The sequence below is a fragment of the Acipenser ruthenus genome, chromosome 22 (genome assembly GCF_902713425.1).
Source record: "Acipenser ruthenus chromosome 22, fAciRut3.2 maternal haplotype, whole genome shotgun sequence".
NCBI classification, from domain to species: Eukaryota; Metazoa; Chordata; class Actinopteri; order Acipenseriformes; family Acipenseridae; genus Acipenser; species Acipenser ruthenus.
The window spans coordinates 2,949,802-3,230,753 of NC_081210.1; the positions used below are offsets into that span (position 1 = coordinate 2,949,802).

Consider the following 280,952-nt stretch of genomic DNA (forward strand, 5'->3'; position numbering starts at 1 on the left):
AATACGTTGTATGTGGGCATATCCCTTATATAAGTATACTGCAGTATACTGTATACCACAGTAAAGCATAGCAATAAAAACATTGAATGGTAATGGCTAATATTTTTCCTCACATTGTTCCAAACTGCCATAAACAAAGAAGAATTAGGGGAGGGACTTGACAGTGTGGACTTGATTGAAGTCTTAAAATCTTTCAAGGAGTTGACAGAGTGATGCCCAACCAATACTGTAAACACAGCACAGAAACTAGGGCCAGAGGACACAGCTGGACATGGACAAAAGGGTAGGACCCTTATTTCCACATAGAGTGATGAGGGTATGGAATGGGTTATCTAGCCACATTGTTGATGCTGAATCCTTTCACACGTAAATCTCAGTTTCAGCATTGATCCAACAAACCCCCCATGTGCTCTATGCCATTGGTTGTATTGATCTCAAACGCAAGCTGTCCCTTTGTTTGCATTTAAAGACGCGAAAGGAATAGTAAAGAAATACAATCTGGAATGCGAGTGGTCACAGTAATTGTCCTGAATAAAATACAACCCAGCCCAACAATAAAACCCAGTGCAAGTTCTGGGACATACATGAGTCGCTCATCTCTGTCTTTAGTTTGCTTAAGCTACGGTTTCCTCTCCATCAGCAGTTTGCCCCGTCTGTCAAGAAAAAGGCTATTAATCTGCATCTCTGGATGTCTGCCACACACAGGACTTATCAAAGAGCAAATCCTGCAGGAAAAAAAAATACACACAGACTCCCAGCTCCATATGGAAAATACATCTCTTGCATTCTTCAATTGTTAATATTTGTTGATATTATTATTTATTGTCGCTTTTAAAATGGTTACTACTTCTTAATATTGCATACTTCTATCCGTTTTAACCGACAGAAAGTGCTTTGAGATATGGTGTTATAAAAATAAAATACATTGAAATTGAATAGCACGACGGGTGTGCTTAGCTGACAGAACAATCTTACCTGTTGTGTACTACCAATACCTGCTCTAGGTCTCAAATGAAAATAAAATGGCGCCAACGTTTAAATATTAAACTAGAACCACGTCTGTAATTCTACCCTACTTCACCTTTGTTCCATGCTCAATAAATTGAGATCCTTTAATCTTCATGACTCATCCCTTCAGGCCCTGGAGTAAATATTAAAACTGTAAACCTCTAAAACAGGTTGAAATAACCAGCAGAGAGCTGAACACTGAATGTATAATTAAGGGATTGGGCTGAGTCACTGTCAGAGGCTGAACAGGTTCTCTTTTCTCTGGAAGCTTCCCCTATCAGGAGTGTGTTGCCATAGCGACTCACACTGTGAAGCAAAGCTGTAAAGTCTTAGTGGGGAGGATGTATTGAGTAGCAAGGACCAGAAGAAATCAACGTCAGGAACAATTGGATGTCAACATATTAAAAAAATAAAATATCCCGCTGTGGCACCATTCTGTAAAAATAGCTAATGCAATGACTGCCTTTGTACATCCATAGCCCCCTATATAGAACCATTGCATTGCCATTACATGTTATTTGAGATGGTTTGCACCGTTTGTGTGTCAGTTATGTCTGAAATGTGTGAAATATATATTGTTGAGGATGTATTTAAAATGGAGTAAACTATACCTTAAATATGCACGTGAATTAACAATGACTAAGAAAACCGTGTAGATGCAGAGAGGTTGTTGACACCTCCCTGATATGTTTTTGCCTTTCCTTGAAGATATAAAAATCAAGTACATTTAAGGGATATTAGTGATAATGTTAATATTACTAATAATAGTTAAGAAAATTGATTTCTGAAGCCTTGTTTTGCCAACGTTAAAACAAATGTAAGGAAGAAAAAAAATAATAGAAAGCTTAGACACTTGCTTTAAAATAAATAATTTGTTTTAGTTCTCTAAAATGTCTTGCACTGCAACTGGTAAGTCATCAATGGTGTGGCTACATATATATATATATATATATATATATATATATATATATATATATATATATATATATATACATATATATAATAAAACAGATTTTCAGTTCTATAAAACGTAGGCATGAAATTCTAGAAAAACGTCAGTGCAGGAAACACTGAGCCTTGTATACACAAAACTCTGTGGCTGATTTGTAAAGCTTATTTCTCTAAAGTGTAAAAAGTAACATTGTGCAAAGGGTTTGAAAAGAGAGCCCATGTCATTTCATAGTATCTTCTGATGTGCTAATGACACAAAGCCTCCACATATATCCCCACAATCTAATATGCTGAATGTTTATACCAAGTTTCATCACAATTTCACTTGTGGTTTTCCAAATACATTCAAAAACAGAAGTGTGACATTCATCTGCAAGAGTGTACGACAGCCTCAAATATATCTCAGTTGCAGGGGATAATTAGACAATACAAGGTGGACTTTCTGCAATAGGGACACAGGTAGTTTCTTTCTGTAATAGGGGCATAGGTAGCTTCTGATCCACAGTGTTTTATTCCTATTTGCCTGATAACCCAGACCTGAATGCAAGTATGCAGTATCAGGGTTCAATGTGTGCAAGCAAACTCCAAAGCTTCCATGACGACTCTAGACACACTGGTGCACAGTACTCACTTGAAAATACCTATTGTACACCCACGCACTGACCAACTCAGCCACCCCAGGGCGGATTGCTCTCGCTGAATCTCTGCTCACCACACACAGGCACGCTGCTCCAGTGTACAGTAAATGTCTTATAAACATATGCCTCAAGACCCACTGTGGCCATAACAGAGGAGAAAATGTAACAGAGCAGAACCATAGCATAGAACGCTAAAGCAATAACAGATTTATCAAAACATAACTTTATACAGGTTTTCACCAGTGAGGATGCCAAGGGGAGGACAGTATTAAAAAAAATAAATAAATAAACAAGTAGGTTATCTCCAGGCCACTGCACAAAGATAATTAGCAAATCACTAAATAGGTACAGTGTCCTACCTGACTGGCAGATTGCAGGTATGTAAGCAGGCCCTGTGTGATTGGTCAGTGTAGAGTTCATTAATATGTAAGCAGCCGCTGTATGGTAAGTATTCCTTCTGTTCTATCTCTGGCTCTGACTCAGTTCTAACCGGATCAAAGGAAATATACAGCATGTGACAAACAGGCATCTCTGTGACCTTGGGCAACTCTTCATGAAACTGCTCAGAACTATCCAGAATGCACCTGCCAACATGAAAGATGATGTTGTCTAGCAGTTACAGACATAATTAATTAGTAAGTCATTTGTGCTTATGAGCCTTCACAATGAGCCTTTCAATGTCACTAAATATGAATTTGTGAAAATTCTATTCTACTATAGTGGAAATCAAAGCCAACGTTTTACACTATTGGAATTGGCACCGCGGTGGTATCCCTGGGTCCCTTGGTTACTCTGGCAGGCCAAACAGATAGTTTATTTATGCATTACTGCGGATCAAATCCACCCAACAATGCTGCCCTTGTACATTGACGGCGATGGCGAGTTTCAGGACAGTAATGCACCCATCCACCTTGCCAAAATTGTGCGTGAACAATTTGAGGAGCATGACAGAGGCCTCAAGCAACTTCCATGGCCAAACACCATCCCTGCATCACTATCCAATTGAGCACGTATTGGATGATTTTGACAGACGCATTTGTCATTATGGTCTTCTGCTCACCTAAAATTTTACCCATTGTATTCTATTCCGCCAATATGCTGCCCTAACCTTTGATTGATTGAACGGATTGCAGAGTGGGCAGAGGTTCATTTGCCATTTACACCCGCTTAGCCTCAGGCCTAATGTAAATGATTGCAAATGATTATTTTGGAAGGATTGCTTATGAGGGTGAAAGCTGTGAGTGGTGAGGGTATCGCCTTTGGGGGGCTGCGTGATTCATTCACAACTCTCACACAGCTAATCCATTCTGCTGCTGTCCTATTTATAGCTCTCATTTCTGGCTGCACTTTGAAGCAGATCATTGCAATTCTGGATTTGCAGTCTGCTTAAACCTTAACCCTTCATCTACAGCCGAGCCCGTGATTAGGGATTAAAGTCACATCTGTTTAATAAACACCACTGCAGCCCAGTCATGCAGTGATTACCCTACTACAGTGTAACAGAGCCCCCAACTCTCCCTCAATCTGTACCTCTGTACTGTAACAGAGCCCCCAACTCTCCTATAGGCATTTCAGGTACACTGGTTTTAAATACGCGTTACCATACCTCTCTTGGTTTCAGAGTTTTGACCAGGCTTAACCATGCTTTCACTATGCTGTATTACACTCTGCTATGCTTTTACTAGGGTAAGCTTTTAAATGGTCCTCGTCTTTGGAAATCACTGTCTCTGTATATGAGCTGTGGCTGCGGTATTTGTTGTCTAAGCATGGTTCTGGGAAGAGAGTGAGACAAGACCCTAATCTCTGTTTACACACACCCATCTCCCCCTTGAACCAGCTCTACAGACCAGGAGAGACACACCAATACCAGTCCAGCCGGGCACCCCAAACTGGCTTATACTAGCAGCAAGCCAAGCTGGTAGGCCCGTGCTGTGTTGTGAAAGCAGACCCCTTTCCTAGATGTAACAGGTCATATGCCTTTCAAGCAAGTGTCGTGCTTTTGGTTGCTGTTGCTAAAACAAATATGTTTATTCAGTGGTAATATGCAGGCAAAATAGCAACATTTTGCTACAAATGGCTATAGTATTTAACTTGCCATGACGCCCCAGAGCGATTTGCTCACTCCTCATGTGAAATAGAGACTGCAAGGCATCTCAGACAAGTTTTTATATAACTCTAATCCTAGTTAAAGGTATTTGGTCATTCTTCAGCATTCATGGTTTAACTAACAGACCACACATTTGCAAGCAGTAATCTCTCTCTTATGTTCATCAGTAAAACAGCCAAACTCTAGAATTACTTTAAGGTATTGTTTTATTGAACGTGACGTTTGCTATGGAACTGTTATCTAGTATACGAATCCTCAATAAATCATATAAATAGAACCCACTGCGTGATGATTCTTTATATTGCACACGTGAGGAAGGTCTAATAAAACACAGGCAATATGATATTAAACAAATATGCAGGCACAAGACAGACACAAAGACAATACTAGGCCTGGGTTATGAATACAATATCACTCCCACAAACACACATGCTGCAACTAGTCGATGTAATTATATAGCATCTCCGGTAGTGTGTTGGGGACGCTCTGGGGCTGTGTGGTGGGGATGGGCGGTCCTCTCCCAGCATTAGTCCTTGTGTGAGCTGGATATCTCCAAGGGCAAGCACAGCAATGGCTTCAGGCTTTCTGTGCCATTAACCCCTTTGTTTCCAATATAATGAACACATATCTGACCTACAATTTCTACTGAGCAATATTAGAGAAGGGAGGGAGCATGTGGTTGTGTTCAGTGCTGGGAGAGAGACAGTGCAGCCTAGAGGAGAGTGTACATTGTGACCTTTAGAAATTTCAAATCTGTGCACAATACAAAATCATACAATGTACATTTCTGTAGTTTAGGATGAAAAAAATAGATATATTTTTTAGATGTACAAGCTTTATATTTAATGATTTAGAAAGATACAACTTATACAGCCAAGCCTTCTACAGTAGGTGTTTCCACCAGTGTGTGTTGGGTGACTGGGAGGCAGTGGGAGGGAGATAGTGTGGTCTGGTGGTTAGAGCTGAGAGACTGGGAGGGAGGCAGTGTTTAATGCAAGTTTTAACAGTATTTGTTTTTTTGTTGGAGGATATTTTGGAAATAAAGATCTGAATATGCATGTATATTGCATGCTTTTTCTGCCCAGTAAAACACTGGTGTATAATTATTAACCAGTAAGAAACAGACAAAAGGACTTTGTCTTTCTAGGTTATTTTAGCAAACATGAAATATAGTGCCTGATTAAAAATGAAATTAGTTATTTTATTCACAAAACAGGGGGTGTAACTTATAGTTGGCTAGATGATCAAAAAGTGATTTCAGTTCCTTATCTCGGGGTCATGAGATTTATCACGAGTCTGCCAGAAACTGAGCACATGACACTGGAAACTAAAAGGCACATCTAAACCTCTGTCTTGTTCTGTAGCGAAAGGGTAAATCATTGCATTTCGGTGTGTGTGAGAGCGTTATGCTAACAAGATATATTGGATAAACTAAAATACAGTGTACCAAATCGTCTGTACTAGATTGATTACTATTTTGTCTGCCTTGCAATTCACGTACCGGTAACTGAAAATGTAACAAATCTACCCAGTATAAACCCCGGCCAACTTCAGTTTTCTTAATTAAAATCTTTCGGAGACATAGCATGATTTATATTTAATATTAAGAATAATAGTCTATTTCAATTCATATCCGTATGGTATCTTACAAGTATTACGTGTTAGAATAGTGTGTAATGGTCTAACAACGCTTCATAGACCCTATAAAGATTGTATAAATAGGCTACATGCAATTTCAATTTTTTACAAGGTATACAAAAAGCACATTCGATATTTTAACTGCGTTACAATTTCAGACCTTTAAACCTCATACTATGTAAATGAGAAAGGATGCTTCACACAGAGTGACCGCCCGCAGCGGAACTCACCATCAGGTAGAATAAATAGGGGTTATCTTATTTAAAAAAAGATTTTTCTCAACAACAAAAACAAAATATAAGTGGAAATACGTCAATAAAATAACTTTTATATGTATTAACTAGTTTTTTTGTATATTATTTACTCTCTAAATAAATAAAAACACATAAAGATATAATCAAGATCCACTTCCTCCCCTCTTTGTGCTGAATGGTAGGTGACTTCGTGGTGGGTCAGGTGATGTTGTCCGCTTCGCCATTTTGAGCTGCTGCGCCGGTATTTATCCAAGAAGAGGTCGTTTGTAGCTCACTTACACAGTTTGGTGCTTACCTGCGTAGTATTTAGTTGCTTTTCATTAAAGAACGGAAGCCATATTTTAAAAGCAAGCAATACAGTGTTTTATTTCCTTTAGTTTTATTGTGTGTGAGAGAAAGAAAGAAAGAAAGAATGTCTTCCGAAGCCCCTGAATATTCGGCTTTCTTCGCAGTGATGGGTGCCTCTGCGGCCATGGTCTTCAGCGGTATGTTTCTGCCCTTCTGTTAAAAAATACAAATATATTATAATTAAAAAAGTTACTGTCAATAGTCCTGTAGATTTTGGGGAATCGGGGGGAGAGACAATGCTTTTTTTATTTTTATTTTTTTTCTTGGTACGAAATTAAATGGTAGTTTTATATTTCAATGTGACGTTGCCAGTGACGTGAATTATACAAATTATTATTATTATTATTATTATTATTATTATTATTTATTTCTTAGCAGACGCCCTTATCCAGGGCGACTTACAATCGTAAACAAAAACATTTCAAGCGTTACAATACAAGTAATATTATAAAAATTATCAATGTAATCATTTTGTTTTGTTATTTTTTGCACAGTACTACATTTCATTTTGTAGTTTTTTTTTTATTTATTTTATAAGAATTCAGCAGTAGCGTTATTTAGATTTATAACATGGCTTATTACAAATAATGCAGTGGTATCACGCCAGTTCTTGATGAAAACGACTGTTCGTCAGCATTTAGTCTTGTAACAAAAAAACACATTCGTCTGTGTTTTGGTTTGCAATATCAAATGAACATATTTAATTGCAAGTAATACTTCATTTACATTTCCATGTTTTTTCAGTCAACAAACCTACCCCCACTCCTTAGGCGCTGTCAAATTGAGGGGAATTATCTATTGGGTATTACTACTGTGAAATTGTGTGTGTGTGTGTATGTGTGTATATATATATATATATATATATGTATATATATATATATATATATATATATATATATATATATATATATATATATATATAGCTAGATTTTGAGCTTTAATGTACAATTAATCAATCTATTGCACCTGTGTTTTTTCAAACATCCAGTTTGCCGATTTAGTTTAATGTAGTTTATATAATTGTTCAAATATATGTTTTAGCTGGTAGCTGCAGCTCCTTCGTTGATTTCCGGAAATCATCGTCTGCCGTGATCGGGGTCTGTTTGCATCTTCGTCTTGGTCTCGGGCCCTTTCGTGGAATGCTGATAGGCAATGTGACGCCATCTTCGACACCGCTGTAGTTTGCGGGGGAGGGGAGACCCCTTCGTGAGTCATATGACTGCAGGGGAATGACAATGGTATCGGCATAAAAGATAAAGGAAGCCATTCCCCCGCCCCCCCCCAGATGTCGGAATATTTTTTAATAGCACATTATTCACGTTACGTACAGTTGTTGGGGAATCTACAGATAGGCCCACTGTTTCAAGTGTTGGATATATAAAGCCTAGACAATTTGAGATGTCACATTGATATGTAATTGTACAAATGTTTTTATGCAGCAGTCATCAACTCCAGACTGTCATGCCATACTGTGTATTAGCCTTTCGTTTGTGTAAAATGCACTAACGTTATGACACTGGGCATAAAAAAATCCAGAAAGGAATTATCAATAATGATACCATCGTGCATCCTTCCAGAACAATTTAAACAGCTTGCAGCAGTGTGCACGGGTGATAAAATGTAGCCCACACGTTAATCCTGCAATATTTAATAGGGTTTGTTTGTATTTAAATTAAATAGTAGCTTTATTAAACAGTCACGCACAATATATAACTAACTACAGAATTAACCAGTAGATGGGGCTGCTGTATAATTAAGATCAACGCTGCCTTACAGTGGCATTGCTTTGTGCACTTCTAAAGTACTTTGTTCCCTATAGGGGGAACTAGTTTGCTACAATGTGCCTGTGGCATGCCATCTTTCCCACAGAGGTGAAAATTGCTTTATTTGGAAACACATTTGCTGAAGGATGGTTGATACAGATGAGATGCTATCTGAGTGGCACTCTGGCAAGTAGGTGTTAGGTTGAGACTGACTGTAGTATGTTATTGCACAAACAAAAACAAAAAAAACCTTTTAAAACAGCCTACAGCAACTATAAAATTCTACACTGTGGAATTGATTGGAGATTTGGTATGGAAATTCCTAATCCACCTTTTCAACTTTGGTGGCGTATGAATGTCACTGGCATGCTTATGAACTGCAAACCTCTCCTAACGTGACACTGGAATAGGAAACACCCAGCATGATTGTATTTATAATCAAGCATGTACAATAAAGGTCCCAAAGCCATGTGTTGCTGTTGAAGTTCCAGACAAAAGCGTCAGACTTCCAGTACATTTGACCACAGCAGCTCATCTTGAATAAGTAGGTGCTTCACCTGACTTTTCCCACCCTTCTCTGTGTGTATCTGCTAAAATAAAGCCAGAATAAACCTGTTAATTCTTCATTTATTTATTTTGAATTGGTTTAAAAATAAATAACTAAAATATCAAGACTGGGTCCTTTTTAGAGTCTTGTATGTAATTGTATAAAATAGAAGTGTCAGTTTGTAGTGGCTTGTTGACCCTGAAAAGAGGCTGATGGCAAACAAAGCACTGATGAATCTTGTCTTAATCTGGACAGAGTGGCAGAGCTAGGTTTTTTGGTGACCTTTTTGGCATGTGAAATGTTCAATCTGAGGCCCTTAATAGTGCAATAAATGTATCTATTACAGCAGATTTACAGGATAGCAGTTTGATGCAACCATAAAGTGACCTCTGCCATATTCTTTTTAATTACTCAAAACAAAGGGCTATTGAATATTTTGGCCCACTGTGAATTCTTATATCCGTTCCAAGAGTGTGTGTAATACCCCCATCAACAAATTGTATATCTGTCCAGTAGGATTTATATTTGCACAGAAACTGGAAAAGTGTTCGCATTTCAAGGAAAGCAATGTGAACCAGAAATCTTCAAAATCCAGCACAGCTGACTGTCCTATGGCCTTTCTTTATGGGCCAGTTCACTATGCAGTCACACAGATCTTTAAAACTGGTGCGTCTGTTAAGATTTGTTTTAATGACGTCTAGAAGTAACGACATTGCCCACGCACTCCAGTTGGAGTAATGTATATGCTGCTAGTATTCAGATATTCATCATTCCAGTTAGTTTCTCTGTTGAAACATCCAAGTGATTAATTGTCCTGTGTTTTGCTGACATGGTCATCTGTGAGTTAGCAGGAGGCTATGGTCAGATTGGGATATTTTTAGTCAAATATCCTTTGGAAATGAATGGCTGGAGACTTGGTCATACACAGGAAAGGAACATTCTGAATGAGACCAGGGAGAATATTACAAATCTACTAGCAATTTGATCACAATCCACCTCCTTGAGTTTTCTGCATGTGGCTGCTTTAACGTGTGTTGACTTCTTTGTTTGCTGGAAGTTTTAAGATGTTGAGAGAACGGTGTTTGTATGCATGGTCGGAAGACTTGCCGTCTCCACATTAAATAAGAAAGTGGTGGACTTGTTCAGAGACAGTACACCTGCCATGACCAGTAGTGGTCTGGTGGTTATAGCGTATGCTTATTTTTTATCTTTACATGCTATGGAAACTTAAAAACTTTGCTTGTGCATTTCAGAGCTTATTTGTTCCTTTAGTGTCTCTTGCTTGTCATTTGTGTAATATTCCAGGATCTAATTTTTGGCATGAATCCTTAGGGAGTATATAATCTTAGTATTTTCCCTCCCCTGTCCCTATTTTATTTATTTATTTATTTATTTATTTATTTATTTATAACAACATCTCGCTATTATTGTATTCCAAACTTCAAACAGAATATTCAGCTGTGTGCGGTGTATATTGCCTCCTATTCAATATAAAGAGGATTAGTGCGAAGAGAATATTGTTCAGGTGGACTAATTATTCATCCAAGCTAATTTTGAGTTAAGTGAGGTGAACTGTAGGCATAATGATGGGTGACAATTACACAATTATCACATGCAAGAAAGTCTGAAACATTACACGGATGAAGGTACTAGCTGAAAAGAAGGAAAAAAAAAAATATATAAATAGATATAATTTTTTTTTTTTTTTTTGCTGATTTGCTTTACCTGGAGCTGGCTCTTGTCGCATAATGACATGCAACCTGAACAGTTGAGTTTTGTAGGCTGTTGTATACATTAAAATGGTGTGTTTTTTTTAAACTGCAGATGCCACAGTATTTTGAACAGTGTAATTTTACATTCTATGTTTTCAAGCCCAACAAATGCATTACTACAAAAACAACCATTTACTGAATAGGAGTCGTTCATTTAGTTTTAGAAGGGCATTTGGAGTCCTTATCTGTAATTGCCTCTGCTGAGCAGTAGCTGTCCAAGGCTGCTTTTAATACATCATTGTAATGCATGTTGTGTTTTCTGTATAGAAGACAACCTGCCAGACCTGTCTAGTGAATTACCTTTCTGGATTTATTTGGTGCTGTTCATGCATTGACTTTACTGCATTGCTCAAGAATGGCTTAAGCTGTGATTTTATAAATCACGTCTGTCTTTTGAAGTAGCTTGCTCTTGGCTTTTTTTTTTTTTTTTGGACCCCTTCAGTGTTTGTTCCTAAATATTGAGTACATCTTGTACTCTTCATCAAAGATGTCACCAGTTAGAAGCCAATTCTTCTTCCATGTGTAGCAAATTTCCACAGAAGAGCATTTGGGATACCCTATGTTTGTAACCATTTATAGTAGTTGAATAATTATATAAAATGTGCCTGAACTTTGATCAAAAAGTGCATTACGCAACCCTTTTTTCTTTTTTTTGTTTTAAATACAAGCAGGACTAATGTGTAAACGTATGTTTTTAAGGGAGGAAGATCTAAACGGTATGCGGTTTAGACTACAAGAAAAAGCTAAAACTTGTCGTTCACGCTTTAGGAACCTCTGTAGAATTTAGATGCTGTTTTGTGAGGCTCTCGCATGCAGTGGGGCAGGACAAAATGTTTCATACTGACACGACTGATTTTTAAAATCCCAAGACCTGTAGCTTTGTGTGCATCTGTACGGCAACAGCTATTAAACATTCTGCGGACCAGATGTGCAGTGTAATTCACTCACTTGGGTCGACATCCGTCCTGTCCACACCAAGATTAGTTTTTGAATGGATAAATAACTGATGTTTTGAAACCCCATTTTGCAGAATTTGAGTGCAAGTAGATTCCTCAAAAGTAAAGGGGTTAATTCTTCTGGCTGAGTGTAATTGTAATTATTTGTCGTCTTCCTCTGTTTCCAGCCTTGGGAGCTGCCTATGGCACAGCGAAGAGTGGAACAGGTATTGCAGCCATGTCTGTGATGAGGCCGGAGCTGATCATGAAGTCCATCATCCCTGTAGTCATGGCGGGTATCATTGCTATCTACGGCCTGGTCGTGGCAGTGCTGATCGCCAACTCCCTCGCACCAGGCATCACGCTGTTCAAGTGAGTGCAATGGGAGGGACGTAACAGCAATATCTCGCTCTATTAAACTTAATGTGTTTGTTACATTAATTGTGGCAGTGTGACATACCAACGAACGGATTTACAGAGAGACTGCAATCGTATCTCTTCATATGTTTTGCAGCAAAAAAAGTATGTTGCTGTCATCATTTAAGCAATTATATGATCAAAATGTGTAAATTCTAGGTATTTCAGTAGTAAGGCCCTATGTGATGCTTAAATCGGGGCAACAGTGTGGAGTAGTGGTTAGGACTCTAGACTCTTGACCAGAGGGTTATGGGTTCAATCCCAGCTAGGGGACACTGCTGCTGTACCCTTAAGCAAGGTACTTTACCTAGATTGCTCCAGTAAAAACCCAACTGTATAAATGGGTAATTGTAAGTAAAAAATAATGTAATTGTATGTAAAAATAATGTGATATCTTGTAACAATTGTAAGTCGCCCTGGATAAGGGCGTCTGCTAAGAAATAAATAATAATAATAATAATAATAAATGGCTTAAGACTGACTGTAACCTTTTTTTTTTTTTTTTCCTATCGTTTCCAGGAGCTTTCTACAGCTTGGTGCCGGGTTGAGTGTGGGTCTCAGTGGGCTGGCAGCTGGCTTTGCCATCGGCATCGTGGGTGACGCAGGAGTCCGGGGCACAGCACAGCAGCCCAGGTTATTTGTGGGCATGATCCTGATTCTCATTTTCGCTGAAGTCTTGGGTCTGTACGGCCTGATTGTTGCCCTGATCCTCTCCACAAAATAAATGTCCAATGCTGCTAAACTTAAACTCGAATAATAAATAAATAAATAAATAAAAAGCTCCGTAAAATATTTTGGTCTTATCTCCACAATGTGTACAGTTGTCTCAATTTGGTAGTCAACTTCTTGTAAATGCGCAATGTATGTTTAGTGATTCGTCTATCCTGTGTGTGTGTGTGTTTTACAGAGCTAGATTATTACTATTATTTTTTTTGCGGGTTAGCTAAGGTTATTTGTCTCCCCAGTGTCTGGGAGAACTGACTGGGGCTAACCTGGTGGGACACTGTTTACAGTTTCCATATTGACGTTGAGGAACTATCTATACACATATGGCATAGAGTTGCTTTCTTTTTCACTGGATATTTTATTTATAAAGATTTGAAATGTTCATACAATTGTTTAAATGGAGCAAAGTTCTTTTATTGAATCCCCCATGATAAATATATTATAAATATATCTATGTATAGGTAGTTTATTGCACTGTGGTTATTTGTAAAGTGCTTGGAATTCCTTTGGCTGTAATTGGATTAAAAAGGAGATTGCTGTTAGTGTCCTGGTATTGGAGTGGGTGTTCTCTGTGTGTGTGTGTGTGTGTGTGTGAATTATAATGCAGACATTCTCAAGTTGTAATATGTTTTCCTGTAGTACATCTGTATGATTCTATTTGCATTAAGATGTGCACCCACTGATGGGTTTCACAGGTCTTAATATTTCCAAATAAATTTCCTCAACTTATGTATCCTGTGTATGGACTTTTCTTCTGTGGGGGTGGATTGCTAAAATTGTGTCTACAGGGGATTGCTTGCTCGGTTACTAATAATCATTGTACTTTTTACTCAATTTACAGGAAGACCTATTGCATCATATGCTTATACTAGCCCTTAATTCCTATTCATGGCACCTGCAACCACTTGGTTTAAACGGACACAAATGTCTGTGTACTGCATTAAAAAGAAGCGTGGTAATCTCCACGTACATTCTCAACCCATGGAGTGTTCATTTGGGGGGGGGGGTGCGAGTGCATAATGATATATATATATATATATATATATATACCTGGGCTTGCGCTTGCACAGTAGTATGGAAGTACAACAATCTTTAAAGTAGTATGTGATTGCATCCCTCTACAGAAACAAAAACAGGGGAGTGATTCAGACTTAAGTGCTCAGTGTTAGTCAAGACTTCTAGTTCCTCAAAAAAATACCTAATTTTTAAAGGTGCAACCTTTAAACTAACCAATTTCCTTTTTTTTGTCTAGTTACATGATTGCAAATATTTAAAGCATTCGTCATTGCTGCTATTTTTGGTTGTCACTTTTCATATAACAATCATTTTCAGATTATGTGCTGTACAAAAATATAAAGATACTATACAAAAAACAATACTCAAGACCTTTAAAAACAGTCCATTTTTAGTTATGTAAAATGCTGTCATGATTTTTCTTTGGCTGTTTAAATTGGGTTTTATTGGTTTGTTCCTTGTGGATGATTTTGTGCTGCTTGATTCAAGTGCTTAGGGAATATACAGTCCAACACCCCCCCCCAGGGTATTAGGAGGTGTGGCTACAGAAGGACAGGATCATTAAAGTCAATGGGGCTTAAAATGCTGCAACTAACCCGAGGTAGAGGAGCTGCACAAAGCATAAGTGGGTGTATCCATGACTTCTGACACTCAATCATTAATTGATGTAACACTATTAAAGTGGGTTACATTGTTCCCACCCCTTCAGGGACTTCTTTCCTGTCAGTAACCAACCAGCTGCTTCCCCTAATCACTGACATGCTTTTGTAGCCAGTGAGATGCTTGATCTCAAAGAGAAAGCTGAGTTGAAATAACCTAGGAAGTCATGCTTTTACATTTATTAAAGCTTTGCAACACACATGCATTGGTGAATTGTGTCTGCAGAAACATGCCACAGAGCCCTCCAGTGGCAGAAAGTGAGAACTACATGTAAAGCTTTCACAGGCAATTCAATATTTTACGGCCAGTCAAATAATCGTTTAGATATATCTTCAAAATGACTTATTGTGCATGTTTATATATCTTTAATACACAGAGACCTCTTTAAATGGCTTCCTGTTCATTTCGAGAGATCTCTAAATCACTCCCTTAATTGGACAAAGCCATGTCATTTTCCTCTTTCACCATGATGTCACTGGCCCATCACAAACCCCTTTGTGCTGATGCAGGGCTGTAGAGGAGACCATGACTAGGCCGTGGATGCCATACTTTTTACATGTATATTGAGAACACAAGAAGCCATTCCACATACTGTAAATCAGCCATTTTAATATGTTGTACTTGTTGTACTTTACCATGGTTCGAACACCTCATTGTCCTTCACCGATCATGAGGATCTACCAGACTGGCTGACAAGAATGGAGAGAAGAGTGCTCTATCTAATCTCCTACCATGTAAGACAGTGTTTTTGTTCATTGAACCACTGTGAGATGTATTGTCTTGTATCCCAAGAGATTCCTGGGTGGGTCACTTGTTCAATAATACAAATGTTATTTATTTACCAGCAGAAGGACTGGTGGAGTATTCGTTCTTCACAGGTTATTTTCCTGTGCAGAGCTGCAGCCTTTCTGATGCCAATCTATGGGATCAAAGACACTGCTGGGGGCAAATTACGTACATCCAAGGGAGGACTGAGAGAGTGTGAAGCAGCTGGAACTATTTTTACAGTGGGAATGCTGAAAGCCATTGAACAAAGCTGTAACCCCTGTATATGATGCAAGCCATGCAAAGCCGCATCCTCAGCACCCCTGGTCTCAGCGCCCCTGGTGTGAAGGTAAGACTACACTGGGCTGTGGCATGTCTACATATCCTCTCCTGTTATCAAGGGACACACACTACTGCTCACCCCGCTCAACCCTTGTAAGCGGATAATAATATGCGAAATATTGTCAATTGACGCAGTTTTTGACACATTTATCCCAGATCTTCATTATCCAATGGTGTCTGAGGGCCTCCCATGTGGCCCTTAGGTTAGCTAAGGTTGCTCACCCCAGTCAGTGGAACCAATGCTGCAACAAGCCATTACATCTCTGCAGGAGGCTGGAGTGGGTCTGTAGGTTTCCAGCTCACCTTCCACAGTGGGGGCTCTGTTGGACCCAATTGAAGCAGATATACATGGAAGGTGGGTAATACAGAGGGGGTGATAGGCTTGAAGGATTTGTCAACTAGAACACAGCAGTGCATTGCCAGCAAAACTGCAAGGCAAAGTGGCAGATCACTAGATGATGCTGACTGTAGGGCAGGCAACTAGAAATGAAAAGCAGTTTCTGGCACAGCCTTACCAAAAATATATATGAATGATCTCAAAATGTTGTCAAGATCCCAATGATTCACCATCAATAACAGGGCTAGGTATCCTATTCTATCTGTGTAAAGAAATGTCTCCTACCCTCTGTCCTAAGTCTGTCTCTATTCTGGTTTCTGTGCTGAGTTTCAAGTATTGATTAGGGTTAACATTTTAGTGGTGAGGGTATGGAATGGACTTCCAAGCCATCTTATCTGTGCTGAATCATTGGGATCCTTTAGACCCAACTGGTTTTGAGATCAATCACAAGCATCGATGGGCCTCCTCTAGTTTGTAAATTGTTCTGTTTTTATATCCTCCCACAGCAGTAAGGCCTTTATTTGAGTTTTAAAGGGAGTAACTGCTACAGCCCACCCCCTCCATACCCTTGGCCCCCACAATACACCTTGCCAGGCACCCCACCTCTAGACTACTTCCAAACAGCAGCACCTGACACAGGGGACCTTAAGACCAGTACCTCCAACAGCACAGAACACAGCAGAGCTGGAGGGACAGGTATATCATGGGAGAGGCTCGTGGTTTTGCCATGACAAGTTTACAGTTGCTTTAAATATCAATAAGAGCCTTCTGTGTGCAGATACTCATGTTTTCCAAGTAATTCCCTTCAAGGGAATGCTTTTGTTGGCAGATATTAAATTAAATCAAACAAGCCTATTAATTAATGTGCTCTTCCCTCACCTTTACAATCGCGTACCAATCAATGGCAATTAACTGGTACACTGAGTGACTTAAATGCTGATTGGAAGCACATTTTGAGAGAATTATTGGACCAGATATTTAAATATATTCATGACAAAGTCCACAAAAGCACTGAAAAGTGCCCATTGTTGTGTGTGGCTCCTTCTCATAGTGTTACTCTACATGTCTTTATTACCGGTCAGGGATGGAATTTTTAGTACTGCTGCTTCATACTGTTAAACAGCAGCTCCCTATAGCAGGATGACAGTGAAGTGATACCCATGGGGTCATATAGAGTCAAACAGCTATCACACGCATGGAACCTCTGGAGATACCATCACAATACACCATTTTGACTGCAGGTTTGTCCCAGTAATAGTTAATACAATCTCTTAGAAGTCAGTCCCCACTGGGACCTATAAGCAGGAACTAGCCTTGTAATTTCACTGAGAGTGTAGATCTCTCACTTAGAATGTCAATGACAAAGCATTGAGGAGACTGTGTGGTCCTGTGTGGTTAAAGAAACGGGCTTGTAACCATGAGATCCCCGGTTCAAATCCCACCTCAGCCACTGACTCATTGTGTGACCCTGAGCAAGTCTCTTAACCTCCTTGTGCTCCGTCTTTCAGGTGAGATGTAGTTGTAAGTGACTCTGCAGCTGATGCATAGTTCACACACCCTAGTCTCTGCAAGTCGCTTTGGATAAAGGCGTCTGCTAAATAAACAAATAATAATAATAATAATTGTAAACGTTTACACCATAACAGGTTCACTCGCCGGCCTGACACAACAGAGAGTGTGCAACACACACTCTCTCAGCTTGATTAGAGGTACTGAACTCTTCTAAACATGCAATGTAACGCCCAGTCCGAGTTGTACTTGTTCAATCACTACAGCACTAACTGATACAGTCTGATGGCAATCAATAAGTTGCTGGGCTCTCCAAAATAGTTCAAAGCCTATCCCAAGGTCATAAGAACCAAAATAAGAAAATGAAATACTCAGGCAACAATACTCAGAACTACTCAGACCAGGCAAATATCATAAAAGGATAAGGGAAAGTACAAATGCCATTTGCTTGTTCTTTAATGTGTTTTTGGTCTATGAGAGAATCTTAAGGGAAACGTTTGCATTTAATCCTTTCCAAAATACAGTTACACACTGGTATGATGACATCAGAATTCTAGAAAAAGAACGTTCCATCCTGGTTCTGCCAAAAGTAGTCATTTTCCTCAGTCAGAAAGTATGTCACAAGATTTTGCGGACCCAATATGGTCCGCAAAATCTTGTGTACTTGTTGTGTCTTAACCTGTACATAAAAAGGAGTATTGCACGATCTGTTGGATATTTTACATATAGGAATGCGGAACTGAGTCAGAGATGGGAGATAAAATGGCTGCCTTACAGCAATCTTATGCTGCTTCAAGTTACTTGTTTTTTTGTTTTAATAAAGTGTTTGGTTCATCGAATTACTTGCTGCTGTCTTTCATAGGAATACATCACAATACTGCACAATCTTGCAACCCATCACAGATTCATTCATGTCCACACCTGGCGTTTGGAGCCTTGCTGAGGAGTAACAGCTGGTCCATATAGAAGAGCCTCTAACTTATGAAAACATTTAAATAATTCACTCATGATAAATAGCGAGGATTTGAATCACAGGTACCCACAGATAGCCAGAGCAGAAATGACAAGATTCAATTTGATGACATGCATATTCAAAACAGAACTCCAATCACAGGACCAAAATAGGAGAGCTAATGATGACATCTTTCCACTTCAGTTGATAGATTGGTGGTTGCATTATATGTTTTTGTGGAGACATCATACACTTATGTTTTATGGAGCAAAGACAAGGTGGCTGGACACACTGACTAGCTCTCTCCTCCTGATGCAATATTAATTTGGATTAGTGAACCAGCGGGAAGCAAGACCTTTAAGAATGGATTTCATCTCAGCCCTCACAGCTGTCATTGCCAATGGACTGCTTGTTGTTCTAGGCCTCACGGGGAATGTCTTCATCATTATTTGCAATTTGTTTTTCAGAAGCAGCGGTGAGAAGCTCCACATGGGTGACATGCTGGTGAGCTGCATTGCAGTGTCCACTGTGGCTTTAGATGTCTCTCTCTACCTGTCCATGGTGCTCTTTCTTCTTGGTGGAATGTGCCCAAACTCCAATTTGACAATGCAAATAAGTACGTTCTTCATAATCGTGGCACTTAGTTTGAACAGCTGGCTCATCACCTGGCTCTGTGTCTATTACTGTGTGAAGATTGTCAACCTGAACAATAGGGTTTTCCTCAGACTCCAGCAGAACATCTCCACTGTGATCTGTTGCTGTCTCGCCGGGACTCTGCCAATAATCTTCTTACTAGGTTCTTTTCCTTTCAGTGCTGCTGTGGTCAACCACAGTGGGAACTCAACCACGCAAAACAACTCATGTCCACCTACTGAAACAATGTCCAATGACCTGGGACAAGTAACCGTGCCTCTTTTTATAATGCAGAATATCGTTACTCTTGTTTTGATGATGTCCTCTTGCTGTACCATCGTTGTGTTTTTGTATGGGCACATCAGACAGATGCAGTTGAGCTCTCCTGACATCTCCGGCTCCAGCCAGGAGAACATCATCCGCCTAGCTAAAAAGATAATGGTTCTAGCTCTGCTGTACCTGACCTGCACCATATATGGGACGCTTCCTGCAATTATACAAGAAATTAAATACAACAAAGAATATGTCCTTGTTTTGAGTTTGATGTGCTCTGTAACCTGTTTGGGTGTCACTGCGACTCTAATAGCTGTGAATTCCAAGCTCAGGCAAAAAGCTTTGTCTTGTATGAATGGGCTAAGAGGATTATCGGATCCCTCAGTGTTCTCAACAAACCTGTGACTTCCGAAGGCTTGCTTATTGAGAAATGAGGACAGAGGCTGATTTTTTAAAAGCGGTGTTCAGATGAAGTCATCTTTGTTTGACATTTCTTATAAACACGCCATTTGTTTATGCCTCATATGGGTTCCACCATGTTTGTAGAAGTTGGTTTAATTTATTTAATAATACTAACATAAACTTAGTTAAGAAATTACAGTACATTTGTTTAGCTAGTCCAATAAAAGGTATCACACTCTTTGATGTTCTATGACGTTTGAAAATAGGAGCGTCAATTTATGAGAACTCTAACAGTGAGTTCTTAAATGTTTTTTTTTATCATATGTATATTAGGAGGAGACAGAGGAACTAGAATAAAATAGAAATAAGGTTGAACAGTTGTTAGGTATTTTAGTGATTTTAAAGGGTGCGGCTTGTAATACTGCTGAATGAATATTGGGTTAAGAGCAGCAGGATTTAGCAGTAGCTGGGGGAAACTAGCATTTTAAAAAAGGGGAATTGCAGGGACAGATACTGCTTTTTTGTAGACGTGTGTTACGGATAGCTTGTATTTAAAAGTGGGTTTATGTTTTAACATCAAAATAAAATGGGCTTGTCAAAGTTTTGCAATTGAATGCTGTCTGATCTGATTTTTCTTTTTTTGATAGTAAAACTCTAATTTTCAGTCAGTAAAGTAAACCCTGTTGTCTCTTGGCCAGGTGCTAACTGATTTATTGATTATAGAACAGATCATCTGAACCAGTCAGGCTCCTATGGTAGATAGCCTCTAAAAGCTAACAGGAAACAACAAATGGTTTACAGCAAGTCTAGAGGTGGGGATTGTATTTCCCCTTTACCTCACACTCAGAAGTAAAATAACCCTAAGAGAGTGCTTTATTTTATTTTATAAACCTTCATTATCAGACATTGACTTGGTAGTTGAACTTGATCTTGCCTGTACCATCTCAACTACCAGAAAGATGCACATATCATAGTCTCCCTGTATATGAATGCATATGTCCCCTCGAGTCAGATGTTTCCAAAAAGAAATATTTGTCATCCTTGTAAAACCAAGTTCTGCAAAGTATAATTAGTACCATAAACAAATGCTTATACAAAAGAGGAGGAAACAGATGTATTAACAAATGGCAGTATAATTAGCTGTATGGAAATAAAGTTCAGGTTTCCATTTCATTGACAGTGTATTTGTTTTTTTTAGCACTTTATGCATTACTGATTTGAATACCACTGTAATTAACTATCCCTGGTAGTTGACTGAATGTACTAGTATCTATTTAGACTTGTCTGTCTGAAAGGAGCGTGGCTGTTTAGACACAGCTGACAGACAGCCTTCCTGAACCTGAAAACCAGGGTGTGATCCTCAGTCCTCTATAGTTTGTTATAGTACACATAGTTTCTGTATGGTTGCCAGTTCCATTGCTCTAAAAGAGTTAACAAAGCAATTCCATGAATCTTGTTTTGCACTTCCATTAGCTACACAGGTCTTGAACGTTCAGGGTTTGAAATAAACACATTATAGAAAACATGTTTGTTTTATTTTAAAGCATGATATCTGGAAGTTGGGTTAATCTGGTCAACTCCTTTTAAGATTTTAAAACCCTTCTTTGTTCTAGGCTAAATAGTTCCACCACCATAATCCTGGCTCTTATCTTGCAGTCTGGTTTTTCTTTGCTTCACTCTCTCCGAAGCCACAATGTCCTTTTTTTTAGCGTGAAGAGCAACATTAAATAGATGTACTATCTTCTCATCTTGCATTGACAGGTCAACTCCAGCAGTGCTCCCAATGTTTGCCATTCCTCTTCACCCTCCTCCCTCCAGCTCTTTGTGTGAGTGGACGGCTCTCTCCAGCTCCATGTGTGAGTGGACGGCCACTTTTGTCAGCTTACTGTTTAACTCAATGTTTCCTATCTGTACTTATGAATTCACCTTTCATTAATCGAAGCTCATATGCCATTTTCCAGTAACATGCATACCGCCAAGGCTGTAAATTCAAAATTAGAGCTCAAAATGTTGATGACTATGACATACACTATTATTTATTTATTTATTTATTTATTTGGCAGACGCCTTTATCGCCCTATATTCACAAAAAAACGTACATAATCTATAAAGGACCTCAGAAAGGGAAACTTCTATAGATCCAGACAAGAAGATGAATTCCTCAATCACTTCAGTTCTAATGCAGGCACTGAGGACAGTGCTGTTTTGTCGCCCTCTATTGGTTTCTGTAAAATCATGCTTTAAAATAGGTTTTATTGGAATCTGAGGCTAAGCTAAAAATTGTAAAGTGATGTAATAATTTAAGACATAGATTCAATGAGACGCTCTATCTGTTAGCTACTACTTCCAACCCGCCCCCCTAAAAATACAAAACACATTTTTAAGGTTGGACTGGGTTGTTTCCGGTTTTAAAGGGTGACGTCACCGACCACAAAGAAATTGATAATATTGGAGCAATTGAAACAGCTTGCGGTTTGGGTTTGTATAGAGTTTGAAGGTTTTTAGCTGTCAAATTCAATGTTTTTTTTTTTTTTTTTTTTTCTTGTACCAGCATTTGAGAGCCGTATATTTTTAGATTCAGAGAAAGCCTGATCCATTATAACCTGTGCACGGTGTACAATCTGGTAAGGAAAAATAAAATATATGTATTTTATATACAAATATTAAACAAGAAAAGGATTTAACGACAAGGAAATAGAGAGAGAGGAAAAAATCGAGTACGTTTTTGACCATTTGTTGATACGGGTTCTCAGTGTTTTTATTTTGTAACTTATTTTGTTGTTGTTACTTAGTTTTTCTAGATGTTTCAGGTGTTCTTAGTAGTAAAGTTATATAGTAATACTAAAACGGGTAAATTAAGCCTTTTATACTAACGTAGAACAGTCGTAGTATTAGCTGTTATTTTTTTGTAAGTTGTTAATAATATTGTGGCCTAGACATTGTTTACACGTGTAATTCTATAAATGTATATATTCTTAACTCGGTTATAGAGAGTGTAAACTTGCACGCTGCTTATTAATTTCATTTGATAAAGAAAGCATTTGTATAACTATAGTGATTTGTGATCACAGATATTTATTTTAGCAGATGTGACAGTTAACGTCAGGTTTCATTTAAAATTCACATTTCGCGGGAGTGCTGCTGAGACCCGCCTTTTCGTTTCCGTTGTGGCTTTGCGGTGGTTTTATTTGGGGAGAATGGATTGTGATTGGTGTATTCCGGTATCACTCGTTTTAGTGACCACATTAAACGATTTATTTATTTATTTATTTATTTATTTAAGCTTCCAGAGAGAGGGCGCTGTTGTCTCGAAAGGTGCCTTTTTAATTTATTTAATTTTTTTTTTTTTTTTTTAAATAGCAGTAGATTGGTCAATCATACTGGAATGTATAGGAAATTGCTGAACGGAAATGATAACTAATCTACTGCATGTAGAAGAGCTATCTTTACAAGGGTGTGGTCTTTGCTGCATTCTGCCGTTATGTTTTAAATGTATCTGTAAAGGGGAAGTTTCTAATTTTAGTTTTTCTCTTTTGTTCTTGGCAAGCTTTCATACTGTTGTACTGTCTTTTCCTCTCTCCAGGTCCTATCTTCTACAGTGCTGCTGGAAGACTGTTGAGCAACACAGCAAGTCTTTTGTATCTGGGAAATTCTCCGCTGTGTAGTGTAGCTGCCTCCCTCTGCAACTGTTACTGTAGGTTGTAAATGGTCTTTTATTAGCTGTTCAGCTGTTCCTGGTTGGGGCTCTGGCAACGAGGAAAATGGTCTACTGGAATTCTGCAGAGCCCAAGTCAGAGGGTCACAGCTACACATATACAGAGAAGAGGTCTTGACCCACAAACCTTCAGTCACCAGCTGGGAGCTTGGTAACTGAAAGGAGCCCAATAACTAGCAGATTGTAGTTATTCCCTGATTCATTGTCTAACACGTCTTGTGGTGAGAGTAGGAAGGTTGGACAGATATAACAGACAACTGATGTGTGTTAACCTCCTGCTGCAGGTTCAAGGAGAGGGAGCTAGTGTGTGTGTGTGTGTGTGTGTGTGTGTGTATTTATATATATATATATATATATAATATATAATCAGCCTGTTTATAGTTGTAAACAGGCTGAAGCATGAAATGAGTGCACTGAAGTCTAAGCTATAGAAGAATGCAGCTTTAATTCCACGTTTAATTTCTGACCCCTATATGAAGAACTAAGAGTGAAATAATCTCTTTTTATGACCTTTGTATGCCTAACGGTAAAAAACATTTTGTGTTTGTTACATACACTTTGCAGGGCAGTTGGCATAAATAATAAACTGGATATTTACCCACCCTTAAGATAACGTGTCAGAACTTGCTCTAGCGATCTGGGCAATATTAATATAACTATCTTAATATATGGTGGTTTGACGAGCAAGAGGGATTTGAACCAAGGCGAGGGAATACGCGGACTTTGCACTATTGCGCACTGTCCCGATATTCAGATGGATACATTCGCTGTGGTTTCGATAAAAGTTTGTTAAATTCGAGGTTGCCCTCTCTATTATTATTATTATTATTATTATTATTATTATTGTAGTGATAGATTTAAATATCCTCGCAGTGGGTTGGTTATGAGAGCCTGTATTGTCCAATAGATTCAAACTGCGCACTGACTGACAATAGCAGCCCGCTTGCAGTGGGAGGATCAGGCAGAGATCCCGAGTCTTTGTGAAGCCTGGGAAGCCATTTTGGAATTCTGTACTAGCGATCGAGAATAGCATTGATACGTTATAAACTTTTAACCATTCGGAAAACGTATAGCCGGATACAGTGAGGGCTCGGGAGCCGGGACCTTATGCAGAGCAGTTCGTATTACACTGTGGTGGTTTGATCTTGTTTTCCCGTCTGGATTAAATTCAGAACAGAAGCAATATAAAACAGATGGGCTGACTGATACTGCTGTATGGGCAAGTGAAAACAACTTGAGATTTATTTATTTATTTATTTATTTGTGTATTAGTATTTTGTTTTTATTAATATCCCACGTTGTTTGTTTGAGTACAGTCTCAGGCATAAACAAAAAACAAAGAAAGAACTGTACTCTCTGTGCGCAATCAGGAAGCACGATATGCTGTTATAAAACCTTGCAGTATAAATAAATGTACCACCTTCTGATAATACTAATCCGATATGGACAACTGTATTGTCTTACAGATTTTAACCCTGTTGGCAAGCCCAGACCATTGTTTTCATATTTCTTCGTGCATTATTTTCCTTGGCTTGTACTATAACTACAGTAATCGGCCAGGTACATTTTAACGATAGGTAAAAACCGTGCTGCACCCACACCTCAATACAAAAGAGTGTATCTTAATCATATAGGCGTTTTGAGAAACGATGTATATACACTGTATTTTAAAAGACAGTGTATATACACTGTAGTTTTAATAACTTACATGCAGCAAGAGTTCTGAAGAAACGAGTACACAAACGATTTCATAAATGGTTTGAGATGCATGTATTGAATTGTGCAGTTTGGTTGCGAGTGTTTTTGAGTCAGTGTGAGTGGATAGTTCAGCCTGTCTAGGTCAGTGATAATGCTATTAGCAGTTAAGGCCATCAAGATTAAACTGGTTATAGAAAAGTTAATTATGTGAATGAGAAAATAAATAAATACTTGCTATAAATAAATAAACGCTGCACAGACAAACAATGCAGTACTGTACAATGTATTATATACGTGATTTGCATTCTGTCGAAATAAATGTAACCATGACGATGGCATACTTCATATTTTTTCAGCCAATCTCTATCCCTTTAGGAAACTTGTTTACAACAAAGTCAGGAGCACGTCTTCACCCAAGCTCAATGTGTTCAGCAGCCATGGTGCTTCATGCACAGTATTTGTATGTTTAGCACAAGAAAGCTATCCTATTGGAAGCTGTGAGCATGTCTCCTTTAAAAACACCCTACAGCTGGAAAAGGGAAGCAGAATCGCTTTTAAAGAGCAGACAGAGAGCTATTGTACTGCAGTAGGTTTTAAGCATGCACTGGGTAAACCCAGACAAAGCCTGACAATCGTATTTTACCTGATGATACATTTGTCAAGGAGTGATCTTGAAAGCTAAAGGGATAATGCATTGCCTACTTGCAACGACTGTGGCTTTCTGCATTTTGTGTAGCTGTTGCTGTTCTTTTTCTGCTTCCCACTGATGGTGGGGAAAAGTCTTCAAGGCAAAACCATTACAGCCCTTTGTAAAAGCAGAGAGTAGTTTGAAACTGACTGCCAGTTATTCCTCAGAATGTGACTGCTTCCACAGAATGTCACGCCTTTCCCAGAGGCATAATACACATCGCTATGGCATGTAGAAAGGCTGAAATCTGCGTAAAACATATCATTGATTTTGACTGTCAAAGCATTTAACTCAGGTGGGCCCCACACCATCTGCAACTATCCATTTCGCTTGTTAGATTCTGGGTCCCTTTATGCCGGGAGGAAGTGTGTCATCGGTGTTGTAAACACAGTATGTTAAATTTATTAAACATTAGCCTGTGTAGTGTTTTGTGTAGCCCTTATCTATGACCTTTTATAGGTTAAGTAAGATTTGACTGTACTGTACAGGCAGGTACCCAGCCAAGGGAAACTTTCTTGTACGTGCAAAATCTGTGAGGCATAAGGTAATGTTAACCACACCTAATTCTATAAGCAAATAGATTGAAATCACTAATTTGAAAATTTAAATTTAAATTCAGTTACATGCTGGGCCAAATTTCGTATACGTGTGCCAAAGTGCCATGTTGTTTTTAGCACGTGGCGGATTTCATAAGAAAAATAAACCTCTTTGAATGTTCCAGAGGCACCTTTCGTTTTTCCAGCGGCTATTGAAGACAGGCTGAACAATGTGGTGTTTTGTCTAGTGAACTGCGTGTGTGTGGGGAGGGTGTTTCTGTTTGCATGCGTGTGTACTGTAATCCAAAGCCACAGGCTCATATGCGCAATGTTTCATTCTTACAGTATGATATAAAGGAATGACCATGGATTATTCTCGACTACATACATACACGCCTCCACAATGTGTGCCAGAGAATACTGGCTACACCTATTCACTCAGGTGAGGAATAACCCCTTTTTTCTCTCCTTCACTAGTAATGTAAATCTGTTTAGTATCAATATTCAAGTGCACAAGAGAAGGTGCAGAAGTGATAAATATGTTATTTAAATCTGGACTAAAGGACCCATTTGTTTTCTATTTAGTTCTTTAATTACTATTTATTTCTTAGCAGACGCCCTTATCCAGGGCGACTTACAATCGTAAGCAAATACATTTCAAGTATCACAGTACAAGTAATAATACAATTAAGAGCAAGATAAATACAATGACTTTAAGAATCAATTCACACCACAGTATAGCGCATTAACTGCTGTCCTGTAATCGGTCTGTGGGGGTGGGGGTGGGGGTGGGGGTGGGGGAGGAATGGGTATTTAGGAGTGTTGTGTGTGTATACGTCTTTCATAACATACAGGTTTGTAGGTTTTTTATTTTAATTTATTTTATTTTATTTTTTTCTCTCTATATTCTGCGATTGATACAATTAGTGGGGTACTTCTGGAATCTACAAGCGCCCCCCCCAACCCAAACACTTCAAACTGTTCCTGCTGTACACGCACTGTCCATAGTATACTGTAGCATTAATGAAAGCAATTTCTCTTAAATCCCCAGTTACAGATTGAATTGGCTGCTTTGGAGACTGAATCTCCCAGCTGTTTTTATGCACAGAGCAGGGAGGATGGCACATGTCTTGGCTGAACCACCCTTGGCGAGGGAGCAGTTCAATCACCATGCCCACCCAATTCTTGCCCTCTGTTTTGGAAGCCTACTAAGATGCCCTGTGCCAGTTTTTCTTAACTGTGGGCTCGTTATGTAGACTAAAGCTTAATCTGTTAGCATCCTCCGTTTGTGAGCCTGCTGTGTTACTTTTAATGTGTAGATTGAGGCCGTTTTTAGATGAGATGTTAAACCAGTTGAGCCATCTGTCCTGTGGGTGTTCAAATCTCAAGGCCCTCGTTAAGAAAGGTAGGGCATTCACTCTACCATATCCTAATAACCCTAAACCCAACATACTGGAGTGGATTTAAAGATGCATTGACACATAAAATATATAGAAGATGTAGCCAGCCATATGAATATTAACCAAACCTTGGTGGATGGTATTTCATAATTTTTTATTTTTAACATCTTCAGAAGCAAAACAGAAATGACATTCCTAACCTCCTGCTGGGCTCTGTACTGCAGTTAAACATGTGAAGTGGTTCAGAGTGGCAAGGAGGCCGTCATCCAGAGTAGCAAACCAACACAGTGTGGTTTCTGATTGACTGTACAGCATGATTTATACTAATAGTGTGTATGTGTGTGCATACATAGAAATTTTGTCAATTAAAGTATGTTAAGGCTCCTTGTATACAAGTCTGCCTTTTTATTGTAATAGTTGAACAGTGGTTCTTATTAATGCCAGATCATGCATTTACTGACTAGGTCTGAAATATCCCCAGTGTGTGTTTTGTGTGTTTTTTTTTTTTAACCCTTATTTAAAGTAACTATTTATAGCATTACTGGCTATATGTTTACATGCCCACAAAAAGGAAATCTGAAGTGACTAATAAAGGAAATGCAGAACAATATAGGAAGCATGCTCTTTCCTTAGTAACCACTTAAAGCATAATATTTAGGCACTAAATGAAGTGTAGAATCTGACTCATTAGACAAGAATAAAGACAGCATTGTCTTTGAAATAGTCTCCAAGTGTTTAGTTGAATTTTGTCGTATGCCATGTTTTTGACTTTTGCAAGATATGGGTTCCTGCTCATATAGCAAAAGTACAGACCTATAATTAACACTTGTTGGTCTTAGTAAAGCTTGTGTTGCAGAGCAGCAGAAACTGCTGTGTGCCATACAGGAACGCCCGGCTTTGCCCTGTCCTTGGGGAGCAGGTCCTGTCCTTGACTGGCACCCAGCCATTGCCTTGAGCATTGTCACCACCCACAATCACATCATGCTGTTTATTCCAGCTGTGTGAGCGAGGATGTGCAGTACCACAACATATTTACGCGCGTGTGTTTGTAAACCTGCTAGTATCTAGTGTTTTGGAATCTGTATGGGCAAAATCCATCAGGTGTGGCTTCATACTCGGTACACAACAGTATTCTGAGATTCTCTGGATCAGGTTGATTTTATCCTGCAGGAAAGGTGAACCACAGTGTCAGAACCTCATATGTGACCCCAGTTTTGACTTCATATTTGCACAATTATATTAACCATGCATACCTAATCGGTTGATGACCTTGGAGAAGACCCCTGACCTAACATGGCTACCGTATTTCTTCAGTATAGACTATAAATTTTGTGTTGTCCAGTGAAAATGAACCATTCCACTACCATATTATTTTAACCTCCTGACAACGTCAGGTGTCTACACTTATTTTGTACATGGTATTTTCAAGTCTTTTTGTCAAGTATGCTGTCCCCCCTGCATTATGCCAAATGAGTGCTTTGTTTTCATTCACAAACTCCAACTTCCCACCAATGGGTTGGTAATTAAATGGTTTAGTTTCTGGTTTGTAAAAACTAGCATTTCTTGCAATACCTGTCTGAAAGCGGAACGCACTCACACACACATTCTTTTAATTCTCTTTGCTTGTAGTCTATTTATGTTGGCTACCTCTACCCAAGGCGCAACAATTCGATCACAGTAGGTAAAATATCATTGGGGGAAAAAAATTGTTTGCATGGGTCACCAAAACTATACAAAATATAATCATTATCACAACTTCGATAACGCTGTTCATAGTTAGCCTGGACAAACATGTAATTCAATATTCATTATATTTGTTCTATCCATATCTATTTGCACCGAGACAACCTTGGTTAGTTCACAAGGAAGTCCTTGCATATGGCTTTCCTGTTGTGCAAGAAGAGACAGATGCACATTTTGTTTGAATCATTCCAGCCACTCCTCATATCATTGGTGAATGTAACCGTTCTGTGCGACGGTATCTGGTTTAAAGACACATGCATGCCAGCCAGTGTAACTGGTTGGGTAAATGTTGGCAGCGCAAGAGCCATGTGTTGGGACTGCCCTTGGGGAAAGCACATAATTGGCTCTTGAGATATAATCCTATAGAATGAGTCGGAGCTCAGTAGGCATGGGTCAATTGCAAAGTGTGCTGCTGTTGGATGTTTTTAAACCTCTCGGACAAACTTCAAACACGGGAACATTCACGAGACCGTCTCGTTCCATTTTCAGTCCTAGACATCCTCTCTACTCAGAACTAAATGAACTTTCCTCTTCATTTTGAGGGCATTGTAAATCGGAGTATGGTAAGCAGTTTCATTTGCATTCTCTCTTTAGGGTGCTCTTTAGGATTTTGTTAACACTGAAAATGTAAATTCTGACCCATTCCTTGTGTATTTTTTGCTTGGCATGTTACCACAAAAAGGAACACCGGTACTGTAGCTAAAACCGGTTTGCCTGGTTTTAAAAGCTGATCATCCAGCAGTTAGTACAACATTTAAACCTTAAAGTAACCAGACTGCCAAATTCCAGCAACATTTACTGATGTGTGTTGGTGTCATTGGTACAGTACAGTAAAACCTGTTCACCCACAGTAGATCTTTCTTAGACTTGCGTACCTTAAATGCTTTTTCGGTGGTGTATTAAAACAAAAGTAAAATCACTCTGAAATTCTTCACTCCCAGTATTTCCACCATGATTTTTGTTCTCTGTAACCCTCTACTACCTAATGTTCATTTAGTTAAGGTAGTCCAAGATTAGTATCATGATCTGGATTATTTAATTGTGATTTACTGTATGATGCTGTAAGTGTATTGGGATTGTTTTTATAGAACATGTTCTTGCAAGATGTGATTTCTGATATTGAGTGCCCACAGCAATCGTAACTTGCAACATGTTAACGTTGTAACACATTAAACATTTAGAAAGGAGGCTTCTGTATTTCATACAAGTTGGTGAACCAAAACCAATTGCCTTGTATTTGAGAACACAGAACATTTCACCATACGCAGGCTCTGACTGTTACCAGAGCAGTTTGTCTCAGTTTGTTAATCAGGCAGATAATCTTGTTTCAGTCTTACATGCTGATCAGTGGGTATGATGCTTTTATGGCTGGACTGTAAACACTCCTAGTAGTCACCCCCCTGATTTGGTATTTTGGGTCATCCTTGAATATCTTTTAAAATTGTATCTATAGTACATTTAAACTACTTATTGAGTATTTTTTTTTTTTTTTTTTTTTTTTTGTATTTGGCAAGTTGCCCGATTTGGATTTGGATTTGTTTTTGGTGTTGCTGTAATAGGTCAGTACACAATGCCCAATTAGAAGGTTCTGACAGGTCATTTTGGTTTGCTCTTTACCACGTTATTGCATTGACTTGTGTATATGTACAAAGGATATGCATGTTGAAGTACCTGTATGATGGAGGAAAGAAAATAGTTAGTTCATCTGGCAAAGGTGAAGCTAAACCTAATCAGCTGTTTCAGTGTACTTTTTTTAACGAGGTATATTGTATCTCAGACTGCCATAATAAGCAGAGTGGAACATGCTTATCTTCCGGCTGAATGAAAGACACACCCTACAGCTATTTCTGTTGCATCGCTTGCCAATTCAAAATTGAGACGGTCCTTCCCCTTTGCATCATCATTATCAGAGTTGCTAAGAGACAAGCAGTTCTGTTTTGCGATGAATACAAAAAATTGTAATCTCAGCAGGATTTTGATTGCTACTGTTTTTATTACCTAGGTGACTACGTAATTCTTTAGGGATTACCTTTGTCTGGTTGAGCAGTTTTTAAGCGGGTCTTTACAGGAAACCTCATGGGCTTCTCCATTGTGGTCTAATCTGATATGCAAAGATTGTTGAGGGGGGAGAGGGGGGGAGAGGTGGTGGGGTGGGTGGGTGGGGGGGGGATTACCTTTCAAGAAGGTTTAAGGTTTTTGATGGATGGTAATTTCTGCAAACCATACTCCTCTGGTACTATGCAATCTGGAGATGAAGGCATTAACTTTTTTTTTTAATTGAAGCTAAAATACTTCACAGGAATGCCACCTAAAAAATGTATTTTCTTTTCTCTCCTTTGCAGTTCGAGCTATTCGTCTACAGCTTTGGATTTTGAGAACAAGCACAAATTGCATCCAGTCTTTGAGTCTCCGAAAATGTCACGCCGTAGTTTGCGTCTTACAACTGGACATTACTCAGATGACAGCTACTTGGACACCAATAACAGCAGCATTTCCTACAGTGGGAAATACAAAGAATCCAGGTAAGAGATTAGCAACTACAGTTTTCATGCAGTTGCTATGGGCAAAGCCCTTAACTGAGGTTAGGTGTCTTCGTATGCAGTTATATTAAGACGCTGTAAGCGCGGTGCTCTTGCTGCTCTTTGTGAGAGGAACTTGCAAGGGGTTTCCCATGGCTTTTAGGGTGTTTCCTCATCTGAAAAGCATTTTGTGATTGGGTGCCTCTGAGTGAGTGATCCTGCTTTGAAATCAAAAGCAGTGGGGTTACTTAACGGCAGGCGTTAACTTGCAGTGTGTGTGTGTTGAGACGTTCCAATAAAACTGGACGGAAATGGCAGCAAAACCAATTAAAAAGATACGACTCAACAGCCAGAAGTTCAAAGAAGTATCCATTTTATTAAACAAAGTAAGATTATGGAAAATCACGCCTATTGTGAATACTGCAGATTTTAGAACCATGCAACACGAAAGAAGTGCAGGAACAGTTAAAGAGAGTAGGCCCTTGGATTTCTTTTTTTTTTTTTTTTTTTTTTTTTTTTTTACAACAGAAGATAACGAAAATGGTGTGATTTAAAGATGAGACACTTTCTAATAGAACACAACTTGCCAATTGCCGCTGCTGATCATATATACCCACTTGTGAAAGCAACTTTTCCCAACAGTGAAATTGCCTCCAAGTATGGCTGTGGGAGGACCAAAACTACAGCGATAAATAGTCCATAAAGACTATTTTATGCTGGATATTGAATGGCAAAAAGAGGCAAGTCTCTGAGCCTCTCAACACTACCAGACTCCCTACTGTAGTATAAATTACCTTTTTGAGAAGCTATATGGTGCAAGGATTAACCAATGTTTGTTTTTTTTTATTTTATGTAGCAACGCTTCTCCCCCCACCCCCTTTAATGCTAGGGCTTCCCACACACTTTGACATAGGTGCTAGGAATTTTTAGCTTACAAAGTTGGCATCTCTAATTACTTTTTATTACAGAAATTAAATTTCCACATCCCCAAGCTCTCTTTTGGACAGTTAGTAAATTCAGTAGAGGCCTTTCTTTTTAATTCTGTAACTTTACTATTGTTAATGTTAGTTGGGAGTTTTTTCCCCTATATATTTTTGCAAAGTATTTGGAGTGTGTGTGTGTGTGTGTGTGTGTGTTTGTGTGTGTGTACAGAATATAATGAGTCTAACTTTCCCTCATTGCAGAAGCCGAAAACAGAACCGAAGTACAAGCAAGCAGTCTGCATTGCTTTCACAGCCCCGTCCCAGGAACACCGCATCTAATAGTTCATTAACACACACCAGCTTTCACAGCTGTGCCAGTGACCTGTCCTTAATGTCCACCATGCTGCAAGAGTCCTCCATACAGGAGAGGACGGTCATAGGTAGCTTTTGGGGTAAGGGCTCAGGGGTCGGGTAGTATTTTTAGATTTTCCTATTTTGTTAAATTACGAAAATGTGTGTCGGAAATGGGAAGTATACGAATCTTAGACCGCTATTGTAAATTTAGCCTCATCTCAATAGATTGAACATTTACTCAGTAGTTTCCAGTTAGCTCAATGAGAGCTACTCTACACACTACAATAATTGGGGGATCCAATAATTTACATATGCATAATCATTCATACAGTAACAATAGTACAGTAGTGGCGAGGGATAAAAGTAAACATGGTAAACATGAACCTTTTTGTATTTTTTCCACTACCAGGAAAGCTTTTGAGTTGATTTTAACCTAAATGCACTTTGTATATAGTTGTACAGTAAATGGCCTATCTTGTGAAATGTGTTGATACTGTGTTTAGAATGCTGACAAATCCGCAGAGTCGAAAACAAACCAGCTGTAATCGGATTGATTCGGGGCAATGTGAGAATGGCAGTGTTTCTTTTGGTGTACTTTGTTTGTTTTCACAGCCTTTGCTTTGTTTCACAGGTCTGGATGAGGATGGCGATCTCAAAGGTAGGTGCCACACTCTTTACATGTCCATTGGGATTAATGATGAGGATCTCTGAATGCTCATTCTTCGTGCTTCTCTCTGTGTTCGGTACAGACGCAACGGTGATGATGGCAAACGGTGACATCACTACAGCTGAAACACAGACCACCGTGATCAATGGTTATACGTGCAATGAGTGCACAATGTTGTCTGACAGGAAGGATGCCCTGACAGCGTATTGCACCTCCAACACCTCTTCAACAGCTGTGTACAGCAGGGACAAGAGCAAAAAATCAAGTAAGATGTGTTTTATAGTAGCTTCCTCATATATATCAGTCTTCAAATTGGGGGAGGGGAGAGAGAAGATGCTTTTTAAGATATTAAAGTGTAACATATTTTATTTATTTATTTTTATAGTGGATTTGAATTTTGGTTGTTTGGGTAAAATATTGTATCAAGTTGTTGAACAGAAGGCTTCCTTGCTTGGTTTATTGACCTTGGTTGCTATGACAACAACTATTCCGTTTGAAAAAACTCTTGAAATACACTAGCTGTTTAACGGTGGCAACACCACAAGATGTCTGTCAAAATAAATACTTTACCCCCTCGGATAGTCTTATTTTGGAAGATTAAGCATTTTTGTCACACAGGCCAGGTTGCATCTAAGATTTGTTGGATTTCCATTCATTTCAGATTTTTTTTTTTGCCAGGATTCATTTAACTGTATTGGAACTCCTATTTACTTAGATTTTGGTCATAAAGGAATTGCTGCAAACATGTTTTGAAATAGGCTAACATTAAACCCACGACGGGTGCTGGATAGCTGTTACATGCATATTGTGTATTTGGTGAAATGCTTGGGTGGGACATGTCCTATATATAGTACATGCCAAGTGGTTTTAATTCCTGTATGAACTCTTGAAAAGATCTTCAGGGTGCAACAGTCAAAGTGAACTAAACAGATTTGCCATGGTTGTAAATCGGTTTGTACATGGCCTGAAATAACAACCTGTGCTCCTGCTTGATTGTACTTGACAAGATTAGATTGTCTGTCCGTATTTGTTTTTCGGTCTATTCGATCCAAAAATACTTTATTACAAAAACTAGGTAGAAACAGTTCTTGTGAAATACATACATGCAGCACTAATTTTAATTTGGAGGCTGTGTGGTCCAGTGGTTAAAGAAAAGGGCTTGTAACCAGGAGGTCCCCGGTTCAAATCCCACCTCAGCCACTGACTCATTGTGTGACCCTGAGCAAGTCACTTAACCTTCTTGTGCTCTGGCTTTCGGGTGAGACGTAATTGTAAGTGACTCTGCAGCTGATGCCTAGTTCATACACCCTAGTCTCTGTAAGTCGCCTTGGATAAAGGCGTCTGCTAAATAAACAAATAATAATAAATAAATAATTTGAAAAAGAGATATATAACTGGTATGATAATCGGATGAAGAAAACAAACATTTAAATCCATGAATCTTTCCCAATAGGTATCTTCCATTTATTCAGAGAGCAATTTCTGCGTACAAGCAAGCATGCTGTAGCATTCATAGCATCATTGATAATGCAGCTTATCCAAAATGTTCTGTTGAAGATTGGGTCTGAAGAAAAAGGTATCTGTGACACTCTTGTATACACATCTCTCACGCTTGCTGGCAGTCTGAATGCTCTCCATTCTCTGAAGTGGAACATGCACTGGTTCAAAGCACTTAATCAATGGTGTTGGTGGCTGCTCGGTACAATATTAAACTGCACTGCTTCCCTGCTTTTTTCACTAGGTGGCCTCAGGTATATTCATCTCTCTGTTTAGTTTTACAGTCAAATGTGGATGATGTTCCTGTGAATACAGTCCTCCTGAAAGAATTGTTTTGCTTGATTTTATTCAAATAGTGGTTGTTCCCAGGTTCTCCCCGGGACTCCATGTTGAAGAGAGCTCTGGCTATTTAACAGGCCAATATTTAGAATGGCCAAAAAGCTACTACCTTGTTCTAGTAAATTATCACTCTCTCTTCCATCAGCCAAACCTGGTACAGGGTTGTTTATGGGATGCTGGAAGCAATGAATCTAAATTAGTCAATTGTACCACTGCCCTACAGAATACTATACAGTTCTAAATGTGTTCTGTAGGCACCCAGGTTAGCAAGAGAATATAACGCGTCTAAGCAACACAATCAGCCCAGACAGACTTGCACTACTGTTTGGGTTGTGAATATTTTCTATAAAAAAATAAACAGATCTGTGCTGTAATACATTGTCTTCTGAGCTCTTATCTTCCTGTACTTTTAAATAACATCACTGCGTTTCTGCCATTTTGCAGGTGACTGCTTCTGGTTTTCCTAGTAAACAAATCGTCTCTCCCTCTATCCTGTCGCCCTGGCTACATGCAAATACTGATGCTGTTTGAATTGTTAGTTTGTCCACGGCAGCTCGAACTCTGATTTCTCGTTGAGTAAACGAAAAATCAATCTTATCGCAGATATCTCTGTTGCAGCTCACTCAAGTTTTTGTGGAAGTATGAATGTCAAAGATTTGATGATGGGTGATGGACATCTCGGATTAAATGGGTCATTGTGTAAGTAATGTGCTTTTTTCCTTTTTAGCTCAGTTGTATTTCACAGCATGGAATAAGGCACTAATTAATACATTGGTTTTTTTAATTTTTTTTATTTTTAAACTAGATGTGGGGAATTAGTGATGTGGGACATGTTTATACAAAGTAGGCCATTCAGATTTGTATTAATTTGATGCTGTAAAAAACTTGAATGTGTGTGATACAAATAGCTTACTGTACTTGTGTTAACAGACCTGAAATTAATATAGATTGTTCACACCTATTGCAAATGTTGATTTTATATTTTTTGTTGCTGCTTTATTTATTTATTTATTTTTCATCTGTGATCACATTCGGGAGTCATTGATTTGTGTTTCTGTTGAGTCCTATGCATTAGTTGATTGTATGGTCTTGTTTGCATGCACAGTCTGTACTGTGGTAAAGCTTCATGTAACTCTGCTGTCTCTATTGACAGGACTTCCCTGATAGAGAGCTTTAATCTCTGCTGGTTACCTGCTTATAGGGGAATAAAATGCACTGTAACATTGTACGTAATAGTAATAAGTAACACCATTTTTTACTTCAATATCTCCTTAAACACATTGAGTCATTCAGACAAACACCTAGAGATGTCATCATTTAGATTTGTATTCAAGGTTTAGTTCCTTACCTGTATAGGCTACAGAGCAGCCCCCTCTATGTTGGTCCCCACTTAATGCATTCCCCATTGCTTTCCAGTTAACACATGGTTCCACTCTGTTTGAATGAAACTGTGGGACAGTGAATGAGTTAGTGAATCATCTGAAAGGAATAGCATTAGGGTAATCAATAACTAGGACCGTCACAGAGGAGGGGGGTTGCTGTAGTACAGAGATGTTTCAACATCATGAACTTCTAGTGAAATGGGTCATGGAATCTAAATACAAGTCTCATAAAGAACGTTAATCAGTCATACAGGCCTTGTCCCTAATCGAGTTACATTTGTGTAGTCAGAGAATATGGTCGTTTTTATATGGCTAGTCTTTAATTAGCAAGTTGTCTTGCGAGTCCAATATTCAATCTTTTATTCCCTTTTTATTTCTAATAGACATTACTTTTTTTGTTGTTAATTTTATTAACAATATTACCAAAACCGACAGGTGATGACTGTAAGGGGAAGAAGCACCTTCAAACTCAGCAGGTCCACCTGCAGTCTTCAAGACTGAATCGTGCCGCACGGACACTGTGGCACATACTTTCCTACACAGGTTCATTGTCCGCTCTTAATTATCTTTCTGTCACAGCTAGCAAGAGCCTATTTTGTCTTAATAGAAATCCTGCTCATTACTGTCAATGTAGGTGGCTAGTGCTGTTCTGCTAGAATTAACTCGTAGTTGTTGTTTTGATGGTTCATAAGTATAGTGTGCCTTTATAAATAAATGGCTTGCAGAATTCTTGTAAGGCCGGAACCCACATAAGTATCCTTTTGATGAAATACTGTAAAACGTCTTAAAATAAAAATATATGTAAAAATTCCAGTTTATTAGATAAGCTATAAAAATGCTTCATACCGGTAGATGACTGCAGATTTAGACGTTTTTGAGTGTCTACTTGTCAAACAAGAATCTGTTAAAAAATAAATAAATAAAACCCTGATTCTTGCACAAACTCGACCACTTATGTCTTGTTTATAATATAATGCCCGTTTGATACGTTTTTTTTTTTTTTTATTTTTTAATTTATTTTTATTTTTTTTTCATGTTTTATTATTTCTAGGCTACTATTTGCTCCAGGCAGTGCGGACTGTTGCTCCTGCGGGCTGGCTTGTAACCAGGAAGGTCTTGTCTGTTCTGTGGTTGGCCATTGTATCTCCAGGTCATTCTTTTGAATTAATTTTGCATGACCGTTGCTGTCTCCATTATTTTTGTAGAAGTGTTGCTGTTGTGTTTTGGCTGTTTTCAAAGTCAATTGTCCCTGACTTAAAATGAAACCTGAGTAAAGTTAAAGCTTGGTCAGCTACACAGGTTTCTTTCAATTTTTAATTTAGTGGTCTGTCCTTCTTGATTGGATTTTTAACTTCAGGGAGCATGGAATTTGGTATTCATTCAGGGTTTTCAAAGTAGAAACATGGGGGTTTCCTGTTGATAGCTGGAAAAAAAGCATAATTTGTACTAAAAAAAAAAAAAAAATCATAAGTACGTAAACCTGGTGCCCCATCACCTATTAAAGAAAGGGGAGATGCACTCTCCTGTACTATAGAATGGCTTGCTTATTTAGGCATCACTTATGCATTAGTTTCCAGTGCATATCTTTTTTTATATGCATTTATAAATTGTTGTATGAAACAATACAAACATGCCACCAAATACATTTTAAACTGTGTTTGGATCTTTGTCCTAGCTCAATAAAAATTAGGAAGATGCCTGTTATCGAAATGTACTACGAATTCCACTTCATGCCAGCTTGTCCATCTACCCTGTGTGTTGCTGTGTTTTATAGAACAATCGTGAATACTGCTTGCACTACTGCTGTCTAGAATTCCGCTCTGGGATTTGTTTTTACTAGTTATTCTTCCCCCCCCCCCCCCCCCCCCCTCAGCTACATCGTTTGATACAAAGCATATTCCTGAGGGTTTGCATGCGTTTCTGCTGGTGCCTTCTCCAATCTCTGAGTACATTCATGTATATTTCTGTATTTAAACCTTTTATGTTCCTTTTCTCAGGGAAGGCAGCTTCCGGAGCCTTGTGGTGGCTGGGGACTGGATGGTACCAACTTATTACATTGATGTCCCTCCTCAATGTGTTTGTCCTAACAAGGTATGCCTGTCTTGTCTGATCAGAGTGCAGATTAAGAGCTTTGTGAAATAATGCGTATGAATCCATTGCAGAGTGGTGTAAACCAACAAAAAGCTTTTTCAGATTTATTCTAGACTAATGCTTTATTTCCATGAATGGGTTGCTAAAAGCATTCATGTGTATTTCTGCATGTAACATCCAAGCAGGATTGGGGTCAATTATTTTCTTTTTTTTCCCCCCAATTCCATTTATTTATTTATGTATTTATTTTAGATGCCTTCCGAAACTATACAAGCTGTTGCTGCTGTTGATTCCCTTTTTACTTTTGCTTGGTAAGTAATCCAGGGTTTAATTTACATCCTGCTGCAGCATTGACCGCTCCTTTTTAGTCTCAATTTACAATGGTTTGCAAGACTAGAAACTGTAAATACTGGGAATGGTATTTCCATTGTTATAAAATAATTATTGGATAAAATTATAATATGTAAAGTAGTTTCAAATGGCACCGTGTTAACTGTAAAGATGTGCTTAACAATAAATAAATACTTGTATGTCATTTTCAGTTGTCACTTGTTCATGTTTTGAACCATTTGCTCTTGATTTAATAATGGTAGGATATTTCCTAGGTTTGTGGTACTTTGGCCCAGCAAGCTGGTTGTCGTTGCTGCCAGTGTTAAGCAGGTCTGAGATGCAGGCTTCACTGGAAGACACAACGTCATCCACACCAGTGGAGGAATCTGTAGCCACGGGCAACATGCAACCAAGTACAGAATCTCCTCGCCATGCTTCACAGGTGAGATTACCAGTCACCTGTCTGCAGTGTCATTGAAAGTACATGTACTCTTTGAGTTGTCAGTTGTAAATTGTAAGCATAGAACTGAAGTTTGGATATTTATTGTACCTTACTTTTACAATCGCAGCCAGTCGAACTTCCAACCTTCAGTTTTAGACTGGGCACATGGAAGAAAGGTGCAACCTAATGGGTAATTGGACAATCGACAGTCCATGGTTTGATTGGAACATTTTATTTTTCAAAAGCAACAAGCAAATGTGTAGACTCTTCACACAAGTTTTCAAATTCAACTGGAAACATGCTATTCACAGTAATATATTTCTTGAACTTGATTATTAGCAGGCAAGGAGAAAAACATGTAGATGGCTTTCAAATGCAACTTAAAATATGTATATGCTAGATATGTTAATCCCACCTCAGTCACTGACTCATTGTGTGACCCTGAGCAAGTCACTTTACCTCCTTGTGCTCTGTCTTTCGGGTGAGACGTAATTGTAAGTGACTGCAGCTGATGCATAGTTCACACACCCTAGTCTGTGTAAGTCGCCTTGGATAAAGGCGTCTGCTAAATAAACAAATAACAGTCTGCTAAATAAACAAATATGTATTGGTGAGGAGCGATTTAATCTAAAATACGGTTAATTTCTGATTTATTAAATTAAACCCCGAAACCGACGTTGAAACTATTAATAATTTCAATTTGGATTTTATTATACTATAAAACTTTGTCTTTATGGTCACTCATCATAAAAGTTACTTCCGCATTCCAGCCACTTTGGATTCCAGTGGTTTGCTTCAGATCGGTAGTCAAGGGAACCTGTTAAAGCTCCCATAATGCATACAAAACAGTGTCACTAACAAACATACAGGAAGCGTATCAGAACTCTTCATTTTAAATACTTGTCAGAGAAAGAAGGTGAGCGAGTGTTTTAAATACTGTAAATACAAACCTTTTTTTTTTTTTTTTTTTTTTACACTTCTCAATAACCTTATTAGTGACGTTTTCATTCTGCAAGAGAAAAACGGCAGATATTAAATTATATAAATATAGGGTGAGTCCAAGTCGGATCAATCACCCTCAAAACCAAAGGTTCATCGATTTTGATATAAATGTATATTGTTTTACCGGGACTTTCACTTGTGTGTATCAGTTGTTGACTTGGTTTCTCATTTTAGTTTAGTCAGCGAGGAAGGTTAAGAAATTACTTTTTTTTTAATACACAAAAATGTTTCAAATGACTATTTCTTGTATTACGTTACATTTAATAATTAATAATTATGAAAAAACCTGAAGAAAAAAAAATCTTCTAAAAGAATTGTAATTACAATTATTTTTTATAATGTTTCAGGTTGTCATTCTTTCTTGTATTACATTATACGTATGTTTTGTAGGTTTGAAAGTGCTGTTGAAAAGATTCATTCTGTTTTCAGGGCTACACATTCAGTGCAGGTGCAGTTCTCAGCCTTCTATTTGTACCATAGATTTTTCAGTAGTAATTGTAATGAATACTTTTATGCTCTGTTCAACAGCAGCTGAACCATTTTACTGAATGAATGGCTTGTTCTGTGTTACAGAGTGGGGCACACTTCTTTGATTCTGGCCGCATGGTTGATTTGGAAAGGCAGCTGGCTCTGCTGTCTGACAGGTGTGACCGAAGCAGCCAGCAGTATGACGAGAGGCACGGTCGAGTCGTGGAGCTGTTTCACCAACTCCAGGAACAGGTCGCTCAGATGAGCAATAACGAGGGCATGTCTACGTGGATCAGTAATCTCTTCAACCAACATATGAGCAGCACAAGAGAGCTGAGAGGAGAAGGGACGGGTCAGCCACAGGTATATCTATAGACTTGGTGACTGCTGTGTGAGCTTGGATATTATTGGACCTGTGCTGTAAAAGTGACCTGTGTTCATGTTAATGTCGTCTTTGTGTGTTTGATTGATTCCTGATTTCCTGCTTGAAGCAGTGTGTGTTTGGTAGTCTAGAACCAAAGGGCAAATAGAAAGTTTGAATTCTCCTCTTCACAAATATTTTCAAATTGACTGTTCTCTTTAGGGGTGTACGTTCTTTAAATGTGTTTAATTTATTCATTTCAACATTGTGTCATCTTGGGATTATTGCAAATGCTGTCTGGAGTTTTCTTTTGGCTGTTTTTACAGTGCCTTGGCATAACCCTTTACAAGAGAGGACACTTTTTGTGCTGGTTTTATACTTGGGTGTTGGCCAGCCATAGACGCAGCTGTTTGTTATTTAGCTACTCTAGTGTAGGTCCATACTAATCCACTGAAACCATTTTTTTTTCCTTTTAATAAATGTATACAAATTATCAATGTATTTCCTTCATTATGGGCCTCTCTGTAAACTGCAGTTTTTAACCAAACCACAGTAATGCTCAAATTTGCTCACGCACTGTTGAATCTAGGTATGGCCGTACAATGGTGTGGTTTAAAAGAATGCTAGAGTGAAAATGCATTTAAATGTGTTAAGCATGCATCACCCCTCATCTCTTACACATGCAACCTCATTTGTTTTTTTTAGAATGAGTTTTTGATGTTGCACCAGGGCCATGAATCACGCATCCTTGAACTGGAAAAACTCCTTCAGATAATTGCTGCCAAAACAGAGGTACAGACAGGTGGAAAGTGTGGGCAAATGTATTCTGGAATTGTCGTAAAAAACAGATTTTATTTAAATGTGTGATGCAATTCTTATTTTTATTTATTTTAATTCATATCATTCCCATTTTTTTTTTTTAATTTTTAGGAGCAGAAACACAAATACACCGAAGCCACCACTTTTGGGTAAGTTTCAGTTTGCTATGTATTACTATGTATCTGTTTTTCTAATAATAAATCAAACATTTAAAAATGAAGCTAATATTCCAAAATCACAAGGCCTGTGATGCTAGGTTTATGCAGTTCCAAAGATAGGGATGGCACAGTACAACAAACAGTTGAATCTGCCCTTGCAAGGCCTTTTCTGTTTAAGAACCACTTTCAATCTTTCTGTACGTCCTGTTTTAGTGGACAGAGTGAAGGCCAGAGCTATCTGCTCTCTGAGGTGAAACGCCTGGAGCTGGAGCTCCATCAGATCAAAACAGATCTGCTCCGAGTGCAGAGCTCTCCACCTGGCTGCGAGGGACTGGCTTCCGTTAGAGAGACGGTGGGTTTCAGGATTATATTGTGTTCACATGGGACTCTATCTACCAGCTGCTACCCTCGGCTTGGAGTTTATGGCTAGGAATAGTCTAAAACAATAGTCTCTTGTCCTTTACAAAAGGTTGGGTCAGTAAGTTACAGCTCGGTAGGTCAAAATTCCACTTTCAAATTAATCAATCCATAAGAGCAATGTTGACCAGATGCAATTGCACCTAGTAACTATTGATCACCTTGAAACGAGTACTGTGCCTGAATTATATTAACTGATTTCTATGGTTGGTGCAAAATATATATATATATATATGTGTGTGTGTGTGTCTGTATGTAAATGTATTATTTATTATTATTATAATTTTTTTTTTTTTTTTTAAGGTTGATACACAGGTTAAGGAATCTGTTAAACTGCTGATATTTGGTAATAAAGATGAAGAAATGTCCGAGTCCCTCCTGCAGTGGCTGTCAACGCAGTTTGTTAGGCAAAGCGACCTCCAGGGATTGCTGATGGAGATGGAGATGAAGATATTGAAGAATATCACGATGTATAAGAGTAAAACGAAACTAATGCCAACTGCTGAAGTTGTGACGCATGCTGTTCACAATGCAGGGGCTGCTGGAATGACTGAGGAGGTAGGTTACCGATACAGTGTAGACATTACAAGAGATCTCTTCAGTAGACTGGTTTAGAATCCTTTCAGTCTCTACAACCAGGCAAAGGGCATGAGGCCACGATACAATTTAATTTCAGTCGAGTGCATTTCATAGTTGTTTAAGTGAACTCTGAGGTTTGAGAAGTTGTCCTGCTCACACTTATATATATAATATATATATTTTAAGCATTTAGTATAGCGTGGATAGGAAACTTAACATGGTACAATTTATACAGTGATTGGGATATTTTTAATGCTTGCAAATTGAAACAGTTAACTAGGGCCATAGATCCAGCTACTTGGTTTGACTGTGATTTACAGTACCATGGAGTAAATTGTATAACATTTTATGCTGATATGTAATGCACTGAACTAGCAGCCATAAGAAGCCCTGACTCAACATTGAGCAGAAAAATAAAGGGTGTGGTACATAATCATTAGTCACAGAACAGAAAAACTGGGCAGGATTATGCACTAACGAATGTTTCTTGTTTTAAAGCCAGTTTCCTTTTCACCAACAATGTATCGTATCTATTTGCAGTCAAATATGTAAAGTACATCTGAATCACGGGGATGCAGTGATTGGTAGAACTGTGTCCTTTTTTTAAAAAAAAATTTCTTCACAGCAAGTACGTGTGATTGTGACTAATGCATTGAGGCTGTACTCTCAAGACCAGACTGGCTTGGTGGATTACGCCCTGGAATCTGGAGGTGATTTATTATTTGAGAATTAAAATTGACAAAGCCATTTGTATTTACTTTTAACATCTCCATTCCTACACATAGCTAAAAAAATAATAATAATAAAATTATGAAACCATACCAAAAAAAGTTTGATTTGCTGCTGATTTTGAAGCAGTATGCATGTAGAGCTACCACACAGGACATCACATTGAGACCTGGCACCTGATCCAATTCTATTGCTGTAAGCACAACAGTTCTGCTATTTTCACCGCTGATTTTAAAGTCTGCTATATCTGGTTTGCATGTACATCTTTTAGAGATACAGAATCCCAGCTTTGAGCTGCTTTGAATGAATGTAGAGCAAATCAACTGGAAGAACAAAGACCAAATGTAAACATTCTTTGTTTTTAACTCACAATTTTTAATTATAGATGTCTGTTTCACATGTCAGTGTGATATCCGACTCCAGAAACAGGTACAATTGTTTTTGTACATCTGTGTATCTGTAACTAGCAATTATTTTGCAGGTGGCAGCATCTTGAGCACTCGCTGTTCTGAGACCTACGAAACCAAGACTGCCCTGATGAGCCTCTTTGGAATCCCACTTTGGTATTTCTCCCAGTCTCCCAGAGTGATAATTCAGGTGTGTTGGAAAGTAAGAAATGACATAAACAAGTGACCCGCATTTTTGTATGAACTCTCTTTTTTTAACTTGCTTGTTTCAGACTCCAATCAGCACTGTGAAACCAGGCTCAAATTAAATTTCTCTTTTCCAGCCTGATGTTCACCCTGGAAACTGTTGGGCTTTTAAAGGATCCCAAGGTTACCTGGTAATCCGCCTCTCTCTCTCCGTCTACCCCACCTCATTCTCCTTGGAGCACATCCCCAAGTCACTGTCTCCTACCGGCAGCATCAACAGCGCACCAAAGGATTTCACTGTCTATGTAAGTTTTAATAACACTGTTTTTAAGGTCCATGTTACCTGCCTTGCAAAATGAATATCCCCACTTTAATTTCAAATTGGTAACTTTAATGCAGAATAATTGAACTTGATGTCTGGAAAGGGAATACAATGAGTTTTAGTGTGCTTGAGTGTTTGTGCAATTATTTATTTGAGGTTCTTGACTATTTGTAGGGGTTAGAAGATGAGTACCAGGAGGAAGGGAAGCTACTGGGACGGTACATATACAATGAAGATGGAGATTCACTTCAGACTTTTCCCATTCAAGTAAGTGTGATGGCAAGATTACAACATTCCCCTGGAAGCAAGATATTTAATCAATGTATGACTTTTTTAAATGTGTTTTTTGCATAATGAGGAGGAAACCTCAGTGTTAATGTTATAAAATTATATTTAAAGCACACTCACACAAATTACTTGAGCAGATGGATTGTCTTAACACTAAAGACTTTATAGTGCTAGCATACTTTGTTTACGACTGTAAGTCGCTCTGGATAAGGGCGTCTGCTAAGAAATAAATAATAATAATAATAATAATAATGTACTCCATCTAAAATACTGTTGTAACTCAACTGCAATAATAAAATTTGCCAACTGATGCATCTGAAGCAGTTTCACGGCCATTCATTTTCTTCAATTTTATATCTAGCATTAAAAAGGGCAACTTTTTGTCTCTGTTCAGTTAATGCTTCTGTAGTTTCCATATTTTCTGCTATTTGATAAAACTGAAGTTCACATTTTCCCCAAAGATTATCACATGACAAGCAAATGTCAGATTTTCAAAATGCAGCGTTGAAGTACTATATTTACCCTTGTGACTGTTGAACAATCTTGTTTTCTTAGATGGATTAGATCAGACAATTTGCATTGTAAATGAGTACAGTGATCCCCCTTTATAACATTGTAGTTGGGAGCCATAGTTAAGAGACTGTGCTATTTGTGTTCCGCCTTTATAAGGAGAATACTAGTGTTAGTGTAATGGCATTATGGGGCAAATGAGAGCCATGATACCTTCTAAAAGGGGGAGCTCTGTACCAACATCCGCATGCATGTTTTAAATGCCAATACTTCCCAACATGCTGCTAGCTGTAATTGTCTGCTGTCTTAGTGTCTCTGGAAAACCTGGATGTTCTGAATTCAAACTATGAACTTGTATTTATTGTTGGATCAGATTTATAATGCAATGCATATGTACATTAAGAGGTTTGGACATGACTGCTGTTAACATGTTCTGTTCTGCTTTGCAGGAAGAAAACGACAAAGCTTATCAGATAATAGAAATGAGAGTGCTTTCCAACTGGGGACACCCCGAGTACACCTGCCTGTATCGCTTCAGAGTGCATGGGGAGCCTCGTCTAGAGTAAACTGCACTGGACTCTCTCTTGTTTTTGTATATTTGTTTTCTGTATATACTGGAAGAATGGAGATTATATTTGTGGACAAAAAAGAAGAAACACAAAAATGGCAAATGTTGCTGTATGAAGCCCGAGGGTTAACTGCTCTTTTCATGGTCCATGTTACTTGCCCTTCTACTTTATTTCTGTATTGAAAGCTACATGCAGCTCTGTAAAGTACATTTAATCCCCACAGCTAAGGGATAAACTTAACCACTACTTGGGTTCAAGCCCAAAAACCTGTGTGCACTGCTTATGTGTCTCTTTGTTTTGGTTTTCAATAATCCTCCGTGTGGCAGCTGGGCATTCCATTGCTAGAGAATGTAACATATTAGATACGATTTATATTGGAAGTAACCACATATCTGTACTGGTAGAGAAATACAAAATATGTACTTCGGCCAGAAAGTGGCAAAGACGGGAGATGGTTGAGACCATGATACTCTACCCCCAATACTGTTAATATTACTGATCACTTTGTCTGTTGTAATGCATACAGTTTTATTTATGATGTATATGCAATCCTATTGGGCCTACAGCTACTGGTTGCCAGTTTATAATAATCTGTTTGGCCTATGTGCAGTTTTTTTGGCAGTAAAAGGCTCATGTAGACTAACAATAGAACGCAGGCTGCCATAATATTTAGGGTTAGGTCTCCAGTAAGGAGACCTAACCCTAAGGTCTGACCAGTGGGTTTGACCAGTGTTGGTCAAAAGGTACCCCTTGCTTTCTTGTATTGTTTTTGTTTGGTTTCCTTTTTTTTATTATTTAAAAGGCTGAAGGACACTCGGTTTTGACTTGTTATATGAATGTATGTTGCACAACAGTCCTAGAAATTTGTACAAAATCAAATGGTTAACTCACTGTTCTTTTGAAGTAGTGAGCTGTTAAGTTGAAAGTTGGTTTATAGAGTATATATGTAAAGGGTTTGCTTATATGAAAGGACAAACATATCTGATGTATAGTTAAGTTATACGAATTGTGGGGAAAGGGGAAATGTATTCAAGAACAAGGATAAGGACTTTTGTGCAATGTATTTTTCAAGATCTTTTAAATCTTTTTTTTGCTGTCATAAGATTAGCAAACAGCTATGGACCTGTTCAAATAAAGAGTTTAATTTGAGAGCTGGTGCATGTAATATTTAAAACCAGAAATAAATGGTTATTTTTCTTTTTTGTTCTTATGCCTTTCAGATAAATTCAGTCATTGCACATAAAGAGCTTAACTCAGGGGCCATCCATTTTGACTTCTGATCTGATAACTAGCCGTCACATATTGTTTTTATATATTTTATTTTTTATTTAAAAGTGTTATTTGTACATTATGGGGAATATCAAAGTGATTCTGTGCTTTTTGCTATAGACACTAACTAAAATAAACAGTTCTCATTGGTCATGAAGGAGATGTGTATAAACTGGAGATCATGCAGGTGTCTTTGACCCTGTGCTAACTTTTTTTTTTCTTTAGGCTTCTGTTTTCATTGTTACTAAAATGTGTTTCACATATAAGCTTTATAAGATAGATAGGAAACTTAACATGGTACAACTAAACAAGCAGTGACTGAAGGGGATATACAATTGAAATGCTGTACTCAGAGTCTTATAAAGAACTAAGTTGCAGTAAAATAAATGGAGTACCTTGCGATGACTTTATGATTAATTACAAACATTCTGTGTTTTAAGTTTACCTGTGTTTAAAAAAAAAAAAAGTTTAGAAATTAAATACATTTTAGTTTACCTTAATTAGACCTAATCATCATACTATGTAGTGAGCATGACCTTTTTTTGGTACATTACATTATATTCACTGTGCAACTTGTATATGTGTTTTTAGCTTTTTTGGTTTTTTTTAGGAATTGCGTTTTGTAAAGTGTTCAAAGAGCACTAAATGGCAATGCATCTGGCTTCAATTTTAGCACTTGACTGACCCATATTGCATGCAGTCTTCCCACAGATCACCTGGGATTCTTAATTAAGGGATTTCTGATCTAAGATCTTGCAAGATGGATGGAAGAAATCATACTGTGGATCATCTGGGAAATGAATAAAGGCCCCCAGTATTCTTTCAATATTTTACAGTTAAAAGCAGCAATTTAGCCAAATATACTTTATGCTGCAGATGTTTCAGATTTGGGTGGCTTCCAAGTGGGTGGAAAGAGATCTGTTGGCAGTTACAGTAACTGATAATGTCTGTTATTTTGAATAAATATATTGAATAGACTGCCACCCATGATTATCCCAGAAACTTAATAAAAATGAAACACGCTTGACTGATTTACAGGGCAGACAGTATTGAGGTGCAGATGTATTGCTTACTCTTGGTTTATATCCATTTTTCTTTTAAATGTAAACATTTAAAAGAATGGCATGTGGGGGAAGAGTGCCCCCTACTGAGCTATCAACACTGCTTTTCAAGCACTGCAGCACCTGATTATCCTTGAAGGATCCCCCATCCCACATACTGACCAGGCCCAACCTGAGGGTTCACGAGAGCAGACCCTAAAACTGTGTTTCCAATGCCTGATGTTGCCGTGCTGTGCAAGCTCACCTGCGTTCTTATTGAGATTGGTGCTTGTCAGTCTATATGGAACTGTAATCTTTTCCACCGCCAGTATGACGCAGGCCTGTAATTAATTACAAACGAGAACTGGATGTGTGACACTTTTGGGTCTATGGAAACATGATGTGTTTGTGTCAGACTTACCAAATGCGTCACATCTTATACTATATCTTCATCATGATATATTAATTAGATTAATAATATAGTTCTTTCTTTGACCCTCTATCAATTACATTTTTATGTTTTAGCTGTTTACTAAGCACCTCAATACTGAGACTTAAATGAACTTGCTTGGTGAGACTGGGAAGTGCATCCGTTGGAACAGCACAGTGGTCATGATACCCAGAGCAGCTTGGTTTTAAAATACGCTTTTCTCTTTTAATGATGTATTATCAACGTTTTTCAAATGCATTTTTTCAGCTTTTCATTTCTAGTTTTCTTACAGACAGGGTGACCATATGGCTCCTGCGATAGCCGTTTTTTGTTCAGTGAATTCTGGTGTCTGTATTTCTGCATTCTGAAAAGCACACGAACGCTTAGAAATATTGAACTCTCAGTTTCAGTAATGTAGAACGGCATATTAATAATTATTATTAAGTACTTAGTGAAGCTCTAAAGAGTGCTTTTCCAACACTCAAAAAACTAATGCTGAGGTACCTAAGTACACAGACGTTTCTGCTAAAAGTAAACGTCTTTACCTGCGTTAAGACTTTCTAAATTTAAGAAAATTTATTAGGCATTAAACTACACAATGATAGGAGCAGTGAATCATTACCTATTACTAACTGTGTATAGCTCAAGAGCTGTCAATGTTACAGTCATACAAATAGGGGCCTTGTGAAGTCTTAATAAAACATGAGCAAAATCCTTATATGCACAATATAGAATGGGCCAGACTTAACAGTGAACATCTCTGAAAAATTAAACTGCAGACTGCGTTGCACAGCACGGCACTTTCATCCTCTGCTACGGAAGCGCGGAGGTGCCAGTTCCGTTTTGTGGCTTTTTTTCCCTGGGCTGTAAGATTAGGGTGAGCAGCTGGGAACAAACGATGATGTCGGAGCAGGAGGTTCTAACATGCTCCAGTGCTCGGAATCGAGGAGGAGTACAGCGGGTGGAAGGGAAATTAAGAGCCAGCGTTGAGAAAGGGGAATACTATGAAGCCCATCAGATGTACCGCACTTTATTCTTTAGGTGAGTAAATATCAAAAATAAAAAAAAATCTCACGAAGATTCAGGCCTGCTTTCCAGATCATTCTGTCGTTCAACCGAACAACCATCCCCTTTAGTCCCCGCCCGTTTGTTCTGTGATTGGTTAGCTGTCTACAGGAGTCCGCTGTGATTGAACAGATTGTGTGTTAGTCACTAAAACGGGTTGGGTTAGGTTGGCTTGGCTTGTTGTATTTATATACTCTTAACACTAACAGGCCCAAGCACTTGAATAATTCCGATTAGCACACGGTTGTATTTTAACGACATATTTACCAATGTGTACATTTTAACAGACAATTCTTAAGGCAAATGGACGCTGTATAGCTGCGTTCTCTACAGCGGTGGTGATTCTAGTGATAAAGTGAAGTGTTTGTAACTAGCCTGAACGCAACTTAGGCTGACTGTGACAGAATGTCACTTATCTATTTATCTAATGAAAATACGGTATCATTCGTGTTTCTGTTGTTGCACCATAAAGCAATCGAGGAAAGACGAAATAAAAAAGCACGCATACTGACATTTTTTTCTCCCCATAAGAGTACAGTATACTGGGCTATTGCTGTACAATACCAGTGCTAAAGAAATGTCTACATTTAGTTCATTAGTGACCAAAAAAAAAAAAAAAAAAAGCTTCACACTTTTCATTGACGCTGGGAAAGCTATGGGCAGCGTCATTTATTTTTTGTATACAATTATTGAGGGCTTTAGAATATTAGGTACATTTTAAAACAACATTTGTATTGTGCTAATGCTATTATATTACAGCCGGACATGTTTACCTAACGTTGTTGGCCTTTTCAATATTTGAATAGAGTCGTGCCCGGCAAGTGTATTCAAATAGTGATACGACCAGCAAAGTGCCATGTTATCAACAAGAATATCTTGTGAAATGTTACTGTTAAAATCACAAGCTGATATGATACACCCTTCCTTGCTCCATGTAATAAGACGAGACTTGCTAACGACTGTTTTAAAAAATGTTTTTCATTCCCAACTGAGGTCTCAATTACTTAACTAGACCCATAATTGAACTGATAATTTGCTTAATTAGACCTTTGTATTTGTTTTCAGCACTTAAACAGTTGCAGATTTCAGGTTAGCTATAACATTTAAAAAGGTCTAATTGAGGAAATTATCAGTTCAGTTAAGGGTCTAGTTAAGTAATTGAGAGCTCAGTTGGAATGCAAACCAGCAGACACAGGGGGTCCCCAGGACTGGGGGGTGGGAACCACTGCCCTAGGGGTTAATTTTCAAAGAGAAACCCAGAAACGAAGCCTGCTATTTACATGCATCGCTATAGCACCATCTTCTGTCCAAATCGCTTACTTTTTCTCACAGTTTAATTATATAAAGGCAAATAGCCATATGTTGAATAAACAGCTTTTAAAAAAAAATACTTCATCCAATTGTACAGTGTTTGTCTCTGTAAATGAAGCCCAGCATTTTTTTCCTTGCAGGTATATGTCACAAGGTAAACATGCAGAAGCCAGAGAGTTGATGTATTCGGGAGCTGTGCTTTTCTTCAGCCATAATCAGGTAGGTATACTCTTCTAGTGATATACAGCACTGCAGTGAACAGTGCCATCCCTGAACCTTGTATTGTCCAGTAGGCTTGCTGGAGATGAATCCCTGCTGCTTCTCTGAAACATGAGGCTGTAGCAGGCGACAGCACTGGGAGACACAATTAAAAGAAATCCCTGTAGATTTAAAAGTGTACTCCTAAGCGTTTTTTTTTTTTTTTTACAAACCCTTGTATATTTCTCTTTCCACAGCAAAATAGTGCTGCTGATTTATCTATGCTGGTTTTGGACTCACTTGAAAAATCGGGTGCAGAAGTGACAGATGAAATTTTAGGTATGTTTATGTTTTGATGACTAATTGCTAAGGTGGGAAATTGTGCCAATTTGGATGGGGTGGGGGCCGGGACTGTTTCAGAACTACTGGATCTTGTAGTAAATGACTATAGTTATGTTAACCCATATTATTCGGAACAACAGTGAGGTCATTGATAATTGTGCTAATGCTAGCATGTTACATGTTGTGCTGTATAAGGGCTGCACTTCACTGGTTACCTTCCTTCTTGCAGAACACTTGGCAAAGCTGTTTAGTCTGATGGATCCCAATACCCCAGAAAGAGTAGCTTTTGTTTCCAGAGCGATAAAGTGGTCCAGTGAAGGCTCAAGTAAACGGGGGCATCCGAAACTGCATCAGCAGCTTGCCGTCACATTATGGAAAGGTAAAGGTTTAAAATTATAATGGCACTCTAACCCCAGCACTTTAACCCCTTTGCAACCTCCCATTCCCACAGTGGTTTTTAGGTAGCCACCATCAGCCATGTTCTTAGCTGTGTAACTCCATCATTAAACTGCCCTTTGCGAACCTGCAGGACTTGTCTCTGATTACTTACCCAGCTTGATTGACAGGTTGATCACTTTGAAGAGTCCTTTTCATTGTCTCACACACCCACATTCCCAGATCACCTCCAAGAAATAGAAACTGTGGTTTTGATAATAGAAAATGACCTTTGCAGTTAAAGTTGAAATAGGCTGCTCTTTTCTCCCCAGAGCAAAACTATAGTGAGTCTCGGTATCACTTCCTACACTCTTCGGACGGTGAGGGCTGTGCGGATATGTTGGTGGAGTACTCGGCATCTCAGGGGTACCGGAGCGAAGTGGACATGTTTGTGGCTCAAGCAGTCTTACAGTGTGTATACCATAACAGACATCTTATTATATTAGAAATGACTCTGCATCGTTTGAATCTGTTAAACCAAGAGTAAGATGCATAGAAATAAATGTCAGTTTGCCTTTTCCTCTTTTCCTTAGTTTTTCTTTCTCTCCTTTTTAGATTTCTGTGTTTAAAAAATAAACCCAGCGCATCCGTGGTTTTCACAACCTACACACAGAAACATCCTTCCATAGAAAAGGGGCCGCCCTTTGTACAGCCTTTGTTAAATTTTATTTGGTTCCTATTACTTGCTGTGGATGGGTAAGTATCCATTGGGTATATTTTGCAATGGCTTTGATAATGCTCAAATCCTTTCACGCTAAACAATACACTTGAAGTGTGAGAGTCATTAAAGTCCTTTTCTGCCTGTTTGATTTCTTTCAGGGGTAAATTAACAGTTTTTACAGTGTTATGTGAACAATATCAGCCGTCTCTGAAGAGAGATCCAATGTACAATGAGGTAAGGTAATGTCAAATGGCAGGACTTGGGGTAAAAGTTATTAATGTTGTCTTTTGCTAATCTATGAGTAGTCTAGTTAAATAGTCGGAAAAATCTAACAAATTATGATTAATACCGTCTGATAAAATATTTGTGACATTTTCATTCCAGTATCTCGACAGAATAGGACAGCTTTTCTTTGGAGTACCACCAAAACAGTCCTCGTCTTACGGAGGATTGTTAGGTAAGGCATGCTTAAAGAACACTTTTCTGTGTACTCTACAGTTTCTTTCAATTCCCTCAGCATAGTTTTAGGTGCAGGTGCACAAACATTGTGTGCAGGTTGCCTCTTTTTATAAGAGGCATCATTTTTCACAGTTTAAGCAGCCAGAACCTCTCTCCTCCAAACTCAGGAGATGACATTCTTTTAAGTTAAGGTTGTGTCTCTACTGTTATATAAGATGTAGTTATTATGTAATAAGAGACAATACAGGATTTATTATTAAACAGTGATGGGTATAATGTCTTGAGTTAGTTCAATACCATGGTAAAATCAGGGCTGGGAATTAAACTCCCGTTCCAGAGCAGTTTGATCCATTCCTGGTTTTACTAGGAGTTTATTAACACACTTGAGTTTGTTACCTACATGCTATGGCTAATCAAGCATGCATTAAAACCTGGAATGGGTGATACTGCTATGCAATAGGAGTCTTATTGCAGTCCCTGGTAAATTATGTCCCACATGCAGTGCTTAATTGTAGTGGTTTTCACAATGTGTTCTCAGGAAACCTGCTGAACAGCCTGATGGGGGCGAGTGAAGAGGAGGAGGCAGAAGAGGGCCAGGAGGACAGCAGTCCCATTGAACTGGACTAAGCCAGGGCTGGGGTCAAAGTGTTTGGGCTGCATGGAGTATTTGGGCTGACGGGTTGTTTTAATAATAAAAACAAGGTGATTATTCTCAACTCCTGTGTTGCGTCTGAGCAGCTGCAAAGGGCTTTTTCTTCGTTTGCAGATAAAATGTTGGTAATGGTTTATCACACAACCTCATTCCAAGATACTACCCTGGTGTGTTGTGGTGGGTTTCCTTTCAATAAAAAGGGAAAAGGCTCCTTTTTTGCCCAGTTTCAGTCCAAATCAGCTCCACTTACTGTAGATATGAGTGTTAGGGCTGCATTGCAGTCATAGTAAAGTGGTTTGTCGTAGTAGCATCATTAGAGGTTTAAGTAACCAGATTTAGTCTGGATGAGTCAGTCTGCCTCCCTTATCAATAACACCTGCTGATCTGGTCATATTTGATTTGTCTTGAGCTACAGCGGAAGGATTCACAAACCTATGTTCCTGTATGAATGAAGATAGTAGGCCTATACAATTTATATGTTATACTGTCACTAATGGAGACTGTGGGATATTGTTTGGTTCACCTGTTTGGAGTTAATTATGTGCATTAAAGGAGAACCACATTCAGCTTGTTCAACTAAATATGTGCATCTTTTCTCCTTACTTGGCAAAAAGTGACCTGAGCCTAGAATAAATTAAATCGATGGCAGCGCCATCAACAGTATAAAGTATAGTAAACAACGTTGCCATAAACTTTGATTAAATTGAGGCCCTGGTTTATTTCCTTGTCTTTTTTTATGTTATGATGTATTGGCCAATGACTTATGGGAAACAATTAAGCTTTGGAACCCCACAAGTGTAGAACCAATAATCCATTGTTGCCATAATTCTAAAATGTACAGAACATGAACTATGAACAAGAGAATTTAACAACGGCAATCTGCATGTATTTTTCTGACAATTCTGCACAAAACGGACTCCAACTAATTCTATCCTGGAAAAATATTCGAAGCATTCCGTTAAATTGTGATACAAAACCCACATGTGTCTTGCAGGTTAAGATTTTGAGTCTTATTTAACATACAATCCGTTTAAAGCTACAGTCATATTTGTTTTTGGACCTGCATGATGTGTATATATCTTTTTTTTTTTTTTTTTTTTTTTTCATGAATTCGTGTGACAGTGGGAGGTGTTTTTAAAAAAATTAATTAAATGGAAAGTGCATTCTGTAACCCAGAACATCTTAATTGTGAAATCGTAATGTGGTTTAAACCAGCCCCCACATGGGATTGTATACAGTGCTCCCCCTTTATAAGGTTGCCCTTTATAATACTTCCGACTACAGCGTTATAAAGGGGAAGCGCTGTATCTGCCAATATCTGCTTTCATTTGTTAAAGAGAAACTTTAGATTTGTTTTGACTTCAGCCATTTTTCATATTTATTACACCTCTGCTTTTAGATCCATATTTTTTTGTTTGTTTTATTTAATATTTGATAAAAATTTACCTCACAATGTGTAAGCTGTCAAGAGTTTTATTGACTTGTGTTTGAAAAAGTGATGTACTCAGGTCAAACTTGAAGTCAAGTAAAGTGGTTTCTGCAGTTTAAAACATTGGACGTGGTGCTGTTTTTGTATCGTTTAGGAAACATTTAGAAGAACACGATCACTCATTTAGACAGCATGTACAGGGTTTATTTCAGTTTTCTGCCACATTAGGACAACTGACCAACGCAAACAAAAATGACCTGGACACTTTCTGATGGATTATCCTTATGGATTTACCAGAAATCTTCCCTCCTGTAATCTTTTAATCTCGTTTTTATTTCCATTTCTTTTGCTTAGTTAGCTTTTCTCTGGAAAATGCTCCGCCTTTCCACTGAACTGATAACCCCCCTTTAACAGATTGATAATGATGGATGCTGTTCACACATAGCTCTCACAGAGAGCCATTACTAACTGACAGAACAATACCACCCATTTATTATTAAACAGAACCCTGAAGGCACCAGCTAAAACCTTAGTTTACCTGAATTCTGATTGGGTGTTTTGAAGTAATGGATGATGTACTTTATTTTAACACTAGTGGCTGGCCATTCACCACAGAATGTAAATGACTACTGAGAAAAAAGTGACCTTACTAATAATTAACCCTGTAATGCACATTTCTGTATCACATATGATGAGCCATCCCTCTATGTTACTATTTTTTTTAATCCAGCCACAATTATGCAGTACATTATGTGCTACCGGACAGGGAAATTAAAACAAACAAACAACAAAAACTACAAGAAACTACATATAAATGCTTTTATTATTGTTTCATCCTTCATCCCACCTCTCAACCCACCCTACCCTCAACTAAACCCAATCTAGGGCTCTTCCAGGCCTTTCTATTTCTTTGAGAAGAATATTCTTATGCGGTTTTAAGTGACAAGCACCACATATTTATCATGTGCAGTAGAACCTTAATTTTCCAAACCGCTCCGGTGTTTGTATAAATGAGTGTTTATACAACAGGGATACAGGTGTTCGGATATTTAGGTAAAGTATTCCGATTTTTAAGAGCAAGTAGCTTCCAGTTTGATTTAGGTATTTTTTTTTTTTTAGGTCCCCTTGGTTTTTTATGATGTTTACAACCGTTCTGATTGCTTTGTATTGCAATTGCTCCAGCACTGCTGTCAATAACTGTTGTGCAGTAAATGGTGCTTGTGCTTACCAATTTAAAGACACATTGGGTAATCTAGCCTAGATGGTGGCCTAGAACTCCGGATCAAATGAAGTGAAAGTCAAAGCACCTTTAACACTGACTTACTAAAAACACAATGTCTTGAGTAACAGCAATAAGAATTACTTGGAATAATTGCGTAAATTTAAAAAAAGAGCTCTTTAACCCTTGAAATCTCCCTTTGACATCACAGAAGGAATGGTTCATTACTGCAGTCGTGTTTTTACCTCCTACGGTACCATCAGCCAAGCGTATTATCATACCCTTCTGTGGAGAACAGAGCAGCAGTTAAGCATTCAAGGATCAACCTATAGAAAACAAGCCTCTACAATCGACTGCATCTTGAAGGAAAGAAAAGAAAAGCAAGGGCAGCTGGAGTGACATCCATGATGTGGACCTCATAGTACTAGACTGCATCATCTCGTATGGGATGAAGTGGCTGGGAATGTAAAACCAAGGCTTCCAGTATGGAAGCATGCCAAAGCATGGTACACTACAGGCTGTGCAGGGAAACTTTGGCCAAGACAATAAATCAATAAAAAGCAAAAGCATAGGGTAATGCTGTCATTAATTTGTATCAGGTTTACTGTTTGCAAGTAATTATATATTTGAGATAACAATAAAGTGAATGATGATGTGTGGTGCTTACTGTTTCCAAACTGTACAACAAAATATTCACATTCTTTTGTCAACTTAATATGGTTTACCAAGATGCAAAAGATACCACTGCTTTCTAGATCCTGCTCTTGGACTCGTTCCTTTTGCAGATTTCACACAACCAGGATTATATTTTCCCTGTTCCACGTCGAGTAGATACCCAGAAGTTGATGCAGGATCACTTTATATTTCAGCAGTATAGAAGGGCTGAAATCTCATGACCCAGTAAAGACAGCCTTCTCATGCTAGCTGGAACATACCTTTACTCTGGTCCATTAGGTGCCTGTAATTATATATATATATATATAGATCCTGGAGATTTCGTAATACATTTTGAGAATTGTTGCAATTGTTGTTTTTTATCTGTCTGCTTCCGTTTGGCCTAAATGCCTCGTCACTTACAAAAGCAGCCCTTACATACTTCTGTAGAATAAACCAAATGTCATAATTTTAATTTGTGTAAACTATCAGCTCTATCCACACTGTGAGATCCTGACTGAAACAGACTTTCAATAGGAAGATTTGTGTGTTACAGAATGGATTCCGTGTGCATTACTAATAAATAAATCTTGCAGGTGTTCATTCTGCACCATTGGCATCCCAAATGTTTTGGGGAAAGGTTCTGATTAGGAATAAAAAAAAGGCAGCACCTGTGCGCTGTAGTGTGGAATGGGGTTGGTCCTGTTGGGTTGATCAGTGCTGCAGGCAAGTGATAGTGATCAAGTTCCTATTTTACATGATAGTGACCCTGGTGAAAGGACAAAAGATTAAATTCCAGTTGGCCAACAGATACGGCAAGTCTTTATCAGAGTAAAACTGTGAAATAGCATGCATATTTGAAGTGTGAAATTAGGATCACTACAATCAAAACTACCTTTAAACAAACAAAAGAGCCCCATGGCTTTTCTTGTTGCTATCCATCATGTAGTAAATACCAACACACAAACACCGATGACGCTATCTCTCTGAATATCTGGGAATCTGAGAAACTCCACATGGACCCTGTTTGGCTCGTGTTTTGGGTTATTCTTTTTGCTTGTGAATGAGCTTCAGTAAATAAAATAAAAAATAAAAAAATAAAAAAATAAAAAACATTGAGAAAGATGCTGTAAACCAGAATTAACTAAACACCACAGATAGAGCCTTGATGGGCCGAATGGCCTTTTCTCGTTCCCAAACTTTTCGTTTGTGCTTATGTTCTTAATTGTGAGTGCTTAGTGTATCTCACAGTCAGGAAGATGCATTTGTCAGGTTCAACTAGGAGTAATAAACAGTATAGAGATTATAGAAAATGCAAAGCATATTTTAACATATAAACACATGGAACTAGAAGGAATAAAAACAAATGAACAGGATAAATAGATGCTTTTTATTTGAAAGGAAGGTAAAAGTATAAGAAACTAAGTCAAGTGAAGAAATATTTTGGCAGATGCCATCTTTGGCATACAAGCTGAAACACTTGTGTGTACCTGACAGATTATTTTACTTTAACTAACTAAATAAAATTTGACTAATCACTGGCCTCAATATGCCACATATTGTTTTATGGGTACGTATGAGAGCAATATTTGTCCAATTATAATGGGAGATCATAAACTTATTTTAAATAATCATAATTACATTGAAAGTCTGGTTTATTACCACAGCTAAAGAAACAAAAAGTAAATTCACATTTTCCAAGGTATCAAGGTTCTTTTTTTAAGTTTAATTGATATTCTGTAGTAAATCATATCATTATGACTTTGGTTTAACAGTGAATGCAGGGTTATTATACAGTTGTATCCGCGTACAGGAACACCTCCCATCGTAAATGGAACTTTGCTTAAAAGAACACCTTTGCTTAAAAGAACACTGGTACAGTACTGTTTTGTAACCTGATAACTCATCATCATCAAACTTAAATTCAAATAGTTTATTCAATCATTTCAAAACTAACTTGTCATTGCGAGAGTGTCTTGAGGAACACTGCTTGGTTTATTCAATCTTTCAATTTATCATTGCCTCGTTGTGTATTCTGATTTCCACGACTGCACCGCATGGCTGCGCTTTTTTTTAAAAAATTTTGACAAGACAAATGTGTCTTCATAATGTGTAAGTTATTTAGTTAGTATTTGTTTCACATTAGAAAGCTGCTTCAGTTAACGGTGGCTTTGCATCAGGAGCTGTAATATATAACACACATCATAAAAAAAACAGATAAAGGGGTAAAATGCAGACTGCATACGTATCTTATAATTATATATCTCGTGGTTAAAGCTGTGTGTTGCATTGCTTAGTAACAGCACAATGAGTGCTTGTGTAGAAATGGGTTTTTGCAAGAACTGTGTAACCACATTTTGGGAGTTGTTTGCAGACCATCTGGAGTTTACTCCCGGACCACAAGTGGTCTGCGGACCACAAGTTGGGAACCACTGGTCTAGGTGAAATGGCTGCCAAAGCTTAATTATTCATGCATATTTACTATACACGCATATGGGCTATTGTATTGATTTTCACAAATTATAGGTTTCACAGTTAAAGGAAAGGTTGTGAATATATTCACAACTGGTCAGCTTCCCAATAATGTTGGTTTGAAAAGTCTAGGTGATATGGTTATGAATATCAAATGAATATCAAACTTCAAACCAACTTTACCACGGTTGATTCATATTGTCTGTGGTCAGCACTCCGTCTTAGAGAACACTTCAGCTAAGAGAACACTTTGCTTGCTTCCCGAGGGGTGTTCTCTTAGCCGGAGATAACTGTATATACTTTTAAACTGGCTGCTTAAATGTAGTTGAACTGCATACCCAGCATGATCATTAGGATAAAGAATGATCCCTGATTGGTCATTAAGATTCTAGCCTAGTTGAGGTGGGCAGGTCAATATGGCTCTGCAAGACACACAGCGTATAAGAACAGAGCAGGGTCTCAGCTCCCCAGTGTCAAGCTAGGATGAACATGAAGTCCCTCATTGGTGTCACTGTGCTTGGCTTCATTGCCCAGGTCTATGCATTGCCAATCACGGTAAGTCGGTTTTGGCATTATCTGAAACATTTGTCTACTTCTTCAGTGTGCAAATGCACTTTTCTTACAGATGATTTTTGTACCTTCCACAATACCTTATTTTTTCCTTCTTCTTTTCAGAATGAGAACTCAGGTGCAAAAGATACAGATTTAGGTAAGTCTTGAGCTAGATCCGTTATGTTATATTCTTTAAAGGAGTCAAGTGAAAATAAAAAACAGCTCTGGGGAGTGTGGTGGTCATAACTAATGCCCTGTACTGATTTTAGTCGATGTTTGTTAGTTGATGCTATTTTATAGTATAAGGGTTTTTTTTAAAGTTGCTTTTTAATAATTTTCTACTTCTACTAAATAAAGTAAAATAGTTGACAATTACAACCTTTTTTGAACTTCACATTAAAGATTGTTAAATCAGAATACTGGCAAGTCCAAATGCATAGCAAAGATCTGATCTCAATGTAACAAACGTACCATTTTCATGGAATGGCTAAGATTACATTGAGGTCTTAGAAATAAGATTTAGAATAGTTCATAGATTTTTGCATTCAGATTATTATCGTTTGCAAAGGTCTAATCTCTTTGAAGACAGGAGTATATTATTGACAGCCAGGAAAAAGCAGGAATGATTATTGTCTCTTTTTTTCTCTGACAGAACCCTGGGTTGTCATGGATAAAATCATCCAGGCTAATGCCAACATAGGTAAGTCTTATTAATCATGTAGAAAATGAACAGAGTCACGGAATAGCTCTAATAAATGACAGCTACCTGGATATATGACCAGTGGAGGTCACATGGTCTGTAAAGCCACTGTAGGTCACATGGTCTAGTTGGAGTTGGTCCATTGGGATGACTTTGTTGTTTAATACAAAAAGGATTAGTTTGCAAATAACAGTAAGAAAATTGATTTTAAAGCCTTGGTTATTTAAAACCTAGTTTGAAAGTTACAGATTGTTTATATATATATATATATATATATATATATATATATATATATATATATATATAGTAATTCAATTGTTTTAGGATGCAAACTGAAGACCACGTAGAAGAACGCTGAACTTACTGTTTCCTTGTTATTTTAAACCCTTTTAACAGCTCTCGTGACAAGACATTACTCCATCAAGTTTGGAGATATTGCTGTCCCCAACAGCAGGACTGCAATGTTCTGCCCGACGAACGACTGTTTCTGGCCCAGATCAGATGACGGCTTTGTGTACATTCCATACAAGATATCCACTGAGTATTGTAAGTGTACAGATCTGTATAATGTATCTGCCTGTCAATGTATCTGCCGGTCTATCGGTCTGACTGTCTTCTTCAGTTAGTGTCCTGACGTACCATTTAGCACTTCATTTTATCTTTCTGCAGAACCTTAGAAGGCTGGTAAAGGTAATCACATTTTCTCAACTAATATCAACACTTCTCAGCTAATCAAGTATGGTATCATGTTTCCTTTCTGTTTGCAGCTCCATCTGAGCAGGCAGTAATCACAGATGCAATGTCGGAATATGCCAAAGTCAGCTGCATTCGGTTTGTCTCTTACACGAATGAGATGGACTACCTTCACGTACAGCCCTTGGATGGGTAAGTTTGTGGTCGTTGTATGATTTCTGTATTCGTTCAGTACACTGATAACCTTAAACAGTCCTAACTCCTAAGGCAAGGAACTCTGGTAGACCAGCGTCCCGTCAATTATAAAATATGATTCGCTTTTTTAGATGCTGGTCCTACTTTGGTCGGAGTGGTGGGGAACAGCCGATCTCATTTTCACGAATTGGCTGTCTATATAAAGGAATAATCATCCATGAGCTTATGCACACTCTGGGCTTCTACCATGAACACAACCGGAGCGACAGGGAGGATTACATCACTATCATGGTGGATAACATCCAACCAGGTCTGTGTTCATATATCACAACCCTTAGAAAACTTCACCATGGTGTTTATGCACTTTCCCCATGCAGTTACCCTGGTTTGCCATGTTTTTTTAATATGCTCTGATTTGATAATGTGTGTTTTGACTGACAGCACAACTTTGCCATGGTTTATTATTGAACCACCGGGAGGACAGTTTTTTGTTTTTATTTTTCTATAATGGACTTCGGAAAAAAAAACAAAAAAACGATTGGTATGGATAAAGTTATTATAGAATATCTTTGGTATGGGCCCATTTTATTTTGCTATGTTTTTAGTATGCTGCCGTCAAATTTTAAAGGGTGGTTATGACGTTAACTTGAACATCTGTTTTAATTTTAATTTTCATCTGTTTAATCCCTAATTTGGCTGGAACTGTGCATTCTTACACTGGAAATTTCTTTTCCCACTTATCTAACAGGCCGAGAAGATCAATTCCAAATCCTTAATACCAACAACCTGGGAACCAAATATGACTATGGCTCGATTATGCACTACGGCAGGCAAGTGTCTTCCTGCAGTTTACACTGTGTCTGCTTGCTACTTAGGACTGTGAGAACGTTGAATGTCATCAGAAATGTGCTTCACGTTTTTGTTCAGCTTGCTGTATTATACACCCTATTTATTTTGTTTATAATTATGTTACAGGTATTCTTTTTCCAAAAATTCTATGCTGCCAACTATAGTCACGAAACCAGATTACGTACTGATCGGACAAAGGACCAGGCTGAGCTCTATTGATATTCTGAGAGTAAACCGACTATACTCGTGTGGTAGGTCTTTTTTATTTGTATTATTTATGTATTTTTTTCAACTGACTACCTAGACCTGGTTTGATAATCATATCCACATGCTTTAGATCTTTTAATAACTGGAGTATTGCTCCTGAAGCAATTTCATTTTTCATTCTGAAAACCATATTTACTGCCACAAAAGTTCATCCTGATCAGTTTCAGGTGGAAAATCCTATATACTGTGTTACAATATACTGTATATGTGCCTGAGTATTTATAAAAGATAATAAAAACATGTTTTTACTTTATATTCATTAGATGCTACTACAAATCCTATGCCAGTTTCCACCACAAGGCCTACCACAACCACAACCACGACTACAACCACAACCACAACCACGAAACAACTATCTGTTGCCAACTATTGGAGACAATATCTTGGACAACCTTTAATCCAATTAGGCAACGGTAAGTAAAACCAAAAAAAAAGATATCTAGATATTTCTAATGGTTTTCATAGGTCAAACATCTACTGCTATCGTGGTAACTGATTGTTAGCTAGCTACTGTAATACTTACCATGGCAAGACCCATCTGGGTAAATTAAATCATAGCCAGGACATTATCAACGCCTATGAGTTAAAATAATTCAATATTTTCAGCCTAGAAAAGGAAGCACTTTTTTAACAGAGTTATAAATGCATTAAATAGCCTACCAGGTGATGTGGCAGGATCTAAAACACTGGGATCATTTAAAAAAAAAGTTTCGATTCTGTGCTTTTAAATGAGATCCTCTAGTTCGGGGGAGAATGGTGTGCTAACAAGGCCGAATGGCCTTTTCTCCTTTCTAAACTCTTCTTTGGTTTCTATGTTCATGCTGATATTTCTTTGTACATGGCAACCAGCTGTTATACCACAAGCAGTTTACACTGAAAACACTATAGTGGTATTTCGAGCATACATAGTTCTACAACAAGGGAATGCTAGGAGTTATACGGTGAGTATCCAGTCTATATGGGATCTAATAATGTCCATTTTTTTTTTACTAGATTGTGGTGGATTATTAGAGAGTTCATCTGGGGAAATCTTTTCTCCAGATTATCCTAATCTATACCCAAACAATAAAGACTGTCAGTGGAAAATAAGTGCCACATCAAGGGTAAGTTTTATTTTATTTATTTTTTATTTTCCCAAAACTTAGTGCTTTAATTCAGTGATCCATCACAAGTGCCCTAGTAAAAGCATAGTATCATAAAAGCATGGTTAAGCATTGTGAAGCACAGCGAGATATGGTAAATCTTATTAATAAATGTGGTATACTATAGTATATAACAATGGGAAAAGCACAATAAAACTACAGATATACAGTACCTTTTATAAGGATAGTTATATACATGAATGCTAGGAATTATACAATTTTTATAACAAGTGGTAGCAAAAATACTTTGCAAAAAATACTTTGTAATTCAGTATATAAAACTGGTAATAGCACAATTAATAACATGGTCACGGATGTTTATTTAAAACGAAAATGTTACCAAACTTTCTATATCTCCAGGATCAATTTTTGATTTAACAAAACAAAATATACAGAATCATTGTTTTAGAATTGCTGATGAATTGTCTTTGTTTATCAAAATTGAATTTGCTCATCGTGAAAAAACATTTCTTTCAGTACCAAATCAATATAAATATCAATGTGATTTTCAAACTTGCTATGTCTTTTGAGCAAACAGGTAGAGCTAATATTTCAGTCCCTGGATGTGGAATACTCTGTGAAGTGCTTGTGGGACTACATTGAGGTGCATGATGGGCCCTCCATTGACTCCAGGATCATGGGACCCAGGCTGTGTGGTTCCTACATCCCCAAGCCCCTGACTTCCTCTGGCAAGGACCTGCTTATCGTGTTCCACAGCGATGAAAACGTGGCCAGCAAAGGATTTCATATATCCTACATGTAACTATTATTTATTTATGTCAGATATGAACTACATCATATACAATCACCGTTTACAATGTGCAATGGTGTTTTGATGGATGGTTTCTTTCCAAATCAAGTACTGTAATAGATGTTTTTGTTTTGTTTCAGGTTATATCTTTGAATAGGAGAACATGTCAAAACCTGCAAGTAACATCCTTCACAGAGGGATGGGGGGGACTGAAGAAAGCACTATTTCTCTCCAGAGGAAGGATACACAATCTAAAATATTGAAAGTCAAAATAAAATTCACTTTGCTGTACTTTACTTGACAAATAAGGATCTGTACAAAGTCTGGTATTTTGAGTCCTAGATTGCTGTGAAGGAATCCAAGAACAGTCTATTTTATTATTTTCATGAAAGTTGTTAAATGAATCCCCCCCATCTCAAAAGGAGAGGCCAAATGTTGTACCATGTATTGTAAAATATGAATGATTGCTTATTAAAAAAAAAAAAAAAAAAAAAAAGATTAGATTTTATGTGAAACTGTGTGCACAACTGTCAACAATTGTGGCCAGCAGAGGGCAGTGTCAGAAAGTAAAGAGTGGACCAAACAAGGCAGGTTTATCAACAGTACGTTTTCTGTTGTGTGTTATTAATTTGAATATAAATTCACGGATGTAAATACTTTTCCTGATGGGAAGTTTTCCACCTTTCCACGTCTCAATGAATAAAAACGACAATTCCCTTTTTGTGCAAGTGATACACACACGGGCACCTGTGCAAGAAAACCCTGAAGCCACAGTAGAAGTGGGGGACAAACTGCGTATGACATATGCCAAAATGAAGAACACACATGACATGGGCTGGATAGAACGCTTCTCAAACAAACTGTCATATGACGTTACTGTTCAAACACAAAATAAAGTCAAAGATCCAGATACTGACTTTAGGTAAATAAAGTAATGTATAAATATCAGGACTGTTGTCAGTATACAAAAAAAAAAAAAAAAAAAAATGAATGAAAAATGCGCTGTGCTGGACAGAAAAGGTACAATGCCAGACGGTACTGTGGAGTACAGAATTAAGTAACCGCACGACTGCCAGCTGAAAGTTTTTAGTGTCTGCTTTGGGGACAGTGGTCATGCGCCTCAACTCGTCCGAGCGATCTGTTTAATTAAACTCGGAGCGTAATTGAATGCTAAACTCCAACTGGGAGGTGTGGACGAAGGACAGAAGAGACGCAGGAGGTGGTGCTCTGTGGCACAGGCACCACTCAGAAAGAAAACTGATGCATTTAACGACGTACTCGCTCCTGGTACATGCGTAGAAATTGAAAAACAGGCTGTCAGTTAGCAAAGTACAAGCATTCCATAAGAAAGACCGAACACTTTTTTTTTTTTTTTTTGTGTAACATTACTATCATCAGTTTGAACGCTGTTGACAACTTTTTTTTTTCTTTTAGAAAGTGATGGTTGGACGTTAGGATTATATTGTGGTGTTAAAGCGAACGAGCAAACAGCTTGATATATTTTCATCAATATATATATTTTTTACATCGCCTGTGGATATAAAATAATCGGTGTTTATTTTATTTTATTGACACCATTATTGTTGTTATTGTTTAGAATTGGAGCGACGATTCAAAGAAACAATTCTAAAATATAAACAAACCGGACTAGGTTTGACTGTTTTTCGTGACAGTTAAATGTGTCGCAGAAAACAAGTTCAACCTCCTTAGCCTTTTTTTTTTTTATCAGTGGAGATAAAAGTACATACAAATATTGTTCCGTTGTTATTTTTAAATGGCAAAAGATCTCAAGCCACGACTTTGCTGCATGTCTAAAGGAGACAATGGCTACGGGTTCCATCTCCACGGAGAGAAGGGTAAAAACGGGCAGTTCATTCGGAAAGTGGAAGCCAACTCGCCGGCTGAGGCTGCGGGAATGCACGCAGGTGACCGTGTTGTGGAGGTGAACGGCGTGAACGTGGAAAAGGAAACCCATCACCAGGTAAGGGTAACAATACAATCGATTTAGTGTTAAATAACACCCATATGCTGCTTTGTCACCCCCCTCACTCACGCTTATTGCACGAATGTTTTAGTGTTGTATGGAGTGTACTGTTAGTTACTCCAGTTTCTCCCAAATTTAACACAAGCTTAGCACACGCAGGCCTTGTTGGCAGTGAAGTTTATGAACATGCTCTTCAAAAGTAAACATCAGTAGTTGATCAATTTTGTAATACCCTCTTTACTTAATTTCAGCTAATAGGCTAGTACTGTAAATGTAGGCTACATTTTGTGTCATGCATAGGTATTGTTTTTTAAAATTTGAATCAGTAATGTAGAAATCTACAATATATGGACTTCAGAAATTATTTCTTTGTTTGTGAGACCCATAGCAGTGTAAGATATCATGGTTTTTCAAATTTTGTCTCTCTTTTTAAGACATAATATTCATACTTAGTTTAGTCTTCTATGCCCCTTGTATCAGTCAGCATGCGAGTTTGAAAGTACAGTTTACTTTTCATGGAAAGTTCCCAAAAAGCAATCTTAGTTGTAGGGGCACAAACCTCTCCACCATCTGTTTGCCAAACATATCTCTTGTTCACACACATAATCTGGAAAAAGCAACTGCATGGGGAAGCTACATCAAGTCGGCTATACAGTATAGAGAGAGCACTGCTTTTGGAGCGTGCTTGAGGGATACTATACTGTTGACCACTTTGTTTGTGACATCAGGTGGTCCAGCGGATTAAAGCCGTGGAGAAGGAGACCCGCCTGCTAGTGGTGGATAAAGAGACGGACGAGTTGTTGCGTGGGCTGCGTCTCACCTGCACGGAGGAGATGGCCCACAGCGGGGTGTCTGTCCCAGGACAGGCTGCCGTGAAACAGAACGGGACAGCATGGAAACAACAGCTAGCGCTCAACAGTGAAGCGCCCAAGAGAATGTCCAGAACACACAGCTCTGAGAGCAGGAAAAAGGTAAGAGCTGCTTTTGTTAACCTTCAAGTCCTCTGTTCATTTACTGTGGGCCAGTGCCAAGTTTAAAGGCAATGCTGGCAGGTTATCATATTGAGATTTTGATGCCTTCAAGCCATTTGTATAGTGCATTAATGGATGCAGGATGCATGAAATGAGTTCAGTTGGTTATGTAATCGGTTCTTGGAGCTAAAATTATATAATGTTTGCATGTAACCAACAGTGTACTGCTGTACCATTTAAAATACAATCAGGCTCTAATGTATGGTTTCCTCCTGGAAAATGATATGATAAATCCAAACTAAAAAAAATCTTAATGAGAAAAAAAATATTCTAGGTAGCTGACCTTTTGGTAAAGGATTGCATTGATATGCAGTTTCACCTTAACAATTGCAGCAGTATGCTGCTGGCATGTACAACTGTAAGAAGAGTTATCCACAAATGACACTGTGAGAGAGACAGGAGGACTGCTTTCTTTTCACTTTACTTTCCTGCGCACAGTAAACAAAGCATCAACACCACCAACAGGCAGGCTGTCGGAGACACGTTTGGGTAAATTGAGATGCTGGTGAGTCTGCATAATTGAAATGCTGTCCTTCCCAATCGCTTCAAAGCTCCATGTCTTCAGAAAATCACGATCAGCATGGCCTGTTCTGCAACAAACCTGGTCGCATTTCTGATTCTGTTTTCTAATATTTCACTGATCAGAATGAAAGCGTTTCGGAGGACTTTGCCTCATATTAATTTCTCTCCCCCTTGGGTGTACTCCCTTTAGACATTCTGTACTGCTTGGTGGAGGAAGGAAGCCGTTTCTGCAATTGATTCCAGTTTACTGGCGTTGAGTGTGGCAGCGCCTTGCTCGATAGGCCTGTTTTCTGTTAGGATCCCATTGTTTCTAATTACTGGGGCTGTTGGATCCCTCTGCGGGGCAGGTTATAAAGCATCAGCAAGTCTATAAACTAAATGCCTTATTAATCTGCACTGTGGAAAATGAGATTTTCCACAGTTGTTAACACAAAACAGATTATGCCAGGATCTAAGCAACCTTTCAGTACATGTTGGGACAGTGATAAAAGAAATTATATAGATTGGAAACTGTAGCTAAAGAGGGTGTAAACTTAGTGGTGTAAAAAAAAAAAAAAAACATAACAAGGAATTGGTCTACATTACTGTAATTATGTGTGTATATATATATATATATATATATATATATATATATAATTACACATTTATTTTGAATGATTTACCAGATGTGTAACTCTGGGCAACAGACAGGATCTCCAGGCATATTTACTGAGGAGCTATTTGAAAACAGGATTGGTGCTTTTCTAAGTAAATTGAGTAAATTGAACAACATTGCTTTTGAAACAAACTTTTGTTTAAACAACTACTTGCTTGCATAGTAGGAATTCCACTGTGATAGTCACTGTCCGTGCTCCCTAAACAAGATTTAGACTGGGAGACTGAGAGAGGGGATGGGGGAACTAGAACAGGCACACCAAGAGAAAGAACTTGGTGTTGTAGTAGACTTATCGCTGGGAAGCAGTGAAAAAGGTAAACAGAATGCTTAGGTATATATTCAAAAGTGTAGAGTAAAAATCCAAAGAGGTTCTGATAAGGCTGTATAATGTGCTGGTGAGACTGTTCTTGGAATGCAATTAGGAGTCCAATTCTGGTCACCACAAATTGACACAAAGTCCTGAGATCAATCCGCTACAAAGAACCAAATCTTTGCTCAATGCAACACCCCAAAGCTATTTTTTTTTGTTTACCCCAAGCCCTCAATTTTGGTTGAATTTTTTTTTCCACACCAGTTGTATATGTATAATATAATTATTATTATTTTTATTTTAAACCTGTTGCTTTCTTTTAAGTTGTCCCACATCATAACAATTACCTGTTGCCAGTGTTGTCACGAAATATATCTCATTAGGCTTCTATTTCAAAATAAATAAATAAATCAATGATGTATTCAGGAAATGGGCCCCAGGTTAAGGGTTGATGTTCACGAGTCACTAGGGAGAGACTGGAAGCACATTTTTTGAGGCCAGCATAAGGAAGGGGGCCCCTATGAATGATAAGACTGAACTACACCACCATTTTAAAACCCAACTAAACCACAAGCCCTCTGAGTATACAAGCCCTCTGACTATAGTTTTTTCCATTTACTGAATCTGACCACAAACAGAAAAATAGTTTTTACATAAAAAGGCTGATCCCTAGTAAAACCATTAAAACATTTACTTTTTTTTTTTTTAAGGACGGAAATAAACTGAAGAGAATATCGTGCATTGTCTGTTAGATTTCATTTTCATATCCTTTGCCCCATTGTTAACAGTGGCGAGGTTTTTGCAATTGAAATAACGAATATATGAGTAACATCCCAGCTTCACAATGAAAATGAATTACAAGCCGCTGCTGGAAATACAAACAGGAATGGGTCCATTTAAATGATGTAGTGTTACACTGGTTTCAAGAGGGAGGAAGCTTGTCTTTATACAGCGACCTTCAGGGAATGCAAACAGACTGCTCTGCCAACAAGGGGCACTTTCTGATAAAGTAAATTGCTCAGAGAGCTAAACTCTGGTAAAAAAAAAAAAGAAAAGTACAGTAAACAGGTACTAATTTATCTGAAATTTGGATGTGAAACACTGTAGCTTTAACAAGCTATGCATACTTGCACTACACATGCAACAATTTAATAACATGCCTGCTCTGACTTTAAAAGCCTAGCACACTGTTCTCGGTGACCTGGTAACATGAGACTTAAATCAGAATTGCTGCAGGAGAAGAGCCGTAGCTTTTGATTCTACACAGAGCTTTAGTTTGAAACCTTCCTTGCTCTCTGTTGCCAGGTCAGCCAGTCTTCTAGAGTTAAACTAAATTCCAGTACTTCCTCTAAAGTGTAAATCCGGTATAACAGAAAATAATAATAATAATAATATTACATGGCTGGGGACAGTTTACAGAGCTTGAGCTTTCCTTGGAAACAGATTGCAGAAACAAACTATTCTTTGGTTGTATGTTTACAGGACTTAGTTATTTCCTTAGACTCTAAAGGAAATCTGTAGTGATAGTTCAGGTCTTCAGTGCTTGATACTTTTTAATTATTGATAGATGCAAGACTTCTAGTTGAAACAAGGGATTAGATTAACCCAGATGTGATAAAACACAGTTGGATTTTTATTGTAATGATAGCTGCTTTTACAGACCTTGATTAGCAGGAATCATGGATTACCTAAAGTGTATTAGTGTTAATTGGGGTCTGTGAAACCAGCCGTGAAAGTGTTGTGAGGGTTAAATGTTTTTTAAATACAGTATGAGATGCTGTTATTCAGAAACATTTTGTACCTTACCAGCCCTTCATTCTTCTGAGATGAAGTGAGCGCACTTGCTTTCTCCAGCTAATATAATGCTAAATGTGGACACAGGAAATAACTCCACAATAGGAAAGAATCCACCCCTCAATGAAGAGTTCCTTGATGGTATTTTTAGCTATATTGTAGGTTTTTAGGTTTGCCAACTTTCTTTGTTCTAACTGTATTGCTGAGTCTATTTCTGAAGTTGTATTAATTTCACTAATGACCTTCATGGTCCATTTTTGCTGCAATAAATGTTTGCGCTTCTTTTTCTTTTAATGTACGGCACATGTATGAATAATATATTTCACGGCACATTCATTTTGCAGATTTTTAATAAATGCGAAATTAGCAAACATTTTTTGCTTGCTTGTTCTTGTTTTACAGTAAATTCCTCTCTCTGAAGTCAGGGATGACAGTGGGACACCATGTCCATAGCTGTTTTATGTATTCCAGATCCTGATTAGACACAGTATACAGGCTAATTAGGAAACAGTAAAACCTGGAAGCTAAAAAAATAATAATTTGGATTTTAGCTTTACAGGGCATTCTCCTCCGTTGATCAAATCTGTTGATCCCTCCACTGTGCAATTTGCACAGCTGTGAAAATACAGTGAAATAAAACAAAATAATCATTTACAGCATGGCGAGAAGGCTAATTTAATGGTTTCTTGTGGGTGTTGTAATGTTAACCATTATGAAAATTGCACCGTGGTGTAAACCACTTTGATTGTTGCAATTTATGTGTTGATAAGATTTTGTAACAATGCCTAGACAAATACAGCATGGCTTAGAATTCCATTTAGGGATCAGCACATTGAGCGATGTGCAGTCTGCCTGCATGCAAGTTAACAAGAAAAAGCACATTTCCCTAAACGTGGTGGCAGGCAGGCACATGGCAGGCAGGTGCGCCACCAAAGCAGCTCTCTCAGTCCTGAACTAAAAACCCTGCTGTGCCATTCATTTGAAGCACTCTCTCAATCGGCAGAGCGTGACGTAAGAACATAAGAAACGTTTGGGAATGAGAATTAATTTAATTAACATTTAAAAAAAAAAAAAAAAAAAAAAGGCTTTTTGTTCATCTCTACCAACCAGACTAATTTGAGCGGCACATGGATCAGTTAACCTTGACAAACAAACAACCCACATCCACATCAAACAGCTTGTCTAAATCTTCTCTCAAGGTGGACAGTAAGGGAGAAGTGTAAGGATGTTATGGTCTAGGCGTCTAGTCTAGGAATAAAGCTTACGTAATTACTGAAGGTGTCTTTTAGTGAGCATGTCCCCAGTGACATATTTGACCCAGCAACTTATTTAATTTTTATGTTGCTTGATTTTTAAATGTACACCATTGGAAGCTGCAGTGTCTCATGCTTGATTCTTCCTTGATGTGTGTTTACTGCGGTTGACTCTCTTGACCTGTTTGTTTGTTGATACAATGGAGTTTTACTTGTAGGAACACAAGATTCCTCCTCAGCTCTGATACCAGTCCCCCCCTGCCCCCTGCAATGTCTCCCCAAAGTTCAATTAATGCATGCTACTTACAGCAGTTCAGGTTTCTGAACCCATGAAGCAAAATGGTATAATGTTTTAATAACATTTTTCCATAACTTCAAGTTGTTAATTAGTTTCTTTTTGAAGTAAAAACATATACACAGTGTGTGTGTGTATATTATTATTATTATTATTATTATTATTATTATTTTTTAATTGACTGGAGCCTTCATTAGCATAGTTAATAGCCTAAATAACATTCCTGTTGTTCCAAAGGCTTTTTGTACTTCAACTGATTTTACATAATAATAAAACTTGATGCATCTCTTTTGCTTAATACCCCAAAGCGATGGCATAAAATGTCTTGCATTAGATACCTAATAACACCTGTTCTGCTCAGTGTTGTTTTGCTCTAACAGATCCACATGGCCAGGGCATTGTTGGATCTTTCCACACAGATTCAGCCTGTTTCTGATTTGCATGTATTAATTTGTTTCCTCGTTTTTGTAAGGTAAGGTTTACTATCAGTGAAATGACACAAGTTTGTGTGCAAACACGCATCCGAAAAAGCCCTCTGTATTCCCATAAGCTCTCCTGTTATAGCCAGAGCCAGACGAAATGTAGTTACTCACATTACTATTGCTGAGCTCAGCACAGGGGTACCCCGGACAGACACAAACCAGTTTCCATGCAGATCTGTGTTGGTGGTGGTGGTGGTGTTTTTTTTTCCTGGGTACTTCATAGCATCAGATGATCGACTTTGTGCACTGAGTTAAACTTAAGAGTTTGAGCAGCAGATCTTGTAAGATGCAGTAGCACTTGATGGAATAAACAGAAACAGGTTCAAACAAAGCTTATTTGCTTGGATATCGTTTGTCACTGCTGCTCAAATTGCTTTAAAAGCCACTTTCTCACAGGGCAGTTGAACAAAACTGCTATTCTTCTGAGATGCATAATGCAGTGTTTCATCCCCTTGTGAGCCTTGAACTCATTGTACCAAGCAGTATTGCTGTGTTATTTACTGAGAGATAGCAGTGGCGTTCTAGAGAAACAAAATAAACCACCAAGTTATGTAATAATGTTTAAAACTAGAGTAACATTTTGCTTTTTCACAGTCCTGCGTTGTGGGGTCTGTTTACCTTGCGCAGACAGCACCATAATAAAATAAGCACTGTGTCTTGCGAAAGGTGGTGGACATTAACTTCTTCCTCAAAAAATCTATAGGATTCACGTTTGTACACAAGTGTTTAGATGTCCAAATCAGATCACTAATTATATTCTTACTTTGATTTTAAATGGGTGCCTTTATCTCCTGATAAGTTGGAAAAAAAAAATAGGGCAGCAGTGTGGAGTAGTGGTTAGGGCTCTGGACTCTTGACCGGAGGGTTGTGGGTTCAATCCCCAGTGGGGGACACTGCTGTTGTACCCTTGTACCTAGTGGGGGACACTGCTGTTGTACCCTTGAGCAAGGTACTTTACCTAGATTGCTCCAGTAAAAACCCAACTGTATAAATGGGTAATTGTATGTAAAATAATGTGATATCTGAATAATGTATAATGTGATATCTTGTAACAATTGTAAATCGCCCTGGATAAGGGTGTCTGCTAAGAAACAAATAATAATAATAATAATAATAATAATACAAGTTTGTAACAGTACCAAAGTGTATCCATATTGGGTCGTTGGTTTGACATTTTTTTGAAAGAGAGAGGCAGTGAGAGTGGCTTCAGTTTCCAGCAAGAGATCACGTACGTTGCAACGCTGTGCTTGGATCTCTAGAACGACACTTGTCTGGGAGGGCTAGCTATACAACTCTCAATATTTAACAGGAAAAGTGGTCAATTCTTCTTATACACATAAGGACCTTTTTATTTTATTGTGTTACATGTTCCCATGTGTTGCTACAACTATTTATGTAAGGTATGTGTTGTTTTAAAAAAAAATTTAAGATTTTGACCACTTTTTAAAACTTTTAAATTGCATTCCCTGCCTCAAAATGGCTTCCCATGTACCCGCATGGACCGCTCAGAGCTACATTTCCCATCATCCTCCTGCTCACATATGTCACAGAGGTGGAGCAGGAGGATGATGGGAAATGTAATTCTGAGAGGAAGCCATCTTGAGGCAGGGAATGCAATTTAAAAGTTTAAAAAAGTGGTCAAAATGTAGCAACACATGGGAACATGTAACACAATAAAATAAAAAGGTCCTTATGTGCCCTTTTAAAAGCACATAAAGTCCTAAAATATGCATCACTTTCAAAGCAAATGTATTCCAAAGATATTTAGTGATAAAAAGTGAAAGGGAAGCTAAGGGCCCCCACCCAAAACACTACCCACTCGCTTTCCAGTCAGAGTGTCGCCTCTGCCTGAGCTACTGAGCCAGCACTTTTCAAGCACAATATCGGAGTAAAGCCAGCTCTCGTTTCAAACCTACCGTTTCGATTTGAAATCGAGAAGAGTGGCAGAGTTTGAAGATGCAGCTCTGTCACGAAACTGTAATTAGGGAGGAAAGTTGCACACCTGAAAGGCTATTAAGGGCTATCTGCTAGCTACAATAACTGTTTACGGAGGTAACTTTCACCATGTATTGTGTCACATGAATAGCACAGCTGGGAACAGAAAACTACAATTGGCCAGCTGCAAAATGGTCTACTGCACATGTGAACCGCTTGCGCTATCTAGCGGAACAAGGTTTATTGTGCTGATATTGATTTTTCGTTTTCCAAACTTTACTAACTCAGTCCAATTTATACCACCCTGGTTTGCTGAGCAAAGGGTGCTAGCGACACAGGGTACAGGAAGCCTGGTGAATAGGAGTGTTGAGAGTGTGCCATGCTCCCTGTTGCCTGGTGTCTTTGGAGGTGGGGGCAGGTGAGCAGTAAATATGTACAGTTGATGCACTTAAACTAGACAATTTGCATACAGTAGCTGTACATCCATCAGATGTACACCTACTTTGGGAAGCTTTCATGCTAAATGTGTTCTTAATAAAATGATAAATCATGTATTAAATTAAGTGGGCTCTGTCGCTAACTTTTATTTCATTTTTTGGAGAAATTAAACCCAGGTGCACCCCAGAAAAAAAGCTACTTTTTATAAAGAAAAAATAATAATAATAATTAAAAAAAGCCAGCTGTGTTTCTTTCAGATGTTCCAGATCTTAACTCGCTGTCTGTCCCTGTGGACGCCAGGGTCTTACACTGAGGAATGTGAGCCTTAAAGTGATACACAACATTTTGTATCGATTTTTTTTATTTGTTTATAATATAGCATATAAGATTGGAATTTTGCCTGCAAATGACAAGCAAAAATGAAATCTTAACAATTGGAGAGGTTTTGCCAGTATAGAACTACCATAAGGGTATAGTAGCAGAAATTAACTGTGCCTATCCAATCTGGTCTCTTGCCTATTTATGGCTGAATCTGACTTAAAACAGAAAGATGCATCTCTTATGCATTACAAATGTAAAGCAAAGGAGACACATGTTTCAGCTGTTTGACGTTATCAGGTGATATTTTACAAAGCACTTGCTGGCAATGCTGTTTGCATAACAAATGATGCAGACACGTGATGGATGTTTTTATTTTGCATAAAAGTTCTACATTTATATCTCTGTTCAGGGGGTTAATGTTTTAGATGAACTAGAATTGAGATTAACGAATGATTGGTAGTGATGGTGCTGTGCATTTGCTTGCAGAAGCTACCAGACAGTTTATTTCTCCTGCACGCCATGCATGTTGTTATGAAGTCATCGTCGGCAATGAAAACGTGTCACCCGGAGCTGTCAGTTCATTTGTTTACTGAGCTCTGTATTTGACTTACAGGCTCCCTGTCTGGCTGGAAATGAGACCCACCCTGTATCTTCCAGTGACTTGTGTCCTCTGGTTCAACACTGCCCCAGGACAGCGCGCCTGTGGGAGATTGATAAGATGGGTGTGGGAGGCTATGAGAGCAGCAGTCTCTTTTGTATACCATCTGTTTTGGCCTGGCCTGAATACAAAATAACAGTATGAATTCCAAACAGAAAAAAGCAGGCACTGCAAGTTTAAAGGGGTTATTGTTGGCTTTCTAACTGTATATCTAACCCTCCAAATAGTTGAAATGACTGAATAGCTAAAAGGCAATTGACAAGTATTTGTACTTTTTTTTTTTCAATAATTTTTTATTCAAAACTTTTTGCCCTGGCATTTTTCAAACGAGCTGACACCCCCGCACTGGAGGGACGAAGACGGACACACGGTCCTCTGAACGGGTGCCGTCAGCCGTCTGCTTCTTTTCACTCTGCAGGACCGCCATGCAGCCACCTCAGAGCTACAGCGCCGGAGGACCACGCAGCTCTGGGCAACTTGCAGGCGCCCGGCCAGTCTACAGGGGTCTCTGGTGAGCGGTGAGCCGAGGACACCCTGGCCGACCTAAGCCCTACCCCCCTGGGTGGTGCTCGGCCAATTGTGCGCCGCTTTCTGGGAACTCCCGTCCACAGTCGGCAGTGGAATAGCCTGGACTCGAACCCGCGACCTCCAGGCTATAGGGTGCATCCTGCACTCCACGTGGAGTGCCTTTACCGGATGCACCACTCGGGAGCCCCCTCTATTCATAACATTTAACCATTTATCTACTTATTTATTTTTCTAAAAATTAACCAATAGCGTTAATGTATGATCCAGTATACTGGATGTAATGCTAGGTTTTGAGTTATTGAGAATTTGTATGTAGTAAATATTGTACATATTGAATAAACCTGGTTTGATGATGAAACTGTTCAAAATGACAAGGAAAAATATTAATTATTGTATTTAGAATATGCATTGCATTGAACGCAAGCGTTGAACAACCCTGTGTTTCCCCATCTTTTTGGACCATACCAGATGTGTCTTACTTTTCAATAAACATCATATAGGGTTATTAGAAGGATGTGTGTACCAGCGCTAAAAGAAAGTTTACAAACTTTTCTCAGCCGGGGTGCCTTGTCCTGGGACAAAGTGTATCAAAAAAGTACCGTTCCAGACGTAAAGGCACAGAAAAGGTATATTAGCTAGAGTATATTGGCTAGAGAACCCTATATGATCAAAAAAGTACTCCCAAAAATCCAGGTCCACAAACAAATTTTCAACAAAACAAACTTTTTATTCTTACAAAAATGGGCTTATGCGTTTCAACAATATGTTGAAACTTTGATTGTGGACCTGGATTTTTGGGAGTACTTTTTTGATCATATAGGGTTCTCTAGCCAATATACTCTAGCTAATATACCTTGCGTGCATTGAGCATTGCCATCATTACTGAGACGAAGAGGAGGTGAGGAAGAGCCGTCCTTCTTTTAACCCTTGAAGGTACAAGGGACACATGTGTCCCACAAGTAAAAATGATGATAGCAAGAAACAGGGTTTAACATTTACTGACAGATGGGTTCTGGTCATCCAAATGGTCAGTTTCCTCATGATGAGTCACTCTCAAATGTATTTGAAGAAGAAACCGTTTGAAGGCAACGAGTCCTTTAAGCAGATGTTCTCTTGGTCTTTTGCGCAGCAAGCTGAAGGCTATTACATTATAAAAAGCATCACATGTTATCGCTTGGGGTAGTCCAGAGTTACACTATGGCTTCCCTCATTAATGGAATATTATTTTACATGCACAGTTCATGTTTATCCCGTTTTCTTAAAGCGATCTGAAACTGCAGCCAGTACAGGCAGGATGCTCGAGGACACATGCAAGGAAAGGAGAAGGTCTTTGACATCGGTCCACTGTGAGTATCCTTCTCACAAGCACATTCACATTAGATTTCAGAAACCATGAATCTCCAGTGTCGAATTACTGTATAGTTCATACTGCATCCCAGGGGAGTAGAAAACAAGTCTTCTGCCAAGGGTCAAATAGGATTAAAGGAAGTCAAAAAACAAAAACAGAGTAAAAGCACATTTCATTCCATCGAGAGTGTAGGCAGAGTGTTTTACTTTATGTTGCCAGCAAACCCAACAGTCTCCAAACAGACTATGTTACAGCATGGTTGGTGAATTGCATGTGTTATCTACAGTACCAGCAAAATAACAGATCCTTTCCTGAGAGAGCAAAGGCTTGTTGAGAACAGGGAGTGTCTTTATCCTGGGCAAGGCTTTGTTCACTTTGAATATTCTCAACCGTTACTCGCCCTTTTCTTGACTTCTGAACAGTACTGGTAGTATTAAACCTCACAGCAGCTTCAGCTCTGCGGAACTTTATTTCAATTTTGATTTCCCTGTGTCGTTCTCTCCCTGGTATTCACATCTTTGGTTAGAGGAAGCCCCACAATGTATGGTGCTGTGCTGACTCAGGTAAGAAGTCTGGTTTCAAGGAACAGCTTCTCCATTTGGTTTGACAAGTGGACTAAATACGAATAGAGGAAGAGCACCCGGGTACTGTCGTTTACACTGAATTCAATGAGAACAAAACACTTCCAATTAATTTCCGTAATATGTATGCAAGGCCTGTGCATATGTATTATTGCAGAGATGTGGTTGTGTTTCTTTCAGTTTTTTTTAGTGGGCAGGTGGAAGGATGACCAAAACAGAAGGACCTGTGCATGAGATGGTCTTGTTGGCTGATTTGATCTGCTTGCAGCTTCAGTAGGACAGCACTGGGAGTCTAATAGGGTTAACCAGTTAGGTTTTGCTCTTGTCACATCTTTGCTTTTGACTGGGAACAGGATTTGAAATAATGTTAAAGAAAACTTGTGAGTTTCCTTCTCGTGATGTACTCTCAAATGTATTTTTAAGAAGAAACCGTTTGATCAACAAGCGCTCAATTCCTTGTGTACCTTAAGGGGTTAATATGATAAAGTGCAGAGGGTATTGATGCTCTTGAGATCACACACATTAATTATAAATTAATGTTAGTTACCATATGCCAGTGACTACTTGAAACCTGAATAAAATATAAAGAAAGTTCTGAAATGTTCCTTTTTATTAATAATTTGCTGCAGTTTTCAGAGCGGTTTTGGGTTGGTGAATTTCATGTAGGTTATTTCCTGTGTACTGTGCTCAGACTAGGAGGGTTTTTAATAGTCTGTCTGAAAAGTGGTGCCATGATGAGGTAGGTTAATGTTTTAATGTTCATATTTGTTAAACAAATGTTGCATGTGTGCTCCTGGGTAAACAGTTAGTTTAATAACCTGACATAGACCTCTCGTAGCGTAAACAAACCTTCTGTTTGGTGTGAGTCATACAACTAAATATGCTTTTATACTGGCAACAGGGCCTTTTTGTTAGTGGCTGCAACACAATCATTTCAGAAACTGAAACGCGGTTTGTGTTTGAAATCAACATGAGTATGACTGATGTACTAATGGGAGATAACTACTTAAGTCCAGGTTTGTTTAAAGAGATATTAGATTGCATTGGTTAGACTTTCTAAGGTACAATTAATACTGCTGTCAGTATACAGTACTGTCAGCTATGTCAGCTGCTCTAAAGGCTTCTAACATATTGTATATTCGGGTCATTCAAATGGGTCACATTTATTGGGAGGTATCCATTTGTGGTAGATACATTCAAACAAATTTGATTGAGGTGTTGCGTGGATGCAAAAGAGGAAGATACTGATGACCTTTGATCCCTTTTTTTCTTCATGGGGTGGGCAGGATGTGACGTATCATTTTAAAATATGTTTCAAGAGTAACTCAAGTATCACGAGGAGGAAACTGACAATTTAGATGACCAGATCCACCCTGTCAGTAAATTTTGAAACCATGTTTCGTGCTCCTCGTTGCAAAAATAAGAACGTTACCATCACTTGTATTTGTGGGACACCTACATCCCTTCTACCTCAAAGGGTTAATGTTGTACATCAGCTGGTAAAGTTGATGATCTGGAAAGAACCTTTGCTCCACTTCTCAAAAGATAAAGAAATGTTTACTGTGTGTAAAGTAACTTGAGGATAAGTGTCTTAATTCTGGGGTGGAAAAAAAAAGTTTGTTGATCTCTTTCTGGTGCAGATGTTAAAGTTACATATTTCTTAATCAAGGCTGACGAGGCTTTGCCAGAAGTGTTGTGAATCATGGAGGGGGCTATAGGGGTATGCGTGAGAGTTAAAGGACATTGTTTATCAAGGAAAGCTAAATCAATAAAAAAGGAAAACTCTTAGTCATAACCCTCTAGGACAAAGCCAAAAAAAACAAGAACTACTGGACTTGGATTTTCTATTCGATGTTCTACACAGTTTATAGCAGTTCAATAAATGAAACAACTGTTCCACCCACTGAATGTTGTATCAAGTTACATATACACTGAATCTGCTGTGCCCCACAGTCCTGTTCAATTCACTGGTGTCTATTTACTACATTCTTCCATAGATTAGCATGCTGTGAGGTCGGACTATATTGTTTATTGTTTGCAATTTGCTTATCTTTCACAGAGTTGTTTTTGATGTGGTATAACAACGTTGTTGAAACCTGCTTGCTACTAATACCATGTCACTGTGTAAGGAATACAAACTAACAGAAATAACAATGAGAAAAAAAGCTTAGTAGTGTACAGCATATGTTTCTTATTAGAGAGGCAGTTTAACTTGGCTGGACAGGTTTGAGCTGCAGAAAGTGGCCTAAATACTAAATGCAGGAGTGGCCTCAATGATATTGAAAGTGGCTTTTTATTGCCAACACTGGGAGCAAATTGGGACTCTAAAAAGGTGACCTTTTTACTTGAGGACTATACCTTCAATAATACATGTCAACAACCACCCAATGTAGTTTTTCATTTCAAATATATTCTTTAACTTGGTGAGTGCTTTTGTCTGGATATTAATTTCATTTAGAAGCGTAGTGGTACAGGAGATCGGAATACTATGATACTGATTAACTATGATGTAACTGTACTGAAGGCAAATGTACACATGACACAATATACTTCGCTGCAGGGTCTTTCATACATTTTCTTATACTAACATATGTAACAGATTACAACGTCCCGCTGCAATTACAGTGAAAGGGAGTTAGGGGTTTTGTTCTAAAGGGTTTTCTTTCTTTTATGGTTTAACTCCAGTGTTTTGTTAATTGACATTTGGTTTACTGAATAGATATATGTTCTATGTGTATTACAAGGCACTTTTAATTGCTTTGTATTCAGTATTAAACAGCCTAATTCTAATCCAATTCAACCCACAAATATATCCAACTTGGTAGTCAAAGCTTAGTAGTGTCTGATTATTATTTATTTTTTAGCAGATGCCCTTATCCAGGGCGACTTACAATTGTTACAAGATACCACATTTATTTTTACATACAATTACCCATTTATACAGTTTTTTTTTTTTTTAATGGAGCAGTCTAGGTAAAATACCTTGCTCAAGGGTACAGCAGCATGGCTTTAAAATACCAATGAGCGTGGACTGCAACTTGCCACTTTTTAAATTAGAATTTAGGCCTACAGCTTGCCAGCATCATTTTGAGGAAGAATGATTCCCAAATTTAGACTTGTCTGTGTGTCAAAAAAAAAAAAAAAAAAAAAAAATGATTACCTGAAAAATGAGTCATTTTATTTTTCTAAATATCACGTGTGCGAGTCATATCTGTTTGTCTAAAAGCTATTTCGGAAGGAACTAGGAACTGCAAGGCGGTCCTGTCTCTGACTATGTGAGGGAGGGGTGTTCTAGAATTTGTTTTTAGTTTTTACATTTTGGTTCTCGCTGTGTGTTACCAGTATGTGTTGGTTTTCATGTATCTTGTTGCAGAACAGCAGGCTTTTTAACTGATGGCTTGGTGGAATGCCTTGAGCACTGTACACCCTTCTCAAAAGCTCTGTTGTAGACATGGGGTAGAGGGGCTGAATCGAAGCCAGATTTAGAACATTGACGCTTGCAATGTAGCTACTGGATTGGCTTAACCCATCACCTTCTCTCTCTTGATGCCATGTCTGTTTCAGTTAGGAGGGCTGCTGTTGGAATTAAATAATATTTTTTTTTTTTTTTTTTTTTTTATAAAGAAGCGGCATTTTAATTTGAGGGAAACAAAGTACTTGTTTTCCTCAAATTAAAACACATCTATCTTGACACATCTCTCTCTTCCAATTATATTTTTCATTTTTGGCATTTTTGAAGTGTTTGTGATTGAATGGTTTTTAATGTTCATTTGAAGTAGAAGCTGTTTGGAACTCAAAATGATTGCTACCGTGGTTACAGAATGACTGGTGGTTTTGGAAAGGATTTACAATCATGTGTCGGGGAGTATGAATGAATAGGAGTGCCTTTACCATTCCATTGAATTATTTCCCCTGCCTTTTGGTTTTATTTACTGTATTAATTCTTGGCATAGCCTTTTATAGTTGCTATTAATTTATAACCCTAAATTCGTACTAATTATGTGCTAGTCCACCCAGTGTATCTTATCTTTCATATAAGTATATAAGTATGTCTTAAATTCATCAGTCACATGATTAATTAATTCAGCAGCTCCAGCAACCTTAAGAAGAACCCTTGACCTTTTAACCTGGATTTATTTTCAGACACACCTGTCCAGAACACAACAACAATAAAAAGGTCACCATTCTTTAGAACCTCTTGCATTTCCCTTCTGCGTTAGTTCCAAATGAATGATGTATTAACGTATGTGTTGGATGCCTGGTTTTAAGAGGGGGTTCCCAGAAATAATTTCTGATGTAGGAGGACACTTATTGGAAATGAATAGCACAATGCCACATTTATCCACCTTGAAATTCGTAATATCTTATCTGTTTTTATAATACTTTCTAACATCAATTATAAATTTTGAGGTCAAGCATAACAAACTTAATCAAATAGATGACAGTCTAGGCAGATTCCTTGATCAGTGTTTTCAGATTCATTGCCGCCTTGGTTTCTTGTAACTTTTACATCCTGTTTAATTCAATGCTGGGAGTGCACGTTTTGTCACGAAAAGTCTGTTTGGATCCTGTGAAGAAATTGGCACTGGCCTATTTTAAATGGCTTAGCCAAGCCATGAAGTGCCAAAAACTAATGAATGTGCACAGGAGACAGTTTCTGTTGAAATTCCAAATTTGCACACTGATTATTCTAGCAGAAGAAAAGGATGTAATTCATAACACAGGTTATAGTGGCAGTCTGCTTAACTCAGTATTTTTATATAAAAATAGTAATCCTTTTTGTTTTCTTTCTTTCAAAAGGGGCTTTGATGTTGTTTTTTTAACCAAAATGCCTATGGCTTGAATACAATAAAATGTCATTTTAAATGTCAGTGGTTTAGATGTGAACAGTTCGTTTCTAGAACCAACTTTAAAGCTTACTTTATGTTAAAAGCATTCCTGTTGATGAGTTGTAATCAGGTCATTAAAGTTGTTCAGGTTTTGTGGACAATATGTGGGAGCTTAAATTGAATAGTTCCCTCTTGCAGAAGGGATTGACATACTACAATAGGATTTTGATTCAGCTGAACAGCATCTGTAGTCTCAAAACAAAAATACAAATATACAGGCCTGCCATGCAGCCACCTCAGAGCTACAGCATCAGAGGACAACGCAGCTCTGGGCAGCTTACAGGCAAGCCCGCAGGTGCCCGGCCAGCCTACAGGGGTTGCTGGTGTGCGGTGAGCCGAGGACACCCTGGCTGACCTATGTCCTCACCCAGGGGCGACTCTCGTCCACAGTTGGCAGTGGAATATCCTGGACTCGAACCGGCGACCTCCAGGCTATAGGACGCATCCTCCACTCCACGCGGCGCGCCTTTACCAGATGCGCCACTCGGGAGCCCCCTGCACTTTTGTATTGCTATCCAGCCGCATTGCTATACAGATACAAACTCAAGCAATCAGAACTTTTTGTTGATGTGATAAACATTAGGATCTTGCCTGGCATGTTTCCGTGATGCCCTCTGCTGTTTATGGGTACACAATCTTCTATAGAGAGTAATGACAGTACAAATTACACAGAGTGAAAAAAAACTGGCACTAGTTCCAAATGTATGATTTTACAGCTAAAACATTAAACTAGTTAAGAATTTTCTGTTAAAGTAGTCTTAAGTATTGCGGTAGCAGAGATGGTTTTTTTTCTGTAGATCCCACATGCAATTAAAATACTAAGCAATGGCTAATGAAATACAACAAGGACTAAGCATGGCCAGAAAAGATTTTGAATTGCAAAGTAGTCATTAGATAGATCTACATTTGATTGTGATATTTACGTGTTAATGAAAGCAAGGAACAGATGACTCTGGGGAGTAAGCTTGCCCCTAATCAATCACTCTGTGATTTACACAACAGGAAAATGAATTGAAGTCAAGGGGAAGGTGAAAATGAACCCAGCTGTACCTAAATAATCCTGTATCTGAATTGCAGTACCACCACCTACTCTCCGCTGTTCATTTAGATCAAACACAACTACAATCAAAGCTTCCTTTTGATAACATTACCCACAGCTCAGCGTTTCAAATTCATGGGTGTGTTGGGTTGCTGAACGGCTGGTCCATGAAATGCATGGTGTTGTAAAACGAGCATGTGTGTGTGTGTGTTTTTTTTTTTGTTTGTTTTTTTCAGGGAATTATTTTCAATTACAGTAATATAGTCTTAGAAATAACAGGACCTGCTTTTCGTATTGTGGGTTCTCAGAACCATATATTTAAAATTGACAAACTAGTGTTGGACAGTAGAGTTTACAGTATAAGGATGACACTTATTCACCATGCACAAACTGCAATGTGTCCATACTGTTCCGGAGGGATACTTGACCATTTCTCACTGGTTACCTCTTCTAAACCATTTAGTCATGGAAATGCACAGCAAGGTCTGGTCTCCAGCATGACTAACTGAGTCAGCACCTTTGTTCCTTGTGATGGAGACACATCAGAACAGTATTCAATGTTGTCATTAAGAGACAGCCCTGTTACGCAAGGATGTGACAGTAAAATTCCTCTATTTATGCATGTCGGGGAGTGGTTAATTTAAAAACGTTCTTTTGTTATATACAGTACAATTATGTACAAGACCTGTAGCAGTTATTTTCCACCCTTATGCTGCAATATGTTATAACAGCAATGGCTCTGCTTCAATGCTGCTTATCCAACGCGTACTGCATATGGGGGCAGCACTCTTGCATATTACCCTAACTTTCCCTTGTGTCTTAAAATAAATAAAACAATAGAGCTACTAAACTAATGTGTGTGCTTTTTAACAGTGGGTTAAGTGTTTAGTTATTATTATTTATTTCTTAGCAGACACCCTTATCCAGGGCGACTTACAATTGTTACAAGATATCACATTATTTTTACATAATTACCCATTTATACAGTTGGGTTTTTACTGGAGCAATCTAGGTAAAGTACCTTGCTCAAGGCTACAGCAGCAGTGTCCCCCACCTGGGATTGAACCCACGACCTTCCGGTCAAGAGTCCAGAGCCCTAACCACTACTCCACACTGCTGCCTAGTTACAAGAAAGGCCTTGCTGAAGAAAAATATGATTTTGTGCATACGACTTAAAGACCGTTGTTACAAATCTAACACTGTTTTTTCCTTCTTCAGATTTTTATAAATCCCACAGGTCAAGTTTGTGAGTTCATGTAATTGGCTGGATCTTGCAGCAGCCATTGCCCCAGGCCTGTCTGTGTTTTGAATGCTGTTTGTAATTAAATTGCAAATGAATGATTTGCAGCACTTGAATAAGTAACCCTGAAGTTGGTAAGACTGGCCAGTAAATTGTAGTCTTCTGTTACTTGATCATATGTTCAAGACTAAATGAAAGCAGCATGCAAGAAATGTAAGGCTTCTTTTAAATATCCACACTTTACATATTAAATGGAATTCCATGATGTTTGTAAACGGAGAGTGGATTCGTTTTCTGTCACCACCATGCGAGAAGACAAAATTATATTGTTTTTCTAACCTAGAGGCTGTCTGCATTCCACACTATATGAACCCTCAGGGTCCCTTTACTGCACAAGTATGACCTTGCACAGAAAACTTAAAATCTCTTGTTGCTGACACTGGAGATACTGCAGAGAGGGCAAGGGTCATCCCAAAACTTCTTCCCAGAATGCCATTCTCTCCTGTCAAGTCACAAATGGTCTGACCTGAAATCTGCAAAGTATTTTATCCTCTCAGTTGTGTATTTGCAGATGTTACTGGACAAACCAAATGGATTAAAATAGAGAAGCAATTCCTTAGTCTTAGTAGCATGCAGTGGCCCTCGCCTTCATGTTTGGAAAGCGAGCCATGTGACACATCTCTAATAAAATAAATCGCTTGTAAATATCTTCTGCTTTAATCCGTTGCAGAAGGTCAAGTACATTGCACTACACTATACTACTACGCTTTCTATAAATCCATTCAGCCGTGAGCACCTTTATATTTTATATTTTTTGGTTATATTGTACTCATGTTGGAGTAAACTTATTTTAATTCTGATTAGGCTAGACCATGATGAAACTGTTCATAGTTGTTGTTGTGGCTTTTTTTTTTTAAAGCAGAGTATTTTATTCATAAATAAACATCCATTGAATTAATTTTTTTAAAAATAACAATTGCAGCACAAGCAACAGGTCAGCTCTGATTAGGGCCGTTTTGCTATTCTGTACATTAAAGATATCCAGGTGAATTAATCAGTTTCAGTAATTTCCACTCTGGTACTTTCATGAATTGACAGATAAGGGTGATCACCTGCAAATCAGACCTTTATTCGGTCAGCAAGACGTCTGAAAAGCAATGAAGTCTCCTCTTAACTGCTTTGAAAAGGAACATAACGATTTCTCCTGATTTAATATCTGCCCTGTGGTTTCCTTCCATCTGCCGTTTTGGTAAAGCACTAAATCAAGGAGCACTACGTCCTGTGATCTGATTCATTGGAAGATTTTCAATCCAAGACATTCTGATTCCAGCTGAATTTGTTCCACTTAGAAACGCAATCTTTGTACTGAATGCAGGCAGCAATAATGCTCTGGGAACCATTGTGAATAACACTGAAGATACTTTTGTCTGTGTGACACCGGGCTCTGAAAATCATACTTTATGGAACCCATTGCCAGCAGAAGTTTTTGTACAGTAGTTTGATGTGCTGTGAAAGGTGTCATTTTAAAAGCCCTTGATAGTAATAAAAAATATCAACAAAGTCCTTTGTTCATTTGGTGTTATTTGTTTTTTTAAAGGAAGTATCGATTTGCCAGTACTTTCTTGTCCAGTAATGAACTGTATCTGTCTCTTTCTGCATTTAACATCAGTATCAATGTCATACTTTTATAGGTGCAGTGTCTTATAAACACTGACCACTTGTTTATTGGTGTCTGTTTTCTATATTGTGCAGTTTACACTTCTGTGTGCTCCATGTTCTGTTGCTGGTCCCTCCCTCCCCCCCTTCCCCTCTTTAAAATCCGTTTGGTTCACAAATTAACGTGCTAGTGGCAAACAACCTGCTCCTGCCTCCCGAGGCTGTGTGGGTTTTCACCAAGCTGGTTCAAGAACTGGTTGTGTTCTTGAAGAAAACAGGAAAACAACCCTTTCATTGTAAAATTAAAGTCAGCAAGCCATGATATCTGGTAACTGGATATATGTGATCCTTAGTCACCATAATAGTCTCTGGACAGCATTTTTTGTTGTTTTTATGAATGCTACTTGTCTTTTCTCAAATCTCCCAAGAATAAAAAGAGTATACTTAAGTGTGACTCTCTGCTTTGTGTACAACAAGAATTTCTCCCACAGAACTTGCAACCAACTTGTTCCTGGCTAGTCTAACAGTCCTGCTTTATTACAACTGTTCTTGGCACAACGTTTGTCCCCTCAGTCCACAGCTCTTCAGCTCCTATTTTAAAAAATCCATAAACGCACGTGTGTTGAAATGAGTGAAGTTCATTCTCTGTAATTCCCCTGTGGAGCTGCTCTTCTGCAGATGGGTGCCTGGATTGATACTTTGCTGAAGTAATTTTATATACTTGGTGCTTGCTGAGGTTTGTCATGCTTTTTCTTTACCATGTGGGTTTGTCTTGATGATTATTTTTTATAATGAAACCGTGATTGTCAGTATGAATTACTGGCAATATACCTCATGCTTTCACAAAGTGTGGGTTATGGTTTCAATTTATTTATTTATTTTTTTAAATGTGTTGTGGTCTTCTAAAACTCTAATATCATAATATCATCCATACTGTAGCAACTGGGTTGGTAAAACAAAAACTGATGTTTGGGCAAAGAGTGTATAAAACCAGAATATTGTTTAGTACCACAGTGGTGGACTGTTAAATATAATTTCTGGATACTTGCCCCTCTTGACCTTATATATCATATTACTGGTGTTGAGGATTTAACAGCAGTATTCCATATGTACATTGGGTCTCGAGAACCAAACATCCAATTGTGATAAAACCTGGAATGGGAGGTCCTAAATATAGTAGTCCATTAAGTGTCTTTATGGGATTGAAACATCTTTGAGTACTTCTGGGAGTGCATAGCCCTTCTTTGGGAAACCACTGTAGTATTTAAACTTGTTTGGATATAGTGTTGTTATTGTTATTATTATTATTATTTTTTTTTTTTATTTTTTTTTTACTGAGTCGATCTCTCACTTTTCATGTACTGTATCCATGGCTGTGCTCCAGACATTACCAGCCTGTGCTGAAGCTGCCATGTTTTGGTGGATTGTTATAAGATGACTTCACTCCCTGTATCAGTTTCACTTTTTCTAGAATGTCAAACTGTACAGTACCAGCATTAGCTTCTCTTAAAGTAAATTCATTGAAAAGTTGCTGACGCACATGTGCCAGTTTGCAAAAGCAGCTTTGGTTTCTCTTAAAGGTATTTTTAACTAATGGTAATTTTGTTTCCAAAGTCAAAAGGCTAAGCTTGTTAAGCTACAGGAATGTTTTTACTTCATTTGTGAAGATCAGCTGACACAGATGGATTTATAAAGAATGAGAGAAGCGGTTTCAGTTTTAATGTTTTTTGTTTTTTGTTTTTTTTTTAAATCTGTTGTGGTTAGGGAATACCAAGAGGGATTACGTTTATGTAAATCATTTTGTCAAAATCTTAGCTGTCTTTAGTGTTTTTTATTCTAGCTCATTTTCTGTTTTATTGTTGCCCTATTGTAGCTACCCTAAGGGGGTACAGGCCATAGATCAGCATGGCTAATGTTAGGGGTGTTGGGTCATGCTGGGCCTCCTAATTTGGGCACTAGTTGTTTGGAATCTGTGGATAACTGGAATCTGTGGACAATTTAACCCCTGTGGGTTAACTTTCTGTAATTGGGTACTGTTGGGTGTCACTCTCATGAGGTTACACATATGGGATGGGTTATCCAATTGTGATGAATCTTGCTAAGGACATGCTTTTGCACATTGTAACAGAAAAAGGAAGGATAAGGAGTCTTTCGTTCCATTTCTACATTACATAGATCAGAAGATCCAGTATCATCCGTTTTGTTTTGAATCGGTGCATAATAATAATGAGTTCCTGAGTATGCAATGCAGTTAATAAATATTTCCTTGTAAGGGAAACCAAGATGCATTTAATAAGGAATCCCTTTTTTGTGTGCAACATCGCTACAATAAAGAGGCAATGCAGATGTATAGCCAGCATTGCAGTGATTTATGAAGGTGCAAAGTGCTCTGTAACTGTGATTTGAGCACGCATGAGTTTATTTACTGGCTTAACATCTTTTTTCAATGTTCTCATTTGGTCGTTGCTAGGCCTTGTTCCAGTAGTTATCTAGCTAATTAATTTCAAATGTTTCCTGTATATAACACACACAGTGATGCCACTTTTTAAATGCGTTTTCAACAGTACAGTAATATTAAGGTTAAGTAAACATAGTGACTTCCTTCCTGTATTGGTTACCATTTTACTTTGCCCCTTTGGCAGGGTTAGAAACTTGATAGTACTGCACCAGGTCCCGGATTTCAAAACTACCTTTATTTAGACTGCATATTGTTGAAATGACCAGCTAGCACCAACCAGGCCCTGCTAAATGTACTCTGAAGTGATTGTACTTATCACAGCATGAATACATCTCCCCTCAGTCTGTAGGTTTACAATAAGGAGTTGTTCATGTAGTTATAGGGGAGGATGAATAGAGGCCTGATTGCAATAATATACTTAATTGAGGGTAATTCTGAAACCCTGGAGGAGGTGTAAGACTAGTGCGTGTTTCTAACCCTACTGTGGTGGTCACATATAGAATGATACCACAGTATTTTGAATGTCGTCTTTTTGTAGTCCAGTGAAACAATAAATATTCCTTGTGCATATGTTTTTATTACATGAAACGTATTAAATGTATTAGCAAAAGATCAGCAACACCCTGAGATAGATACAATGTTGTCATGGCAAGAAAAGAAGAAAAAAAAATGCATCTGGAGTCAGCTTCCCATTGCTTCACTTGTGTGTTCGCACAGTAGTCTTTTCCTTGTTCTCTCTGGTGCTGATGTACTAGATGGCTGAGAATAGACTGGTGTTCTGGACTGCAATTGTGGGAGCAGGTCTTGACTTCTATCAGATCATCCTTGAATAGAGTTTGGGACAGACTTGCTGAAAATTGACAGGGAGCTGTGCCGGTCTCCATTCTCTGTGCCTCTTGCAGGGGGGTCCGGTGCTTTTCCGTAGGAGATCAACTCGGGAGTTTTCTCATGTCCCATTTCTCAGGCAAGCACGGAGCTCTGCCAGAAGTTAAGACTGAAACCAGAAGATGTCTGTCTTGGGTGTTCAGGGTTAAAATTGATTGTTTTAATAAAATGTAGCATTTTATAATAAATTACAATTATACGTTCTAATTCCTTCTTAAAATGTAAACCTTTCTACTTTTTCTTCATCTGGTGAATGAACCTATGCAATCTCGAAAGCTTGAACTTGTGCTAATTCTTTCATCTATCATTATCATCATCATCATCATCATCATCATCATCATCATAATAATAATATTAATAACGACGTGAATGACCTACAATTTGTAGATTTTAAAAGAAGTCAAATTTAGATAATGTACAATATAGAAGAAGAATGGGAAATAAGTGGATAAATACAGTCAATACCATGAAGGTTTAAATAGAAAGGAATAGTAGATCATTACATCATCAACTATATAGTATATCACAAACACATTAACGGATTTAAATAGAAGTAAATGAGTTTAAGTACCTCCACTGTTTGTTTTCAAACACACCTTCCCTTGACAAAGGTATTTTAAACCGACTGAAACGTTGGGAAGTTGGCTCTTTTGAGCAAACCAATAATCTGTATAAAAAATATCACTTAACAAATGCAAATGACCTGGAGTGTGTGATATAACCAAACACGAAGAAACAGTTACCTTTATTTCACCAAATAGACACTACTTTCTATATTTATTACATTGCCTCATGACAAACCCTAGTTCAGCTATTGTGCTTGAGGTCATTAAACCCTCTTTTAGATTCCATGTGTGTGGCTCTCCAGTATAATTTAATTAAAAAAAACAAAAAGATCCTCACTGAGGCTGTAACTGTAAACAGGAAATTCTAGCAACGGGACACAAAAACAGAGTCTATGGTGTCACTGAAAAAGCATTCGAGGCCTGCATTCACGTCTGGAGCCCTGGTTTAGTGTGTCACAATAACCAGGAGGTTTTTTTTTTTTTTTTTTTTTTTTTTTTGTGTGGGGTTGAGTTTAAACCGCACAAAAAAAGTATGACCTATTTAATGTTTATTAAGATCGAGTGTACGGAAATACATCTGGTTCCCAGCTGCAAAAAGATGCAGAGAGCCAAGAGTAAAGAGTCCTGGGAACCACACAGCACAACACAGATCTGACTGACTGACCGAGGGACTGCAAATAATGTAACACGTGAGGGAGAGGCGTTTTACATTGTTGCGGTCTTGCACTTCATCAGCAGGATTAAGCAGTGATACCCAGCACAGATGGAATTACCAGAGATCAATTGTCCAGAACGGTTTGTGATCTCTTGTAATTCCTAGTGTGGCAGGTATTATTGCCATTATATTGTATGTCAATAAAGCTATCTGTGATGCATTTATATCTTGTATCCTTCGACTGGAGGAAAGTACTGTAGTTCCTTTAAAAAAAAAAAAAAAATTAAAGAAAGCTTTTTTTAATTCGCTTATCCATGTGGTGTGTAAAGATACCTCCCCAGCTTATGGTGAAGAAATCTCAAGAACGGTTATAAAGCCATTTTTTTAATCAACTTGCAAATTTTACAGCTTCTGTAATCGCCTATTGTTTCCAGACACTAGTCTTTATGAATGCAGCAGTATATAATGTAATACAGTCATTTAAGGTGACACACGCACAGCTGAGAAGAGTGGTGACCATGGCAACATCTGTTCTGCTTGAGAAACCCAATGCACAGCTTTAAACCCGCATCAGACAATGGAGACTGTTTTAATGATGCAAATGGGGACTAATCTCAACACTGCTGCCATCTAAATCCTTATTACTCGTCCTGGTGTGTTTTCCAACAGGGATGATTTACTGAACCCTTATTTTCCCTTATTATACCAGCACATACATCCTGAGAAGTAAAACATTGGACAGAACTTCTTGTTTTGAGATGGCCATGCTGGCTTTAATTTAAATAATAAGTAAGACGAGTTGGAAAAAACCCAACTAAATGGATGTTGCTGTTGGCAGATGTATATTGTTCAACTTCTCTATTTCATGTTTCCATCATGTTTTAGATTCTATAATGAGGCGCTGCTGCTTTAGCGTTTAGTGTCTGCCTGTCGGCTGTTATTACGATGAATTCAACCTCTTTAAGATTATTTTCAGATATTTCATATTTATTAGCAGGTTAGGGTTTTTATATTTATATATATATATATATATATATATATATATATATATATATATATATATTGGATTTGGGAATTTAAGGACATCCAAGAGGGATTTGTGTTCACATTGAGTTCGTTACAGTACTCTCAGTTCAGTTCTATTGGGAAACAATGAAGCAATTTGCTTGCTGTTCACACTTACCTGGAAGCAAAGGTACTGAGTTCGTTTGGGTGTGAATTGAGTTTTCTTTCTTTTTTTTGGTTAATTTGTAAGTTTTTTTTTTTTTGTGTTTAGTGGACTGGATGTTTACATTGTCTGCAGTGCATCTTGGGATCTGGCAGTGATTTGGAGGGATTGTTCTGTTTTTTGTCAGCATGTGTTTAGGTGTTTTACAATTTTTTTATTGTTATTAAAGCAAGCAGTGGAGGAAAGCACAGGCGCTAGAGAGAGAGCATTCTCTTTCTCAAGTTCTGCCTGGATTTTGGTGTCCGACCAAATTTCAAAGTGTTTCCCCTGTTTCTTTCACTGTCTGTTGTGTTCCCTGTGACATTTTTTGGACAGAAATGTATACTTAAATTGTTTGCCGAATACCAGACACAAGACACACAACACTACCAACCAACTACACAAAAATAACAAGGAAACCACCTTCTACTCATCTAGCTACAAAGGTCAAAGTGTATGGTCTGTTTCCTGTGTGTAAACAAACCGAGTTCCTCTGTTGTTCACATTGAAGTTTAGCAAGCAAACCGAATTCGGGTAATTTTGCCAGGTGAACAAGAACCAGAACCAGAACCAGCCCTGCTAACAAACTCAGTGTGACCACAGCCTAACCCACTACTGCAGTTTCAATCTTTAGACTTTGGTTTTTAGTGTGTTGCTTGCATACAGTATAATTCCGTTCAGGCATTGCTGGAACTTATTGCTGTACAGGCACAGTGAATTACAAAACAGTATATATATAAAGCAGTATTATCACCATGTTTCAGGATTACGACAAAATTGGAAACAGGGTTTAAAATGTATTGACAGGCTGCATCTGGTCATCCAAATTGTAAGTTTTCTCCTCATGATACTTGAGTCACTCTCAAATGTATTTTAATGAAGAAACCGTTTGAACAACCACTCAGTTACTTGTGTACCGTAAGGGGTTAAGTAGGGTTGTGAAAGATGTTAGTATAATACATGCTTCCATAGTTTAGCCTTCTCTCTTCATTGTATCTGTGGCAAAGTGCCCCGCCCCTGTGTGCATTTGTGTGTTCTGTGTATGTATGTATGGGTGCGTATGTTAATGTTGGTGTATAGATTGATCCACGGGATATAAACGGGTCTGTGTTTCACGTATGTTTAAAGTGTATAATTATATTTAGGCACGAGGATGGCACATCACTTCACGTGCAGATAAAATGTGTATAATGTGTGGCACGGGGTTGCACGTAATGAATTCACGTGCTGGGATTCAAGTGAGTAATTAATTAGTAATTGAATCCCAGCACAACAGTATATATAGATGCACGTTTTAGTCACTTGGGGTTAGGTGTTCAGAGAGTGGAGAACGGGTGAGAGAGAGAAGGAGAAATACGTTTAAATATCAATTGCTATTACGTGCTGGTAGGACCAGCACGATACTTGTTTATTTAAAACTCACCGTGTTTGTTTGTGTGTCTGTCCGTGCACTGTCTGTTTACTGTATAGTCCGTTTTGTTTGTCTCTTTATTTTGGCGTGAAGTGCCGTGTCCTGTTTTGTGCTGTTTACAACCCTTTTATTTGTTAATAAACGCTGAGTGCAGCCATTGCACTCAGCTCATCACCATCACCGTCTGTCTGTGTTTGAATTCCTTCCTGCTTCCGGTCTGACGCCACCCACTCTGGCCGTCTTTGTGACAGTATCAGAAAGCAGACCTTGTTGATAGCCCACTTTATTTATTCTACATTTCTTAAAGGTTGAGACACAAGCTTTCTTTTAACCAGCTACATCAAACAGGAAACACTAGTGTAGAGCTGATAATCCTAACATGGTTTTATAAGGTAACCCACCCTTTCTGAAATACCATTTTTGTGAAAACTAATTATAAAACCGAATGGAGCATGCACTACGCTTTCAAGTGCTTTGTTGTTGAAAGGTACTGACAGCGAGAACTGTTGATTTGAATGCTACAGATGCATCTCTGTGTTTTGCAGGGGATTCATGTAAAAAGTATTTTGTTTGTTGTAATTGACAGAACAACTGAAATAGTGCCATAGTAATAATAACATTAATAATAATGAAAAAAATAACAAGAACTACAGCTGCTTGCTTCCCTGTAAATTACAGTGTTACATTATGGTGATGCATTAAAGTGTTTGCATGAAGACAAGTGTCTAGATATCACTGTGTCTCGAGTGTGGGCTCCTGTACTGTGCTTGCAGACTTGAATTCGCTAAAATGGGACACAGGGCTCCATGGCAACAAGTGTTTGTGTTTACTAAGTTTAGTCACCAGTTGATGATATTACTGTCATTTAAAGGGAACAATGTCTTTGTTGAAAACACAACCCTTAATCACCACACCCCCAAATTGAATGAGAAATCACAAAGGTACTATGAAGTGTTTTGATAATAGTATTTACCTTTTTGAATTTATTTTTCCCAATGAGCTTTAACAGTTTATATGCATGTTACAGGGTTTCCCAATCCTGGTCCTGGGGACTCCTTTTGTCTGCTGGTTTTCATTCCAACTGAGCTCTGAATTACTTAACTAGGCCCTTAATTGAACTGGTAATTTGCCTACACCTTTTTCAATTGTTTTCAGCTCTTAAAGAGTTGCAGAGTTCAAGCTACTTATAAAAGTTGTAGCAAACTTGAAATCTGCAACAGTTTAAGAACTGAAAACAGTACTTAAAGAACTTAACAGTACTAGAGAAGGTGGCATTCTAATACAGAAGGCTAAACTATGGACATATGTAGTCCCCCCCCCCCCAAAAAAGTATAATGAGTAAATGAACTAGAATACAAGCATTGCTGCTTTCATTATATTCCACATCAAATGCATTTCAGCGGTTTGATATTTCTGGGGTCGTTCTTAACATCATTGTCTTTTTTTTTTTTTTAAATGTATTATAAAGGGCTTTCTGTTTCTTGTCAATTGAGACAACTTGAGATCCATCGTTTTCGTGTGTATTGATCTTAAAGGATGGATTAATTTTACTTTGTATTTATTTATTTATTTTTTGTTTATTTTGTCTTTTTTTGTTCTGAAGGAATCTCGCAGTCAGATGAAGGAACTTCATCCTAGACTGTGTGTCCTGATCCGAGGGGAGAGCGGCTATGGATTCAACCTTCACAGTGAGAAGTCGAAGCCAGGACAGTACATCCGGTCAGTGGACACTGGGTCGCCAGCAGACATAGCCGGATTAAAGCCACAAGACAGACTAATTGAGGTAATTAAGGAGCTTAGCAGTCTTCTGTTTCTAACTTTGCAGGGACCAATCTCTCTAAGCCCCTTGTATTTTAGTATCTTGGGTTGCTCTAGGGTTTTTACAGGGTTTACAATTATGTTAAGTGGATCTGGGCTTGCACTTAAAGGGTTAAAAGTCCAAAGCTTGTCTCTCTGGACTTGTCTTTTTGGAAAGATCTGCTATCGATCTGCTTTGCAGTGTAAATACTGGTAATATAAACACCAATACATGTAATGCAAGGAAGCTTGTTTATGAAATATCGGAGCATTTCCTAGGATCAAGTCGGCTCTAACATGATCTGAACCGGACCGGTCACAGTAATGGAACGCAGGTGTCAACCGCTGCCGGAGAATTCCTGTCACATGATTTGAAAACCCAGACATCACTGTGTAGAGGATTGTCACTATAGTTGTATTACTTGTATTGTAACACTTGAAATGTATTTGCTTGCGATTGTAAGTCGCCCTGGATAAGGGCGTCTGCTAAGAAATAAATAATAATAATAATAATAAAAAAGTAACTAACTAGGACACGGTTAACCTTGGAACGTGTGTTTTGTTTTCAATGGTGTGGCCTTAACAGTCAGTATAACACAGCATTTACAATCTCCTGTCTTAATCTATATTATTTATTTCTTAGCAGACGCCCTTATCCAGGGCGACTTACAATTGTTACAAGATATCACATTATACATTATTTCACATTATACAGATATCACATTATTTATTTATTTTTTTATACAATTACCCATTTATACAGTTGGGTTTTTATTGGAGCAATCTAGGTACAGCAGCAGTGTCCCCCATCCTGGGATTGAACCCCCGACCCTCCGGTCAAGAGTCCAGAGCCCTAACCACTACTCCACACTGCTGCCCCTATATCTATAAATGTAACGTCCCATTGGTGGCTGGTTGATTCAAGGTTATTTATTACGTATAGGCCTATACGCATGTCACTTTTTTCATTTTTAGATTCACCAGTTGTCATGAACATTCATAAGCACAGGTTCTTAAAAAGGATCTATATTTAGCTTATTGTGATCTAGATGTAAAGATTCAGTACCTGTTATATTTTCATAGATTGCTGTGGTCTCTGTTTACGTGTAAAATTAAACAGGGCTGCAATACTTTGCAGGTTTTCTGCACAATACATTTCCAAAGTGTACAGTAATAACAGCTGCTGTACGGTAGTTCTGTCCGCTTGTCACAGTTGTGGTAACAGTGATCGCAAAAGAGCAAGAAGTGGCCCGAAGAGTTGCTGACATTCAGAAGATTGCAAAGGCTTCTTTCTTTTTTTTCCTTCGGTTTATTTTTAAATAAGCATTGTGGTATTGTGGGCCCTTTTGATCTTTTTCTTTTTTATTCAACTTATCCTGTCAGTATGCATGTTTGTTTTTTTATGCCCATGACATTCATACATGCAGCAGTTGTAATGAGGAAAAGAAGTTCCTTGTTTTATTAATTCGACTGTCCATTATCCTTCTCCGAGACTTCGTTTTTAGGGCACTGTAGCTGAGGTGATAAACTGATTGTGGCTACAGGGTTCGTGTACATTGGTAGTGTGCCAGAGACCAGTTTTTTTTTTTCTGAATTGTATTTGTGATTGTCTTTTGAATTCCCTTTTGTACTTCTGATCTGATTTATTTTATAACAGTTCAATCATTGGCACACACAAAAATGTTCAGCTGTTAACTTCCCAGGCGCCAGTAACTGCGTTACACCCACTGATAAGTCATGTCTGAACAGACGTAAATCTGCCTCTGTACACAACAAAATCTGATGACTGATCCTGTTTTTCTAGACAATAAAATGACATTTTTTATTTGTCTTTTTTTATTTTAAATATCTGTGTAAACAGACAGGTAATCTTTCCCATATGAGGTAATGTTCCTAGAATTAAATTAATTGCTCCTAAGTTGGAGCCTATTGATTGGAAGCATCACTCGGGAAAGGTGTTGTTTTAACATTAGAAATTCTAATGTTGCTGAGCAAACTGGCTATGCAGGGAAGCCGCTGCAGTGAGTATCTCGGCCAGTCAGACCCACAATGGAGGAGAAGAGTACAAGAGACACTGAAAGCAGTGTGGTTGGCTTCTCAGACTCTAACATAATTCTGAATGTGCAGTCCCAAACCGTCGAAGTGCAAGGTGACTCTATTGTCAGCGAAGCTGAATGCTTCCATGCCCTAGTAGTTTGAAATGAAGAGAGAAAGCTCGAACCTGGGAAATGGACCAGTTTTATAGGCCATTAGGTTCATGGTAATGGGCCAAGGCCCTTGGAGAGATGCCCTCTATGTTGTTAACATAACTGGTTTTATTTTGCATTATTTGTCAGGGTCATTTTGGTAAGCTCTTTTGTGCTTTCAATTTTCAGCATGCTACCTTGATACCGGTCACACAGTTTATGGAATATGAGAGTACATCTCGGCATTCATTATTGCATTTCATATTAAGAGGATACATATTAAAGCAAAATGCCTTTTAAGACACTGATACTTGAAACCCATACTGTTTGCATGGTGCCTGTTAGTGCCACACATAAATATTTGATTGGACTATGGTTATATTGCACAGTACAGTTGGGAGGCCTTTCTGAGGTGAGCACAGGCAAAGCGTTTGCGATTTTTCTCGTTTTTTACAAGAGATCATCTATTTAGACAAAAACATGTTGAAGGGATAATGAAAACTGTATGTCCTGACTACAGAACAATGTATAGAATAGAACAAAAGGAAGTTGTAAGGTGGCAAGGCGATTCTTTTTATCAGTAGATGTTCTATCTCAATGGCCAGTGGTAACTGGAGAGAAAGTAAGTGGTTGCTAAGAGACCGAAAGAAACTGCAAATGAGACGTTTACACAGCACTGTATTATGGGAGGTTTCAAGGATTTAGACAGTTACAATGTGACTACCGGTACAGTATATGCGCTGGATTTCTGCACGGAGGTGTAGACATACAGTATAGTCTTGTAATAAATAATTATACATACCTGACACATGTCTACAGTAATTATTTAAGACTCTAGGTACTGAAAAAATAAATTTGCAACCCCAGAACCAGAGTGTGCGCATCTGTGTTCAACTAGTCTTTGACCTTGATATTATAATATAATGTAATATATTTTATTATATTATGATACTCTCATTCTTTCACAAATAATGATACCTGGTGTCAAATTATGTAAATATGTTACTACTACATTAGGTTCAATTTGATTCTAAGGATGTAAAGTGAAGGCTTTTTAGGGTTTTTTTTATATATTTTTTTATTAAAACACAATCGTGGGCTTTCTGCAGCCATCCTGCAGTCCTGGTACAATGCTGGTACAAGAAATGTTGACGCTTCTTCGCATGGCAGTTGTGACTGTGATTGCCAGCAAGTCATTTTACAAAGGATCCATTCTTGCCAGGTTGGAACCATTCCATATTGTCACTGTTCTGAGTACACAAGATTTGGCAGGGTACAGTATATGTTGGACAGAAAATGATTCCCTTGCTTTCAGAAGACATATTGGTATAGGTGTAGAAAGACGGGCCAGCTGAGAGAATTTGAATACAGAGCTTAAGATTGAAGTCAGTTGTTAATTGGGGTTAGGGTTAGGGCACAACTCAAAGAGAACGTTTCATGTGTTAAAGAATATGGTACAGCTTTATATTGCACCAGGTAAAGAGTGTGGCCCGTCTTCCTGAATGACTCGCACTGTCTGCAATCTCAAGACACATTTGTAGCATTTTCAGCTCTAATTCCCATCCTTCGAAACAAAAGTAATTCATTTATTTTCTCAAGAATATAAAAACAAAATTTTCAAACACATTATTTTAAGAAGGAGAATAATAACCAACCTCCCAATAAAAGAAGCAAGCATATAACCTTAAAGCAAAATATTTAATTTAAATTGCAACCATTGGTTGTGTATAGCTCGTTGGTTCCAGCAGAATTACTAAAAATAATTTTACATATGGAACTGAAATCTGTTTCGTGGACTGTAAGCCTTTTACTTGCAGGTAAAGCACTTTTTTTCATGACTTGCCCCCAGTACTGTGTGTTCTTGTTTCCATTGTGTTTTTGTTCTGGCTCTTTGTTCCATTTTGGTGTTAGATAGCCCTCTGCTGGCTTCAGTCTAGTTTGATAGTATGATGTATTTGTACTGTTTTACAAGCATAGACACATAACACACATATACACTCACACAAATTTAAACAACATGAAACACTCGCATCTGTTACACCAGAACAGTGAAATGCCTGATCTCCATTCGTTCAATTAAAAAGGCTCCCGGTTGGTTTTTATTACACCTCAGGAAGGCTCAACAGTGATACTGGTGACCCGGACCAGTTTACTTACCTTAGCCATCCATTTCTTTTCACTGATGATATCTTCATCCATCACCTCTCTTTTGAGGAACATCAGTGACTCCAGGAGTATCTACGCACAAACTTAATCGGCTAAGAGAATGTTTAAATGAAAGATGTAACAGGATCCTGTATATTTGTTACCGGTATTTTGCTAAAAATGTATTATATTAGGTCTTTCTGCAAAAGCATTATGGGACAGCAGACAGAGTAAGTCAAAGCCTTGTGTTTGAGTTGTTTTTTAACGGCACTGTGTTTCCAGGTAAACGGAGTGAACATCGAAGATCGGAAGCACTCTGAAGTGGTCGCTTTTATCAAATCCAGAGGGGATGAGGCCAGGCTGCTGGTGGTTGATCAACAGGCAGACGAGTACTTCAAGAAACTGGGGGTAACCCCCACAGAAAGGCATGTGAAAGGTAGGGAACATTGTGCTCCCTGGATCAGACAGCCAGAACGTATAATGAATTAAGGTACGAAACAGATGTGTTTTTTTTTAATGGACCCTCCGTGCATTGGGCTGCTTTTGCATCTTGTTTCCTGGAAAAGTGTTGGAACAATAAGGGAACCTCAACAAGATCTCTGTGTGCAAATAGAAATGAAAGAATGGGAATCTGAATCAATACAAAACTTGTTGTGTACTACAATACGTTCTTTGCTCAACAGCAACAGTAGTATCTGCAACCAGACAGAGACTTTTTGTGGAACTTTAGCAGGCCCACATACTTGCTGTGTCATTTACACAGATGTTTATTTTTTTTCCCCTTTTTATTAGACCCCCTGCCTCAACCAATTACCAGCGGGCCCCCAAAACCACAGGTGAGTGATTTTAATGCATGTGAGCGGGACAGTAATGCATGATTATTACATAAGGTAGCCCTTTTATTCATTTCGTTTTAAAACATCACCTTTTTATGTCCCTGTGTGAGGTATACCTTTCTATATATATATATATATATATATATATATATATATATATATATATATATATATATATATATTAAGGATTTACGAATTAGACATAAGTGGTATGCAACACATTATAAACACATTTTAGTATTTTTATACTTTACACTGTAATGTTTATTTTGTGACGCATGTGTTTTTTGTTGGTTCTAAAATAGTTTTTTATTTTAACTAGTTTTAGATCTTTTTTTAAAATAAATTTTACTAAAATACAATTTATAAAGAAAGCTTAATTGAATTTGAAATTAGATTTTCAGTGAAGCATCTATGTTTGCTCTTTTCCTATTTTCCAAAAGTTCAGAATGAGCTGGAGAAATAACAGAATTTGCTATCCCAGTGCAAGCACAAATCATTTTTATTTTTTTTAAGGGATAAAATGATGCTAGTAGTCTTCCAGGGTATGCCTAGTTAACCTTGTAGTTTTGAAACAAAGTAACCATCTATCTTATTTTTCTGTATTTCTGATCAGACTAATGGAAGTTCAACACCAGATTCTTCTCGCAGAGAAATCGCCAGTCCAGAGATTGCAACAGAGGTAACTGAGACCTGGCTATTTTTTCTGCAGATGTATTTTTCAGATTTGTCTTATGATGCATGCCTTCATTGTGGCAGTGCTTGAACTATACCATGCGTGTCTTTTGAACTATACAATTAGTTTATATAATCCAGAGACTGCAACGGAAAACTGCCCTTAAAATACTGAACGTTTTGACTGCAGGAAAGATTAGATATTATTAATCTTATAATAAACACACTAAGAATTAGAATGTAATTACTATGCCAGCATTCCTGAAACATGCAACAACTGTGTTAAGATAACAAATGTATTTTTGGAATTTTATGCAATGTTAGTATTAAAAAAAAAAAAAAAAATGCAGTTATCATATTATACTAGGGTTAGTTGCAGTAAGAGAGTAGTTTTTGCTAGTTTTATACCGCTAAAACAATGGTATTACTCCAAATAGGGGTCTATTTATTACATAAATGATGTACAAACCTGTTCACTTTCATGTTAATTATAATAATGTATCCGAACAGTACCGTAGAGAGAGTTTTGAACATTTTTTTTTTTTTTTTTTTCCTGCTTTGGGTTAAACAAATGTTTTCTGAAATTTTTAAAATATTAATTTTAAAAACCTTATCAGTCCAATCCTGGTTTGCATGTGCAACTAACAATTAACAGTAACTTATTTTATTTTTAAAGCTACAGTATAATTTTTTGTATTTTTTATTTTCATAAAGTCTCCTAGGGAAACGGAGCCTCCCTGTACTCACTGCTGGGTCTTCAAACTTTGCTGCCACAGGCTCTGCACACTTTGGAATCACTAGGTCCCTAATTTAATACTTCCTTTGTCGCTTTTAACCCTTCATGGCATCTCCTAGTTGACAACAAATCTCTCTCTCTTACTGGGTTTGTCTGCTTCTTGCTTCTTTGGTATATCTGGTGCAGGTTTGGCTGTTTATTAATATGCATTGTTTAGAAACGCAAATTGCGCCAATATGTCTGTTTTGCAGATGAAGGCTTGTATTTCTCCTTATTGCTTTATTAATTGTAAAAAAAAAAAAAAACCTATGAAACGGTTGCCTGGTGAAGGATAGGGTAAGATAAAGTCTTGATGTTGACCCGCTTCAGATTTGCTTCACATTTTAAGAAATTACTTTACCTAAAGCCGCAAAGACAAAAATAAATACATTTTGCTGCATTTTTGACTTGCCTTCTACCAAAAGCTACCAATGGTCCTTGCAGTCTCTTAGAACCCAATAACAGCCATAAATGAAATACCTCATCTATAAGTCAAAAGATCCATCAGTTGGTAAGCTTGGAATTAAAGGGGTAACAACCAAATCCTAACCATGCATCACAGCTCCTTTTATACTCTGCAATTGTTCAGTTTTACTTTGAATAGGAAGAAGCATATTTCTCCTGCTTTAACACTTCAGAGTCACTCCCTGTGCAGAAGGTTTTAAAATCCCACCTGAGACGCATTTTAAAGTCAGATGAGGAGTTTGATGTTTCAGGTAGGGGTCATCGTATACCTGTTGCACAGAATATCAAGGAACGAGTTGCCTAGCTAGTAAGAGGTAAGAGAAGGTGGTTGTTTTTTATTATAAAATAAATGAAAAAAGCCTTGGTTATTACCCCTTTCAGTAATCTTTTAAAAGCATAAATTGATTGCCGTTTCTACTCTTGCGCACAGATAAAAGAAAACGTTGTTCACCAGGACCCTTTCGCAGAGAGTGGTCTCAGCCTGAGCCCCACTGCAGCTGAAGCTAAGGAGAAGGCACATGCAAAACGAGCAAAGAAACGGGCCCCTCAGATGGACTGGAATAAGAAGCATGAAATTTTCAGCAACTTTTGAAAAACAAAAAATCAGCTTTTACCCTATTTAAAAATAAGAATAACATCAACAACCACAACAGTTGGTGTTTACAAACCTCTGGAAGGAAAAGAGGAGGATTTTGGTTTCTTGTGGGACAACGTGACCTGACATATTGTTCCTCGCTTGCGCATATAACAAGTGCATTAACATGCTTCATGTTTAAGAAACTTTGATAATTAAAACATTGATTTGTTACTTTCTTTAACTGAACTATTTACAAATTCGTGGCTGCGCTGTACAGTAAATGTGTGTTTTTTTCATTTTTGTTTTTTCATAAAACATTGAACTATGCATAGAGATATTATTTGTCTGTCTTACTCAGAAGTGAAGCAATTGGATTGTGTTGAAAAAAGACTATTGCCACATAACTATTATGATGTATGTTTTCTCATGTGATGCTCGAGGCTTTGTATCTGTTATCGGCTTGAAGGGAAAGTGAACCACTATGAAACACAGTGTTCAAGTTAATTGAAAAGAAAGAAAAAAAATGTATTTTCTTGTAAGCTAAGACTGTCTTTCTTTTGTATTATATAATGTTGGTATGTGTTTGTTAAACTATTATGTACTTAGTAGTTATAGTAAGAAAGCATTTTTATATTACTCAAGTCTAAAGAAACGTGTCCCCTTTATGGTAATAGGGCAAAGTCTGCATATTTGGAGAATTTCAGATTTTTTTTTGCAAAAAATGCACATAAAGAAAGCCAGCAGGTGCTTAAAGGTCCTCGTTTGGCAAAAGGTCCAAATGAGCTCTTGCATGTACTTTGCCTTGTGCTTCACATATGCCATGCTGACGGGACTGGACATGCTAGAGGTATCATACTGGTTTTGGTTTGTTTTTATGGAAGTGTTAAACTGACCAGATCTCACATTTGATGTTCAGGAAGGAAAGTATATTGCTTAGCAGTTTCAGATGTCATTTTTACCATGATTTTAATCAGACACACCTGAACTTGTTGCCTATCTAAAAAACCCTTGATATCTGAAGTTCTCCACATGCCACACTCAGGCCCTGACATGTTAAACGATATTCCAGAATATCCTTGCATCCTTGCCACAGATGAATGAGGACAATGTGTGTTATCAAAGTCTTACACGTGGATTAAACTGTAGGCATTGGATTGAAGTTTCATGTAGTATTTGCCCATTCCTGGCCGAACAAATACCGAATACATTTGTGTTGGTTTTCCAAAAAAGGCATTTAAATGTACAAGTTCACGATGAACGTTTACTTATTTATTGCAACATTAATGTGGTCTGTTAAAACATCGTTGATGTCGGTGTTAACTTTTTGGCACGTCCTGCCAAATCTTTTTCCATTTACAGTATATTGTTTAGTTTAAAACACACAATATAAATGTTGTCTATTTCTTTATGCTTCTAACCCCTTTCATCTCCAGCATTACAAACAAAAAAAACCCAAAAAACGAACAGTTTCATATTCTGCGATCGTGAGATCATGCATGACTCAAAAATGATGTCCCTTTAAATTGAATAGAAACATTTAAAAGCCTCTCTCTCTCTCTAACTCACAAGTTTAACAAAGTAGTTCAAAATCTGACCAATAAACGCTCAGTAGTTTTGCAAACTGATAACATCAGAAGGTGCACACAAGATAATGATATCATATTCAATCTGCTGTGGTATTGACAGGCCAATCAGCTGTTAATTCCATTACAAAAAGCTCCAGTCTGCATATTGTAATTGAACAGAGCAATGTAAAGTGGTGGAATGTGCATTTCTTTCCCCACTGTTCTCTAGATGTATTATTGGTATGTTTTTTTCCTCTGCTGAAAAGGAATTACGAAACACACAAGCTTGCCGGACAGTAAGTGATACATTCACATCTTGTATCATTTGAGTTTCAGTATCAAGTAAGGGAAAGCAGATTCAGTTTATACTGAGCAATAAGCAGGTTTTACTGTTCAGGTTATTCTTTTAGGAAGCTTTGTACAGTGTGTCTATTTGTTACACACATAAGCATTTTGTGTTGCAAGTAGGGGTAATAAGGTTAACTTTCTGTTACAAGGCCCCCATACATGACATTATTAAATTGTTCAAATCAGTGCATTAATTATTAGGGGGGGAATGAAGGCTAGGTTTTGATTCAGTTTAAGAATGTACTGTGCTTCTTGTTTCTGCAAGGCATCCGTGTGTGTGTGTGTGTATATATATATATAGAGAGAGAGAGAGAGAGGGGAAAAAGTGCATTTAAAACCACTACAAGTCACATGACCAATCCTTATAAGCAGCATGAACTGTGTATTAACAGAAATCACATAAAGTAATGAACCATCGAGCAGCTGAAGCCAATACCTGCTGTGAAAGCAGCTACATTACCACACTGTTTTACATGCTGTTGTCAAACTCGCTAGAGCAGACACACTGATACCGGGACCTGTGTGTGTGTGTGTGACTTCCTTCTAGAAATACTATGTTTCCAGCAATAGTGGAACTGGAATTGGAACAAATATTGCACTGTGGTACTGATATGGTACCACACATAAGTGGTTTGTCTCACGTGAATTGAAAATGCGTGTGCATGTTGGCAGGGAAAGCTCAGTGCCCCCCTCCCCAAAAAAACAGTTGCACTATTTTAACGGGAAAGTCTCATTTACACGTGAGAATCGAGGAAATGCTTGTGAAATCAACACCCACTTACACATGGGAACACGAGTTTCTTGTGAAAATGTTAATTAGCTCGTTCAAGTGCCTTACCTAAAGCCACATGGGAATACAGAAGTTACCATGGTCCAAAGATGGCAGGAGGAAAGTTCATTTTTTGTTTGCAGTATTTCCCATATCAGATCGATGTTGCAGATAACCCCACTTTTTTCTACGTCTTCCCTAAAATTTTGTATAATGCACATCATGCATGGATCTAAATGTGTTTGTAAAGTGTCATACAGATTGTACTTACTAAGATTCTGTTTAAATCTATTATTAAAAATGTTTGATAAATTGCATCGTGGGCTTGTGAATTCAGGTGGTTTACAGCTACAGTAGAGTCCTTCAGAATACTGTAGCGTTTCGCAGGCAGGCACAAAGGACGGAGACGACACGCTTGTTCAAGTTCCAATGGTTTTATTTCCGACGTTAATCTCTAGCACCCGCTTCTTACTTATTCTCTGCATACAAAAATTAAACCAGCTTTTGGGGAAGCCACAACAACCTTCCAGAGCACAAAACACGTATTTAGAGGCGCAGCGCCCTTTTATATCGTAGCTCCGCCCCTTTATTCTAATCAGGTACCGGAGCTTACATTCATTCCATTGGTTCTCAGCCACACACCAGGACCAATGGGCACAGACAACAGCCAATTACAGGGGAGGCACAGACAGCACCACACGCGCGGGCTACAATTGCACATATAGACAAGGAAAGTTGACCAGCAGCCGCAGGGAACACAAAGGGAATTACAGTACACAAGACACAGTGGAAACAGCAGGATTACAATACACAAACACAATTACACGGATCGCTACATTGCCCCCACAGTAGCCTCTTTTTGTCCCACAACATCGTTTACAAATGGAGTCAACCCAACTCTTCAGTTAAAGCACATACATTTGCTGAATTGTGAAAAAAAAAGGTATTAAAAAGAACTTTAAGGGCCAAATTCAGTACATCGTACCCCGTTCAGGTGGGCGTTTCCTCGTTTTCTGAGCTAAAACGCATACCGCAAAATAACACCACACCTGTAAAAAAAATCTACAAAATACAAAATGTAATGAATCAAGTAATGTAATCATAACATTAGTTCAATGCCTCAAATGTAGCTTCTACTATAAGTGCACGTACTAAAGTACTAAACTGAGTTTAAAATAATGCACTTTATCAGAAATTAAATAATTAATTAATAACACGAAACGTGCAAGTCACCCCTGCTCATGCCTCTGTTTCTATTTACATTTTCCGCCTACAAAGTTACAAAACTTCATTTCCCAGAATACTAAGAGAGAAGGTGTCGTATTTAGGAAGTAAATGCTGTCTAGAGAGGGTGACTTCCTGCAGGAGTTCCAGAGAGACTGAGGATTAGAGAATTTGCTGCAAAACAACATTTTAACATTATAGAAATGCATTGACAACCAGTACATTATCAGCGTTTTAACCAGACCATCAACGTTGCTACCGAAAAACAGGTAGGTTTTCTATTTAGAGTTAAGGTGTATATGTTTTTTTTAAGTATTTTAGTTTGCTTTGTAATTACGTAGATTACTTTTTTCAGCTTGTTTGTGTTATGTCAAATTTGAGTTAAGCCCAGGGAGTTGTACCAGTTGCAGTGATGCACATATATCATGCTGGTATAATGATCTAATATTTAATTATTTCTTACTCTACAAACATTTTTGTTGAACAAATCTTGTCTTGTCGGCTTTTTTTTTTTCTCTCTAATCAGTAAATGTAATGTCATGGAATAAATAGTATTTCATAAAGTTAAAGCCAAGGCAGTTTTATAAACACCAATCCACTTTTTTTTCAGCTTAAATCTCTGTAAATATCCAAATTAAGTCCGGTTAGTGTGAGTTGATCTTAAAATCACAGCAATTGCCCCCAAAAGATAATGATTGATCTAGTCCAAGTGCACTTAACATGCTTGGTCACTCATGCAACGCATGTTTTGTCGCGTCTATAGTAAAAGCATGAATCTGAATACGTTTATTTTTGTTGTACTGTCTAGGAAGAAGTGATAGACAGATTTAACATTGTTAACCTAGGTGTACCCCCCTTGTTAGTCTGGGTCAGTGACTTTAAAGTTATTTAGTCATTTCCCTAACTATAATACAATTTTCACATCTCCCCTTATAGTTATTTTTATTAAGTAGGTCATCTTACTTTTTAAAATCTGCACGCATACTTTTAGTAGGGTAGATACAGCACTAATACAAGCAGCAGTGTGTGTTTCAGAATACTTGCAATACCTGCTGTGTGCTTTGCACCTATCAGGAAGGCTCCAGCATATTTGGTGCCAGGACCCCCAGCATGAACAAGCCACAGAGTAAGGAATCTCTCAAGGACAAGGTGAAGGGCTTGTTTGGGATGGGACAGTCACGCATCAACACCAAGCAAGCGGAGAGCAGACCCTCTGAGTTCATCATAACTCTTGACATCCTGAAGGTGCTTGTTTTATTCCTGAACTTGGCTTTTTACTTCCCTCATCTGGTAAACTTATGTGTAGTGAGCTGCAAATAAAAAGCGCTTTCCACTTTGCAAAACCCTTCTGTCTGGCATTTATAATACATTCTAAATTGTGTATAAGAAGTGAGATCCTATGAATGTATCAGCATTTGAGTTCTTATCCTGTGGACACACGTCGTCCTGTGTATTGAACACTATACAGCACCATTTGAACAATGCAGATATGACAGCGTTATTGATATTTTAGAGCCCTAGTACTGTGTGTGTAATTGTGCACTGCAGCAGTTTGAGTTATATGTGCCATTGGTTTAATTGTTTAGATTAAGTGTTCCCTCTTGATTAATTGTAGAACCTTCCCTAAAGGTGGGCAGGAAATATGATAGACCTTTAATAAAAGTTAGTGTGTTGAAACAGGTACACTAGAATGTCATAAAGGGCATACAAGCATCACATTATTATCATCTTAACTCCATGTCATCCTAGCATTTGAGTAAATGTTTCATTATACAACACAGACATTCCCTGATTGACAGGATGCAGCTAGTAGGCTTACATTTCAAGTTTTCAAGAAACTAAATTATTATTAGTTTTGTTAATCTGCCAACGTTGTTGTGACCATCTAAGCACTCTGAGTGGTATATTCTCACTTCATAAATGTCTGTCTCCATGTCTAGGAGCTGAATCCAGAATGTGCGTTGCACAACAGAATCCGGGTCATTAACCACGTATGTGATCTTGCGAAATCCAAGAAATTTGAAGAGGTAGGTTTGTGCTTGTTCCCTTTTTTGACATTGTGGTTTTGCTTTATTTTATGAAAAAAATATTAATCTTTTCTCTGCTAATTTTAATATGATTGTGGGTTATTCCATTGGTTAAATGATTTATTTAGTGTTCAAAATCAAAAAGACTATTTGAGATCATATACTGTAAAGCAAGAGAGAATGGGTGTGTTGCTCTATGCTTGCACTGATGCAGAATTAGAGATGATAAAGGACTTTCTAATTTATGCAGTAGTGATAATTTACTCTTATAAAAAAAGTGTTGCTAGTACAAAGTGCACCATCGGTAAATAAATGTCTTGTTTCACATTTCCTTTAATTTGTAGCATGCGGTGGAGGCTGTTTGGAAAGCAGTGGAGGATTTGCTGCTGCCTGATCAACCTGTAGAGGCCAGGCATGCAGTGCTTCAGTTACTGAAAGCTATTATTCAGGGCCAGGTAAGAAAGAGACAGGTGGTCCAGTAGCTAGCTGCATGTTTTAATCTAGTACCTAACCTGACTTGCAGAAATCCTAGCACAGCTTACTAGTCACTAGACTTGAGCAATGGATTATGTTTACACACAAATGTGGTTGTATTCAAGCCATGCACAGCTCAGTAACCCTCACTGTTTTAAAAGCATGATTAAAAAGTAAGCAGGGATGGAAATAATACTCTTGTTGTATAAGTTTCTCCTGTTACAGGTTTTAATATGTGCTTTTTGTGTTGTTGTATGTGTCTTATTAAATGCATAGTAAAGCCAGGATCGGATCAAACTGCTATGCAATGGGAGCCTTATTTCCATCCCTGGTAAGAAGTGTCAATCAAGAAAAATGTAACCCATTTATTTTGAATAAACTTCTACGACATGGACTGTGTTTTGTTGCCCACTCTCCATGTCAACAGGGTGAAAGGCTAGGGCCTCTCCGAGCTTATTTCTTTAAGATCATTAAGGACTACCCCTCCAAGGAAGACCTTCACGAAAGACTTGAGGCCTTCAAAGCTCTAACAGAGAATGGCAAGGACATCACATACTTGGAGGAAGACATTGGTATGCATCCAGCTGTGGTATTTGGGAAGGAATGGTGCAGAACACCCCCCCCCCCCTTTATTTTCCAAGCATATGAAAAGAGGTCCATTCATTAAAATAATATATAGAAAGTTAGAGCTGCATCCACGTGATTGTCTGTTCCCCTTGCAGCTGGCTTTGTGTTTCTGTGGATGGACGCTGGTCTGACTGCAGATTTCCTCCGGGTTCTTGTCAATCTCGTCAAATTCAACAGCTGCTACCTTGATCAGAATGTTTCACAGATGGTCCAGTAAGAGTCTTTCTTTTGTTTTGTTTTTTCCCCCATCCATAGATTTAAACACTCTGATAGATGATTCTACAAGGTGTCTTAACACAGGGTGTGTCTTTCTTTTCTTTACAGTAAGATATGCCTCAAGTGCAACCGGACTACAGCTTCAACAGATATAGAGGTAATCTGGCAACCATCTCTTTTGTAAAGTGTTGGAGTTTGCGGCTGTTGAACTGCAGTGGTTGTCTGTCTTCTCCTGAGCGGGAATTGAAAAGTGCTGTTGAAGATGTAAGCTCTGCTTGTAAGATACAAACACAAGCAGCTTTCGAAACGCAGACGTCTTTCTTTTAAATGTTCTTGGGTGTCCAAAATATTATTAAACAGTTTGTTCCTGTTAAAACCTTTAGTAGTATATCTGACCAGGATACAGGGTAGTAATAACTGTGTGTGTCATCCGCAGATAATGTAAAGAGAATGCTGGATGCATTGTGCTTTATGGGTAATTGTTGGTGTTCCTTTTCTGTGTTCCGTAGGTTTCTCTACAAGTGCTGGATGCTGTGGTTTGCTACAACTGCCTCCCCTCTGACTCCCTGCCTGTTTTTATCATCACTCTGTGTCGCACCGTGAATGTCAAGGAGTTCTGTGAATCATGTTGGAAGGTGAGGTTACGCACGCACGCATGCATCTTTTTCTAGTTAAGTGAACGGTGCATGATGAAAGCACAGTGATTTTCCCTCTGAATTGTATTGTCTTGGCACATCCCAGTCTTGTTGTTTTTTTTTTTAGTTTCTTGTCCAGGAAGCTCAGAGCTTTGCTTCGGCGTATTGTTGCAAAAAAAAAAAAAAAAGTATGACCTGTTCTTGCTAGAATTGTACTTCATAAGGAGAAATTACAACATTCGTTTATTTACTTTTATTTGCACAAGCAACATGTGCATAGCAATTTGCAAAATTACCTCAATCACATCTTGGTAACACAAACTTTTTTTTTTTTTGTCAGTGGGTCAGATTACAATTCTAAAATGATTAAGAAACTACTGTGTGTACAATTTGCAGTAAAGAGCTTTAAGAATTTAGGCCATGTTGCATAGATTTCATAAGTACAATTAACATTTTAAATAAAGTATTCCAGTGTGTGTTTATTTTGAGTAACACAAGACCTTCATTGCAGTGATTGCATTCAGACCATGCACAGCTCAGCTGTTTAAAAACATGATTAAAAAAAAAAATAAAGGTTTTACTTTGAGCTTAATTTACCACTAGATCGCTAGCTAAGCAGTAAGAAAACAGTCATAGTAACCTGAAATGAATGGTCTAAAATGCTGTACAACAGTATTTATGAATACGCTTTGTTTAGATATTTCTGCTTGGCAGTAAAAACATGACCCCTGTAGATGCACTTGAACTGTAATGTGAAGCCTGAGCTGTAATGTTAATGATGATGATGATGTTGTTGCTGGTTTTTACTGTGCAGCTCATGCGTAAGGTTCTGGGAACTCACTTGGGACACAGTGCGATCTATACCATGTGCCGCATCATGGAGGAGAGGTAGGTATGGAGCCAGCGCTCTAGGGGGACAGAACTTGCAGTGCCGGTTTGAATTTCAAACTTCCTAGTGATGCCTGTAACTGTGCTCTTTATGTTCTGAATCTGGGGTCATCTCAAAAGCCATCCACAAAAATACAAAACAACTTGGGTTGCTGTAGTCCATATTTAACCACTACCCAAATAGTGTAATATGTATGTCTGTGTACTATTTATCTGATTTTTTTTTTTTTTTTTAATTAACAACCAGTTGTACCACGTATTGGTGAACATCCAGTTTTGTAATTCGTAACCATACTGTAGGTACTCATTTCTAAAATCAATAGCTGTGTTTTGTACTTTTAAGCAAAGAGGGAGGCCCCCCAAATAGATGTTTAGCAATTAAGCAGACTGGAGGTGAGCTGAATTGTTTTGCTGGTTTTCAGAGCCTACATGGAAGATGCAGCCCTGTTGCTGGGGGCTGTGTTTTTTGTTGGGATGGCACTGTGGGGGGCTCACCGGCTTTCAACTCTGAAGAACACACCGACATCCGTGCTGCCTTCATTCTATAAGGCAAGTCCTAATGTTTCTCCGATCCAGACCTTTCAGATTTCTAATTACAACCTGTATTGTTATACCTGTACTTTAGACCATTAGTATACAGCTGTGGCCAAAAGTTTTGCAACACCCTATATAATTAGCAAATTTTTCTTCATAGCTGAGTGAAACCTGCTGAATAATGTTGTGTTAACATATTAAATTACATACCGCTTTGTAGTTTTCCATATAGTTAACAAAAAACTGACAAACGTTGACATTTTCGAAATCTAACATGAAATACTGTACTACTGTTTTGGGTTCCGGTTGACTTGAGATCATTTTGCAGTTTCTTTGATTTTACATGATGTTAAATAAAATATCTAAATTACATTCATATATTGTTGTTCCTTTGGTTTATTTATTTTAGGTGATGCAAAACTTTTTTGTTTTATTTGCAGCCCTATTAAACAACTTTATTTTGACCCCCCCCCCCCCCCCATGCTAAACTGTAGCTCACAATTTGATGGTTGGATTTCTATCCTAAATGCTGGTTGCGGCGCTGTATTCTACCTTGATGTGTTTATCGAAAGCCCTGGATGAATGTCTTCTGTCTTGTGGCATACCTTTTCAGGCCATGACTTGTACCAATGCTGTGGTATCCTTTGAAATAGTCCTCTCGGTCACAAGATTGATAAAGAAGTATGGGAAGGAGCTGCAGGTTGTCACATGGGATATTCTTCTCAACATCATTGAAAAGTTGCTTCAGCAAATTCAGGTGAGACGAATTGAGTAGACCCGTACATGCCTAGAAATACACGATACGCCCTAGTGGTTGGTTAAAACAATTTCATGCAACGGTATTCTCCTGTAGCTTGTACATTTCAGCTTCGCACAGTGAATATAAAAAGAAATACAAATGTATTTTCTTCAACTTTTCTTGTTTAGACATTGGGTAATACTGAACTGAAGTCCATTGTCCATGAACTGCTGTCCACAGTAGAGGAGCTGTATGAACAGAACGGTTACCATGGCTCCCAGGAAAGGTTCTTTGGGCTGATTGAAAAATGTTCAGATAAAAGACCTGTAAGATCTTTATTTATTTATTTTTTGTTGTCATTTCATACCAAAGGTTCTTTCAGGGCTAATTTGAAATAAATGTTTGGATAAAAGACCAATGATCTATTGCTCTAATTAGAATGTAAAGTATAACTTTATTTGGGGAGGTCATAAGCATTTTTCTGCAAGATTTTTTTATTTCAAAGTTGTCTGTCTTTGACTACACTGGATTGGAACACGCCTTTGGAGGCTGCAGTTTAATAATAGATGCAGTGAAGTGTTTCTTAAAGGAGTGGTAAAGGATTTAACTTTTTAACAATGGCATGAATACAATTTGTTTGTTTGTTTTAAAGGAAGCCTCTGTCTTGACGCTGTTGTCATTCCGAGCTCATTCCATTCACCCGGCAAAAGATGGCTGGATTCAGAACCTACAGAGACTGATGGAAAAGTTCTTCAGGTAAAGTGTGCAATACAAGGATATAGAAAATCATTTCTCAAGGGACATTATTATTATTATTATTTATTTCTTAGCAGACGCCCTTATCCAGGGCGACTTACAATTGTTACAAGATTATACATTATTTCACTTTATACAGATATCACATTATTTTTACATACAATTACCCATTTATACAGTTGTGTTTTTACTGGAGCAATCTAGGTAAAGTACCTTGCTCAAGGGTACAACAGCAGTGTCCCCCACTGGGGATTGAACCTACAACCCTCCGGTCAAGAGTCCAGAGCCCTAACCACTACTCCACACTGCTGCCCCATATTATATGCCCTAATGCTCAATCATACACTGTGAAACTTGTGTTGCATACAGGCTGACCTTGGTACAACAGAAGGCATTTAATCAGTGTAACGCTGGGCAGTTAAGGAAGCGATGATAAACAAGACTTTTAAATCGATTCTTACATTTTCTTATCTTGCTTATTATTATTATTATTATTATTATTAGTATTATTATTAGTATTAGTAGCAGCAGCAGCAACTGGCAGATTTTTCAAATTTCAAACCTTCAAGCTGATCTTTCTTATTGTAAAACTGCTTAAATAATTAACAAAGAATCCAAGATTATGAAAACCATACAACCAACAATGCATGTTGGTCTCGCTCTGTGTATACACAAATATATGGGGGGGGGGGGGGGGGGAACTCCCTGTGTAACTGGAAATGGGCAGTAGAGTTTAAGTAAAGACTATTGTATTTTACTATCTCCATCTAGTTTGTTTGCTAGAACCTGTATGGGAAGCTATGTTGCCTAGTCCTCTTGCACATTCTAACCATAAGGCTTACCAGCCCATTATTGCTCTCAGGCTGTGACAAGGTAGCATTGGTGACTTTCTTTCTTTCACGAATATAGGAATGAGACCAGGAGTGACATTCGAATCAAAGTTCTTGATATCCTGTCGTTTGTGCTCAGCATTAACCGGCAGTTGTATGAGGTCAGTATTCTTGTGAGATGCCAGTCTCATCACAGCCAGTTAATAGACCATGTACAAAGAAGGTTTCCATCTTTCACGGCCTGTCCTTCCCTTTTCAGGAGGAGCTGATTGAGTCGGTGGTGATTCCTCAGCTCGGCCAGATTGCTGACGACAAGCACCTTCATGTTCGCAGACTGGCCACACAGCTGCTGGTTGACCTTGCCGAGGGCTGTAGTACTCATCATTTCAACAGCCTCCTGGACATTATAGAGAAGGTGGGGTGAAATGCCACTGTTTTACTCTACACAGGCTTTTTTGACGTAACATACAAAAAGAACATGTCTATCTGGGATTGCTATAGGTGGTGAACCGGCCGTTTTGCCCTGTTGTTGCTGAGGCAGTAGAGGGGGAGATCGCTTCTGAGTCTCCAATGGAAGATGTGAAGACTGCGGTCATTGGACTTCTGGAGATATTACAGGTTGCCTATTTTAAATCTTTATTTTAATGTGCATTTCATGAGGAATATAGACTTGAAAAACATGAGGAAAGGGTTGTCCTTATCCTAATTATGTATGTACTGTGTTAGTCATGCTGCATGTACTGTGATTTGCATTGTATCTATCAAATCTATAATGACTTGGGGTTACTGTTGTTCCCAGCTGAACTATGGAAGGTTTAATCTAATGTTCATGATTTTTTTTCTTATAAGAGTCCCACAGGGTTGTTTTTCTAAGAATAAGAAGCACAAAACACTTGGATTTCTTATGGACTCAACATTGGAGTAAATGATCATGACTTGGTTTCCCTTGCAATGTGTAAGTAGTGGAGGTATAGCTGTGTCTTACACTTTATTATCTTGCTTTCCAGACCAAACTATACACCTTGCCTGCCAGCCATGCCAGCAGAGTCTACGAGCTGCTGATCAGCCACATCCAGCTACACTACAAGAACAAATACTCCTCGGCCATTGCCAGCAGCATTCGCTTACAGGTATGGCGAGGTTAATAAGTCTCTGTAATATAGGAAAATAACAACTAATACTAAAACGTTCTTTAAAAATATACTTTATATACAGACATGCTGGAGTCCCATCTGCTGTGTAAAACATTTCTCTTTTTTTTTTTTTTTTTTTTTTTTAAAGAACTCGTACAACAGATTTTGCTATCAGCTTTTGTAAAAGATTGGGATTTGAACTGGGGGCTGCTTCTGTACTACAGATACAAAAGTTATGAAACTTTCTGACCAGCTACTGTTTCTGAAATACTGGGCTTTTTGTTCTTCACTTTCCAATGTTTTCAGGTGTTTGAGTTCCTCCTGCTTCTGCGTGCTGACTCCCACCACCGATTAGGGGTTCCCAACAAGGATGGTGCAGTGAGGTTCAGCCCATACTGCCTCTGTGATTTGGGGTAAGTGCTAAAGTATGGGCACTTATTACTGGTTCAAAATATGAACACTGATGTGGAGCTTGCTAAAAGCAGCAATGCCATGCATATTGTTCAACTGGGTTAAAAATGCAGTTATGTAAGCACTTCAGGGATCGTTGAACGTTTTAGAAATAGTAAACGTATCAACTAGGAGTCTTGAATGCAGTACTACTGAGTGTTTGATAGTTATGAATGATTGTTTCACATTTGTTGTACTACAATGGGGTGACGCTTCTGCCCAGTGAATCTATATTATTGTTTAGCCGTATTTGGGCCTGTAAATGAGAGACTGTAAGCTGACCGTCTCTCTTTCTTTGGTAGTGAGCAGGAGAAGAGAACAAGTGAGAAGAAACCCCCAGGAACAGTGTCTCCCCCTGCTGGTAGTCCTGCAACAAGCACCCAGACCCCATCCTCGATTCGGATGGCCTACCTCCCCTTCTCGTTGGCTTTCGGGCTACTCCTGCAGTGTTTGAAACTGGTGAGTAACCAAGGGCGCAACGTGTATGTGGATATAGCAATCGGTAGCATTTAATGGTCTGTGGCTTTTAAAACTATGACCTATTTGTATTTGATTGTAAAAAAAAAAAAATACTCAATGAATGTATTAATTGTGTTTTTTTGGAACTCTAACTTGATGCTTGCGCCTGCTGCATTTCCTGAGAACAATGTTATGCATTCATGTCGGTGGCGTGAGCGTGCTTTTTATATGTACCCTGTGACTGGCAGTTTGTTGTCCTGTCATGGAAGCTGATGATTTTGTTGTTTTCTTTCTGTACACAGGAGACTGACTGGAAGGTTGTGAAGCTGGTTCTTGATAAACTGCCAGAGTCTCTGCAGTACAAAGTTCTTATCCTGTCCTCTCCCTGTAGCATTGACCAGCTGTGCACTATTCTGTGCGCTATGGTATTGATGTGGTTGTTTACTTTTTAATGTATATATTTATATATTGTATAACAAATGTGATAATGTTTGTGCTGCCACTGCACGTTAGATGGTTTGATTTTATTCAAATTATTTGCATATATTTGAAACTTAAACTGGCCAGTTTATCTACAGTATTCAGGGTTTAACTAAATATTTAGCAAGCAATCGGTCCAACCCAGCTCTTTCAGTAGGACAGAGTCTTTCCAGTTGTTGTGCAAACTCAACATATTCCCCATGTTAAACATCCTGGTGCAAATTTCACAATGCACTTGAAGCACTTGGCAGATTACAAGCTATTGTAACTAATATCTTCCTGTCTGTTTCACAAAACAGTAGTGGTATAGTTTTTATAATTAATAGTAGCCACTGATATGAATACAATGCACCCATCTAAAACGTGTATCGGATATAAAGTGATGTAGCATTAGGCTTAGCTATACTGTGTTTTATTTTATCCAAATACTTCATATATAATACTGTGCCGTACAATATCGTGGCTAACTGCTCTAACCTCTCCTGGGTAGATTTCTGCCTTTTTATACTAAAGCTTCCTGTACGTTATTTTATATTGGAATAAGCTCAACAATTCTGAAGGATTAAAAGATAAGTGTTTTCTTTTCTAATTGTATTTAACTGGGTTAAGTAGATGTCTACCTACTGTAGAAGTGCTTTGTGGAACTGGCTCCTGGACACAAGCAGTTTTGCTTGGAATTTAAATGGTGTTTTGAATTTCAGTTCACAGACAGGCCACGCAAAATCACAGATAGTTTCCCCCGGACTGATGTGCAGCTGGCTGTGGTGCCAGTGCTGGCGGCTTCAACCTCCTACCATAACTACCTGGACCAGAGCAGACAGGTAGAACAAACCCTTATCTAATGGTGTCACGGCTGATGTCAAAATAGAAAATGTTTTGGTCAAATCGTTAGTGTTTTAAGCAATTTTGAGGGTGATGCAATTTCAATGTGCTTGTCTGTTTTCAGCGGGAGCTGGTCCAGTGTTTGATTACCCGTTGCGGCAGGCAGTGTGTTGTAGCCCTGACCATGTGCACCATCGAAATGCCAGATATTATGGTCAAACTGCTTCCTGCCTTGATTGTGAAACTCACTCACATTTCTGCCACTGTTGCCATGGCCTCTCCTATGTTAGAATTTCTATCAAGTAGGTATTTTGTTAGTAAAAAAAACAAACAAACAAAAACATTAATGTTTTATGAATGAATACCATAGGGGAAGGTGGTTTCTTTTGTAATGTTTTTGCAGCAATTACATTCCCAGAAGTCCTAGCGCTTCATGGGTCTAAAAGTGTGGGGAGTTTGTATCGTGGCACGTACATTCTTATTGCTGTTTGTAATGTTCAGCTCATGTTCTCTCTCTCAGCTTTGGTTCGGCTTCCACACCTGTATGCAAACTTTGTGGCTGAACAGTACGTGAGCGTGTTCGCTCTGTCCTTGCCGTACACCAACCCGTCCAAGTAAGCATTGAATTCTCCTCTTTTAGCTCGTGCCGCCTTTTAGTTATTAAAGTCTAAAACCCTGAGGCTTAAACCAATAGCTCAGATTTCTTTTATATTTCCCAAATTAAAATGTTATATGAGGCTTATGAAATACTATTACTATTATTTTCAACCTAGTGTAATTTTGGATCATTGTAGTTCACCGCTAATGTACTTTTTCTTCTAGGTTTAACCAGTATATAGTGTCATTGGCTCATCATGTAATTGCCATGTGGTTTATCCGCTGTCGCCTCACGTTTCGGAAGGACTTTGTGCAGTACATCACAAAGGTGAGGCATGTGGAAGACGCAAAACTAATTAACCCACCTGCAAGCTACCGACTGTATAGTTATCTAATACAACCTTTCCGTGACCCACATGACCCGGGCACGTGCTCGAGTTGCCCTCCCACACCTCCGTTTCCATATTTTTAGATTACTCGAGTCCGAGGAGCCCCAATTATCTGGTCCGATTTCGGGCTGGCCTGAATTCTAAAGTCTGAATTTACATCACTTAAATGTCAATCAAAAATGTTGTAGGGGGTGGGAACATACCATATAATGGGACATTTTGGCTGGTATTAAAGTCAGAGGATTTGCTACTTTGGGGGATTTTGACGGTTTTTCATATAGCACGGTCACAAAGAAAAATGCAACACATTTGGCTGTTACTTAATTAAACCCTTGTAAAAAAACTAAAAACTAAAAAAAACACAAAAAATGCTTAACATAAAGAACAGTCCTACTACAGTAACAGGTGCAGTTTACAGTGCCTCTGGGTTTCTGATTGCATCAGATCAATTCCAGATTTAAATCCTTTGATGGAAATGTTCAGACTAGTTTTAGTCACTGCCATTCTCATATCCACTGTGACACCTGACACACTATTCCCCTTGTCCGACGCTTCTTTCCCTGTTCTGCATACCAGTCAGCCAGAGGTATATGTACTGCATGAAACACATGCAAAACAGTATCTAGATGGATTTATCTTTTTAAATCACTGACCATTTGACTGCAATACCATCTGCAGCGAATGCACATCTTGACCATTAACTCGCAAGTATTTCCTGACTCGCGTGATAACTCGGAAAACCATGGAAACGTCTCCTTTTTCACCAACTCGAGTTGGCTGTTCTTGGAAACAAGGTATAATCTTGTGATGGAAGTGTTTTGTTTTGTGTTTGTATTTTTTTTTTTTTTTTTTAATTAAAAATTAAGGGTTTGAGATCCAACGCTCTCCTGCCATTTGACGATGGCCACGAACAGAGCAGCTTCCGAGCACGCAGCACCAGTCTCAATGAGAGGCCAAAGAGGTATGGCATAGCTGAGCCTCACAATATGTGGTTCTATAGCAGTCACATTATGACCTTAATGATTTTTGATTTTTTTTTTCTGATCATATAGTAGCAGAAGGCAGGCAGCCTTGACTTTTATTTTTTCACTGTTATCTTTACTGTACTTCTAGAGCGATCTGCAGTTTAAGTGGCGTTATATTGTCTAGACCTTTTATACAGCCGTGCAATGTAGTTGATTTTGAAATACCTCTTCTATCTGTTTTAAAAGTTAGATGGGAACTGTCATCCATTTTTGGAAGTTGTGCAATCAAACACGTTTCCTGGTTCTCTTGCCTTCTGCTCCTATACACAGCAGTAAGATCACCAAGTAAAGGTTGTAAGGCTGATCAGTAGCTGCGAATGTCTCCCTGTTTTTATATAACCTGATTTAAGGTGTGTGTGTGTGTGTGTGTGTGTGTGTGTGTGTGTGTGTGTAGATAAGTTGGAAGGTGCTTGGCATTCCACATGACCCAAGACCAACCTGCTATTGTTGTGTGGCAGTTACGTAATAATGCTGCAATGATTATTCAGAATATTCAATTAATCAAATTTTGCATTCATGGAAATTCATATTTTTACATTTGATTATTTTAAACCTGAAACTGATGATTATTTATTATTATTATTATTATTATTATTATTATTATTATTATTATTTAAAGCCACAGTTTCTCTTCATACGGAGTAATCTGTAAATTCAAACACCAGCTCTTCAGTCAGCAGAATCGCCCCCAGAAATTAACACCAAATAATTATCCTTTCAGTGTTCTTACTTTAACGCAATGCTCCATGAAATACCTCCTTCCAGTAGTTTAAGCAGCTCGGTTGTGTAATGTTCTCTTTTAGAAGGCTTGTTCTGGCTAGCCTGTCTTTCTGGAACAGCAGTCTCTTTGTTAGCCCGCACGTTATACAGAGGTCAGTCAGTGGGGGTTTTTATTTAAATTGAGAAATATATTAAATACATTTTTTATTGTTAAATTTGTTTAGTTTTTTTTATATATTGGTACCATTTAAAACAAACAAAAAAAAAAACAATTGGTGCAAAAAAAATTACATCTGCCATTTAATAAATCTCAAGTTAAATTACACCATTGCACCAAATCTAATCTACTGAACTAATTTGTTGTGTCGGCTTAGTTGTATATTACCATGCCGATGACGGGAGACTGTTGCTTTAATATTAAAAAAATGACACTTGTAGTTTCTAAATCCTCTTATATTTATTTATTTATTTTTTGTCAAATTCGTAATCCTTCTGAACAAATTTGGGAATCGGAAGGGATGTACATTCATTCGGCCAGCAGTCAATCACGCATCATTTAACAAGAGCGATTAACCAAACCCCACACCTGCTTTTTCTTCAGTGATTTCAGAAGTTTCCTCCCATATTAAATCCTTTTGTTCAATCTGTTTGCATTTTAATGATCTAATATTTTCATTTTTTTTTTCTAATTATGTACTTAATTTACAAGGTTGGAGTATTGGATTGGATTAAAAATTAAGTATTTTTTTTTTCTCGTGTAAAAAGTAAACCATGTTAAAATGGATTGAGTTTTGGACTAGAATGTTTTGAGTAGGAAAGCCCTTATTCTACATTGGAGGCCCTTGATGCTTTAACGGCTAGTTTTATACCTTTGTTACATTAGTAGCCAGTTGGTCATTCCAACTCAAGTGGACCGAGAAAGCCATAGAAGCTAGGTTTGAAATTATCTTAACGCACACAACACTATGTTGGAATCCCCCCCATCACGTGTTCATGTACCGGAGTGGTGAGCTAGAGTGAGTCAAGGAACTCCTAAGGTTTAATTGACATCATTTTTACATGAGCATTTTATTCTTTTCACAAATTGAGCAAATTGTACTTTGGTATGAAATTCCCCGTTTCAACGGCCTTATGTTATATTGCTTGGCAAAGTACTGTTTCAAAGACGCTAAAGCAAAAAAACGAATACATAATGTGTGCCAATTACATGATCAGAATTATTAATTCTAGTTACAATTTCAGTAGATAAGACTTACAATGCTCTATTCCAACCTGAGGTTCTTTTTTTTTTCCTGCAGCATTAAATCGGATATTCTTTGTGTTGTGATAGGTTTTGTTATGTTAATTTGTTCTATAATCTTTTTTTTTTTTTTTAATAGTATCTACTTTATTTCATGTGTACACATCAGTTTTGAAATGCTTTTCAAGATATTTTTTTCTTCTTGTTGCATTGTGTGCTGTGCTGTTAATTTTTTTGTTTTGTTTCCTTTACCTCACTCTTTTTTTTGGGGGGGTGATCACTCCATTTACTTGACCCTGTGAACTTTGGCCTCTGAACTGCACCATCCCTGCTGCATTGACCCTGTGACCCTGTGTGCGTGTGTTGACCCTTTCTTGTTGGTGGGGGTTGGGTGCACTGTGACCCTTCTCCTGCTAGTCTGCGAACTGCAAAAGTCGCAAAGCCAGGCTTCAATAACTCCTCCCCAGTTAAAGAGCTGAAAGATCTCTCCGCTGTCGATGCCTTCCGCTCCCGCAGCATCAGCGTATCCGAGCACGCCGTGCGCAGGTAGAGGCCCTGGAATCTATCCAAGCTCCTTCCATGGGAGATGTCATTCAGTGGGGTCAGGGTGGTTGGTTTGCATGTTGGGAGATTCTTGCATGCCGTCTGTAGCTGCCCTACTTTTTAGAAGTGTTCTAATGTTTTTAGATGACCTGTGATGTGTTGATATTCACCCTGTGCATGATAGTAATGATATTCAATTGAGCGGTGGCTTTACACATAACTCCAGCGGTGACTCTTGAGAGGAATTCTTAAAGGAACTGCCTATGGGGCGGGGGGGGGGGGGGGGCGGGAAGGAAGAATTGCATCATTAATGTTGCATGATTTTTTATTTTTTAAACTATACCTATTGATGTGTTTTCCATTCAAATGAAATTGTTATAAAATGTTTTGAAGCTGAACAATTTTAATTCCGCGGCACATATAAATTACATTGCAGATTTTTGTAACGTATTTTGAGACAACTAAAACTATGATAAATCAATTAAGATGATTTTTTACTTTTATATTTACCGACTCGGGGGGGGGCAAAATTACACATATCCCTCAGAACAGGTCTCTTAATGACCTGATTTTGATATGATCTTATCACTGCGTAAAAAGGAGGTTTTCTGGGTTGTGGCTCCTACTGCAGGAATAGATACTAGAAATTATTCAATTGACCTCTTTTGATGTCTCGCTTATAGTGGATAATGAAAATGACCACAACATAATTTATATTGTTGTAAAGCAACCACTGGATCTTCACTAGACATATACCTGTAAAAAAGGCAAACAGATGCCAATGGTGCAGTGTCTTTCTACAGTAAAATGTTGATTTGTTAGTTTAAGAAGGCTTGTTAGATAACATTTTACTACACTTTAAAAAAGATAGAAATACTGTACCCTTTCAGTGGTTCCCTGTTGCAAAGGATGGGTATTTCCAATTTTATGGAACGGCAGTAGAGGGCAGCAGTTAATCAGTGGTATTGGGCCAACTGGATTTATTTATAATCTCTCCAAGTGCACATTTTATTTGATTTATTATAATTTGTTTAATGTAGGGGTAGATATGAGATCATTTTTCACGTCTTTCTCATAAGTTCATTCGTTTATCAACATTTTTTAAAAGCTTTCTGTTGCCTGAAACTGACACTAAAAAAGGGAATACTGTACACAAGCTTGCTGCTCAGTTTGGCTCCTTGTCGATACCTTTTCTAATTATTTAAAGTGGCTGTCAATGAAAAACTAACCTGCCAGGGTTGACCAGGAGGCTGTCGGGGGTCCATTTTAAAGGCTGGTTGCAATTTTACAAATCGCTATTAATTCAGACCATTTCTCACCGCATGCTTGAGATAATGATGTCTGAAGCAAAAGGGGTACAAGATGTGACCTGGTATCATTTGTATTTGTAAAAAAACAAAACAAAAAAAAAAAAAAACACAGCTGCTTATTACAAGAAAAAATATATATAAAATTGTACATGTTTAGGAGGCAGCTGTTAAAACTCTCCTAGATATTTTTGGTTTTATATATTACAGGCCAACTATCTTTGCAACAGCAGCCTGAACACTAACACTTGAAATGTATTTGCTTACGATTGTGAGTCGCCCTGGATAAGGGCATCTGCTATGAAATAAATAATAATAATAATAATAATAATGAAAAACCACAGGAGGCTCCAGCAGCTCCTTCAAGAGTTCAACGCGGTTTAAGCAATTTACGCAAGTCACAGTGTAATCACGTACTTGCTGTGCTACGCGAACCTGTCTTGCTCGGAAAAGCAAACTCCATTCAGAAAATACTGTATTCCAATTAAACGAAGTGACGTCCCAATTAAATGGCATACATAGCATTGTCTCCCAAAGTTGTATCCCATTTAAGCTGAAATCCCAATTATCAGTATCCGTGTTGAACTCTTGAAGGAGCTGCTGGAGCCTCCTGTGGTTTTTCAGGCTGCTGTTGCAAAGAAAGTTGGCGTCTCAACATTGCAGCTGCCTCTCCTTTCATTTAAAAACAAAAAAAGTGACTTGGGTCGTCTCAAATGCCTCTCGTTTAATTTCGTGAGACTGATACAAATCCCTACAAGAATAGGTGCTGCTAGTGCAGATCCCCAAGTCACAACTTGTATGCTGCAGTTTCTAGCTCTGTCTTGTGGTGCTGTGTGGTCCTCGGCAGTGAACTGATTACCTGTTGCATTAGGATGCAGACTTCCATGACCACCAGCAGCCTGGGCTCTGCAGACGAAAGCTCTGTGGCTCAGGCTGACGATGGCTTGAGGACTGTCCATCTGGAGCTGACCGAGACCTGTCTGGACATGATGGCGAGATACGTGTTCTCCAACTTCTGTGCTCTGCCCAAGAGGTAAGACATACATTGCTGCAGTAACTGAGTCCTGCTGATCGTTTTTCGCCATTGCAATGTTTTTGCACAGTAACGGTAATGGATTAATGAATTCTACATGGCTCACTGTTTTTCTTTGTTGTGGTGTGTACTGGGGGTATTGCTTCCAGCCTCTGCTGAAGACTAAAGCAGGATACAAACTGATACCTGATTTATATATATATATATATATATATATATATATATATATATATATATATATATATATATATATATATATATATATATATATATATATATATATATTCTTTCTTTTCAGATCCCCTCTTGCAGAGTTCCTGCTGGCTGGAGGAAAAAGCATGACCTGGCTGGTTGGAAACAAGCTGGTTACTATAACAACCAGCAGTGGAGCTAGGACCCGATCTCTGCTCGGCCTCGATTTGACCGAACGTCAGAGTTTGGGAGAAATGACAAGGTACACGATTCCGTTTATTGTGGCGCTGCTCCAGTTCACTTTACCAAATGAAAACAAAATCGGTATGGATCCCAGATTGAGCTTCTCCAAATGGAAAATGTATTGTGCTGCTGTCGTCCAATTAAGAGTACTTTTCTGCAAATGCTATTCTGGTTGTGCTCTTAACTGTTTTCCTTTGTCAGTTTAAAACTTTGATTCTAATTTACTGTTATCCCAAACTCTCTCTGCTGGCTTAACGCCTTAAGGTACATGAGGAACTGAGGGGTTGTTCAAACGGTTTCTTAATGCATTTCAGTGACTCCAGTGTCACGGGAGGAAACTGACAATTTGGATGACCAGATCCAACCTGTCAGTACATTTAAAACCTGTTCCGTGCACCGCATTGCAAACATGAAAGTGAGAACGTCGCCTACAGTCCCTGCCAGAAGCTTTCAAGCTTTAGATTGTGCTTTTTTAAATAAATAGGTAGGTAAATACAAAATTCTCAACAAGTAGGGATGAGTTCGGTGGTCTTCAATTTAGCCCGTAGTGAATTGCAGTCTACATGATGAAGATGCACAATTGATACAGAAAGAGAAACTGTAATGTATTGTCAACCACATTTATCAACACCTTTCACCCAACCTAAGACTTTGCTCCTTTTCCCCTTGTGTTTCAGATCCGACCCTTCTCTTCACACGAGACAAACCAAAGAAGCGCCTGCTAAACTGGAATCCCAGGCAGGCCAGCAAATCGGCAAGGCGACCCGCACCCGAGTGCGATCCATGTCAGGTCACACGCTCCTCGTCCTTTTAAAGCATAATGCACAGAGCTTTTGATCAACTTAAAATAACAAACTGAAAGGTTGTTGTAGCCACCGGCAGTGAAAGTTTGACATTCCTGAGGTGTAATCACTGGTGAAATTGCATACAGATGCACTGTAGACGACCTCTGCCCATGGATTGTTATTTAAGTAGGTTGTACAATAGATGTCGTCTAGATTCTGAATGGGTAAAGAACAAACTAGTTCACCTTCATGCAATATTAAAAACAAAGACCGAAGAAGCTGTCTGTTTTGGGTTTCGTTCTTCGCTTGTTTGATATTTTCCATTTCGCAGTTTGATCAAAATAATTTGCTCAAAGACCAAAATAACCTTTCATTTAGTTCTTTGATAATTTGTAAATGCTCAAATCGCGAAATGGTTATTTTTGTCAGTGACTGACCGTTTCCTGACTGAGTGTAACATTGTTATTATTATTGTGTGTGTGTGTGTGTGGTCAAATATTTTAGCATTTTACTGTAACAGGACCACTTTTATCCCAAACATTAACTTTATTCACAGTTTAATAAACACACAAAATGTATAAATATTACTCTGTCTGTTCCCCACTGTGGTTTTCAGGTGGGCACGCCCTTCGTGCTGGCACTGCACAGAGTTTGAGTCCGCTGGTATCCCCCTCTGATAGTGAATTCTACGACCCTCCTTCCCAGTCTGTTCAGGTTTCGGAGAACTCGGCGAGCTTCAAACTGGAACCCCCGGGAACACAGCACTCTCCCCAGAAGGAGAAGCCGAGCCTGGCAGAGTACGCACCCCTGCTCACCCAGGGCTGGGCAGAGATCTTTATCCGCAGACCTTCAGGTAAGGAGATGTTAGCCGCTTTTGTGAGGTTGGAATGGTTGTGACGCCTTGCACAGATGATTAAGCGTATTTTGTCTTTTCAAGTGGTAACAAGATTTTCATACTGAACATTTCGTTAAAAATCATGGCACCCTTCCCCTTCTCCACCCTAACAGGTAACACGAGTTGGCTGATGTGCCTGGAGAACCCTCCTAGCCCTTTTTCTTCAGAGATCGGGAGCATGCCCCTGCAAGAGCTCTCCAATATCCTGATGGCTGTGGAAAGAATCAAGGAGCCCAGAGCACCTGGAGTCTTGAAATCAGACTCGGAGCTGGGTTCAAGCCAGGCCTACGTGGCACAGAAACCGTGTGCACTGCAACGTTCGAACACAGGTGAGGCACCCAGGTGTAGTCAGACCCTGCTGACTTTGCATAGCCTTTGTAGCACTGGCCTCAAGTGCAGCCTGACATGCATTACCTATCAGTTGCATCTCTCTGCAGTGCATTTACTCGCATAATAATAGAAACATGCACAATTTAAAAAATTGAACTTCACAGATGTTTCAGACTGGGATGACTTCAATGCTGCCCTGAATTCCCACGGTGTTACTTCTACCAGATTTCCACCTGCATCCAATGGTTTTCACACAGTTTTAAAAAGTAATACAATGTTGCGTCTTGTAGCATGAAAGAAATGTTTGAGGCAGGTGTACAGTATCTTGTGACAGCTGAAAGTTTCCGTTGCATTTATAAAGCTTGCTTAAATTGAAAGCCTGCATTGGTGGTGTTTTAAAGAACTGGCAGTTGCGAGATAAATTAATGATACAAAATATCTCATTAATTGTTTTAATGGCTGTATACTGGCTAAACAAAACAAACATAATATGCAAAAAGCTACTATATCTAAAAGAAAATGTGGATTGTGTACAACATTGTATGTTGCATTCAAATGGTTTGATTCAGGGCAAAAGTCTCTCCAGACACACTGGATTTAAATGGGGCTGCTGTTTTACAGTATCTAAGACTAACAGAATTCTCTGTTCTACTTTTGACATGAATGTTTGACTGTGTCTCCTAGCTGCCTGAAGAAATCTTAAGAAAATTCAAAATCTGTCCTGGCTGTTGCTACAGAATATAAAAAATACACCTTTTTTAAAACAAAACAAACAGGAGTCGGTAATGCGAAGTAACAAGGTCATTGCTTACAAAAACATAATATTCAAAAGTAATACATGCTACATCATTTACAAACATCAGTGTCCCCATTGTGTTGGATGTCACCTATTGACCAGGGTTTTATATTTCAGCAGGATTAACTTTTACTGTTTGTGTGCCCAATTTTGTTGGAGGAAAGCAAGATCTTAATGGTTCAATGTCTTTGTGGTGTTTTGTTTATATATATATATATATATATATATATATATATATATATATATATATATATATATATATATATAATGATCATATGTTTTTATCTTTGTTTTTTTGTAGCTCCAGCTCCAGTTTCTAGCCCAGAATTCTTTGATGTATTTTATGTTAACATTTTGTTCTTTTTGTTTTTAGTCTTTCTACCCTTTTTGCTTTGTTTTGTTTACTTGGTTTCCCTTTGCAGTGGCATCTTTCTCTCCTGTCCACCAGTCCAGTGCTCAGGGGAGGTTGCACAGGAGTATTTCCTGGGCAGGTATATGCATTCACAAGAAGTATCACTTGCATAGAGTGAAAAAAGAAAATAAAATGCCCGTGATTCATGGCACCTATGCATCCTTCATTACCTTAACCCATGTTTCCAGATTGTGTCCCTTGATACCATTAACTCCAAAGTACTATATGGGATCCTAAACCGCATGAGAAAAGCCCAAGTCCAAAACTCATTTTGCAGGTGCCTGATCTATTCTTCATAGGAATGGTAAGCTTGTGTCCTGACTTATACTACAGACTGGATCATTAACTGCTGCCCTCTTGGAATGGCCTGGTTGCCAGCTCTAAGTAAACAGATTGTATTGCGTAAAATAATATTATATGGATTAAACATGCTGCTACACATTTCGGTGCTATACACTGTCTTAAATTCTTGCTTATGAAAGTGTTTTTAAGCAGTTTAAAATATTGGAGAACAAATAACAAATTTCTAATGAGGAGCTGTTTTAGATTGCCCCATGCTTTGGCAGGTGCTGTAATCTTCTGAGTTGTCTCAACAGGCTTCAATATGAATTCTTTTGAAGTTTGTTAGCTGGAAATAGTAATAGTCACTTCTTTTTCTTGGTAGCTAAATCTACAGTAACATTGTTAATTATATTCTTTCAATGTATCTGTCTATTCAAATTGGCACAAACTAATTTAAGGCACATTTGCAAAGGAACAGTTTTTGACTTGGACATTATCCCCTGGTCAGCATGTTTTTACATGTTTTTTATTCATTTGCTTGTTTTGAATCAGTTTTACAATCTTTGCTTCAGCGATTCTATTGATTTTCCTGTGTGGAGGCCTGTGTGTCTTTTTGAAAGGAATCACCTTCACTAATTTTGGAATAAACTCTCTAATCTTTTATTTTTCTTCAGATGGAATAAGAGAACAGAGAGATTGGGGTTGGGGGAATTCAAGTATTTTAACGGAAATTCTTACTTTTTGTCACCAAAGTAATTTATGGAAATCGTACTTAATTGAACCTGGTGTAGTTTGGCACTTTTGTTTGTCTGGTAAGAGCTGAGCAAAATCTAACAGGTTTCTTAATCACGTTTACCTGAGTAAGTGCTTAGATCCAGTATTCATAGCTCTGCATTTACAAAATAAAGGATATTAGTTTACAGCAGCCTTTTGATATATGGCTGTATATGCTGCCTATTTCTGACACTGCCATAGTTAACCAGCTTATTCAAACCCTGCAAACTCACTTCCATTCTAACTGGTACTGCCTCATCGCAGCGTGCTTAACTACCGACAGGCGAGGGTTGTCTTAGTCTATCTATGGTAAATTTGACTTCAGCTTCAGTTTTCACCATTCAAAATTTCTCATTTCAAGGCAAGATTTATCTGACCTCTGATTGACACTTCTCTGTTCTCTTATATAAGCACTCAAAGAAACAGCTTTTTGGTTGTAGTAAGAGGCTGTGGATGGTCTATTGCCAGTAGGTGTTCTCCCATTTTGATGTTGGGTATGTTTTTGGTAGATTCGGTGGTGGTTCTGGAGGAAGGGAGCAGGCTGGGCGCTCAGCCGAAGGAGAGAGCTTCACCAACAGGTTCCCAGGACAGTGAGGAGTTTGAAGCAATGCCATCAGAGCCTATTTTCATGGGAGACAAATTCAGCAAACCGCAGGAAGCCTACAGCAGGGTAAGTGAGTCTTACGTCCATATTCATAAATAGTGCACCATGCTTTTCCTAGGGACATGCCTCCACCCGTTAGCTGCAATTAACCTTGAGGAGTCTTTCCAGAGTCAAGTTTTGCTGCAGTAGTATGTAAGCATGGCAAAGCCAAAACAACACTGCCTGACACACACGATAGAATATCAAACGGTTAATAAACTAGATGTTACGAACATGTAGAAGATATCGTGTTCCTTTTTAATTAACGGTTCGATTTTCTGTAGTCTTCGTCCAGCTCGAGCCAGGAAGAAGATAAAAGCACTCCTCTGGAAGATGTCGGGGTGGGTGCCATCCCTATTGAGAGAGGAATCTTTCACACTGCCGGAGGCCCTGTGGAGGAGGAACAGGATCTTTCTTTCCAGCATTCCCAAACCCTCAATAAATCCAGCTCGTCCCCAGAGCTTCAGACTCTGCAGGAGGTCTTCAAAGGTGCTCTGAACAAGGAAGAAATCCCTGTAGGGAAGCTCGGCACTGAAGTCAAGACAGGCATTGAAGCAGAGCCAGGGCCCACTGATGTGAATAGCCAGTTGGAAACAGGAGGAGGAGGAGGGGCTGGTGCTGGGGCAGGTGTTGGTGCTGGGGCAAGCTCAGGTGTGGGTGCTGGTGCTGGTGCTGGTGCTGGTACCGATGCTGGGGCTTTGCCTAGAACCAGGTTGGAGTTTCCAGGCCCGCAGCCTACTCCTGTATCCCCAAGTGGCCACAGACCCCGCGGACACACAATCTCAGGGTCCGCCCCGTCGCGCCGGGAGAGGAAGATAGATCAGGATTCCTACAACAGAGGAGCTGCTTCCAACTCTGAGAAGATGTCTGGTATCAGTCCGAGGTACGATGCAAGTGGCAGTGTGCTATACAGTATATGGCTTAATTTTTTTAAAATAGACACTCTTATCCTAATAACCACCCAGGTAAAGAGCAGATTGAGAAAATAAGCACCCAGATGCGATTTCGAGCAAATACGGTAAAACTGGCAAGAAATTGCATATGATAATAAATGTTTTTAAAAATCCTTTTATATTTGTTCTGTGCTTTTTTTAAATTTGTCTCAAACGGATTTTAGAATTTTAATTAAAGCTGTTTTGAAATTCTAGTATGTTTTGTATAGGTCTGCCAGGAATGAATCAAGCTGTCCCCAATTCGTTCTCTCTTTATTATAAGTGGATTTTTGTACTTGGCATTCCTCCTTCTCCTGAGGTTTTCAGTTTCACTCTGATGTAGCCACTGCACACTGGCTCTAATTCCTGTGTAACAGAGAAAGTGTCAGTGTCTGTGTCTCATCTGCAACAGAGAAAGTGACTCTGCTGCGTGCGGTGTCAGGATAAATGGGTTTTACCAGGACGAAAGTGAGTAGGAATCCATTAACTGCTGAACTTTTCTTTTCCAGCTTTGTGTTTCTTCAGCTCTACCATTCTCCATTCTTTGGAAATGAATCCAACAAACCCTTACTGCTGCCCAAGTCGCAGGTGAGACAAGCTCTGAACTTCACGTGCATTTAAAACCAGAGTAACAACAAAAACGTGTTTTTGAGGAGTAGTTCTGTAGTTGCATATTTTGTGACTAGAGCAATATCAAGGCGTCACTTAAAAATGGAATGTTAAACATTTTCTTAAAGTGTTTTGTTTGTCAGTGAACCTGTTAGTGTGGCTTTCTTTATGGTAATAGTAATACATGACAGAATTCTAAATGTATTTCAATTAATTGTTCAATGTAGATGTTAACTTGAGCACTTTGCAATTTATTCATGTGTTCCCCCCCCCCTCCTTTAGCTAATGGACAGAACTGTTAAAGTCCTGGATCAAATGCCTCCCTATGACACCCACAAGATTGGAGTCGTGTATGTTGGAGAAGGACAGGTCAGTTTCTGTACTGGCTTTTTCTTTCAGGTGCAGCTATTTTCCTTGGGGTGTTAAAATGCCAGTCTTGACCATATAATCCAGAGGTGGCCAAACTGTGGCTTCTGGGCAGTTAAAGTGCGGCTCCCGGTGAAATGCTGAAAGAAAGAATAATAAAAGAAAAGAGCAAAATTTAAACTAAACAAGAAGTTTATTTATGTTCTCTGTATTCATTCGTGTTTTATTATTCTTTCTTCTCGCTCCATCTCTCTCTCTTCAGTTTCTTTGAGCCTGCATGTTCACTGCAAGGACATTTCATCACTCGATGACCTTTGACACCGCTCGCTGGCACATGCGTATTTCGATCACCTTGAGTGAATGCCGGATGTGCAGTTGAAACGTGAATTTCATAATTTTGAATTAAGTGCCCGTTCGTTTTCTGGAGACAATGGCATTGAGCAAACCATCCACAAGTAATAAACGAAAGTATGAGGCTCAAGCCAGAATCAGAGGAAGAGTATGCTTTCACTGAAAACGGTGGTGAACCTCTGTGTCTCATCTGCAACAAATCGCTTCCACACTGTAGTCTGTGTCAGGCGAACAACCGCAAACATCATTATGAAACAAATCACAACACATTTTCATCTGAATATCCTCCTGGATCAAACTTGAGGAGCAACAAGCTAGCCTGTTTAAAAGCACACCTCCTCAGTCAGCAGATGCTCCTGTTGGCGTTCGGTAAAGCAGCTGATGTGACGACTCAAGCAAGTTTTTTGTATGGCATGGATTGGGCTCTGCCGTTGTTATTCTTGGTCACGTGCTCTCCCTTTTAAAGTTATTGAGCCGACCTCCATTTCTTAATCTCTTGGAAAAGCGTTGATTGTGAAACAAGATCACTTTTTAGTTTTTTCTCCTGTAACTTAATTCAAACCAAACACAGAAAGCGAGTTCAGTTAAATTCTGCTTTTCCTGGATTTAAAATCTTAATGACTTGTTGCACAAATGTTGTAACCTGTTTTGTAAATAGTAGTTTCCTCTTAATTATTAATTAATTCAATCATTTTAACTTCACTTGTTGTTTGCATTTGGTTTGAAGTAAAAATAAGGAGCAGCTTTTTTTTTTTTTGTTGTTTTTTTTTTTTAAATCAATGAAACAGAGTCACAGTCTCAATTAAGTTACGGGAGAAAAAACTAGTGAAATTTTTTCACGATCGACACTTTTCCAAGAGTCTAATTGAACAGAGTTGTCTATAAAAAAAAAAAGGGACATCACATGATCAAAAATAAAAACTGAAAACGAAGAGCCCTAGGCATGGAATATCTCGTGCCAGACGTCCTTATTCAGGTGAACGGATCTTTCAATAAAATTGGGGTGTTGGCACTAGACTAGAGAATGCATGTTTTAAATGTTATGTTGTAGGTCTAAAATTAATTGTATTTACATATCTTACATGTCTCGTCATGACCAAGTACTATAATCCCTTTCAAAATATAGTGCATTTGTCATCCACAAAGCTCTCAAAAGTATTTGACATGCAGCAGTCATACAAAAAAAAAAAACAGCTTGTTTTTTAATTGAAAACCGAGCATTCAGATCTTCAAGGGAAGAGCCTGTCAAAAAGAATCCTTATGAAAATGTGTCTCTGGTGTTTTTGGTGAAATCATGGCAGTTAATATATTTTGCTTCATAACTGAATATATTTTATTTAAAGTGCATAATACATACAGTAAACAGAAATAATGGAAAAACACCAACGTTTAATACACTGTAGATCTACAGTACAATAAAAAATACACACAAACTGTAAAGCTCTGCAATGTTCTTCCTTGTGTATTTTGCTCCCATCAAGAGATAACAACTACTGTACTGCACATAGTAAGTGCACGATTGTTATAATGCTCGAGAGAATTAAATAAATGCTTCATACAAATGTTAGTAGCAAAGATTCTGTTTTATAGCACAGCTCTCGGCCATATAAAAATGTTGGTATGCGGCTCATAGGGTCAGGAAGTTTGGTAGCCCCTGCGATAGTTAAAGAATGCCATATTATCATAAATCTCATGGAACATCTCCACCAATAAGGCTCACATTTGATGCCCTGAAACTTGCATAGTAAATATAGTCCCAATTTTATAGCATCTTATTGCAAACTACTTTTTTTTATTAACAATTGATTACATACTTATTTATTATGCATACGGTTGTTCTCTGTTCTTTTTACATTGCAGATCAACAGTGAAGTTGCCATCCTATCAAATGAGTATGGATCCTACAGGTATGCCCAGTTTCTGACCCGGCTTGGCAAGTTGATCCATCTAAAAGACTGTGACCCTGATCAGATATTCCTCGGCGGTCTGGACCAGTATGGTGATGATGGGGAGTTCACCTACTGCTGGCACGATGACATCATGCAGGGTATGGTCTAGTAACGGGACGCAAGGAAAGCTTTCTAAAGATGGAATTGTTCATCTGGTTTTTCCAGGACGCCTCTCATTTATCCCATACAGTTCACCCAACATTGTTCGCAGGAACAGATTTTAAGGATATGGTTTGCATCCTGATGAAACTTTTCTTACAAGTTGTGGAATCTCTTTGGCTGCATTTTAAAATGAATTAGTCTCAACTAAGGTTACAATCTGTAGCACTTGCAATATTCTCAATTTTCTATTGAACAATATAGATAAATAATATATATTTTTTTGGAATATTTGGATATAATAAAAGATTATTTTATGTTGAAAGATACTGCCTACAAGATATGAGATGGCAAAGGTTATTGGTGAGGTTTAAAAAAGTTTTTGAACAGCCTTAAATCGAAGAGCAAGAAAAAGATTAACGTTGCATTAGAACACTAATGGATAAGTGCGTGTTTGTGTGCCTTGGAGCAAGCAGTGCATTAAACTGTTGATTTTATAGAGCAGACTAAAAGCTTCTAATCTTGTTTTCTCAAATTCACAATTGGGATTTGTGAATAAAATACCTAAGCTTAGTCAACAATACAACTGTCAGATACTCTTTCTGTGCAATTCCAGAAAGTAGAAACTCAGCATTTGATAAATGCTCAGAGATCTCGTGCAATGTTGTGTTTGTGTGTGGGTGTTTTTTTTTTTTTTTTTTGTCCTTCCTTGTGTGCACAAATCTTGCTGCAGCTACAAGGGAACATGTTTTTATATCGATATGGAATATCTATTTTCCCACTTCTTATCTTGTCATGCTGGTGGAAAATAATGACATCATGTGATCGATGCAGCTGATATTGTCATTACCACTGATTTTAATTTTTGTTTTGCAGCCATATTTCACATCGCCACGCTGATGCCTAACAGGGAATCAGATAAGGGTTGCTGCAACAAGAAGAGGCACATAGGGAATGATTTTGTCATCGTCGTTTACAACGACGCGGGAGAGGAATACAAACTTGGGACAATAAAGGTATGTTTGGTTATTTTATTTTTTATTTTTTGGATAAGATTTTTTTTTTCTTTTTGGTAAGATTGTATATAGGTAACTGGTCATCAGAGATGGAGAGATGATGCTACAGCAACGATTCTACAGCAGAGCTACAGCTATGGCTGATGGCTTTGCATCCCCTATAGAAGTGACAAAGTTTGCTTCATAGCTTGAAGCTGCTGAATAATGTTACATTAACATACTGAATTCCATACCGCTTTGTAGTTTTCCATATACTTAACCAAAAATTTGACACATTGAAAAATGGGATATATCACTAACATGAAATATTGTACTACTATTATATATATATATTGTGTGTGTTGTGTTTTTTTTTTTTTTTTTTTTGTCTCAAACCTAAAATCCTAGGTGATGCAAAACTTTGGCCATAGCTGTACATTCAAAGCTTTTTCAGGAAAACTTGTTACTCACCTGGTATTTTAAATGTTAATGTTAATGCATTTTCATTTTCGTCACACAGGGTCAGTTTAACTTTGTTGAAGTTATAATCAAGCCTTTGGATCATGAGAGTAATCTCGTTACTCTTCAGTGCCGTAAAGGTAAAAAAAAATTATTCAGGTTTGACCGGAATTAAGACAACTACTACTGGCTTACTACATTATGAGAATTATTATGTAATAATGTTTCACAGTCTTGAGGCATTTTCATTTAAATTTGATTTGCTCCGTAGTTCATTTTCTATGCTTTAGTCAGTGTAACATGAAATCTTAAGAAAAAAAAAAAGCATGCTGTTTGTTCATGTGCTTAAAACGTTAGCTCACTTGATGTTGAATTTATTTTTATTCCAGATTTAGAAGGACTTGTTGACACAAGTGTGGCTAAGATTGTGTCGGACAAAAACTTGGCTCTGCTGGTACGACAGATGGCCCTGCATGCTAATGTGAGTGTGGCAAGTTCTTTCAGCCAAGTCACCAGCACAATGGGAGGAATTCTATCTGGATTGTACATCATTAACCAAACAGTTTTCAGTACCAAGTGCATAAGTAGTTTTGTTTTAGATTGATTTATTTTATTGTTAAACTGTACTGCTTTCTCTCTAACCAGTTGACCCATATCATCATTCTTGCACAGCTTAATTCTTAAAGATGCATTTTTACCCTACTGATAATACTCAAGTCACATTCTGTGAATAACTTAAGTTGTGTCATCCTCTCACTGAGACTCTGTGAACCAGAGAGAAAAGAGAGACCTGACGAGCTTAAAATACACAGGGATCGGTAGTGCAATAGTTCCATATCTAGACGCTGAATTTTAAAGTGTTGCTGGACCTGGGTTGTCATTTTTTCATCATCATTACTACAGAACAAGAGCGTTCCATTTCTTTTTTTTTTTTCTTTTATCAGATGGCTTCCCTGGTTCACCAGTACAAATCAAACCCAAGTGACGCCTATGCCTCAAAGTGGCTCGCAAGACTGCGACACATCAAGAAGCTGCGGACACGGGTAAGGATCTGGGCTTCATGAAAAGTACGAACATGACCCGCACGTAAGTGAGACAGTGGTGTCTCTCTCTCATTGCAGTCATGTGATTTTTATAACAAGTTGCAAGACAACCGTTTTGCCTTTCGTGAAGGTTTTTTTTTTTATACAGCATTTGCTGACACGTTTGTCTCCTTGACTATTTCTTCCTCATTAAAATTAGGCACGTGTGTGTGTGTGTGTGTGTGAGAAGTTACAGGGCTGTGTAGAAGTGTCTGTATTGGATTGCTAGGTGTTCTGTACGCTGGCTTTTACGAGTTCACATTTCAAGTCGCTGCTTCTACCTAATGCTGTTCTTTGGTTGTTTAGGCCCAACAGGAGAAGCAATCGCGCCAGACCTCCGGGATCTCCCTCAACCAGGCCCACACCCCGTTGCAGAACAAGACCTTACACCAGCAGGCAGGGGCCTCGGGGGCGGAGCCGGGGCAGCGGACGCGCCTGGTCTCCACGGTGGATGACTTCACTGACTTTGTTTGAAGCGCTTGAGCATAGCAAGCTTGCTTGTTTGCTGTTTCGCCGTCAGAATATATAATATATATATTTTTTTTCTTTTTTCTTTCTGTAATAGAATTTACAATGAAAAAATGGACTAAACTAAGCAATCCTGAGAATTACTATCACTTTTTTTTTGTGATTGTTTCCTGATCTGAATATTTAGATTGCTATTATGAGTTTTTAATGAATATGCAGATTTCTTCCCGTGTACTCACCTTACAGAAACTGTCCAGCCGCTATTGAGATTGAAAAAAAAAAAAAAAAAGTTGTTGTATTTTAAGTCCTATTTCAAATAGACCATAATGGGTCAATATTTACATTTACAGAGTTATCTTCAGCCACAAAGTGTTGTTTCAATAGCCTTGCCAAGATCTCGCTTTTTATTGCATGAAAATGCTAAGAGAAATGTGGTTGATACCTAGTAGATTTGGTGATTTTACAGATAGTTTTGCATTATACCTGTAGTTTCTCTAATGAAGTATTTCGCAGAATTTTTTCCAAAGTTGGTTTTGTAGTTCCATTAATTTCCGGGAGATTTTGTAAGCAGTATTCTAGCAGATTGTTAAAGGAAATATATCTGGAGATTTAACAAATTGGCACAGTTTTCTAGACTGTGTGTGTGTTTTAAACGGTGATGGTTTTTTAAACACTTTCAAAGAAAGAAGATCACATGTAGTGCTGCTTTATAAAGTAAAATATGCTGCAATGTGGAAGATGTCTCATCTTGGGTTTACCTAGAAAAATGCTGGGATATGCAAACTAGCCTTGTTCCAATTAGATTAATCAAACAGTCTGTTTTGTACTGTGATACAAAACGGCTGAGAGTTTAAACTGTGAAAAGCCCAAATAGTACAGGTTTTGATGAGAATGAATAAGCTTTGGGGGCTACAATGTTTGTGTATTGAGCTACTCTAAACTTCTATTGGAAGAGTCCTCGGAATACTAAGAAATGAATACATGTACAATTGTAAATGGAAGAAATAAATAAAAGTTTGTGTTCTACTCCACGTCTCGTGCGACTTGTTGTTCTGTGTTGCCCCCCCCCCCCCCCCCGTTATACCGCATGAATTGTAAAAATAAACAAAGTGAACTTGTATTAAAGACCTGTATGCACGGACCTCTAGTCAAAAGTGAATACTCGTGACTACACTAACACCTGGGTATCTAACTTCTTAAAACAAAGAATACGTTTTCAAGTAGGCTACAAGCTGACTTTCAAACTGATTTTATTCTAGTATACTTTGCATAATGTATACCTTTTCAGATTCATTCCCGTTCTTTACTCGCGTAGCGAGACTGGCAACCTGGAAAACCTTGTGCAGGTAATTCAAAAGCTGCTTTTTGAAACGCATTGTTTTTTTTAGGTGGCATTTCTTTCTGCTAGTTTACTGATCTGTCTAAGCCTAGTGACCTTGCAGTATTTTTTTTTTTTTTTTTTTTTTTTTTTTGACACAAATGATTATTTAACATCTTGCCAGTGGTTAAAGTGGAACTCTTTACTTCCTCCACAAACTTTCAATTATCTTATACTATTGTTTCCTCTCTTCTTGTTTCATGTAGCTAGGGGGGCCCACCTTGGCGCTTTTTTTTTTTTTTCTCTTAACCCTGGGACCCCTGACCCTGGGACAACTGTATTTAAAGAAGTACTTTTTAATAGCTATTTGATTTGTGACAGACTGTACTCCACACCATTGCTCAGCTGGTCTTTAGAGAGCCTATTATACTCAGGTTTTATTGTAACAAGTTACTGAATTGCTAATAAATATGTAGTCTGCGCCATTTTAACGAGCAAAGTTAAGACACTTGCTGTGCCTGCTTTTAAACTTCATATTAAAAAAAAAAAAGTGGTTTCAGATTTATAAGTAATCTCTTTGTGTCTTTCCCAGTTTTACAAGAATTGGATTCATCTGTGGGGATGTCGTCATATTCTACTGATCTGCGGCCAGGGGGAAGAGAAATGGAGGCCTTCATGTTCTGGAAACTAAAACAGTACTGTAAAATCCTGCTGCTTTCAAGATAAAGGTGTGGAACAAACGCAGCTTAGTAAGGTACAGTGCATTCCTTTTAAGGTACAAGGGGCATAGGTGTCCCACAAATCAAAATTATGCTAACTTTCTAATCAAGGAGGTACATGGAACAGGGTTTAAAATTCACTGACAGGTGCATATATTTATGTGTGTGTGTGTGTATGTGTGTATATATATATATATATATATATATATATATATATATATATATATATATATATATATATATATATATATATATATATATATATATATATATATATAAAATATAAATCGTGTTCAATGACAGTCCTCTACACACACCTGGCATTTTGTTGTCTTAAATAATGAAACAGGAATCGACTGAAAACTTAGCCATCAAATTTTTATTTGATTTTGTCAGGAACAGAGCATTAGAAATGCTAAGTGAGGAAATCAGTTCAGAACAGCATCTTCTTAAAGCCCTTCTCAGGTTATCATTGATTCCATAAATATATATATTTTTGTAACCGTGCTCAAAACTGCTTGAGATGGAAAGGTACAAAGAAAGCAAACCCAACAAAATAAGACAATGTTCAGCTTTAAGCATCTTAATAGGTTCAATAAGGAAGTAAAATACAAAGCCTGTCAAATCTGTCCATTACACGTAGTGTATGTTGCGTGTGTCTTAAAGCTTGCAATTGCAGTTGTGTAAGAAATATTGAAATAGCTAGGATTATCATAAACAAAGCATAACTATCAAAAACACTTCTTGACCTTTTTATAATACTGCTTTTTTGTATTTTTGTTGTATATTATCCATCTACTGTATTTTAAGAGCTGTAGGTGGCAATAATACTATAGGTAACAGTAACTGCTGGTTGTTTTATAGTTATATTTGAATATAAAAAGCACCAAGCTCAAAACCAAAAGGATAGACAAACACAACGTTTGAGGACAAGTGTAAATTATTAGCATACAAAGGTTATTTACATTTAGAGTAATAATTTGGCATTTAAACACCCATTTATTTGTATTCAAATAAGAAACAACTATTCCTTTCAAGATAATTGTGGATAGTGGAGTGTTTTGAATTTGGATCATTGGAGATCAAGTATTTCATGTGGCATGCTGAGCCCCTGATCAGGGGTATTGAACACCGTTTTAATCCTTTGAAAAAATATATTTAATACTTTTTTTTTTCTTTTCCCCATTCTGTTTGCTATGTACAAGTTTGAAACTGTTTCAATCGTACTCAGTGCTGTGACAATATAGCCAACAAGATACCAATAATAAAATATTTACATCAGGACTCACAATTATGCACATATTTACATTAACTAGAATATTTTAACTTTTAAAAACAATGATTGTTTGTTTGTAACTGCTTCAGGCCAGATACTGTAAATACTCTGCTTCTGAATGTTAAAAAATAGAATCGCCAAGTTGTTAATTGTTACAAATGGAGTTGTACATTTTATTTGATATAATCTGCCATTCTGCATCCTTAACATGCATATGTTTTTATCAAGCCTCCTGTTGGGTTTATTTTTTTTTTGGCAATTGGCTCAATCATTTCAAACCTCTCTGCTAGTTGTAGGGAAATGGATTTTAGAACTACACTCAAGTTTAAAAGTCTCTTCCTCCTAACAATGCCCTATAAAATGAATCCTGTTTGGTTTAGCCAGGTCACCATATAACAATCTTTTGTAGCGCACATGCTTTTTGCAAATTTAAATATAAATCCTGCTCTGGGGTCCCTGAGTCAATGTGCAGTGAGCTGATATGCTAAAGAAAATCTTAAACATGCAAAGCCGAGTGTCTCGCTGCATATGTTTTCCTGAAGTGCAACTATATTCATCTCATAAACATGTTCTTTTCATAAAGTTAAAAAAAAAAAAACTGAATAAAATGCCATCAGACAACAGCATCATTTTACAAATAAAGTGCTGGGTACATATAATATGAAAACATTTAAATTAAAATCGATAATATATAATTATCTGTATTGCTTAGCAACCGCTGCCAATTGTACCATTTTGCTTACTAGTAAAGCAATAGAAATTAATTAGCAACTGTAAGTACTATGCCTTTAGCAAGCCTTTTTATATTTTTATAAGTACTTTGGAATTATTTTACACCAGAGCTTTTAAAGCAACCACATTCAAAATGATGCATGCAGGTAAGGTTAAACCCAGAATAAAATATCGGACAAAATATCGTCCACTGGTACGCTGCTAATGCAATTTGTATTAATTGCTATTACCATTCACACTGTCTACCAAGCAAAATTTTACACCTATATAAAGCCCACTTTCCATAGATTTTGTTTTACAAACAGTTCAAAAATCAATTTTTAAAGCATAAGCAATGCTTTGTCCATTTCATACTGACCTCCTGGGTCACCTAAATACTGGTGATGACCTGCACCCAAGTCTGGTTAACATCTACGATTTCAACATTTCTTTGTTTCATGGACAAGGGGCTGGTTCCTTTTCTGCAGAACACCCCAGTAAGTGCTTCCATACGGTCTTCTGACCTAGCGGCAGTAAAATAAGTCTTAAGACACAAGGGGCTGTGTTCTGAAAATCAGCACTGCTCATTCTCAGAAACCATTTAATTGGCCATGTATGATGGGGATGGGGGGGGATGGGGGGGGGAAATGGACGTTTTGACTTCTGAACCAATAAATATTTTGAAGGTGTTTCGAAATAAGATGTGCTTCAGTTACTCATACTGCTTTTCTCTTTGTCCAGCCTGCTGGACACTCCACTCCAGGTGGATAAATGTAAATTACCTTCAGTTTTGTCCTTGCACCACTTGGTTAAGTTTCAACATGTCAGCACATGTCTTTTTAAGCACCATTTGACTCCTTGAGCACATTTGATGGTGTACATGTTCCTCCTCTCCTGGAATGCGATCTGGTCAGATCTATGATTTTAAGTGACTGGATACATGTCTGTCTGTGTTTGGATGCACCTTGTTTTTCATCGCTGGAGGTTTCCTCTTTTTGACTGGGACAGTGGTCGTATGTGCTGGATGCCTAAACAAGCTTGAAGGTGCATTGGGCATCTGTGGTCCCACAGTGGTCTCTTCAGCCAAAGCAGCTCCTTTTGATCTCTTGGTCCAGTCTGGATCCAGTGGCCTTGCTTTACCTTTCCTGGGTTGTGATTTGTGGTCAAGGTGGTTTGAGCTGCTCTTTCCAGCAGAGCTGCTCTTGCTCATCGTGCAGTACTTGTTGAGCAAGATCTGAGTCATCTGAACATACTTGTTCTTGTTGATCTTCGTTTGAATGTGTTCCAGGCGGCACTCGGCTTGGTAGACGTCCTCTGTGACCTTGTTGACCCGGTCGAGCTGCAGGAGCAGGGTCTCGAAGACGGGCAGGAGGCGGTGCAGGGCAGCCTCGGCCTCAGCCCTCTCTCTGGACACGACTGGTTGAAAACAATCTGCGTGGCTGGAGGTGGTGGAGTTGGAGGAGATGTCGGAGGCAGAGTCCGGAGTCGGCAGGTACAGAGATTTGGAATCGGTGGAGGCGCGTGAAGGTAAGGGCTCCATTCCCTCAAACCGGACTTTGTGTCGGAACTGAAAAAAAAAAAAAGAAGAATTTGAAAATGGACAAACAGATAGAGATAGCGGTATTAGATATATTCTAAAAAAGAGTGGTTTGGAAATTAACTTTGCAATGGAGAGAATTATTTAAAATGCTGCGATGGCAGCTACCTCTTTAGTTTTGCTAATTCCCATCCACATTTTCAGTCTCCTGAGAAACAGCTCCATCATTTCATAGTCCTGAGGTTCAATGGCAGGTCTGTACATTTCAAAGCGCACCACATTGTAGTTCCTGATCAGGATGACTGCAAATATTCGTAGGATGATCCACATATCAATGACGGTGTAACTAATGTAGAAAACATAACAGACTGCTGACCGCTGCTCCGGGAGGCAGGTCTTTAAAGACCCCAGGCCTCTCAGTGTGGAGAGCAGAGAGAGAACTGATGAGCTGAAGCTGCTGTACCCTTCCATGGAAGAGGAGAACACCTGGAAAGACAAACTCGAAATAAAACAGGGCTCAAAATTATCAGCGCGTATGGTACTGTTGATGATTTCACTGGGGTTCTTCAAGTCATCTGCTTGTAGTTCTGTGAACAATTAGGGACTAGATGAGCTATAATGGGCTGAACAGTCTCCCCTTTCTTGTAAATTTGTTCTTCTATACTCTTGCTGAGGGCCATCCATTTGTGACCTGGCTAAACTGCTGACATCTTCTCTTAACAGACACTGTATTCAACATCTCACTTTTTTACTTCTAGGTTTCAAAAAAAGACCAAACAAGCCCCTGTGGAAAGGCAGTGATGAGGCTCTGTGCTGCCCTGTCTACTGAGACTTACCAAATAACCCAGATGGGAGTATGCGAGGAGCAGGAGAGTTAGGGCCACCCCGGCTGCCAGGAGCTCCCTCACTGAGCGGCACAGAGTCTTCCCAAACACCGACCAGTCTCTGATGAAACGCAGCTGCACAGAGGCCTACAGGGGAGCAATAGCAAGACGGTATTCAAAAGATAACGACACAGCTGGAAGGATACCCATTTCTTTGGATACTTCAAGGTACTTTAACCCTTTGCGGTCCATTGTCGGACTGGGTCCGACATTGCAATTATTCCTCTCAGGTCCTTTGTCGGACTGGGTCATACAATAGTCATACATGGCCCTGGTATCGGATAACGGGGCGGTCATAGTAAACAAGCTGGCTGAGTGCGTCAGCGCACAGAGACTATCATGGACATTTGCAGAGCTTTTTTCAGATGTTATAGTAATAAAATAATGACTTTGATCGCAATATTGAGGAGTTTGGTGATAAAATGAGTGATCCGGAGATGATTGATCGGTATGTACGACTTTTATTTTTATTATTATTTATTTCTTACATAGGTAAAAGCGATAGCGAACGAAAGGGTGGGGTAGGGCTGGAGATGCCTAGTGAGTGCTTTGTTGATATGAAGGGCCATTTAAACCCGTTTGACTGTGGAAAAAAATACTTTTAAACGGCGCGTCTAAAATTAACTGCGCGTGTGAAAATAAATTAGACCTGACGTGCCTGACGCGCACTTAATAAATGGACTGCAAAGGGTTAAATGATATAGCATTTCTAAGTAATTTATAATAGAACTAAATGTTTTAGAAATTGGCAGTCTGCTTGGGAGAGGCCCGGAGCTGAAAGGCAGGAGAGTTCGAGTTCGTATCGAGGGGCAGGCAGCGGGCAGCTCTCGTTGCCATTTGCTTAACTTTTCACAGTCAAAAAAGAGTTGTGTGGGTTTTTTCTTTTATGTAATGTAATTACAGCAGGCTGTGCTGTGATTGGCTAGTCATTTGTTTTTGTTTTTATTGGCTGAAAATCATTTTGACTGCACTGATGCTTTTAATTTTATTGGTCACCTACCTGTTATTCAAACTATACAGCATTGAGCAGATCTATGTATGCACTGATCTATAAATATTACAAGATATTAGAGTTTTACCTTTAAAATTAACAGAAAGAGAACCACAGCTGCCAGATTGGTGAATGCGTAACTCAGAAAGGCAATCTGGTAGAAATTGGTAAAGCCATCCCGATGATTGAGAAACGTGTGCCACTGCTTATCGGCAATGCTGATCCGGTTCAAGTGGACCACCACAGCGGCAAGAGTGAGCACGATGACACTCCACTGCACCAAGTTCCATGGCTGGGAGAAGTAGGAGCTTCCTTCCTTCTTCATGATCCGGGTCTCATGAACCACAAAGTAAACCACAAACACCACGAGGAAGCCCTGCAACACAAGGGATTGATTCAACACTGACCGCCTCGCTGAAGGCAGGGATTAAGCACACTCGTTTCAAACACACATTTGTTTTAGTGAACCTTTTTAGACATTGTTTTGTTTTTTTATATCTTTCTCTTCCCTTGTAAGAGTTCCCTCCGGTTTGTGATTTGGGCAGCCCTCTTACCATCATGACGAGAAGCAGATCCGCCCCAGTGCTCAATCGCAGCAGCGGTACAGCTTTGATATGCATAGAGGTGTACGCTCTGCTCGAGTGTGCAAACTCCACCAGCAATGCGACTACAGCGTACAGATCTGTGTTGGTGTTGTAGAGTGTGAACTCAACGAAAACGGCCCTGGTCCTGCCAAACAAAAATAACAGCGTTACAATGCTGATAAATACTGAGGAGACCACAGTGTGCCAGGCTGTCTATCAGCTGCAGACCTGGAGATAGGTCAGTAGGGGGCAGCAAGACACTGACAGAATGGGAGGGTTTCCCTAGCTCTTGATTTTGTATTTGTGCAGCTGTGGCCAAAAGTTTTTGTCTCCCTTTAGCATTGACTCATTTTGCTTCATTAAAGTCGAATGAAACCTGCTGAATAATGTTATGCTAACATATTGAATTAGATACCACTTTGTAGTTTTTCCTCATATACTTAACGGAAAACTGACAAATTGAAAAATGTGACATTTTGAAACCTAAATGAAATACTGTACTACTATTATGGCTTACGGTAAACTTTTGCAATTTTTTTATTTTTTTTATTTAGTAGTTGCCAGTTGTTTTTTTTTTTTTTGTTTATCATTTTCTCCCAAATTAGAATAGCCCATTATTTTTAGGCTCACCGCTACCACCCCCGCACTGACTCGTGAGCGGCGAAGACAAGCACACGCTGTCCTCCGAAGCATGTGCCGTCAGCCGACTGCTTCTTTTCAAACTACAGACCCCAATGCAGCCACCTCGGAGCCACAGCGTCGGAGGACAACGCAGCTCTGGACAGCTTGCAGGCAAGCCCGCAGGTGCCCGGCCAGGTGAGCCCCCTGCAATATAATTTGGTAATTTTCTTTAATTACATTTTGTTAAATGAAAGATCAAAAGTGTGTGTATATATATATATATATATATATATATATATATATATATATATATATATATATATATATATAAATAATTAAAAATCTCATTCCTAAAATTCTAGGTGATGCAAAACTTTTGGCCTTAGCTGTATATGAAGTGGTTTTGTACTCACATCCTATCCAGCCAGTTATTGTGCTGCAGGTCTAGCAGAGTGGCATTGGAATCGTTCATGGTTCTCTTCAGTTCTTTCACGTACCCTCCACTGTTATAGATCGACAGCTTACCCCAGTACCAAACCCTGTACAGACAAAATGAAAATCAAGAGCAATGTCTGGGGGGCGAGCATACAATGCTGTAGAAACCTACCTGTATTGCAATACATCTCAGGAATGTGTTTTTTTTTTTTTTTTTTTAATACTGCATTAATGTTCATTAAAGTTTTTAAATAACATCTGTTTAGTCTGGTTATATTTAAATCAGCCAAGAAGGTTCTGAGATGAATTCTGTGTCTTTCGTTTTTGGTTTTGGGCTTGTCTTGTATTCCCCCATAAGGTACTGACTTAACTGCAACTTGTGCTCCTTACCCGGTGAGATCGGGAGGGAAGTATGTCCAGGTGTTGCTCTGATTCAGGTCCTGGCTGCCCCAGCCCAGCCCATAGCTCCTCGTGTCTACAATGGGAGTGAACTGGATGCACCCTCTCTCTGCCAGTGAGGGCTCCAAGTAATTAGATATGGGACACCCTGCTGGGTGAAGCAGACAATAAGACACATTCACTACTGGTAATTAGAGGAAAACGTTAATCTGCCTGAGGCCTGCTGTCTCCTTGCCATGTACATTGCACATGACACACCAGTGTACCAAAAGATCATATCCAGACTAAAAAAGTGCAACATGTTTTTTTCATCATCCCCACTGCCTGCTAAGCTTTAAAATCCACTGAAAAAAAATAAAACAATACCTTAAAATACTATTGGCCAATTCTGAATAAGATTATACCTGCTGCTGAGGGTATTGTGTGATGAGTTGAAGATATATCTGTTGTATGTAAAATCTTTACTTGCATTATTATAGACTGACATGTCAGGCTTGGTGTTCCAAAAAAGAAGACACATACTGACAAGTAAAGTGTTTTCCTTTGCCTCTAAAGAATGATCTATCTTCCCGAGCTAAAAGGGTTTCAAGAGAATGCTCAGTACAATTCCTCCCTCTTTTTATGAGGTGGTCCTTCAAGCTGGATTTCTAAATGAAATATTCAACATCTTACAAGCACTGCAGGTAGTAAATACTGACTTCACAATCCCTACCATTTTGCATTCGAATCTGACGAAGCCGGGGAACCCCCAGAAGAATGCTGTTGGTCTCCCTCATTGTTTCGTTGCTATAGAGATAAGGTAGCAGCACGTGGGATAGCCATATCCAGAACTCCTCAGGCCTGAAAGATATAAAAACCTTATGTTCAAAAACAAGGTTGTTACACTTCTCATTTCCACAAAACCCACCTGCCTCCCTGCAAAGCATGAGATTTTTAACGAACATTAAAACAAAAAAAAAACCCCACCCCCACCAATCATAATTCAAACAACCACTTTGCAATTTGTGACAATTATGGTGTCAGGGTGAGCACCAAAACAGTCTGTGTCTTTTTAAAATTAGATTTTTGTTTTTTTAGTGCTGCAGTCATGAACCTCGAGTGCCTTGCATGCTGTTGTGCCTTTGACAACAAAACAAAGTATGTATATAAGCTGCGTATCCTTATAGAAAGATACTTCACGGGGTTCAGTGCAATGAAACAGCATTGTTGTTGAGAATCTTACTTCTCAATGCTGATGAATTCAGTTGTGTCCAGCCTCTGGTGCACCAGGCTCTGCAGGTGTCTGGCATTGGTGTCCCTGAATGAATCTCCGTAGCTGGTGATCAGCACGACCAGCAGGAAGAACATGTACACAAGGAAACTCTGAAACAAAGCAAGGGGTTATTCCCCATTACACATCTATACACCCTGCCAATGCTTTACGAAAACATCCCTGGTGCTGCGTTATCTACAATCTACCTTTAGCATTCTGTGCAGTTTTCTGACTTTCTTAGCCTCCTCCTTGGCCTGGAACAGTGCGAAGCCCTGCGGTGCTCTGACTCGCTGAATCTTCTCTGAAACGTGCTGCACCTGGGGGTTTTCAACCAGGGTGTCCCTCTCCTCCGGGAGAATCCGCTTCACAATCAGGGCAAAGTACAGAGCCTCCAGCAGGACCTGCATCAGGAAACAGACAAAATATTGTATGGTTGAGTGTTATAAAAACCACTCTACAAAGTTATTTTAAAAAATAACATGTTTTCTTTTTAAATCATGAGCAGCTGTCTTTTGAACACTGAAGTATGAGTGTTGCTACACTGCAAGAACATTTAAAGGAGGGTGAGATTTGAGAATAAAGGGAGTCCGAAGTTCAGAAGGCCACCTCATTACTGCACAACAAGCTGCCGGAGAATTACTTTGAAGGGTTCCAGCACAAAGAAGGAAGTGAGGAAGCTGAAGATCCCCGAGAGGAGCCACATGAGGGCCACGCTGGAGCCGAACCCCATCCCGATCCACACTGAGATGCCGATGGAGCCAGCGAGCAGGATGAAACTCAGCACGTGGGCGGCATGGCTGCACCAGTGCGGGAACAACCTCTGTGCAGAGACATCCATCACTGCTGAGAAGAAACGAAGACATGGCTGAGACCTACAACAGCGCTCAGTTTTACACAAACACATTCTACCCCCTGTGTATATTTACTATATTGTTCTCTATTCCAATTCGTCATTCTTTATCCAGGATGGGAAACCACCGAGGGAGAGATTTCTCCTTTCAATCTCAAGCAAGCAGGCAATTTGTTCCCTGGCTGAGGTTGGTTTTTCAGCCGAGGGAGATTGTCGACATAAGTGAACCGCTGGATCTTAATCAACAGGTTGCTTTATTAGTTTATCCCTGTGTGCACTTTATCAGAACACAGGCTTTGTTGATAGCACAGTTTGTTCACACTGTCCAGTTGCTTCATCCCGTTGATTACCTGTCCTGGAGGTGTGTGCTGATTGGGGAGGTTCTCTCCGTGCAGTCCCAGTGGGTCCAGGCTCATTCAGCTGCTGCAGGAGAATCACTTCAGTCTTGTCTCCAAATATAGTGGATCTATAAAAATGTAGAACGGTAATAAATTGTCTTTTTGAAAAATGTGCCATTTACTGTACTACCAGTGCACTTGATTCTGATGTAGATGGCTTTACTATAAAGTGCTTTTCAAAACCTTGTTCCTCTTGGATTTTTACCAAATTGGGAAGACATAAAAGACAGTGGAGCTCCCTTACTGAAATGATCTTCAATGGCAATGCAGTGGTTCTTTATGCACAATGGAGCCATAAGTGGACAGGTCCACAGTGGTAACAATTTCATATACCAATGGCATCACATTGCTTTGACCCTTTACAATATCATATCAGGATTCCTTGCTAGTAATGCTAATGATTCAGATGAAAGTGCTTAGGTTTTTTTTTTTTACCCACAATAATAAAGTTAAAATATACCAATATGATGCAAGTTTTGAAGCTTTGAACAAAGGTTTCTGCTGCAATGTACTTACAAGTCAGCCAGCTCGGTCTCTGTCTGTGAAAGATAGAGCTGAGAGTCTTGCAGTCTTGAAGCCTGCCTGTGCCCATCGGCGAGAATTTTCTTTATCAGATCCTCATCTATGAAAAGAGCAACACTGCGCTTTATTTTAGCTTTACACCATTGAATCCCCCCTCAGTCCCCCTCAATGGAAACCATCATTTTCATTCCTGCATGTTTCCTGATCTTTCATTCCCAGCACTTTATCAAACTAAAAGCACAGCAACTCCCAGCGTACCCAATTACAGTAATATATAAATCTGTTCTTTTTAACACCACTGGGTTAAAAATCTGAATTTGGTCAAAACTCAGAATTACTAGAATAATGTTATCACCAATGTAATAGATACATTTTCAAATGACTTTGGGGCACATATCCAGGATTATTTTTTCTGGGTTAAAAAGAGATGGGTAAATGTGTATTTTATGATGCTGCATCTGAAAAAGCTCCAATAAAAGTACTTTTGACGACAGGCGCAAAGTATTGAATCCGTAGCGATGATCAGTGAAGCTCACCATTCTATCAAATAACAACCTTTGGTACAGATAAACCCTCCACTCAAACTTTCAATACAAAACACAGAAAGATGTTCTCTGACATTTTACCAGCAAGCTTTTATATATATCCTGTTCCTTGTCCTGTCTTTCTAAAGCCTGATGCAATCTTGTATTATAGATATTTAGTCTACTTTAAATATGATACGTCTGCAGTCACATTTACTTTTTGCCTGGGTCTAAGTGAGCTGCGATCTGTAAGTGCTAAACAGTATCATACATACAACAGTTGATAAAGCAGCACTGAATAATATACAGCATGGAACTTTGGAGCTAGGTGGTTGTAAGCTCATACCCTGTTTGCATTGGTACCCTAACAGTGGTTATTAGTTTAATTGCATTTAAAAGCTGTTTGGACGTTATTCTTAATATATATTCAGTTTGATGCTGTACAGTATGACGTCCTGTTTTGTACAGCTTTACCTACCCGAGGCAGTGAAGTACTTGTTCCTGTTGCTGTAAAAATCCTCCTCCTCGGAAGTTAAAGCCATGTCCACTCCGAGGTGGCGGCTGCCCTGGCCTCTCTTCAGCTTGGGCAGGTTGTTGGCCATGATGGAGGGATCGTTCAGGAGGTCCGGCCAGTGTGGCACCACTCTTTCCTGGGAGTTTGATTTCTGCAAGCTGGGAAAGCAAAAACAAACCAATTTATGTGTGCTTAAAAATAAAGATAAAAACGAACACCAAAACCTGACTAGGGACCTTGTTATGGCACTACCCTGCCCACTGTGCTAGGGAATTAGGTGCTGGCCCATAATTAGTCTCCTCATTGAGATTAATTAATGTACTGACGGGCTAGTGAGTTAGCTTCAGAGCCACCTAACAGTTAACAAGTTCATACTTAGGTTCTTACCTCTTTGAAGTAGCAACAGATATATCCGAATTGATCTCTTCAGAATAAGTCTTTAAAAAAAGAAAGGGAAGAAAAATTTTGCAGATTAGTAACAGTTTGGGTGGGGGGTAGTTAGAGAACCAAAATAGAAAAACCTGAAAAAAAAAAAAGGTTTTCAACTGGTGTTTCTGGTGCATTGCTTACATGTGGGTCATGACAGTAACAGAGAATCCCTTACCTCTCCCGATACTCCACTAAAAGTTAGAAAGGAGTTGCCAATGGTTGAGGAGTCAAGGTAGTCATCGATTTCTAATGACTGCTGCTCAAGCTGTGCTACAGGAGGATCAACTGATGCCTGAAACAAAAGAAACAAGTGCTTACTGTTGCAGAACATAAAAGAAAGTTTACAAGGAGGTGGAGCTGCAGAGAACGATGGCCGCTCGGCGCCACGTTTCTCTGATACCTTAAGCTTGGCAGCTTTTCACCAAGATTAGAAAGCAATCATTTTCAAATTACTAGAGTTTCTCACCAGTAACTTATCATTTTTCATTCATTCTGGGTCCCTACAAATCTAGATGGTTAAGGACACAAGAAATTGGATGCTATAGATAATGCATTCCTTACCTTGCTGCGCGCCATCCTGAAGAGAGTCAGCACTATCAGATAAACTGGATACACAATGACGCAGGCCACCATGCCGACAGCCACTGTCTCCACATTCACAGGCATCAGATTAGAGACGGGAACGGGGCTGAGAATACAGGAAAATAAACCCACTCAAAAAAAGAAGAGCTTTTTCTGGAGCTGTGCCAATCTTACATGGTTTCCGACCTCTAAATAACTCAACTACTGTGACTGTACACATCTCATTGCTGAACGTAAAGATTTGTAGTGCACAGGGTATGCTAGGTCTTCTTGTTCTGGTTACCTCCTGGTTTTGTCTCCCACCAGGCCGTACCACACTGCGTTGGCGAGGATGAACAGGTAGATGAGGACAGTGCAGCAGGTGGCTCTCTGCACTCGAGTGAACCTGCTGCGGGCAGGACGCTCCCACAGCGACAGCCAGATGTGCTTCTCGGAGAGCCCTCTCTCCAGCTCCCCCACGAAGATCCGGGAGACATGCCTGAGCTCAGCGTCCGCTGGGGGGGGGGGGGGGGACGGAAAGGATTACAGAGGTGCATTCTTTAGAGGCAGATTGTTGTTTTTTTTTTTAATCTCACAGCAGCAAGGAACAGAGTAATGTTTTTCAATAAAAGAGCAGTAACAGCAGGTGATCCAAGGTAGAGTCAAACAATCCCAGGAATTAAACACCATCTGTGCTACCCCATTGTTCCTCTTTTCCAAATTCTCGCTACACTGCTTGGGGTTGGGTGTATTTACGAACAGAAAATGCATCTAATGCAGAAAATAGTAATACTAATATCAAACAGCCAAGACATTTCAGGGAAAAAAAAAATCATTTGAAATCGAGCTCCATTTTGTTAGACACAATAACCACACACACACTTTTACTTGACAAAAAATGGCGTACATGTACAGTGTAGTACAATGCCTTGTTAAATTGGTGCCCCCTTCTTGTAATAGTAGAACAACATTGGAAAAGGACAGTAAGAAGCACACTGACTTGCAGCTATGACCTCCTTCTCCACCATCCCTTCATTATCATCATTGTCCACAGAAAGCCAGTCATTGATGAGAAAGAAATACTTCTTGCTGGTCTGCAGATCTTTCACAATGACGTACTGCAGGTACCAAGATGGACTTAGTCCTAAAGACACAAATGTATATTGGTATTAATGATTATCATAGAAATAACAATGTACTATCTCTTAGTGTCATTCGGTTCACTTGAATGATTGTAGCAAAGTGTTTGGAATGTGTGCAAGTGTATGAACATCTTAAGAGACATGGTTGTGGATGTGACAAAATGAGTAGTTAACGAAAATGTGCTCATTGAGTGACACTGAGCAAGTCCAATTTAATCTCACTGCTTAATTTTCAGTCAGCATTGTGTGTGTCATTGAAAACAAGGCTGTTAACCCTTTAAAAAGGTACAAGGGACACGTGTAGCACAAATAAAGAAATATGCTAACTTTCTTCATTTCCTTGTGAACCTTAATGGGTTAACATGCCAAGTGCCTTTCATGGTGTAACACACAAACCATCTCTGTACCTTTATTGTCATGCCAGACTCTGATTTTGAAGATGCTGCCCAGACTGCTGTCCGTGGACATGTGGAATATATCCAGGCTGTTCCTGAGGAAAACATTCCACCCATCCAGGTGTCTGTGGCCACTTTTACTGTCTGTTCCATACAGGCTGATTCCAACATGAGCCGTCGTGCCTGTATGATAAGAAATACCCACATTTACACAATTAAACTCCAGCTGTGATAATGCTGTGCAACTAAGTGCATTTTTACCAATGCATAATGGACAAGCAATCTCCATTTTCAAATTGTTGTTCTGGGGTGCCTATGGAATAATCTGCTGTTAAACTGGTTACTGCAAATACTGCTGGTTTTCAATATAAACTAAGATGCACTTTAATTTGAGAACATTTAGTGGGAAGTTGATTTAGATTAAACACTATCGTTTGTTTATGGAAACACGTTTTCAAAACAAGCCAATGATGCAGCAACACAGTTGTCTGTTGAAACAACTGATTTCTTCCTATTCATCTTAGGGTATTGATCTATACTTCTGTACTGCCATATCTACTCTCGATATATAAAAAACACCTGAACCTCTGACTCATTAGGATTGTGAGACAGATTGTAGGTCTTCAAGTCCTTTTTGGCAGCAACTGTACATAAGAGAAGCTTATTAGAAAACTTTTTTTTTTTTTTTTTTTTTTTCCAATTAAACTCTTTACTTAGTGTTTGCTTGTGCCATAAAAGTGTTTTTCTTCAAGGCATCATACACAGGTGAATGCAAGGCTTCACCCAGTTGCTTCCTGTTGCTCACCTGATCCGCGTCCCCAGCCAGTTTTCACCTGGATCTCATACTTATACAGGCCATCCTTCCCACAGAACGGAATCACTCCAGCACGGTTTATGTCAATCAGGTCTAACTTGCGAACAATGACGGCCACGACCGAGTAGGTGACGAAACAGACGGCGCATGTCAGCAGAACTATGTAGTTCATTCCGGGAGATGGAGCCTAAACAGAAAATCGAGGCAAATAACAGAGAACCAAGTATGAACTGCCCTCTCACCTGCTGTACCCACTGTATCAGTTCCCAGCACCTTCAATTTTAAAAAAAAAAGTCTAAAACGGAGTTCCTGCACACTTTAAAGTGATCGCTCCAAATTCATCAGACTCCCCCTAGAACAGCATAGGAATAACATCATGAGGGGGGTTTCCAGGTTTGTTGGCAGATTTAACAAGTGATTCCCTTGGAAAATGGGGATTTATTATACAGTGGTTTCTAAACCGGTGTCACACGCCTGTCTGTAAAGGTACTCACAGGAATGATGAACCTCACAGCGTCTAGGGGTACAAAGAGACTGGCTCCGAAGGCGGTGAGGTGCTCTGTCAGACACACTGCCTTGTCTGGGGTGGTGCTCTCCAGGGGCACCATGCCGTCTGTTTTCCAGCGCATCTCCTGGTTGTTGAAGTACTGGCACAGTGAGGTGTACACTCCCACCTTCACCCGCACTGGGGACCTCCAGCACCCGTTTGTAACATTCAGGTAGTAGTCTTTGGTGGTGTCAAAAACACTGGAGAAACAAAGACAAAGGGGGAGGAATTCCTATTGGATTCCAAATCGGGGTAATAATCAATGAAAGAAGTAAAGACCCGCTGCCCATGGGAGTATCAGTCGGAATGTATAACCATGCAGCAGGGCTTTCTAACATGGCTCAGTGGTGGGCAGGAGGGCTTTATTCCAAATATATATCGATATGGATTAAAGACTAAAACAGGTGGCTTGTCAAGCTATGCATTGGGCCTGTTTATGATTACGGACGCGGAATTCTTTAGTTCACAAGGCAACTTCCCTTACTATGTGGAGTGTTCTCCAGGATAACTTTTACTATTATTGTCTAGAATAGACTTGCTCCAACCTTTAAACATAATCATCCTCTCAGTACCAGGCTACTGTCATTTTCCATCATTTCCTTCTGCCAGACAGAATTGTTGCCTTGTTCTCGTTCATGCTGCTTTTCTCAGCCATTTATCAGCTTGGGAAATGAAGCAATCTGGCCCAAAGGGTGTGATTAGAAAAGAGTGAATTATTGTAAGTGGTTGCTGTATTCGGTTTATTCTCCTAATGTCAGAGGGAAGTAATTCGACCCACAGGGCATTGGTAAAATAAATTGGTCTTTGCTTCCTTTGCTGTTGTACTGCTACAAGACCTCAACTTATTCTGACAGAGGACTGACAGTAAACAAAACATCATAGTGCTTCCCAGAAAATCTGACACACCAAGCGACCAGCAGCAGACAGAACAGTGAGCTCAGGTAAGATTTTGTCTTGTTATTTTTTATCTATGAAATAAAAACAGTTTGTACCTCCTCAGATTTTTTGAATACAGACAGGACTCAATAATTGCATGTACAACTATGGCCAAAACTTTTGTATCATCCTATAGAAATAACTCATTTTGATTCGTAAAGTCGAATGAAACCTGCCAAATAATGTTATAATAACATACCGCTTTGTAGTTTTCCATATACTTCACGAAAAATGGACAAAAAAAAATAATGTGGCATTTCAAAATCTAACATGAAATAATGTACTGCTGTTATGGCTTGTGGTAGAATTTAGCAATATAATTTTGTAGTTTCTTTGGATTACATGATGTTAAATAAAATACTCACTCTGGAGAAATGAAGAAAGTGTATAGCTTGTGATCCGGTCCCTTTGTCATGCTCAGGGTGATCCTCTTCTGGGCTGTGCAGTTATATTCATTAGGGTTCAGATAACTGTGGAGATAGGCGGTGATATACGACTCTTCTTCACTGGCAGCAGTTCCATCTGAAGAGAATAAGACATACGAGACACTGTACTAACTGCCACAATAAACCCTTCATTATGCTGTAGACTCGATGGACTTGTTACATTAGGTGCTATACAGTATAGAAGTAGCAGCGTTTCATTTCTTTTTTTATTAACTAGTGCTTCTTTACCCATTAAGTACCAAATACATTTCTTTGAAAAGAATCAACACAAAGCTATATTTGTATAATTTAGACTTGACAGTACATTTAGACTTGACGTTTGCGGTTAACAAAATGTACCATAGCAATATAGTTAATGAGAAAATGAAAACAGGTAGGTGCCAGGAGAAAAAATGCTCAAAAAATTATTAAAAAGTAGCTTGTCCTCAAATGAGGACAATGGGTTAAATTGTTATTAATGTGGTTTAAGCCAAGCAAAGTAGGAAATCTATACAACATATGGAACTTCTTGAAATTTTAACTGTGACAAGTACACTTTGTTTATGAGATTGAACAGGCATTGAAATAATGATTTTACCACACTTTTTCAAAAGTACAACCTTTCCAAACCATTTACATGTTTTAAATCAAGAGCTGATTGAATGTCAGTGGTGAGCATGACGCGTGACCTCCTACTGTACATGTAGGAGCTCAAACATGGGTCATATTGCTTCACTGTAATGTCTGATACATCCGCAGTATACCTAAACCACACTTACCGTTTAACATAGTAAACATGACTTGAATATGCAGCCCTGCTGCTTTGTTGGTATTTCCAGTTGTCACCAGCACAATGACAGAACTCCACTCACTGACCACCTGTGTCCAAGAGGAGTTCGCCTGAACTCCAGTGCTGTTGGAAACCATTACAGTGATGGCCTTACTGGCTCCAAGGCTCGATATGGGAATCTGAGTTCCATTCGCAGTCTGAAACTCCATCGACGCCACTTCTGTGGAAACCGTGTAGTTTCCAACGTAACCGAAGGGGAACGGGTTCGAGTCGACCTGAAACATCACCTGAACGATGCCAGTCATGTCGCGGAAGGTGCTGTTGAATTCTTTTGGGATTGAGAAAGGGCACAGTGGTCCATCGGGAAAGCAGAGCAGGTTCAGGGGGTGGGCGCGCTTGCCCTGCGTTGTGATTTCCGTCCCGTGTAAGACTAACGGCTCCTCATTTAGGACGCGGGAATGCATGAGGATTCGCATCAGCTCTGAGGACAGGTTGTAAGCCTTGGAGGCCACCAGCAGGGGGTGCCGATCATTGGAGTTGTCATCCGTTGTTGGCTGGGGAGGAGGCTGGTTAACAAGGTGAATCAGATCTCCTGAAAAACAAAAGATCATTGCTACTAACACCTTATTACAATATGTCTTAAAAGGAGTGCTAATGGGGTTTTACATCATATCTTGCCTGCTTGCATACTTTCTTTAGCTAGTATGTTATACTTGAATTTAGAATATGCAGATATTTAAAAGTTCCTGGTATGTTCAATCATGCATTGTAGTTCAAATTCACTCATGTACCAGGATGCAAGAGAACCACAATATGTTCACCTTTGGAGTTTTCGAATGTAGCTCTTAATTACCAACAGACCTCTGCATATATAAAAACATGTAGGAGAAACTTTGACAAATAAGTGCTGTGAAATGTCTGTAATGGCCTCCTAGCTGCTGAGGATTCGCTGGTTGAATATGTGTGCTGTGAGATTGCTGCTTGCAGGCTTTTTCGTTACAAACCCATAATGTTGAGGATGTTGTCGGCTAGCTTTGTGGGCGTCACTGTCCCCTGTCTCGTGTCACTCTGCAGGATTGCCAGCATTGACTCCAGCTTGGTTAACGTTTCTCTCTGGCATTCTCTGCAAATGAATTCCCTACTAACAGCCTAGAAAGCAAGAAAAGAAAAAATCAGGCTAAACTGAAACTCCACCTGAATAAGATCTGGCTGCATTAACAAATGTTCAAGATTATGTACTAGACGGTAAAGTCTATTTCGTGGTGGTCCCTATTTACAGGTGAAGTTAGTGAATGTAGCCTGTTGTTGACCAGTATTGGGCTTTAGCTAACCAGGATGCCTTGGTCAACACTCCTATTTCTCAAAAGAGCGGCATGGTATCTTTATGCACAGATTAGACAGGACGTTGCTTGAATATCTCCACTGACTCCATCTGTCCCCCTACCACCAATCTGGGTCATTGCCAAGTATCTAGCCCAAAACCATACACTAAAGAACCTGTTTTCCTAGAGACTACTATCTCAATGAGACGCCAAGGCAGCAAGGCTGAAGATACTTTTTCATTTATATGTATGTGTATATTGTGTAGTTACCGTGCACTGGGCTAAGGCAGCTGACGTTTGCTGGATATCGTCCACCGTGTTCACCTCCAGAGAAATCAGAGCCAAAGTGACCTTGCTGCGAATCAGGATTCTGAAATCCTGCTCACTTTGCGAGTCCAAAGACGACGGACCAATTTGCTCAAACTGCAAATACAGTAGCAGGAAAGAAAAGAATCAGAAACTGCAAATATCCAACAACAGTGAGTTCAACATTCTATTTGCTTAAACGTCATAACTTAACTCAACAAGTTGCTGAGTTTAGTTATGCAGCCAACTTGTCTATGCCAGATTAGGTAGGTAGACCTTATAAAGGTTATACTTGATAGAAAGTTTGAGTGGACTTCTGCTGAGCTCCTACCTCATTTAACACTGTGATGAGGGCCAGTGCATACTCCCGGACTTGCCGCGGATCTTTCTGCTTGATCAGGTCCTCCAGGGATGTTTCAGTCTGGTTGTACAGCCAGTGAGTCAGACTCTGAAACTCCTCTGGTGGATCAGGGAGGCGGATAACCATGGATCTGTCAGTCAACCAAACAACATCATCCTTTAGTAATGAAATAATGAACCATACATCTCAAATAGCATTTACATAAACCCTTTATTGAGCATGGTTTATAGTATACATATATTGACTAAAGCTGAGGCTTATAGTGTAAGGTGAAAACTGTTATGTATTACTCTCTTATTAATATCTTCCATGCTTTGCCCGGTCTGCCATTTTGTTTCTTGTGAGATGGCACCAGAGGGAACTATTGACCACTTGACTACAGTTTTGTGGTCAACAGCACAAACTATTTTTGGTTAAGTGACCCCGGGATTAGCCAATTGGTATTCAAGTTTGAATCTAATGGTTTTTTTAATGTAACCGCGCTCCATGATTTGGCTACTCACTGATTGAGAGCTACGATGGCTGCCCCCTGCTGGTCTTGCACTGTCACGGACACGTCCACTCTGAACCTGCTGGCTCTGAAGCCAAGTGGAAGGAAGGCAGAGTACTCGGCACTGGTGCCTTTATACACACAGAAGTCCTCACAGTGCTCAGTGTTACAACGGGTGACAATCAGGCTGTAGAGAAGTGGAGTCTCAGAGTCTTCCGAATCTTTATACCCTGCAGTTAAAATAGAGGCGGTTATTGCAACTCAAATAATTTTTGTTGCAGCTCATGTTTTTGTTCACGAACCTCATTAACAGGACTTGGCACAAGTTACTCAATGGCCGTCAAGAATATAATGCATTTAAATGAAGGGTCCGTTGAAGATAACTAGCTGTCTGAAAATTGTAATGGCAGGTCAGTCCTGTAATCATATTTAATTTTACACTGTAATATAAATTCTGACTTTTCTCCCCCTTGAATGTAGTCTTCTGGCACTGTACTTTATTAGCGAGGGCACAAGCTCCTCAAAACATGAAGCAATATGAGGTTATAAAACTTTACCTGTACACTTGAACTGCACTTTAGTGGTCAATGCGTTTGCTGTGTCACTGGGGTGAACCACACAGGAGCCGCCAGCAGGGGGCAAGTTAGGCCGCAGTTCAATGGAAGCAAAGCCCTCGTTCTCCATGAGAGGATCAGTGACGTGCAGACTGAAGGTGTAAGCGTCTCCGTCCTTCAGAATCCCCTGCCTCACCACCAGGTTCATGCCAGTGCTTCCAGTGGAGGTGGTGGTCGCATCCAACACCAGGGACTCATTCTTTGAGTTCTGGGCCCTCCAGCGCTGTGGAAATGAACCACAAACAGGATCAGTATAAAGTCTGGTCACCACACAGCAATGAAACAACACAAATATTTGTAAGACCCTAGATTATGTATTTTTGCAAGTACAGATACAATTCAACTTCAATGATATGTGCTTCAGTTGTTTTCAACATCATTGCATATGTTTATTTTTTAACACAGCAATTCCTGCTGTGCCCCATATGCATGACAATATACTGGGCTTTGCAACTAAATACATTCAATAAATGTTATTCAAAAGGACCTCTTAAAAACCTGGAAACGTTTTCAGCTTAAAAAGTCCTGCGTTTGTTTGCAAAGTTGGCTTTTCCACTCTTGGTCTTTGTTCCAACCCTGTTCTAAATTGTTTAACTGAACCAATTAAACCTCCATCCAGACCCTGAAGTTGCTAGTTATATCATTTTACCTGTTAAATCTGCAGCAGAATGGTCCTCCAGGATCGTGATTGGACACCCCTGATATAAGCCAAACAGTAAAGGGTGCTGGTGTTTTTATAACCCAGCTTGCAATGCACAGAAGAGAACCGTTTCCCTAAGAGTCTCTTACCCCAGAGTGAGAATTATTATCCTGACAGTTGTTACAGGTCCCAGCCAGATACACATAAGAGCTTTGGCTCACTTCATAGACAGACTGCGCCTTGCATGAAATGCACTCCAAAGACACCATGGGGACTGTGCCATTCTTCACCAAAACCTGTGAAAAACAAGTCGAAATTCATTTCCATCACAGACGCTGTGTAAACTTCAGGGAAACTATCAAGTAAAGGTAGGGAATTCGGTGTAGCCTCAAAGGTTTTCATCCATTTTACTGCCCTTTATAAGCTCCAGTACCATTTCCAATACCCAAACTTTCACCTTTCAAGCTAGAATGCCACTTGATTAACATGTTTCAAATTTACTTAGGTGACTTAGGCTATAAAGGGGCAAGGTGTCATTTTAATTACATTTTAAAAAAATGGTGTGCTCATCCAACTATTGCTTCAAAGCTGTAACATGTCTAAAAGTTTGCCAAAGCAATACCACAAGGAAGTAACTTTAAGTCAATCTTGGGCTACTTAGTGAAAATTGGCGTAATACAGTAATTTCAATCTCCCTCAGAAAAGTTTCAGCACAGTAAACTATAATAAAAGCATGGTAAAGCATTGTACAGCCCAGTAGAGGTATGAGAAACAAAACAAAAAAAAAAAATTATATATATAATAAAAAAATCTAACCATTGTAATCTATGGTGAATGTAATGAACAAAATTACAGTGAAAATACATTGTATAAGGGCTGGCCCAATGTTCATTTTCACTTTTAAAGAGTTCTCTGTTATCTTTTTGTAGGTCCAGTAATATTTTCATTGCGTCTGCATTTTTTTAAAAACCATTCAGGCTGCAGGCATCTATTGTATATTAAATGTATTGGAGTCAAGGGCTACATTCAATATACATTTTTCATCACAGCTTCAGGTTATTTAATTTTCAGCAGAGAACTAATTACAATAAAAAAAAGGGAAACGGCGGCAGCTGCTGCATTATAAATGGAGGCCTGAGTCATCTTTGTGATGGACCGAGTTCAAGTGGAGGAACATGTGTCTTTTTCAGACAAATTAATTTTAAAAGACTGTCTGTGCAATACAGCAAAGAGTTCCTGTAGGACTATTTGTATGCTGCTTAGCAGGCAGCAAGGACAAATCTGTTCACTTTAAATATGCTATTCTTAAGCGAGTGATTTTCTAAATTCTGACAAGTTAAAGCTTATTCGATAACAATTCCACTTAATGACACCCCCTGTTTTAGTGTTTCTTTACAGACTAGTATCAGCTATCTGCAGATGAAGTCACGCACACAAGAATATATAAAAATGTATATAACACGAAGTTTAAAAAATTGCATCGCGATGAAGGCTTAGAAATGAGGAACCAGATTGCATAATACATTGCTAAGGCTGGGGCCTGCCTTCACAGAGTTTTTCTATATTAGAATTCAATAGTGTAAGAGTAGAATTTAGGAGTACCTCAAAAAGATACTATTACAGCTATTGTAAAGAAAATGTATCATGTGCTTTACCCACGTAGCAGAACTTCAGGCTAGTACTACCCTTTGATTTTTTTACACTCTTGTGAACGCTCACAAATAGTCCAGAAACTCAATAATAAAAAACAGTGCTATTTGAATCAGAAACCCTGGGTTCAATTAAATAATCAGACATGGTTGAAACAAGCTGTCTGGGCTGTTCACTTAAATAATTAAGGCCATGGATGGGTAAAGCTCCCTGAGTAAAAGGGTCTCTGGCACCACTGACGTAAAGACAAACAAACACGGAAATGACATGGCACACCCGCCTTGGCTGTTCTAGAGGCTGGTCTGTGTACTCACAGTCTGGGTTGTATTCTCTGGGCTCATGCCAGCTTTGCTGACAGTCAGGAGGAACGTGTACGCCACATCTGCCTCAAGCATGTCCTCAGCGATGACCAACACCTTTTCCTGGGAGCCGCAATTCAGATTGCAACCAGAGGAGGGCGTCTGTAGACACACGAACAGGCAAAAGATAGAAAGATATGAAAACCGGGGTTCAGGCATTGTGCATTGGCACTTGAGTCAGTAGTGGTTTTAGCTGCCTACTGTGTTTAAGGCCCTGTTCTTTTATTAAGTTAATGGGTCCCTGGGGTCTAATTGATCCAAACACAGCAACAAAGGTTAGGACTATTGCCACCAATTATGTTTAAAATGAGCAGGCGCTGCACCTAATCGACATTAACAAAGTATTTATGGTTATGCTTCTTGTGATACACAGTCAAAGGAAAGTCTAAAATGTGAGCATTCACATCTGTAACAGATTTTGGCAAGATGCTTCAATAAGAAAATAGTGAACAGCGCGTTTTCAAGTGGTAAATGAAAATGGTCCTGTTTAAGCCCTGGCACTCTCCCAGCAGGCGATGAAACACCCATTACTGAAGCTGACTGTTTAAGAACAACAGCTTGTGAAAGTGTGTCTTCATCAGCACGCTGCAGTCTCTTAAAGCTGCAGGGTCCCACCATCATGTTCAATTTTACACTGAAGTACATTTAGCTCCATTGTTTTCAATAATTCGACATAAAAGCTCCCAACCATGACGCGTTTTACATTCCAATAGAATTCACCTTCAAATAGAATTTGTCCTTTTACTTTATTTTCTATAATTTAGTCTCCTATGCACTCCATCGATCATAAACATGATGTGTTTGTGGTCCAGTTTGTGTTCATTTCATGAAATCTTAGCCCCAATGTGAAATATGCCAAAATAGGCATAAAGCCTTCTGCTACCGCTTGCAGCTGTAAAAAGTTCTGAGCAATGCACTTTATCTTTTGTTACACTGAAGCTCGGGAAACAAAACAGAAATCGCTTTTGCTTTGTTTTTCAAATAGCATTTTTGTTACATTGATACATTTTACAGAAACACATACAGCTGATGTATTCAGCATAAGCACCTTAAAGTAAAAAGGAATATATTTTTTAAACTCTGTGGGGCTTTGTACCTTTAATTTGTTCAGTTTTGAAGAGCACTGGATAGTGTCTCACTGACAGTTCCTTGGATTAATTTCCAAATTGCTGGAGCAGACTGGTTATGTCATTACTCCTTACCGGAACTTTTAGGTTTGAACTGTATTGTTCCTCTCTAGTTGGGAAAATTATAACTTATTATACTTAAATTGAGAGACCTGAGAAAAACAGTAAAAACTGAATTGAAAAATCTGATACACAAATGAACAGAAGGCTTTCAAGAATTGCAGCTTCTGTGTTTTAGTACAGCGAATGAAAAGAATCTCATACTAAATATTTGGCGATAATACCTGCTATTTATTTGTTTTGTCATACAGTGGAACGTCGCATATCCTACTGTCACATAACCGCCCTGATCAATTAACCACCTCGCTGAATAAATAAATAAATAAATACATATTCAAAAGTAGCTGCGTGTAGCCAGTGGAGAAAGCTTTTTTTTTTGTGCAATGTGTTTTTATGATGGAGCACACACTTGCAGATACTGGCAGCGTGTTGTAGCTTTTAAATGCATTTGAATTAAACAAAGCAAGCTTCATAAACACAATGCTTACTGGCCGTTTGTTTAAAATAGCCGAAGCAATATTCAAACCGAGCTGCTTATCGGCTGTTGGTAATATCAAGAAAGAGCGCAAAGTACCGTGGCAGAGACATTAAGAAAGCAGAACCAGGGAGACAGGGACTTCTAGAGTTAAGAAAGAAGCCATCAGTTGCAGGTTACTGTACATTTACCGTTTTGTTTCGTATTTTTTGTTTTTCTTTTAAAGCTTTGTGTGGAGATGGCTTATAGCAAACCGCATAGCAACGCTGTGTATTTGTAGCCTAATTAATCTTGTTTACGACTGCTTACTTTTAAAGCAAATAATGTCCCAGTGTTTAAAGCAGTTTGCATGTTGTTTTTGTTCTCTAATCTATTTATGGATGTGTAAATGCTTTTTCTATAGATGTTCGCAAATCCGACTTTCACATATCTATCTGTACCCCAGTCCACAGGGGGTCGGATATGCGACGTGGTACTATACTGATCATATTTTACGATGTACTCTTTAATCTGTTGCCTTAATATGTTTCTACTGTAAAAGGATTCTTAAAAACAGATATCGCCTCCTGATTGCCTCAGGCACTTCGTTTCTTGAGGAACAGTCTCCAATAATAATCTTCATCTTCAGATAAAAAGTTAATGTTATACGCTTGGTTAAATTCAAACCTTTTCGTACCGCACTAAGTATCTGTGGTTTGCTAAAGTTTCAGACAAAGCTGTTCAAAAAAAAAAAAGAAGAAGAAGAAGAAGAAGAAGAATAATAGGAATAATTCAGTGCTAGTGTCTCCACTGTGCTACATCAGAAACATGCTGTTTAAACCCAGACTCCAAATGGACAAGTCTAGAAATACTAAAATACATTTTACTAATTCAATGATAAACTGTTCCACCAGAAGTCTCTTTCAATGTCTTCAAGCACAAAAGTAACAATGTTTCAATGATACAGTAAGTATAATTTTAAACACTCCATCATAAAAGGTCCAATAGTCTTAATTAAAAAAATAAATAAATACGTATATCTAAAATATTTGTCAAAACGTACATCTTACCTTGGATGAAATCATACATGTCCAAGTATAACTCAGAGGGGATTGGTTGTCAGTCTCCAGATTGGGGTCATATGACTTTTCACCATTCATCAGTAAATCCTGGGTCTTAGACCAAACTCGAAATGTCCCACCATCGATTATAGGAACCAGTTTACTCGGAACCACATTTAGATGAATAGCAATGCTCTTTCTAAGTGGCACATCTGCATATGAAAGGGAGAAGACAACACAGTAGCTCCCCAAGTCCAGTGCCATCCTGGGTATGACCAGTTGAGGCCTCTGTACATCGACATCATGAAGGCTTACTTTACAATTGTCATTGGAGTTCAAGCAGGTTGTGGATCTGTAAATCTCCCAGAGGTACTCTATCTTGTACCTCGTGCAGCCTCTGAGGTCCACAGCTACCTCCAAATAGTTTCTCTGGGATCTTTTGATGACAGTTTGAGATGACTGAACTGGTTGGACCTCAGGTTCCTCACACTCCAAGACTTGTATAGTCACGGTGGTCTGGGCAACTGCAAAACTTACAAGATTGCTTGCGTTTACCTCTACAGTGTACTCCCCTGGAACCAAGTAAGAATGTGATATGTTTGCAGTTTTGGTCATCCTTTTTTCAGAACCATCGCCAAAACTCCACACATAGTTCACTGAAGTTGCATGCGGTGAAACCAAAGCCTGCATGGTCACAGGTTTGTTGACAAGAGTTTCTGCAGGCTTCGCTTCAAGTGTAGCTAAGAGGAGCCTGTTCTGGGCTTGGATTACTCTTGTGATGTTCTGACTCCCCAAAGCGTTGAAAGCGCTGAGGTATATGGTGAGCTGTCCTGCTTGGGGCGGCGTGTAGGAGACTTGCTTTCCAATGATGGTTTTCTTAGAACCGCAGTGTAGATCAAAGGTCCACAGATACGTCACTGGAGAACCAGTCAGAGTTTCGGCATTGAACATTTTACTCACTCCTGTTGGAATAGCTTCCTCGCAACAGTTGACGATTCTCAGTCTGCTAACCGGCTCCATTACTGTTACTATAATGCTGGTCCTTTCTGTACTGACTTGGTTTTGTGCCGTCAGGTTGACAACAAAGTCCCCCACCTTGGTAAACTGATGGGTATAATTGAGGTTGACAACGAACACCGAGGAGTCTCCACTAATACTTAGCAAGAAGCTTACCGAAGTTCCTGAAGAGATTCCAATCATGAAAAGAACATTCTCTCTCAGTGCCGCGATGTTCTTGCTGGTCTTTAACTCAAGCCCTCCTATTTTGTCTTGTACTGTGATGTTTCTAGAGGCCAAAGCCCAGCTGATATCATTGGAAGCATTTAAGGAGATGGTATAGGTCCCAGACACTGCAAAAAGCAGAGTAATTTGCTGCTCGGTTGCTGTACTATTTGGAAGATGCCACGTCCATGAAACATTTGTTCCTCTTTGAAATTCCCCTTGCAGTGAGACAGTTGAACCAGAGGCTATGTAATATTGGTCTGGTAGATCCTGAGCAACAAAATTTACTCCTGAAATAGGCTCTTGTACACTAATTAAAGTTGCAACATTTTTTGAGCTCACTTTATTGGTAATCATGACACCAACTTGTTTGAGTCCTGGAGTGCTAAACTGGTGAGTAATCCATGACTCTTCTGTAGTATTGGTAAAATGATCTTCTGCGGACCAAATATATTTTATATTGGTGCCACTGCTTACTAACAAAGAGATATTAGTAGAGCGATTGACTGCCACAGGGTTGGGCACTGCAGTCATGATTATATTTCCAACAGGATCCAGAAACTCAATGGTCCTGTTCACACTTGATGTGCCCAAGAGGTTGGTTGCTTTTAGAATTACATCATAAAAGCCAGGTTCTGGAAAGTTGACTGGTAAAAGCTTTCCACTGAAGTTTAGAATAGGGTCTTGGGCTTTTAAAACTGTCCAGATGTAAGACATATTGGTTCCATCTCTGATGGCTGCCTGCATATGGAGAACTCTGTTGGTTGCAAAACAGCAACCGTCAACAAGATCCTCTGCTACAATGTGAAGACCCTCTATCTCCTTCAGTACAAAGATGAAAATGCTGGCCTGCATTGAGCTGATTTCATTCTCTGCAGTCACAATGATGTTAAACGTCCCAATGGACCGAAATGTGTAGAAAATAGTTGACGATCGAGGAATTGGCGTGCACCTGTCGCACAAGATCCAAGAGTAATGGACATCGTCTCCTGCTAACAGATGTGCCATGAAAGTGACAGATGCATTCAGTGGCACAATGGTCTTGCTTGCAGTAACTGTCAAGCCACGAACTGGTGTTTTGACTGCAACGCTAATTTGTGAGTTATTACTGCTAACCTCATTCCAGCCTGTGAGGGTAATGTTAAAATTACCTGTTGAGTTATATAGGTGGGTGGCATTGCAGCCCATTTTGATGCTTCCATCACCAAAGTCCCACGTGTATCTCTCTTTCCAATAACTCCCAGAAGCCCTAAACATGTACGTCTCCTGTAATGCTAAATTGTTTGACTTTGTGCCATTGTGTGTGATTATTACCAACCCAACAGACTCCTGGACTTCAATCAGCACCATATTGCTGCTAAATGAAATGTTGTTGAGCACAGAGACTGTAACAGAATACTGTCCCGCGTTTCTGTAAGTGAAGCCCATTTCATTAGTTCCTCGGACAGCTGAGTCATTAGTGCCAAAGTCCCACAGATAACTGTACTGATACTCAGGAAAGGCATGGACACAAAATCTGCTCTCCTCGCCCAATTTGGTGTATTTACTGAGAGGCACAATTGTCACATTCATTACCACTGGCTGAACACAAATACTTGTGAAGAAATTGGCTTTATTAACACTGCTTGACAGTCCCAATGAAAGAGCATACATCCCACTCCTTCTGAATAGATGATTCGCCTCAGGACTGCCTTTTACAGTCAGATTAGGTGAACCGTCTCCGAAATTCCAGTCATATACATAGACTGAAGAGTTTCCTGATACAAAGGCGATAAAACTTATATTAAGAAGTTCCTGAATGCACTTGGAAGGCTCTAACCTCAAGACCTCAAGCACAAATACTTGAACAGATAGGGACACTGACACAACACTGACTGAATTTACGGCTGTCACGTTCACAGTGTAGATGGCGTCTTTCACGTAAGTGTACTCCACCACAGGACCGACTCCTGTCAGCTGACTCCCATCTCCCATGTCAAAGATCCAACTAATGTTATTCCCGGTTTTAACCTCTGCACTTATCACTACTGCAGTATGAAGCTCAGTAGGTCCATTCGATGAGGCACTTAGACCTGTGATCTCCTCAAAGACTAGAACACTCCTTTGGGAATCTGTGCTGCTGATGGTGTTGTTAGCGCAGACGCTGATGTTGTAGACCCCACTCTGATTGAAGGTGTGGTTCACTCTGCGCTCCCGCCCCTGAACAGGGGAAGAGCCATCGCCGAATCTCCAGGTGTAAATTATTCCATATGGTGAAGGGAGGGGATGGGCCTCGAATGCTGCCGTGCTACCAACCACAAGAGCTTCAGTATCAACTATTATTCCCACACTAGTGAGATTGCTGTAGACAAACACTTGTACCAGCTGGCTGATATTTTCATACTTGTTAGACACAGACACAGTAAGGGTGTATTCTCCTGTAAGACAGAAGAAGATACAACATTATTAATGAATGAATACAAGTCTGTCTGTGTTTGTACATACTCTTGTCTCTAAAAAGAGACACCTTAACCAGCCCTGGTGCTGTGTGTATATATATATATATATATATATATATATATATATATATGTGGTTTCTTTAATAGACTACATAGTCACTGTTCTGACAACCCACTCCACCCCATTTGGCACAATAGTAGTTTCCTCCCATACCTCCCCTGTGAGATGGATCAGTCCGACTAAAGTGGTCACACGTCTAAAAGCTTTCTCTAAGTGTGCTGTAAACATTCAGAATTGGATGAAAGTACAACAAATGAATGTCACTTACGACCGCAGTTTTGCATGGTGTTTAATTAATGAAAATTGACAAATTGTCCCTGCTTACTACCAGCAGCACCAGGAATATTATGAATGTCATCTGCAAGTTATGCTGTTGTTCAAGGAAGCAAAACAAAATGTAAAGTACAAAAAAAAAAAAAAAAAAAGTCCTTCAAACCAACTTGGCTTCAGAATTTGACACTAACTACATAAGCAATGCTAGAAAACCTTACCGGGTTGTTGGTATGTGTAGGTGACATTGTGCTGTAACAAGGCCTGGTTTACACTGGTGTCTTGAACCTGAAGAGAAATGTCATAGGGGGGCTTGAAATGATAGGTGTCGTAGCCGCCATCCCCAAAAGTCCACCTGAAACATATTAACAAATGCACACAGATTCTCAACGGCCAATTTAATTTACAGTACAAAGGCTTACAGTAGCATAGTGGCCGTGCTTTGGACAGACTGTAAAAATGCACATAATGTTTTTCCATCAGAATTCAAAATATAAACTAAAATAAAACTGAAAACCACCTGCCGCATGCAGAACTAACCAAAACTTTTGTCTGCTTGACTTTGTTTCTTTTATGTTTAACCTGACAAATGCTTTGCAGCAAATCATTACTGACAAAGTTTTTTCTCCAGTCCCCAAGAACAGTCATCCGAAAAATAGTGTGTCTCTTATTCACCCCATTTCATGGGTGAAAAGAAGCCAGCAGCAGCAGACTTGCTAACACTTAATTACAGTGACAGAATAATTATAAAACAGTTTGACTTCAAAAAGCATTACACTTTGTTGGACAGGGGACGATCTAGAATGTGTGCTGTATTACTCCCCGGAGGATACATATTTGTTTGCAGTCTTTTATTGTGATTTTAGAAAAAAAAAAAAAAAAAAAAGAGATGAGTTATAAAGAAACATTTAGTAGAACCATGAATAGCCGCATGCATGTTTTATTTGAATAATTCCTGTCTGAACATTTTTTTCTTTTTTTTTTTTTTAGAAAATGAAAGCTGTCCAAACTGTGAGATTTAACACAACATACATCCCCCACCACAGCTGTAAATACAGAACTGGAGCCCTGAAGTGTGATTTCGTTTGCTTCCGTGAACTAATGCGACACAAATTATACATCTTACCATGTCCATCAAAGTGTATTGCTCTTTTGCACACTGACAGGTTCCTCCATTTACCCCCAGATATCCTCATAATCGGATAAGCGGCTCTCTAGTTCAGAATGTCTCCACTATAACCCTGAGTATATTAAAGACGAAGTAGCAGGGTTCTGAAAAATATAGCATTAGAGGTCCTCACGTGTTGCTAGAACTGTTTAAATAATGTACCTGTATTTTTTTCTTTTCATTGTTAACATCCTGACAATTTTTTACATATAACTTTAAAGTCTGTTTCAAAGCTCTTTTCAAAATGTCCGCTCTAGTGCACTGGGGTTTGAGATCTGTCCTCTAAATCACTGCAGGAAGTGCGCTGGCTTTTCTGTTCCGTACCACATCACGGATCGTTACTGCTGTGTTACCTATTTCACACTGTTGGGCAATAATCTTACACTATCCGTGCACTTGAGCGGACATTTTGAAAAGAGCTTTGAAACAGACTTTAAAAGTGTAAAAAGTCGTCAGGATGTTAACAATGAAAATTACAGGTACATTATTTAAACAGCTGTAGCAACTTGTGGGCACATGTAACAATATATTTTTCAGAACCCTGCTACTTACTAAGGAGTGTACTAATTGAGCCCTCAGTCTTTCAGTACACAGATTATTTGGCATAGCAGTACAATAATTCAAAATAAACTAACTATGCAATAGATAGTATACATGATACACTTTACCGGAATGTGGCCTCCACGGCTGTGTCCACTTTGACGCTGGCTGTAAGCGTCTCAGAAGAACTCTGAGGGATGACAGCAGGGACACCAATCACCCTCAGGTCAGCCATCATATTCATTCTGTCCACCGTGACATTGAATTCTGCCGCCAGGCTGCTCACGTGGTTTAATGCAGTGACCTGTCGGGGGAAACGCAGCAAACATCATGTGATGCAATACGTATCTGAATAAATATTTTACCCCCTTAAGGTACACAAGGAATTAAGCGCTTGTTGTTCAAATGGTTTCTTCTTAAAATACATTTGAGAGTGACTCACTAGGAGGAAATGCTCATATTTCTTATACATAGTGCTATCCTTTAAGACATGCAACTTACTTAAATATGACTGCACATTCAGACTTGCATTGATTTTGATAAGGCCGTTTCAATGGAGATTTGGTCAGAACCCAGAAATAAGGCCGAATTATATAGAATGCAGGTGTATAGGGGGGCTGGATTAGACAGGTTTTACTGTATACGGTACTACAAGTCTTTGGTTGAAATAGTCTGTTTATATTCAAGGATTTTCAGCAGTAGTTTTGAATGCAAGTATTCTTTTAAGAGGCGACATTCAATGGTATAAGTATTTTGTAACAGTGTTAAAAAGTCATTTAATAAATGGGGTATAAAAGGAGACGATTCACAGAAACAAAGAAAGAAGGAGATATAAAGTAAACCTGTACCCACAGAAAGTTTGTAGATCGCTGCATTCTGGTAAATCACATTAAGTGCTGTATTGTAGTACGTGAATGATGGTTTATCATCAACTGTCCACTTAAAAGTAACATCAGATCCACTGTCCACAACTGCAGTGTAACTCTGAAACAGAAAGTTACCATCAGCCTCATATTAAACACGCAACAGAACTTAAAGCCACCAAGAAAGACTTTGTCAAAATATTTGTCTTTGGATTTATTAAGTTTCCTCTATTTGCTTAAAATAATAATAATAATAATAATAAGTTGGTTTCATCAGTGTTCTTTATCACTGAGTGCTTAGAAGAGTTTTAAATATGGAGATTTTCAGTACAGTGCTGTAAAAATCATAAAGACATTAAAATTAAATTGGATGTTTTTTGAGTCCATGCTACTTGAATGATGCTTTCTTTCTATTCAATGACATGAAATCCATGTTAGTGCAATATATCTGTGTTGATATATATATATATATTTTGGATGATTGAGGTTATTAACTGCTTTCAGGCTGATCACAGTACAGTATACACTGGGCATTCCCAGTGTATACTGTACTGTAATCATACATGCAGTTCTTGGAGTGACACTTGATTAATGTTTAATATAAGCATTGCCAGGACCACTCAATTTACTATGGATTCCATAACTATGCTGCATTTTCTAAGTCCAGTAAATTCATAAATTATGGATAAAGTGCTGTACTGAGAATAAAAATAACAGATGAGATTTGCTCCCGAACCAGCCACTACTGAAGATGGAGTTACAACTTTAAAAATGGTATAGGCTTGCCACTCTGCTGATACTCAGGGAGGAAAGATATTGCTTTTTCAAACTGCACACTATATAAAAAATAGGTGGTTTCTGTTCCATTTTGCTTAGTTTTTTCCCCCTTTGATTTTTAGCCTAAAGTGCAAAACAGTTTTCAGTTCATAAAACAACCAGTCAGAGATGATTGTTTATCTGTTTTTTCCACCCTGAAACACATTATTAATGCTGCTTGGAATTAAGGAATTAAAACCACTTACCACTAAGGAATTAACCAGCACTCTTTGGTGTGGATCAGGGACGACCCTCAGACCTCTCACAGGGTCCTCTGTCTTTACTTTAACAGTCTGGTTCTCAGAGCTAAGTTCATTGTCTGCCGTAATGACAACAGAAACGACACTGGCATTTATCAGTTCCAGGTCTATGCGTGAAAACAGAGTACCACTGCTGTTCATTTTACAGTCTTCAATTAGTGAGGCAATTTCTTCAGGGCAAGTTGTTTGGAAAGGAAAACTCTGGTTGTTGCCATGCCAACGGGCTGTTGCATTGTGCCAAGAGGTGATTTTAAGCAGAAGAAATGTTTTGTTTGTAGGGAAGTAGACAGTGTCATCTTGCACTGGTGGGTAGACGATGGTTAAGCCAAGATGGGGCGCAACCTGAAACGTGCAGGAAAGATTTCTAGAAAAGGGTTTGCTTTCTACAGCTGCGTGAAAGGTATAAATTCCTGGGGTGGTTAGACCAGCTTTAAGAAGCGGACTTTCAATGAACTTCACTTTCTTCTGGGTGTACAGGACTCGAAGGTTGCAGACTGCTTCTTCAGTCCAGTTTCTCAAGGTTGTGTTGTCAAGGGAGTCAGTGATCCAGTCAGAATGGTTAACACGGAAGTAGCTCTGTTTCCATGGTGACATAGTATCTTGGCGACAGTTGATTAGTGAGCCTGGTTCTCCATCATGCTGGACTGCAATAAAGTCTCCGGGATAGACTTGGATATCTTCACTCCAACTGTGTGCCTTTATGAAAAAAAAAGAAGATAACTCTACATGTATACTTATTGTAAAACCATATTTTTATATATTTTTATATACTATATCTATCTATCTATCTATCTATATATATATATATATATATATATATATATATATATATATATATATATATATATATATATATATATATATATATATATATATATACACATATACATACACACACCGAGCATCAAAACATTTATTTAACAAAAAATAAAAGTATATAAATAATGGACATTGACAAAATGTTTTTGGTTTCTTTTTAATCACTCGATCATTCATCCTTGACCATGACACGCTTGAGTGACTATGACAGAAACATATGCACTTAACCACCTAATTAGTGAGACAGTTGATTGGGCTCTGGATATGGAGTGATTTCAGCTGTTGAATTGCAAGCTTGAATAAAAGCAATAAAAGAACAAAATCACAGAAAAAAAAACAAACGAGACGGTATAACCAGACACACCCAAGAGTCACAACACATAGTGCCCAATATCAACAGAACATTTTGCAGCATCTTTGTGATTTTGATTTGAGAGTTTGTCATTTTTCGATCACTTCTAGTGAATTTTATCCAAATATAAGTGATAAGTTTATTTTGACTGATATATTGACAGCAGGGAGGGGGTTAAAACCTCCCTGCAGAAAAACATGTGCGTAAGGCACATTTTGGTTTTGTTTTGTTTAATTGTTTAATTGTTTTTGTTAATTGTTTTATTATTAATCATTACCTGCACCTGGCTACTATTGAAAATTGAAGCCAGGTGCAGCGTTTAAAAGGAGAGCAGTCAGCCCACTTTGGATGGCTGCTGAAGAGGGCAGAGGCCCGACTGTGCTGGTGTGTGGGTACAGCCGTAATTTGAAAAAGAAAAAGGTAGAGTGAAGCCTTTTTTGTGTGTGCGCTGTTTTGTTACAGGTAAACAGCTTAGCTGTCCTGTTTTAGTTTAGGTTCCTGTTCTGTTTAGTTAGTGCTCAAAGAGAGCTAGGTGTTTGTTTTGTTTTTTGTTTTTGTGTTTCATTAAAAATAGTGCAACCGCGCTTCAAAAATCCATTTCTGTGTGTTGGGTCAGTGTTTTTAAAGGGGCAACGAACCGTGGTGAGTGCAAAGAGGTTTGATTCTTTCACTATATATATATATATATATATATATATATATATAATATTTTAACTAGTCTAAGCACCACAATGTTAGAATAATAAATATTGATTTGCCTGAATGCAGAAAATGTGGTGTAAAATTGTATCATATTGTTCATCAGGCATGGTTTTAGGAGACAATGTCAGAGCTGCCCCACCCCTCACTGGAAGCCTGGTTTTGTATTTCCATCCAAATAATCTCAAAGGACATGACATTTAAAAAGTCGACAGTTGAATGTAAAGAAAGTACTTACCAAATAATGAGTTGAAACAGCAGGTAAAAGTGTGAAGAGAAGCTCATGAACCAGGCTGTACTCTGGCTGAGACCTGCCATAGAGAGGGGGAGCTGGACAGACTGTGCACAGACTGGAATGGCAGGCGTGGCTTACTGGCAAACAGCCTGCAGTAAAAGAGCACCACTGATACCTGGCTGGACAAACCCCAGTCATGTTGCTCACTGCCTCGGTCTGACAAACAGCGGTGGCCACACAGTGCTCTCCACAACCTACAGAGGCATACAACAGTTAGGCATCATAATACAGTACTTGCCATTTTCCAGAACAAATCATTTTACTGCCCTGGCTATTGAGACTAAATTGTCCTTTAAAGATAAACACCCCCCCAAAATAGAATAAGCCTTTTGAAAACATAATTATTGTGCATGTATGGTGTCTGTTCAGCTGTTAATGTTCTTTATTGCTTAAAACAATATGCCTATTTAAATAACTAACAAAAGAATTGTATAGAAATACCACATACAGATGATTTTAGATTTAATGATACATGCAATTATTTGCTCATAAAGCATAATGGATTCTGCTGAACAGCATACTCAAATGGCACCATAAACATTCATGAATGTAATAATTATATTATTTACCACTAACGGGTGGTATGCAATATTCTTTGCATTTATTCTTAAATCAATGCATGGATCAATTTGTCAAGCAGACAAAACACGTTGGCTTCTGCCTTAGATCTTTACAGTTTTACTGCTGATTTTAGGACTGGCATGCTTCGAAGTTACATTTTAAATACCACAAAGGAGACAAACACACAAACCTGGCAAGACTAGGTTGAGACCCAGCCTGTCACAGCTGGGTCTGTAAACCTGAAGCCTTATTTGCACTGTGCTGTTCAGGGCCTGGGTCACAAACTCCAGAGCAGCCAATGTGCCCTCCTGCCTGAACCACAGTCCAGGAAACACCAGCAGCTTACAAAGACAAGCAGGCCAGCGTTAATTACATTTTGAATCCCGGCTGAAGTAAAAAATGAATGTGGTCTTGTATTTAGTTTACTGTGGTTTTTGCTGACTATATTTGCTATGACATACTGTGCTAAACTTGTAAATGGAGGAAACAGCCTAATATCATGCTAGCAGAAGCTTGCAACAAAAAAACTGTAGGTTTTGAATGTATTAAACAGTAAAAGCTTTTTATTCTATAGAAATACAAAGGATTGTTGAGTTTGACTGAAACCGTAAGTCGCGCCAATTGTGTATTTTCACAAAATGATTTCTCATTATCCACTGGTTCTGCCCCTCTGCCAACATATACTGCAGATGACTCATTATATAAACCTCAGATAATTCACAAGACTCGCATGGTCATTTCTCTAGAGGGCTTGGAGGCTGTAGGGCATGCTAGTTCCAGTCTTACCTCAACGCTCCTTGCTGGGGAACTCAAAGAAGCCGATCTTGTTACAGTCCTTAAAGGTGCATTCTCATTAAAAGCTGCACAGCCCTCAAGAAAGTAATCTGCATCAGGTATCTTTTCTGCAACTAGAAGAGCATGTTTTTTTGTGGTTACAGAACAGCAGAGTTGCACATTGTGTTGTAATGTACTCTATTTATTAATACACTTTCTAGAATTTATTGTACGCAGAATGTGCTCCTTTTCCTAAGCCATAGCTATCCAAGAGATGCCTCTGGAGCTTCACAATATGACTCCTTTGAAGTATCCCATTTAGGGTCATTCACGGGTATGCAATGAAAAGCCATAGGCTTAGGATGAAGAAAAGACAAAATATGTAGGGATACACTTGGACAAGTTAGAGCGAGGGTAGTTTGTAATTAACTGTGCATGAGCTTTAAATTAGATCTTGCTGTGTTTGAAAAAAAGTCTTAAGTAGGTGCTTATATAATTTTAGCAGTGTTCTTCATCACAGCATGTGCTCATCTTGCTGGACCACCTCAAAAGAACTGAAGCCTAATCTTATATTAGTCACAAATATTTATTTAAAAACTAAAAGAAACTCTGGAAACCCATACTGTCGTGAAGTGAGAACCTTGGCCCCTTTGCAGAATACACATCTGGTCAAGGCTGCCTCACCCCTGTCTGGAGCCAGCTTGGCTGCAGTAGAGGCCTTTATTGTGTAAATGCACATCTGGCTTTGAGACGTGTGGCAATGTTATGATCGATTCTATGGCAACTGACTTTGCATTTGTTTTCTCCATCAATGCTTTTCAGAAATAGACACAGTAGTTTTAAATTTGCTTTTTCATTTTATTTAATAATTTTACTTTATGATGCACGCAAATGTTTATTTTCCTGACTTCCTTTGCTCCAATATATAATTGAGTTCTAGCCTGGCTTTTAGCTACATTAATATCTGCTGTTGCATGCTACCTGACTGAAATTCCAGAATGTTGTGTGATGAAACCTTCAAAACTGTTACCTTTACCTAATTTATACTGTACGAAGTGGAGCAGATGGAGCTTCTGAAATGAGGAACTAAAAAAGACAACAGGAAGGCAGTCTGTATTTTTAAGTATATTTAGTTGAAGGCTAATTGAAAACAGAAATATAGTTAAATATAAAACACAACACGTGCTCAGGGAAAGGAAAGAGAAAGATCTTTACTCTTTCACACTCTCTCGTAGGAGAAAGGGCTATGGATTTGTAATAGCTCTATTCATAACAATTGTTTTGGTACAGTGCCACTCTTCTGTTAGTGTTTACTACTGTGCAGTGTGAACTTGTATTTTCCAAGTTGAAACCAGGAGTAATTCTAATTCTAAAGGGGTGGACTCTTTCCAGTAATCCTGGTGCCAGTTTCGTTATGCGATTAATCTTGTGAGTTTTCCCATCTTTGCTCAAGATAAAAATTCCCAGGTTACTTCCTTTTGATTGTTGGCTGGAAGACTCAAACTCCTTTTGAATTAAAGTTTTCTAACATTTTTGTTTGTTTGTTTTGATATCTTTTGTACAGTGTCTCTTTTTTATTACTGAGCAGCAGAACATTTCATTTTGAATACATTTTCTTCACTTTGAAAAGGTCACAAAACTAAAGAGATGCCTTCTCCTCCATGTTATCGGAGTCTCCTTTTCCAGTTAGAATGACTCCAGTTAGGCCCAGGGAAAATTGTACAGACTTTCATGGAATAGAGGGCTGTTCTATACTGTTTTTAGAGGGGTTTCAATATAGGGGTGGGGTGGGGCAGTGATAATAGCCTTTAAAAATTCAGTTAGTAATTTAAATTAATTGTAGCTAACAAAATAATTCTATAAATCCTTGCCATTTTGCACTTCCATTAGCTACATGGGGCTCAAATATGGCGTTTTAGTTTATTCACTTTGTGCCCGCAGGTCCAGCACAGGCACACTCATTTCACCTCAGCAGTGTCTTGTGGGTCAAAGCCTGTTACTGGCTGAAAGCACGTCAGTAAATAAAGAAAAGTAGCCGATTGGTTATTGACCGGAAAAAAGCCAGTAAAGGAGGTGGGGACAATTTCACTCTCCAGGTGAAACAGACCAGGAAGTACAAGACAGTGAAAAAGAATGACTTCCAAAATGTTTTTTGTAGAACCATATATCATGTTTTGAAATGAAAATACATGTTTGCTACATTTTTTCCCCCCAAAACTGCACATTTGAGACCTATAAAATGAATATATGTGCATTGCGGAGACATTTATGGAGCCAGTGTGTTAGCTGCAGTTGCTTTAAGTCCGTCCAGCTGCTTGCAGTACACTTGCAGAGGCTGTCACCTTCCATGCTGGTCTCTGTTGGAATCTGGCAGGGAGAGCTTTGTGGTTGGACTGGAGCTAACCTTTTTTTAGTTTTGGATTCTCAGCATCTGCCGATTGGGTTGACTCATGTCCAAGTCATGAGAGAGGGATCAGCCAGCTGGACCTTCCAGTGTATTTCAAGCTCCAGTATTCACCAGGAGGTTGCGATAAGTTTGTATTGACATGGATTCTACTCATTTCAAAATAGAGCATTCCAGTGTTTACAACCAATCTGAGATTTGATTTGAAAAATAATCAAGTTTGGTCAGCAATCAACCTCCTGCTTACTCTGCTCTTAATTGCCCAGACTTATTACAGGAGTTAAATGAGCAAAGTCTCACTTGAGTCTGTAGGCTACAGAAGACAACAATGAAATGAAAACAGTTTGCTTCAGTTCTGTGCCGAGTCAGTATGGTAGCTTACAATACATGGGTGCAGGGAAAATGAAATCTTCAAGCTGCTTGAAACAGTGGCCCCTCTTTATGACAGCTTGCATTATCATTAAAACTTATTAAGGCTTGCTTTGCTTGCCAATCTCCAAATAGGGTTTTGATGTTTATTTGTTGGGATGCAGTTCCTAAAATATTTGGCTCATAAATCAGCTAGTAGTTGTTGTATTATCTCGATTCGTTCTACCACAATACACAAAGCATATTGTAAAGTCCATCAACAGGACAATCAAATGACGTGCTGTGTGTGATCCTAATCTGTTAATACTGGCTGATGTTTGTTTAAGGAAGAAACAACATGTATAGTAATGCATGCTCTATACAATCTGAGAAAATAAATCGTGCCAGACAAGTGTGTGTACTCGTGCCAATGCTGGATAATATAAATCAGGAGGAGCCATGAAATTAACACCAACAGCAAAACACCCGTACTACTGAAGCACGAATACAGCAAAAGTAACCCAACATTGCATTACACACTGAAATGTATTGCAGCAATAATGCAGCATATTTCTGTTAAAAACAAAAATACAACAGAATCTGCTTTGCTGAACAGCCCAAATGGAATAGTGTTCGTGGCCTGTGTCCTACCAGTACCAGCTCAGTAACTCTTCACCTAAAATCCTGCTTAGAAAAACTCTATCTATGTCCCCAGAGGGATTTGGATAAAACAGGTTCTATGTACAGTAGTTTATCACACGTTCATGCTGGTAAATTTGCCCAGTAATTTTGCAGTTTACCATGCTGTATACAATGCATTTGCTGAAGCATGTTTTACCTTGCTTTACCACGCATCTCTGTGATTCGCTGTGCATCCACTTTGGCATGCACTCACACTGAATAGATATGACTCAAAAACCTTTGCAGTTGTTAGATGTTAGGTAGCAGTTTCATACCTTGTGGCTGATGTCTGTATTCACAGATGAACGCGGCTCTCGTAGAGCACAGTTTGGGGTTCCATTGGCCAGAGGAGTCCATGGTCAAGCATGTGTTTTCAGATCTTGACGCTGGTTCGCCAGTCAACAAGGTTTCAAGGTCATCTGTAGCTGACCCGTCTACCCACTTGAGGGATCTGTCGCTTTCGCTATACCAGAGTCCGATCCATGCATCTCTCTCACTGAAAACACAGCAATAGTAATAATTGCAATTGACTTTACAGTGGCATTTACATATGTAAATGTTCATTTTATTATTTTTTTAACATAAAATCACCCAAAAATAGATTCTATTATGCAATGGACAATATGATCATTTTGATTGGCTTAACAGGATTCCAACTCAAGCAATTGTTTCAACAGGGCACAAGACTGGCATCAGCAAATCAATATATGTACATAATATACATTATTATATTTCCTAGACCATTTTATAAGCACAAAACACGCCATCTTATGTGCCAAAATAACATACTGTACAGCTTGACACTTTCCCCTAATAGCACTGCATGTATATAGAAGTATTCTAATAAATCTCTTATCACTCGTTAATATGCATACATTTTTAATAACGTTAGTTGATGCATAACGGACCCTTAAACTAAAGTGTGACGCATGTAAAACCAGTAATGCTCCAGTTCTCCCAGCGGTGACAAGGTTAACTATCCCCATGTGTTTTTTATATGCCTCTCGTGCTTTGAGAGGAGATTTGTTGGTTTCTATGGGGATTTCTTGTTATTGCAGTCAATCAAAAAGAATGCTATGCAAGTTGCTTCCAACACAAGTCTGCCTGGTGACCACTGAATAACATAAGCAGCGATTCCTCTGTGAAAATAGCACTGGGTGTTTCAACTCCCCTGTCTGTTGCTAAGGACAGTCGGAACAAAGTGAGAAGAATTATATTTACTGGGCTGCCTGGCCCAGCAATATCTCTGCCTAAAACCATGCACTCTGCAGCTGGTGTGCTCCAGTTTAGATTTTTTTTATAGACATGTTTCTCATGGGGTGCTGCCAAATGCCACATCTGTAAAAACTGAGAAGAAAAGGCATAACTGGTTTGCCAAAAAAACGATTCGGTACAGTGTTTCTACACATCTTACATAATACTGATATTTGGCAGGTTTCCTGTCTGTGAAACCTGGTGCAGCCTTTAAACTGTCGGGGGGATCGTATTGAGGGGCGATGTATTGGTTACTCGGGGCGTTATGATGGAAGGCTTTATGTAAATTATGAACATCATCTCTGGAGGCTCTGACAGGATGTGTTCTCACTCACAATAAAACTGGCTGTACTTTCAGTAGCATGCAATTAAAAGGGCTGAACCTCATATTTTAAATGAATGTGTTTATGGGCGTGGGGTGAGGCAGGAAACACATGCCATTACGCTACATGCAATTCCCATTAAGTAATGTCGATTGCTATGGTGGTTAGCATACAGAAATACAGGATTGACATTAAGTAACCCCTTAACAGCAATGCACTAGATGTACTTCACTAATAATACATTCCACTAGGTACATTAATTATGTGACAATTACTCTAAAATATATGGACCTACAATGCTAGAAACCATCTTTCATTTACTCAAATTTCAGCTCAGTTTCTGAAGTTCGCTTTTTTTCCCCAGAATTCTTTCCCCCAATATTTCCAGGAAAAGAAAACAGAAACATTAAGAATAAGTTAAAAAAAAAAAAAAAAAAAAATCGACAACAAATTTATAAAATGACTTTGGACTTTTTTGGAGTAATTAATTTTATTAATTCTTTAAATCACTTTGAAGTGTTTGGATACTGGAACTAAAGAAGGTATAAAACAATACACATGAAAAGCCCAAACCGTATAAACAGAATCTGTTTTTATAAGAGGGGTTCTCTACCTCACTTGTGGATGATGTGATGGCTTCAAACTCTTTAAACCCAACCTCTTAAAAAGCGCTTGTGTTTTCCACAGACAGGCTGCCCAGAGAAACAGACAGCCATTTCCTCCTCACTGAAAAGACGGGAAGATTTCCACATGGCTACAATCTCCCTTTTTATGTTTCTAAGCTGAACTAGTAATGACTATTTTTTTTTTTTGTAAAAGGAGAAATACAGATGGCCAATAAGTACAGATGGCAAATAAAGGTCTTTGGTTTATCTACTTACTTTCCTATGAGGGTTATCAGCAAATTCTTAACGTCTTGGTTGGTCACTGTGGCCAGGTCACCATTGCCACGCGACGCACAAAACTGTCGAGCTTCCTGCCACGTAGAATTGCTTCTGATTAACTGGTAACAGCGACGGCTTCCAATGTGCAAGAGCCCATCAGAGGGACAAAATGGGGCTGCCAGGGGAAAGAAATGACAATACTGGAGGTGGCTTTTAATAACACAATAATACTACTACAATACACTACTGTGGTGCCAAGAACCTTGCATAACCTCTGCATTCTAGAAAGGGCTGACAGCATAGGCCACCTTATTCTTAGTCTATCCTAATAACCCAACATTAACTGGCCTTGCACCTCACGAAGGAAGCTACAGTAAGCCAGGTGGTAGTGTAAACATTATGTGGTACTGCTGCATACTACATACAGCATAGTAGTAAAACTGCATATACTATTGCAGATATATTTAGGTGTATGAAAAAGGCTTCTAGTTTGTTTAGTAGTTTATATTCATGCAAAGGTAATTTTAATGGTTTAACAAAACACGTTTGAATTTACTATGGCACTTCGATAAACAGTAGCTGTGTTTTTTTTTTAACTCCCTTCTCCAAATTCTGACTAAAGCTTTTCATTGACAATTTTTTTTCAAAAACGTACCTTTGCCTATTTCGCCACTTTCCGACACAATATTCCAATCAACAGTTCCATCTGTTCCATCCCAGTTTGCGATATGGATATCTATGCTGTCATTAGTTGTAACTGCAGTAGGGCATTTGAGCTCCAGCCTTGGTGGAATGATGACATTGACTTCGGTCTGAATGGAAGTGACTTCCGCCCCTGCAAATAGGGTGACGTTAACCCTGTACTTCCCAGGAAGGGCGTACTTGTGAGATGCTGAGGCTTTGGTTGTATTCAGCAACGGTGTAGAATCTCCAAAGTCCCATAATAAAGTGCTTACAGAAACAGAAATACTGATATTTAGCTTAGCTTCTTCGTGGATGCTGAAAGTGCCGAGTTGCATAAAATGTGCAGAGAACTCCACCATGAAGGCTTGCTGTGCGACAGTCCAGCGGCAGTCCCTCATGACCAGGTGGTCTGAACAAGCAGCTGAACACTGGGATTCGCTGATTAGGTTGGGTTCAAAGTTTGTGCCACACAGACATTCGTTTTTCGTGCCCAGGCCCCCGTATGGCTGGTGTGCGCTGAAGCAAAGTGCATTGCAGGAGTTTCTCGTGAAATTCCCAGATGTTAATGATGAAAATATTACCAGTTCTTTCCTCCCTGTGTGTTTCTCAAACAAACAGGCTGCATAGCTAAGCCCTGGAGACAGAGGAAGATATGTTTAAAAAACAAAAAGGATCTGCTCAAACTAATCTTGGACTTCCCTTATGTAAGACAGTCCAATAGTGCAAATAAGGATCTGTTAAACCAGCCATAAAAGCATACATTTTGTACCAGATCATAGGAGTGGAGTTTATAAACGATGACCCAATACTACCCAGCAGTATCTAATGCTCTCTCTCATTGAGGTATGGTTTAGACAGACCCGATATAGCGTCAATGTATAGGAGAATGAGGATGCCACTTAATATGTTATTCCACAGTCCAGATCGGGTCAAGACTGGGTCAGAATGAAGATGCTGCTATTCCCCACATATTTCAAATATATTCAGTCTGTTCTAAATGTAAGGATTGCTGCAAGGGTACTTGATCCATACTGGCCCGGCATGATTATAAACTAGATTTGTTTCCTCTTGTCAGTAGCACACTACACCTTGAAGTACTACAGAAATTCAGAATGTACTGCCATTCATTTTACCTTGGCATCCACAGTAAAGGCTCACAGCTATTTTATACTCTCTATGATTTGATGGTGACATCTGTTGACATTCCATCTCAATATTCAGTGTTATGATACGGCTATGCAGTTTATATGTTTTCCGGATGTCTCTGGTAACACTTTACAATAAGTAGCAGTTTGTATGAAGAGGTGGAATAAGGTTGATGATTGTTGGGTATCTGGTCAGAGTTTATTTCTTCTGAAATAATGAACTATGATAGGAAATTCTGTCTGGTCTAGGTGGTGCAGCAGGTTGTTTCCTTCACATGCCTTTGCACCTTGGGTCTGAGTGAGTTTAACACTTACCACATGTAATACTGGAGACATTAACACTTAACAGAGGCAGGTTTTCTACATCAGGAGGTTCGGCACATTGTGTGGACTGGGCATGACGGACAACAACCCCTTGCTCTGCAATCCAACGAATTAACTGGAAGAGTTTGCAATCACAAACAAACGGATTCAAACTCAAGTTTCTGAAAAACGAAGTAAGAAAAAAAAACAAAGAGAGTCAGTCGTCAGTCAGTATAAAAGAAGCTATGTTTGGCTCATGTGTGTTTCAGTGCTTGCGAACATGTGCTGGTGAACAGAGGGCCTTTATTGAATGACCTCATGCAATCTGCAAAGGATGTGCCTCCGTTCTTAAAGCAGTACAAGGGACGGCACTAAACACAGACAGACTGGATGCATAGCAGATTGTGCTGTGGGGGTGATTGAAGAATTCAATAACATCCATGTGAGAAGTCCTGTGCTCAGAACTGCTAAGAACCTACACATGTGATGGTTTATAAAGGAAACTTACGTACACAAATACTTACATTTCACTTAAATTAAATAAATTATGAAACATTCCTTCTTCTAATGTAGAAATCTGGTTGTTGCTTAAATCTCTGCAACAGAAAAAAGAAGAAAATACATCTTTGAAATGATTAATGACAGGAAATCAGGATGCTTTGGAAAACAGAAGCATAGTGCATAGAAATAGAATCACTACAATACCCAGTCCAACCGCTTTCTAATAAATTCGACCCTGCTGAAGACACTGAAAAACTACCTTTATTACCGTTATAGGCCATAATGAAGAGTCGTAGATATTTGTGTTTTCTTCAGTCAAACTGACTAGACTACAGACCATCAAGACAATACATAAACGAGACGGATTAGGTAGGGCCTTTGCACTGTATGAGTCTGGTTTGCTGTAACTGTTAAACTGAAAAAATGTGTCCCTGTCTGTGCCTCACATTGATGTAATCATCTAATTCTTCCTGTGAACTACCTGGAGCGTCGCCAAATTAAATCAACCATCATTTTATACGCTCTGACGCATTTACATTTAAACCTATGGGCAAGCAGCAATAGAAACTGGAGAATAATACAATTGATGCAATAAGATTTGGACACGTCATAATAGCAGATTTAAGATTTTGCCTAGAAAGGGGTGCTTGTTCCTGTGGAGCAGTGTTTTTACTTCATTTGTAATTGTTGCTGTTCAGTTTAACTTCTCTGCTTACCTCACTGTGGGCATGAACAGCTGGGTTGTGTGCTGTAGTAATTGCATGGTGGATTTGGGATGTGGACTGCATGAACTAGAGACGAGACCACTAACTTTACTTTGTTTTATTTCACACACTATGCTGATGACATCCCAAAGCACAGGGCCCAATTCAGTGTACTAAATTCCAGACAAAGCAGCTTATAGTAAGAGAGATTCAACACAGGTGTCAGTGGTAATTCACATAACCAAACTTGGCTATGAACAAATAACATCCAGTAAAACCTGTCCAATCCGGCGTCGCTTGGGACCGGAAAATTGTGCCGGATTAGACTGTGTGCTGTATTACAGAGTTACTGTAAAAAAAATAATAATAAAAAAGGTACATTTTGAATTGATTTTCCTTTTAAAAGAACTCAACCTCCCGGATGCAACACACATTCAATGTCAACTGAATTCTTTCCCGAAGTACAGCACTGAAAACAATGTTACGGACATACAGGTTTTTATGGACCACAGCAATCTATTAAATGTGATTATTAAAAGCCATGAAACTTCAAACCAAAGTTCAATGTAGATACACTTACAATATGGATAATGTTCCACAAGAGAAGATTCCATGAGGAAGCATACTTATATTGTTACCTTGAAGATATCTGCATAGGGTAGAAAACACAAAAGGCTCAATTACATTTACACATTACAGGCACTGTTCATCTAAACTATTTAACACAGTAAATTTGCACTGTATTATTCCCCGTGCTTAGCATTTACACCACTTTACCATGTTAACTAGGTCATAAAAATACTGAAGTAGACCTGCTTTTCAATACTTTTTAGGGTCAACTTTTTTTTTTTTTTTTTCTTTACAGTATTAAAAAAAAAAAAAAAAAAAGCATATACTTACAATTCCTTCAAGGAAGTCAAACGCTGAAAGAGATTGGCATCGATCAAGGAGATACGATTCTGTGAAAGATCTCTATAAAAAGGAAATGAAAGACTGCTGTTTATATGTAAAACAGATGTTTAGATTGTTAGTGTGCTGGTTCTCAGACAGTTGATTAGTTACAAATTATACCAAAACACTTTTCCATTTTCAACAACACGGTTTTAGTGATTGAAAGGTTATTTTATTACTACAGAAGGAAAAGGAAGTCTCACAAGCAGTGCGCAGGGGACTGACACAGTTAGCAGTGTAATAGGTTAGGCACGGTCATGTTTCTGTTGATACGATGTTGTGATCTGACAGTTCCAGCCCATACACAATTGGCTTGACTATGTGCTCCCTGTGAGATACTGTCAGTTGTCCTCTCTTTCAATAGTCTTTCATAGGTTTCATTAACAATGTTTACAGTAGCTTCAGGCCACAAACAAAGGGCATTCTGTTACCCTGCAATTGTTATCACGCAATTGTACTCAAACCTCTAGGCACTTGTACAATGAGCGGCAGACCCCTGTCAAATTGTTTAATGGAAACTCTTTCAAATCACTGGCACCAGACAAGTGTCTGTCACAGATCATATTCCTACCTCAAAACTACCTCCACTAAAAAGCAAATTCAGTCATTTTTGTTTTGTTGATCCCCCTTTTTATTGGCCCAAAAATTACTTTTAGTATCCATCGTCCAGTCCTGTATGTGGAGTAGATACTCTTTGTGTGAATTACTTACTAGAATGCATGTATGGGAGATGTGAATACAAAGCCTCTGGTATCTCAACCAATCAGAGATGCAGGCATGACACATGGGAACAACAAGTGAAGGGAAAATGCTTGCTAATACTACTTATACAAATATTTGAGGTCACATTTAAAACACACTCTCCAGGGCATATTTAATTTGAACAAACGCTGGTGTATGAATTACTTTTCAACTGGCAACAAGGACATTCATTTGAAAATACCTTTCACCATTAAAAAAAGTCCAATGAACACATGATCTGATGAGGGGATACATCCAACTTTTCAAACTTCTTTACACAAGAAAAAACCCTAACTTTGATTGAACATTTATCCTGACAAATACTCACAAACCCCCTCCTCAACCCAATGTATCCAGTTAACAAAAAGATCTTAAAAGCATACAGAACATTCACAAGGTCAATCAAGTGACAGCCATTTTAACTCTCTGAGTGATACTATCCTGAACACGTCCCTCTTCATTGCCAACAATGATGTCATTTTCCCCATTCTCCAATTCATTGGTTTACCCAACCAACATCTGAGCTTGTGAAGGAAAGCTAGGAAAAAACATCATATGTCATGCACAGTCTGTCATAGCATGGACGTCTGCCAGAATTATAATGGGAAAATCCCATAGCAGTGTTGCTAGAATATTCGCTCCCAATTCATAAGAACAAGGCCTACATTATTCATTAGAAATGCTGCTGAATTTGACAGCATGTGAACGGTTTCTAAATCATGTGGACCTGAAAAAAAAAAAAACAAGTTCACACTTCTCAAGCACATCAGGTACTGGCTTAGACACAAACTATAGGTTTTCAGAAAGTGCAGGACTATTTATATGCACAGACATAGACATAACAATCTTGGGAGGCGCATATATGATGACACAGTTTCTGTTGCAGAAATAAAGTCAAATACATAAATCGCAAAAGGAGAAAATAGATATTCAGTCGTAGGAAACTTGTCATGCAAAACTGGCAACCTTGTTTATGGTATATTTTACCAAAAATGTAACAAAATAAAATGTGAAGAGACAACATTATATAAAAAAAAATACAGAATCACCTATCAAACATCAATTTCAAAAAATCAACGTAACATGAATGACCTTCAATATGTATTTTTAGAAGAAATAAAAAGGAATAGTTGATTGTTACACCATTAATAGATTTAAATAGAAATAAGTGAGTGTAGTTGCTATGGCATCAAAAGCATATAAGTACCTCCACTGTTTATTTTCAAAACACATTTTCCCCAGACAAAGGTGCGTTAATTATTATTATTATTTATTTCTTAACAGACGCCCTTATCCAGGGCGACTTACAATGGTTACAAGATATCACATTATTTTTACATACAATTACCCATTTATACAGTTGGGTTTTTTTACTGGAGCAATCTAGGTAAAAGTACCTTGCTCAAGGGTACAGCAGCAGTGTCCCCACTGGGGATTGAACCCACGACCCTCCGGTCAAGAGTCCAGAGCCCTAACCACTACTCCACACTGCTGCCCTATTAACTCACTGAAACGCTGGGAAGTTGGTTCTTACACACAATATTAAAAAAAAAACACGGATGTAAAACTTTTAGCATATTTTCTACCAAAAAAAAACACACACACAACACACTAAATAAGTGCTATTCAGGCCTATAAATTGGTTCTCCATATAAGCGGGTGTGTACTGAAGTTCTGTGTGTGAGAAAAGTTGGCTTGAAGTCTCCAAAAGGAAACATCTGTACATTCCAGCCCCATTCGGTAACAGGAGTGAGGCTCATCTTAAAAGTGAACCACTACAGCCTCCAACGCTGGGATCCAGTTATTGGCAAGCTTTGGTGGAAAAGTCGTGGTAAAGTCATTAATATGCTGGGAACTGGCCGCCAGTATCCTCCAATTAATCATTAAAAGCATCTTAACAACACATCGCCATCTTGTGTAATTTTAATCCATCAAGTTACACAAAAGATGGGGGGGGGAGCCAGTAATTTGCTAATGCCTAGTTTTATTATTTTTCTGGTTTGTTTGAAATAATTGTAGCCACGAGTGTTGAGAGACATCCAGCTTTGACGATCCACCTCACACCGTAATTGATTTGCAATTCACAAATTGTTGGATCATAATATAAATCATACTTAATTGGCTTATATTGTACTAAACCTGAGAGTCACACCCATCCTGCTTGCTAGGACCATCTCAGATAAGAATGACATCTCAGTATAAATGTGGGGCACCTTACATTAACATCTGAAAAACAGACTTCTGTTTCCGTCTCCCTCGAGGAGGCTCAGCAGTGTTTGTTTCCGTCTCCCTCGAGGAGGCTCAGCAGTGTTTGTTTCCGTCTCCCTCGAGGAGGCTCAGCAGTGTGTGTTTCCGTCTCTCTCGAGGAGGCTCAGCAGTGTTTGTTTCCGTCTCCCTCGAGGAGGCTCAGCAGTGTTTGTTTCCGTCTCCCTCGAGGAGGCTCAGCAGTGTTTGTTTCCGTCTCCCTCGAGGAGGCTCAGCAGTGTGTGTTTCCGTCTCCCTCGAGGAGGCTCAGCAGTGTGTGTTTCCGTCTCCCTCGAGGAGGCTCAGCAGTGTTTGTTTCCGTCTCTCTCGAGGAGGCTCAGCAGTGTGTGTTTCCGTCTCCCACGAGGAGGCTCAGCAGTGTGTGTTTCCGTCTCCCTCGAGGAGGCTCAGCAGTGTTTGTTTCCGTCTCCCTCGAGGAGGCTCAGCAGTGTGTGTTTCCGTCTCCCTCGAGGAGGCTCAGCAGTGTTTGTTTCCATCTCCCTCGAGGAGGCTCAGCAGTGTCTGTTTCCGTCTCCCTCGAGGAGGCTCAGCAGTGTGTGTTTCCGTCTCCCTCGAGGAGGCTCAGCAGTGTGTGTTTCCGTCTCCCTCGAGGAGGCTCAGCAGTGTGTGTTTCCGTCTCCCTCGAGGAGGCTCAGCAGTGTTTGTTTCCGTCTCCCTCGAGGAGGCTCAGCAGTGTGTGTTTCCGTCTCTCTCGAGGAGGCTCAGCAGTGTTTGTTTCCGTCTCTCTCGAGGAGGCTCAGCAGTGTTTGTTTCCGTCTCCCTCGAGGAGGCTCAGCAGTGTGTGTTTCCGTCTCTCTCTCGAGGAGGCTCAGCAGTGTTTGTTTCCGTCTCCCTCGAGGAGGCTCAGCAGTGTTTGTTTCCGTCTCTCTCGAGGAGGCTCAGCAGTGTCTGTTTCCGTCTCCCTCGAGGAGGCTCAGCAGTGTGTGTTTCCGTCTCTCTCGAGGAGGCTCAGCAGTGTTTGTTTCCGTCTCCCTCGAGGAGGCTCAGCAGTGTGTGTTTCCGTCTCCCTCGAGGAGGCTCAGCAGTGTTTGTTTCCTTCTCCCTCGAGGAGGCTCAGCAGTGTGTGTTTCCGTCTCCCTCGAGGAGGCTCAGCAGTGTGTGTTTCCGTCTCCCTCGAGGAGGCTCAGCAGTGTGTGTTTCCGTCTCCCTCGAGGAGGCTCAGCAGTGTTTGTTTCCGTCTCCCTCGAGGAGGCTCAGCAGTGTTTGTTTCCGTCTCCCTCGAGGAGGCTCAGCAGTGTGTGTTTCCGTTTCCCTCGAGGAGGCTCAGCAGTGTGTGTTTCCGTCTCCCTCGAGGAGGCTCAGCAGTGTTTGTTTCCGTCTCTCTCGAGGAGGCTCAGCAGTGTGTGTTTCCGTCTCCCTCGAGGAGGCTCAGCAGTGTTTGTTTCCGTCTCCCTCGAGGAGGCTCAGCAGTGTTTGTTTCCGTCTCCCTCGAGGAGGCTCAGCAGTGTTTGTTTCCTTCTCCCTCGAGGAGGCTCAGCAGTGTTTGTTTCCGTCTCCCTCGAGGAGGCTCAGCAGTGTTTGTTTCCGTCTCCCTCGAGGAGGCTCAGCAGTGTGTGTTTCCGTCTCCCTCGAGGAGGCTCAGCAGTGTGTGTTTCCGTCTCTCTCGAGGAGGCTCAGCAGTGTTTGTTTCCGTCTCCCTCGAGGAGGCTCAGCAGTGTTTGTTTCCGTCTCCCTCGAGGAGGCTCAGCAGTGTCTGTTTCCGTCTCCCTCGAGGAGGCTCAGCAGTGTTTGTTTCCGTCTCCCTCGAGGAGGCTCAGCAGTGTTTGTTTCCGTCTCCCTCGAGGAGGCTCAGCAGTGTCTGTTTCCGTCTCCCTCGAGGAGGCTCAGCAGTGTTTGTTTCCGTCTCCCTCGAGGAGGCTCAGCAGTGTGTTTCCGTCTCCCTCGAGGAGGCTCAGCAGTGTGTGTTTCCGTCTCCCTCGAGGAGGCTCAGCAGTGTGTGTTTCTGTTTCCCACGAGTAGGCTTTATTTGATGCAGATGGTTTTTTGGGGGATTTTCTTTTTTTTTCACTCTACAAGTTGTGGTGGCTATGTGTTAGAAAGAATCTGAAATAAAATACTATTTAAAATAAACATTATTGCAAGGCTTTATAACTTTGGAAGACATATAAAGAGTACTTTAAATTTGGCATACAGAAAAGAAATGTAGTACATTTTTACAAACATTTAGAATTATTTATTAGTGTCTTTACAGTACAGTGTGAGCGAGCTGTGCTTTTGGGGAGTTTTTTTGAGGGGCTAGAGGTAGGGGTGTTGGCTCAACAGAACTTCAAACCGTAATTTAGTGTCTTCCCTTTTTTTCCATCCATCCCTGGTGAGCTCAATGCCTGAGATTAATGATTGCGGTATAGACATTTGCCAGTCATAAAAAAAAATATTCTTTTTATAGAAAAGAAAAGGCTAGGCTTGCCAAAAAATAACAGCCAGCTTGAACTGCATGGGCAACTGTGTGCTTGATTGCTTCACCAATATGCTAGTGCTCCACTATGAGTAAATTATGGTGAACCACATTGACACCTTCCTGGCACCTAATCTTTTAAATTTCTGTCGAATGCTTTAACTGCAGTTAGACCATGGGACCTACAATATAGGAATCTGTGCAGTGCTATAACCGGGAAGCAATAAAGTTCAGAATAAATATTCCAGCACCCAGTCTTGGAATTCAGAACAAACCATCAGTAACAAACTGTATATTATTTAATGATCAGGAACCAGGACTGAGCAAACTATTTGTAATAAATAGTTCCTCCCCTATAGCCGAATGAACAATTACTGATGTAAACCTGGAACCAGTTTATTTCATTGATACAACTTATCAACCCAGGACTGGGGTACACAAGCACAGTTACTGAAGGTTGCTCATTCTAATTGATTTTGAACACCTGGGATTATCGCACGCTATCTTGGTTCCCGTGAAATTTATCAGCGTCTTTGCAACTATAAACAGGACTGCTTTCTTTCGTAGATTCAAACTTTTTCAAAACATGTCAATAGTGATTATAAGTACTGGCAGCCTTCCAAGATAAGTGACAAAACTACAGAAGTAATGAATCAATGCTGCAGATCAATCACTGTGATGTTTTCAATAGCATACAGTCCTGGCCCAGAAAAACAAGCCTGCTGTTTCCTGAACGCAAGTGTAGGAGCACAAGGTCACAAATGAAGTGACACACACACACACACACACAACCTCATTCTGCCTTTCTGGCATAAACAGCAAATTCACAAGCTAAAAATACACTATTTAACCTAAAGAAATCACAAGGGACCACCTATTTTTAGCCAGAGTTAAAAAAAAAAAAAAAAAAAAAAAAAATGGAGGTTTAAACTTGACTATATGAGATGCCGACACTGACTTGTTCAATTTATATTAACAAGTCACTGCTCCTATACGAGTCCCTGCAAGAGACACTTTTAAAGCATATGGTTTTATTTAATAAAGAGAAGGAAAAAAATGAACCATATGATTTGGGAACTCCTTATAAGGGAAGTCTAGTGCCACTTACTCTGATTTCAGAACCTACCCTTCCCCCACCCGCTATTACATCTTCCATTTGTTTTGCTATTTAGTATTTATAGGCCATTGGAGTCACAAGGAATTCTGCCCTAGCCATGACAGACACACGGCGAGCCAGGGAGATCACCATTAAAAGGCTGGAGAGACGTTACAAAAAGGACATAAGAAGGACTAGCAGCATGTTTTCCAGAGAATAAGAATGCTTCAGCTGGACCAGATCTCTTTAGCTCTCCAGCTTCTGTGCATTCCCCTTGAAGTGCATAGAGCTAACAGAAACAATTCCAACAAACCCTTCAACAGAAGATGTAACTACTATTTTTTTTAAACTAAATTTACAACACAGTCATCTTCGTCGCCACCAGACTCAAATGTGGCTCTTTCAGTCCATTCCAAACCAGCCCCTTTTCTGACCATGTCCGTAATCACTTAATTGACTTGCCATGTCCCCCCCCCCCAGCCCATATAAAACCGTAGCAGTGAAAAGGATGAAGCAGGCTGGGTGGCTGCACAGATCATGGTGTCTATTTCACTGCCATTATACATCTACCAGTGACATTTTCTAAACACTATTTTTAGTAATTGGCTGTATGTAGCCTAATATAAATAGTTGTATTTGATCAGCATTTTCAGACTTTAATTTGAGTTGTTTTATTTTAAGTGTATATTACAGTACATGCCAGGATTAGGATCGAATTTTGTTCAGATTAGCTATTTGTTCTATTCGGCACTGATCTGTATCACACCATAATTAGTCTTTGTTTGATGTTTTTTACTTTTTTTTCCATCATAAAATCAGCAAGTACCCTTTGAAGAAAAAGAAAAAAATACAGACAGCATTAAAGGTTCTACAAATGTATCATATAAATGATAATATTGATAATATGCAGTTCACTGTGAAAGCTCTGTTCAGACTATAGGTTTTGATTTGCTGGACTCTACAGTATCTTACATGACTTGCTAGGTGCTAGTCATGTAAGGTGCTATTACCTCGCTTATAAACTCGTTCTTCCCGTGGTGGGATTGTCATACTGTTGAGTTACATGCTGACCATCTACTAAAATTTGGCAGGAGGAAGGAGGACCTCATCATATAAAAAATGCCTGTGTGTCTCTTAGCATTTGTGCACCTCACCTCTGCTACAGTAACACAGTCATGCTTAACTTAACCACCATGGCAACCCAATAGCCATGGCAGTTGGTTGAAACATTAACACTCTTTATTTTCAAAATTTTAGAAAATTTGTTTAAAAAAAAAAAGATTTTTGTTTCCACTGAATTCAACAAAACTAGCGTAAAGGGTTACATGGAGTAGTGTACTCCATAGGTACACATGTGAACACAGATAACTTTATAAAATATAGTTTCTTATTCCATAAGGTCCTCCTCAACTTCAATGCAAAGGTGCCATGTGGCTTTTACGAACAACTAGTAATCTAGCCAAATACTATATTATTAACAGGAGCTGCTTAGCTAGGTGCAAGGCTATGCGGTGGGCCCATTGCTCATTAGGACACATTTACCCATGCTTAATAAAGCAACTGTATTCTGCAAACCAGCTGCAGAGAGGAGAAAGGTGTTTTAAGAGCTGATCCAGCTCAATAAATGCATACCAATAACGTTTTAAATACTCAACAAGGTGTCAACATAATTGCAAAGCACTGCAGTTGCCTGCACACAACTCCACAGCCTATACCAGTCAATACTCTGCAAGAAATATCTGCTGAATTTTCTTTTTGTTTGTTGACATGTTATAACTCTTGGGGTTAAAGCCATTGTTCTTTAAAAGCAGGTGAGGGGTCTTAGCTCCTAGTGTTCCTGAGTGATGGCAAAAGCATTAGACATCCTGAGAACAAGGAAATGATGCATCTTTAACAGTGAACGGCACGGCTTGTTTGATTTGAGTGCAGCCTGGGGAATGTGGAGGTCAGTGCTTATACAGTATGAATTTACCAGGAAGCTGAATATTTACATTGTTGCTGTTTGCAGCTTTGCTTCACTTACATTCCGCTCTCTCAGGTCATCAAAGATATTACAAACCCAGATGATTAGACACTGGGAGTGTTCCCAGCTGCATTATACGAGAGATGTTAAATAGCTTCAAATTACATGAGCTCATTGCTTATTACCGTTCCCTTACTGCATTAGGATTTTTGCAATTCTGAATGGGAGTTTTATTATTAATATATATATATATATATATATATATATATATATATATATATATATATATATATATATATATATAATATAGAATTATTATTATTTAATTTGTTTTCATAGCTGAGCTGACCAGATGTTCAGTTCTAACTGCCTTTCATGATCATTTCCTTGTTCCTAATAAGTCACCATTCACATAAACTGTAGCAAGATCAACAAAGCTGTCTCTGTAGTATCATCTGAGCCAGTGCCATTTAGGGTATGACTACTGCATACTGACAGCAAGACAGAAAAGAAATGTAAAGAAGAACTTGATTCACAGCAGCTGTGCGATACGTGGTGCTAGTATATGGATACATATCTGAGAAGGCACAGTATAATGCAACAAATTGCACATTGACAATATACATGACAGTATATTTAGTTTCATGCACCTGCTGTCATACAGTATAAATGTGCATACACACTGTAAAAACTAAGAGAAACTAATATAATAGCCATAACAGTGTATTACATCCCTAATTGTTACTCATCTGAGTATGTAGCAAAAATATCCTTTTTAAGTAGGAAGTTTACCAAGAAGCATTTATTGCTTCAGTGAAATTCAATAAGAGCAGCAATTTGAGTCCCTACTGAATGCAATTAATTATGAATTCCCACGCTTGCTGTGAAGCGAGACCCATAAACTGTATTTCAAACAGCTCTAAATAAATATCTGTGAAATCTCTCTAAACAGAACACAGAGCACTGCTGGGAGAGTTCACTCAGCTTTGTAAGTTTGTTAATATTTAAACAATGTGTAAACAATGTGTAAACAATGTGTAAACCTCAGGAAAAATCTGAAACAAGCCTTACAAAACAGTTGGCTAAAATGTACTTCCGTGATTCTGTCAAAAGCTAGGACTGTTTGTTATGCATTCAGTTGTCCTGCAACTAGGACCACAGACCTAGACAAATAGCATAACTCAGTTTCAACCTCTTTTTTGTTTGAAAATATCTTGAATAATCGTCCTCTGTTGTGGATTACCTGACATCAAGGTCAGGGAAACACCTGGGGTATTTTGTTTTGTTTCTAGTGGCAATTAGTTTATATCGAAATTGAGATTCATACAACTGTATACATACCAAATAGCTTGGAGAGTTAAGACTGTAGCTTCAAATACCATTTTAATTGTAATATGTTGCTTCAATACTGAGTTATTATCATTTTTAAATATGTCTATCTGGCTTTTGACAATCTTAATTGCTGGGCATTGAGCAGACTTCCTCTATACATACTATCTGAATAATGGGACTTTCAAGCCAACTATATATTTATTGTAAGCAAAGTAGGCACCTCTGGAACAAGTAGGCACCTCTGGAAAAAATGAAAATAAATTCACTGAATTAGCAAAACTCAGAACCCACTCAGAAGTAAGAAAAGTGTACAAAAAAACAACAACCCAGCAACAATATACTGTATATGACATTTGAAGATACCTTTGCCTTATGAAAAAAAAAATAACCTTCATCGTAATGAAAGCTTTGACGTCTTTGCATTTTTTTCATGATTTGTTACAAAAAAACATCAACCAATAAACCAATTACAGCAGTGGCAAATGACCATAATTAGACTAAAAACAAGTTCTGCCCACTGTTAATGAACCAGCTACCTTCTTAATAAATCTGGGGCAGATCAGGAAATATGCCTACAAATGTGTGCCAGGGAAAATGGCTACATCGGTGTTTTTGAAACTCATGGTGCGTTTTAAGCCATACCTTCTGCTCTTTGTCTTCCCCATTATGAGAAATGATATCAACGAAGGTAAAAGCATACACTGGGATGGAATCAACTTTGGGCCTCTATTTTAGTACCATTTTCTAAAATGTACAGTATGATAATTTTGTATTTATGATTTCAGTATACAGCACTATTTTATTTCTTACCCATAAGACTTTCTGTGAATCAGGGATAAGAAGAGGGGTTTGACAAAGAAAGAACATTTTGAAGAAGCCCCAGAGAACAAACTAAAAAGGCAACAAATCAAATCAATGAACTTCTTAGATGCATACAATGATGACCCTAAAATTAAAGCAATGCTGTTACCTTTTTTTTTATATATAAACAATAATAATAATAAAAAAAAACATCTAATGATCATAAATACACTAACTTAACAATGCAAGACCTAAGTGAGTCATTTATTCGTACTGTAACTTTCATACTGTGAGACTCCAATTGAAATGGCTGTATAGACCCATTTAGAGTGCAAAAAAAAGGCTGTTAGCCTAACAGTGAAAACTTTTTAATGCAACAGCAGTTGAGTTCAGGAATACTGGGTGTACTGCCAAAACCAGCCTATATAAATACCCTATTCTTAAAAACCCAGACCTCCGACTCTCCATTTCCATTGGTGTGATTGTTACAAAGTGTTACCATAGCAACCCATATAAAGAAAGTTAACTCAGATTTTCCTATTAAAAAAGTCTGTTACCTTGGAGTTTAAAGTCTCGTATCCAGCAGACGTCCTATAAACCTGTATATTTACTGCAGAATACATCTTTTATGCGTTTGTAATTTAATAAGAAAATTGATCATATGCTGTTCCCATTTTATAGTTTTGCATTCTGCAAGGCTACAGTATCTCATATGAGATCTTCTCTGGAATAAGCCTTAATTGTGGTTAAACAACATTACAGAGCTTTCTCATTGGCAGTTAAACTTTTAATTGCAAGTCTGCATAACAATGACCATCAACTTCTGTTAGTTACCAAGCATAACTTGGCAACTAAAAAATAAAAACTCTTACTCTATCTGTGCAATAGATGTCTAGTAACGCACATGGTATTAACATGGTATTAATGTGGCATGCTAAATTAACAATCCAATGTCATAAAATTACACAAGCATTTTTAGGTGGCTGAAATGTTTACACTAATTAACAATTCCATAAAATCCAATAATACTGTACATATAACCGTTTTTATAATTAGGACATTGTATGGGCGCTATGCCATTAAATAAAGTTACAAAGAGCCACCGTTTACTGAAACTCATCCATAAGTTTAAACACTCAATGATATATAGAAGCACTAAAAAGAATATTTCAGAGCTACATAGAGCATTTTACAGCAATGGGCCATAGCCCTGCACTGCATCCACCACCTGTCAGTGAATATCCCAGGATTACTACTAAAAAGAGATGGTTAATACAATCCTAGTGGATCCCCCGGTTCTGTAAAATTCTCCAAAAATAATCCAGGCATAGCTCGTCCCAGATGAGGTGCAGGTAGATCAAATTAACTGCTCTTATTAGTATTTCAGTCCTAAAACAACATTAGGTGGTGTTGTGATTTTTGTGTAAAAGAAACATGCATCCCTGCTATACTGCAATGTTTTTGTTTTTTTTTTACAATTACTGTCAGAATTTCTAAAGCTCCCTTAATTGCAAAACAATATGTGCATCTGCAGTATTTCTATATGCTGGTATTTTTTCATGTGGGAATAGCGTGTCTTAACTTTTATTTTAAAAATGCCTTCTGTGATTACTCATACTTGCATGTGCCTTACTGCACTTTGCATTAGCCTCTGCAGGTTCAGTCTGAGATCCCTTGATCTTCCGAGTATCTGATGGTTAAAGAAAAGGGCTTGTAACCAGAAGGTCCCCGGTTCAAATCCCACCTCAGCCACTGACTCATTGTGTGAACCTGAGCAAGTCACTTAACCTCCTTGTGCTCCGTCTTTCAGGTGAGACGTAATTGTAATTGACTCTGCAGTTGATGCACAGTTCACACACCCTAGTCTCTGTAAGTGGCCTTGGATAAAGGGGTCTGCTAAATAAACAGAAAAAAATTATTAAATTGAGCAAAGCAACACGTTACAGCACCATACAGTTTCACACACACAACACGATTCCCTGAGTCTACAGTGGAGTATGCAAATCAGTCACCAAATAACTTTAGAGATACAACTGCCATGGTGTTAATCATTGTCTTCGGGTAACTCTTGCAAAAATAAACTTTGCAGGTGATAAAATTGTCCCAATTTACAAAAAAAAAAAATTGTTTGTGAACCAACTGCATGGGGTTTCTCCCGATGAGTGACAGAAGCCCTAAACACTCAGCATATTACCCAGTAACCTAACAGGCAACCTAGCTGTGCAGTTGTCCTATGTCTGCGTTCATTCACAACCTCCATCTCTGAACTTATTTTCCAAAACAAAATGAAACACTCAATTTTCTCTACCAACAGCCCCACGGCTAAGCGGGTTTGAGAAAACGTTGAAATGCAACACGGAACACAGCTAAATAAAAAAAGAATAACGTTCCCAGTGCTAACAAACAGCAGCCAGACCACTTTACTTACAACTGGGTGCCTTTCTGATATCCCGCGTTGTGTAAAATAATGCTATTCTGTTCATCCCATGCATTATTGCTGTTAATAAACTAAGAACACACAAAAGACATTCCACAATTGAAATACAGCATTTAGCAGCTGACTGAGGACAGGTGATATTGCTTGATGGACCATACAGTCTATGGCAAGCCAAATTATCATTTAGAAATATCTCAAATTGCATTTTAAGATATCTTATATTTAGAGATATCTGTAAATCATTTGCAGATATCTTTAAATGAATATGAGATATCTGTAAATAAACCCTTTTAAAGATATCTTAATTTCACTCTGAGATATCTAAAAATGATTTGAAATAAATCAATTTTAAGATATCTTTATAATTTTAAGATATATTTATGGGCAGCAGTGTGGAGTAGTGGTTAGAGCTCTGGACTCTGGACCGGAGGGTTGTGGGTTCAATCCCCAGTGGGGGACACTGCTGTTGTACCCTTGAGCAAGGTACTTTACCTAGATTGCTCCAGTAAAAACCCAACTGTATATATGGGTAATTGTATGTAAAATAATGTGATATCTGTATAATGTGAAATAATGTATAATGTGATATCTTGTAACAATTGTAAGTCGCGTCTGCTAAGAAATAAATAATAATAATAATAAATGAACAGGCAGTCATTTCAAGATATCTCTGAATGACTTCCTGTGAACATTACCTAAGTTTTGAATGGACTTCCTGTCCATTTAGAGATACTGTATCTCTAAATGACCATGAAGTTATTTAGAGATCTCTCTAAATGATTTAGAGATATCTGTAAATGAACAGGAAGTGCATTTTAGATATCTCATTTAAAGCTCCATTTAAAGATATCTCTAAATGTATTTTAGATATCTTAAAATGATTTAGAAATATCTTTAAATATTTAGAGACATCTATACATTAATTTGCGATATCTCTAAATGGATTTGTCTTGCCATAATAGTCAGGCCTGATTTATCTGATAGAATGTTAAAAAAAATACCACAAACCGCCTTTGATATAGAAATGTGTGCTATCCAGTGGTACACACTGTGGGCTTAGCTCTTTAGAGTTATAAGGTCTATATTTAAAACGTACTTAGTTTGATATATAGAACTGATGCATTTCAATTTTCTAAATTAAGCCTAGTATCTAAATTCTTTGACCCAATGCTAAAACAATTAACTGCAATTGTCTAAAATGACGTCTACATCATAATGTGGAAAATGTGTGGACTCGTATTTAATGTAATTCTGCATACATTGTAGCTTAAGACAAATACACTGAAATGTATTGAAATACAGTCGGCTTGTTTCTTGCGACCAGCATTATTTTTAATCTGGATACACCTACAGGGCAGAGGTCCCCGTAGCATTTTTTTTTTCTTTTTGTATATAATTCAGTCCATTCTATAGCTGCTACAGTATATCTTCTCGTTTAATAAATGTAAATATTGCTGGTATGTTCGAATGCCATAGTCTACTTGAAAAACAAAACCACAAATCTGAACAGTCGGATAACACTGATGCGACCGACACGCGACTTTTCTTCTAGTTTTAAGCAAACCCAATCAATATGACATTTTCAAGCACGTTTAATAACAACTAGTTGCTTGATAAAAGTTGATTGGAAGTTACAAAGTAGGGCAAAGTACTGTAGTGTAAACCATCATAAAATACACACATACCTCTCCAGGGATGAGAAATTAGGTTAATGTGTAATTAGGCTATTAAAACGTATACATGACACATGCACTTAATATAATTAAAGCCCGAGTTTGCAAAAACATGCTAATTAAAGCAGCCTTCTCACAATTTCTGGGCAGGCATCACTTGCAGGTGTGCAGCTTACCAACGCACATCGCTTAATCTTTGTTTAAATAAATCATACAGCCAGTCCATTCATTTTCGTGATAATGTGATAATACAAGTCTATTTAACGTACCAGTAACACTGGAAAACAGTTTGAAAACGGTATCCTTTTGCAAACCTTTTGGTTATTTTCCAGTAACTTATTTTATTATTATTATTATTATTATTATTATTATTATTATTATTATTATTATTATTTAATTTATATGCATCAATTAAAAAATAAATAATAATAATAAAAAAATTATCTTCATATAAATAACAATTTTAAATAGATCGCTACTGTGTATTAGCGGGAGACCAAGAATTTACAAACAACAATTGGATTAACGCGGCAAATTGGTACTTGTGTTACTATCAGTGCTAATACATTTTAAGAGGAAGGGCTGTTCTTTGCATCACGCGTGTGCAAGAAATGTCATCTGTACTTTCTTGGTCAAGGTTCACAGTATTTTATAGTTAATGAGTACCAACCTTAATTATACAAAATCCAGTGAAACCAGAAATATGTGACCACCAATGTGTGACAAATCAGTTTTAGAAAGTACCTGAATTACCTCCAAAAACTTTATTTTTTTATTTATTTTTTACAAAAAGGGGCTACATTTTTTTCCAGTTTTTACCATAACAGTAAATTAATTTCAGATGCACCAATAGAAACTCTTAGTTAATTACTGATCTAGTTTCCCGTCACTGAAGCTGTATTGCAGTCCTTGGAAAGACAACACACGCTTGGCTTAACCCGGTTAATAATAGTTTTGTGTACCGCTAATTAGTTTGAAGACTGTTATACGATCTGCACCCATTACAGTACCTAGAAATCCAGTCAATATAATGAATACTTTATTTACCAGATAACAGCACCATCTGGACCTTTTCGGATTTTTTGCAACTTTAACAAACTCACGACTTTTCATCTGTGCATAGTCCACTAGGTAAAAGCTACTTACAGAACAGCTGTATCACAAGGGATATCCATCGTATCAGGTCCCTGATGCAGTCCGATATTTGAACAATTAACGCGACAAGATTCCACAACAGAGCAAGTACAGTTCTCTGGACAAGGCGCGCATCTCCCCTGAGCTTCCACCGACCCCGAGATGCAAAGAAAGGAAAGAAAGAAAAATAGACTGGAGAAAAGTCCAAACTTTGAGAAATAGACGCCATGTTTTCGCTTGGATACAGTCTGTCCATTGCTGTAAGGCATAGCTTACTCACATCGCATTGCCCCTGAGGTTGCTGATTTCCTGGTAGAAGAAGAGGAAACAGCGCTTTGCATAAACTCCTTTAAAAGCCCCTCTTTAAAAAAAAAAAATCCCCCCCCCGATATGAATACGTTTCTTTTTATAACTGATTCTTCTTAAGAAAGTGTTTCAAACTCCTCAGCAAAGATCTCACTGAACTTCCTACTCTCTCGTCACTTTTCCCTTAACGTTCTGTAATGCCGAATTCTGACACTAGGGTGTTCCGCACTTAAACTGTGAGGTGATAGGAGTGCATTGAGCTGAAGTATAGTAAAATAATAAAAAAAAAAAAAAAAAAAAAAAATGGTATACTCAACTCCACCGTTATCTTGGATTGGTAAACCGCACCGTAGTTTACAGGAACAAACATTGGCAGTAGAATGATATATAAACCTGTCCCTTTGTGTCATCTAAGAAATAATTATGTTATAGTAATTTTGACAGCTACTGTCTGAAATTTGAAGATGTGTAACTTGGCAAGGCAATACAAATACAGTGCAATATATTATATCTGCATTGGCAAGGAATAAAAAACAAAATCAGCACTAAAGCCCTGAAATAGTTTGACAGAACATATAAGGTGCGCATAATTGCATTACTTTTTTATCACAAAATATCACTTTGATCAGGCCTCGATATCCAAATAAATCTTGAAATCCATGTCTTTATACTTTAACTTAAATGCAAAATGTCAGGTCCCCTTGTATTTAGTAAAACCTTAAATCAGTCGTATCATATTCCAACCTTTGTTGCGTATTGAGCTTGCACAGGTCCTTAACATTCTGCATGCACTTGTAAATACGTTTTACGAATGTTTACAATAAATAATAATCCAATTGTAACATTTTTTAAGTTAATTGACACGTTGGCTGGTATCATTTAGTAAATAGGATCAGTTTGGGATAAGCACAGAATTATCTTCTCTGTATGTTTCAGTAAAGAATAGCAGATCTAAATACTGGCGCTCGAAGGGTCATTTTAACCCCACATCAATAACATCACTAAATGGAATAAAACTGAATGGGTTACAGCGCAGCCCTATTGTGACCAACCTATTCGATTTATTATTAAGCATCATTATGAAATGTTTGTGACATTGAAACTCAAAATGTTCTCCTTATCATAACGAATTGGCATATCTCAACCATTGAATTGAAAGACAAGGGCTGGACCCGAACTATACCAAGAATGAACGTCTCACCATTCTGCTGAAGAGCGACCTCTGTAGTCGAGAGGAAGGGACGTGTTTTATGCTGATCCCATCAGAATTGTTAATTAATCCGCCGCTAGGAGGAGATTCATTACGTTATGTTCACACTGTTGGCCCATCTGCTATTCCGGTGTAGTGCAAGGAAAACTAGGCAATGGTCATGCAATAGATGACATAAAGTTGGCTTGGTGAATCGGTCGACTGAAAGTGTTCAGCTGAGGGAACACAAACCCACTTTTTCAGGAACAGTAGCTTGAAACCTGGTTCCAGGTGACTGGGAAACCCAGTCTGAGGCAACTTCGCTGTATAAAACCTCAAGTCTCCCCTGGTGTGCCATGCAGTGGCTTGAAACCTAGTCTCCTGAAACCAAGTTCCAAGCCACAGTGGCTTGTGTTCCCTTAGCTTAACAGTGGCAATATGACCTTTAAAAGGTGTTCTACCAGTCAGACACAGGACCTGTTTTGAAACAAATGCAAAGACACATTCCCTGAGATGAAAGAAAAAAAAAGAAATCTACGGTTTAAACCAGAAAGAAACCAATCAGAACAGCAATTTAACTGCTCCTCCCTGAGGCTAAGTTGTTTGTTCCTCTAAGAAAATGTGCCCTGGTATTTTCTTTGAAATCTTTTTTGAGCGGTGCAGTGAAATTACTTCTCAGCAGCTGATTAATGACCCAGGAGGTGTGGTATAGAAATATCAAAATTGAAATGGAGTTTTCTTTAGCTATACTAGCCACCTAGCATAAGTGTGCAGTGGCAGGAATGTTTGAGACAGCAGCAGCAGCAGCATGCCGTGAGCATGCTATTGCAAAAGCAATTGTGAATCACTGCATTAGGTCTATGCTGTCTGGCGGTGTTGTAGTGTTGCACATCCCAAGAGATTAGTTTTAATTTGTATTATTTGGTTATTGTAGAATGCAGTTTCTGCTACCCATAACAACACTGTACTAAGAAATAAAATACAGAGGTCTAACATTGAGTGCTATCACATTAAAACAATGAATGCAAAATAATCTCCAATTCTTTGTAACCTCTATGTTCTACTAAAAAATATACAATTTAAATATTATTAGTATTAAAGTAAACAAAAACAGTTCTGACTGACACTGCTAAATTAAAATGTTTCCAGGCCACAGATGTTTCTGTGGTTATTTGTGACTGCGTGTCCCTGATTTTTATGTTTTAAGTCTCCTTATAAGGACGCAGTTGGTCATTGCATGCGTTTGCTAATCCACAGTTCCATTGCCAGGTGTCTGACATCACTAACATTAAGTAATCTGGCCACAACCATGAAAGAGTGTTTTCCAATGTGCCAGAACAGACTTGTGGCATTTTCTTTTTCCATCGTCCGGTTAGGAGGATCAGCAGATCCGATTATACAAACTTTCCACAAGCTAGTATATTATATACAGTGGCTAGATTTTAGTTTTCCAGCTTTATTTCAGCACGCTTGTAGAATATTAATTTTATTAAGTCATGTACAATACAATTACAACATGTCAGATTTTCAATCATCAAGTTGGTGCAACTGTTTACTTTGAATACAATCTGTATAAAGAACTGTTTCTTGTAAAACAGTTTATTTTGATTATAAGATAAGTACAGGAATGCTAAAATCAGAACAAAAAACTTACAGTAAAATCAATGCAAGCCATGGGCTCATTCTATAAATTCAGTTAGCTATGTTTGCTGAACAAAAGCCAAACGTGATTATTGTGTTTATATCCTGGGGAGATCTTCAAACAGGAAATTCGTGCACTCTTTTATAAACCAATAAATGTCCTGATTTCTTTTAAAGAGCTATCGAGTACATCAACTGGAACAATTGCTGACCTGGTAAACAATTAGGAACTGAAGTGACTCTAGGCAATACCATGAATTAAGTATGTGTTTAAAAATCTAAAACACATTTGCAAATTATATTTGTCCTTATTTAATAATAGACTCATCCATTCAGTTACAGTTTTTAATTAATTATTATTTTTTAAATTAAACTGTTTCTGTAAACTTGATGGGGTACAACAATCTGCACATTATTATTAGTTTATTTAGCAGACGCCTTTATAAGGTGACTTACAGAGACTAGGGTGTGTGAACTATGCATCAGCTGCAGAGTCACTTACAACAACATCTCACCTGAAAGACAGAGCACAAGGAGGTTAAGTGACTTGCTCAGGGTCACACAATGAGGCAGTAGCTGAGGTGGGATTTGAACCGGGGACCTCCTGGTTATAAGCTAGTTTCTTTAACCACTGGACCACACAGCCTCCTTTGTATAGCATGTATAGCATAGGTAGGGCCAAAGGGCAGAATTAAATATATAGTCCACATATGTATAATATATTCTTTATTATATTTAAAATACATGTTTTTTTACAGACTCCAGGCCTATAGATATAAACCAGCTAAGCATGCAGGCTTACTGTAGGTTTGGTAAGCTGACAGTATTAAAGACTGTAATAATGTAGGGTACAAAGGCTAATACACAGGAGCTGCAGTATAGCAATTTGAATGCTAACAGAAATAAAAAATATATATAAAAGCTCCATGTAAAATGAACCTGGCATATTATACTCTTTGCTTGACTTTCATCAATTTCGCTGCATTTCGCTGTATTTGCTTCTAGACTACTGATTGCCCTTCAAACCGGTTAAGAGCCTTGAATACGATACTTCGTTCCACTGGTACATCTGCTGGACAGCCCTGCTCCAGTCAATTCACGCAAAATTACAAATAATTTTCCAAAACTAAATACATCAACTCAACACCAGGGGGAGCAGTCTTCACTGTTTTGTTTTAACCTTTTTTTTATTAACTGGTTTATTTTCAATTATTTTAAATTAAAAAAGCAGATTTAATGGAAAGGATAGCACAGCAACGCCCTTTACAGGGGCAATTATAGGTACCACTTTCTCAAAGCTTCACTAGAAAATCAGCTATAATTAAATATGTGATAGATGTAATTATTGATGTGTTTTTATGTGTTTGTTTTTTTCTGTCTTGATGGCTAGGGAAAATAGACTGTGGCCGTTATAAAATGTACTGTAATACACCATGCAAAAAGCCTAATAATGTATGGTAAACCATAGGACAGCTTGTCTACAAGCTACACATGTTTATGACTGTTCACCCCTTCTAAAGAATCTCACTCAAGAAAGCCAGTTTCAGTCCTGTCTGCCTGTTGACAGTGTTATGGCAGGTGTTTCCATTATGTTGTCCAATTCCTGTTTACACTACCCCTAGACAAGTATTGGTGCACACTACTATTGGGTCTGTAGAGGAAAAGAAAGTTTCTATGTATAAGACATTAATTAATATATAGTCACCTCTTCACGCTTCTTCATTTGTACAGAGAATGAAGCAAGTTATTGGAATTTCACCTCAATTAAGTCCCTATCAAACCTGTTCCTCTCTAGTAACAGAAATATACTTTTTATAAAACTCAATGAGACCTGATGACAGAACAATGTGTCAAATCCAGTCACCATGGAGTAATTATCCTGGGTAGAAACCTTGAATGAATTATAAAACTGTTCAATGGCTCGTTTTATTTCTTTGCAAACCTCCAAGGTTCAAGTTGAGAGGCGATGCTAACCTGGAAAACACGGTGTGTATGTTTTGAGTATATTTTCTGTGTATTCCACTGACTCTAACTGCAATAATCAAAATGCACAGTACTGATAGAAACCTCTTACCGAAAGATAAAGCCTTGTTGGGTAACAAGAACATACTAATAGAATTAAAATCAGTCCATCGTAATTGGTGTTACAGAAACATTTTGGTGGGGTATAGTGCAACACGGATGGCTTACCAGTATAAATCATTAATGATCAATATGATGAGTCTTTTACATTCCAATAAAATATACAGTGTATATCAGTTATTGAAGGGACCATGTTTAAGGCAATAGATCCAAACAACTCATTTCATTTGGTATAAATACAAAGGTATGAATTTGGCTCTTATTTTATTACAGATCTTTTAAAGTAAGATATGCCACCATCTTTTGCAAGGGACAAAAAGATGTCTGTGAAAGACAGGACAGTAAGTTTCCAGCTATTCAGTAAGTCTTTCTTAATGCACACTAAGACATTGAAATACATCAGTTCCCAATAACAGCCTCTCAAATCTCTCTGATAGTTACAGATTTTATATAGTACACAATACATGCCAGGGATGACAATTTGCAATATAAAATAAGGTTACAATTAAGGTCTAGTTACACAAAGTTTGTGCTACATATTGCATGTGTTTCTAGAACGTTGTCCAGCCACTGAATGTGTTTCTAAGGCAGTATCACTTTTATTTTTTAATACAGTGCTGTATAATACTGAGCTACAGAATATTTAAATGCAATCACCAGATGTTTTCCACAGTAAATGGTCTGCTACTTTCCCCTGCTTACAACATTTATCACACTGAACTTGTGCTTGGCACCATGCTATGGCTATGCTTTGCAGCATTGTTTTTACTCCTCCTCACATGACTGAGGTGATGTCTATAAAGACAAAATTAAAACCCTGACCGCTGAATACTGATTTTGCGGCTCACCATCTGTCCAGGACGAACCTTTTCAAAAGGTGGCAATTCCACCAGTGAAGTTAGCCGGAGCGAGCTATTAATATCTTCAGGATCCTCACTCTCTGGCCTTGATCTGGTGAATTAAATATGAAAAATAAATAAGAATGGGCATGTACAGTGAACCCCACTTAATATTATCAGTTCTGTTACTGTCACAATTTGCTTAAAAGCAACATTTGGAATCAATATAGGTACCACTGCTACACAGGCTGATTTGTTGTATGAAAACTGTTTTTCTTCAATCCTATAGAGGGTGCTGTGGTACCCATATGTGGATTATTTCCAGCATTTACTACAATTGTTTATGCCACACACACACACACACACACACACACACACACACACACACACACACACACACACACACACACACATATATATATATATATATATATATATATATATATATATATATATATATATATATAGTTTAATATCTTAACCACTATTTTAAATGATGTTTTCTTAACTTAAATTGGCTTTTTCAACATTTTCAATATTTTCACTGGACCTCCTGTTTGGCTCAAGACCACTCAATGCTGATGCAAAATATCTTATACATGGATAGACAATTGTCATCCCTCTTCAAATGTATGCAAAGTTGCATTGACCAATCCATCCCACAAGTGCAGTGGTTTCCCTTATTTTTATCAATCAGCTAATGATTCAGAAAGACTGGATTCTGAGTTAATTCCCCCTGAGCCACCCCACCCCCACCCCCACCCCCACCCCCACCACAGTTTTATTTTGATTTATTTAGTTTTTTCAATAGTTCCAATTATGGTACATTAATAAATGTGGTACTAGTCTTGACAGTAACTAATGCAGAAAAAAAATCTTACTTACGAAATTCATTTGAATAAATACTTATTATCTTAAATCTTTAACAGCAGAGCATTACCGTAATTAAGGAATGACAGAACAAAAATGCCAAAAGGACTGAAGACTGCTAAGGGATTGTGAGAGGGGACGAAAGCAGCAAACACATTAGAGTAGGCTAATCTTATGGGCAACAGTGACACATCTGTCTTCACTGATGAATTTCCTTTGATACCAGACCAATACAAACAACAGAGTGAACATGTGAAGATGGATGGTGAGATAGTTGTTGCATCATTAACAATGCATGTTGTAGACCATAGGTCAGTTACATAAAACCATGCCATGAAAAAGAGAACCCCATTCAACAGGTACGCGTTGGTGCCTTTGAGTACAACAAAAAACAAAAACAAAAAAACTAAGCATCATTGACTACGACATTCTGCAGAGTGGGCATGGAAAATGGGATCTGTGGACAGTGAGGTTGGTGTAGAGTTAAAGTAGAGTTAGTAGGAGGAGTGTGAAGTGAATTTTTTAGTCCTCTGATCCCATGACCAAGCCAATGGCCTCTTTACAGTCCATAGTGAAGACCAGCAACCTCACACAGCCAGGACGTGAACCTGCCTGCTCTCCTGTGACTACAAGATTCACCCTGCGCACCACGTGGACATGTTGCCTGGTCCACACTCACAGAGACAATCTGTCGCCAAGCCTTACAGCTGTCTCCTTCCAGCCCAGCATAACTGATGAAATCCCATGCATTACAGACCAGAAAAATGAATATAAATCACGACACTCCATTTTATTTTTTGATCTCCCTAATGATAAATTACCTTCGTTCTTAATGTAGTCCATTTGAAAATAATAAACATTACTCAATCAAATTAAATAAAATCCAATATATTTGCTCTTTACAGGCAACAATATACTGTTTGTAATGAGTAAATGAGAAGGACTCAGTCCCAGTTTTCAGTAAATACATGCTGGGTCACTGCTCTCAGAAACATCTTAAACTTGATTTAAGATTGATGAAGAACTGGGGGTGTTTTTTGTGTCGTTTCCAGGCACCAACAAGCATTGCATGTAATAAGAAAGAGGCTAACATGTCACAGAGGTCACACACACACTTTGTAAGGCCCTTAACAAAACAGATGAACTTTCATAACAGAGCGTCTTTGAACGGACTCCATAATGAAAGCAGAGCTTGTTTGACATGGATGGCGCTGTATGCAGTATACACATGCAGTTACTTTGTCAACTTGCTAATTTGTTTTGTCTTGTAACTAATAAATACAATATCTGCAAAACGAGTTTAATTTGTACACAATTGTTTCCCGCTGTGTTTGCCATAATGGAATATTACATACAATAATGTCAGTCAGGCTTCTGCAAAATGTTTTGACCTTGAAAATGTCAGGATTGTAATAACATTGATCAAACAAGTTTTTTTTTTAATTCATTTTTTTTTTGTTCTATTCAAACACTTTGGCAGTGTACCAGAAATGTGTATATGTATTTTATACTGATACAATTGTGTTCTGTTTAGATAAATGCAGAGAAAACAGATGAACCCACAGAGCAATAAACTATGTACTGTATTTACCAAACACCCAATACAAACATATGTACAGTCACAATGTACTGTTCAGTGAAAGCGCAAAATGAGAATGACATGTGTTCGCTGTTAACAGTATCATATTGTATAATACTTGTTGGGACGGTGGTTTTGGGTGCAGTCCTCCCAGTATCTTGTTTTTTCTGTTATGCAAATAAGTGAGAGAGAAATGTACGCTGGGCTTGATTGATTCCAGAGAACTTAGGCAGAGAGAGACAGACTTTAAAAAATGGAATAATGTGAAATTTCTTTTTGCCATTGATTTTATAATGTTATTTCTTGCCACCTTCTCTTGCCACGACCCACTTGGAAAGGAGATGTGTATCTCAAGGGCTCTACTCTGGTTAGATAAAGACATTTTAATTCAATTAGAATGTGTCTTTCGCACTGAGAAAGGAGAAAATGACTTATCTTTGATTCTTGCCAGACATTGACACTGTAGAAATGAACAGAGTAGAAGATCTGCCTGAAGGATACAGCGCAGACTGTGTAAAATGACATCCCACAGTAATCATCATATCAGCCAGTAGTCATGAATGTAGCTCCTAGACGTGACTCACGTACTGTATTATCAATTGGCACCAACTGTGAAACCAGGCACTGCTTGCAACTTATGTTCTGAGTAAGCTACACTTTGTTCTATAAGCTACAAAATTTGATTACAGTACATTCTTTATGCCTTTGCTTGTGGCTGTGAATTCCATGCCTCCCACCTCCTTTCTTGTAACGAAATGTACTATAGATTTTACTGGTCTCACAAAGATACAGAATAGGAGTTTTGAGTTATGAAACTGAAGAACTTTTATCACCTGGTATTGCAGGTTGCACAGTATGATTTGCCGACAGAATGTAGAATTAAGAACGTTTACAACAACATAGCAGCAAAAATGATATATTTCATACCCCTTATCTGCGTACAAGGATATTTCATACTGCTGCTACTTGAATACAAAGCATTTTTCAGATCAATGTGCAATCAAGTGAAAAATGACTGTCATCTACAATTAAATGAAGGAAACATATTGGTATGCAATAAGCTACATTAGTTTAATAAGACATTTGCTATTCCTCAGACATCTATGTTAATTTTGAAAGCCGGGTGATGAAGATTTGATCAGTATATGTTCAATATAAAAACGATTGTTCCCATATAGATTAAAAAAAGACTGACAACCTTAGATTTAATGACCCTGAAATAGAGAATTAAAACAAATGTGCTTCACTGCTTCAGTTAAATTCTCAATGACCAGTCCCACTTTGACAGTGTTTTGGAAAGAACATCCATTGATTGTCAGGATTTTTTTTTATAGTATAGTCTATTATTATAAACCTATTTCTCATAATGTAATTTTTGGGATATGAATATGAAAATGTAGAATGAACTGTTATTGGTCTTTACAGAGAATAATATTAGGATACTATTATCTTGCACTCTGGGAAAAAAAAAAAAAAAAAAACAACACCACAGACAACAGGGAGATTCAGCTTGTATAAGTCATGTCAGTGAACCGTTTGCAAAACAAATGAATCAGCCATGTGAGGGATTGCCTGTTTACTCAAATAGGTAGGAGTTTTTTCTTATCCAATCCTGTAAGCGGTGTCCCTGTAGAGGTTAATGCTACAGTTATCATTAAAGTCCTCAAAAATGCCTTTAATTTGTCTTCCAAGAAACAAGATAGCCTCTCCAATTTAATCAATGCAAGTAGAAGGTTTTCTGATAGTAACGCTGTTAATAAATAGAGCATACATCTGATTTCTTACTAGGATAAAGTGAAATCAATCAAACAGTGAGCGAGGGAGGACCTCAAAGGAAAGAAGCTGCCGTTTCTTATGGTTTTACAACGTGGTTATTTATTTCTTTGTTAACTATGCAAAAACCATCAAGGTCTTGAGCCATCTTATCTGCTGACTCCCTATCTTCCCAAACTTCCCATAAAGGACAGAATTGAGTCTGAAATTGAATTGATAAGGACTGATCTCAGTGAATCAACTAGAATACATTTAGTGTGCGTAATCACCCAGGTATGGAACCAGATAAACAGAAATGGAAGAAGTACATTTTCAAGAATTATCATGAAGAATAAGGATATCTCAGGCTACTGAGCTCTGTAAATGCCAGAAAATGATAATAATAAAAAGAGTCTCTTTAGACTCTTGACTTTAGATGAATATATTATCGAAACTAAACAATATGCCAAAAAAAAAAACAACAACAACATTTGTTTGAACAGAAACAGAGCAAGGTGCTAGTTGGTTAGTAAGCAGAAAAATAAACTAAGCAGACCCAAAGACAACATGGAAATAGTGTGCTGCATTGCACTTCAGAAGCTTGCTTGAATCAATGTCGTTTATTGACCTCAGGAAATACAAGCACTGAAAAGGTTTTTAAAATAAAAACACTGATGGAAAATCTTTGCCCAACAATGTAAGTGCATGGTTTCTGTAAAGAATTAACTTTTTTTTTTTTCGACTAGGTTTACTAATTTCTTCAAACCTGGTATAACAGCTAGTAGGTGGTCACAGTCAGAAAATGCTTTAGTTCCAATAGTCTTTGTAACTTAACAGAAAAAACACCATTACAATCCGAAAACAAATAAGAATCAAGTTAAGCCTTCTTATAAGTTAAAGGTCTAAATTGTTTATATCTGGTTTGCTAACTTTATTGGGGGTGTTTCTCCTTGGACTGTGAGGTAGTTAATTCGACCTCCCACTATAGGTACGATTAGATTCCTTTAAGTAACATCAAATCTACAGGTAATCAACCACAGCACATGTAAAGAGTCCTCAGAACTACAGGTGGATTGTTGAAAAGGGTTCTAACAAAGAACACACACGTAAATGATTTGTGCAGAACAGGCACTCAGCTTTTAGGAAATGGGTTACGATTGATTAGTTTGTCAAATGTCATCTGTAAATATTATTATTATTATTATTATTATTATTATTATTATTATTATTAGTAGTAGTAGTAGTAGTAGTAGTAGTAGTAGTAGTAGTAGTAGTAGTAGTAGTAGTAAATGTAATATTTAAAGTGCAAATGTACGACTTTTTAGGGGCTAATTAAGGCAGTTATTGCTCAAATGCACTGGCAGCACAGTTTTAAGTAATTGGGAGGTTTAGCTACTTGCTACAGTACCTAATGGGAAATTATTTTTAAACAAAATATTGGAAATGCAAATTACCATGGTTACAAATGCTACTTTTTAAGGGCTTATGAAGGCTTAAGTGCACTTGCAACCAGGTTTATGCTAATTTAATTAAGAAAAAGAGAAATAAATGTAATGCAGATTACAGTCGTTTTGTACTATTCATTTTAGTTACCTTCTTGCCACTAGAGGGAGTAAAGCATGTATAGTTTGACATCAGTTTAAATAATTTTTAGTGTAAATTTGCTAAACTTGTTTAGCTGAATTATACATTAAATATATAATATATAAATAATGCGTATATATGTATATATGTGTGTGTGCGTGTGTATATGTGTGTGTGTGTGTGTGTGTGTGTGTATGTGTGCGTGCGCGTAACTTTATGTAGTAGTGGTCGTTGAAGTAGTATTTCTACTATCGCCAATAATAATAATATCGTTGTAATAAATACATAATATGCCATAACAACACGTGTAAAGGCACATTAAGTATACCAAAGCATTCTTCTTTCTAGATGAGATACGAACCGTTTCAATAATGTCTATTTAAAATCGCAGTGTCCTTGGTCGGGTTGTGAATGGGTACAGCAATATGTTTATATCAAACTGCTATGAAGAAAAACCAGGACCACACAAGACTTTTAAAAAGGCTTAGCAAAAACGATGCATCATTGGAGAAGCTACTCTCCTCCCGTGGCATAGGTGCTTAGCAAACACTGTCACGTTTTTAAACTGTTAAATACCAGCGCTCCAGCCAATGGGACTCATAAGGAGTGAAGCAGCTGAATACTACATGCGACGTGAGATAAACCCAGCAGCTTTCTTAGTAAGGGCATACTTTTGCATATGTGCTATTTAAAACACAGACTTCAACAAAAGTAGATGTTATAAAAACAAACAAAACACACACACACACACACACACACACACACACACACACACACACACACACACTAAAATGTGCAGTAAATGAATTAGCAGTCACACATAGTAGAAAGACAATTTACAACAACCACCATACCTGTAGTGTAACAGCTCATTTGTAAACCGTGCACAAGTACTACAATAATTTCCTGAGAATGGTATAGCTGGATTACGCACTGAGAATATCAACGTTTAAGATAGCTGGCGGCGGTTTAAAATTACTTTTAGAGTTTGGGTTGGATAAAAGATGAAGACATTGACTGAACGACAGTGACAACTTGTTCAAGGTGGAGGGGATGCCGAAGGTTATGGACAGGATCTAAAACAGGTACGGGTTTTAACATTTGATGAAATTAGAAATGAAGGTATAAAGACGTAATACAACACGAAAACTACATTTTTGAATTAGTTTATTTTAAAGCTTAATTACGACAGAATTTAAGTGGATAAATAATACCGTGTTTTTTATATTTTTTTATTTTTTTATTTTACTTTTAGTATCCGTTCTGTGAATGTTATCTATTTCAGACATGCACATTCAAAAACAGTGTAACTAGGCTAGAACTAGCCTGTACTTTATGCTGCGAAACTCAGTTCTGTTTTCAATTGAATTTAATTTGAATTCCAATAACATTACAGGCAATTGATATATGGAATTCCTGGAACTATATCTTGCATAGTGACTTATTTGCCTGGCATTTCCCTGCATTTCTATAACTCTATTTAGTTGGTATAGAGCTATACAGCTAGGCGTGCTTAAGGTGATGTCCAGAACTTGCTAATCTTGTCATACAGCAGAATATATGGGAACTATACAATTACCAAAAACCATCAAGAATATTTCAGGTTTGTCAGAAGATACCCCAAAAGACAAATATTGCCATAATAGATCATAGTTAAGGTAAGAACCACTCCTGAGGCATGAAATAACAGGTCAGTTCAGTTAGGAACTTGTTTCAGATTATTTCTATTTAAACGGGCTACCATACCTACCATAATCATTTCCCTTTCTTTAAACATAAGGATAGTAAACATTGCTCTTTCATCAGCCCTGATGTTAAACTGATAAATAACAGCAGTCTTTTGCGGGCTACCTTAATTAAAAAAAAAAAAAAAAAAAAAAAAAAAAGATTGTGAACATGCGTTGACTTATTGTAGATCATAAGGTATTTGGGCTAGTTCAGGAAATGCCATTTACATTCTTTAAAGAGCAAGGGGATCAAGTATCATATATATATGTTGGGAAAAGTCTGAATGGACTAGTGTAGATCTTTTTTAAGCTGGTGCTGGTGAAACATGCTCCAGTCAACCCTCTAGCTAAGTCTGTGAGATATTCTCTCTTGCCCTTCCTGACTGAAACAGAGCAGCAAAAGGGGGGATGCTATTAGTGTAACACATTTTTCAGTCAATGGAGGGCAGCAGGCGTTTAAAATGTTTTAAAAACAGTGGTAATGATGGCTTCCTATGATCTACTGATCCATTTACTGTATACTGTAGTTCTAAAGTCTCCTACAGCCAAGATTTAACAGAATAATAAGAAAAGAAATTGACAAAAGAGGGCACTGTTATGCCAGACAAATACACCCTGTTTAACAATTTTAATCAAATTCAAATTTGGCCAGTATATTACTGTAAGTTTTGTTGGGAAAGTTTTCATTATTAAACTGTAATATATATATATATATATATATATATATATATATATATATATATATACAGTTGTAGTCAAAAGTTTACATACCCTAATGGAAATTTATAATTTCTACAAATTTCTCAAAAAAATATTATAGGAAAATGTTTTTGTAGCAAAAGTTTTGCTTTTGTGCTAATTCAAAAGTATTCATACCCTGACAAGGAAAATTAAATTAATAAATGCTAGCTGAGGCACCTTTAGCAAGAATAACCTCTTTTAAACTATTAGGATATTTGTCAAAGAGCTTCTGGCATGATTCTTTAGTGATTTCTTCAACGCAAAATTGTTCCAATTCATTCAAATTCCAAGGACTTCCCTTGTGCACAGCCTTAGATCAGGACTTTGACTAGGCCATTCCAGAACCTTGATTTTATTCTTCTTTAAGCAATCTGAAGTAGATTTTGATGTGTGCTTTGCATCGTAGTTGTGTTGGAACGTCCAGTTGTGCTTTAAACCAAGTTTTGTAGTGGAGGGTTTCAGATGATTGGCCAATATCTACCATGTATTGGAAATACATTTTCTGTGCCATTAGAGGAAAAACAGTCCCATAAAAGGATATTACCACCTCCATGCTTGACAGTAGGTGTGGTGTTCTTTTCTTTGTACGCCTCACCAGACTTTCTCCAAATGTAACTACCATCAGTGTGACCAAATAGCTCGATTTTTGTTTCATCACTCCAAAAACCTTTGACCAGAACTCATATCCATCATTCAAATACCGTTTTGCAAACTTTAAGCGATTGTCCTTGTGACGTTTTCCTAAGAGTGGCTTTTTTCTTGGCCTGCGACCATTGAGACCTTCACCATGCAATACTTGACCTATGGTTGAAATGGAAACCCCAGTCCCACTTGCAGCCAGTTCACTTTGAATATCTTTGGCAGTCAATCTCGGATTGTTATTAACCTTCCTCACAATTCTTCTACTACTTCTTGGTGAAAGAACCTTCTTTCTTCCAGACCGAGGGAGCGTTGTGACAGTACCATGAGTGTTGTGAATCTAAAAATGGTGGCATAACAAGTTTTTTCAGAACCCTCATTCATGGTGTAAAGAAACAAACTGGTCTGCAACAGGGTCTGAAAAAATTAAATTCACAGAAAGAATACAGTACACACTGTAAGTTATTTCAAATAGATCCAACAACACAGGGCTGCAGACTCTATTCACGAAGCCTTGAGTCTTTGTTAATAGATAAAAGAAAGAGAGGTATTATACTAGAAAACAATATTCTATTGTAGAACATTTCCTTGAATATGTATTTTAGTCACAGAATCAGACATTACAAAAGTTTAAATATATAGTATAGGGTTTGGCAGCATCTTGTTTATCAGGAAGTGTAGCCCCAAGGCTGGAGTTGGAGGAGCACCTGCTGTTCCTTGGAGGCTGTTTGTCCAAGTACCTTGCACAACCTTGCGTAACTTCGGAAAGTTGAAAAGATAAGAGTCGGTGGTTTAGGTATTATGGTAATATGGCTTAGTGTTTCTGTTTACAATACAACCCTGCTGACACGGTTTGTTACGGTAATATAAGCACCATGTTGGCTTGCCTCAGTGATCACTTGCATAAACACATTTATTTGCAAAATAGGGGGAAAAAAAGAACATATTTTGTTTTGGTATCCTACTAAGTTTGAAAAGAGGCATGCGTGTCTAATGTTTTAAGGTTTTTAAGGTGATTTATGAGTAGTATTTTTCAGAAAATAAGGTAAAAAAAAAAAAAAATAGTAAACCAGGAAATGACAGACGTTTAATTTCTGGAGAAAAAAGCTTTTCCTTTGTGACTTTAGCTTCTCCACATAGGAGGCTGTGTGGTCCAGTGGTTAAAGAAACGGACTTGTAACCAGAAGGTCCCCGGTTCAAATCCCACCTCAGTCACTGACTCATTGTGTCACCCTGAGCAAGTCACTTAACCTCCTTGTGCTCTTTCTTTCGGGTGAGATGCACTTGTAAGTGACTCTGCAGCTGATGCATTGTTCACACACCCTAGTCTCTGTAAGTTGCCTTGGATAAAGGCGTCTGCTAAATAAACAAATAATAATAATAATAATAATAAACGATTGCATTGAGGATTTTGTGTAGCAGACGGAATTTCTGCTCTATGTTACCCAGCTCCAATGCTTCTTATGTAACAGAATATCTTGTTTGCTGATATTTAAATGTCTAAATATCATATTGTGAAAGGTGGGAAATGAATGTGAAGTGTAGTCTGTCTCTGTGGGACTGTCCATTTCTGCAATGTGGGTACCCATATAAGGTGAAGCTAAAAACACAAGCCCCTATTTACATCCCGCCTGAATGGCACAAAACCAGCAGACAATGTGACATTCAAGGCTCTTCAAACAACCCCAAATACATGTTAACTACAGTAAAACATTATTTAGTAAAGCAAGTGAAACCTACATGGAAAGTTAAATGCTTAATGTAATCATATAAATATGAAGTCAATTTCTTCTTACCAAAAAATATACTTGACTTAGTTGAACGGTCCAAGAGTTTATGATTAATTGGTTGCTTATGATGGCTGTGTGCATTATTATAAACTGCTAAATGAGTGCTGATTTCCAATAGCAAAGGGGAAAGGTGAAAGCTAAGCTGTTTTGTGTTTGACTTAATTGGCCTGTACCATGCTGGGTTAAACCACAGCTAGAGGTTTGATTTATCTAGTGCAAATGTATCCGCACCTTATTTAATATTGTAATCCCAAACATACTTTAAGAAAATAGAGAAAATATAGTTTGGGGGGGTCATTTTTATTGAACTTAACAGTGTGGGAAAACCCTACCCAGATTAATACAGAAGCAACTGTATTAAGATCTGTATTTATTTATATAATTAAAATTAACCCCATGTGTTTAAATGTGTTGAACACTTTTGGAATTTAATGAGTGTAAAATCACAACCGGTTGTAGAATTTGTACAGGCTGCAGGTTTTTTAGTTTGCAGGGGTTGACGACACACGTTGATTTCAGTCTCTTTATTCTCCTTCTAGGATTTGTAATCCTTCACGTTTTCATCTGGGAGCCCTGAGAACACTGTGGACACCATGGCTGTCTTTACAGATCCTCCTTGGGATGTCGGCTTAAGAGAATTCAACCAATCTACTGTCGATAACTTAACTCACAATGATAAAACAATGCAAGACCTGCCCCTACAGGGTGTAAGCGCTATCATCATCCCTATCATTTATTCCATAGTGTTTGCAGTCGGACTTGGTGGAAACACTTTGGCCATCTACGTAGTCCTTCAATACACCAAAATGAAAACGGTTACCAACATTTACATTCTAAACTTAGCGGTGGCTGATGAGCTTTTTATGCTGGGATTGCCTTTCCTTGCCACGCAGAATGCCCTATCCTATTGGCCTTTTGGAATATTCCTCTGTAGACTTGTCATGACAGTGGATAGCATCAACCAGTTTACCAGTATCTTCTGCTTGACTGTGATGAGCATTGACCGCTATCTAGCTGTGGTGCATCCCATCAAGTCCACCAAGTGGCGTCGGCCCAGAATAGCCAAGATGATCAATGCAACTGTTTGGATACTGTCCTTTATAGTTGTGCTACCAGTAATCATATTTGCTGACGTCCAAGACAGCATACAGACTTGCAACATCAACTGGCCGGAACCAACATCAGTCTGGTCCACTGTTTTTATAATTTACACATCAGTTATAGGGTTTTTTGGCCCATTGCTGGTGATTTGCCTGTGCTACCTTCTGATTGTGGTCAAACTCAAATCATCTGGTTTACGAGTTGGGTCGACAAAGCGAAGAAAGTCTGAAAGAAAAGTCACCAAAATGGTGGTCATTATCGTGGTGGTGTTCGTATGTTGCTGGCTACCCTTCTACATCCTGAATATAGTTAACCTGATTGTCATCTTGCCAGAAGAACCTGTCCAGATCGGAGTGTATTTCTTCGTGGTGGTCATGTCTTATGCCAATAGCTGTGCTAACCCAGTCCTATATGGTTTTCTGTCTGACAATTTCAAACAAAGCTTTCGACAAGTGCTGTGCTTTCGCAAAGGGAATGGCGTTGAAGACGGTGAGACCAACACGCAAAGGACAGATAAAGTTGCCGTTCAGGAATCGATTTTAACCATGAAAAACAACAACACTAGTGGCCACATGCAAACAAGTCAGTTATGAAGGAAGTTCCAGATTCATTAAGACAATAACAATATGTAACGAAAAACAGGACTTTTAGAAATGTGTATAGATCATAGAATGATTCATGTGGAATTGAAGTGACAGACCAAAATTCTAAAGTAATTCATCTTAATTTCATGATTCAATTCGATGACTGTATGGTTTCAATTTACAAAATAACTGTGAGAAGAGCATGTTTTGTGACCTTTTATTCTGTTGCTGATTGTCTAAGAAGAGTATTCCAGTGCCAAACTAGTCAATCAGTCTTACCAGTCACGTTAACCTAGCTCATATGGAATAGTCAATTTTCATTACAAACAGCATATTTCTTCAAAATTTAGAGTTTGCGTTATTGATAACATTTTCAATAGGGGTTAGTTTCCAGGTGTAAAAAAGTGCAGTACTCAGTCTTCAAACACAAAAAAATGCTTTTGCCCAGCTCAAAACCATTACTTACAAATATCGTTGTATCCCTGAATAGATTATCGTCTCAGCTTCAAGTACATGCAATACATTTAAAGTGCAGTAGTGCCCTAAATGCTATAATCTTCCTAGTCCTTCATTTAACCTTGGCGACTGCTAAGATTGAATGTCATATTAAGATTATAACCCATGTTCTGTGCTCAGCACCCACTGCCTGTCATAGCGTCTAAAAAGTTGGATTCCTCACAGAATAATGCGATTGCTAGAACATGGCTTGCTACTCAGATCTATGGTCTCTTTTTTAATTCTTACGCAAGAAGATTTGTAAATAGCAGAAACTCCTCATATTGCTGTACCATGGTGTCTGTGATAGTGAATGTGTTTTCAATAAAATCTCTTAAATGAGTAAAATATGTACAATCTGCAAAAAAAAAAAAAAAACACAAATGTGTATGAGTGCATGGAACAGTTTCCAACATCCAACAAGGAATGAACATCTACCGTTTTGTGTCACACCAGCAAGGAGTTATTTTCTGCTTTGCTATAACTATTATATTTAAATACTTTGATGTTGGTTAAAAAAAAAAAAATCTATAAAGTAATTCTACTGTGGCGACTGTCTAAAATAGCTCAGCTTCACTTGATTGATAAAGCCATTCCATTTTCAAAGGTGATGCTAGTTATTTGTTGAACATGCACACACAAGCTTTAGGTGAAAGTAGATTTGATTAAAATATTCTAAAAGACAGTTCAGATTCCCTTGAATATTATCAGTGTAGCTGCTAGGTGTTTAGAACCCATACGCAAACAATGTTAGAGGCTTTTAATATCAAACACATACTTACTGTCCTTGATTATGTGCTAAATGGTTTCACTTGTAGTGAATTGTATGAAAGACCTGTAAAAACAAGAAAGACTTGTTTAGGAATCTCATGCAGTAGTGCAAAATGTCCACTGTAATTTTTTTTTTTTTTCTGAAGGGATATTCAGCAGGAATATCAGCCTATGTACATACAGATAGAGTATAGATCCCTTTCTGCAAACGAGGGCAGATCATATGCTGAAATGCCCTTTTTGGAATGGAATACTGCATACTAAAAGAGTTATATACTAAGTATTTTTTCATTACATCGTTGTGCAGTTAAAAAAAAATGTGTTGGTTGGTATTTCTTTGTGGCAATATTAGCATTACATAATTGTAAAATCTTTGTTACAGTTTCTGATACTTTGCTAGAAGTGTGGTTGTGCCATAATTATGTTTTTTTTTTTTTTTTTGTGAATTTGCCACTGGAACAAGAGTTTAATGGACTTACTTTTTGCTAACATGGTGTTAGATTGAGGGACATTATTATAGATTTAAGTGTACTGCAGCTGTATCTATGTACTGTCAAGCTAGTGCTTTGGTTCTGTGACCATGTAAAGGTGATACAAAAAGGATGTTTTACAAAAACAAAAAAAAAGTAATACATATTAATAGTATTTGGATTTTGAATGTTAAGATTATTTAGCTGCATTATCACATTGTGTCTTATCATGGATTATATTTATATTACTGTTTGTGTCGCGTACACAGACTTGTCATATTCTTTAGATCGTAAAAGCATGTATTATCAGGGTTTGTTGAAGCTGGTTTCATCAGTGTAGGTGCGGAACTTTGAATCAAACTTTGTGTCAAATGAAAATATTCTGTATGTTAATTAATCAATGTATACAAGTGTAATGTATCTGTATAATATTGTGTATTGAACTTGAAACAATCATACTGAAAATATATATTGTACATGTGTATTTATTTGGTTATTAGTTTAAGTAAAAGTCTGTCCAAAGCTTCATATGTTGTATTATTTTTTAAATGTATTTTTCTCAATGGTGTTTCTTGTAGAGTGATTTTTAGTCAGTAATGCTCTCGCTGTTTTCCAAGCATGTTTATAGACAAGATGTGATGTTTCAAAGTGGGTAACACACACAAAAAAAAAAATCAACGGAAGGCATAACCTGGGAAGAAGAATATTAAACTGCAAAATTACAGAACTAGCTTACCATTAAACATGTTTTTATGTGATGCTGAAATAGTAAGTTATCAATATTATTAAGGAGCTGTCTGTTACCAGTTACTATTGAGTTAATTGCTGGTAATAAAATGTAGTGATAATGTGATAATGTAATGTGTTTTTGTAGATTTTCTGTTCAATAATAATTAAAACAGATGTTTTATTATGATTGGCCAATGGCTAAAATATGTTATTAATACTATATTTGACCTTACATGTCTTTTGATGTTCAGTCCTGGATGATTGTGTGCAGTAACTGCTGCAGTCATGTTTAGAAAAGAGATGGTCAGAGAAGAAAGAACTTGGGGGTCTATATTGGGGGTTTGATTTAATTAGCTAACAGTACATTTTAAAGTGACTTGAGAGAGAGAGAGAGAGAGAGAGAGAGAGAGAGAGAGAGAGAGAGAGAGAGAAACAGAGAGAGAGAGACAGAGAGAGAGAGAGAGAGAGAGAGAGAGAGAGAGAGAGAGAGAGAGAGAGAGAGAGAGAGAGAGAGACTGTACAGTAATCTATTTGCACTCTTTGTGTTCATCTCAGACATATTAAAGTTTGTCGAACAAAAATATTAAGAGTTCACCCACCGTCATGCAGAATAGAGATATGATTTGCTGGTCTCTAACCAGGGGCTCTGGAGCCGGGAGGTACAGGGGGCATGGGGTTCATGTCTGTGTCTGCTTACTAAGTAGGAAAAGAACAACTCTGAATATCGTGAAGAGAGCTACAAGCATTGCCATGAAGATAAAAACATTTAGCAAGAGAAATGAATTCATGTGTTGTTGCACACATTCCTAATTACGCCACGCATAAGCTACTTGTTTGTCTGGTTACCTTTCCAACACACACACACACACACACGCACCCACACACGCACCCACCCACAAACACACACCCACACACACGCACGCACCTACGCACACACAATTATATAAAATATAATTTGTACTAAGTACAAGTTTTACTAATTAGAATTTATATTAAATATAATATAAATGTATAATTTATATAAAGGACGTCCTTTTGCTGTTTCACGATGTATTCGCATGACAGTGTCACACAGTCATGATGCTATATATGATTTTAGCCAATGCTAATGTTATATATGATTTTTATGACTGAATATAACTCATTGTTCACTTTTTATAGTTCAAGCAAGACCAACAAAAGCATGTAAATTATATTTACATTGGAACATTAATAACCTTAATAACCAGTATATAACGTAGTGCATAGCCAAATAGAAACCTAACCTAAACTGCATACAATTTCAACAATATGTCCTAACCTTGTTTATAATTCAATTGTATTGTAACATTGAGTCCAATATACAGTTTTGCTATATTAGTCTTATGTTTCCAGAAGTTTTACTTTGTTGACACATATTTCTCTGTTTGTGACCCAGTAACTCTTTGCTATTAACTATTTGCATATTTTTCAAATGCAACTTCTTATTCAAACTCAGGATCGTCTTCATCGCTTTCTATTATGACGTCCTGCTCCTCTTGAGGCTAGTTATTGCAGGTCTTTAACTTGCACATGTCAGTACACAGCATCCCATTAGAGATACACTGACAGTCAGATGCAGTGCATGCATGAGTACATTTGCATGCTAACAATCAAATGACAGACTGCTGTGCTGGTTCTCCATCCATCCTGTTAAATACAAGAACACCTTGCCCATCATGTTCCTCTAGTTTCCACCCCATGCCCACAGGACTTGTAATTTTTGGAATGTCTTCCAAACTCCTTTTCCACATTCCATCTGTTGTTCTGTTTTTGCTTCCATAGAGTTGATAAATAAATGCTTCAAGGCTGTCAAATAGCTCTGCAGATACATTTCATTCTGATCCTAGCTCTTTGAACATATTGCTTTACTTTCTCTCACAGTTCTCTGGTTTCAAAGCTGAGAGCTTCCCTTTTCCAGAAAAACAACTGATGTTGTTGCATCCAGTAAATGCATGCATTCCCAATAAAGCCTCACAAGATTCTGAACCAAGAAATTTCCTGACTTTAAGAATCTATGATAACTCCCAAATTTTTTACACTCTTGGAGGGATTCAAAAAATAATACAAGGCAATTTAGGCAAACTGTGACTGGAGCCAATCAACAGCACCTCTGTCTTTTGTGGATTAATTTTCAGATAATTAGCAATCATCCATGCTTGGATCTCACTCAAACACTGAGACAGAACAGCAGCTGCCATTTCTGATTTAGTGCGAAATGAACAGTATATTTGTGTGTCATCAGCGTAGCAGTGAAATCCAAGGTTGTATTCAGCAATGATGGATGCAAGGGGGAGCATATATACACTAAACAGCAAAGGGCCAAGCACAGAGCCTTGTGCAACTTCACAAAAAATGAGTGACCCAAAGAAACAAATTGGTGCCTGTGTGATAAATATGAGCAAAGCCACTCCAAGGCAATGCCTCCAGTTCCATTAAGATTATGCATTCTCTCCAATAAGATTCTGTGATCTACAGTATCAAAAGCAGCCGAAAGACCCAGTAAAACTAAAACAGATAATTGAGCAGAATCAGCAGACAGAAGGAGAGCATTACAGACCCTTACTAATGCAGTCTCTGTGCTATGTCCTGAACAGAAACCAGACTGAAACTTCTCCAACATCTAATTTCTATAGAAATAATCCTGAAGTGCGATTGCCACTACCAGTTTTGCAAGAAATGGGGTGTTGGAGATAGGCCTGTAATTCTCAAGTTCTTCAGGAGAGAGGTTATGTTTCTTCAGTAGTGGTCTGAATACAGCCAGTTTGAAAGCAGAAGGAACTCTTCCAGATGTCAATGAGGAATTTACAATGCAAGTTAATGTTGGAACCAGAACAGGAAGGCACTCCCTAATAAACCAAGTAGGCCAGGGATCTACACTACAGGTTGTGGAATTCATTTTCTGCACCACAGCCTTAAGCTCCGCCTCAGTCACTAATGTAAATTCCATAAAACTAACAGCTACACTGCTAATTATGCAGGACTCTGAAGGAGCACAGGCAGTTGTAGTAGAGGACATCTGAACCCTAATCGCTTCAGTTTTGTCAGTGAAAAATTGAAGGAATTTTTCATGCTTATCAGTTTGATCATCCTGCACTGAGCCTGTTGCTTTAGGATTAAGAAGTTTGTTAATTGTATTAAACATAAAAGCTGGACGATTTTTAACAGATGAAATAATACCCGAAAAATTAGATGCTTTAGCATTAGGCAGTGCTGTCTGATATTGTTTGATATGTGATTTCCAAATATCAAAGTCAATGCAGAGCCCAGATGTTTTCCACTTCTGCTCCAAACAACGTCCCTTAATTTTAAGACATAACCTTTGCTAGCTAGAGAAATGAAACATGTTCTTTATATGGGAGATTTTACATTGACCCCCATAACACTTTTATAAGAAAATACAGTTTATTACCTTAAAATTGAATTTAAAATATAGAATTAAAAAACACCATTTAAAAAAAGGGTTTAATTTATAACCTCCTACTTATACTGTAGTTTGTCAATGACTACGCACTATAATGGGATCTCAATGGTATTTTCAAGTTCTTCTGTAAAGGTATGTTATTTACATTAAATCCTTCCAAGTAGCTAATTTATAGTCAATCTGATTTCATAAATGCCAGCGCGAAAGATTCACCTTCATGAGAAGCCATTTGGTCAGGTGTGTGCCTTGGTCGGTGTTTGCAATCAAAGGGATCCAACAAGTACAGGCCCACAAATGTGTTATTATCCTTCATAATATTAAAAAAGGTTGCACAGTTCTTTTTTCTTGTGAAGAGTGACTCTACAGATGGGTGACTGTAATAAGTGTGGTACCATGATATAAGATTCACAAAGTTAGACAGACAAGACAGGAATTTGCTGTTGAATGGGGTAGAAGGGGTGTGTCTTTTAGAGGAGTACCTGGTACCAGTTATCTCATCAGTTCTCAGAAGCTAAGCTTGGGCCGGGTTAGTATTTAGATGGGAGACCTTGAAGAAACACAAGTATAAACGGTATATATATATATATATATCTATATATATATATATATATATATATATATATATATATATATATATATATATATATATATATATATATATAGTAACTTCATAAGTCTACTTTTGAGACAAATATAGACCATGAAAGTGTACACCACCTATGATTTAGTAAATTGTTCTGAAAGCTACCACAACTTCAATAATGAACTGGAACTAAAGTGCCTTTAGAGGGAACAAACTATAACCTAAACATAGAAGGGTGGAGTGCACAGAAGCCTAAACAATGAAAGAACAAAGTCAACAGTCTCCAAATAATCATATTTTAGAATAAAACTGAAAATGATTTCGGGACACTGCAGCTTTCAACGTGCTTCCGCATCAGTAACAAACAGCAGGATTCCAGTACATTTCTGGAGGTCAGAAAAGGGCAGAAACAGCAAGTGTCCTCTGTGCTTTGTGAGCAAGAGTTCTGTACTGTTTGATCAGGCTCCTGTTAAATAGAACATGTACAGTATATTACTTCAGTTCCAGAGAATTCTGAGGAATGGGGCAGAGCACACAGATCCCAGCGGAACTCAGCCGATGCGTCGGACAGAGAATTGATTTTCTTTTTATTGTACAAAAATTTTTTTACACATGGTTCAACGCATGGACAGATTTCTGATTCAGATAAGAACACAGTAATTTGTGATCAGCTGTGTTTGATGGCTTTTGTACTGTACATAACCAGCATTGCCATTGTAATGCCACTGCATTGAAGATCATGTAGTATGCCAATTTCCCCTCAGTGTTTTGTGGTATTTAAAACAACATTCAAAAAGCCTGTTGGGGATGAAATCAGATCAGAATTCCAGATCTGCATTACCTGCTAATACATCAGAAGAGACTGCACTGTTATTCCCCTTTTGTATACTCTAGATGGTAATTACTACCCACGTTAGAAAGGGCCAAGAAAGCATTATTAAGTACTCCTGTGCAGAAGGTACTATAATGACATACATTAGTGCATAGCAATTATTAAATGGCTTAACTGTCTTCCATCACCCAGTATCTTTTTATGAACTGATTGGCAAAGCTATTCCCTATTCAAGTCTAACCTTAATAAAATACATGTATTTTCTATAATAAGGGACTTTATCTTCAGTGGGGCTGAAGTCATTGCAATCTACTGCATTGTTCACTCAATCTTTGTTTTTTCTGTCATTTAATACATTTGCATTTATGTAATTACAGTTAGATAAATACCAATAGAGAAAGGTGATATCCTGCCCTCCACCTTAAAAAAATATGAATGTGCCAGTAGCAAAAAACAACCAGTTATCTAAACAAACCACTGCTGAATTATTATTATTATTATTATTATTATTATTATTATTATTATTATTATTATTATTTATTATGATTTTAACGTCTTTAATGATGCCTGTGTCCTCCTCTTAATGAATAAGAGAGCTGTTAACTTTACCCACTGGGGCCTGGGTCTATATTCAATCTCAAATAGTATGTAACACTGGTGAGTTGCGAATAATACACTATTTTTCGCTTTGTGTGTGTTGTTGCTATTGATGCCCCTATTGGAACCTAGTAACTGTTTATTTTATTCTTCTAAAGGTTGTAGAAAGCAGGCAGTGATTCCAAGGCTTCCACTTAGTCCCAGTCCCTGTTGTGCGGTATTTTTATTTTTTTCTTTCTGTTGTGGTCAATACAGAGAATCGAGAGTTGTCAGCCCCTGGTCCCTGATGCTGTACTACTTTCTGTACAGCATGTATGCTTATCTGCTGTTGTCTGGTCACACATGGCAGTGAGGCTGACCAGTTACTTGGAGAGGGCTGAGGCACCAGAAAACAGACCAATTATTTTACCCCTGTTCTTATCCCCCATTTAGAATGCCCAATTATGTTCTCTCCCCACACAAACTCAGTGGAACTGAAGATCGGTGGGCGTCCTCACAGCCAGTCTCCTCTTTACACCCAGGAGCTTGGGCAGCCCTGCAGGTGTCCGCAAGCTGAAAGTGGGAGAGATTAGTCTCTGGTGAGGATATACAGGATGACAGTAAAGACGGCAGAAAAACAGAACTTCAAGTTTAAGAGCTTGTGAGTTATTCAGTTTAACACAAAAACACTATAAATCACAAAGAAAATTTGCCTAAATTGGTGGGTATAGAAAAGTATAACAGAAAGTCAGGTTGACAAAAGGCAGTTATTGCACTAGTGACCATAACCAGCAATTAAGGGCTCGGTTGCAGCTCCTTCTTACTCCTCTCATTCCTGGTATTCTCATGCAAGAAAATGGAGGCACAGGACAGGCCATTAACCCTATACAGGGTGCTTGCATATTTTGCATCCCTAACTCACGGCACTCCCTGTCCAATCCTCAGCAACGATTGTTGATCTGCGCTTCCCCGTCTGTGTGACACCCTGCACACAACACAGTCATGCCTTTACCAGGTGAGCCAATCTGGGACTCTGAAAGCATCGGTTTAAACTTTCTTAATAATTACTGGAAGTATTGTATTTGAAAGGTATGCACATTCCCTATTAAAGCATAATACAAATAAACCCCCCAAATATGTAATCTGATAATGGGGATCAGTGATAATGTTGCCATTGCTAAAAAAAGGTAAAAGAATTGCAAAGCCTTGGTTATTCACTGCATTTATAAAACTTCTAGGACAAGTGAAGTTTTTTATAGTGCTATAAAAGTTCTGATATTTTAACCTTAAAAAACGCAAGTAAATGTTAGGTTTTTAAATTGCTTTTGCTGCTAAAAGTGCACTTAAGCACTGTAAATAGATGAAGGAAGTGCTCCATTATAGTCTATTATCGCAATTACCTATCAAATATGTTAATGTTGTGGAAAACTACTGTGGTGTGTGCCTAACTAAGAGAGCGTCATCACTTAACTGTTATTGACTAGAAGAATCTGTTGAAAGCAGAAAAAATATACGCATTTCAGTGCCAGGTCTGTCAAGGCCATTAGTATTTATTTATTTATTCATTTTTCCTTCCAGTCTGTTGCAAAATACAGGGCTTCCTTTATCCCCAAATAACCGTTTCACTTTCTGAATGCAGCATTTTCACAAACACATCTCTTAATGGAGGGCAGCCTTTAAAATGTTTTGGGAACAGCTGGAAACAAAAATGGAAATGTTTTAAACTCCAGAGGTTATGACCCTTAAGTGCCCTCTTCCTGTACTGATCTTGAGCTACAATGCTGCTGTGCACATACAAGACTGATAAAAGTAATGCCCTTGACCCTTTACCACCCATTAAAAAACAGTCCAGCTAAGATGCTGTAACTTCCAAAACAGGTTAAATATACTATGACATCTAGAAACCTTTTAAATGTTAAATTAGCTACATGTGCTTGCACATACCGATAAGTTCCTTCATTTGCTTCTCACAGGGCATAAAGTTTTGCTTTTGGAATGATAATTAGCTGTAGTTTTGTTTACTGCCTTGGCAAAAACAAAGTATTCTTTTAACTTTTTTTTCATCCTCTTTAGGTCACGTCTCATTAAAATTATTTTGCGGTGTCAAGAATTCTGGTTTCTCAGGTCATCAAAGTAGAGAAAACTACAGACAAAACATACTTTGTGAGTGTAGGTAGGCGATTTGTGTAGTTCACAAAACTCTGGGAGAGAATCTGTATAGAGAATAATATTTCAATCATTACGCCGGGGGAACTGAAATTTTGTAATCTGAGGAGGATAAAAAACAATCATATTTGGACTGTGGTTTGTGAGAGACGATTGCTGGCTGCTTGAGTTGCTACTTACTATCTATTTTTCTGTATGAGTCTATTTTTTGTGGCTTTTATGCATACATTCCTTTCTAGAATATAAAAATAATTTGGTAAGGGAATAGAACACTTTTCGGAATATACACCGTCTATAACATTGTACTGATGGGGTGTATTAGTGCCCTGATTGCTGACCTATTTTAGGCACATTTACAAAACTAGTACCAAGCAACTAATAACATCTAATACTTTCACATTTACAATTTGATTTTCTTTTCATAAAAAAATAATAGACCTTGATGAAGATGGCCATTGTGCTCATTTTGTTTCAATCTAAATTTACACAGCTTACAATTTCTTCTCCTAGTGAGTGACACAGAATACACATTTCGAATATGTCTCATAGTATATAATGGGACTGGAATACAGAATACAAATTGGAAATTCATTGACTTTTAGAAAACTAGAAATGTGGCAGGTATTGCAAGACATACAGTAATTCTAGGTCCATTGTACAAACAATCTATTTAGTGCTTCAGGAATGAGGGGACAAAGACCACTGTAGACTCCAGAGAAGACTTGAATTACACAGGTAACAAACCTGGACAGCTCCCCACATCTCTCATCACAGGCTAATTAAGCCTGAACAATCCCATGCAGGTTTGTGGAGTTGGGAGTTACAGCCTCTGTTTAAATAACTACATTACTACAATAATTAATGTACTCGCACATGTCTCAATTTAAAGACATTTCATCTCACTGTAGCCCCCTGGATGAAACTGTCAGCAATCTTATTTGCATCTAGATCTCTGGTAAGGTCTTGATAAACATTAAGGATTCTTGAAAATTTGCAGGATTCCATTTTTAGAAATGCCATGACATCATGAACACTGGATACTGGGATATTTTTCTGCTAAGATATATCATAAAACATGTCTCAATTAAGTTTTAATCCCTGCACATCGAAGTCATTTGCATAAAACTACAGTTTGACGGAACTGTACCGGTATAAACTGAAAAATGTATTTGCACTATGCAGGACTTTTTAATGTTTTTTTGAGTTTGACATGACAGATCATTAATCACCTTTATCACATGAAACAAAAACTTATTTTTCCCCATGAGTGCTTAAGCAATTTGAAGCGCCTAGTTTAATGAAATCTGGAGGCAGTGTACCAATAATATTGAGAGAGCAATATAAGAATTTTTGCAAAACTCTCTGGTAAACTTTTAGTGTTCTAGGTGGAAGGTCGGCCTGAAGATGAATATTTTCCAAACACTTCTGTGAGTATTAAGTGAAAACCAAATAGTGCTCCTAGAATACCCAAATTCCCACAACATTTTTTTGGCAAGCACCCAACAATCGGAAGTTGTTCCAATTCCTGTAAAAATATTCATCCTGTGTGCTCCCTGCCTGTGTGTGTTTGCTGGACTATTCAGCAGGGAAGGCTTGAACTTTTTGTTGGAATATTCAACAGGGAAGGTTTGAACGGTCAGTAGATAAAAAAAAAAAAGAAAAAACTCACATACCGTATCAACTGGAATCTGATTAGTGCCCATAGGACACATAAAACATTGGGATGCATTGCTGCTAAGCCAGCTCAAGAACTCTGATATATAGATCAAGTTCCGCCTTCTAAAATGGTCCCACATGTTCTATTTGCCTTGGTTTCTTTCACAAAACCCGTCAATTACAAAAAGCATCCTGCTAAAGCTAGATAATGAATGAAATGACTGCAGGGCTTCCATAAGTGACCAAGTTTAGCTTAGCACTAATTGAGAAAGCTGATCATTTTGTATTGTATTTATTAATCAACGTACATGCACACACAAACATGCATAGGAAGCACCGGTGACAGACTTCAATGAAGTAGCCTGGGGTGGAGCAGCAGACCCAAACAACTTGAACCTTCCCACAGGAAAGTCCCCAGACTATTGGAAATATTGGAATGCCTTTGCTCAGGTTTGAAATAGCACAGCCATCTTAACTAATGTATTCTTTAATGGATTCACTTTGTATATAGTTTGTTATTTCAGTCATCTCACCCTGGGGACTTTTCACAACTCCAAAAGGATTATGGCACCCTTGTGGGCTCTCAATCCTGTTGTTTTACCATTAATCTGTACCAGCTGCCCCGTGTGAATGTAAGAAATGCCACATTTGATCAATATGGTATTTCTTGCTGATCTGAGCGTTGCAGATTAATGGTTACGCTCTGGTGTAGCAGCTGAATTTAAGGGACATTATTGAGAGCCCTTAGGAACCCACAGGCGAGCTTTTGACTTGTAATCCTTTAAGGTACAAGGGATATACAAATACAAATGGTGATAACTATCTTATTCTGCAATGAGGTGCAAGAAACAGCGTTCAAAATGTACTGAAAGGTTGGATCTGGTCAACCAAATTGCCAGTTTCCTCCTCGTGATACTCAGATGTATTTCAAGAAGAAACGTTTTGAACAACCGCTCAATTCCTTGTGAACCGTAAGGAGTTAAAGCCACCAGTTGTATGTGATGAGTGAAACAGAAAATCATATAGAGTTGTTCAAAACCAGAAGAAGACTACATTGTTAAAGATAACTGATATTTCAGACTCCTTCTAAGTCTGTACAGCACACTGTAGGCAAAAGCAAAGGCTCTTCTTCAGTGTTCAGACATTGAAAAGAACACTTTACCAAGAAAGTTTGTTTAATGAGTTAAAGCCAACCTGGGTGCACTTCACATTTATTTCAGGGAAAATGTATTCAGTGAAAAATGTAATCGCATAGAAAATTCAAACTTATGATGCAACGTCTTGGCCTCAGCATCATTGTTAACTAAATTAACTTTCTTCAGTTTTAGTATATGCCCTTTCCTTGTATTGACCCCCAGCATAAAAGCGAACCTTCAAATCCAACACATGAAGAGTTTTACCAACTGCCTGCTTTCCTCGTTACCATAATTATGTGATTATTTCCCAGTGCATTCAAATTCTCATGAAATAATATAACCAAGCACTAGAAAACAGCTTTTTTCAAACCAAAAATCTCTGATTGGCAAAGTGGCTAATGATTACCATGTTTTTTTTTTACATAATAAGGCTGTAAAAGTACACATCAAAGTACTGTATTCTGGAGGCAAGATAAACCACAATTTCAACACTCTACAAAATCTTGTAAAAAACCAAAGTATGTGCAAGTCAATAAATAAATACATGTCTATAATCAAAATACAATGTCTAACATCACTGAAGATGATTCAGTATTAGCACATTACTAAGCACATGGTATAAAATAAAAAGCCCAATTGAAAGAACAATATAATATTGCTATGATTACTATGTAAATCATAATTTAAATTATACACCACATTTAATCTAGTGCAGTTCATTTTTAACGAAAAAGAGGGGGGTGGGGGAGATAGTTTCACGTACGAGTAACTGGACTAAAAATAACACCAATTTAGGGTTGTAAATGTCACCACGGACAGAGCATATGAAGCTTTACCAAAAAGGTAACAGAGTGTTTGAGGTTGCCATGGAGTTCTGTGACGGTATTTGAAAACCTTGCCTTGTAAATTATATGCTTAATGGAAAAGCTGAATGTAAAAGAAGCAAAAGCTTTTGGTAGGCCCCACTGAGTAAATGGTTGTTTTGACATTGCGATCACAGCAGGATAACCTCTATTTATTCCTGTCGTTCCGTTTGTCTGGCTAGCTCTGATTGAATTCATGCCTGGGTATATAAATTGATTCCCCCCCTCCCATCACTGAATGCTACAGCATATTGTGAGCTGTATGGGTCTCTCAAGCTTTTCACAGTGGGAAGCGTGGGTTTCAGTTACCATTTACCTGGGGGGCAGTTTAACAGAACCCTGTTCATGTTCTAAGAATCCATTTAGACATGAATACCTCAAAGAATATTCCAGAACGAGGACTGAAAATGAATAAAGCAGCCTACTTATTTAGGTTACTGTACATCAACTCTCTCTGGTTCCACCCTGAGGTAACGTACAGTATAACAGGGGGAGGCTGGCTTGAACTGGCGTCTTGACCATCTCACCGACAGGGGACAGAATCTAAAACGTCAATGCATCACACAACACTGCCTGTCAGATCAGAATTGAGGTGAGCTCACTCACAGAGCAATGAGACCAAGCTGCCATTAACCCTCACTGATGATGCGCCCAACATTTCATTCTTGACAATCCATTTGAAGGACCACAATGTTCTTGCTACATTAACATTTGAAAGTATAGGTCAGCCCTTTTTCTAAATTAAATCTACTTCTGTCATAATTCTGTAATGTACCAACATGCTTTCATTTGTGGCAAGGCATTATTTAATTTGTTTTGATGTAAATGAAACCAAAGGCACTCTAAATGATTTCCACTACCATATTAGGCAAATTGTCATTTTCCTCTAGCATTTTAAAACTCAAGGAACAGATGTCATGAATTGAGGTTTTTTGGGCGGTTCTATGCCCTTTTAGAAAACAAGCAAGTATTCTCATAAGGACATTCACGAAATGAGATCAATACAATTATTTGTATAACTTCTTTTAGTCTTACATTTGGTTATGGTTGAGAATAGTTTTATGGTGTTTAATTCAACACTGGGTGCCCTGGGAGGCATTAGAAAGCCCAACTTTTCCACTAAGGGCAAACTGCAGTCTAATTGCCCACTCCATAGCAAATGTATGACACAGGCAATATGCCCGCAGTGGAAAATCGAATCCTAAGAGTTTTTATGACCTTTTGTTGTGAGTGGGAAAAATAATACGTCAAAGATTTATTTCAGTGGTTGGGTATTATCCAAAGACTTGGATATTAGTACTGGTTTACAAGCTATATTATTTAACCTTAGCACTTAACCATTAGCAAACCAAATGCTTTCTTTAAATTTCTAACATCATGGAACACATTGAAACCTTTTAGCCGGTCAAAGCAGTGTTGTTGAAGAATACAAAAGGATGAAAACTTGAATAGCTTAGTTTCTGAAGTAGCTCTCGGCACTACTTGGAAAATCCAAAAAGGAATGACATTTTTAAACAAAGGTACTATTTCATTTTCTTCTAGTCTTGTAGTTGTTACAAAGCATATTTATTTTTCATATTTTAATGTTCAGCCTGTAGCAGTGACGTCACAATAACGGCATTGACAAGCTTTGGAATCAGAGCTTCCCAGGACAACGGTAACGTTTAATATGAAAAACAAAAAATAAATGACCTTATTAAATCATCATTAGTAAATGGTTAAGTTACACGTTACCCTTTTAAAACCATTGCATATACCTTCCATCATCTTACTTATTCTTTATTATTTATTTAGTTGAAATGTAAATAACAGGATCTGGCAGTTGGTTCCATTCTTGGTCTGCAGTTGTCGAGCCAAATATCTAAATTTGAAGCTTGGTGGAATCATTTTTTTAAAAATTATTATTATTATATGGAACCCCCTGTTTTATGGTCATTTAATTGAATTTAAACAGACAAGGGTTCCAGAAAAAGTTCAATTGAATCATAAAGAATGCTCAGGAAACATTGTTTTCCAATTCCGTTTGTTTCATTTCATAGACTGACTTTGTAAACTTATAAAGTGGGTGATTTTAAAAGCTAGATCATTTAAAAAAAATAACAAATACAGGTGACAACTTTTGTACTGCTGATGTTACTGATGGACCGTTGCCTCATGCTTGCCCATTTCTGACTAGACCTTCTGAAATCTTGGGTGCAGAAGCAAAGCATGCTGGGACACTAGCCCCACTCTTTTAGATTTTTTTTGTTTTCTTTTTGATCCTTAACTTGCTTAGAGCAGATGTTTATTTTATACCACATGTGAAGAAGAAAATCTGTCTCAGCATGATGGAATGATGGTGGATTTAATATTTTTCTATTGTACCATGTCAAGATTCAAGCTTGGAAACTATTATGAAATATTTCATAATGAACTCATTAATGTGTATATAACCACTCATCAATCAGTGCTGAGCCACCGTTCTTTATAGAACCTAAGCAAAAACAAATCCAGGGACACCCTGGAACCCTATTTCCTAAGAGCATGTGGTAAAATAAACAGATATTAACAAAAGGCTGATGAATCATTATAATCAAGCCCTGATTACCCCTAAAATGAGTTGCTCTGATCCATACGTAGATATGTCTGTCATTTATGGTTGATCACAAGGTGCAATCACCTTAGACAATGATATACTAGCTAAATGGATTCTGAATTTATTGTTTAGAAAGAGCTGGTGTATTGTACTGTACTTTGTGCTTGTTCTCGCCTTGTGAGGTCAGAATCGAATTATGAATACAATATTAAGCACAGGATGTCGAGTACACCAAATGCTAATTTGATTTTTTTTTGGTAATTTAGCACAGTATATAGAATCAGGTCTGCAGTGGCAAAGTTAATCTAATAATAAATGTTCTGCATCAACATGAATCAAATTCATGTTTTATTAAAGGTTACAAGACCAGTGTGTTTTTCAGATAGAACGTGTCATTAAAACTGCTCTACCGAATAATACTGTATGTAGCCTATTACAGATACAAGCGTTTGTACGTTTTTTAAAAGTATTCCACTAACTTTCTTCTGTTGCATAAACAATTAAAAGATTGCTTTAGGGCACCACTGTTTAGATAATTAAAATGAGGCTCTTTGTAAAAATCAATCATGAATTGTTAACATGGCGAGCCTTGACTTGGCTTCCATTCCCTATGGTTTGCCGGAGTAGGCATAGCTGTGTGATGCACTGCTCTATTACTGCTTGTGAAAACGAGCCTGACTCTTTTGTGGGTGGTGGTTAAGATGCTTACTTGCGGGGGGGACGGGGGGGGGCGTGGTCACCAGTTTGAACCCAGCCACTTATTAATCCGCAAGGGACCGTGAAACATTTAGCTGAATATCTGGGTAACCAGCAACTCAACAATCTGTTCTGATTTTAATGCAGTGGGGTTTAATTTTTCTGACTCACAGCTCATTAGGCAAGAAGAAACCAAGAGTCTCCAAGGTGAGAAAGGATAACAGAACATTCCATACTGTGAAAATCAACAAGCAAATATTTAAATATCTAAATATGAATCGAATGCATAATTGGATACTTAAAAAGCTATTTAGCAAGCACCTGTGTAAAGTAGCACGCTTATTTTTTAAATAGCAGATTTGTGGTTTATATTTAGATTTTTATTCCCCAGCAACTAAGTGACGACTCTACCCACAGACTGTCAATTCATCCCGTGAAAAAGGCTCTGGGAATATTCTTGACTCTCGGAGTATCTATAAACATGTCTGAACACATCTGCAACACTTGTCTGTATGAACGGAATTTTCTTCCACAGTGGTGTAGTACCTGTTCAGGTACTATTTTCTATAGGCAGCAGTTGTGTAGTTGAGCCAGATCTAGCCATGGCTCAAGTTCTTTAAAAGGTACTTAAGTACAAGTACAAGTCCAAGTAGAAAGGGAAAGGTACTTGTACCATTTATACGCCTTGGGTGGCTGCACCTTTGGCCACAGGGACATTAATGTGTCCCCAGGGAATCATAATGAATTAATTTGAAAAGGTTTAAGATTCATGTAAAAATTGCCACCCTACAGGTTTCTAAACCTTATATTTTCAGTTAGAAAACAAACTATTTCATTTTAATTGAGTTGTATTAATTTGGGTTAAGGGTAAACAGCATATTTTTTTCAGATTGATTCTCTGCTGCCTCAATTATTTAGAAATTCTTTCTTTTATCATGCAATGCTGTCCAGTAATTGCGGGGGTGGTAGCAGAGAGCTGAGCCTACAAATAATTGGATATTCTAAATTGGGAGAAAATAATGACAAATAATTGGCGACTACTAAAAAAAAAAAAAAAAAAAAAAAAAAGATTTGTTTGGTCAGGTCAGGTTTGGATTGGGTTTTAAATTTAGGCCCAAGCAGATCTCTACTTCACTATACCCCTGTGTATTATTATTATTATTATTATTATTATTATTATTATTATTATTATTATTATTATACATTTTTAATTTTTCATAAATGTAATCGTACAAATTGTTAATATAACTACCTAAATAATTGTTCAGAACCTGATGTTAATCAATGAAACCAAAACTAACAAAACCTTCTTTATGTATGTGATGATCCTTTTTTCGAATTGATAACTTGCCCTGTCACATCTGTCACATCTCCAATTTGGTTCCAACTGCTTGTCCAATTGCTTTGAAACATCTGAACCTTTTCCAACAGCTACAAATTGCATTCTCTTTGTACATACCTTACCTCATGTTCTCATCCTATTTAAAGAATCCTTTTGTCACTTGGATCTCTAGAAACCTTGATATATAGAAAACCTTGAATGATGACTTTTCTCTCCATACATTCCATTCTGTTTTCATGAAGCTCTTTTGCTATCCATAAATGGACGTCTCCAAGCCATTATGTTTTTTCTTGCATTTTATTTTAACCCTTTGAATGTCCGTATTTATTTATAGTCAGTTCTAAGTTTGTATCTGACTAAACACTGACTTGGAGTTTTCAAGGCTCTTTGCTCCAATATAGAAAGGAAAAACAATACGATTCAAGTTGAAGAAGAAGTTGAAGAACAAAACATTTTTTGACATAAAGTGACTATAATAGTTTTTTAATAACTGTATTATTATTATTATTATTATTATTATTATTATTATTATTATTATTATTATTATTAGTAGTATTAGTAGTAGTAGTAGTAGTAGTAGTAGTAGTAGTAGTAGTCATAGTAGTAGAAGAAGTATACCCTGGTAGTCAGAACTAATTTACAATCCGTAAACATGCTTTCAAAAGGAAATCCATGCAGTAAATTCCAATAGCACAAACCTGAGTCTAGTGTGGTTCAGATTATGGTCTCTGAACAAATTGATAATCTGAACATGATATGGTCCCAGCTGATTCGGAATGTTTTAGAACATACTGTACAGTACATGTATTTACCAGAAAATATTTTTTATGTGCATTATTTTTTCTTTATTTTTAATAGGAAAAAGTCATTTTCTGGAGAAAGTCCCTTGGTGGTATGGAATCAGTACCAGTTTACCGTGGGAACACAAAAATACCAATTTCATGTTCTCAAATGCATATGCAGCATTCAATCTGAGTAAGTAATTTGGGAACACATTGAAATCTGCAATACTAAACAAAAATAGATAAAATGAATATAATTTGAAAACCATGCATACTCATGTTATATGTGTGTAATAGAGCCTGGGATTCAGACTTTTTTGGTGGATGGGTATGTGTCACTAAGTTGGCAGTAATACAATGGGAGACTCATTTCATTTGATTTCTTTATCAATATATTTTGTTAGATTTGTCCTATAGTTTCAGTAAGCAGGATGGCACACAAGCATACATGTCCATGATCTAAACAACAAGTAAACCTGTTCTGCCTCCAGTCTTTTCCCACTGTATTTTGTGATCTTTTTAATTTAACACCCCATACGTACCAAGCAGAGTCTAATGACATATGGGATTATTGAATCCAGCAGAGACAGTCTTGGGTGAATGCTTCTAAAGCATCCATCAGTCAAGGTGATGACTTGACAGGAATTCCAAAATGTCTTGTTTTGGAGATGAACTTTCCAGTTGATCAAACCGTTGAAAAAATGAAATGCTGTTTCTTTGACGTACTTGTTGACAACGGCACAGTTAGAGTTAAATAAAAGTGATGTTATTGTTTGGTGATACTGTTTGATTCGGCTTATCATTTCACACCACCACCCAATTCTTAACATTTTCACATTTTGTATCCTGCCAACAGCAGCACAAGAGTAGAGAGAAGAACCAGTGATTGAGGCTTGAGGCTTCATTCTCAGATGGATTTTGTGCAGTTCGACGTACACAATGCCATTCTTCGACCAACAAGAGCAACATTTTAGAAACAGCATTTTCAGAATAAACTGAAGGGGATAGACTGAAGATTCTAACTGAACATATATTCCTATATTCATTACTGATATGCTTTACCTAACCCCAAACTTAACATTAACAATATAGTAATCACTTTAAGAGAAGATAATTACATTGCAAGTTACGTGTAGTTACATTGTCATATTTTTATGGTTACCGAAAAATAAATCTATGTGTCTCTTTTAATACAGATAACAATCATAATAGAAACTGCTCCAGGCTTTTTCCAGTTCAATTACCTTTTAATGCTGTACTTTTATCAAGAACCTGTCGGCTGCAGAGAAAAAAAAAATCAGGTTAGGACTGCATCAAATTGACAGTAGAGATTAACCAATAGTCACCTTCTACATATTCCTTCCGAGGAGACTCTGTTTTCTTAATACAGCAGCAAAGAACAGACATGTGTCATGTTATAATCACATGACTGGGGTGCTCTGGTGTCTTCAAGCAACAATAACAAGACAGCCACAAAACTCTCTCCTGAAGTTAAGGAAACTTTTCAAAGTATTTTTTTTTATTAATAAAATACATTTTGTCAGCTTTATGAATATCAAATCTTATTGTATCAGAAAATAAGACTCCCATTCCAGCTTTCATTTTTGAGCCAGTCTGGACAGCATGTTAATGATATACTGTGTCTAATAAATCAAATTTCAATGTATTTGTACAATAAGCTAAACTAAAAGTCACAGACATCTATCTTGAAATTGGATTTAACTTTATACTATTATTATTTGTTTATTTAGCAGGTGCCTTTATCCAAGGCGACTAACAGAGACTAAGGTGTGTGAACTATGCATCAGCTGCAGAGTCACTTACAACAACGTCTCCCCAGAAAGATGAAGCACAAGGAGGTTTAGTGATTTGCTCAGGGTCACACAGTGAGCCAGGATTTGAACCGCAAACAAGCCCTTTTCTTTAACCACTGGACCACACAGCCTCCTATACCCTTGAGTGACAAGTTTTCTACCGAGAGGGGCCTTCTCTATCAACCAATAATGGACATATTTAATGATTTAACGGTTAATTTGTTTGACAAATACCTGATCTATAAACATCGACTTATAGGAAATGCTGAAAGTAGTGTGTGCTAAAGATTCAGCAAGGTGAGCATATTCCTATTATGGAGTAATGATGCCTGTCAGAACTTTCTACCAGCAGTAGTAGATCTAAATGTGTTTTGAGCCTCATTGGAATTGCTTTTTGAGCATGAAAATCTGGATGACTATTTATTTTTGTTGACACAGATATTGCACTTGTAATGATAGGCTTTTTATTTTGAAAGCTTATGAAGGCAAAATCAAATAGCAACGGTAATAGCTACCATTGCTGGTACCCTAGTGGCAGCACCTGTAATTAAATCTACGTGACTGTGCGGAGTGTTAACACCCAGTGCTCTGTGTCTGCCTCATCATTATCCAGTGACAACCCACACATGCCATCACTTCAGAGATGTATCATTATCCACTGTTAAATATTTGCCATTTTAAAGCTATAATGTACTAATTGCTCCATGCAAATATCTCAATCCCCCCACCCCCTCCTTTGTTCCTATATTGTAAAACAGGGAGCACATACTTTAAATGGGGACTAGGTTACATCTCTAATGTAGAGATCTTCAAGTTTTTCCATTCCTGATTTGTGAGTTATTTTATGATTTTCAATAATTAGTTTGGGAACAAAACCTCTATCTGTTTTAATGACTCACTGGCAAGTGTACATGCCAATGAATAAATCAATCTGAAGGGTGCAGGTTATGCTAATGCAATTACAATAGCGTGTGCGTCAAGTGAAACTCACAATAGGTATGGCCTTTGATGAACCAAGCCTGGCTTGAAACCTAACATTTATGGAAAACTCAATTGATAATTGACAATGCAACCTTCGTAGAAATAGCCAATGCTCTTTTATGCATCGTTGTGCTTGAAAGCTGGCTTTAACATTGGTTCTTTGGGGGAAAAAAAACTGATGCAATAATGCGTATGTTTGCAATGTTACATGACATTACAATATATAGTGTTTGTGTGTATATATATATATATATATATATATATATATATATATATATATATATATACACACACAATATATATATATATATATGTGATTGTTATCTGCACTATATATATATATATATATATATATATATATATATATATATATATATATATATATATATATATATATATAGTGCAATTGCAATTGCAATTTGACTATTTCACCTGCTTCTGTACTTCAGGTGTGTACTATCAGTATGTGAACACTAATTCCAACTTCTTGTGGTGTCCACTCCCACACATGTGATTGAGAACTTTGTGAGGTTACCACTCTCCTTTCATGGGAACCTTTCACAAGCATATGGAATCTGTTTAAGGAAACTTCCCACATTTATGGAAAGGTTAAATAACATCTGGGGCCAACGGAACACAATGTCACAGTGTCAAGTTGAAAATGTTTAATGTTCAAAAAACGAATTATTACAGTCAACAGGTGTTGGGATTTCAGCAAATACCCCCTTTTCTCTTGCACCAACAAGGACCATTGTCGAAAAGTTGTTTTAATTATTACTTTTAATAATTGCTGTCTTGAGTTGCATGTTACCACAGGAGAAAGACACAGGCTGAGAAAGAGAATGCTAATAAGCAATGGGCTGGCTGAGGTGTTTTGGGGTTGAGGGAGCAGATCAGTCTCTATACACATCCAATCCTTGGCTTCTCCCTTGTAGACTATTGTCCACTGAAGAATAAGCTCATTCCACTCAACCCCTTTTTTCTAAACCCCAGACCTCCAGAGCTGAAACGGTAGTGCATTAACTAATGAGGTTACTTCTGAAATAAATTGTATTGATAACAACGGCTGTATTATTTGTCTATGGATTTATCTATAGCTCCAAGGTCATTACAATACCCAACCTTGTTTGATTTTCAAACACAGACTCATCACTGTGGGTGATGGATCCACAGGTCACGTACAGTACAGAATGTGCCCTGGAATCACCAGGCATCGGCAGCAGGAGAACGCAGAGCCATAAGGATTTTGTATCATTTATAGTGCAATTTAAGTTTGTTGAGTTTTTGATATACCTTGTAAGGAGATTCAAACAGAAACCTCAGTATTATGAGTCATTTAAACCTTTTGAATTATTTGTCCTGGACATTCCGAGTACACTTTACTCACAGTATGTCACAGCTGGAGGTATTCTGCTTGTAAAAGCTCATGTATCAGAACAGACCAGAAGGATTGAAATGTCATTGTGTTTTACACCAGCGTTGGTTTTATTAAATACCCATTAAAGTTGATATAGACGTCAGTTGTTGTTGTACATTTTCATTTGCAAGTGAACTGTGACATTAGGGCCTTATCGAGCACTATATTCTGCAATTTTGAATACTGACTGATCTGTATTTAGACTTTATTTTATTGTTAAATTGCTCCATTAGGGAAATGCTTCTGCTGATGTTGTTAATTGCATGCCACAGGCACAGAGCACACTATAGCTGAGTCTATAGAGTAAAATGTAATGCAGCTGGAAACCCATTTTAACAATAAACCATTAACAAGGAATACGCTAAAAATCAAACCTGCACTGATCCCTTTTTCTACTGTTCCAACATTTTACATCCCCCTGACTGCTTTTGTCAGCTGTTACTGCCATTGTAATGGAGGGGATATGCTTTAGACAGGTACTGAGATATTACAAAATGAAATGCATTTTTTTTTTTTTTTTTGACGTGCAAATTAAAAGAAGGAGACACAGCTGAGTACCACGACTCCACCCCAATGAAACTTAACCCCCAGGGAGAATGTATATTCTCTGTGACAGGGACATAGTGGAGGGGCCCAAACATCTTTACCTACCACACATTTACAGGGCATTTGTAGCTGTATCTTGCAGATCCAAGCACTGCAGGTCCAATTTAAACTTGGTGAACTTGCCACTTTTAAAATGTATAAACTTTCTGGGTCTGCAACTTATCTGCACTATTTTACCCTTAAGAAGAAAGTGATCATGCATTGACTTATTGTAGATCATAAGGGATTTAGGCTTGTTCAGTTAATGCCATTTACATTCTTTAAAGAGCAAGGAGATCAAGTATCATTTAAGAAAAACAATATATAAGTGGTTTTGCAGCTATGGCCAAAAGTTTTGCATCACCCTATAGAATTAACTAATTTAGCTTCATAAAATCAAATGAAACCTCCTGAATAATGTTACGTTAACATATTGAATTGCATACCACTTTGTAGTTTTCCATATACTTAATGGAAAACTGATAAAAATTTAAAAAATGTGATATTTCAAAATCTAGCATAAAATACTTTACTACTATTATGGCATCCAGTAGACTTTTGCAATATCATTTTGTAGTTTTTGGATAACATGATGTTAAATAAAAGATCTAAATTATGCTCCTATAGTTCTTTTTTTATTATTATTATGTCTCAGTCCTTAAATTCTAGGTGATGCAAAACTTTTGGCCATAGCTGTAGGTTCTGTTGCTCTGATATTGAAATAATCCAGTTTTCTCCACATCTGCTTTCACTTAGCTTTGAGCCTATATGGAGGATCCTGCTGGGACTAACAGCCTTTCTCATTCCATTCAAAACATGTGTTTGTATGTAAAAACTCAGAATGGAAGCAACAGAACACAACCCAGAGCCACTCTGTATGAGTGCAAACACCACAAAAAAGTTAGGGGAAGTTAAAAAAAAACAAAAACAAAGTCAAGGCAACAGTTCAACTTGGGTAATGCTAACACCAGGTTCGCTAGAAATTAGCCACTCTCCTTTAGAACAACAATAATGTTCCTTTAATTAAAACTATAATCTTTGTGGTGTTTCTTTTATCAGTAGCAACCATAGGCGTTCCTCAAGTTCCTCCGTGTTTGGTGTCGTCCAGTGTTTCAAGATGCACAATGTATTTAATTAGCAGTAGTATTTAATGATGCTGGAGTTGTTTTTAATGAGCTACATCATACCAAATACTCATCAGAGTTTGTAATATGCTACAAATTTAATTCATGGTTTATCTGTTGACAAATATTATGACTGCTTATTAGAGAATACGTTTTGTAATTTGCAATTCAATGCACTTGTATAGGTGTTGCACTTTTCTGCTGAGGTAAAGGCTTTTTTTTATTAGTTGTTTATTTGACCCATCTTCTTCTCCATATGTGAAAGGATATCAGGTTGCTTTCATCTAAAGTGTTAAGCAGCTTACTGGGGGTGGGAGAACAGATTTGAATATGCTGAAAACTGAGATGTATTAGTAGGGGAGTCGTAATTCTATGTCAATGGCTTCAAAACAATCTTTATTATGTATTAACTAAGCTTTAAAAAATGTATTTCCCTTTAATTAGCTGTGTTACCCTGGTCAGTGCCCCTGTACTGATTAGTTTCAATTTCCATTCCTCATGCATTTATTTTTTCACGCCCTTGTCTTTTTGGTATGGATGCTTATCTGTTGATCCAATATTGAGAGGTTCTCATTTTCTTTACTTCTGTCTACCTGTCTGTGGTCTGGGAAATTAAAACTATTTCAACATGGCCGGTCCCATCAACTCGCTTTCTCTGTATTAGTAAAGTAGGCTGGGCCTGCATAGTTCAAAGGTCGCATTGTCACGTGGTTTGAATGGAATGAGGAAGGCTGCTCAGGGTGGTTCGGATTCTCCAGTCTCAAAGCAAGTTCAAAGCCAAGTAAAGACAGATAGCTCAGCCTCAATGATAGCAAGCATCATAAAAACACAGATAATAAAATCGACTTTTGAAGCTCCTTGCTCTTTTAAATTTGAAATATCTCTGAAGCCCTCAGAGTTCATAATAATGAACACACTTCATTTCCAAATTCCAAACCAATTTGTATGTTTCTTACTGCTACCAATATCTGTCAATTATCCCCTGCATGCTGTGTGCAGGTCTGCATTGAAAGAGAAAATAGTTTTTATTGCCTCTTTGATCTCCCTGTACTATAGATAGTATAGAAGAAAGCCGTAATATACCTTGAAAATACCATTCATTTTGAAAGCATACCATGGCTGAGTTTTATTACTAATGCCAAGTGTATTTTAATTGTGCTCTTTGAAGTGTGATCCTATCCCCTTCGTCTATAGGATAAAATCAAACCTAGATTTACCAAATGGAAAAGAAAATCTCACCACATTTAACCCAATACTGTCACAGTGACCATATGGCAACTCCTATGTGCAACAGAATGCTGTAATGATAAAGGGTTACTGTTATTACTTTTGTTAAGAGTAAGTACCTCATTAGAAGAATGGATTATATTCAATTGATTTAAACAACGCCACTGAGATCATTAGAATTTGTGTACTGTGCTATGAATATCAAGTATCCCAGAGTGCATGTGGATCTATTTGGTGCATTCAGTCAAATGCAAGAGATGGTTCTATTTAGATATTTAAAGGACACTAGTATGTAGATCTGCCATTGTTCAGATGAATTGAATAGACTACCTTGTTTTTTTCCTAATACCCGTAAAAATGTACAGTAGCTAACATGACATTCACACATGAGAAATGAACTGTTAAGGATTTGGGCAAAATTCCACTGTATCTTATCCTGTGTACATGTCATGCATAGAAAAAAAAGCTATTTTATATGTTTAATATTAGTTCCTGAGTACAATATCCATTGTTTGTGCTTTATAATAGCCTCTGTTCAAAAGATCATTTTGCACCTTTTGAGCAGACAACTCATTCAATATGCAATAAGAGACATCCTACACACAAATTAATTATAGTTTTATTTGAAACTGAAGAAGCTTTCAGAAAATAAACCATGTATATACTGTGCAGTAAATTGGATGTGCAGTAATACAAATGCAAAATCTTACTTACAGTATCTCTAGCAAAATTGCTCTAAAAAAAAAAAAAAGGTAAACTCTAAAAAGCCATTTCCTTTTCAAATACTGATCGGAATTTTTTTTTATGTATTTTTTTGTTACTAAGATTATCCAATCAATTTCTACCTGTTGTTGTGCTGTTTATGTTTTGGGAATTGCTGCTGTGTATTCATTCAGACATTATATGGAGAAAGGGCTTTGTGATGTCGTATATGTTTACATATATGTATAAGTCTACAGCACTGTTCTACTAAAGATAAGAAGCTTAATTTTGAGTTCCCAATTAGGAAAGAATTCTGAGAGACAGGAAAAGAAAGACTGTTCCCCCCACTGAATATAGAATATACAGAATAGTTAATACAGCTATGGCCAAACGTTTTGCATGACCCTAAACACAGACATCCCTCACCCAGCCTTCTTACCTGCACTAAAAAAACTTAAGCTGCTTGCATCGCATTTCTGTCAGTAGCCACGCTTAAATAAAGGGAGGATGGGGCTCCTCTTGGTATCCAGGGGGCTTTGATCAGCTGTAATTTATTTGTAAAGGTTAAAGAAAAAGATAATGAATGAATGATTAACAATATTAGTTTAAGGATATTGGTATTTGACATTTAGGATTTGTATGGATTGGAGGGCATTTTCTCTGAACAGTCAGATGACATTTAATAAAAGAAAGATAACTTTTTATTCAACAAAATTAGCTTCTGCATGCAATTCCTTCAACAGCCTGGTTCCCTTTTCTGGACCCTGCTGTCCTATACTACACTAAGGGGGTTTCCATAAGGTTTTGTCACATCGACTGACAGAATTTGCCCTTACATTGCTGTCACTACAGCATATACCGACAGAGCTTGTAATTACATCTCTATATATGTATACCCTGTAAAAAGATTACATTGCCACATTTGTATACCCTGTCAGCAATCCACCCTAGTATTATTTAGTGAGCTATAGGGATACTGTGTAACACACTATCTGATTAGGCTCAATAGGCCAGAAACCTGACAGATCATTTTACTATTGGGTTGCATGCCTCTGCTTTGCAGTACATCCCAGTTATTCAGTAAACCAATTACAGGCCTGGGTGACATTTTCCAAGATGTAGGCCATATGTGAATTTCATCTATCTTCATTCCCAGAGGAACATGCAGCACTTTGGAAGGACAATCTCACAGCTGGACCTCTGCCTTTTGGAAGTGCTGTAGTTTTACTAATATAGAGTTGAGAATGGCAGTGTTTCGATCTGCCACTGGTACGATTAAAATAGACTGACTGATTTGATCAACACATACTCTGATAGGATAAGCCAACCTTTTTTTAGAGCATTTTATAGCATCCTACATCCCTTGATTACCTCTAAAGAAAGTGGTTGATACAATCCAGGTGGTAGAGCTCCATAGCAAAAAGCTCTCCCAACATGCTGTTTATTATAATGTTCTTTCCAGTTCCCATGTGCCCTCCCTTCTGTATCTTGTTTACACAGAAAGATCATATTGCAACAACAATAGAGCAGGGTAGATACTTCATTGATTTGATGCACTTCGAAATCACCACGACAACAAGGTGTGGTGTCACCTCCCGTGTAGTTTTATACAATACTTATACAATGCACTGATTAAGGCATTTGTCCATTTTACTTAGTTACTTGTTATACCAGAGAATACTTGCATGGGGTTGAAAAAAAACTCTAACAATGAACAGCTTGCTGAATTAATATACAAGTATATATATATATATATATATATATATATATATATATATATATATATATATATATATATATATATACACACACACACACACAGACATTGAAGTACAAAAATATGAGTAAAACAAAATTGCAATCTTGACATGAAAAAAAATCAGGACTGTATGCATTAGGGGATATATCTTACAAAAGAGTCAGGGATGGTAGATTATAAATATGTAGATTTATGAAATATGTACATACCATGGTTAATTCACAATTAATTATTTCAAGGTTTCAAAGATGCTGCACACTGAGCTAAAGCAACAACCAACTCAAGTCAATTATAAACTTCATTATAATTACACAACTTGTATTTCTGTATAGAGGCGCTTTCCCTTTGGAAAATGCAGATGAGCTTTATGAATAAACAAGTTAAGCTATATCTCATCAGCTCCAACCAGGCATTTGCATCAGGATCCCATTATTGTTTGCTCTCATTGATTGAATTTTAAGATTATTGCACCTTGTCTAGAGAATCATTCAAGTCAATCCATTTCACAAGCCCTGTGAGTGGAACTCAACTGCTGATGTATTTGAACCTCAAGGTTGCTTGACATGTCATACATAAACAAATGTCTTTCTAATGGATTTCTTTCTAATGCAGATGTTTTGAACAGCCTCTTAACAATGTTCTTTTGATGTGATTTCACCAATAATAGAGCTATCCTAGGGTATTGTAAGGTACTGCATATTCGATATGGCAAAATTCTTATTTTTTCAATGTGTACTCGAATCATGTTTTTTAAAAACTATTTTAAAGTCATTTTTTCTACTTCCATTTATTAACATGGGCGCCATCTCAAGTTCAGTTTTCGGCATGTTGTTTAGCATTATGAAATGTGATCAATATAAAAATATTATATTGTTAAAAAGGTGGCATTCACGTTAAACTAACGTACGGAATAAGTACCTTTAAAATTCGCAAAATGCCGTAAAGAATGGTAAACTTGGTAGCCCTTGTCATTGTTCTTCAATTTATTGATGGTCTAAACACTAAACTACCTTTGTTTGCTTCTTTTATATAACTTTAAGTATATACACTGCAGGTTACTAACACCAGTCAAATTCGTTCTTATAATAAATGATGATACTTTCACAATACATTTTAGTCAATAGGGTGGTCTGCCTGAGAAATGCGTGTAAAATTAATTTCAGGGGACAGTTAAGATTATGAGTGCTGTGAGGGTGGACAGGTGGAGAGAATGTGTCGCTGTAGATTAAATTACATGTGGCATTTACCATTTGGAGGGAAACAGTTCCCTTGAACCATCTCCTTAGCAACAACAGGCCACTTTGTAAATTTGAACCAGTGTTATGCTTTCTGTGTTACAGACAACAGGTTACACAAAAATCAGTATGAAGTGTATGAAGGCACAATCTCACAATGCTTTCCTTTCACTGCTGGTCATTTCAAACTGATGTAAAGATAATTCAAACTCACTTTACGTCCTGTTAAACTGGATGAAACATACTGTACACTAGCACTCAAAAAAGTTTTTTATTTAATTGAAAAATTCCATAAACTGTGTATGTTTCTTTCAAAGATAATCTTCTAAGGGCCCTCTTCCATATGACATTCTTAATAAAACAAAGCAAGTTGGGCAGCTTCTGAGGATCTTGTTTCTCTTATTTGACAAGCAACAGCTGGTGCTGCTTTGCATGTCCCATATAAAAGTTTACTATAGTAAATATGCATAGAAAGGTTGCTATGATCTTACGGTGCTTGCGAGATCATGTTTTTCACTTTGATGTGCATGTTTACACATTAAACCTTTAGAAGGGGTGAATTGGGTAAACTCTCAGAAGAAAGGGAGATGAGGGTTATGTTTGTCTTTATTCAAGGATGAAGAGGCACATTTATTCCAATCTATGGGAATACTGAGTTTATTCCAATCAGCATGCTTTGGTAATTTCAACATGGATTTGCAGTTGAATTTGTTTGCTTTGTCTATGATTTTCACTGAGACCTTTAGCCTTGCTAAATCCAAAGGGGAATTTCACTGAGTAATTTCAATTCCGTTTGTAATTAGCTTAAAGAGCTGTGGTGCATTGAAGTAAATTATGCTGCTGTTAGATTATTAATGGCAGGACATCTACTAATTCTAGGAAGACACCACATTACTTACTGTACGCAGTACTGGCACTTTTTTTAAAAACTCAAAAAACCTTGTCATCTGAATAGTTCTTTCAGCCAGTGTCAGTGTCATCAAATTATTTAACATACAGTATTCTATTATGATTAAGTCCTGCCGATTACTGTAAACCCCATTTAAATACATACTCTCAAGAATCTCGAAATTAGACATCATACATTTTATACTGTTGTGCAATTAGCATTTAAACTAGAGTGTACCTCTGCTTTCCATCCAGTGGCAAGATCATTATCATAAGCCCCTTTCACACTGGCATTCTCTACCCGGGCCGGAACGTACCCAGGTCAGGACTCGGTGTCATGCGGGTCAGCTACATGATTTCACACTGCTTTTGATAAAGCAGGGTTGACCTGGGTGACAGATGCAAGTACACAATGCGGTATCAATGCCCTGGAAGCAGCTTGTTACTGACACTTCCATCCAAGATTCTCTGGATTGAACCATCGGCCCAAATGAGCAAATGTTTCTTTATCCCTGCTGTAATCTGGCTCATGGTGTGTCTCAAGCAACAAAAATATGGCTAAACAGAATAAACAGAAATGTTCCTTGTGGAAGTGAAACCTTCACGCAGGAGTGGCTGTTGGTTGCAATTTGTCTCGCTCATCCTGAGGTGTCAACCCGGGTTTCACATTACACGGGATTGTGATCCGGGTAGCCAGAACCCAGGTCATGACCCAGTTAGTAGTGCCAGTGTGAAAGGGGTTTTAGTAAGACTCTATTTGCTATATTGCAGTGGTGGCCACTGCTGCAGATTTGGTAATGTTTGAAACCTTCAGTGACTGATAGCTTATTGTATAGATTTGAAGGCTTTGCTTTTCTTTCTGCCATTTACCTGCACTGGGTTTCTTACATCAGATACCTGCTGTATCATTACATTGAATTTCTACACCCATGCAAAGCCTTTCTTCTGGCACTTATTGAATTGATATGAGCTTTCACAGTTTGTGAATTAGAAGCATGCAGTCACACTCACAACTTGGGTGCTAAAAGGGATCATAGAGTAGTTACAAGAAAAAACATGCATCTGTAATTTGTTAACTTTTCTTGATTCTTGATTTGAAATAGGCTAAAGGATTGCGATTAAGCATCACCATTGAAAAAAAAACATCTACACTCCCATTGTTTCATTGTGCAAAGCATGTGAAAATACTTAACTGTACAACTCAGGAAGATTTTGTCCCCATAGTATGCAATAATGAGACATATGGGAGCATTCAAGCACTCTATGTTTGCAAAATAAATAACTTACAAAGCAATAAATATTGAGAATTCTTGACAATATAGAGAACAGTGGGACCATTACAAGGGCAAGTTAATGTCAAGGGCAAGAAATGCATATGGTTTCAGTGTTTTAGAGCATCTCGCTGTTACTATCCATATGGTTTGCTGGTTTTTTTTTTTGTTTTTTTTTTAGTTTTTAAAAAAAAGTTTCCAATGAACTGTGTTTTTTTATATAACAAAGGATGTGAGACATACACAGTGAGTGACGCATCATTTCACTTCATTCTAAATAATTGATTAGTCCCTTTAACATTAATTTCATATAGCAGCTAAGACATGTGTGACAAGACCATTTTTAAAAGCATGTCCTCTCTCACTGCTATCTCCCATTTATATCAGTGTTTTGTTCTCTAGTTATTTGGACAGTTAAGCAGATAATTAAAACTTGATTTAAAAAAAAAAAAATCCCTACCAATTTGAGCTGTGACACAATAGGCATAAGAGGACTGGTCTTCAATCTACTGTCATTTAATCCAACCCAACATCTAACCCTGTTTTACATTAAGGGCTTCTAAACCGTATTTTAGCTACAGCGTAACAGGAGAATCGGAAACCTACTGAAATAACAACTCAAGAATTGGGTAAATGGCAGTTATTTCTGCATTTCTCAGAGCTCTTTAAAGCAGCATAGTATTTGATGTAATTCTAAAAACTGATACCTACGTCTGGTTTAAATTGGCTGCCAATGTACTGACTTGTAGTGGGTTTCAGAAATACTTCAGCATATATACAGTACTTCTTGTCTCAAACTCGTTTTATTTATTTTTTATTTAAATTGATCTCATCAGTGCTCTGTTTGGATTTGTATAGTTGATGCATGAGTTGCCATAGAGACCACACATGTTTTTAGCTGATAAAGGAGCCAGTGAGTATAGTAGTGGAATAAATTGATTTTTATTTGAAAGTATGCATTGCCAGTCTTTGATGCATCATTAAGTTAGAAAAAAAATCATTGGAATGTAGACAGGAAATGTAGATTTAGTTGCACCTGCAGAGTTAACTGTATTAGAAAGTTATAATGCTGTATTACTGGTATGACATCTTTCAAGACCTTTTTCATTAAAATCAATCAACCAATCAATTTTTATTTTATATAGCGCCTTTCATAGTGGACCACCATCACAAAGCGCTTTACAACGAGAAATCCATAATCCTTTAAATGCAGACAAATACACAATACATGCTATATAGTTACAAAAAACAGTCCATAATATATGATAGTAGCATAATACATGAAATAGCAGCATCACACAGCATCTAATAGCAGATATCAGGCTTAAAGAGCATGGAACGCAAGAGAGAACAGGTGGGTCTTGAGAGTTGATTTAAAGCGAGCAACAGTGGGAGCATCACGCACCAAAGCTGGGAGAGAAATAGTCTATGATTTTAAAAAAGAAGCTCTGACTGTTATATAAAGAATACTTTTATATGAATACAAAAAAATACGATTACTGTATAAGCCTGGTAGAAAATTAGAAAACAAAACACAAATGTTATCTCATTTGATAGTCATTGAGAAAAAAAAAAAAAAGCTTTACAGCTTTATAGCTTGTAATAGAATTAACGACTCTGGCCTAGGGCTTTCCCAGGGGAATTACTAACACGTTGTAATATTAACAGAATAATCTTTATCTTTGCGCAAAGTGTTTTTAAAAAGTGATATGAGAGTCTCTCTCATAACTACAGTTTGGATGAACAGGGATGAAGAAAATATCCAAGCAAAAAGGGATAATACAAAAAAATATATATTATATATTAAAGAATGTCTATAAAAAAGTCATGAAAAAGTTCTTAGCATTAGTAAACCAACCATGCATACCTTGCTTAATTGTTGATATTTGTGGAGTCGGGACTAGTCGCACACTACAAAAAACTTTTCGATATTCTTTACGACATGTTGTGCAACAAAATCTTCTTGCATTGTCTTTACTTTAAAGCATTTTGATTAGAACATAACAAAGCAGAAACACGACACATAGCGTGTCTTCATCAGGTGTGGCTATACAATAATTGTTATCTAATTGGAAAACAGTGAATGGGTAATACAACCCTAGTATTTCTATATTAAAAATGTGTTCTATATTTAAAAAAAAAAGGTTTTCATTCATAAGTTCCTATGCTGAATGAGATGCACAGCCATTGTGTAATACCCCCCATCCACAAGCTTGAAACTCCACAAGACAGAAAATTATAACTATACAAATATTTAAACTGAAAGTTCAATCCATGGAGAACAAGAATTTACTATTTAAATATACCCCTTTACCTCTGTTAAATAAATAACTCCAAAAACAGTTAATAATTTCAGGGCAGCACTGTGTGTTCAGTTAAGACAAATATCCTAGGGCAGTCTGCAAAGATTGCTCATGTTAACTGAACTGTATCTGGGTAGTGGCAATGATATACCAGCCTGAATCTTAAAAAAATTATTAAAAAAAATATATTAAATGAATAAAAAATGAAGATATTAATAATGATAAGACAAAATTGCTAATTTGTATATATATACTTTTTTCTTGCCTAATTGAAAACTAGATGTGTAATAATCATATTGGGTATATTAATAATATACAACTGCTGAAATTGAAATACAGCACTTATATGAATAATCAAATGCAATTTTACTGCTCACTTAATTAATTCTGTAGCAACTATGGTGATCTGTGAGCTTACAGTTAGGAAAGGCCCTCTTACTGGGAACCCAGCATGTGAATAAAATCCCAGACAACGATAACAGCAGATTAATTCATTTATGACTGTAGACAACGATCAGTTGACTTCTGAACTGTAAAGGTATTTTAATGGATCTATTTTTCTTGGTCTCCTGAATTAGCATGGCAAGATAAAAACCAGCAAAGCACCAGTACTGACCTGCTTACACCAGTCCTGGTCAGTGCTGATTTTTTCATCAGTGTATCCATCTGTGTCCTCTACTTCATCAGAGAGCAAACACTGCCCCCCCCCCCCCCGTAGCTGCATGGATGCACTTTTTCTCCCACTTGAAACTTACTTGACACTGCGCTAGACTGTTATACCCAAACAGTCAACCACCTGCCTGGAGCCACAAAACTTACAACAACATGGGTTATTGAAATGCCATCTTCAGACACTGTTATCAAGTAAAATATCACAATTCCTTAAATCAATCAAATCAAGAAATCACTATTGCTATTCTAATTGTCGAAGGGGGGTATTAGCTCAGATACCGCAGCAAATTGTATCTGTTCACTTGGCAAGTAAACCTGACCTTGAAAACTAAAAACCATTACGCATAATCAAGGTGAGCTCATTTCTCTGGCAACCCAATATCCTCTTGCTAACTCCTCTGAGGAAAGGTAACATATATACATATATATGTACTGAACATACATCTATATATGGGCATTTATCTGGAAACTCAGCAGTGTTTTTCCAAGAAGCTGTCTTCAAAGTAACCACAGGCAGTGCTTTCAATAATGAATAATGGATGTAAGGCGTGTTAGAGTAAAGCCGCTGCTAGAAAGGTTAATGCTTGTGACCCTAGAAAATTATGCAATGTGTCAGTGTGATGTATGAAATTAATGTATCTCTCTCTCTCTCTCTCTCTCTCTCTCTCTCTCTCTCTCTCTCTCTCTCTCTCTCTCTCTCTCTCTCTCTCTCTCTATATATATATATAGTGGGGTCAGTGTTACAAATGAGTACTCTGTGGTTCAACTTTAAATAGTGTTAGTTTCAATGGAATGGCTGTACTGGATGTATTTTTTAACCTGCTTGTAATCTGCTTGATGGAGGTTTAATCCAAACTGGAGATAAATATTTTGCTCATAAACAGGGTGTTCTGCAAACGGAAATCACAAACACATTAGATGATGAATCAGTGCCCTCGGGAAAGGGAGAATGGAAATATGAGGAGAGATGTAATTATTTATTTATTTATTTATTTATTTATTTATCTACTGTATTTATTTAGCCAATAAAGCACCATGGAAGTCGATGGAAGAGCAATTTTTATTTTACAGCTCACTTCATTCTTCTGTCAGGTCAAAAAAAAGATGCCCTGCAAGAACCACCTAGAAGTTGCAAACAAAGCGATCCGGCACATTGAAATCAGGAAACAAATGTTTGCATTTTAAACACGTAGGGTTGTAGACTATAGTATAAGGGAGCTCCCATACAAAAGTATACCATAGTTAGGGTATGTGAGAAACTATAACAGATCAATCTATAATAAGTAGGTAATAGATTCCATTTGTAGCCTTTATATCTAAATATCATATTACTATTCAGTACAAAATAAGAGTATAATCAGCTTTCTAACTGTTACGTTTTACATAAAAATGTGATTTAAAACTAAATCAAAATCACAAGAGATGGGAGATGGGGGGGGGGGGGGGGGGGGGCTGTACCCTTACTGTTTCAACAGGGGCTTATCTCCTGTCACAACACCCTTAAGGAATGAAAGCCAATGCTTCCAGCTCTCTGTGGAACCCCTGCTGATACACATTCACTGCCCACAGACAGTCAGAACCAGTTTCCCTCACATCTCATTTGAAAAGGCAGCCAATATTGCGATGTGGCAGACAGGCTATTAAAAGTATTGGGTGTAATTTTTAAACCTGGATTTACAGTTATGTAAACAGCAAGCAAGACAAACCTTTTGCTTTTAAACTGACTTTGCTTTTTAGCTGACTTTTTCGGTCTGTTTGGCTTCTCTGTTTGATGTAAAATATCACAAGTGTGATACTGTATTACTGTAGCTGTGTAGGAAACCATTTGATTCTTCTGTGGATCGGAATCTCTGATAATACACTGATAGATAAGGTTGTAATCAGTTAGGGGCATAGCATTACAGCTAGTTACAATTACATCAGAACTATACATTTCTATTTTTGTATGGACTAAAGTGAAATAATAAAAAGAATGTTGGAGACAAAAATAAATAACTTTTTTTTTTAGTTTTGTCCCCCACGCTGTTTATTTGAAATGCCAGGATTTCAGTATTAATATCCCGTCAGTCGGATGACGGTTGGGTAGCGTGTGCGATGGGTCATGCATTTCTCTCGGTCAATGAAGAGGCTGTGCAATTTGTTGCTGATTTCCTTCTCCAGCATCATGCGGGTGTCCTCCATGTTACTCAGAGACTGCTTGGCCTCCTCATACTTGCGCTGCAGAGATTCAATGGACTCTGTAATCTCACCAACTTCATTCACCAGCCTGGAGGGGACAGACAAGATGATCTGAATCAAGCATTCTTTGATCTTTGACTTTTAAATCCATCTCTGTGGTTGTGATTACAAATTGAAGGCATTACTTAAGAAACAGTACAATTCTCTTTAATACTAGAACTTCAGCATTCTGTCACCTGCTGTTGCTATGCCAATGGCAAAAATTCTATAAGAATCATGGGTAAGCAATAACACATTGCAGAGTGATATCTCTTTTATTGAATTCTGTTTAATGGATTAAATAACGTTTATCATGCATTACATTATACTGTTTTTTTTTTTAAATTTTTTTAAAAGAAACCAATAACAGTTTCCTGACCAAATCTAACTTTGTTATTAATGGAAATTGACTCAAAGATCAAAGGAGGCTGGAGTTCAACAAAGTACATTTAAGTCACTGCATGTTTTGCGGCTGCTTTTAGCACTAATCTTGGACTAGATAATGTTACCTTAAGTAATAATAAGTGATAATCCAGTCTGTGAAACCAGCCATAAATATCCTACAGTATAATACTGAGTTGTAAACCACATTGTGTCATTGTCCCGTTACCTCAGCTGTACATGGTCCCTACAGAGCTCCATGTTAGGCCGGAATGACCTGTCGTACAGCCTTGTCTGAGCAACCTTCATGGGGGCCTCTTTATCCCTTATTGCCTGATGGAGAGCCACTATGTTCTTTTCCTGAGCTCCTATCTGATTCAGGATCTGTCAAAAAACAAAGGTTAACTGATATACAACAAGGTCAAAATGCACAAACCCTTCTTCACAGGGAGCTTAAGCACTGCCAGCTGGTCCAAAAGTATGCCTTGTCCCCCCGGAAAGATTCCCTTTGTTGTAGTTAGGTATGACAGAGCACCTACCGAATCCAGGTGTTGCTCCATTTTGACCTTTGCTGTATTCATCTCCTCGCAGCGTTTGGCCAAAGCCCTGTCCACAGCAGCACACTGATCCCGCAGGTCGTCTGCAGTGTCCTGAATCACTTTATCAATAAGACCACGGAGGTCGATGGATGTGAGCCGCTCACGTACAGCATTGCTAATATTTTGGCGCGTAAACTCAGTCCATGATTCAGGGTGGGAGATACTAAGAGGAACAACAAACAAAAAGAAAGACATATTTATTTATTTAAAGGTCGAGACAGTGTAATCCTGCCACCTGCTGGACACACAAAAAAATATACAAATCATCAAAATTTGGCAGCAGCATAAAAATAAAAAAGGGGGTAAATGGTTCATAATTTTGAAGGACAAAATGTGCAGAATGTTGACTTACTGGTCTTGAAACTTGGCAGAGTTCATGTGATACTGGATATCAGTGCTTTGGTTGCTGTATCGGCCACACTTGTCATCGATGTTGTAAGCTTCATATTTATCAGACCAGTCCAGCTCGAGGGTCTGTTTGGCTTCTCTGTTTGATCTAAAAGATCACAAGTGTGACACTTTAGCTGTAGGAAACCATTTGATTCTTCTCGAAGCTCCTTGCACCGCAATATGTGTTGCTTGAATGAAGATTTTCTTTGTATTCTATAACATGAAACCTTTTCTAGTCCTGTCTACGATATTCCAAATTTACTTTTTTGACAAATACTTTCTACTTGCTACTTTGACCAAGAAACATGTCTTATGAGAGCAGATTGCAGTATCTCACCTTATTTGGTTGATGGCTTGATCTAAAGTTCTTTTCAGAAGTTCTTGAATGCTTTGAATAAGATCTAATTCCTAGTTTTTAAAGAAAAAAAAAATTAAATATTAACATAAATGAAAAAAGATGAATTACTGTTTTAAAAAATTAAATAATACATCATTGATCATCATCTATATAGTTCATTAGGGTACCCAGTAAATGCAATGTACAGTATAGTAAGTAATGAGGGAGTTTATCTTCAAAAGAGGAACTTTGGGTCTCTTGGAATGAACATTCTATTCTGATATAATCATGACATCATCCACAGAACTCAATATAACAAGTCTGCTGCACTGTGCTCACTTTTCTTTCTACACAGCTGAAGGGCTTTTGTCTGAAATGTCCTAAAAAATATTATTTTTTAATCATTTAAACCTATTGTGTACATAGTAAAAACTTTTTTTGTTTTTTTTTAATGCCTGTACATTGCTGTTATATATGTCCTTTCAAACTTATAGACCTATATGTAATCACATTTCTATCATTTTATTTTTTTTATTTATTTTATTTTTTTTTGCCCAATAAGGAAAGTTGCTGGTAGTTGTCGGTTTGGATTTCACACCTAAATCCTCTCCAACATTGCAAAGGTTCTGCCCTAACTACTGTCACCTATCTCCCTGCAAGTACATGGTGCTATTCTGCCCTCTGCCTAATGTACTCGGCATCTACGCCTAATCATGTTACGTGCTTGAAAACACGATGAATAATATATTTGGGATCAATTAATTTATGAAATGCTATAATTTTCATTAGGTTAAACTGCTTAAATAATACATTTTGGTTTATTTAATGTGGCTGAAATACGCGGCCCTGTACAGTGCACAATGTTAACTTCTTTTTTTTTTTAAGACTCTTAAATTAAATACAGTTTTGATATTCATGAAAATGCTATACGGTTTCAGTAAACAGTAAGAACAGTTGTATGAATATCAGACTTCATTAATTTGTCTTTATCGTAACAATGATGTAAGGTTTAGTGAATGTGTAACACGTTGAGTTACCTATGTTTCTTACATTGAGTAGTTCGACCTCCACACTATCTTTAACCAGATCAGATCCCACACGCCTTTCTCTGCACTGCAGGTTGTCAGTAGCTATAGCTTGGGGTATTTCAGTGGCATCCAGCGCTTTCTCCAGTCTCGTTTTCTGCCCGAGAAGCAGGTCAGTCTCGGATGTCAAGTCTTCGATCTCCCGCTGCAACTCAGACTTCCAGAAAAAAATATCCTGCAAGCGCTCGCCCAGTTTTTTAGTGGAATCGGACTGAGTTCTCATCGTGGTCGCCTCCGTTTCGCTGGACATTTTTTTAGACTGGTGTCTGATGTTTTCAGCGTTGTCCCTGTCTGCAAATGCCTGGAAGTATTTCGACTGGTTGTTCTGGAACCACTCTTCGGTAGTGTATTTAGCGGTCCTGTATCCCGCAGTAGCCACTCCAGAAGACGAAAACATCCCTGTGTTTACTGCAACTTCATTTGTTTTTGGGTGCTGTTCCCCGGACATAGCATGGGTGTCAAACCTCGGTCTAGAAACTAAAACTTGAGCCGACATTTTAAATCTGCAAAGTAAAGTAAAGTAAAGTAAAGTAAAAAATAAACTAAACAGTCTGTTTACTTATCGTCCTTTCTGCCACTGATATCAAAGGTTCTAGCTTCAAAAGCATCAGCTGGCGTTGTTTGCGTTTAGTTGCCAGGATACAAGTATCTAAGGACGCGTTGCTAAGCAAAGATGGATTGCAGTACTGATTGGTCAAATAACAGAGTCAGTGGCGTGAAGGGTATCGTTCCTAGCATAATAGATTATTGTATCATTCCCGGATGCAAAAGAAACAAAACACGTTATCTCCTACATTATGTAAATTGTGTAAACTCAAATATCAAATAGTCAAATAGTGCATTTCTAACCCCTTCCATGGCTTCTGATATATTTCTATTATTATTTTTGTATTTTATTTTTTATTGAAAAATACAAACCAGTATATGCAGTACATTTGATTTTCAGAACCAGTAATTTATTATAGAGTACTCAGATTCAATTTTGACTACCGGTGTAGTGTTATACAGTGGTACATCGTGACAATGTGGTACGCGTACCAAAACTTGACCCGTGTAATGTCAGAAAGTGGTACGCTGCCTCATTGAAAGTGGTATGCTGTCTCATTGAAAGTGGTATGCTGTGAGATTTTGGTACAGGTGCAATCAATTGCAATGTGATGTGTTTTCCTGTTGTCAAACAGAGGTACATTTACCATTAATATACTTTTTTTTGGAACCAGACAATCAATTTCTCTAAAAAGAAAAAAAAATCACGACGAACAAGACAAAAAGAGAAATCCACCGCAAAGCTGCAGAAGTGAAAAAAATGTACACGGCCCAATGTATTGCAGATGATAAATTTTTGCATACTATTTTACTTAATGGTGGAAAAATAGAATAATAAATTCAATTTTAAAAGATGTAAAAGACCGAAAACAGCATAACGTACCAGATTTGAATGGGCACTTCCATGCTTTCTTAGTGGAAGTTGTTTAGTCATGCGTGAGCAAGCGCAGTGCCCTACGTACCACTTTTTATCCACGTACCTGAAAATAACACGACACCGGTAGTAGACTTTTCCAATGTCTTCAAATGTCTCATTATATAAAGCTTTGTTATAGGGGGCTCAATAATGTTAAATATGATGCCTTTTATATGTATTTAATCTTGTTTTAAAGCAATGGAAATATTATACAGGCCAATAAGCTGATGCAATTCAGTTAATACTTCATATGCCATGGTGGCACACCTTATCGGTGTTGCAATTGTAATTTATTTTTTCTCTCAACTTAGTATATTGCTCCCAGCTTTGCAAAACCACCACACACTTTTGACCCATGACTGAGTGGCAGGAGTGTTGTGTAGACATAATGGTTCTTACCACTTCATTTCTTGCTGCAAATTCACAAAATGGGACTTTCAAAACATAAACTGAAAAAAAAAAAAGATTATGAAACAAACTGATTAAAATAACTTTATTAGAATGAAACACCCGGTCAACAATTAAAATATGTTTGTACAGTTTTGTTTTTTTTGGGGGGTTTTTTGTATTAGTTATGGGCGTGTCAGCTTCCCACAAAAGTAAATAGCCTCCTATTTCTGACACAAACAATCAAAATCAAAAACCTCCGATTTGTACAAATGTTACAAAGTCTCAAAATTACATACAGATTGTGGCCCCTTCCCATATCTTGTGCATGAAAACCTCAAGTGTTGATTATCATTGAGTAGTAACTTGTTGCGCCATTCGGTGAGGGTGGGGCACATGAGCAAGTGTCTCAGCCATTTTTCATGACTGACTACGGCTCTGATGACTATTATGGGATGGTGAACAAACAAGCCGTCCCTTCGTCACTCGCTCCCCTCCCAGCAATACTTAATAAACTGCTCTGCGTTTCACCCAAGGTTACTCATTGCACAACTATTAAAGGTAAGGAAACACAACTATTTTGTCTTCATTTTCATTGTGAACTTAATAGTAATGATATGTTTTTGGGATAATAACCTTCTGTGTTTTTTTTAAATATGTAATCATGAATAGTATTTTTTTTTTATTTTTTATCTTTCTATATTTGAAAATTCATACTTCAGGAGAACAAGTAAAAAATATAGCAAGTAGAAAAGGGATAGATGTGGGGTCCAGCAGAACTCAATACCCTAGTGATGAATATGTGGGATCTATTCTCAAAGCTTCAAATCATGAATTATAGGGTTGTTGTTTTTATTTGTTTTTTTGTATCTTCAATCAAGTTTAATGATCATGAAACTGCTCTTGACTGTAAAAAAAATATGTATTAGTATCTATATATAGTCCCTTTAAACCAGTATTTAATAATAAACCAAGAGTTAATAATCTACAGATGTACAATTCTATAACTATCACATGTTTCTTTATCTGTTTCTAGGGTAACAGATTGCTTTCTCAGCTGTTTTATATCATAAAAGGATAAAAAGATATTACCAGTATATGGCCTGTTGTAAAAATAATACATGATTGCCTTCCCTGGTATTTATAGTATATTCCTTTTAGAACTCATGTATAAATGGCATAAGGGGTTCAGTTGTGTAACATTTCCTATCTCAAGTTTTAGCCTTATGTTCTCTTGTCCTCTTGTTGCAGTATACTGTGTATTTTTTTAAATTAATTTGTGTATTCATTCCTACCATAATGCACCCATAAAGCTTGCCTCATGAATAACTTGACAGATTTTCCAATTGACACCAATTAGTTAACACAATGTGACATTTAATACCAGTTTACTGTAAGCACCCCCTTATAAACTATCAGAATAATTGTTAGTTCATTTTAGTTAAAACAATCATTATTTTTGCTGGAACTTTCAATCGTGAATCAAAAGGACATCTTCTATGAAGTAGGACATGTTGGGGTTACTGTTTCTTTCTCTGTTGTTCTTGACCAGTTCTCTACTGTCATTGGAAAAACAGCCTCTGAATAGAACCAGCGTGCAGGCCCTCGACTGACCTGCTCAACTAACTTCCCTCCATTTTGTTATAATTACCTACAGTGACTTTGTATGAGATGGCCTATTTCATCCATAGACTGCTTTTTGTGGCCTTGTTTATTATTGTAGTTGCTGTTTAATGTCCATGTTGTTACATATTATTTGATGTTGTTTTGCTTTAGGGTCTGCAAAGGGCTCAACTACCAGAAATAGAAAACAATGCTGATAGTCACAACTTATTTTTCTTGGAATTTGTCTTTAGGGTGATGGAGAAGGGAACCTCTCATACTTTTCCTAATGCTCCCTACCCAGCTTATCAAGGGAATGCTTACCCCAGTGGTCAGCAAATGCCCTACCCTACAAACCCAGGTATGGAAGGAGACCTATACAAAGATGTAGTCCTGAGACTGTAAGTAAACCCCTGGTGGTACAAAAGAGGAAACTATATACAGTAGTGACAGGAATTTGTGGGTGGAATCAACATCTCAATGACTGAGACTAGTTTTTCAGCGTGAATGTTGCAGGTTAAATACATTCTGTATTGTCTTTTCATTTTGTTCAAACAGTTCCCTCACCAAGCAAACATGGAAACTTCATTGAGCTATTGCACATTACTTATGTAGCTTCTTTGCTATTGAATAAAGATCTAGATTGCTAGCAAGGTAAAAACGAATACAAAGAATGTTTGTACTGCTATTAGCGTGTGTAAACGTTACATAACTGAAATCCTTTATTTACAATTCTCAGTATTTGAAAATGTATTTATTCTTCTCTTTATTAGGGGTAAATCCAGTGACGTACCCTCCCCCTCCACCCTATGGAAACAGTGCAGGAGCACAGCTGCCAACAGGTAAGCGAATTAATTATGTACCATAAGTAGAGATACGCGGCTACATCTAAAAGAGTATACCATAGTGAAAGCTAGGGAAATTCAGTAAAGCTTAGTGAAAACATGGTAAATCACAGAGAACGGTGAAACATAGTCAATCTAGGTAAGCACGCTATTTCTGCAAGAGTAAACTGCAAAATATCTTTTTTGCAGTGTTAATCAAGGTAATCATGATAATTGATTTTAAGAACGGACACTGTTTATTAGATTGACATTAATATAACATTTTGAAAAATAGTAATAATAAAGGTATTTGCTTGAAACCCTACTAGGTTGGTAGGATACACGTTTCTGAAACAGAAGCCAAAACACACTTGTATTTCACAGAGTGGAATGCGCCATCACAAAGTACAGTTGAACTGTACTGCACAATAAATGCTGACGTCTCTCTTTGATTTCCTGCCTGGTGGGTGGTTCCAGTGATGGCTGCGGTGATTACTCAGCCCCTCAATGACGTCCCGGGACAGGCACTGTGCCTCCACTGCCAGCAGCAGGTCCTCACCACAACTGAGCACAAGGCTGGCTTACTAACCTGGGTTGTCTGTGGCACCATTTGTTTCTTTATGTAAGTCTTTAACCCCCAGCTTTTACAAACACCTCCCAACAAAACGTATCTGTTTAGACACCAATAACAATGCTTAAGGATGAGGATAAGGATGAGTTAAGGGTGACTGCAAGGCTGTTACCAATAGATATGTAACAGTTCTTTTCTACTATGCTTGTGAGTGATGTCACAATAACAGCTTTGCCAAGTTTTGAAGTCAGAACTATCCCCACAGCTACAGCATTCAGTAAAACCAAAAAATAAAATAAAAATACATGACAATTAAATCTATCATCATGACTTTACAGTTCACAGAAAATACAATGGTTCTTCGTGGGTAAAAAATAATAAAGTATCTGTTCCTTGGCAGGGGTTGTCTGGGCTGCTGTCTCATTCCCTTCTGTGTGGATAGCTGCAAGGATGTGGAGCACAGGTGTCCAGCCTGCCAGCAGGTTCTCTGCGTATACAAACGGCTTTGAAAGCCCTTATTTGCCAAGGACATAAGATTAGGCTCCACAGACAAAGTTTATTTGCATAATGGCTCACAATTCGTTAGTTATCAATGGACAGTGTACTGCTACCTTCAGGGGAAGTAGAGTAAGGAGTGAGGGCAGGATTGGGGAACGACACACCAATGATAGTGTTGCTCAAAATGTCCCTTCTGGTTCTTTACTAATACTTTTTAAAAAGATTGCATACATATATTGTTGCTGTTTTTTCTTTATATTATTGTTTTGGTTCATTTTTAAAGAGATTTTAGTTTAGTTGGTGCTAAGAAGTGATAGAAAGTGAGATTGGATGTCCTGTAAATTACAGAGTGCCAGATTGTTTGCAGACTATTGTAAACAATCTGTAACAATATTTGGGTACTGTGGCTTAACCTATATAATGAAATGTCTTTTTTAAAGCCAATATTTCTATTCAGGTTTTAATTGTGAAATAAAGGGCGATGATTTTTTTTCAAGACTTGTTGCGTTATTGAACTCTGAAAGTCTAATCACTGACATTTTGTTCTATCCATTGGGTCCCACAATTACAACATGGCTCCTACAAACCACTGTATGAAGAGGAACTGAGTTTGAACAAAAACATTTTCAACACCTACCAAAACCGTCAGCATGGGCAGCCAATCTGACTCAACATGACACACCAACCTAAACCTTTTACTCTGGCCCATCCTGACTGAATCTCATTTCAATCAGGGAGATTTAGCCTTCATGCAGTATATGTACCGGGCAGTTAAATAATCTGACCCTTGTTATAAGCATGAAAACCACTTTTCCAGAGTGGTTTAGACCCTTACTTGTGGTGTGTGTGGTTGTTGGTTCATGCTTAGCCTCTGCCCTGTGACATATACTGCAAAATAAAGGTCAGGGACCTATCACAAATGAATCAGTCATTTACACAAACACTTCTGGTAGATACTGTACATCAGGTGTTTCCATTTTTGCAGTGTCTTTCCAGCAGATGACAGCAGCACCACACACACTCCTTAAAGAATCAGCCAGCCTTTACTTAGTCAGGCACAGAGCTTTGTTTTGTTTCCAATTATTTCACTCAAGAGCAAAACTGCCCGGCTAATTACATTGAAACGGCTTTAATTTCCTTACCACTTGGCTCATAATACTTTAACTCATGTGTTACTTAAAAATATATACAGTACTTTTTCTGCACTTTGAAAAGTCTCTGAGTGTCATTTTCTAGATGCTGCGCAGCTTTAAATGTTGCTTGCTGTAAGCTTTTCAATTCCACTGTCACAACTGACCCAGTTTTTAGGAGGAGTTCCTGTTGCTGATCTTGGAATAACATCCCATCTATCTTTGACATGTAGAGGAGAGAGAGGGAGGGAGCCCTTGAGTGCTGAAATTGGCTTGCCAACTTAAATTGCCATGCACACACTTTCAGAATTGGTAGCAGAGACCTAATTGCTCATTGGAAGCAGAATACTGGTGGGACGAGGGGCTGGTGTGTGTGTGTGTGTGTGTGAACGCAAAGAAGCTGCTAATGAGAACACAAAGTCATTGAACTGCTGGAATTGGCAGGCTCCAGGGACCTAAACTTCACACTTTAGAATTGAAAATGAGAGCGGGCAGCTCTCATCTGTACTAACACTGACTGCTGTCCTAGAAAGTGCAGCCCGGGCCCACGTACAGCCGCTAAAGACTTTTATCTGAGAAGTGTTTTATTTTTCATTGTTAAAGGGATACTTTATACTAACTACATTTTGTAAATATTTTTTTTTACGTTTTTTAATATCCTTGTGTGTGTATATGTGTGTGTGTGTATGTGTGTGTGTGTGTGCGTGTGTGTGTGTGTGTGTGTGCGTGTGTGTGTGTGTGTGTTTTGTTTAATTAACCAGATTTCCATTGGAACACGACACGTCAGCCAAACCATGTTTAGTGAAGAGCAGGACATGATCGCACATTAAAACCAGTCGCATATAATCCACTCAACACTTTCTGTCTCACTCAACAAAGATTGTTTATTTTGTGTTTTGCTCACTCCTTTAAAAAAAAAAAGACATGGCATTTTTCTTCCCTTTGCTTAGCCCAGTAATAAGAAATAGGGGAGATGTGTTTCCAGACTGATAGATTTCTCAGGATCAACTTTATTTCATAATCAGGGCTGAAGGCTAGTGATTGAACATGCTTTCAGAGGGTAGCGTTGCATATGCATATATAATACTGCTGTAGATTGAGAGAGAAAATGACAAATTGGCACTCAGTATCGTCATTAATTTCATGTGACATCAAACATTCCCTGTGGATCCTTCAGGGCAAAGCACAGGCTCTAAACTTGCAGCAATGCTTACTGTAAGTGTGCCTACCTTCTGAAATCTAACAAGAGATCACTTTTACAATACCTCTGCCAGTCATCTTCATTTTCTGTGTTTTGCATGTTCTTGGGTGTTCTTGTGTGTTTTGGGGTTTATTAACAAGGTGGAGGATAATATTAGAGCTGGAGAGCTGGGAATGGATTGTGTTTAGACTGGTGCTCATTATTAAAGAGCAGGATAATGACAGTGCTGGAGAGCTGGGAATGGATTGTGTTTAGACTGGTGCTCATTATTAAAGAGCAGGATAATGACAGTGCTGGAGAGCTGGGAATGGATTGTGTTTAGACTGGTGCTCATTATTAAAGAGCAGGGTGACAGTGCTGGAGAGCTGGGAATGGATTGTGTTTAGACTGGTGCTCATTATTAAAGAGCAGGGTGACAGTGCTGGAGAGCTGCGAATGGATTGTGTTTAGACTGGTGCTCATTATTAAAGAGCATAGTGACAGTGCTGGGAAGCTGAGAATGGATTGTGTTTAGACTGGTGCTCATTATTAAAGAGCAGGGTGACAGTGCTGGAGAGCTGGGAATGGATTGTGTTTAGACTGGTGCTCATTATTAAAGAGCAGGGTGACAGTGCTGGAGAGCTGGGAATGGATTGTGTTTAGACTGGTGCTCATTATTAAAGAGCAGGGTAATGACAGTGCTGGAGAGCTGCGAATGGATTGTGTTTAGACTGGTGCTCATTATTAAAGAGCAGGGTGACAGTGCTGGGAAGCTGAGAATGGATTGTGTTTAGACTGGTGCTCATTATAAAAGAGCAGGGTGACAGTGCTGGAGAGCTGGGAATGGATTGTGTTTAGACTGGTGCTCATTATTAAAGAGCAGGGTGACAGTGCTGGAGAGCTGGGAATGGATTGTAAGTGCCTGGGGCACATGAGATTACATTTCACTTTGTGCTCCTTAGAGAATAAAACACAAATTAAATTAAAGAGAATGCGTCATTATAATCTGTATTCATCACTTTCCCTAAATTTGGACAAAAGCAAGTAGACTGCTGTTCTCAAGCTCGGTAGAAGAACTGTTTCAACCACATGAAGGGATATATATGTAAGATCTGCAAGGAAGGATTTGCTATCACAACCTAATATGAAAAGAAATGTGGCAAAAAAAGTATTGACACCAATTCTGGAATGGCCTGCCAGTTTCCGTATAGTGTTCAGCTTTACAGCTTCAGGCTAAATTAGCAGAAAAATGATTTGAGATTCAAATATGTAGGAATCCATACCACTACGTATGGTAGTTTGTTTTTTTTAGAAAATTGGTTATTGTATTTTAATTAGTGTTTGGAATGATCAAATAAATACTGGCTTTCAGATGCAAAAAGGTTGGGTGAGGAAAATATTACATGTTTAAAATTTTGCAGAATTTAAAGACCAAATACAGGTGATGTGAAAGGTCTACTTGGGGGATAAGCTTAGACTACCAGATTGATTTCATTTGTGTACTTGATCTTCAATACATTATTTAGAAATACAATAAAATATTATTTTGAAAAGTACCCTATAATAGCAAAAATAAAAAATCTAGTTTATGAATGCTGGCCATGACCTTTCCCAGGTATGTGACACATTCTGTAAAGTCCAGAGAGTAGAAGAAAGATAAAAATATTGTGTAGGAGCTGTTTGATCCCTATAATCCTTCCAACTATAACCTCTCCTTTGGTTCTCTCTCCCCTTTGAGGGGTGGCTCCACATGAAAACTGACCTTTCCAGGACCAGCGGCTTCCCTTTCATCCCAACAGTCAGGGCGGCAGTGGCCCTGGGACGTCTCTGCACCGCAGAGATGGACATGGGCTGGCCAGTCTTCATAGGAATTACTTCATCTGCCTTAGGAAAAGAGCCAGCTTCAGGAATAACCAGCTTGCTTGCTTTGACTTTTAACTCTTTTGTATGTGAAATATGGCAGTAGTCGGAGATGGTGTGATTTTCAGGTTAAGACACTGTCGCCAGTCATGCCCCACACATAAGATTATCCAATCTGAGTCTGCTATGGAAGATCCTACTCTAGATAGCTCAACTCAAATCACCCTAAACCCAATAGCACACCGGATCTATTCATGTATCCAAATGTAATGTTCAAAGAATTATTCATTTACAGGTGCATGTTTCTTATTGTAGGCTATATTAGGAAATTCAGTGACAAAGTCAATGCCTTCAATTATTGTAGATTAAAACTGTCAAGAAGACAATTTTTTGGCTTGTGCCATAATAATCAATCCTGCTGATGGATATATATGGCTAAATTATACATTTGCAAATTTGCCGAAATCGCTAGTTTACTGTTTTGATTTTTAATCATATTTCTATAACCTGGTACATTGTGCCTCTTGCCTGTTTACCTGCTAACAGCTAACAATGCAGTGGAATACTACATAGTAATACAAATAATCCTTTATAAATAATGCATAATACAAAAAAATATATTTTAAGAAAATCGAATAACAGCCAGAAATAGGTTATTGGGGAATTACCTTTTGTAACTTTAAATAGTAATTTCCTTATTAGTGGCATAAAACTGATAGAACATATGATTCCAGGCCTATATCTGTTATCATTTCCATCAAGCTGACTGTATCATAATTCAAGGGTTGGTAATCAAGAAACTGGAACCCATGTGCTGTACACATTGCTATCTCCCTAGCACTATCAGCATTAATTTTAATGAGCTCTAACACACTCTATCCTCAGCTCTCCATTACAGTCACTCTACACCCTAAAACTGAAACACTCCAATCACCATGACTAAAGAGCTGGTACCCACCGTAGGTCATTGTGCATGCCCTTACCAAATGGTTTTGAATGGCAATGCAGCCTTGCTACTAGGAAGCATGTGTCTAATCTGCTTGTAGTGATACAAAAGGCCTGTAGTGATCTAAATCAAATTGATTTGCCATTAAGAATGTGCCATCTAGCTCCTTACTGGAGAATTGTGCCGATAAGGTGGGTTGTAATGTATTATGGAAATCCAACTAGAGTGCACTGAGCATCCACCCACTCACTTACAAAGAGCACATTGAAAGTGATCACATTAAGTGGCAAAGCCCCTGAAACTCGTTGCACAATTAACATGATGTTTCAATGAAGATGCCAGGTTGCCTCAAAGTAATCTATAAGGTGAGTAATTTATTACACTGTTTGGGGACTCATCAGAAATAAACACCAAATAAATAAAGCCACTTATAGTTCTTTGAATATTAAAACATATTGAGGCAGCTGCAATGTGTTACATACTTGTCATAGAATTTTGATACTTCAATTTGGTTTCTATAGTGACAATCAGAATGCACCATGTGGTTCAGATCATAGATCAGTTTGGACTTCCGGGTTTGTATTAGTGAGTCTACTGACCTGTTGACCTGTTTTTATTACAAAAGGATTCCTCGCCATGACAAAATGAATGTTACTTTGAATCAAAATTGATTTCACATAAGAAATGCAAAACAACTAAATACAGTAAGCCAAGTCTGTAACGCAAGCAACTGCAAACTTCCATTTCAGAATGGACAAGGTTTATGCGATTATAATGAGTGTGCACCTTGCTCTTTAAGAAAAGAAAGAAAAAAGTAGCTTGTAAAATATGTCATTTAAAATTCATTTAGAAGACTTATTGTTAACAGCCATTAGCCCCAATCATTTTTCTCTCCTCAGTCAGAATTCCCTGAGGACTGCGATGTGAATTGTCTGAAATAACGCTTAGGAATGTATAAACTTCAAAGCGACTACAAGGGTTTTCAATTATTTTCAAATTCTTGAGGCCCTGCAATCTACGTCCAATCAATGCTTTTGTAATAAAACGAATGATCCAGTTTTTACAAGAAAGGAGAAAAAAACTTCTAAACTATAAGAGTAACAGGCATGTGTTTCATTTAACTCAATCTTTATATGTACTGTATTTTGTGAAGCACCATTTCAGCACATAGGCGAACCAGCAAAAAGTATTGTTTATTGGCAATGGTATTACTATCCATTATCTGGTAACCAAGTACACTCAGTTTATTCAGTACAATGTATGAAAATAGTACAGGGACAAGAGAAGACTTTTAAAGATGTAATAACCTTAAACTCATATACAACTATCACAGTGATTACAACAGAGTCCATTACAATTTCAATTCCTTTCAATTTATTTTCAGTATATATTACATCGTACTGCAATACTTTATATGTTGTGACATTTCTATACTTTCTACACAGTCAATTACACGTAAACCTTCTAATTTTGTGCTTTTATTGGCCAAAATTATATTAGGTGGAGAGGGGGGGCAGTGGAATGACATACCTGTCATTTTTCTTTTCATTGTTAACATCCTGACAACTTTTTACACTTAGAACTTTAAAGTCTGTTTCAAAGCTCTTTTCAAAATGGACACTCTAGTGCACCTATAGTGTCAGGATTATTGACCACGTTGTCAAACAGGTAACACAGCAATAATGATCCATGATGTGGTATAGAACTGAAAAGCCAGAGCATGTGTTATTTTTTTTCTTCCTGCAGTGATTTAGAGGACAGATCTCAAACCCCAGTGCACTAGAGCGGGCATTTTGAAAAACGCTTTGAAACAGACTTTAAGGTTATAAGTGTACAAAGTTGTCAGGATGTCAATAATGAAAAGAAAAATTACAGGTATGATATTTAAACAGTTGTAGCAACACATGGGGACGTGGAACTCTATATGTTTTGGAGCAACGCTGCTTACTCTTTAAGTGGGTTTGACTGCATTAAAAGGGGGAGTTTTAAGCTTGCACTGATAATTGATGATGCTTCTTGAGCATCCTAGATATCCATAGATAAGACTTTATTTTCCACAGACTCTGAGAGTAGATTTGGATTTGACTGCTTGTCAGAAACCACGCAAAAGCCATCTGAATGTGTATTTATAATAGGAATTCATTAACAGGAAAGCAGAGCTGTGTGCATGCAACCTTTGTAAAAGCAGAAATGCAAATAATTCTAAAACCATTAGGCTGTGAATTGTTTTGAAGCCTTCGTTCTGAAAGGCTGCATTCAGATGGAAAGTAACCTTTTGTGTCCAGGTGCTTCATGCAGACTATTCTGTAAAGTCTCCCACTGTTGATGCTTCAGTTACTGCTGCTGTTAAATATTTATTCAGGGGGGAAAAATAAACACTCAGCATGGTTGTATAACATGCATAACATGAAGAAATCACGTTTTGCGAAAAAAAAAAAAGAATCTTATCAATCATTATCTACTGTTAAACAAGATGCATTACTGAAACATAAAACAATGCTGTATTCCACAGTTGGCTTAGGTTTATTATTTATTAATTAAGAAAGAAAAAATTGGTCACACATAGTTTGGTGCCAGGGAGGCCATCAACACCAGGCCAATAGGAAATCCACGCTACCTGGCGGAGGAAAAGCACTGAAGGCTCATATATTACAGGGAAGTCTTGGTTGGTCCCCACTACTATCTTATTTTATCTTGGCAAAATGATATCAGGGGTTTTAAAAATTTAAACAAATTGCACATGTTGGTCTTTTGTCTGTAGGGTCATATTTGAGAAAAGCTATGAAGGTCACGTGTGGAATGTTCTTCTGAGTGAGCAAGAGGAGGGCTGAGGAGAGAAAGAAATCTGATGCATCTTTGACACAGAGCCCTTTGCCCAGTAAATCACAGTGATGGATCCCCCCACAGGCTGCCCAGATTTTCATTTGGGCTGTAGCCAATCAATCACAGACATTAAAAGGGTAAACCAGGAGGAAATTGCTTCATAAGAACTGTATCTCTTTTTGTGAAATCTCCTGGCAAATATCTTCAGTTATTTGTGACAAAGATGAACTCCATCCAGAGCGTAGGGCTTTCCTTGGGTTCATGCATTCTCAGTGCAGTGAAGGGGACAGTATAGTAGATAGGAATCTGCCATCTTACCGTCAGTACGGTGCAGCTTTCTGACTTGTCTGCAAAGTGTTGAAATTGCTCAGGTGGGATTTGTGACTGTTCCTCAATGTGTACTGCTTTTAATTCCTGTAGCGTTCCATCTGTATGTCACACCTGCATATCTCTTGAGTACACAAGAAGTTATTCCGCATTGTCATATACTTTACCATGGTGCTAACACCTCATTGTCTTACCTAGTGCCATCTAGGTCTGAAACACCATAGCTTTAATTTTGCATTTACAACCATGGTATGTTCCTGTCTTACATGTTTACTGCTGGCATTGCTGAGATCAGGTAAGGTTTCTTCAGGCAAATTTTTAAGAGTTTCGGGGTCATCTTTGATCCTGATCTATCATTTGAGACTCATATTAGGGAAGTTACTAATGTATCTTTTCACCATTTGAGAAATATATCCAAACTTAGACCAATTCCGTATCTGATGCTGAGAGACTAATACATGCCTTTGTTTCACCTGGAATTGATTATTGTAATGCACTTTTTTTCTGGTCACGAAACGTGCCGCTAGAATTCTGACTACAAACCAGGAAAAGTGAACATATTACCCCTGTTTTGGCCTCTCTACACTGGCTCCCTGTGCAGTATAGAATTGATTTTAAGATTTTGCTGTTAACTTACAAGGCCCTGAAATGGATTAGCACCTAGTTATTTGCAGGAGTTACTGACCCCGTATCTTCCAAACTGCACTCTGAGATCACAGGCTGCTGGTTATTCCTAGGGTCAACAAAAGCAATACGGGAGGCAGGGCTTTTTCTTGAAGAGCTCCTAAATTATGGAATGCTCTGCCTTCGTTTGTCAGGGAAGCTGGGGCCGTTACAGTTTTCAAGTCCAGACTAAAAACACACTTTTATAAATTGGCTTTCTTATCTACCTGGGTTTTAATGTAACTTTAAAATTGTTGCTTTTGTATTATTATGTGCATCCTGTTATTTGAATGGTCTGACTGTGGCAGTCGTATGTGTGACATGCTATACAAATGTATTCTGGTTTGTTCTTTTTTTCTGCTATGTACTGTACAGTATCTGTGATTCTTTTGTACTTTTTGCTCTATATAAATGCAATGAATAAAAAAAATAATAAAAATATGTGCCGTTTGAAATATGTCTCATTTGCAGGGGTTCCAATAATGGTTTTAGGAGATGTATCATATATTTGTAAATAAAGAGAAAAACGATTCTCTGAGAGAACTGAAAGACTGCACACCAGAACGGTTGCCAAAGCTGTTCCATTTTTACTTTGCAATCAGTTTCATAAATCCTTACAAATGAATGCTAAATTAGCTTAATGAGATGAAAGATATGATTCAAGGCAATATTATGTTAGACTAAACAGGTTTAGCATATTATTATTCCAGAAAGAACTGCTACAACCTCTTTCAACTTCAGATAATGAATCTGCTTGGAAATTGAAGGTTTGAAAGCCTGTTTTTGTACCTTGTGCTTTTGTCAGCTTCTTCTGAAGTGCAAAACCATTAAAGACACAATCAGAAGCATGATACTTTGAAGAAATATACTGTATTTACATAAGAATGATTCACTGTTGAGGTCTGTAACAGGGCGAGCAGCCCTGTACATTGTTTGTTTATTTTTAGATCGGGGTCTCCCCCTCCGCCCCTGTGCAGTGTGTTTTTCTTTTGTATTTAGTTTTATTGTATTATATTTATGACGGCGTAGCGCCGTGTTTTGTTTATTTTTAAAACATGTCCTGGCAGAGGCGAGATCGGTGCTCGTCCTCTGCCAGGTGTAATGAAAAAACTCGTGCAGAAGGTGGCCATCTCCCGAATTAATTAAGTGATTAATTTAGTTGCTAATCGGGAGATGGTCACCTGAATATAAAAAGCCTGCAACTCTCCAGTTCAGGGTGGGTGATAGAGACGGAGAGCGAGAGAAGGTTTATTTAAAAACGAAACTAAAGCATAGCCTACAGGAACAGTGACAGCGACTGCCCAGCCTGACCTGTATGGTTTATTTATTTTGGATTTTGTGTTCGAGATTTGTTTTTGTTTACACTTTTATTTTGCTCTGTGAGCAAGTGTTCTTTTGTTTAAATAGTTATTTTATTTTTGGATTCATTAAATAAAACGGCGCCCGCGCCACTGCATCCTACCTTTTTGTTTTGTTGTCCCTTCTTCTGCCGTGACGTCAGACCACTCAGCCGTTCCTGCCACAAGGTCCCATACTTGCTGGTGTTGAGTCAACAAATGAATAAATAATGTTTAACCCATTAAGTACCAAATCAAATTTTTCTTTGAAAGAAATCAGAACGCAAGTTGTATTTATATAATTTGATACATTACATTTCCTTAATATTTTATTGCGGTTAACAAAATTAGAATAGGTTATCATAACAATACAGTGAAATAGAAAATTAAAAACAAAAAACCAAGTAGATCCCAGTTAAAAATGCTCAAAAAATGTACAAAGTAGCCTGCCTTAAAATGAAGACAATGGCATTTAATGGGTAAAAAAATAATAATAATTACAGTATGATTAGTATCATTGAAAGTATTTTATCTGTAATAAAGCTCACAAAAAAAACACTTGATTGTCCAGCATACTTTATTAAGAGGTACAAAGAGGTAAATCTTAGATTTGGCGAATTCATCTTCCTTGTGTAGGTCTCCAATCTAGGGTTTGAATGCAACTCAACAATGCAAGGAGGTACCTTTGATTGGATTTATTTATTTAACCAGGAGATTTACCCCTTGAGACCGGGGCCTCATTTACAAGGGAATCCTGTTAAAAAGAAAAACAATACAAGGGAAGCAATGGCAAAGACGTTATTTTCTCTTGGGAAACTTGTTCCTCATATGGGTCATTGTTGTGATCTAGGTTAAACGAGATGTGTAGTCAGTCTAGCATTTGCTTATTTCCCATAGCCATGCAAGGGTCTTTTGGGATGATGTCATTATAAAATGGTTTCATTATTCTGATAGGAAAGTATATTATGTGCTACTATGAAAATGGAACTAATTGAGAACTGCTGTTCATAATGATTTTTATTAGTATCAAAGCCAAATACTACATTCGTACATTGGTTATGCTTTATTCAAGAAATCGCATGCTACCTGGAACCCTTCATTGTACAAATAACTAAAAAGCATGTCCTGATTAAATTTTTACAGAAACTTGATTTTGTTGTTGTTTACATATGGCAAGTTCGTAACATATGTCTGATTTCTGTTGAATTTCTTAGTGATTGGCTTCTAGTCATGTCACTCATTATAGAGACAGCAACCGGTTGGTTAATAAGAAGGAAACAGAAGGTCAGAGGGTCAGAGGGCTGGCTATTTACAGGAAGTCTGTAGCTATCTCCTATTTTGTTTGAAGTTTGAACTTATTGGGGATGCAGTTCAATGGCCTCCTGAAGAACACATATAAATGGATTACCTATTCGGAAGTAATTGAAAGTTTTGGAATTGTAGTCCAGCAGGTAATGCACCTTTTAAGCAGTAGCTGTTCCAATCCATTGTGTTGCCATCACTATGTCTTCAGGGTACTCTGCTATTTTAATGGTATTCTAGTTTGCAATGATCACCCAATGCAATTTGCTAAACTGGAAAATCTCTGCCATGCCTGCCAAGTCATTGACCATAGCCTTCATTTTAAACCCTTGCAAGT

General features: G+C 38.1%; 11 protein-coding genes across 30 annotated transcripts; 9 read left to right on the forward strand and 2 right to left on the reverse strand.

Moving 5' to 3' along the window:
• Positions 1-6,808: 6,808 nt before the first annotated feature.
• Positions 6,809-13,833, forward strand: LOC117431534 (V-type proton ATPase 16 kDa proteolipid subunit c). The gene is made up of 3 exons (XM_034052530.3): positions 6,809-7,081; positions 12,150-12,333; positions 12,898-13,833. Exons 1-3 carry the CDS (start codon positions 7,009-7,011, stop codon positions 13,100-13,102), a joined length of 462 nt encoding a protein of 153 aa, XP_033908421.1. The 5' UTR covers positions 6,809-7,008; the 3' UTR covers positions 13,103-13,833.
• Positions 13,834-19,046: 5,213 nt separating this feature from the next.
• Positions 19,047-19,994, forward strand: LOC131699521 (taste receptor type 2 member 42-like). The gene has a single exon (XM_058996600.1). The coding sequence runs from the start codon at positions 19,047-19,049 to the stop codon at positions 19,992-19,994; it is 948 nt and encodes a 315-aa protein (XP_058852583.1).
• Positions 19,995-22,423: 2,429 nt separating this feature from the next.
• Positions 22,424-48,556, forward strand: LOC117431514 (SUN domain-containing protein 1-like). 12 transcript variants are annotated; one of them, XM_034052490.3, is made up of 23 exons: positions 24,612-24,925; positions 26,974-27,070; positions 32,114-32,293; positions 33,475-33,665; positions 34,199-34,225; positions 34,317-34,499; positions 35,688-35,810; positions 36,689-36,769; positions 37,888-37,995; positions 38,504-38,602; positions 39,450-39,543; positions 39,796-39,854; positions 40,137-40,315; positions 41,891-42,148; positions 42,852-42,938; positions 43,077-43,114; positions 43,337-43,475; positions 43,844-44,098; positions 44,745-44,829; positions 45,330-45,445; positions 45,579-45,746; positions 45,938-46,030; positions 47,011-48,556. In XM_034052490.3, exons 2-23 carry the CDS (start codon positions 26,988-26,990, stop codon positions 47,125-47,127), a joined length of 2,763 nt encoding a protein of 920 aa, XP_033908381.1. In that variant the 5' UTR covers positions 24,612-24,925; positions 26,974-26,987; the 3' UTR covers positions 47,128-48,556. The 12 variants fall into 12 exon arrangements, with proteins under 12 accessions (XP_058851773.1, XP_033908381.1, XP_058851771.1 ...); XM_058995788.1 differs by having other exon boundaries at positions 24,612-24,919; XM_034052491.3 differs by having other exon boundaries at positions 24,612-24,823.
• Positions 48,557-50,634: 2,078 nt separating this feature from the next.
• Positions 50,635-56,447, forward strand: LOC117431252 (Golgi to ER traffic protein 4 homolog). The gene is made up of 9 exons (XM_034052012.3): positions 50,635-50,910; positions 52,386-52,464; positions 52,701-52,782; positions 53,015-53,164; positions 53,493-53,631; positions 53,776-53,916; positions 54,040-54,115; positions 54,266-54,338; positions 54,879-56,447. The coding sequence occupies exons 1-9, from the start codon at positions 50,768-50,770 to the stop codon at positions 54,965-54,967; spliced, it is 972 nt and encodes a 323-aa protein (XP_033907903.1). The 5' UTR covers positions 50,635-50,767; the 3' UTR covers positions 54,968-56,447.
• A 4,802-nt stretch (positions 56,448-61,249) lies between these two features.
• On the forward strand, positions 61,250-66,347 carry LOC117431806 (high choriolytic enzyme 1-like). Its single transcript, XM_058996601.1, has 12 exons — positions 61,250-61,321; positions 61,442-61,475; positions 61,971-62,018; positions 62,415-62,564; positions 62,786-62,903; positions 63,038-63,216; positions 63,655-63,736; positions 63,882-64,006; positions 64,286-64,435; positions 65,016-65,125; positions 65,703-65,923; positions 66,056-66,347. Exons 1-12 carry the CDS (start codon positions 61,250-61,252, stop codon positions 66,066-66,068), a joined length of 1,302 nt encoding a protein of 433 aa, XP_058852584.1. The 3' UTR covers positions 66,069-66,347.
• Positions 66,348-66,936: 589 nt separating this feature from the next.
• On the forward strand, positions 66,937-106,666 carry LOC117431048 (Na(+)/H(+) exchange regulatory cofactor NHE-RF2-like). 2 transcript variants are annotated; one of them, XM_058995793.1, is made up of 8 exons: positions 66,937-67,896; positions 68,628-68,870; positions 97,660-97,839; positions 102,467-102,620; positions 102,977-103,020; positions 103,637-103,702; positions 104,410-104,496; positions 105,366-105,489. In XM_058995793.1, the coding sequence occupies exons 1-7, from the start codon at positions 67,690-67,692 to the stop codon at positions 104,494-104,496; spliced, it is 981 nt and encodes a 326-aa protein (XP_058851776.1). In that variant the 5' UTR covers positions 66,937-67,689; the 3' UTR covers positions 105,366-105,489. The 2 variants fall into 2 exon arrangements, with proteins under 2 accessions (XP_058851776.1, XP_033907523.1); XM_034051632.3 differs by lacking the exon at positions 104,410-104,496 and having other exon boundaries at positions 66,944-67,896; positions 105,366-106,666.
• Positions 106,667-109,513: 2,847 nt separating this feature from the next.
• Positions 109,514-141,030, forward strand: tsc2 (TSC complex subunit 2). Of its 6 annotated transcripts, none has more exons than XM_058995795.1 (42): positions 109,514-109,687; positions 110,442-110,663; positions 111,359-111,445; positions 111,790-111,900; positions 112,347-112,491; positions 112,642-112,759; positions 112,871-112,919; positions 113,272-113,397; positions 114,212-114,285; positions 114,708-114,834; positions 115,433-115,576; positions 115,747-115,884; positions 116,211-116,314; positions 117,224-117,305; positions 117,404-117,559; positions 117,646-117,762; positions 118,152-118,274; positions 118,584-118,690; positions 119,030-119,186; positions 119,489-119,611; positions 120,368-120,487; positions 120,613-120,790; positions 121,009-121,102; positions 121,311-121,413; positions 122,341-122,435; positions 124,877-125,005; positions 127,181-127,342; positions 127,641-127,796; positions 128,455-128,567; positions 129,179-129,415; positions 129,571-129,786; positions 131,006-131,074; positions 132,561-132,721; positions 132,979-133,577; positions 134,136-134,214; positions 134,518-134,604; positions 136,813-136,999; positions 137,877-138,016; positions 138,516-138,594; positions 138,844-138,935; positions 139,399-139,497; positions 139,843-141,030. In XM_058995795.1, exons 2-42 carry the CDS (start codon positions 110,529-110,531, stop codon positions 140,008-140,010), a joined length of 5,586 nt encoding a protein of 1,861 aa, XP_058851778.1. In that variant the 5' UTR covers positions 109,514-109,687; positions 110,442-110,528; the 3' UTR covers positions 140,011-141,030. The 6 variants fall into 6 exon arrangements, with proteins under 6 accessions (XP_058851778.1, XP_058851779.1, XP_058851777.1 ...); XM_058995796.1 differs by having other exon boundaries at positions 110,454-110,663; XM_058995794.1 differs by having other exon boundaries at positions 110,493-110,663.
• A 1,368-nt stretch (positions 141,031-142,398) lies between these two features.
• On the reverse strand, positions 142,399-205,655 carry pkd1a (polycystic kidney disease 1a). 3 transcript variants are annotated; one of them, XM_034052422.3, is made up of 47 exons: positions 205,191-205,655; positions 189,291-189,362; positions 188,971-189,039; positions 187,710-187,781; positions 187,198-187,367; positions 185,709-186,371; positions 185,051-185,228; positions 182,868-183,088; positions 179,172-179,293; positions 178,576-178,726; positions 177,768-178,018; positions 175,606-176,355; positions 174,573-174,704; positions 173,849-174,024; positions 172,234-172,367; positions 168,032-171,660; positions 165,276-165,422; positions 163,461-163,607; positions 162,615-162,894; positions 162,071-162,287; positions 161,538-161,697; positions 161,171-161,323; positions 160,583-160,727; positions 159,568-160,170; positions 158,729-158,885; positions 157,375-157,627; positions 156,872-157,067; positions 156,079-156,249; positions 155,530-155,673; positions 154,834-155,044; positions 154,530-154,656; positions 154,144-154,260; positions 153,927-153,976; positions 153,504-153,697; positions 152,496-152,601; positions 151,932-152,047; positions 151,372-151,571; positions 150,938-151,132; positions 150,702-150,841; positions 150,192-150,319; positions 149,471-149,630; positions 149,059-149,184; positions 147,995-148,169; positions 147,529-147,816; positions 146,402-146,536; positions 145,734-146,051; positions 142,399-145,595 (listed from the first exon to the last, which is right to left on the reverse strand). In XM_034052422.3, exons 1-47 carry the CDS (start codon positions 205,445-205,447, stop codon positions 144,945-144,947), a joined length of 13,257 nt encoding a protein of 4,418 aa, XP_033908313.3. In that variant the 5' UTR covers positions 205,448-205,655; the 3' UTR covers positions 142,399-144,944. The 3 variants fall into 3 exon arrangements, with proteins under 3 accessions (XP_033908313.3, XP_033908314.3, XP_033908312.3); XM_034052423.3 differs by having other exon boundaries at positions 149,471-149,627; positions 151,372-151,574; XM_034052421.3 differs by having other exon boundaries at positions 151,372-151,574.
• Positions 205,656-217,588: 11,933 nt separating this feature from the next.
• LOC117431315 (somatostatin receptor type 5-like) lies at positions 217,589-226,254 on the forward strand. The gene is made up of 2 exons (XM_034052122.3): positions 217,589-218,105; positions 222,457-226,254. Exon 2 carries the CDS (start codon positions 222,511-222,513, stop codon positions 223,609-223,611), a length of 1,101 nt encoding a protein of 366 aa, XP_033908013.3. The 5' UTR covers positions 217,589-218,105; positions 222,457-222,510; the 3' UTR covers positions 223,612-226,254.
• Positions 226,255-259,736: 33,482 nt separating this feature from the next.
• On the reverse strand, positions 259,737-264,324 carry tekt4 (tektin 4). The gene is made up of 6 exons (XM_034052303.3): positions 263,669-264,324; positions 262,619-262,689; positions 262,244-262,387; positions 261,832-262,054; positions 261,522-261,676; positions 259,737-260,960 (listed from the first exon to the last, which is right to left on the reverse strand). The coding sequence occupies exons 1-6, from the start codon at positions 264,197-264,199 to the stop codon at positions 260,747-260,749; spliced, it is 1,338 nt and encodes a 445-aa protein (XP_033908194.3). The 5' UTR covers positions 264,200-264,324; the 3' UTR covers positions 259,737-260,746.
• A 1,688-nt stretch (positions 264,325-266,012) lies between these two features.
• On the forward strand, positions 266,013-269,543 carry LOC131699507 (LITAF domain-containing protein-like). Its single transcript, XM_058996582.1, has 5 exons — positions 266,013-266,113; positions 267,409-267,515; positions 267,928-267,996; positions 268,456-268,600; positions 268,950-269,543. Exons 2-5 carry the CDS (start codon positions 267,413-267,415, stop codon positions 269,056-269,058), a joined length of 426 nt encoding a protein of 141 aa, XP_058852565.1. The 5' UTR covers positions 266,013-266,113; positions 267,409-267,412; the 3' UTR covers positions 269,059-269,543.
• The last annotated feature ends 11,409 nt before the right edge of the window (positions 269,544-280,952 follow it).

What these genes read in the sequence shown, in the direction of transcription:
- LOC117431048 (XM_034051632.3), top strand. Translation starts at nt 67,690, where the DNA reads ATGGCAAAAGATCTCAAGCCACGACTTTGCTGCATGTCTAAAGGAGAC. An exon ending in AAAAGGAAACCCATCACCAG is followed by an intron (nt 67,897 to 68,627) that starts GTAAGGGTAACA and finishes TTGTGACATCAG; the next exon opens with GTGGTCCAGCGGATTAAAGC. An exon ending in CACAAGACAGACTAATTGAG is followed by an intron (nt 97,840 to 102,466) that starts GTAATTAAGGAG and finishes CTGTGTTTCCAG; the next exon opens with GTAAACGGAGTGAACATCGA.
- tsc2 (XM_058995795.1), top strand. Translation starts at nt 110,529, where the DNA reads ATGAACAAGCCACAGAGTAAGGAATCTCTCAAGGACAAGGTGAAGGGC. An exon ending in TGCTGCCTTCATTCTATAAG is followed by an intron (nt 114,835 to 115,432) that starts GCAAGTCCTAAT and finishes ATACCTTTTCAG; the next exon opens with GCCATGACTTGTACCAATGC. An exon ending in TTAACCGGCAGTTGTATGAG is followed by an intron (nt 117,306 to 117,403) that starts GTCAGTATTCTT and finishes TTCCCTTTTCAG; the next exon opens with GAGGAGCTGATTGAGTCGGT.
- LOC117431514 (XM_034052490.3), top strand. Translation starts at nt 26,988, where the DNA reads ATGACCATGGATTATTCTCGACTACATACATACACGCCTCCACAATGT. An exon ending in TGAGGATGGCGATCTCAAAG is followed by an intron (nt 34,226 to 34,316) that starts GTAGGTGCCACA and finishes TGTTCGGTACAG; the next exon opens with ACGCAACGGTGATGATGGCA. An exon ending in CTGCTGGAATGACTGAGGAG is followed by an intron (nt 44,099 to 44,744) that starts GTAGGTTACCGA and finishes ATTTCTTCACAG; the next exon opens with CAAGTACGTGTGATTGTGAC.
- tekt4 (XM_034052303.3), bottom strand. Translation starts at nt 264,199, where the DNA reads ATGTCGGCTCAAGTTTTAGTTTCTAGACCGAGGTTTGACACCCATGCT. An exon ending in CAAGCCATCAACCAAATAAG is followed by an intron (nt 262,388 to 262,618) that starts GTGAGATACTGC and finishes GTGATCTTTTAG; the next exon opens with ATCAAACAGAGAAGCCAAAC. An exon ending in TGGAGCAACACCTGGATTCG is followed by an intron (nt 261,677 to 261,831) that starts GTAGGTGCTCTG and finishes GTTTTTTGACAG; the next exon opens with ATCCTGAATCAGATAGGAGC.
- LOC131699521 (XM_058996600.1), top strand. Translation starts at nt 19,047, where the DNA reads ATGGATTTCATCTCAGCCCTCACAGCTGTCATTGCCAATGGACTGCTT.
- LOC117431806 (XM_058996601.1), top strand. Translation starts at nt 61,250, where the DNA reads ATGAACATGAAGTCCCTCATTGGTGTCACTGTGCTTGGCTTCATTGCC. An exon ending in TGCAAAAGATACAGATTTAG is followed by an intron (nt 61,476 to 61,970) that starts GTAAGTCTTGAG and finishes TTTCTCTGACAG; the next exon opens with AACCCTGGGTTGTCATGGAT. An exon ending in GGTGGATAACATCCAACCAG is followed by an intron (nt 63,217 to 63,654) that starts GTCTGTGTTCAT and finishes CTTATCTAACAG; the next exon opens with GCCGAGAAGATCAATTCCAA.
- LOC117431534 (XM_034052530.3), top strand. Translation starts at nt 7,009, where the DNA reads ATGTCTTCCGAAGCCCCTGAATATTCGGCTTTCTTCGCAGTGATGGGT. An exon ending in TGCGGCCATGGTCTTCAGCG is followed by an intron (nt 7,082 to 12,149) that starts GTATGTTTCTGC and finishes CTCTGTTTCCAG; the next exon opens with CCTTGGGAGCTGCCTATGGC. An exon ending in CCAGGCATCACGCTGTTCAA is followed by an intron (nt 12,334 to 12,897) that starts GTGAGTGCAATG and finishes TATCGTTTCCAG; the next exon opens with GAGCTTTCTACAGCTTGGTG.
- LOC117431315 (XM_034052122.3), top strand. Translation starts at nt 222,511, where the DNA reads ATGGCTGTCTTTACAGATCCTCCTTGGGATGTCGGCTTAAGAGAATTC.
- LOC117431252 (XM_034052012.3), top strand. Translation starts at nt 50,768, where the DNA reads ATGATGTCGGAGCAGGAGGTTCTAACATGCTCCAGTGCTCGGAATCGA. An exon ending in TGCCGTCACATTATGGAAAG is followed by an intron (nt 53,165 to 53,492) that starts GTAAAGGTTTAA and finishes TTTTCTCCCCAG; the next exon opens with AGCAAAACTATAGTGAGTCT. An exon ending in CTATTACTTGCTGTGGATGG is followed by an intron (nt 53,917 to 54,039) that starts GTAAGTATCCAT and finishes GATTTCTTTCAG; the next exon opens with GGGTAAATTAACAGTTTTTA.
- LOC131699507 (XM_058996582.1), top strand. Translation starts at nt 267,413, where the DNA reads ATGGAGAAGGGAACCTCTCATACTTTTCCTAATGCTCCCTACCCAGCT. An exon ending in AGGAGCACAGCTGCCAACAG is followed by an intron (nt 267,997 to 268,455) that starts GTAAGCGAATTA and finishes GGGTGGTTCCAG; the next exon opens with TGATGGCTGCGGTGATTACT. An exon ending in GGCACCATTTGTTTCTTTAT is followed by an intron (nt 268,601 to 268,949) that starts GTAAGTCTTTAA and finishes GTTCCTTGGCAG; the next exon opens with GGGTTGTCTGGGCTGCTGTC.
- pkd1a (XM_034052421.3), bottom strand. Translation starts at nt 205,447, where the DNA reads ATGCCTTACAGCAATGGACAGACTGTATCCAAGCGAAAACATGGCGTC. An exon ending in GCCATCGTAGCTCTCAATCA is followed by an intron (nt 161,698 to 162,070) that starts GTGAGTAGCCAA and finishes GTTGACTGACAG; the next exon opens with ATCCATGGTTATCCGCCTCC. An exon ending in CTGTGAGGTTCATCATTCCT is followed by an intron (nt 157,068 to 157,374) that starts GTGAGTACCTTT and finishes TTTTCTGTTTAG; the next exon opens with GCTCCATCTCCCGGAATGAA.